At 41.7% G+C, this 215,921-nt stretch overlaps 5 protein-coding genes and 1 long non-coding RNA gene across 20 annotated transcripts in view; 5 read left to right on the top strand and 1 right to left on the bottom strand.

The window, feature by feature from the left end:
• The window catches only part of LOC117448919 (uncharacterized), a 48,365-nt gene extending 47,662 nt beyond the window's left edge, over positions 1–703 (top strand). Inside the window, exon 3 of the long non-coding RNA XR_004552422.2 lies at positions 1–703. This exon is cut by the window's left edge and continues 468 nt beyond it. This is a non-coding gene — a long non-coding RNA (uncharacterized lncRNA).
• A 2,139-nt stretch (positions 704–2,842) lies between these two features.
• Positions 2,843–11,357, top strand: LOC117448929 (integumentary mucin A.1). Of its 3 annotated transcripts, none has more exons than XM_034086226.2 (9): positions 2,844–3,052; positions 4,000–4,260; positions 4,670–4,735; positions 5,165–5,203; positions 5,354–5,433; positions 6,031–6,115; positions 6,238–6,324; positions 9,301–9,540; positions 10,581–11,357. In XM_034086226.2, the coding sequence occupies exons 1-9, from the start codon at positions 3,019–3,021 to the stop codon at positions 10,631–10,633; spliced, it is 945 nt and encodes a 314-aa protein (XP_033942117.1). In that variant the 5' UTR covers positions 2,844–3,018; the 3' UTR covers positions 10,634–11,357. The 3 variants fall into 3 exon arrangements, with proteins under 3 accessions (XP_033942123.1, XP_033942117.1, XP_033942128.1); XM_034086237.2 differs by having other exon boundaries at positions 4,115–4,260; XM_034086232.2 differs by lacking the exon at positions 6,238–6,324 and having other exon boundaries at positions 2,843–3,052.
• A 27,331-nt stretch (positions 11,358–38,688) lies between these two features.
• Positions 38,689–73,154, top strand: frem3 (Fras1 related extracellular matrix 3). Its single transcript, XM_034086243.2, has 24 exons — positions 38,689–43,818; positions 44,216–44,305; positions 55,188–55,334; positions 56,015–56,245; positions 56,380–56,505; positions 57,143–57,394; positions 60,601–60,750; positions 60,831–61,040; positions 61,204–61,401; positions 61,488–61,652; positions 62,118–62,300; positions 62,399–62,529; positions 62,942–63,100; positions 63,412–63,715; positions 64,037–64,168; positions 64,259–64,590; positions 65,217–65,409; positions 65,496–65,600; positions 66,411–66,538; positions 66,615–66,749; positions 67,169–67,295; positions 67,403–67,590; positions 67,919–68,065; positions 71,571–73,154. Exons 1-24 carry the CDS (start codon positions 38,790–38,792, stop codon positions 72,126–72,128), a joined length of 9,420 nt encoding a protein of 3,139 aa, XP_033942134.1. The 5' UTR covers positions 38,689–38,789; the 3' UTR covers positions 72,129–73,154.
• Positions 73,155–73,241: 87 nt separating this feature from the next.
• On the bottom strand, positions 73,242–83,481 carry smarca5 (SNF2 related chromatin remodeling ATPase 5). The gene is made up of 24 exons (XM_034086254.2): positions 83,193–83,481; positions 81,890–82,009; positions 81,639–81,805; positions 81,446–81,546; positions 81,254–81,354; positions 80,966–81,145; positions 80,509–80,664; positions 80,281–80,412; positions 79,798–79,866; positions 79,580–79,689; positions 79,245–79,471; positions 78,635–78,756; positions 78,364–78,516; positions 77,748–77,880; positions 77,507–77,655; positions 77,294–77,416; positions 77,090–77,197; positions 76,067–76,180; positions 75,273–75,395; positions 75,009–75,141; positions 74,804–74,922; positions 74,415–74,627; positions 74,213–74,323; positions 73,242–73,559 (listed from the first exon to the last, which is right to left on the bottom strand). Exons 1-24 carry the CDS (start codon positions 83,262–83,264, stop codon positions 73,494–73,496), a joined length of 3,102 nt encoding a protein of 1,033 aa, XP_033942145.1. The 5' UTR covers positions 83,265–83,481; the 3' UTR covers positions 73,242–73,493.
• A 392-nt stretch (positions 83,482–83,873) lies between these two features.
• On the top strand, positions 83,874–93,666 carry usp38 (ubiquitin specific peptidase 38). Its single transcript, XM_034086266.2, has 11 exons — positions 83,874–84,184; positions 85,599–86,289; positions 87,595–87,730; positions 87,813–87,942; positions 88,135–88,236; positions 88,608–88,766; positions 88,854–89,047; positions 89,152–89,245; positions 89,347–89,453; positions 89,967–91,308; positions 92,229–93,666. The coding sequence occupies exons 2-11, from the start codon at positions 85,608–85,610 to the stop codon at positions 92,391–92,393; spliced, it is 3,111 nt and encodes a 1,036-aa protein (XP_033942157.1). The 5' UTR covers positions 83,874–84,184; positions 85,599–85,607; the 3' UTR covers positions 92,394–93,666.
• Positions 93,667–96,081: 2,415 nt separating this feature from the next.
• gab1 (GRB2-associated binding protein 1) lies at positions 96,082–147,817 on the top strand. Of its 13 annotated transcripts, XM_034086304.2 has the most exons (16): positions 96,082–96,123; positions 96,486–96,532; positions 96,629–96,787; positions 130,429–130,557; positions 130,977–131,142; positions 135,185–135,410; positions 135,571–135,663; positions 136,295–136,980; positions 137,711–137,749; positions 138,415–138,509; positions 139,103–139,403; positions 141,618–141,710; positions 142,994–143,087; positions 143,709–143,835; positions 145,773–145,901; positions 145,987–147,817. In XM_034086304.2, exons 3-16 carry the CDS (start codon positions 96,716–96,718, stop codon positions 146,143–146,145), a joined length of 2,409 nt encoding a protein of 802 aa, XP_033942195.1. In that variant the 5' UTR covers positions 96,082–96,123; positions 96,486–96,532; positions 96,629–96,715; the 3' UTR covers positions 146,146–147,817. The 13 variants fall into 13 exon arrangements, with proteins under 13 accessions (XP_033942195.1, XP_033942168.1, XP_033942202.1 ...); XM_034086277.2 differs by lacking the exon at positions 96,082–96,123 and having other exon boundaries at positions 96,284–96,532; XM_034086311.2 differs by lacking the exon at positions 96,082–96,123 and having other exon boundaries at positions 96,284–96,503; positions 96,633–96,787.
• The last annotated feature ends 68,104 nt before the right edge of the window (positions 147,818–215,921 follow it).

Genomic DNA, 215,921 nt, shown 5'->3' on the forward strand with positions numbered 1-215,921 from the left:
ATATTCTTTGACTGAATAGCTATTAGTAAACAGAAGATAATTGCGAATGTGGCGACTTTACCCCATTGAATTGTTGATGGGTCAAGTCTTCAGGTTAGCTCAAATAATTTTGCGCATTATAACAGAGAATAAGATCAATCGACAAAACTATAAAAGCAACGATGTAACAAACCAGTTCTCATCAGATTCTGTGATGATATCTTTTCATGTAAATGTTACCCAAAAACTCCCTAGCTTATACCCGATTTACATAACATTATATTTAGCTTATCAGGATCAACATGTTTATTACAAATTAAAGTTATACATAGTTGGAAACTGTCCGGCAAGAAATACATCGTATTTCCTGTATTTTTTGTATTCAAATGAATTGGAAAAAAATGTGCAGATTCAAAAGGCTGTGGTTAACATATTTCAAAATCAAGTTTTCATTTCACATTCGAACCTTCATGTCATGTAATCTCTCTCTCTCTCTCTCTCTCTCTCTCTCTCTCTCTCTCTCTCTCTCTCTCTCCTTTACTGTTGCTTCTCTGTTTCTTGCCAATGTGAGTATACAGTATGCATAGTTTTACAAGGCCAAGGGAGAAATAACAGTGAGGGGAGGCGTTGGTGGTGTGTGTGTGTGTGTGTGTGTGTGTGTGTGTGTGTGTGTGTGTGTGTGTGTGTGTGTGTGTGTGTGTGTGTGTGTGTGTGTGTGTGTGTGTGTGTGTGTGTGTGTGTGTGTGTGTGTGTGTGTGTGTGTGTGTGTGTGTGTGTGTGTGTGTGTGTGTGTGTGTGTGTGTGTGTGTGTGTGTGTGTGAGGGGGGGGGGGGGGGTTGGTAAAGAAAGAGAAAACAGGTTGTCAGTGTGGTTGAACAGCAAAATAGCATTTTCTCCCTCTGGCTCAGCCTCCACAGATGTTTCATTCAGGCCCCATAGCAGGGCCACTCTAAAAAGTGCTCCAGTCCCGACACAATTCAGCCCCTTTGTGCGCTGAAGGAGAGAAGCTCAGCCCACTGTTTACTGCTCGTCCACCCCCCCATCCCCCTTGTCTAACCCCCCTCCTCATGTTAGCAGGCGGAACAATTGGGGAGGGCCTTGCCCAGAGCCGGGGCGGTGTGGCAGGTCAACAGAATGGGCTGTGAATCCTGTGCCTCTGAATCCTCCGGGTGGGTGGTCCAGCTCTCTCCCCTCGCTGTGTCTCTCTCACACACATAGAAACACACTCCTCTCTCCTCTCCTCTCCTCCTCCTTAAATGATGTTGAGTGAGACCAAATTTGTGATTATGTGCTGTAAGAAAAAGAGTGTAGTTTAAACAATGTATATGAACTTGATTCCTCTATTGAATATGATTTTTTTTGAATCTGTAGACAAATCGAAAATGACAGGAAAATATGTCTTTATGACGCTGTGCTAATAAAAATGTCTTCAGCTTTATGTATCTGGCTCCCAATGCATTTGGCTATACTTAAAGATACAGAAACTACTCCTACTGAACCTTTGTCTTCAATCAATTATATCCGTGGTCTGTATCTTTTGATGAAAATACAAATACATACATTTGTACCAAACAATATTACTTACTCATAGCCTCCCTACTCCTCTCCTCTCAGTGATTAGCTCATCCACAGAGCCCTGGTGCCTGGGCCCTGTGATGTGGTGATAGCTGGCCCACAGAGGGTTTTTCTTCAGGATTAGCAGGACTCCCAGTCCCCTCGTCACTGTGATCCGGTCCCGGACAGACCCGCAGGCCGGTGGGCAGGAGGGGCCTGCGGCGGACCACGTGGAGCCTGCCAGTGACTGGGTGGCAGTTAACACTAATCCTGCTGCTGATTACCACTGGCATGGGGAAATAAACAGTAATAAATGTAGCTACAAGGCTGAGCACACATACACCCTCACAACAACTCCACCCACACAAGACAAGTAATGCTGACACACACCTTTGCTGTAGAAACATGCAAAAAGGTGGCAACATTACAGAAAATAGTACTATTCTTGTTAAAAAAAAAATGGGAAATGGTGAAAAAGTATTCAGATCGTGTATTCTCTTAAACCAACAGTCCAAAACCCAAATATATACATTACAGATAAGGAAAAGCATCAATCTTGATGATCATCCAGTGAACAAAGGGCATTGTTGCTTCATAAATAAGTCATTATGTTAGTCATTATGTTTTTGTTTAAATGTTGATCGCTGCATCACAAACTTCTTCTTACTATCATAACTTACCAACAGACCCCAAAACGTACTACTATGTCTTCTATTGCTTCAATAATATCATCATTGATCTTCATAATAATATAAATAATAATAATTAAATGCAATACATCTGAAATACATGATTCCTATATATTGTAAAGCTTTTATACCTGATTTATTTCATAGTAATAGAGAGGAAACAGATTTAGGAGAGTTAAAGTTACCTTCAGGAAAAAAAAAGATGGCAACTGTCTCCAACCCATCTGGCGTCTTTCCCTTTAGTCACAGCGACATCTAGTGAGCAGATCTGGAAAAGAAAACAGTACTGACAACAATGGAAACATTGCACCAAGTATAATATTATGCAACACCATCAGTTTCTCAAGAAAAAGACATACTGTTGGGTGTTACAGCTTTGTCATGTATTGCTTAAAGGACGTAAATTGATTATTTAATGCTTTAAACACACAATATCTGGTCCTATAGGTTTAACAACAGGCACAAGTATGCCATACTCTTCAATAAAGGACGTAACTTTAGATACAGATTGGATAAAATTCGAATAATTTACATATCTGCAACCTGACTTTGTTCTGCAGTGAGAGGATAGTCTTAGGCAAGATACCGGCAGTAAGTTTCCTCTCACTTTAGCCATTTGAGCAACAAATGCTGTGGTCAGAGACGTTGATCCTCTTTTTTGGTTCCTTTCGATGCATGCAGCGTTGAGGAAGGAAAGCAGCGTATAAAAGCATCACCTCTGGGCTTTATTCATTCATACTGTAAATATAGAAATCTATACCTTTCCCACCTGCTGCTGTCATCAAACAGACTTATAATGCCATCGCTCAGGCTATTCTTCTATATCATGGGTAAGACTCTTTATTTGTTTGCACGTTTAATTAAAATGCACCTGATCACACTGTATTATTTATTGGTTGTATGACTAATAATGTTAAGATCTGTTTTCAAGTACTTGGTTTCGTTCAAAACCCTGTACCTCAAATACAGCATGTTGTCTTAGTCTGGCTACAGGTAATTAATAGTGCATGGCGAGATGCAATTAAATATTTATATATTATTATTATTATATTATATATTTTTTTTAATAAATAATTATGCTAAAAGATAAAGGAGAGATCTCAGAGTGTAGGAGTTAATATCATAAGTCAAGCATGACCACACCTTAAAATACAGTACCTAAATAACTGGTTCCCTTTAAGGCTTACAGTTAACAGAAGTGTGTGTGTTGCAAAGTAAGCCGATGCTTTGCAGGGTAAATGTATAAATCAGCAAGGAAACTAATCTGCAGTAGAGTTTGTTTTGTGTGATCAAATATATTGTATGTATGCAAAAACACAACAACAACAACAACAACACAAAATGTACTGTTAAGGTTGTTTATTATGAACTTGCTTGCAATGTTTTATATGTTTCCCCGGGCGCTGTTCAAAATGGCAGCCCACTGCTCCTAACACCAGGATGGGTCAAGTGCAGAGAAACAATTTCCCCACGGGGATTAATAAAGTATATCCTATCCTATCCTATCCCTATTTAAATTAGTTTTTTTCAGATTCAGATTACTTTGTTCTCTATTGCATTTATACAAGTATATATTTTTATTTAGCAACAGAAAATAAAACAACATTCACGTACAGCACAACATACAGTTGAGACAAAATAAACGAAATAAAAATATAATGTCAGTCAGTTGTAATACAAATGTAATGGTATGGTAATATACCATAAATTATGAGGTGAAGGTGATGGTGGCTGTGTTCAGTTGTTAGTTTTGAAATGACTGTATGCTTTCCTACAGGTTTGGTTGTGGCTTCTGCCACAGCAGAGACATCAACAATCCCAGGGTTGTCCACAAATTCAGCAGACACAACCAATAACTATTCCACTTTTGTAAACCCCCTCAACACCACCAGTACCACCAATATGACCCTAGCAAACACTACCGAAAATAACACCACCACCACCACCTACACCACCGTCACAACCAACGACACCACTATCGCCCCGACCACCAGTAACAGCACCGAGGTCCACGGCACCATGACCTCAACAATGAAAGGTGAGAGTTGTTATCTGAACTCTTAAAACATATCTTCCTTTACTAGCTGCTACATACAGTGATGAACAGATTAATGCATCAATAATTATAATGCTAAAATGTATGTTATTCAGTTGTTTCACTGTTGGTACTAAACGTTTTTTGTTGATGCTCATAGGCTACTATTTTTAAGTAACTAAAAAGTACTAAAGTAAATAATAACTTATTTCTTAACTACAATTTGACAACATAATTTCAGCTGCACATTACTACTACTTTCACTTGAGTAAAATATCTTAGTACTTCTTCCACCTTGCATTTACCAATAAGGTTGTAATCTCAAACATTGTACTCTCACAGCAAGTGAATTCATCATCAGACTTTCTCTAATTTATGATTGTTTGCTTGATTGTTTGCTTCTGTAATTCAGGTGGCGACGAAACAAAAACTCCAACGGCCATGACCACACAAACCATGGTTAAAGAAACTGAAAAAAGTGAGTTGAGATTGCTCATAAATATACAATATTCTATGTTGTGTTCAGGAAAAAGTGGATTTCATCAGTTTGACAGAAACATGTCTCCAAATGCTTTCAGTTTCACCTTTGTTAGGTGCGACAAAACCAGCTTAGAACATACTGATGTTATCACCCAGATCTTGAATCTTGAATCTAGGTGATAACATCACTGGTTTGTTTTAAGCTGGTTTTGTCTCCCCCAAGAGGTCAACAAAATATGTGAATGCTGCTTTAAACCAATTTAATAAGTTATTGATAATGGATTGAATCTCAGAAGCTTTTCCTTCTTAATGTTTTATAACGGAAGGTTTCATGGACAAGCACTGCAGGTTTATAGCCTACTTTATATTCAATGGCAACATTTGATATCAACTTTTTCATATATAAATATTTGTGTATTTCTTACAGAAAATCCCAAGCCAAAAGTCGCAGAAAGTGATAACATTGGTGAGTTACATTTAACTGCACGATAATAAATCACAATGTTCATTTGAGGTAACAATGATACTGTGTGTTTAGTAATTAACCCTTGAAATATGTATTTGTGTGAGAAAATGTCTTCGTATTTATAAACATGACATGTTTCACCTCCTTCAGGCATTATCATCCTAATCGTGATCATCCTTTTTGCTGTTGTATTTGGAGTTGCCTGCTACTGCGCACGGAAAAGACAAAGGGTAAGAAGGGTAGCCGTTTGTGTCAACTACAAACAAAGAATATTTGACATTTTAGGAATTATGCTTATTTGCTTTCTTTCAAATAGTTTACTTATAATATGAATACCACTCTGAGTCTGACAGCAGTTAGATTCTTACAACATCAAGCGAGAATCACCAAGATCACTATCAAACCAAACAAACCATGTGGCGCTAGGTTAGCATAGCTTAGCATAGCTTAGCATAGAGCATTATACAGAGGGAAACAACTAACATAACGCCTACTTATTAAAAACACATTATAGTGTGTTTGTTGAATCCACATAAACACTAGAATAGCCTTTATGTTATTTATTTACTCGTAGTTATTTACTGGACTGCAATTTTAGAGGGGCTGGCATACAGGTTTTCTCACCTTTACACAGAAGCAGGTTGGCTGTTTCCCCTTTGTTCCTGTCTTTACTTAAGCTAAGCTAACCAGCTGCTAGTGAGAGCGTCTAATTAGTGATTCAGACAAGAAAGAGGTATCACTTATCACATTTCTCAAACGTTTGAATAATTTCCTCAATTTTGTGGCAATATAGTGTTTTCATTGTTTTCAATCTCCTCTTTGTACAGCGCCGCTCTGTCGATTTCACTTCCAGACCAGATGACGCTAACATCCCTTTCAGCACGTTTGATGTTGATGCTGAACCTCACAACGGTCAGTCCAACATGCCATGTCCAAGTTTTCAGAATGTATACAAAAATTAGCTTTGTAATCCAAACATATTGAGCTAAGCAGGTTTAGATATCTTGTGAATCCTATAAATATGCACTTTTTAGGTCTGCAAACCTTTGAAAGTACAGAAAGTACTACAAAAGAGCTGCAAGAACCAGAGGCTAAGCCTGAAGTACAGGAGGAGCAGACAGGTAAGAGTAAACCTCTGACTATCAGCGTTTTTTTGGTATTGTTGTATAAAGCAGCCAAGAGAAACAGGACAGGGCTTTTGTGTCAGTCGTGGAAAATGGAGTTGTGAAGTGTTTGTGGGCTAATTTCCTCTTTCATAAGATCAGTTTAACTGAAAAGAAGAAGTACAGTTTGTGAGTTCTCTAATCTAAATTAACACTGAGATCCTAAATTAGATAGCTGTGAGATAGCAGGTACAATGTTTAAATATGAATTGAAAATGTGCAATGATTCAATACAGGCATTGATTTGCCAGCTTAATTAAAAAATATAGACTAAATTAATGTTACATTTGATTTTAATGTCAGAAAATGTTGTTAGTAAATGAATTGATTGTGAGCTTTGTTGATGTGAATTTCATAGAAAGGATATCTTTAATTCTGTACAGGAGTCTGACTCACAAAAGGTTGGAAAACAACTTGTGCAAATTCATTCAGAACAGTTAAGAACTTCCACAGAAACATTTTGAAATGTTTGTGACGGAAAGTGTTTGCACAACGGAAACGCCTCTTCCTTACTTTGAGAGGAGAGTTAAACATGTCCCTTGCAGTACTCTCATCTAGCACATGGTGGAAATGGAAGCCTAGTTAACAAAGGTTGTTCCCAGAGCAAGAACTGCAGCTCAGGCCTCCTCCTACATGTGGTCAAACTGCCGTCGAAATGACCATTTGCTTTATAACCGGTTGCAAGCTATATCATTATATGTAATGAAAATTCTGATTAAAACCATACTTCAGCCTTTGTCCTTTTGTAGCAGGTATTTAAAAAATCCAAACTTTTTGCTAACAGAGCTAACATATTTGTGAATGAAGAGGATTAGTTCCTCTCTAAAGCTAAATATCTTACCTGACATATAGTGACATACAGTGTGATATGGGAATGCTAACCATTGCTTATCCTTGTCTTAGTGTTCCTATTTTCCTCAAAGATGTCTTCCCAGGCTGAATTATAAAGGTAGAAGCTACTGTTCACACCCAGGCTTCTCTCTCTGCTCTGGGCCACAACGTGTTTGAATGGACAGTGCTGCTGGCCTCTTTGAAAAGCAGTTACCTCAAATGGTGTTCTTCCTCTCATTGGAAAAAAACGTCTAAATGTGTAAGCTATCAGAGCAGGTGGACAGCCAGATGTCTAGTCATGCACCAGGGTTTGTTACTGCTGTTTGATTCATCCTTACGGCAAGGAGAAGAATCAGACTTGGCTGAGGACATCTGCTTGTCTAAAAGACTCAAACTCACTTGTTATGTCTCAAGTGTTTAAACTAGTTAAGAGAACACCGAAAAATGAGCTGAACCCTTTCCAAATTGTGGATTACAGAATCTCTGTGACAAGAATTGCCCTGCGCTTACCTTCTGCGACTCCTGCTGGACATTTCCGCGTGCAGTAAGACTGAACATAACAGCCTCAACCTCACACCCTTTACATCATGGAAATTCCTACCGCCTTGTTTCCTCATCTCCTTTAGTACAAATAATAAAACTGTGTACAAAAAGTGTTTTTATATAGTAAATGTGATTGAAGTGTAATGAGCACCTTTTTTTTTTTTTTTTAATCTTAAGTGGAAACTTGTTGAGTGTCTGTGACTTATTTCACTTCTCCAAACCACAGAATGACATCAGCATGAACATGGTGTTACAGGAAAATATTATCACATCTTGTTGCAAACTGATGACTCAAGTAACTTAAAGGAAACAAAAGCAACATATCATAGTGGACTTTTATCCGGATAGAGTTTGCTTTTGCAGTTGTTGGTGATGGCACTAGGTACAAGTCAGGGGATCATCAGGTTATCAGGATATTTGTGTGGTGTAACTCCTTAAAAACTATGTATAGTCACTGCATCCAGCTGTTGTTCTCCAAGTGATAATTAGTGAGCTTTAGAGGCTGTTAAGCATTATTCATTCTAGTTCCTTGAAAGCCATGCTAGCAGTTTCCCCCTGCTCTCAGTCTTTAAAGGGACAATTACCCTCAAAATAAAAAAATACATATTTTACCTTTTACCTATGCACTATTTACTATCTATCCACTAAAGATAATTTGTTCAAGTTTGAGTAGATCAGTGTTGGAGATATCGGCCATATAGATATCCTATAGGAGTAGACTGTCCCTTTAAGGTGAGGGATCTGCCACCTGGCTCCATCTTAGTACATAACATCAGAGCCATTTCAAAAATGTTCTTTAAAACATTTTTTAATGACTTTATACAACAAGTACCAACTACAGATCACATGTGCAGTCCAAGTATACCAAAGGAGGAAGCTAAGCTGACAGTCAGGTCAGGATCCACCTGTGATAAAGCATCTAGTCATCCGCCGTAAACCACACAGGCATGATGATTCTCGGAAGATTGGAATGAGGCCTAAGGAGGCATCTTAGTCATGGCAAAATCATGTCTCGAACAGATGGTCACCTTCCTCTCCCCTTCATCCTCTTCATCTATGCTTTCCCTCCACCTAACTTCGGGTTAGATAATGATGGGGCCGCCCTACTTTCCCACAGCCTCCAACAGCTGCATGGCTGTGGCTCATTAGGACCTGGTCAGTAATCAGCCGCCTCATTACCAACATGGTGGCCCTCTCAAATGCCTTCGTCGAGAGAAATCTCCCCCCTGACAGTCGGAGAGGGCAAAACCACTTCAGGCTATGTGGGCTGGACACACTGTTATTATGTGGGTGCTAAGCACAACATGCAGTGAACCAAATATCAAATGTGCAATGTCACACAAGATAACATCTTGTTGCAACAACTTTACGCAATGAATGTATTGCAACAGTCTAACTTCCTATTGAAAAGCAATGTCGTAAATGTTGTTGTTTTTCAGGGTCTTCCATTATGTCTCAAGCTGGGTGTTATTTTACTAAATCATTTTAACTTATATGTTTCATACTGTAACTGTTTTCAGAGAAAGAAAAAGCAAGTTTGCTTTTTGTTGTCCTTCACAGCTGAAGCTGATAAATCTGTTGATGATCCCGGCGAGACTGCAGCTCTGGTTCCTCCTCCAGACAGCGCTGAGGACAAACCCAAAGAGGAAGCTGTTGAGCAGAGTCCCCCTCCACCTGTGGAGCTGAGTGTGGAGGAGAAAACTGATGACGAGGGCGTCGTCTCCAACGAGACCTCTGTGGAATCGCTGAAGGAGACAAATGAGAACAACAGCAACAGTGCTGACTTCAGTCAGAAGAAAGGTTGGTATTTAAAGTGTGTCATTGTCATTCCTTGGACTAACTGAGACACAAAGATTAGAAACATAGACTTATCTGCAGATTATATCATATGTCTTTATTTAATAAGGATAGAAAGAAGCAGTATCCCATACTGTACTGTTTTGTTACATTTGCTGTAGACCTGCTTGATGGTTAAGAAACAAAGGACCCAAACTCAAGGAGTACACTTGAGAGCTTCGAATTGATATCAGACATTGAATATTTGTTGAAAGTTACGGCCGGAGAATTGACGGAGGCATTTGCTGAGACACCGAGTGACACAGACCCTGCCCAAACCAACTCTGAAGTTCTCTTCCCCTGTCCCTCATCACTCCCAATTCATAATCAAAATGATACTAGAAGATGCTGCAAGTTGCGTCCAAGAAAAGATTGTTTCATGGTCATGTCTAAGACACAGCTGTGGTGGCAGCCCAAGTCTGTGTGATCATACCGGTAGAAACAACTCTCCAAAGGCCGTTTGCCTGAGCATGTTAAGAGAGGACTGACAGGAGAGGTCAAGGCTAAAATAATTCAAATTAAAAAATAGAGGCGAAATAAATACATTCCTCATCAATAAGAACACGTCTTTCACTCGTTCTAGGCCTATTGTGTACAACTTCTGCAATTACTTGGAAATTCACAGTCATGGGCAACGATACAAATGTAGCAATCCGGTGCAAGATCACAAGCACGCATCCAAGAGGAAGCCAGCAAAAATGGAGTACACAAAAATAGCAAGGCGTTTACCCTCTGGCTAGAACCCTAACTCTCGATGAACCTTGGAGAGAGGGACACATTTGAACGATGTGTTTACAAACTGCAACTAACACATCCTACTCACTGCACCCATATTGGAGATAGCACATGCTGCATCTTCTCCTTACTGGCTGTAAAAGGACTTGGTGGTACTATTGATTGACTAACTTTTACTGTGAAATGTGAAGAAACTAATCAGATCACATTGCAAACTTAATACACATTTGTAAACACTCCACTGTTAAACCCTTGCTTCTTTCTAACAGATTTGAAGAGAAACAACATCGTCTGGGACGTTCCTCTCGAGTGTCCGGTGTGAGATATCCACCTCTCTGACCATGTGCCGTTCTTCAGGATATCTGTAAGACTCACTAAGTGGCCAAGCGCTCTGCTGCTGCTGTACTGCTCAACCAGCTCAGGTGTTCACAAGCAAAAGAAAGAACATCATGCCATGCAGGTCTGCAGACCTTATTTACTGTTCAGGAGTACAGCTCCCTTCTTGAATTAAGATATTAAAAATAGAGGAGCTATTGCCAGTGTGTGCATATCTGTAAAACTGTAAATCAAATTGAGTGTGGCGTCCAGTAGTTTATTAATACACGATGAAAGCTGCACCCATAAACTGAGCCTCCCTGCCTGTTCAAAATGTCAGTATTACAACATAAATATATCATTCAGACGTTTTATTGCTTTTATAGTTAATTAGTTTGATTTGATTTGTGTGTGTTACGTACCTTTAGTTCTGTCAGCAATGACATAATCTCAAGGTCCACTTAAAAGCTTATTTCATGTTTTAACTATGTCATGTTCTCCATCTTCATTATGAGGTGGGCCAAGCTCGGCGTTTAGGTGATGACACATGATGACAACTGAGCCAACTCAATCCGACTATGAAGCGGACATTGAGTTTAGTTTTCTTTTATTTAAAAGTAATATGTAACCATTCTGCACTTCAATGTCAGAGATTAGTAGGTATTTTTTCTCTCGTTATGTACTAAAATCCTCCCAAATATTACAACAATTAAAAAACTATTTTCATTCAATCTTTTGGCTCATCTATCGGTTAAATTGTTGTAAATAATTATGAAAGAAGCGGTTGCTCCAAACCTCCTCTGGTTCCTCCTGCTCTCTCTGCCACTGATGGATGAGATTCCTCTCACACGAGTACTAACACGGGTCCTCTCAGTCTTATCATCATGTGCTTCAGGATGTAAGGCTGCATCTGCACCTGCACTGCCTCTCTCTTCCTATCTGCTCAGAAACACTCGAGGCCCGAGGAATTCACACCGCTCTAAACAGCTGATGATAAGCTCACATCTGAGAGGTGTTAGCTGTCACGGATCATCTCCGCTCGCACAAAAACACCAGCTTCAGAAATAAGCATCTCATTTGAATTCTCTCTAAATACCTGTGCACGTAGAGACTCTTCAAGCTATCTAAAAGGATAACTGTGACATCAAATGATAATATTAATTGTTATCATCGATAGATCTGTGATGTGATCATCAGCTGACAAAAATGTCACTAGAATATGTTGAAGTACTCCTTTGATACAGCAGATGTTTTGAGTTGTCATAGTAGGAAAAGCAGAGGTGTTACCGATAACAATAACGATGGCTCTCCTCTATGAAGTGTCTCATTTTGAAGGTGTGACAGTGAGCGAGAATTCACAATACCATGACCCTGAAACAGAAGCATCTGAAGGGAAACCATCATCCCTCTGATATTTGACACCTTACTGTTAAAGAGGCCCTAGTATGCTCTGTGTGGTTAAACCTTTCCTGTAGTGTGTTGTATAGGTTTGAGTGCATGTAAATGGTCTGCAAAGGCTACAATCCCAAAGTTCCCTCCAGAGGGAGTTTCTCTCCCACGCATCCCCCCAGCCCCCCCTACCTGAAACGCCTCCATTGGACTCCTTTGTTTTCTTCTGTAACATAGTGACATCATTACATAACACTAGCACTTATATTGCCTCGCGCTCCAACACATTGTACATGATAGGTTAACGGGCGTGAAATCTCTAAGCGTTTGACCAATCACCACAGAGCAGAAAAGAGGTGCTGCAGAAAGGCAGTGTGAGAAAAATAAAGACTTTTGAACATTAAAGCATGTAAACATGTCACAGTTGAGGCACAAAATACGAATATGAACCTGAAAATGCGCATAATGTCTTCTTTAACATGAAAAGAGCTAAATATAGTAAGGCAACAACATTACTATGATGTAAAAAACATCATTTTTTGCCTTAAATTATCTACTAGGGGTGTAACGGTACACGTACCGAAATTATTCGGTACGGGCCCTTCGGTTCGGTACACGTGTGTACCGAAGTGTACCGAACGAATATAACGTTAAACGTAAAAAATTGAGAACGTGAACAACTTTTTGGAAGTAATCTCAGGTGCTGCGTCGCAGCATTCAGAGTAATTTGCTCACATTGGGTTCAACGTGTCATAGAGCGAGCAGGTCATTTCATTGGACGAGAGGCATACCTTGTCTGCTTCTCAGGTCAATTAAATGAAATCCTTGCTTCCCTCACTTGCGTCGTTTCCCTGCGTTTAGTCCCTCCCACCAGGGAAGCATGGAGGGACGCAAGGAAACCACGAGAAGCAGGGAAATGAGTTTTAAGAGCAATGGGACGTCCTTTCCTCCGGAGCGTCACGTGAAGCGACGTCCGTTTGTGATGACGCTGCACAGCTGTGACAATACTCCTTTACTTTCCCCAAAACACGTTCTTAATATTAGTAGAGACACATGCAATTATATATTTTGGATGAACTCAAATTTAAAGTTATTCGAAAGCAGAAGTTTTTCTTTAACCTTTGTCTCAGGTATGTGGTGCTCTCTAATAAGAGTATTAGTCTGCCTTCAAAATAACAGTAAACACATATTGTAAAACAATAAGTTACACAATTTGAAAGAGACATACAGTAAGAGGAAAGGAAAAAGTGAACACTCCTTCCCACCTGGTCTGGGAAGTGATGAGAAAGCTGGACACTGAAGTTGAAAGGCTACTCACCATTCTGCAGTCGTGGATAATGGATATTAGCTGACAGGTCATAAACTAAACCAGCATAATTAGACCTGAGACTGCACTGTGTTATTTTCCAGTCAGAGCCCAGCTTTCATGTTTGATGGCTAATGTTGGAGGAAACAGTCTGTCGGCCCGGGATGAGTATTTCACAGCAAAGAGGAGACAGGTAAAAGAGAGTGACAAAGGTAGATTTAACTGTGAGAGACAAAAAAGGTGAGTAGTTAGCTTGAAGCAACTTGTTTTATTTGCAGCAGCTCTTCTTGGAAAGGGGCTTCTGGTTCAGAGACAGGTCATGGAGCTGAGGAGGGTCCCAGACCTGAAGATTATATTCTTGTTACCCATCAGGCATTAGGACCATAAAATAGACATTATTCTCTTCCATCCCTGGGCGAGATACTTAACCCATAATTGCTCCAGATGACATGGCCAACGGTGTGTGAGTGTTTGTGAATGTTAGTTTTCTGCCTCTGTATGAATGGGTGAATGCTGATTTAAGTTGTGGATTGTAAATAAGTATATTTACTTAAGTACTATACTAAAGTACAATGTTGAGGTACTTCAGTAACACACAAATAATCATGAATTATAATCAATATTGATATAAAAGAGGTTATTTTTGAAAATGGCCATTTTGCATTACCAATCAGAAACAGAAACTTTGTTGTTTATTTTTTTTATTTTTTTTGTGTCAACCTACTTTATTGCCAAGTAGGTTGACACATACGAGGAATTTGCCATGGTGTATTTGGTGCATACATAAACACAGTCAAAGAAGATAAATTGTAAGAAAAGTACCATAAAATAAAACAAGAATAGGAGCTCTTCCCTGGTGAAAGAGATCGACGTTCTGTATAGCCCGCGTCACACTGTCCCGAAATTGACACCCGATGGACACACGATAAAGGAAATGTTCAAATTCGGCTCTGATCGTAACAACATCGGGCCATTCGTGAGGGCATCTTAAGCCATCGATGACCGCCGGTGGAGTTTTTCAGGCTCCGGCAGCAACTTCGTGAGCGGCAACTTCGTAAGGCACTCGTGAGGGCATCTTGTCAAATCGTGTCATCTTCGTGTTATCATCGGTGCCATCGGTGCATTCGCCCTCACTCTAATCGGGGCGAATGCTCAATGGCACCGATGATAACAAGATGCCCTCACGATGGCCTCACGATGGCCTTACGAAGGGCAAAATTGACACACGAATTCAACACGAAAATGAACCTTCGCAAAGTCCTTCAGCAATTTTTTGGCATGCCAAAGATTTTGCCACCGCTCACGAAGTTGCTGCCGGAGCCTGAGAAACTCCACCGGCGGTCATACGAAGGCTTAAGATGCCCTCACGAATGGCCCGATGTTGCTACGATCACAGCCGAATTTGAACATTTCCTTTATCGTGTGTCCATCCGGTTGTTTTATTGCACAACAAAATCATGTAAACATATTATGTAAATAACCCAATTTGTGTTCTGTGAAACCGAAAAGGATATAATATTATTTTGAAGGCGAGTTGACAGGAAGTTGTTGTTGCTATGGAAACAACATTACGGAGAGAACTTAATATCTTCTACATATAAAGACGGATAAAGTAAAAAACAAAGTCTGAAAATATCAGTAGAGTATCATAGGACTTTAACATAGTTGTTTTTGTTACTTGCGTTGCAGTTGTATGTCTTAAATGTAATGTAAAAAAAGACAAATTCAAGGTGTGAAGGAGGACCTGGCTGGAAAAAAAATAAAGAAGGCTTTCAATGCTCGGTGAGATGTACAGTGTCTAAATTGTTTAAAGTTAAACGTAATTAAACTCCATGACATTTATGAGAGGGACTGCTCGAAAGTAGGATATTTGGGATATCCGTCGTAGCCAGGGTTTACGATCAGTTTTTGGGTGATTTGTACTGAGGAACAAGTATCACCGACGGGTGAAAAATAGTGTTTTGGTAACACGGGGTGTTCACGTAACACTTAAAGACTTTGTTATGGAACGCAAAGCAGAGTAGGGGGCTAGTACACCCTCCTGAGGGTCCGATTGTGGATGTCATGCGAGCAAAACATGGTGAAAACAATCAGTCTAAATTAACAATCGGGACGGAAATATTCGGATTTCCAAAGGGAGGTTCTGTGAATAAATTAAAAATCTATTCTACTATTCATATCTTAGACTGCACTGAAACTTTTATCTTTTAATGTTTATTTTATTAGCTTTTCTTTTTAATGACTTTTTAAATGCCATTTTCTTAATGTCTTTCATTTTTTGTTTTTCTTTTAATGTTTCTTTTATTATCTTTTACTGTTTTTAAATGCCTTTGTCTGAATGTCTTTCATTTTTGTAAAGCACCTTGAATTGCCTGGTGCTGAAAAGTGCTATATAAATAAACTTGCCTTGCCTTGCCTTGCCTTGCCTTGCCTTGCCTTGCCTTGCCTTGCCTTGCCTTGCCTTGCCTTGCCTTGCCTTGCCTTGCCTTGCCTTGCCTTGCCTTGCCTTGCCTTGCCTTGCCTTGCCTTGCCTTGCCTAAATGTTGCCTTTGTGTGTAGTTCGGGGCCATCGTCGTGCAAAATTCACAATTCCATATTCGTGTCCATCGGGTGTCAATTTCGGGACAGTGTGACGCGGGATTATAAACACACTAAATAACACATTAAAGAGTGCACCAAAACACCAGCAGCAATCGTTGTTGGTACTTTAAGTATTTTTTGAATGTTTTGAACTTCCTCCTCATTTTCTTAAATTAGCAGCCGACTTTATAGCTGAGCCGCTTACTTATCTTTTTAATTTAACTCTTTCCAACAATGAGATTCCTAACATATGGAAATCTGCATATGTTCTTCCTTTACTGAAAGGAGGGGATCCCTCATCTGTTAATAATTATAGGCCAATTTCAAAATTATGTGTTGTAGCGAAGGTCCTCGAAAAGCTTCTCAGTGAACAACTTAAATTATACTTGGACACAAATGATATTTTGTCAGAACACCAATCCGGTTTTAGAAAACAACACAGCACAACAACTGCTGCTATTAAAGTGGTGAACAACATAATTGAGGCATTGGACTGTAACAAGTATTGTGCAGCTCTATTTATTGATTTGTCAAAGGCATTTGACACAGTTGATCATATCATCCTGACGGAAAGACTTCACAGTATCGGCTTATCTAGGCATACTGTAGGTTGGTTTGTAAATTATTTATCAGCGAGAACCCAATGCGTCCAATTTTCTGGGTCCTTTTCTTCCTTCCTCCCGATAGCAAAGGGTGTGCCACAAGATTCCATATTAGGACCCATTCTTTTTACCATATATGTAAATAATCTATGTAATAATTTAGCAAATGCTTCTTACCATTTTTATGCAGATGACACTGTTATTTATTGTTCCTCCGCTTCTATAGAGCAAAGTCTAGATTTCCTCCAGTCTGCCTTTGATGTCATACAAACCCATTTATATCAACTAAAGTTGGTATTAAATGCTGAAAAATCCAAAGTAATGATATTTTCGAATGGCAAAAAGTTACCATCTATTCTACCCAATATTTGTACTGCACAAGGGACTGACATTGAGAGGGTCACTACTTACAAATATCTGGGATTTCTTATTGAACAGAACTTGTCTTTCAAGTTACACACGGAAAATGTTGTTTCAAAGCTAAAAATAAAATTAGGTTTCTTTTACAGGAATAAATCCTGTTTCTCTTTTCAGACAAGGAAACATCTGATATCTGCAACGTTTTTACCTGTATTAGATTATGGTGACCTGCTATACATGAATGCCTCTGACCAATGCCTAAAGAACTTGGATACTGTGTACCATTGTGCGTTACGATTTATCACTGGATGTGGATATCGAGTACACCATTGCACTTTATATGCTGCTGCTAATTGGCCATCTTTGTCTGCTCGCAGACCTTCCCATTGGTTGGGTTTTATTTATAAATCTCTGCTTGGGTTGGTTCCCTCCTACATTTGCATATATGTGTCAAAGAGAAAGTCCATATGGCCTGCGCTCCCAAGATTTTATTCAGATGCTGGTTCCTACAGTGAGAACAACACTGGGAAAAACAGCTTTTAGATTTGCTGCCCCCACAGCTTGGAACAATGTACAGAAGGAGCTGAAACTCTCAGATTTAGTCACTATGGGGGAATTCAGGTCCATCTTAAAGGACAGAGAACACGACACCATTGGTCGTATATCCTGAAATCGTTTAAATGTTGCCAGTTTTTGAATGATTTTAATAGTTTGTTTTACTTCGCATATTGACTGGCTAATGTGCCATTTTATTTGTGTTTTACAGCTGTATTTGTCTGCCTTTCATGTCTGTGTTTTATATGTTGTAACTTTGTACATGCTGCCCTTCTTGGCCAGGTCACTCTTGGAAAAGAGATTTTAATCTCAATGAGTTTTTTTACCTGGTTAAATAAAGGATATACATATTATACTTTTGTACTTGCGAAAGATTTTGAATGCAGGACTTTCACTTGTAGCAAAGTATTTCTAAACTGTGGTATTTTACTTCAGTAAAATATCTGAGTACTTCTTCCACCACTGTTTAAAAGTGTAAAATGCATTTACCTTAAACAAATATTTATGATTTAAACATCTCATTTGACTCTTCAGATGTTTCTCTCCCGCTTTCCAGTCATAGCAGAAGTAGTAATTTCCTTGTACGACATTGCAGGTGTAAACCCAGATTAATGGGTGTGCACGATGACAATGGTGCATGTGGTGAAGGCAGGATCGGTATCTCGGTAATAACAGTGAAGAGGAGCTTCCTGCTGGTGAGGTTTGATGTGGTTCAGACCTGGGCAACTTTACAGGAGGGAGGGCACTGTCGGAAAACGCAGACTGAAGAAAACAGCTGGTGGAGGCTGGCTCTGCCCCTTCCTGTCAGGACTTCCTACCACAAAACATCAAGTTTTGGTCCAGAAATGGAAAACTTTGAAAAGTCGTAAAGGTAGCTATTAGTCATGGATCATTAGAGGGCTTTGTCTGGGGTATGTGCAGTACATGCAGTTTTGAGGCTGTGTGTCATCACTTTTTTCCTGTGAAGATGTTTCTTTTTAACTTAAACTATTTAAAGTATGCTTTATTATAGATGGAGAAATGTTTCTGTTGTATTGGGTATACAAAATGGATTCAAAATGTTACAATTCATAAGTGTGAAATATATATATTTCTTACAAACAAGGTAAATGACTCCCAAAGTAATGTAGACATGTATGTGCTTGAAGCTGAAAGTGTAGAGGGGCTATTTGATGGCACTTCGTGTTACTTTATTCAGTGTTTATAGCACCTGGAAAGCATAATGTCAAGCCCTCAATGCTTTCAAGTTGACACAACAATAAGTCAGTGTCATTCAGCATTAAGATAAGAGGATTAGTCACAGAACAGTGAAAAATGTTTCCTTAAGCAGTGTTCGCGAGTAAATACGACGTTAAAGACAAAGATAATTTGATAATCACTAGTTTCATAAATAAACTTCACATGTAGTGTTTGATTGTATTCTCCTCAGTGTTTTGGGATATACAGTCATACTCTCACACACACTGTCATCCTGGCAAACACACATCAGCAAGCATTCATTAAGATGCATTTGGTTTGTTTAAGTTAATCACTGTCAACTTACAAAGCTCTGTGAGATGATATACAGAAACATAATGAATACTTTACATAAAAGAGTTATTCATACAAGTCACAGTTACAATAAAATTAATAGAAAGGAAACTATAAATGAGTAAACTGAAGAGGCGGTTGGTGTGGGAATGGTTTTGGACACGATGCACAAAGGGTCACTTCCACTTGTTAAACCTGCAATAAGGAAAACATTTGTAACAGTCATTCCAGGCATACAAGGGACCCTTAACAAACAACACATAAGGAATAAATCTGTCAGCGGACTTTGGAATTTGGCCTTTGACTTCTGAGGATGCCATTCCCTTTAAAGTCCTGTCAATATATAACAAACACCGCAAGGGAACAAATTGTTGTTTTCTTAACAAATTTGATTAGTTTGTTTAAAATTGAAAGCCTTGTGAAGTCACAAGATTATCATTTTCTTGTGTTTGAATGACTGTATGTTCGCCTCACACGTTTGCTTCCCGTCTCCTGCCTCTATTAAAACCATAGGCTGTGTGCTCTTCCTGCTTTGCTTCTTTGACCTGTAGAGGCTTCTGGGTGAAGTTCTTTCCAAGGGTCACAGGTCAGAGAATCCTAATTAAAGGGTTCACAGTGACTGCAGGAGAATAATGTGTCCTCAATGTCAGAGTCAACTGGCCCACATTCTTGGCCTGTCATTTAACAAGTCTCTGCAGAATGTGATGTGCAGCGGCTGCTGTGATGATGTGTGGAGTAAACTAGGAAACATTTCAACAAAGACATGACAGGACCTGAAAAAAATGAAAACAATATTTCTGAAAAACATCAAGGGAAACATGAAACATTGCTTACTGTCAGGCCTAAATGTCCCGTTACAGTAGTTTTCCTTTGCCACGTTAGAGTTTGAAGTTTCATTTATATTCCACTCTTAATACGTTTTTCTGAACCAAAATGCTTAACAAAGACAGACATAGGAATGTGAAAATGAAAATAGATTTAAAAAATGCTTTAAAACAAATTCAAACCGATGTTTATTCGAGAACCATTTAAAAAAAAAAAACTTTATTCAAGATGATTTCTTGACACACACAGGTGTTTAGAAGCAAGGTAAAGTGAGTGGTCCCTTTTCAAATCTTACTTGTACTTTCCCTCACCACCATCCTTATATTTTAGGACATGTCAAATTATGCCAGGCATTGACCTTTCCTATGTACACTATAGGCATTTTACAACTGGAGTGACACATTTTCTAGATTCTTCCTTTGTACTCCAGTCCATACTTTGGCAGGTGCCATGCAAAACATTTATAGGGCTTAATTTACACCACGCCGCACCACTCTCAAAGAAGTAAAACGGGGGATGGTGGGGGTCACATAGTGAAAACAATTTGTAGAGATGACAGAAATAGATTCAGCACGATGTAGAGTCACAGCGGGGTAGTTGGTAACCATCACACCCTCGACATTTTGTGCTTTATTAAACGTGTTGCCTCTATTCTTCCAATTGCTTTGTTCTTTTTTGCAAGTCTCTGCGAGCAAAGACTTTGGTTAGAACTTATCATCTGTTAACAAGCTGACATATTTCCTAACAATTTGCTAATTGTCACTTAACACAAAATGGGACTAAGGCTGATGGGAAGGTCGTTAGTTTTGCAGATTTGGTTATAACCGAAAGTATTGAACACATTTTGAGCCAGTCCTTCAAGCAGATCAAATAGAACATCTATTTAACTGAATAACATTACATTACATTGCATTTATCTGACGCTCTTATCCAAAGCGACTTACAATAAGTGCATTCGACCAAGAAGATACAAACTTGAAGAAAACAGAATCATATAAGTACATCAGGTTTCATAGAGCCAACACATTTCAAGTGCTACTCAACTAGCTTTAGATAAGCCAGTGCTTTGTTAGTATACAAGTGCTTTGTTAGTAATTTTATCGCTCGAAGTGGAGTCGAAAGAGATGAGTTTTCAGTCTGCGCCGGAAGATGTGTAGGCTTTTGTGGAATAAGCAAAAACTTCTATTCTTCTAGTAGTCACCAGAAGAAAAATCCAAAGGTACTATAACTCACCATCTACAAACCTACTGACCGACTGATCTACCTAGCAACAAGCCATCCCAAAAAAGATAGTTTGCTTAAAAAAGACAGTATGAAAATGCAAATGCTTTCATGTCCATGTGCCAAGATCCCCAAGCAGCTGACTCTCAATGACCTGCAGCTCCAAACCCCATGAGGTCTGCAGTTGTAGGGTCAGTTTCCTCTCATGTCGGCCTCTCTCCAGGCCGGTTTAGACATTCCTGGCCGGGCTTTGTGCTGTTGGCAGCGCTGCTGATCAGGAGGCCTGCTGACAGACGGACCTTCATTCACCTGCTGGTATCGCCTCCGGCATCGACTCCACATTCCTCAGGCAGTGTCAAACTGTCAGGGTAACACCATGGCTTTATAACATCGCCGTCGTCTATCATCTTTCACACAGTTTAAACTTTAAAGTAAAGGTGATATCTCAGGTGATGCAGAATGCAAATTCCCCCCAAAAGTTCAAACTTCCTTAAAAGTTATCCTTAACTTAATTTCCTTTTGGTTTGAACTTGATGTGGAAACCTTCATGAGGAAACAGTGAAGAATGGTTAGGTCTGTTTCTCTTTTTACACACATGTATTTAATATAACAATTAAAAACAAATACAGTTTACAATTTGTAAGGGAATGTGAATGTCATCAAAGTTCAAAGCAACACAAACAAATGTGCAGGTTTCTGAAACTACGCATCATAATAAATAGATTTTGCCTGAGCAGCAGAGTGACCGGCTCTTAAGCTGCCTACTTGCTTATATTTTTAACCCTAATGCAAACTCTAAACTAACCTTTTTTCTTGTCACAAACAATTCGACAGTTGAATATCAATCTCCATGTTGCTTTTTGCTTTCAAAAACATCCCTCATTCTAGATCAGCAAACTTAACCTTGGAGTAATCAATCCGTCAGATCTGACGCAATTTATCGTTCCAGTTGTTCGGACTTCTGCTTTTGTGTATGCGCGTTGACATGTCAATAGGCCCAATACCAACATTTATCACCTCACAAAACACAGTTCAGTTCTGTCACAGTAGATCACCTATATGTTTTGCTGCGGACATTAAAGTGAAATCGAGATTAAAATGTCTAACCTTTTTCCTCCACATGGGGCTCTTAGGAACTTCTTGTATTCTGAGATGCCAAATTAAGTAAAAGAATACACAAAATAACTTATTGGAGCTAAAATTGTTTTCACAAAGTATGATTGTTTTAACTGGGGTTATTTGCTAGTTTTCTCTACATGGGTGACTGAAAAGGAATAACATCCTTACATGGGATTCAGTTGAGCATTTTCTTGCACAATACCAAATCCCTTGTGGAATGCCCCATCTTTCAGCAACAGGGTTTCACTTTAGCGGCTAACTAGGCTCCACAGATCCCTATCTATCCCTGTGGCTAAACTCAGCATAGCTGTATAGACTAAGATCAATGCAGAGTCTTACCTGCAACCTGAGCCTCAGTGGTCACATTACTGGCCTTAAACCAAACTCCTTTATATTGGATGCAGTTCAGATTAACTCGGGTCAAATCTGAGAGGACAAAATTCCACTTTGAAATATACGATTTGGCTTGAATGATTGTCAAAGTGCAATAGAGCGATGAAGTGCCCTAAAACCTGTTGAAAGAATCAGCCGGTTGTTTTTAATTGACGGCTCCTGAGAGAAAAATGACCAGAAATAGCAAATGATGCATTTATTTAGACAACTATTTGGGATTCCAGTTTAAAATATAAAATGTGGCTTGAATGAGTGTCAACGTGTAATAGAGCAGTTACTGTACATGCCATTACATATATTGAAGGAATCAGCAGTGCTTTTTGAATGGAGGCTTGTGAGAGTAAAAAGTAACAGAAATAGCCAATTTAATATTTATTTAGACAAATATTTGGATAGGTCTAAATATGTACTCTCCCTGTGCTCAAGCCCGCCTTAACCTGCCATCAGGCCCCGGGGCTGGTTTTGCAGGCCCCCTATTTAAACAACAAATCAAAGTCATTTATAGCCTCGGCAGGCTCTGTGATCACACACACACACACACACACACACACACACACACACACACACACACACACACACACACACACACACACACACACACACACCACTAATTGAGCACCATGAACAGCAACATATGGCCTCAATGCCAGGTATCAGTAGATGAGAATGATCCTTATCTCCGGTGGATTAACACAAACCTAGTCATGTAAGACGATGCACATTTAAACCTGCAGGCTACTGGGAATCAATGAATAGTGCAGCATCGCCTTACCTCTTTAGCATCCATCCATCCATCCATCTTCTCCCGCTTATCCGTGGTCGGGTCGCGGGGGTAGCAGTTCCAGCAGAGAGCCCCAAACTTTCTTTTCCCTGGCGACATCAACCAGCTCTGACTGGGGGATCCCAAGGCGCTCCCAGGCCAGCGAAGAGATATAATCCCTCCACCTGGTCCTAGGTCTACCCCTTGGTCTCTTCCCAGCTGGACGTGCCTGGAACACCTCCCTAGGGAGGCGCCCAGGTGGCATCCTAACTAGGTGCCCGAACCACCTCAACTGGCTTCTTTCGACGCGAAGGAGGAGCGGCTCAACTCCGAGTCCCTCCCTGATGACCGAACTTCTCACCTTATCCCTAAGGGAGACACCAGCCACCCGGCGGAGGAAACCCATCTCGGCCGCTTGTATCCGCGATCTCGTTCTTTCGGTCATGACCCATCCTTCATGACCATAGGTGAGGGTAGGAACGAAAATGGCCCGGTAGACAGAGAGCTTTGCCTTCTGGCTCAGCTCCCTTTTCGTCACAACGGTGCGGTAAAGCGACTGCAGTACCGCTCCCGCTGCTCCGATTCTCCGGCCCATCTCACGCTCCATTGTTCCCTCACTCGAGAACAAGACCCCGAGATACTTGAACTCCTTCACTTGGGGTAAGGACTCATTCCCTACTTGGAGTGAACAGTCCATCGATTTCCTGCTGAGAACCATGGCCTCAGATTTGGAGGTGCTGATCCTCATCCCAGCCGCTTCACACTCGGTTGCGAACCGATCCAGTGAGTGCTGAAGGTCGCAGACCGATGAAGCCATCAGAACCACATCATCTGCAAAAAGCAGTGGTGCAATCCTTAGTCCACCGAACTGCAGACACCCTCCCCCACGACTACGCCTCGAAATCCGATCCATGTATATTACAAACAGGATTGGTGACAAAGCGCAGGATTGGTGACAAAGCGCAGCCCTGGCGGAGGCCAACCCTCATCGGAAATGGGTCCGACTTACTGCCGAGGACCCGGACACAGCTCTCGCTTTGGGAGTACAGAGATTGGATGGCCCTGAGTAGAGACCCCCTCACCCCATACTCCCGCAGCACCTCCCACAGTAACTCCCTGGGAACTCGGTCATACGCCTTCTCCAAGTCTACAAAACACATGTAGACCGGATAAGCGTACTCCCAGGCCCCCTCCAGGATCCTTGCGAGAGTAAAAAGCTGATCCGTCGTTCCACGACCAGGACGGAATCCGCATTGTTCCTCCTCAATCTGAGGTTCGACAATCGGCCTGACCCTCCTTTCAAGTACCTTGGAGTAAACTTTCCCGGGGAGGCTGAGTAGTGTGATGCCTCTGTAATTGGCACACACCCTCTGATCCCCCTTTTTGAAAAGGGGGACCACCACCCCGGTCTGCCACTCCTTCGGTACTGTTTCCGACTTCCACGCAACGTTGATGAGACGTGTCAACCATGACAGTCCCTCAACACCCAGAGCCTTCAGCATTTCCGGGCGGATCTCATCCACCCCCGGGGCTTTGCCACTGTGGAGTTGTTTAACGACCTCAGTGACCTCCCACCGGGAGATTGGTGTTGATCCCCCGTCATACTCCAGCTCTGCCTCTAACATAGAGGGCGGAGTTGTCGGGTTCAGGAGTTCCTCAAAGTGTTCCTTCCAACGCCCCAACACTCCATCAGTTGAGGTCAACAACGTCCCATCCTTACTGTACACAGCTTGGATGGTTCCCTGCTTCCCCCTCCTGAGGTGTCGGACAGTTTTCCAGAACAACTTTGGTGCCGCCCGAAAGTCCTTCTCCATGTCTTCTCCGAACTTCTCCCACACCCGCTGCTTTGCCTCGGCCACGGATGAGGCTGCTGCCCTTCGGGCCTGTCGGTACCTTGCAACTGCCTCGGGAGTCCCCCGGGATAACAAATCCCTGAAGGCCTCCTTCTTCAGTCGGACGGCTTCCCTGACCACCGGTGTCCACCAGGAGGTTCGAGGGTTACCGCCCCTTGAGCCACCTAGGACCTTGAGACCACAGCTCCCCGCTGCGGCTTCAGCAATAGAGGCTTTGAACACCGACCACTCTGGTTCAATGTCCCCAACCTCCACAGGAATGCCCGAAAAGCTCCGCCGGAGGTGTGAGTTGTACCTCTTTAGCAGTGCTTCCGAAAAATCCTTTATGATGTTCTTAAAATCCATCTCACGAAGAATCAGTGTTAGGTTTCCTTTTCCGAGCGCCGCTCTCAAACTTTTTCTTCTCCGAAATTGTCTCCTAAACAACCGTCATCTGTCACTCAATCACTCGCAATTTGAATAAGTCACATGTGAAACATATTCTCATTCTGATTGGCTGTTAAGTGGTGCCCACTGACTGTTAAGTGGTGCCCACTGAGTGTTACGGAGTCATCTCTGGAATCCATCGATCTGATTGATTAGCGCAGCAAATGATCAAAATAGTATGGAGGGAAGATATTTTCGTTTGGATTACTGGTCTGGGGGAAGCCCGCGAGTGTGTGTGTGTGTGTGTGTGTGTGTGTGTGTGTGTGTGTGTGTGTGTGTGTGTGTGTGTGTGTGTGTGTGTGTGTGTGTGTGTGTGTGTGTGTGTGTGTGTGTGTGTGTGTGTGTGTGTGTGTGTGTGTGTGTGTGTGTGTGTGTGTGTGTGTGTGTGTGTGTGTGTGTGTGTGTGTGTGTTTGTGTATTTTTGCGTTTGTGTGTATTGTGTTTGTTTCCCGGGGAAAACACTCACGAGAAACACCGGCTGTTGTTGTGCCTGCTGTGACGTTAAGTTACTCCGTTCTCCGCTTGTAATTATGCCGTTAAGCTTCAAAGTTGTATTTATCATCTGAATTTGCCGAAACAAGTTTAATATTCTCAAATCCAAGACTTTGTTTATTTGAAATCAAATGAAAGCAAACTGTAACGGACCCTGCCGTGTTATCTATGATTACTATACGCCTTACATTCATAATTTCAGCGGAGGGAAGGGGAGCAGCGCTGCGGAACAGCAGAGTGGCGAGGGAGAGCTGTCTTCTTCCCTTTACAAGCTTCAAAAATGTATTTATCGTGTGATTTTGGAAATAAAAGTTTCATATTCTGAAAGCCAAGACTTTGTTTATTTAAAATAAAAAATAAAACACCCGAAATCAAAATATTTTAATATTTTTTTCTTTTCTTTTTTTATTGGCTCATGATAGGCCCCCGATCTCCGTAGGCCCCTGGGCTTCAGCCCAGGTCAGCGCGTGCATTAAGGCGGCCCTGCCTGTCCTGCTTTCACGTAACGCTTTTGCATCCTAACCTGATGTTAAGCATAAATCGCATCAACAGATGTGGAGCATTATTGTCAGGTGTCTTTTCCTTCGAACAGATGTGTCTCTGTGGAGGTCAAAGGCCATGGCAAAGGCCACATAAACATGGCCAAAGCAGAAATTACAATAGGAAAAAGCAGGTGAAGTCTGTGGGACAGGAATCATGGTTTTCATTGCTCTGTGAACTTTTTTTTTCTTTTTCAGATTGACGCAGTGATCGCAGAGGAGAACATCTTATTGGCTGTCATCTCCTCCTTACACTCACATTTATTTTTTACAGAGCAGCTTTTTCAAAGTTAGTAGCAGCTGAGTTCAGCTTTTTGAGTATTTTACTGATAGCTGAATTTCTGTCTACTAGATGTCCATCCATCCATCCATCTTCTCCCGCTTATCCGTGGTCGGGTCGCGGGGGTAGCAGTTCCAGCAGAGAGCCCCAAACTTTCTTTTCCCTGGCGACATCAACCAGCTCTGACTGGGGGATCCCAAGGCGCTCCCAGGCCAGCGAAGAGATATAATCCCTCCACCTGGTCCTAGGTCTACCCCTTGGTCTCTTCCCAGCTGGACGTGCCTGGAACACCTCCCTAGGGAGGCGCCCAGGTGGCATCCTAACTAGGTGCCCGAACCACCTCAACTGGCTTCTTTCGACGCGAAGGAGGAGCAGCTCAACTCCGAGTCCCTCCCTGATGACCGAACTTCTCACCTTATCTCTAAGGGAGACACCAGCCACCCGGCGGAGGAAACCCATCTCGGCCGCTTGTATCCGCGATCTCGTTCTTTCGGTCATGACCCATCCTTCATGACCATAGGTGAGGGTAGGAACGAAAATGGCCCGGTAGACAGAGAGCTTTGCCTTCCGGCTCAGCTCCCTTTTCGTCACAACGGTGCGGTAAAGCGACTGCAATACCGCTCCCGCTGCTCCGATTCTCCGGCCCATCTCACGCTCCATTGATCCCTCACTCGAGAACAAGACCCCGAGATACTTGAACTCCTTCACTTGGGGTAAGGACTCATTCCCTACTTGGAGTGGACAGTCCATCGGTTTCCTGCTGAGAACCATGGCCTCAGATTTGGAGGTGCTGATCCTCATCCCAGCCGCTTCACACTCGGTTGCGAACCGATCCAGTGAGTGCTGAAGGTCGCAGACCGATGAAGCCATCAGAACCACATCATCTGCAAAAAGCAGTGGTGCAATCCTTAGTCCACCGAACTGCAGACCCCCCCCCCCACGACTACGCCTCGAAATCCGATCCATGTATATTACAAACAGGATTGGTGACAAAGAGCAGCCCTGGCGGAGGCCAACCCTCACCGGAAATGGGTCCGACTTACTGCCGAGGACCCGGACACAGCTCTCGCTTTGGGAGTACAGAGATTGGATGGCCCTGAGTAGAGACCCCCTCACCCCATACTCCCGCAGCACCTCCCACAGTAACTCCCTGGGAACCCGGTCATACGCCTTCTCCAAGTCTACAAAACACATGTAGACCGGATAAGCGTACTCCCAGGCCCCCTCCAGGATCCTTGCGAGAGTAAAAAGCTGATCCGTCGTTCCACGACCAGGACGGAATCCGCATTGTTCCTCCTCAATCTGAGGTTCGACAATCGGCCTGACCCTCCTTTCGAGTACCTTGGAGTAAACTTTCCCGGGGAGGCTGAGTAGTGTGATGCCTCTGTAATTGGCACACACCCTCTGATCCCCCTTTTTGAAAAGGGGGACCACCACCCCGGTCTGCCACTCCTTCGGTACCGTTTCCGACTTCCACGCAACGTTGATGAGACGTGTCAACCATGACAGTCCCTCAACACCCAGAGCCTTCAGCATTTCCGGGCGGATCTCATCCACCCCCGGGGCTTTGCCACTGTGGAGTTGTTTGACGACCTCAGTGACCTCCCCCCGGGAGATTGGCGTTGATCCCCCGTCATACTCCAGCTCTGCCTCTAACATAGAGGGCGGAGTTGTCGGGTTCAGGAGTTCCTCAAAGTGTTCCTTCCAACGTCCCAACACTCCATCAGTTGAGGTCAACAACGTCCCATCCTTACTGTACACAGCTTGGATGGTTCCCTGCTTCCCCCTCCTGAGGTGTCGGACAGTTTTCCAGAACAACTTTGGTGCCGCCCGAAAGTCCTTCTCCATGTCTTCTCCGAACTTCTCCCACACCCGCTGCTTTGCCTCGGCCACGAATGAGGCTGCTGCCCTTCGGGCCTGTCGGTACCTTGCAACTGCTTCGGGAGTCCCCCGGGATAACAAATCCCTGAAGGCCTCCTTCTTCAGTCGGACGGCTTCCCTGACCACCGGTGTCCACCAGGAGGTTCGAGGGTTACCGCCCCTTGAGGCACCTAAGACCTTGAGACCACAGCTCCCCACCGCGGCTTCGGCAATAGAGGCTTTGAACACCGACCACTCTGGTTCAATGTCCCCAACCTCCACAGGAATGCCCGAAAAGCTCCGCCGGAGGTGTGAGTTGAAGGCCTCCTGAACTTGGGCCTCCTCCAGACGTTCCCAGTTCACCCGAACTACACGTTTGGGCTTACCAGGTCTATCCAGAGGCTTCCCCCGCCACTCGACCCAACTCACCACCAGATGGTGATCAGTTGACAACTCCGCCCCTCTCTTTACCCGAGTGTCCAAAACATACGGCCTCAGGTCCGATGATACGATAACGAAATCGATCATGGACCTTCTGCCTAGGGTGCTCTGGTACCACTTACACTTATGAGCATCCTTATGTTCGAACATGGTGTTTGTTATGGCCAATCCATGACTAGCACAGAAGTCCAGTAACAAACCACCACTCCGGTTCAGATCAGGGGGGCCGTTCCTCCCAATCACGCCCCTCCAAGTGTCTCCATCATTGCCCACATGTGCGTTGAAGTCTCCCAGCAAGACTAAGGAGTCCCCTTCAGGAGCCCCATACAGGACTCTTTCCAGGGTCTCCAAGAAGGCCGAATACTCTGAACTGCTGTTGGGTGCATAAGCACACACAACAGTCAGAGTTTTCCCCCCCATAACCCGCAGGCGTAGGGAGGCGACCCTCTCGTCCACTGGGGTAAACTCCAACAACGAAGCACCTAACCGGGGACTTGTGAGTATCCCCACACCCGCCCGGCGCCTCACACCTTGAGCAACTCCGGAGAAGAATAGAGTCCAACCCCTATCCAGAAGTAAGGTTCCAGAGCCGACGCTGTGCGTAGAGGTGAGCCCAACCAGATCCAACTGGTACCGCTCCACCTCCCGCACAAGCTCCGGCTCCTTCCCCCCCAGAGAGGTGACGTTCCACGTCCCCAAAGCCAGCTTCTGCCGCCCGGGTCTGGTCCGTCGAGACCCTCCGCTTTCACTGCCACCCGTCTGGCAGCGCACCCGACCCCATCGATGTTTCCCGTAGGTGGTGGGCCCGCGGGACAGAGAAGCGGAGGTGTTGCCCACGTTGCCTTTTCGGGCTGGGCCCGGCCGGGCTCCGTGGCAAGCCCGGCCACCAGACGCTCGCCGACGAGTCCTCCTTCTGGGCCTGGCTCCAGAAGGGGACCCCGGGCTTCCTCCGGGCCGGGTATCCTCACTTCTTGTTTTTCCTTTCATGAGGTCTTTTGAACCAATCTTAGTCTGGCCCCTTGCCTGAGACCAATTTGCCATGGGAGACCCTACCAGGAACACAAGGTTCCAGACAACACAGCCCCCAGGTTCATCAGGGCACACAAACCTCTCTACCACGGTAAGGTGCTGGTTCTTCAGAGAGGTACTAGATGTATCATGGGTAAAACTTATTTACCATTTCTAAACAGAAAACAAGTGGTTGATAACACTCTATGATGTTATGGTAATAGATTTTAATGTCTAACAGCAACAGTATCCAGCGTTAGAAATCTTATTAAATCAGTGTTATCTACTTATAGGCAAGGCAAGTTTATGTATATAGCACTTTTCAACACAAGGCAATTCAGTGTGCTTTACAAAAAATGAAAGACATTAAGAAAATGGCATTTAAAATCAGTCATTAAAAAGAAAAGCTAATAAAATAAACATAAAAAGAAAAAAGAAATGGATAAAAGTTACAGTGCAGTCTAAGATATGAATAGTTCAATTAAAAGCAGCGACAAAAAGAAAAGTCTTCAGCCTGGATTTAAAAGTAGTCAGAGTTGCAGCGGACCTGCAGGTTTCTGGGAGTTTGTTCCAGATATTTGGAGCATAATAACTGAACGCTGCTTTATAAATACCAAAAAGGAAGCATTAAAGTAAACTGTTACTGGTACAACTTCACAATATGGTACAAATTGTTTTTATGATGTTATTAGTGATTATGAATAGTTTTAAATATTGTATTGTACAAAAATAAATGCTGTTATAATTCAGAGTAAGTGTAAATACAAGCCTTGGCATATTGTATTCACTGCCAGCTCCTTAGCCAAAGACTTCTTTAGTGTGACTAACCTAGACTTGTTTTTCTCAAAATAACTTTTGGTATGTATTCATAAAGTATAATTAAATAATAACAATATAAAAGTACATAAAGAAGACGTGTTTAGGACTTTCATATTTAAATATAGTTAATAATGTTCTTGAATCAACTTAATATGTTATTTTTGTAGATGCTACATTTGGCTTTTCCATGGCATTGTAATTGAATTGTATTAAAGTTTTCATTGTGTTGAAACATTTCTGAAATGTTCATGTCCTTTGAATGTATTAAAGAAAAGTATTTTAAATGTTTGTCATTATTTACCATCAGATTGTGCATAATAGTTGTGAACAATCTTGGTCTCAGAACAAAATTAATTCTTACCAACCAAATTAATGATAAAAGTGACAACAAAATAACTTTATAAACATCCCATAAAATCATGTAAGCTTTATAAATTTAGAAAGATATCCTAATAACTTTTCATCCATATGTTATTGACGTGAGAAAAAAAAAGGTTATCACCCTAATGTATTGTCTTTTAAATCACATCTGCCTCCTTTTACTGTAAGTGCAAACATGATCTCCAGGTGCAAACACATTTAGTTCAAAGTGACAGTGTTAAAAGACAGGAATCCTCCAACAGTGTGCTGCACCCATTCAGGGGTCAGTATCCGGCTTTCTGATTTAGGACCGCGTGTCTAGTAGTAGACAAGTACTAAGGTTGTTTATGGTGCTAGTTAAACCTTAAACTGAGGCTTAAAGGATGAATCATATTTTTATGGAGCTATTTGTTGCATTTCGTTCCCTGGGATTAAGATGGAAAAGCCTGCTATTTAACACACAATAAAGCAAAATTAACTGCTGTATGGGGTTTCCCATTACTTGCCTATATATATATATGGATATATACTCCTGTTTAATTTCACAAGCCTTATAATATTTTTCTAATTTCCATGTACAGTGTTGTGTTGCCCAGCATTTGGGTCTGATCCAGCAGCTATATCGAGCCTGTTTCCATGGGCTTCCGCTCTCCTTTAAAGTCTAGCGAGACTATATCAATCAGCCTGCAGGATGCTTTAATCCACCATTAAGCAGATGAAATGTTGCACTGAGCCTGAGGTGCAGCAGTGACGGCAGGAGCGGATCTAAACATTTTGGGCGTTCCCCTCAAACCTGACCGCAGTCATGGACACCCTGCACCAAACCATCCAGAGCAGCAGAACACAAACCTGTTCCTCCTCGGAACTAGATCCAAATGTCTCAGGTCTCAGTATCCTCTATTTATACGCTGTGTATATTTACAACAGGCCGGATGATTAGGATGCTAGCAAGAAGTGAGGAGAATGTATGGTGCAATCATCTTTGGCTATTCTAAGGAGACAAGAAGTTTATCAGGGGTGAGCCCCTCTCGGATGTCAGTTTGTTTTCTCAAAATCTAACAGTACTTCCCTGAGTTATTGCAGATATTTTTCAGTTGACCCTTCAAAAAATATATACAATTTAAAAAATGCTTGTAAGGAGCACTTATTTGAGTTTTTGAGGATGAGGGTACATGTAGAAATAAAAATCACAAGAAACCTTCATCAAACTATATTTTTTAACCATTAAAATGCCCTTCTTGTTAAACTATATGTAACAGTATTTATGTTTCTGTTCAGTAGAACAGCTCTGATGCTGCAGACCTCGTCTGCACAACACCCTCTGTATGTAATTGTCTCCATGCACAGCTGGACTGAGCTGTTCATCAGCTGAATGAAAAGTCGAGATGCTCTCGAGTGATAACGTTCAGAATGTGAAGAATGATGATAAAAACTGTTTGGAAACAGGAAAACATCCATTAAACCTTCTGTCAGTGTGCTAAATTGTGGAATGTTGCAATGATTTAGGTTTCAAATGTTTTTCTGTGCTTTTTTGAAAGAAAACATCAAATAAATTGTCTGAAGATATCATTTATTTATTTTTTATAGTTTTATACTATGTCAAAGAAAGGTTACATTTTATATCAGTTATCACTTTGCATATATTTCTTATTTACAGCCTGTGATACATTGTAGCCTAATAAACTGCATTTGATTTGAGCTCATTCCTCGTTTTGTTTTAATGCTGTATTTCTTTTTTGCTTGACACTAAGCCATGTTTTTTTTTTGTTCAATTAATTGGCACATCGGTGATAGGAGCTAAATCTAATGTAGGATAACATTTTCACAATAACAATGCTAATATAATGATGGTTAGCTAGCAAGTGTAATGTTTGGCCGGGTTACTATTAACGTTAGCATGCTAATGTTAGTAAATTACCACTTAACACATTACATTGCATTTAGCTGACGCTTTTATCCAAAGCGACTTACAATAAGTGCGTTCGACCAACAAAATACAAACTTGAAGAAAACAGAATCATATAAGTACATCAGGCTTCATAGAGCAAAAACATTGCAAGTGCTACTCAACTAACTGGCTTTAGATAAGCCAGCCCTTTATTAGTATATAAGTGCTTTGTTAATAGTTCTATCGCTCGATAGATAACAGAACTGAAAACAGAAAACTGCTTGGCATAAACCAGTGATAAACTAAAATACAGAACACATTTGGACATTATGATGGAGCTTGTTATAAAGCTAAAACCATAAATAACAAGTGATAACAAAATTGACATACAATATTTTTAAGTTGATTAGACTAACTAGCTAGCTAACATTTGCCTATTAAAGCTAACGGCTGTACGTTACACGAGTAGCCGTCGAGTCGTGTTTGTGTCCAACTGACTGTAAGTACAAACTGCACTTCGTTGTCCAGCTAGCTGCTCGTTTTTTGTGTGTCTGTTGCAGTGTTGTAGTCAAGTCACCAATTCACGAGTCCAAGTCACCCTCGAGTCACCACTCTTCGAGTCCGAGTCCAAGTCCGAGTCACCAAGGGAGAGTCGTAGTCGAGTCCGAGTCCAAGTCCGAGTCACCCAAGGAGTGTCCAAGTCGAGTCCGAGTCCGAGTCATCATTACCTGTGTTCGAGTCCGAGTCCAATTCCGAGTCACTTAAGAAGAGTCCAAGTCAAGTCCGAGTCACAAGTCTTCATGTATTAATCTTCGTGGATATATGTTTTGAAATGTAGCTGCTCCTCTACATTGCTGTTATCCTGTCTATTGAACTGCTGTGAAGCGAGTTTGGCTACAATTCTTGTAATAGGTGCTATACAAATATAAAGCTTATTTCTAATATTCATATTATTATTATATATAAATAAACTATATTTAAAATGAGTTACCTTTTAGAGAAGTGATTATATTTGTATGCCAATATTTTCCTATGGTAAAGTTTTCGTTTTGCACTTTTATTTTGATAGTAATAAGATTGGGACTCTTATTTTGAAGGAACTTTTACGGGTTAAATCAGTTTACAGATAAAGATTTAGCCCCAGAAAGCACATGGCTACTTAGCATGCAAAATGATGTCATTATGCATGTTAAGTAGCCATGTGCTTTCGTGTTATCTGCTGAATCTTTATTTATTGATTAGATCACGTTACTCTGATGATAGTGTTCAAGACAGCCTATATGTCTGAACTCGACCCTTAGAGTAATGTGTTACGGAGCCTTCTCTTCTATATTGTTTCCACATAACAAGCATTTTGCTCTTTTCCAATGTGGAAGCAGAATGTGTGAAAGCATACAGCACGATGCGGGGTGTGTCTGTAGACATCTCTAGACTGGAACAGCGGGGCCCAGTACGTGAACTCGCCATACAGGATAGAGGACACCAGACTCCAGAGAAAATGTGCTTGAGTCCGAGTCCAAGTCGGAGCGTCAATGTACGAGTCGAGTCCGAGTCATCAGTCGTCAGCTTTTCTGGTTCAGAACCGGTTCTTCGGTTCAGCTCCCGCTCTGTTCACACCGCTCAGAGCCCGACTGGTGCTGCCGCTGCTGCGTCATGATGTCACCGTTTACTCTCTGATTTTCTCCCCAACAGCGCTAACTACAACAACAATGGGGGACTGCGTCGGGTCGACGATCGTGTTGCTTTTAATCATACGAAGCCAGATTAAATAAAATAATGACTTCTCCAACCTTATACTTTTCTCCAGAGTGCCTTGGTTCATTGTTTATTAAATTGTTACAGTGGCATTTACCGACTGCTGCAGTGCCCGCTGCTCTTCCACAGGAGTTTATTCTCCCAGCGGCTGCTGTAAAGTATTCACTGTCTGACTGTCACACAAGCAGCTGACACATATCCCCAATTCCTCATAAGTGAATGTGTGTCAGTCTGAATTGATGCTGTTTGGCATCACAACGCTGTTATGAAAGTTTCTCTGGTATAAAATGGGTGATGTTAGGGCCACTCAGATTTGAAAAAAAATACAATATGCTGCGCATTAAGTCGGCCTGTCTGTCAATTAAACCCCGGGCAACTTTCTACCCCCAGTCCGCCACCGGTTGGGGGGGGGGGGCATGAGCGCTCAGTGCCCAGGGGTCCCTGGAGGTACTAATCCGGCCTTGATCGTGGGGGGGGGAATTCACGAGTCCGAGTCATCCTGTGCGAGAATTCACGAGTCCAAGTCCGAGTCGCGTCAATCAGTGCGCGAGTCCGAGTCAAGTCACGAGTCCCAAAAATCGGCACTCAAGTCCGACTCGAGTCCGAGTCCAGGACTCGAGTACTCCATCTCTGGGTATCCGAGTGTAGGCCTAGGTTATTGTCTTACTGAAATGCTACCTGTTGCGGCCAAAAACGGCTATGACAGTAATGAAAGTGAAACAAAAACAGTGAAGGTGTAGACAGACAGTCTTACAATACTGGAGAGCTGGATCTCGATGTGGCTTTATCTTGACAGACTGCAGAAAGAGGTAAGAAAGCAAGTATTTTCTTCTCACTGTGTGGCTGTTGGGGATACACGGACGGGATGCCACTTGGGCTTTGTTTCCCATCTATCATAGGGTCATTACTGCCTGCTGTCATCATTAGATGCCCTCTGGATGAAGAGTTGATCCTTGGCAGCAAGGCCTGGCTTTGACAGTACTTCTCTCTCTGTTTACCTTAGACGTTTATTAAAAGGCATGTCATGTATTTGATATCTAAATTAGACAAAGTCAAACGAATGGCTTAATTAATGCTATATGCAGCTGGAGATCAGTGTGTTTAGAAGTTGTTATGATGAAGAATGCTAATTATTTCTCTATTAACTGTATATTAAAGCTGGAAAGGTACTGCATATTGATTTACCATATGGCTCAGGAATAGCAGTTTCTCTTTAAAATTATTTTGGATTTCATAATTCTTAGTTCATGGGTTGTGAGATCTTGCCGTACACTTCTTCACTGTAGGAAGAATGTGAGTGAAATCCAGGAGTAACAGAGTAAAAAAAGCTTTGTGTGTTTGTTTCTATAGTTACACCCAGTGGTTTATGTGTCCCCGTTTTTATTCTTAGCTGGTCAAGTGAGGAGGTCAAGATTTATTTAGAGGATGCAATGAAGAGTGTGATACAGAATGCCTGGATGCATATGGCATCTCTGCTATTTGGTCCACGCTCCAGGAAAGGTTGCTGAGGGGTTCACAGTGTTTTCCTAAAAGCATTACCATGTTAATCAAGTAAATCAATACACAGAGGAAGTTTAATATACTCTTTGTTTAAAGTTAAGTATTTACATTATAAAATTAGACTTTTATTAACTTCCTGAATGTTTCCTCAAGCTTTTTTCAGAACATATTGCGTTCCTGTGCATCAGAGATATTTTCATTGGCCCTTACAGGATAATTAACAACTATGATATTAGCCAAATTAATTGATAAAATGTAACCAGCTTCAAAGTAATGTATGACCCTGGACTCGTCTTTTGATAACACTTTTAAAATACAAAAAAAATGGCAACCATTGTGTTTAAAAGAACTGTGAACATGTTTGAGCAATGCACAAGGATCACTTCATCGAGTGGCAGGCCCAACTCAAAAGATGATCCATAAAAGGCTACTAGGTATTTTTATCTTAACATGACCTTGTGCACCATACTGAGTACACACTCTCACATTCTCACTTCATACAGTACGACTGCTGGATTTCTTCATGCTGTGCTGTGTCACTGTTAATGCAGAAACCACATTACATTTCACCGATCCTTGCTAAAATAACATTATAACATTTACTTACTGTGTCAGATTTTTTTTAAATGTTGGCAAACAAAATATCTGCCCTTATAAATTATACTTAATTAGACCCTGTAATAATAAAGGAGGGGCTTTCCAAGATTGGACACTACAAGGTTTAAAAATGGAATTGCAGATAGAGAACCCTCTTAACAAATCTTAAGAACCTGAGCAGTGTGTGAGCAGTGTTGTCTTTTCTCTGTGTGTGTGGGACCAAACAGAGTCCATACACCTGTCCTGCCAGCTGATGTCAGGTTATTGTGCCTCTCTGTGGGTTATGGCCTCTCCGGTGCCTAAATGTCCCTCGGAGAACGACCTCAGGGGCACTCAGCCACATTTCAGAACACAATGATTATTAACACCTGTGGAAGAGCTTAGAAATTGTGCCAAATATGTTGAATTTTCTGTATGCTAAACAAGATAATTTAGAATTGAGCTGGATCAATTATTGAAAAATAGCACAGTAATTAAATGACATCGTGCATGCCACCCTTAATCTGAGAGGATGGGTTGTGCACTGCTTAAATTAAAGTTGTCTGAAGTCCTTACCACCAGCTGCTCTTGCAGTAATAAGTAGTGCACCTTTCGTACTGTCCTAATGTGCACAATGTAGTGACTGCTTTTTTATCTTTTGTTTTCTTAGTTATGTTCTCTGTATTTTTTATGTTTGTGTTATGTGTTATGTGTAACGTTGCTGCCTTCTTGGCCAGGTCAGCATTGCAAATGAGATTCTATCTCAATGCTTTTATCTGGTTAAATAAAGGTTAAATAAAAAATAAACTGCTGAATGACATAGTAATGGTGCTGTGATACAAGATTAGCATGCAACTCAACACTTTGATGGGAATGTAATAAGTGATTGCTCACTTAATTCACATATAGTTCCGGCTCTTAAGTGCCCTCGTGAGCAGTGTGTGAAATCACACAGGTCAATGATGATATAAGAGCATACTGTATAGATACTCGACCAGAATCAACTAGATACAAAGCAAAGTGTTTATTGTCCACAAGAATGACTGTTAATTGCATTATATATTTAACTTCATCAAACCTCTCCTATTTAGTTCAGAGCATTTACCCATTAGAGAATATCAGTAACCATGCATTCAAAATATAGTATGACGTTTTCTGCTCAATTACATTTTTATGGACACAGTCATTTTCAAAAGTAAAAGCAGAAAAGATCAGTTGACTTTTAGAAATAAAGAAGGGGGTGAATCAGATATAAAACACAAAGCTTTTCTACATTACATACATTATTATAAATTGCCGAATGTATCAAATTAAATTAAATGTACAAACGGTAACAATTTACTTGATCACAAAGATTGCACTCAATTCGTTTTTGGACCTTTCCCCCACCTTTCAGTGAGAGAAGGGGAGAAGGGTGGGTGTTGGTTGGGGGGGAGCACTTTCACACTTTTGTCCAATGGTCTTTCTTAAATTAGCTATGGGGGCAGGAGGCTCCCTCCCTGCGCTTACAGAAGGAGGAGTCTCCGCCTGTCACTGACTACTGTTTCATTATTACCTGCACAGTCCTGCAGCATTCACCACACTCAGAAGCAAAGAGAGAGGCACACAGAGGACACACTCTCAGGCCTAATCCATCCCAATAGAGTTTTCTTTTTTTATGCTCTTTCTCTACGTGGGACAGCCTGCTACTGCTGACTTGTAAATTACAAGGCAACTAGCAGTAGATATGGCTGGTTGTCTGCGGAGTTCCTCACTTTGTCAAAAGTGGGCACTTTCAAGATGCCTGCTTGTGACATTTTCTCTCAGCTTCTACTTTGCCTCAGCAGCTGCAGAGCCGTTTGGCTCCGCTCATCTTTTACAACGCATATCTGGACCTAATGAAGACAACATTATCATTGCTAACAGTGGGATCAGGGTGCCTTTAGGGAAGTCTGTGTTTCTTGACCCAGTGAGTGACCTGGTAACAGAAGTTCAGCCTGGAGACCGCTGCCTCATCACGGTTTTGGACAATGACCCACTGGCCCAGAAACCTGGGATGCTCTCGCCTAAAAAGTTCCCCTGCTCATTTGGACCAGATGAAGTCAAATACACTCATTTTGGATCTCGGAGCCCCAGCAAGGATCGGGTAAAGCTACAACTTCGTTATGACTCCCAAACAGACACAGTTGTCATTCCTTTCATGCTGGAAGTGGAGGTGGTTTTCCAACAGCTTGAGATCCTCACCAGGAATATGCCCCTTAATGTTGAAAAGCTCAGTGGTGACAGCGTCCCTATTGACAAAAAGCATCTGGAGTTTTCCTTTGAGGATGAAGTAACACAGTGTAAGATCGCCACTCTGGTCGGCGCCGGTGATCTTCCCAGGTATGGCACTCTTTTGAATAACCCCTCAAATGGCCAATTTATTGACTGTGATGAGTTTGTGAAACAAGGCATTCGCTACAAACACACAGCTAAAACCAACTCACCTAACAGAGACTATATTCCAATGATGGTAGAGCTGCAGGATAAAGAAGGCAACACCATTATGCAAGAGCATTTCCAAATGATGGTTAGAATTAAAGAGGGGGCAGAGAATACAGGTCCTAGACCCAGCTTTGTAGCCATGATGATGATGGAAGTTGATCAGTTTGTGATGACAGCTATTACAAGTGACATGTTAGCTGCTGAAGATGTTGAATCTGACCCAGATGATTTAATCTTCAATATTACTACACCGCTGAACCCTGAGCAGGGCTATCTCATCAGCACAGATGATCAGAACCTGCCTATCACCTCTTTCTATCAGAGAGACATCAAAGATCTTAAAATTGCTTATAAACCACCCTCAGACGACTCGGAGATAGAGAGAATTTTCCAGCTGGAGTTTGAAGTTGTCGACACTGATGGTGCTGTGTCTGATACATTTGCTTTTATGATTGTGGTAAAGCCTATGAATACCTTGGCACCTGTAGCAACCAAAAATACAGGGCAGCTGCTGTTTGAAGGGCAATCCCGAACTCTTTCCAGCTCCCAGAATTTAGAGATTAGCGATGAGGATAACCTGGAAGATGTGAGTATAACTGTGGTTGATGGCTTAAAGCATGGAGATCTGATGGTGCTCGGGGCTCGCAGGAAATTCTTCACACCTGCCGATCTAGACGCCGGCATTGTGGTGTACCAGCATGATGGCAGCGACACCTATAGTGACAACATTATTTTTAGAATGACTGATGGCAGTAATGAGGTGGAGTTTTTGTTCCCAATCACTATTGCTCCCACTGATGATGAGCCACCTATTATCAATGCTAACACTGGCCTGGTGCTATTCAAGAATGAAGTCATGCAGATCTCTCCCTTTATCCTGAGTGCCACAGATATCGATTCAGAAGACTCCACTATTAAGTTTATCTTGGAAGTGCCATACTCAACTGTAGGGGAGCTCCTGCTAAGGCAAGTGGAGCCTCCCTCTGACCCGTCCCTCTGGAAGTTCAGCGAGACAGATGAGATGTTTGAGCAGGTGGTAACAGAATGGTTTCAGCAGGATATTCTTGATGGAAAGCTTTTCTACCGTCACATTGGACCCCATAGCACCACCATTGTAGTTGATCATTTTGTTTTCCGGGTCCAAGATGATAATGACCCCCCTAATCAATCTGGCGAACACATATTCACCAGCAAAATCCACCCTGTTGATGACATTGCTCCAGAACTTGTTCCCAGCACCAGCCTTCACATGACAGTCCTGGAGTATGAGCTAACCCACTTCAAGAAACAATTCTTGTGTTATACTGATTTAGATTCAGATGACAGGGACCTGAAATACACCATTCTTAAGCCCCCAACTGACACAGATGAGAACAATCCAGCAGCCTTAGGTGAAATCGTACTGACTGACAGCCCATACACTGTAATTATAGAGTTCACACAGTCCCAGGTTAATCATCACAAAGTAGCTTACAAGCCTCCAGACCAGGAGCTGGGCATCACTCCAAAAGTGGCTCAGTTCACATTCATTGTAGAAGACACTTCTGGTAACACAATAGATGGACTATTCACCATTTTCCTTCAGCCAGTGGACAACAAACCCCCGATTATCACTAACAAAGGTTTCACTGTTATGGAGAGCGCTTCACATATCATCACTAGGAACGAGCTGCTTGCCACAGATACAGATACAGATGATGACAGTATTATCTTCACCGTGACCCAGACTCCTCGTTACGGGCAGCTGCAGTATTTGGGGATCGACATGGCAAAAGGAGAAACATTCGTAATTGAAGACCTTTCAAATGGTCACCTCACCTACAACCATGGTGGACAGGAATCGGTCAGTGACACCATAAAGATTGATGTCAGTGACGGTTTTCATGAGGTACCCATCATCATCAAGATCAACATTGATCCAGTTGATGACGAGTCCCCCACCCTTATGCTCCCAGACGGTCTGCTTGGAGCATCCATCGATGTACTGGAGAACGGAGCCACAGAGATTACAAGTAATGTCATTCAGGGCCGTGATGAAGACACAGATGACCTCCTCCTAACTTTCATTGTTGAAGAACCTCCCAGGCTTGGTGAAATCCTAGTAAATGGTGCTCCCGCTGAGAGATTCACCCAGGAAGACATCATTAATGGGGTAGTGGTGTATGCTCACACATCCGGTGAAATCGGTCCAATCAAAGAATACGACTCTTTCAACCTTACTCTGTCTGATATGTCAGAACAGTGGGTTGTTGGCGGCAACAATGTACATGGTTTGACTGTTCAAGTCACCATCCTTCCTGTTGACAGCATTCCACCTATTGTCAGTGTTGTAGAGCAATTTGTTGTTGTGGAGGGGGAGAAGAATGTCATTACTCTGGACCACATCCAAGCTGAGGATATCGACACTGAAAAGGATGATATCCTATGCACCATTATCGTCCAACCAACATCTGGTTACGTGGAAAACATCTCCCCAGCTGCAGGCTCTGAGAAATCCAGATCCGGGACAGCCATCACTGCGTTTAGCATCAAAGACATCGCCCTAGGTCATATCTACTATGTCCAGAGCATCCACAAAGGGGTTGAACCTGTGGAAGATCGCTTCACCTTCCGCTGCTCAGATGGAATTAACTTCTCTGAACGACACTTCTTCCCCATAGTCATCATTCCAGCCAATGATGAAAAGCCGGAGATTTTCATCCGCGAGTTTATTGTAATGGAGGGCATGAGTCTGGTCATTGACACACCAATTCTGAACGCGGCTGATGCTGACATTCCTGGGGACGAGTTGCACTTTGAGATAATACAAAATCCCAAACACGGTTCAATAATTCAGCAGCTTAGCACTGGCACAATCCCTGTGGAAAACTTTAACTTGGAACAAATCAAAGAGGCTTCCAATATTGTCTATGAACACGATGACTCGGAGACCAAAGAGGACAGCTTTGTAATCAGACTTTCAGATGGGAAACATACGGTAGAAAAAACAGTCCTTATCATGGTCATTCCTGTTGACGATGAGACACCAAGGATGGCTATAAATGATGGCCTTGATGTTGAAATTGGAGAGACAAAAGTCATAAGCAACAGAGTTATTCAGGCCACAGATCTTGACTCGGAGGACAAAGAGCTCACATATGTTGTGCGTTACAGCCCAGGTCAAGGCTTCCTGCAGCGTATCAGCAAGTTTGGTGATGTTTTGGGTAATATTACCCTTGGTATGAACTTCACACAGGACGAAATTGACAAGCAGCTCATCCAGTATGTACACACAGGCCAGGAGGGAATCCGTGACCTGCTGAAGTTTGATGTCACCGATGGCCTGAATCCACTCATTGACCGTTACTTCTACATCAACATTGGAAGCATTGACATGGCTTTTCCAGATGTTATCAACAAAGGTGTGACTCTTAAAGAAGGAGGGAAAGTAACTCTTACCACTGACCTCCTCAGCACCACTGACATTAACAGTCCTGATGAATTCCTCAGCTTTAGCATCACAAGAGCGCCTAGTAGAGGCCACTTAGAGTGCACTGACCATCCAGGTGTTCCCATTTCCACCTTTACCCAACTGCAGCTTGCTGGCAACAAGATCTACTACATTCACACCTCTGACGATGAGATGAAAATGGACAGCTTTGAGTTTGAGGTGACGGATGGTTTCAATCCTGTCTTCCGTACCTTCAGAGTGTCTATCACTGATGTTGATAATAAGAAACCTGTCTTGACTATAAGCAAGCTTTATTTGGAGGAGGGAGAAACAAAGCTTATCACACCATTTGAGTTGACAGCCGAGGATCGGGACACCCCAGACAACCATTTAAGATTCATAGTCACGCAGGTGCCAGTGCACGGCCAGCTGCTTTTCAACAATACCAAACCGATCACAACCTTTACCAAGCAGGATCTTAACGAGAACCTTATCAGCTATAAGCATGATGGCACTGAGACCAACGAAGACAGCTTCTCCTTCACTGTCACAGATGGCACTCATTCAGATTTTTACGTCTTTCCTAACACTGTGTACGAGACACGCAAGCCCCAGATGATGACCATTCATATCAATACTGTGGACAATGGTGTGCCCCAGATTTTGGTTAACAAAGCTGCTGCCTCACTGAAGGTCCTCCAAACAGGCCACGTGGGCTTCGTGATCACCAGCAAGGCCCTCCAATCAGAAGACCGCGACAGTCCCCAGAGCATCCTGACATACACTGTTTCTGAGGCTCCTCTGCATGGCTTCATCATTAACACCGCACTGGGAAACGACAGCATCAAGACCTTCTCACAAGGTAAGAAAATGTCACAATACTTAATCTCGTAACAGGTTTTTTGACATTTAAGATGCAATAAATATTGTTTGAAATGACCATGAAGCATACAAAAGGTCAAATAGGAAAGCATTGAAGAAAACAGATATTTTTGTCAGAAGTTGTTGGAGACAAAAACAAAGCTAAAAGGAGTGACATTTTTGGCTAGCGAGAAAAACCACTCAAAATGATTTCCAGAAATGCATTTGATAATTTTTTCAGCTCAAAAATCATGACAACTAATATGGAGTAATAACAATGTATTCATAATTAAAGCAACATGTGTATAATTTGCTTAAAACTATCCTTAGTTGCCACAGTTATTTTACCTAACATTTACAGCTAACACTCAATGTTCTATTATTTGTCTTTCTAACAGCTGATATTGATGACATGAAGATCAATTACGTGCTGTTGGATGGGAGCAACGCCACAAGTGATATCTTCTACTTCACAGTTGAAGACAAAGGTAGGAATCTTTTAAACTTCCTGCCCTCTATCAGTCTCCTAAGTGTTTGCATCACAAAGACTTAAGGCAGTTGGCCATGACTGACACCCATAGAGCCGCCATCTCTTTTCGGTTTAAAGGACAGGGGTCAAAGGGGACTTCTGCCAAACACTGACTGGTAATAGTGAAAGAAGTGGGACTACCTCATGCTCTAAACTTTATTGTTAACAAACAATGGGATAATTTACCCAAAGGCACTTTTCTGACTGTTTAAATGTCCACCTTTCATCCTGTGCTTGAAGTTTCATTGAAATGTGTAAAGGTTAGCGTGCTGGGCTTTTCAGTTTATATTATCTTATCGGGATAGGTCTTGCAAACTTCGGCTTGAACTTAAAAGTCTACCATATTTTGGGGGAATATGTCAGTTGTTCTTCCCATTTGAACATATCTGTGAACATGTACTTATCCTGTTTATCCTATAGAATTCGCTTGAATTAATCACATTTACATGTTACAGACACGACAATATGTATAAGCTCTGTCACGTTTACCCAGATTTACATAAACAGCATGATAAATATAGTGAATGAAAAGCAATACAAATGCATCAGGTGGTTGCTATATTAGTTTTGACTTTCAAATACAAAACAAGATTTGGAAATGCAATTATTTGGGGCAGGGAAAGTTAAGGCTATAATTATGCTGGATTAAGGGCCATGTTGGTCATAATACCACCATCACCATCAGGGCCATTAAAAAGGCAGGACTGGGAGGACTGACACTGGGAGTGTCTTTTTGTCAAATTACTGTCTTTTGTCAGCAAAGTGAAGCCTCTTATTAGCCTTGACTGAATCCCAGTAATCAACTGTTTCCCCAAACTGTAAGTAAATTGTGTGATAATTTATTTTGAATGAGGTTAAGTAGCCCTGGCATTGATAGAAACCACAGCATTTATTATTATTTATGCTCTACTGTTCTGCAGTATTTTTATTTGAGTTTCTTTACCTTACATGTGTGACCTATGCATCTGCCTGAAGCACAGGCAGGTTCGCTTCTTGTCTTTAAGTGGAGGTTTAACCACAGGAAGGGAAGGCAAAGGCTTCAATTAGCTCAACATTCTTTTTCTGTTTGCTTTCATACATTGTTTAAGCTTCCAGCCAACTCGGCTGAACCAGGTGCAGTGGTGCAGACTGTTGCTGCATGACCACGGTTCACATGCAAAGGCCACAGACAGCTTATTCCACAACATACATGTAATTAATAGCACACATATTATATTCCAAATAATAGATCAAATGTTTAACATGTTGTTACCTACACACTCGGCAACACACATACAAGGGAAGGCACACAAACAAACACAAAGGCACACCCGGGAAAAGATCAAATAACAGATAAAAGCAATTTAAGCCAACCGGTGAATCACTTATGTGAAGTGTTAAGGTGGTGACTCCTGGGGGAGCGAGCATTATCTTCAACATGTAGAGACCTGCAGGTTGGAGAGCATGCTGATGGTCAGCCTATCTGCTTATACATCTAAGTCAGTGAGCTGTTTGTGTGTGAAGCAAAACTCCCGGTCATTAGGAGATTCTCTCGCCAAGATAATCCCCCTACTAGTCTTTTTTTCAGCACACTTTCAAATAATCATAAAATCATTGAAAATTAGTAATGAACAAACACCATAAAAAGTGATAACAACTCATAACTTTACATTTGGAAATGAATCCAAAAAGTGGCAAATTCTTTTATTTTATTTTTTTAGGATCGTTTGGACACAAAAACAGAGATTAGTTTGACAGAAGACAGAACATTTAAATATATAAAACTGAGGCCGAAATGTCCGCAATCATCTTGTGGATTGTAAACCCCCTCCATAGACAGTGAAGCATTTGTTCTGTCTGTTTCTTAATTATTATGTTTTCTTCAGCATTTCCAGAACTATTCATCTAATTACATTCTTGTGTTCAACACAGTTTGAGTGTGACCTCGCTTTAGGAAATACCCCGTAGATGCTCTGTTATGGGCAGCTGCTTAAGGGTCTTAGCACCCTTTTAAGAGGAACCTGCCACTACATGCACTGCACTGAGGCTTTTTCACAAGTCAAGAATATACACACACACACACACACACACACACACACACACACACACACACACACACACACACACACACACACACACACACACACACACACACACAAACACAGTCCAAATAATTTACATATCTTAAAGACATAGTGTTTCCGTTTGGCATACTTTAGAAAGCTCAAATGTTGCTTGTTGCATGTATGTTTCTGAAACTTTGTAGATACATGAAGATCTTCATCAGGCTTGAAAATGCTGTGTCTGTAGCAATAGTGTGTGTGTGGCCAGGCACAGCTGAAGTGTGTGTGTGTGTGTTGGTGAGAGGTCAGGGGTGGACATTCAGTTTCACGCCAGGAGACGTGCTGGTCAGCGGTTCAATTCCAGACTCAGCAGGGAAAGTTAGTGTAGCTCTCATCACGTCTGAATGCATCAGCAGGTTTTTTGGCTTATCAGCTGTTTGCTGAAAATGTGTCTGAGGAGGATAAATGATACATGTGACAGAAGCAGAAAAAACACTTAGTGAACCAATGAGGAATGGGACATTTGTTAACAGATTTGTGGGCTATGTATGGCACGATAAGTCAATTAACACACAGTACACCCCAAATGTGCACTGGACATTTTAATTCTTTATAGAATGAGACAGCTTTTGCTGCTGATGAAGGAACATTGATGAATTGGCCGAACAGGAGTTTTTTTAATTTAAGTTTGGCTTCCATCTTTAGAAGATTATCTTGATCTTTTGTCTTCGTTTGACAGATTTTATATAATGTCTTAAAAAGCCGCATAACTTTACTAAACTTTACATTTTCACAAAACAGTAAGATATCAAATTTCACTGTATTGTCCTTCGGCAATGACCTCGAACACAAACTGTAGTTACATTACATTACATTGCATTTAGCTGACGCTTTTATCCAAAGCGACTTACAATAAGTGCGTTCGACCAACAAGATACAAACTTGAAGAAAACAGAATCATATAAGTACATCAGGCTTCATAGAGCAAAAACATTTCAAGTGCTACTCAACTGGCTTTAGATAAGCCAGCCCTTTATTAGTATATAAGTGCTTTGTTAATAGCTCTATCGCTCGAAGTGGAGTCGAAAGAGATGAGTTTTCAGTCTGCGCCGGAAGGTGTGTAAGCTATCTGCTGTCCTGATGTCAATGGGGAGCTCATTCCACCATTTTGGAGCCAGGATAGGAAACCCACGTGTTTTTGCTGATGGGAACTTGGGTCCCCCTCGCAGTGCGGGTGCAGCGAGCCGTTTTGTTGATGCAGAGCGGAGTGCACGTGCTGGGGTGTACGGTTTAACCATGTCCTGGATGTAGGAAGGGCCAGATCCATTCGCAGCATGGTACTCTAGTACCAGTGTCTTGAAGTGGATTCTAGCAGGTACCGGAAGCCAGTGAAGGGAGCGGAGGAGCGGCGTGGTGTGGGAGAATTTAGGAGCAGCTGCATTCTGGATGAGCTGCAGAGGTCGGATGGCACATGCAGGTAGACCAGCCAGGAGGGAGTTGCAGTAGTCTAGGCGTGAGATGACGAGAGCCTGGACCAGAACCTGCGTCGCTTTCTGGGTCAGCTGGGGACGTATCTTCCTGATGTTGTAAAGCGTGTATCTGTTCAACTTGATTCATTCTTTCTGTCTATTGGGAAAGCAATAACCTGCATACATGACCAGGTCAGAAACTCTCTACATCAGGGGCGTCAAACTCAAATACACAGTGGGCCAAAATAAAAAAATCGATACTGGTCATGGGCCGGACTGGATCAATGCATATTGTAAAACTTATTGAAATGAACTTATTGCACATATTAAACCTGGAACTAACAAAGCTTAAATGATTGCCTATAAAAACAACATTAAACATTAAATAATCAGTTGCATTCATTTCTTATGGCTCTATCTCCAGTGTCATTTCTTATGATTACATTTTTCCACAGGCCAACAACGGCTTCAAAAAAACTATTTCCCTCTAAGAAAAAAACAAACATGCCCTGTTGTCGCAAGAAAGAAAGTGCAGAAGGAAACATTGAAACTCAGTGTGCTGCTCTGTGATGGTAACTCAAGCAGATACTTGGCATCTCATCTTGGGTGCAAGTTTATCAATGTTTGGGCTCAGGCTCTGAGCGGAGGAGACCCTCAGGATTGAGTGAAGGTGTGCGTGCAATATACCGACGGGCCAGATCTAATAGTAATTAGAAATTATCTTGCGAAATTAAATCCACTAAGGGCCTGATTTGGCCCCCGGGCCTTGAGTTTGACACATGTGCTCTTCATTCATTCTAAGTGTTAGACATAGAGGCAATAAATACTTGTTTTTACAAGTGGATACACAGTTCACATATATCCTTGTCCAAAAGGCATGAGTTTAGCCAGAGGCCAACAGAAGAAACTCTTATTTACGGTCAGACTTGTTGAGACTTCTTTAGGATTCTGTTCATTTCTAAGTCTTAGAACTAGGGCAATAAATTGATGACGGATCATTAGTCTTTGGAGTGTTCTGGTCTTCAGAAACACTGCCTCTGCTTGCCAATTTAAGGCGCAGGATAGCATCAGATTTCATAGCAGTAGTAATAAAACTCAACTGATTAACAGATGAGAACAAAGAGATAACAGAACAACATACAGATAAATTGACGCTGCCTCTTTGCTTTTTCCAATAGCAAAAAAAAGTCCTCCAGCTTTGGAATAGGGTTCATAGACCCCAGTGGGTTGAGTGGTATGTGATCATTGAGACCCCGGAGAGGAATGCACTTCCTTGGAGACTCCAGACTCCAGGGCCACAGACAGAGCAAGGCCTGGAAGTGCAGTGGTATCCCGGGCAGACAGGTGTGTACGTGAGAGGGAAGGCTCCAAGGGGATCCCCTTTCAAAGCGCTCTGTCACCCCACTCCTAGCTCCGCAGAAATCCAACCCAATCCCAGATAGCCCGATAACCTGCAGCCTTCCACTGTGGAGGTGCCTGCCTTGAAGGGGCACTTCCCAAGAGAAAAAAAAATAAAACCCAGAAAGGAAAAGATAATGAATAGAAGCTCGAACTGTTGTATATATTTGTATCTTATCGTTGGTGAATTTTCCTTATTACCGTGGGTGTGCTCTATTGTACAGTCGGATTGCGTGCTGACTGACTTGTTGCACCCTTACTTCCTAACTATGTTTTGGGATCGTACATGTCACCCATGTCAACAGTCACCAGGAGATTTACTGGCTAATGGTGCCACAGTTGGGGCCCCCTGTGACTAGAAGCCGACAGCCTCTCAGGCCCCCCCGCCCCCGCCACAACCCCCTCTGATGTCACTCTCCCGTCCTTCCCCTCGTATGAGACCCCTTCATGGTATTACTGTCCTCTTTCATTGGTGTGTTCATCTCTTGACCTCATCTCCATTTCTTTCTTCTCAGGTTTCCCCCATATCCCTTTCAATGAGACGTGTTATCACCTCGTTCTCTGTCTTTCTTCCACTTTTTGTCCATTTTCTTCAGCCTTGATTTATGTTGGTTGGAGGGCTGAAGGGTGGGCAGTTATGATCTATGGCTAAAGCGGTTATTCTTATCTGCTCTCATATGGCAAAGCTGTTGCTGCCCCTAGCCAAGCTGTCCTTGAGTTCCTCGCACTCCTTTCCTTGTCCTTTGCTTTTTAAACATGCTAGCAACATGGCTCTTGAGGAGGCAAAGTCACTCTGTCTGTTGGTCCATCACTTTGGTAGATTTTGTTGAATCAATAACTTTGTCATAAAATTACTAATGACAATAATGTTCAGTGATTAATTGTTACTTCTCTGGTCATAGTTTAACGTTCTATATATTGCAATTCCTAGGTCCAAAAGCTAACTTCACTATTATGACCCAATACCAACAAACCTAAAGATATTTCCGATGGCATTAGATGTAATGCAATCAGCAAATGTTAGCATGCTATCACGCTAAACTAAGACGGTGAACATGGTAAACCTTACAGCTGCTAAGATAAGCATGTTAGCATTATCTATGGGAGCATGCTAGCGAGCATTTTGCTCAAAGCAATGCTATGCCAATGTCAAGTATTTTTATATTTTGTTTCCAACTAAATATTGCTTTAAAGAAGGCTAACTGAATTGACATTGTTGTATATTGTACAAGATCAGGTAATGTTTGTGAAAGCACTTTTTGTTTATATGTGCTTTTCTTACATCTTTCTTCCCCTATGAGTCAAAAGAGACCGATTCCCAGTACAACATTTGTTATTTTTATTAGATTTCTTTGAAATGTTGTAAGCAACTGTGTAACTATATCAAGTATTTGGCAAACAAGGGTCAAAGATGTGGATCTCAGTGCCTGTCAAGTTATGATTTGTAACATCCTGTAGAGATAACTTCACTACCCTGAACTGAAGCACTGATCGAGACTCTGTAATGTGTCGATTTACAGCACATGATGCCGCTGTCTGGAAGGAATGATAAGGGTTATTAATACATCCAACCATGCGGCATTCCTTACATGAATTCTTTGGAACGCAGAGAGGAAGTTATAGCTTTCACTATTTAAAAAATCTCCTCCTTCACTTATTAAGATGTCAAACAATAAAAAGAGGTAAACATTTTCTGTTTCTATCGACGTTCGAGACCTCCATGATTTAATAGACCATGCTTACAAAACCCATTGACATTTAAATACCGAACATAGCTAACTGAAACCTTTCTGTATTTATATCAACAGGATGATTAATGAGGACATGTAATAATGGTGATGCTTGTCACTTGATAAGGATATTCTTAGATGGTTGCTCTTCCTTGCATCATGCTGTTGAGCGTCAAAGCCTCATATTGACCTTCCTCTCCAATGATATCTCTGGCCTGACCCACTACCCCACTGCATCTATGTATGGTGCAGGCCGCACTGCTGTGTACATATGAGCTGTTGCAGAATGTGCTGTCAAAGGACGCCGGAGCAGGAACAGGCTATAATGTCCTGTGTATGTTTTGAAGTGTTCTTGCTGAGGCAGGATATTGGCTACTCAAAATTGTATGAAGAGCACTCTTGTCGCTTCCTCTAGTTAAATACTGCACTGCAAATACCTAAATGTGTCACTTTGTAGTAGGTCACTGTGATTTACTGCACTAAAATAAGTCAACGTTTGGAGAGGATCCAGTTGCTCTCACTCAGGTCCTAAAACAGAAAAACATTAACATACTTCTTTAATATTCAGCCCCTGCCCTTGACAGTGATTAGCATCAATCAAACTGAAGCTACATTTTTTTTTAGCTGCAAACAGAGATACTTAGAAACATGTGCGATCTATAAAACTTTACATCCCAGCAGAAATGATGTTGATTGTCAGTTTGAAAAGCTAATGGAAATGTGAGCTGAGCCAGGCAGATACTGTATGTATTGGATTTGATGGCCAGTCTTATATAGTATGTGTCATAAAGACCGCTATAAAGTGGACCATCAATCATGTCTAAAATCTATTTTGACTTTCATGTTTGCAGCTATTTTTCACAGGTCTTTCTAACTAGTCTATTTTGAGCAAATTGAAACCATTTCCACTCTGGTTGTTACCTTAAAGGAAAACCCTGCTGGGAACTGTGGTGTCTTGATTATCTCTTGATTTTCTTGAGACTCATGCCAGCTCGAGTCTCAGTGTCTCACAGCATTTACAAAAGAAGTCGTAGAAAGGGAGATTCCTCTCTTTTACACTGGTGTGAACAATGTGGAGGCAGGCAGGGAGGCATGCCATGCTGGTGGATCGGGCCCACCCAGTCTGCGGCCTGCTGTCCCTCTTCGCTGTCCTCCCCTCAGCGAACAAAGCAGACACAGGGAGGAAGGGGAACATGGGGGGGAGGAGGTTTGTGGAGTGCAGCTGTCACTCTGCCCCCCATTGGAGGGAGTCTGGCGGGAAGGAAGTGAGAGAGACAGATAGATGGACAAAGCAAGATCTTTGCTTTAGCCAGAAACTGGTTTCTCTGACTAAGTGTATGTTAGGAGTTGTGTGACTGAGTGAACAGTGAATGAGAAACATTCAAATCATTTGGAAGGAACCAAAAAAACAAAAACTGGCAATTTGAACAACACTGACAGTAGTTATTCTGGACAAAAGTAAACACCTGTGCTGCTCCAGCAGGAACACAGCACCTGTTGACCACACATTGCAATAGATCCACTGAGTCTAAGGAAAATGGCAGATTGGTACTTATTCACTGGTTTCAGACATTTGGGATACCATGTGTTGTTCTAATCTTTTCAATATGGAAGGTTATTTGCCTTTTTTTTGTTGAAGAAAGGACATTTTATTTGAGCTTAAAGGGTTCTTGTTAACCTTGGAAATAGCAGTTTGTCAGACAATGAATGAGAAGATGAGATAATGGCAGCTAAATGTGAACAACTGTTGCAATACCTTTACACTATTTGACATATGTCACAATACACGTGTGCTTCTAGACTCTTTTAGTCATCGGTCACGGCTATTATTTTCGTTTTTGGTTCAACACAGGTCAGGCTTACTGTTGTGTAGTGTTTATATATTTTTGACAATATATGCGACTTATTAAAATTGAGGTAAAGGATTACAAAATAGATGCATTTTTTCATCTATGACACATGCTTCAGTATCCTGAATCTCCTCAGATCCATCGATATGTCTGCACTACAGGTGTCTGCTATTCAGGATAATGTCGTCTAACAATGCAACACTGTGGTCTTGTCACATTCATAACAACTCCATTGTTTTACTCCTCATAGCAACGCAGAAACCTAAAGCTACCTGAGGGCTCAATGCCAAAAGAGAGACAGCCTTTTGTCTGCCGTGTTTATTTGATAATCCTCGATGATAGGCTAAGCTTCTTTTCATATCAGCTTCACACAGGGCCGTCTGCCAGCACACACTTTCTCGGACACAAAAACAGTCTGATAATTAAAGTTTGTCAAAGACTTGCATCAGGCTGTGCCAAGGAGTTTTCTTATGGAGATGAGGATTGGATTCCCTTTTGGTTCTCCATGACATGTGAAGCAGTGCAGATTGGGTCCTATCAATCAGGACATCATACACACACACAGTTATTGTATAGTTATCTGCACAGAACACACAAAGCAATACTGTATTTTTACACATTTCATTTCACGCACATACCATATAACACCTAAAGAATCTAGGGTGAGCAAAATCAGATATGATGCATGTTTCCTGTATTTTTAGCCGTGACTGTTGGAAACCTGAGCACGGAGCCCGATCGAGGGTAGCCTTCGCCCGCCATGAGTCCAACCAGGCGTGGGCTTCATGCATTCGTGCATGTGTCTATTTGTGGAAGAAGGTAGATTATAATATAAAAGGTACAGCGATTATCTGGATTTACAGCCATCTTTATTCTATTCATGGAATTAAAGTTGGGATTGAGTGCTGTCATTGTCCCAGAAAATCCACTGGATATCAGTTTCATCTGAACATATCTCTCTGAGAGCGGTTGGGCCCTGTTGTGACTCGGTCTGGTTTGGCGTCAGCACTGACATGTGGGTTTGAGGAAGTGGCCCCCTTCTCGTACTGAATACCCCACTATCAGCTCCCCTGGTTTTTCATTGTCCCCAGTCACATAGCAGAACAAGTGCAGCCTCTTTCTTCTTCAGTGAGGCAACACTGGGCTCAATGCTGGTGTGGACAGTCTGAGGGTCCTTGCTATTGTACTATGTTTAATTATTATTCTCTGTTTACTTCTTATTCAGGAACAATGATCTATTCACCTCTGCGTTTTCTAATTTCTTGGACGTATTGTACAGAATAAAATACTTTTAGTCTTTTAAAATGTAATATTGTCTGTCCATTGTGCTAAAAGTGTCTTCAGACCCAATGAAGACCCCTCAATCCTCTCAGGCTCTTTAGCAGAGTGAGGTCAGCAGGGCCGCTGCCGGTGTGACCAGTCGTGCAAAACTAAAGAGAGAAAGCCCTCTCTGACCCCCTGATCCAAAGAACCCACTGAGCTTGACCCATTTCACATCAAAAGGCACAGGTCACTAGGCTCTTCTCACAGAAGGATAAGACACTATAGGGACTTTCGCCGCTGCTCTTAAAAAAACATTCAGATTATGTAGCGGAACCCACGATCTTAAATATCTGTGAAGCAGCCAGTTTTGAGTCAGTGCCCAAAGCTGAGCTGACAGTTTGAGGGATTACACGAGTCATGAGATAGTATGGATTAAAGATGTGGATCAGTGGCAGGTGACTCTCGGAGCTTTGGTCAGATGTGTGTTTTATGAGCATGGCTTCTTTAACAGCTAAAATGAGTAGAAAGTGAAGGGGTCAAATGATTCTATATGTCCTGGATATGCTGCAGAGTTTATCAAGCTGTGAGTAAATCATGTTAGTGTAACCAGAAGTATATATTTAAGGTTGCTAATGGGGCAAAAAACTCCTTCGCCTTGTTCAAGAGGGAGAGCGACAGAGCGTGGACTTGATGGAGCGACACAGATTTACAAGAGGCTGCTCATTAAAGAAATCAGACTATGACACCATTTTTCCACAAGCTGACCGTCTATGTCTGCGTTGGTACGGTCCATTTTAGGATTGAGTGAATGGAAAGTGTTAAGTCGAGGTGGATGTGCATCAGAGGAAATAAAAAGTAAGGCAACTCCTCTGAAGGCCCATGAGGTTTAGGGAAGTCCTGGTATTAAGATATCACGTTTCCCCTTCCAAAATGAAATGCTTTGATTCCTTTTTATCCTTGAGCCCAGAGCAGATTGCATTACATATGCCTCAGTGAATTCTAATATGAACAAAATAGATTGTTTCCTCGTTGTACTGCGCTGCCAATTAGGTCTTTTGTACTAAGTATATATCTTTTTTCTGTCTTTAGGTGGAAACAAACTAAAGCCTCAGCCGTTCAGACTCAACTGGTCCTGGATCTCTGTGGAGAAGGAATACTATTTAGTGGATGAGGACTCCAAATTCCTGGAAGTGACGCTCAAACGCAGAGGCTACCTGGGAGAAACCTCCTTCGTCAGTAAGTGTTGACTTGAGTCTTTATATTTTATAATTAAATGACTAATAACTAGATCTATATATTCTATATCTTTCATGACTGAGGTCAGAGAGTTTCTCCGAAGTAACAGCATTTTCTGTTTCTTGTTTGCCCCTAAGAATCCACATTTCTGTAACATTTCAGTCGCAATAAACAGATATAAAGAAATGTCACGACACAACATGCCCTTATTAAACTGACAATTTAACGAATAATTATGGCCCCTTTAACAGTTGAAGGAACAGCCCTGCCATAAAACATCTGTCCTACCCTCTTATTTAAAATCTCTGCAGATCCTTGTTAAGCTACAGGAAATCCTCAGTCTATCCCTACACAGAAACACCAAATCAACACAACACTCAGAACAATGCTGTGTCCCAAAGGTGAAAATCCTTTGTGTCGTTGTTTGACTGGTGTTACATTTCCTCTCTTGTCTGCAAGAGGTCTGATTGAGAGCACATATAACCTTTCCTGGTAAAGGTCAAGTATGAAGTTACAAACGCACACATAACTAAAAGATTATGCAGATATTTTCAACCCAAGAAATGTGTTGAAACCAAAATAAATGTCGGGACTTCTGTGGTTTTTGGTCCTTTTATTCATCAATTGAATCTACAGTATTTCCAATTAGAGATCAAAACCTGCACATCCCTCTCCCTCAGGTATTGCAACAAAGGATGGAACCGCTAAGAAGGACAAAGATTTCCGAGGAAAATCCCAGAAACAGGTCCAGTTCAACCCCGGTCAGACCACGGCGACCTGGAAGGTGAAGATCTTCACAGATCAGGAGTTTGAGACTTCAGAGACGTTCCAGATCCAGCTGTCAGATCCGGTCATGGCGGTGCTCGAGTTCCCCGACTTCACAACAGTCGAGATCGTGGATCCTGGAGATGGTAAGAATCTAAAAATGTAGTTATGTGAACAAAGCCTCACCGTCATAAACGCAGTCTTTTTCATTTATAGTGTTAAATAAATGGGGTATTGTTATGCTCAGTTTCTCATCACCTGTATGTCTCTTTCAAAACAGAATCCACCGTCTACATTCCTCAAGCAGAGTACCGCATTGAGGAGGATGTTGGAGAGCTGTTAGTGCCGGTGAGGCGCTCAGGAGACGCCAGTCAGGAACTCATGGTTGTTTGTTTCACTCAGCAAGGTGAGAGAAACCCGTTTGTAATGATTGTATTTCAAATGAAAAGGTTTTCATTTGAGTATTCACGCAAACTAGCTCAATGCCAATGATGTATACAAAATAAGTACAACATTTTGGCTTTGTCTGTCTTTACATACGTCTCCTTCCTTTCTGATGTTAACTACCCAAAATCAAATTGCCTTTGAGGATTAATAAGGTTTTAATTCATTTAAAAAACATTAAAAAAAATCTGACTTTCAATTATTAAAAAGATGCCTTTAACATAGTACATGTACTTTGTAGTGTTTTGTATGTTTTTAAAAGAATTTTCCAAGTCATTTTTTGGCATATTTCCACTTGACACAGGACAGAAATTGTCTAGAAATAGGGGGGAATGGGTTTGATATGCAACATGCTAAGGCGGGAATCAAAAAGGGACCTTGTGGTTATAAATGTAATATCATGTAATCACTCAACTACTAAGGCGCTCCACACGTCCATTTTGTATTATTTTCTTTTGTAACATACTGTTACATTCTCTGTGTCTATGTTTTGTATACCCTTTTTCTTTCGCACCCTCTGACTTCATACTGCCAGTAACCCAACATTTCCACTGCAGTTTAACCCTTTATGTCCTCTCTCTGTTCCCATAATTCCTCAGCCACGGCCACGGGCACCATACCCAGCATGGTGCTGTCTTACTCTGACTATATCACCCGTGCCGAGGACCACACCAGTGTGCTGCGTTTTGACAAAGATGAGCGGGAGAAAATGTGTCGCATCATCATCATCGATGACTCCCTGTATGAGGAGGAAGAGAGCTTCAACGTCAGCCTCAGCATGCCCATGGGCGGCCAGCTGGGCGCCAACTTCCCCTCTGCCAAGATCACCATCCTAGCAGACGACGATGACGGTGAGTGAAGTTGGAGTTGAATGCACTTGTCCTGTTGTAAAAAACCCTATTTCGCATTCAATTTTAAGTGTCAATGGTCAGTTTAGGACATTGATGGAAAGGCGGAAAGATACAAGGAAACTACAGATCGATGGTTAAAGAGATAAAAGCAGTGACCTAATGAAATAATTACAGATTGAAACAGATACATTTATTGCTCATTTAAATATATCTTTTCAGCTTTTCATAAAGTCCTCCAGGTCCTTTTCAAACTACCCACTAACAGCAAACCTACACATGATTTCATACATTTTCATTGATAGATTTACAAGTCACAGAAGTATCTCAGTTCTGAGCATTTGATAAAAAGTCGGATATCAAAATGCTGGACCGGACCAGGAAAGTGAGCAATAACCTGATTTATGAGCAGATCACAGCATCAATATGCATTAATGCAACTTATGAAAAGAGCAGAATAGTATTCTTTGAATATTATTGTTACAGTCTGGATGTCTCCTGAATCAAAGCGTAATACAACAGCAGAAACATGCTTGTTTGCTGCAAAAGAAAACAGATGTATTGTAATTCTGAAACTGATACACACAAATCAACAAAAGCACACGCTGAACAAGATCTCCTAAAGAGCTGTCTAACATGAGCATGGAGCCTGAAACACATTGCTTTCCTGGTGCACCATTCAAAGGGAGTGAAGCTTGCCTAAAGGTCATGTGCCGTGGTTACAGTGCGCCTGACATCATGGCGGCAGCTGCGGGTGATCCTGTTGCTCAGCTTGTGCCTTTGATGCTGTATTTTGCCATTTTGGTATCAGCACACCATTAATCCATCAAAAGTGCACAGGCGGCACAAAAACCACAGACGCCAAAACAAAACCCCGGGATACCGTACATGCCTTATTGGCTTTACTGTATTTTCGGGTCCATTACTCTTCCTGTGCCGGGATCTAACGGATTTGTTTACACACTCCGCTTCATTTATCCTCCTTATTTGTCTCTGTATGTCTGAGTGTCGGTAACAAGATAACAATAGGCAGGTGTTGAGAGGGAGAATGGCGGCTTCAGTTGATGTTATGCTACACCACAGTGTGTCTGACAGATAAAAGGGCTTTCAACCTCACTCTGCTCCTCCAGCGACCCCCAGTCGTCGTTGGCATTCAGGGGGGCTCAGGGGAAACGGAGGGCATCCCTTTGTCTGCGGGGACCAAAAGGCAGGTGGTGGAGACGGGGACTATTGTGAAGAGAATCCAAATGACTGGCATGTTTTTACTCTGGACTGCATCGCGTGTTCCTGTTAAAGACAGGACTGAGAAGGAATGCCGTTTTTAAAGCTATAAATTACAAATGTGTCATAGGTTTCATTTGATCCGTCAAAGAAATGTCCTTGACAAATTGTCCACACAAAATACTTAAAATCCTTGAGGTACATCTTGTCGTTTTGCGAGTCTTCGTCCCATTTCTCCAGCATTTCTTCGAGGCTCATTTCCTGGATTGGCTTGTTGTAGTGACAGACGTGCTGCTGGAGCAAGCATCCCTCACCACCAATTTGGCACAGGAGTACAATTGAACTTTATGTATAAATAATCAGCGGGCATTCCCGGACATGTGAAAAGACAAGAGACGACTCCTCTATTGTGGTTTAACTTCTTGGTGGGTCCTGAAGTAACACCCCATCATAAATCTGGTTCAGAGTGTGTGTGTGTTTGTGCGTGTGTAAAACCATCTGCCTGTCTGAGTAAACTTGTGGTTTGGACTCTGGCCAACAGAGCCTCCATTGTTACTGTATTTGTCTGGCTCTTCCTCCCACTGATATTTAAGGTTGCCATGTTGGCACTCATTCCTCCAAACAACCCCCTTTCTCATCCTCCCTGCTACTAAATAGCTGTCATGGAGGCTGAGAGGCATTAAGAGCGTGCCAGAAATCCATCCGGCATCACTCGTCTCTCAACTTCTGAAAAAGACCTGCCAATTTGTTAAAAGCAACAATAACTGAGAACAAATACAGTGATTGGGAAAACTGAAGTGTTTCAACCTATGGTTATAAAACTTTACCATATCCCACACTAATTCATTGCTACATATAACTTTCAATGCATTTGTGAATCCATGAAAACTGCAATGTATGTGCTTTTTTGTTGTTATTGTGTTATTTGATCAGCCTTAACAAGGCCATACATACTTCAGGGTGAAAGCAAATGTTGCTGAACAGTAGACACAGTGACATTTACAGTACGAGAAAGGACAAATAAGATCAATAATGTCAGTTACCCAGCAATATCTTATTAGCTAACATCAGCCACAATAAGTTACTGGTCATCCTATTAGACAATATAAGACTGTAGCAGCAACAACAACAACAACAACAACAACAACAACAACAACTGAGCCATTACGCCACAACTGTGGACTAGAAAATACACTAAGCATTTTCAAAGCTATTCGTTTCTTACTTGCAAACCATTTATAAAGCCTTATTTTAAATTGGCATTAATCCATTTCCCACAGAAACTCCCACAATCACTCTGTGTGTACCCTTTCTTCCTTAGTTGAAGGAAAGCTAAAGGCGTCTCTATCAGAGGATCTCTAAGAGCACTGGCTGACAGAGTGTGCTGAACACACTCTTTATATCCTTATACAGAAGTGAGGAGAGATTAATTGACAATGTGTCCGGGGCTCTGAATTCTTGCCAAACCCTCGGCACACTGCTTATCAGCTGCTCTATCATCAGACACTGGGAACATCCCCTCACTCCTGTGCACACACAAGCACACGCCTATTTCATCAGGTGTATCCCCGGCCCTTTGGCGTTGAGTTCAGACGGAGCTGTCCGGATTTAGATAAATGGGGGAGGAAGGTTGGGAGAGGATAGGATAAGGGGGATGAAAGCTCTCTTCCTGTGCCGAGTCAAAAATTAGGGTGTTTGCTCAGCTATTCATGCCAATTTGTCCGTGGACAAGGCTCGATTAGAGGCTTAGGTTGCTATGTCTGTCTGACAAGAGACGAAAAACAGCAGAACTGATGAAAAGACAATATCCGGATTATGACAAAATGTCATGTTCGTAGACATGATTTTTCTTCTGGATTTACCACGCTTGATAACCAACTCAAATTCCTCTATACACTGTATTCCTGGTTAAAGTTGATGAGTTGTTTTTTTAAAGGGCACCATGTCATTCAACCCCTGTACTTTGGTTTTATTCCCAAACCCCACAGAGCCTTCCCTGTATTTCGGGGAACCTGAGTATGTTGTGGAAGAGAGTTCAGGCTACGTTGAGGTGAAGGTCTGGAGGACGGGAACAGACCTCTCCAAGACGGCTACAGTCACCGTCCGCTCCAGGAAGAGTGAGCCTGTCTCTGCAGAAGGTACACGGGCTGTAAGAAACACCGTTTAGTCATGATTTTGCATGACAGCGTTAGTTCATGGTTTCCTCTCTAATATGCAGCTGGACTGGATTACGTTGGCATTAGTCGAAACCTTGACTTTGCTCCTGGAGTGACGATGCAGACGTTCAGAGTGACCATCCTGGATGATCTGGGTCAGCCGGAGCTGGAGGGGCCGGAGACCTTTGACCTTGTGTTACGGATGCCCATGAATGCTGTTCTGGGAGAACCGAGCAACACCATCATCACCATCAACGATACAGTCACTGACGGTGAGTTTCCAATATAGTGTTCCAAGACTACAGTAACGTAGTGCAAGGTTAAGGTTGACAAAGCGTCACAGAAAAACCTAGTACTTAGTGCAAATTTGAGTTCAGTCACTTCACCTAAACGCAGTGAAACTGTTTTGTAACACGTTGATATTTGTCTTTACAGTGCCGAAGGTTCAGTTTAAGGAGGGAAGCTACAAGGTGGATGAGGCCGATGGGGAGGTAACAGCCATCGTGTACCGCAGTGGAGACATCAGCCTCGCCTCCACGGTGCGCTGTTACACTCGCCAAGGCTCGGCTCAGGTCATGATGGACTACAGTGAGAGACCCAACACTGACGCATCAATCATCACCTTCCTGCCAGGTGAGACCTCCCCTCTGCATCTAACTCTTTCTGTATCGTTACATCCTGCAGCACTTAACTGAGTGTGATGACCACTCTTTCCCCAGGTGAAACTGAGAAGCCGTGCGTGGTCAGCCTGATGGACGACTCCGCCCATGAAGACGACGAGGAGTTCAGGCTGGTCCTGGGAAGTCCAAAGAGCAAGTCTCCGTATGGAGCCGCTGTGGGGGAGCAGAAGGAGGCGCTGGTGTCAGTCACAGACACCAAGGACAGTACGTACTCTAACATATATGAAATATAAACATCAAATATATTTGAATGACTGTTTACTAGCATTCATGCTCCAAGCAGGCTGAATATAAGCAGAATATACATTAAAGACTAAATATATCTATATGTGATTTACATCATAAAAAATATACATTTATCTTTATGCACACTTAATCACCCTTTCTTACTAGTACATTCACATATGACACATACAGTCATACACTTACATACAACCTTGTACGCATAAAAATGCCATAAATAACTAAATAAAACAACCAAACACAAACGGACAGAAAAGCTGAACGTAGTGTTTCTGCTTTCATTTATTTTGCATTGAAAAGACGGTATTGTCGACGTTTATTTTATAATGTTTTGAGGATTCTTACATTCTACTCTGTACATTTGAGAGAAAAAACATGTCTTTGATGTTTTGGCTCATGTTCATTTTGAATGTTCTTCCTGTCTAGGGCCCATAATCCGCTTTTCTGAGATCAAGTACAGTGTGCGTGAACCTCAGGTCAAAGGTGACTTGGCGATCGTGAAGATTCCCATCCTGCGCGTCGGAGACACATCAAAGGTCTCACTGGTGAGAGTGCACACCAAAGACGGCTCTGCAACATCCGGAGAGGACTACAACCCGCTGTCAGAGGGTGAGAACATGGTGTAGTGGCTAAAAAGTGCCGCGGTAGCTTGTTTTTAGGTATTTGTGTATATAATCATTGCTCTCTTCACTATCTCTATGTCTAAGATGTTGAGTTCAAGGCCGGTGAGACGGAACACTTCGTGGAGATCGAAATCCTGTTTGACGGTCAGAGAGAGATGAGAGAGGCCTTCATTGTGCACATGAAGCCTGATGACAACATGGTGGCTGAAGTACAGGTGACACAAACGCAACATACACATTGCTGCAACTCTTATGTGCACACGTACAGTGCTGCATATGTACAAACGTGAGCATGCGCCCCTGTCAGGTCAGCCTGTGTTGAAAATAGCCAGGCAGCAGCTGGCATTGCTGTCAGCGCGCCTGGACCACGGAGTCTTATAAAAAGCTTCTCCCTCTGGAATGAGATGCTGAGAGGAATGTCCCGGCAGAGCCAAACAGTAGACAAACCTATAAACAGAACGGCGACATACAACCCATACATCAGACATGTACCACTCACGTGACAAACTCAAATATGTTAGGTAGCAAAGTTTGAGGAAGAAATCTGTTGGAGGAATGATGAATTTAAATGAGATGGATTCAGTTTCATGGATCAGTTTCTCAACATGCTTCTCTTCTTCTTGCCAGATGAACAAGGCCATTGTGTACATCGAGGAGATGGACAGTGTGGCAGATGTTACCTTCCCTGCCGTGCCGCTGGTGGTTTCCCTGCTCATGTACGATGACACGGTTAAAACCAAAGAAAGACCCAACCCGGCCAATGGATACCCTGTTGTGTGTGTGACGGTAAGTGTAGCGCTTCTGATGTAAAGCAGCTTCTATTTTGTTTCTTTTATCTCCACCTTTGCAACAAGCATTGTAAATACCTGAGGTCTTTTTACAGTGCCATTCCAATAAATTACATCATTTGTCATTCATCTATTTGCCTGCCTTTGCTTTTATTTTGTTAACAAAAATATATGCAATTTTTGCTTTGAATTGCCTCGTCTAAATTGTGCTCTATAAGTCATATTGTCTGCTTTTCCTTCTATAGCTTTTTAGAGTCACATATATCCCCACATTTCTTTAATTTAAATCTGTCTTGTCATCCCTTGCAGGCTTGCAACCCTAAGTACCACGATTTCGACAAAACCGGCTCCATCTGCTCTGTGGAGAACATCAACGACACGCTCACTCAGTACCGCTGGCTGGTCAGCGGCCCCACCGGCTCTGATGGAGTGACCAGCCCCATGGGGGAGGTGGACACCAACACATTCTTCACCAACACCAAGTCCATCACTCTGGATTCCATCTACTTCCAGAGCGGCTCACGGGTTCAGTGTGCAGCGAGAGCCTTCAACGCCAATGGAGACGCCGGTCTGGAGATGTCCAGCCCCATCGCTGTGGTCAGCAAGGAGGAGGGTGAGTGAAGCATGATGGGGAGGCTTGTCAACATCATTATGTTATACTCTTATCGTACAATATATCGACATGACCACAAGTGATTTTTGCCCACCTAGTTATTACCCATTGTATCCAAATGATATTTTAAGGAAGAATTCCCATGTCTGAATATTCTTAAGAATTAAAGTTAATTTCTCTCTTAAAGGGTGTAGGCTACTTGCATTTAATGCTATTATAAGATGATTATGTAAGTGGCGTAAAACGGTCTTAAAATGACAATTGAAAGTAGGCCTGCTGATTTAACTGCTACATGTTTAGCTGACTTCTGACTCTGTGCAGGTATGTGTCAGCCTCGTGTCGCGGGCACTGTTGGAGCCGAACCTTTCTCTGCTAAGATCCGCTACACCGGTCCAGATGACCCGGACTTCCCCAACCTCATTAAACTGACCATCAACATGCCTCACATGGATGGTGAGCAGCAAACATTTGTTGCATATATGGTCTTAAATGGTTAGTAAGCTAATCTAGACCAAGACTTACCACGCTCTTCACTCTCAACAGGCATGTTACCTGTGATCTCCACCAGACCTCTGTCCAACTTCGAGCTCACCCTGAGCCCAGACGGCACGCGCGTTGGCAACCATCGCTGCTCCAACTTGCTCGACTTCAATGAGATCCAAACAGGCTACGGGTTCATCACCGATGCCACAAAGAACCCTGAAATCATTGGCGAGACTTCCCCCTACCAGTACAACCCGGCCATGCGCTCAGCCAACTCTCTGCGCTTCTACAAGAACCTGAACCTGGAGGCCTGCCTCTGGGAGTTCACCAGCTACTACGACATGTCAGAGCTGCTGAACGACTGTGGAGGCTCCGTAGGCACCGATGGACAGGTAGGACACACATTTATCAATCAGTGGAGACACTCTCTGGGTCACAGTAAATATCAGCAAATTCTTTAAAGCAAAGTTCACTTGGGAACTAACTTCCTCTCGGATTTTTTTTCCGTTATTGTAGCTTATTAGCTTTGCATTGTTCCACCACCAACTTCTATTTTAACTTCTCTGATGGACACGGCTCCTAAAAAGAGGAATAGTTGCAGACAGTTATGTGATAGTACGATGGATAGTACACATTTATTTTAAGGAACTGTTTGAACCTCCTTTTTCTTTAGCAATTAAGCTATATACCTTGCTAGCAAACAGTCACTGACAGTTAGCAAGCTAGCTAGCACACAGAGCTAAGTTAAGTCGCCACTTTGCTGGGAATGAACAGGGCTTGGTCTCAAACTTTTCTTTATACATCGATCCACGCCAGCTACAGTTGTCTCACAGCTAGTCACTGTCATTCCTGTAAAGATGCATATTTTATGAAAATGTGCAGATACATTTTTCTGTGGCACTTTTTGTTAACAGGCGTTCAAATGTACACAGAGATACTACTTCACATCCAATATACATCAACTACTAAACTATGCATCTTACATAACTTGACAATGCCTGATTTATGTCTTATTTAGGTGCTGAACCTGGTCCAGTCCTACGTCACGCTGCGTGTTCCTCTGTTCGTGTCCTACGTCTTCCACTCTCCGGTGGCAGTGGGGGGGTGGCAGCACTTTGACCTGCAGTCAGAGCTCAAACTCACCTTTGTGTACGACACAGCCATTCTGTGGCAGGACGGCATCGGCAGCCCACCGGAGGCTGAGCTTCAAGGTATGTTTTCAGAGCAACGCTGCCTCCTGCTGGCGCTCACAGTCCATTTGTGAAGCACTGTTCAACTTTGTTCTCTCTTCTCATAGGGGCCATGTACCCAACCAGCATGCGTATAAATGAGGAGGGCCGTCTGGTGGTCAACTTCAAGACGGAGGCCCGCTTCAGGGGACAGTTTGTTATGTCTCATCCAGGTAAGACTGTGGTGCCCACACACACACACACACACACACACACACACACACACACACACACACACACACACACACACACACACACACACACACACACACACACACACACACACACACACACACACACACACACACACACGCCCTACACCTATGCAAGGAGTCATTCTATACAGCGACCTCCTCTTGGGTTACCTTGTGGTCGACTTCCTCTCTATTCCTGGAGTTCCACATTGGGGGTCCTTCCTGTGTGAAAGTGCCAGGGGTCATTCCAGCAAATGTCAAAATGACCCTTCAGCGTTTACAGTTAGGAAGCAAGTGTTACGAACTATGTAGAAGGTCACTCTTTAAATAAATAAAAAGGAGACACTGTTACTAGTTGGTTTGATGAAATGCAGCTTGAATGATTTATTTATTTTTGCTGATTTAAATGCTTTCATTGTAAAGTTAACAAAATAAAACCGCATAACCATACAAGACACAAAAAGAACACTCAATAAAAAATAAAATATTATAATATAAAAAAATAAATAAAATACAATTATCAGAAATATATCAAATTGATTAAATAAAAATATAAAAATAAATAAAATGGATTAGATAAATAAAAATAATTAATAAATTAACACAAATAAATGAATAATTGAAAACAATAATAATTTACATATTACATTGATTAATTAAAAGTAATTAATACAAGTAACAACAATAATAACACTACTACTATAACATGAACACATTCAGATGCAAACAGTTCTTGCCTAAGAAGAAAAACCCAAACCCAGCCTCACACTGTCTACTGTGTGTTTTCAGGGACCAGCATGTCCTCCATGGTGATGTGTGCGGACCACCCCGGGCTGACCTTCACTCTGGCTCTGGTCAGGACGGAGCCCACCTACAACCAGCCCATACAGCAGTGGAGCTTCGTCTCAGACTTTGCTGTGAGTGGATCTGCAGTAAAGGCTTGCCAGCTGACTTCATTGACAGTGTTTAACATTGTTTCTGTGGGACTTTTAGGTCAGAGATTACTCCGGGACCTACACTGTGAAGTTGATCTCCTGCATGGCATCACCCAACGGGGAGTTCAGTACTCCTCCTGTCTGCCATCCCAGAGAGCCTCTAACGTTTGACATGGATATCCGCTTCCAGCAGGTCAGCCTTCATATATAAACAAACATCGCCCAGCATGATGCCCTTTTTTCAAAATGACACTACAAAAATTAACAATTATTTATAGTCTAATATCTTAATTTTTTCAATTATATATTATTTGGTTTTTCATCAGTTGATATTAGTACAAATGTTATGTAAGCGGACAAAATAAATCGGAATTATATGAATCCTTGTTCCCTAAGATGATGATTTATAAATGATACTTAGATTCAAGGCTTTTATTGTCATTCGTACATAGCCACAGTGTAGTTATGTCAATGAAAATCTTAGGTCACAGGCTCCTCCAACAGTGCAACACAATGAAATAGTGCAAGTAAATACAAATAAAATAGCTATATTAAATAACTTATTAACCCAGGATATGTTGTGTGTTTGCTAACTGTTGTTCTGTCCTCCAGGTGAGTGACCCAGTGGCAGCAGAGTTCAGTCTCAACACTCAGATGTTCCTGCTGTCCAAGAAGGAGTTGTGGCTGTCTGACGGCTCCATGGGCTTCGGAGAGGGCACTGACACTGCTTTTTCAGACGGTACAACACCGCCGCCTTGTGGATTTATGAAACATTACAGCAGTGGAGGACCATTACTCCTCTGAGAAGCTGCTATTTCCTACTTAACATTACATTTGTGTGTTCAGGCTCCATGATCTACGGCCGTGTGATGGTGGATCCCGTCCAGAACCTGGGCGACTCGTTCTCCTGCGGCATCGAGAAAGTCTTCCTCTGCACCGGAGCAGATGGATACGTTCCCAAATACAACCCCACCAACAAGGAGTTCGGCTGCCTGGCAGACGCCCCCTCTCTGCTCTACAGATTCAAGATCCTGGTACGAATGAATCCTCAAGGACAATACTTTAGTCAATCATAAATGGACGCACATTTAAATGCAATTAAATAAATACAAATATCTAGTAAAAGCTTAGAATAGCTTATAAAATCATAACGACAACAGAATTGCACAAACAACCTGCTAAAATACAAATAAATAAAAACCAGTATGTGGTTAGGCATGTCTTCATGATGATAATTCTGATGCTAAAGTTAAAAAAATCGGATGTAAAGGTATCAGTGTGTGAGAATTGTTAATGAAAGCAATGTATAATGCTCAGGGAGTTTTGGAATTATTTCTGATTTCTGTGTGTTTTGTTCTGCAGGACAAGGCCCAGCCGGAGACTCAGGCTTCAGTGTTTGGTGACGTTTCCTTCGAGGCCACGCTGGCTCTGGACACACCCGGAGGTCTGCCTTTAGCAAGACAGCCAGGATCAGACGGCTTCACACTCTCCTCGTCTCCACTCTTCCAGGTGTGTATCATTTATAAAAACTCACTTTATTCATGTATCCCAAAAAGCCATACACAGGGTTTAGTAGTAACAAGTGTCATGTAATAAGGTTATGATAATACATTCATAATAATCAGCCCAGACTACATTTGAAAATGTGTTATAGTATAGCCACATTGTCAAGAAACACTTCCTGGCATGTCAGATAAAGCAGTTAAAGTATTTCATATTTAAAAACTTTTTTTGTATGTCAACCAATGCTGATAACTCAAACGCATGTCACACAGATGTAGTGTGTGCCAGAACTGTTTATTCGGGGTAATTTGATTTGGCCAACTGTAGTTTCCGAAAATACAAAACTGTGTCTATTTGCATTAAAAAAGGTTGTCATATTAAGGTAAGGTGACCAGATTTTCAAAATTAAAACCGGGGACATTTTGAGTTTTGCGGTGAAAATATCATTAACATATCCAATTGTCTTCACTGTTAAAGAAAAAAGGGGGACAATTCTGGTTCAATGTAATTCGAACATTTTAACTGTTGGATACAAACAGAAGAGATAGGTCATAGAGACTTCAAAGGTCTTTTATTTTGAAACTCTACATCAGATTGTCCTGATTCTCTCTGAGTGAGTGGATGGGGTGTCCTGCTATCACCCTGAAGTGAAATAAGTCTTTGATGATTTGACAGTTTTTTATTTATTCTTGGATACAAACAGAAGGACGATAGCCCATATGAGACTACAAAGGTCTTTTATTTTGAAACTCTACATCAGATTGTCCTGATTTTGTCTGATTGACTAGATGCGGTCTCCTGCTATCACCCTGAAGTGAAATAAGTATTTGATTGACTTCGAGTGACTCTTTGATTATGGACGGTTTCCATTACATAATAATCCAAATATAGATGGACAATGGATCTAATTTGAGATTTTAAACGGCATACATTTTAAATGGTGCTCCAGAAAGTAATGTTATTTTAGGAGTGCTGTGAGATGGTGTCAACATCAATTGAAATGAGTCACCCAGTCAGATATGTCTTCATAACTGTATCCTTACATTTTACATTCACTCAGTTACAGTGTTGGGTGTAACGCGTTACAGTAATATATTACTTTTTGCTGTAACAAAGTAATGTAACGCATTACTAATGAAATGTGGGTAATATATTACCCGTTACAATGCTCAGTAACGCAGTTACACATTTTAACCCGAAATTAAATGGTGTTTTGTTTTTTAACAATGTACTAACATAGCGAGACATTCCGACACCAGACAAATTGTGCGGGTAGATAGTAAACCTGGTGTTTACTCTTCAGGCTTCACGCCGGGATCTTCGGGGCAGTTGAATGGTATGCACCCTCTATTCAAAAAAGAGAACGGTGCGAAAAATACTAACAACAAATTGTGTCAGGTGCGCGTGACCTGCTCCGCTGCGCGTGCATCATTTCCAAAGTGCTTCCACAGCAGTGACACACATCTGTGGATAATCATTTATACGAAAATGGTTAAAGCAACCATCACTAAACGCCAGCAACACTGCATCTACTGCAGACTGCAGCAACAGGTTAGATGGGGACATCACGTGACCCTCCGTTGTGGACACTAGCTTACTCCCGCCTGACTCGCCGCCCCCGGAGCAGCACTCTTCGTTGCCCGAAACTACGCCGCCCCTCTGCGGCCCGCAGGTGCCAGCCAGGATACCACGGCAAAACAGAGCCTGCCCAGGTATATCTAAACAAGTACCCGCCTGTACAGTGGGGTTAGGTGGTCATTTTGCAGCTCGTGGTATACAAATAGACAAGGGCTAGAATATGTGAAAATAGGGCCACATTCTGCCATGCCTGTAGAAATGTTGGGTCAAAGATAATGCATCCAATAGCACAGATGCCTTCACCACGAATGGCTACAAAAAGATCTCATATCCCAAGCTTATCAACAAGCTAGTGTTGCAGCTGAAATGATCTCCAGGTCACAAATTCAACCTCACATGATGATGTGATCCAGTTTTCAAGCACAGTAAATATTCTCTTCCCAGAGTATATGATGGGACCAAGGTGATGTTTAGTAGGCTACATGGTTTTAATAATACTTTTGCTTTTCAATGTTTGCCATTTCAAACCATGAGCTGGTTCAAATAATATTTGCCTTGATTTACAATATGTTCTCATTTGTTTTATCAGTAGAGTTTTGAAGCTGTTGTGCTTTTCTTTGTCACAGTCCACTTTGGACTGTATGAGATATTTCAGGATTGCACTTTTAACTCACTTGAAATGTTCTCACTTGCTTGGTTTCAAAACATAACAAATGCCATAATCTGTTCATTGGGACCATCAATGCTATTTTTCATTGCTGTTGCCGGCCACTATTGCTCATGTAAACCTACTACTGCTGTAATCTGATTCACCCCGAGTCATTTTGTTCTGGAACCGGGCCTGTATGGCCATATACTAAACACACTACAGAGCCCATTCCGTGTCCTGTTAGTGTTTACTTCCTGTCTGCCTTCTTCTGGTGATTTATCTGACGTCCAGCGCTCCGTCTTTTAACCTCTTTTCCTTTCTCTTTCTTGATCCTCCTTAGCAACCTTCATTATAATCCTTGACAGTGGTCTGTACTGCTGGATTAACAATGTGTCACATGTTAAGAATTTACAATCAGAATCGAGTATTCAACTAACCCGTGTAATACAAGTTGTTAGTAGCCTACACAGTTGTTATGCTATACCACATTGCCCTTCACTGGATGTATAATGAGCTGCACTAAACTACATTTTAGCATTTAAAATACCTAGCCATTCTTTTGCGGTTATTTTATTTTATTAGTAAGTAGTGTGACTCATTACATTTCAGAGACAGTAATTTTGTAATGTAACTTATTACTTTCAAAAGAGAGTAATAAGTAATATGTAATATATTACATTTTGGAAGTAACTTGCCCAACACTGCTCAGTTATAATGTGGTAGTTATACGTAATTTGTTTAAAATTATTATTGATCACATTATATCGTACATATTTCTTAATTTCAAGCTCCAGTATATATGAATATGTTTTGTGTTTTTTAGGTATATTTGTTATTGACCGAGTAAACGCTTTCATTTTGAAGGCAGTTTTTACAGACATCTACTGTAATGCATAGGATATTCGTGCACCGCAATACAACGTGCGGGCTGGCTTGACTGAGTTTTCCGAAGTGGGGGCTGGCTTGATCGTAGTCTGTTTACCCAGTGTTTCCTGACATGAAACGTTTTATTTCACGTTGCTATGTGTTTTTAACGTATATTAAACAACGGGGACAGTTTCAACCGGGGACAGGGCAATACAAACGGGGACTGTCCCTGGAACGTCACCCTATATTAAGGGAAACAATTATATTGACGTCCTATTTTGTGTGTTTTTTTTAAATAAGGTGCATATTTTTAGTAATCCCGAAGTATTCAGTTTAGATTTTTGTAATCCCATTGACAACCTACTCATTTTTACAAAAAACATGCAAAGTGAACTCTAAATGTTGTGTCTCCTGCAGGTTGCTGCTGGTAGAGAATGGTTCATCCACACCATCTACACCGTGCGCTCCAAAGAAAACGCCCGCCGCAACATAGGCAAGCGCAGCGTGGAGTATCTGCACCACAGCATCTCCTCGGTGGAGCAGCCCGACACCTCCGTCCTGCTCTCAGACCGCCACCGCCGCGCTGCCCCCGCCTTCTCTAACGCCCCCGTCCAGGACATCGGCATCGAAAACAACCGAGGCACCAACATCCAGCACATCTCTCTGGACCGAGCCGACCGCATGGTGGTCAGCCAGCGCCAGCCCTGGTCCCCCAACCGAGACCCCCTGCTGGAGCGCCCCCTGCTGGAGAGCTCGGGCAGAGAGCTGGCCGACTCCTCCACCCTGCCCATGCTGGTGGGCGTCGCCGGGCTGATCCTCCTCATCTGCCTCATCGCCACCGCCGTCATCCTGCTGCTGCGGCGCAAGAGGAAGGCCAAGAAGGCCCAGTTCCCCCCCTACACCACCTCCTCTTCCTCGGCCTACAGCTCAGGCACAGGGGGAATGTGGAGCAGCGCAGACAACTCTGAGGTCTAGATCCCTCCACCTCAAACACCTGCCCCCTCTTAAAAAGACTGATAGTCTCCTCCACCATTGTGCCTTTAAAGCCCGACTCTTGTAGCACTGAATCGAGCCCAGAACAGTGTCAGTGCTCGGGGGGGCCTGCATGCAGAGAAACCACCAGAGGGTCTTGTTGATCTCTGACGATGGCTAGTTCTTGCTGTAGTGAAATATAGGTTTGTGCAGCCTATTTTGAATCATGGATGTACAAAGAAGCCCCACACTTATTCACGTGCTTCTTTGGTTGTCAAGTTGTAAAATATCCCGCTTCATGCAGCATTTGCAAATGCCTAGAAATCCTTATTGAGTAGATGCAATTATATACAAGAGTTAAAAGGCTAAGTTGCTTCAAATTGTCTATGTTCCTCCTTAAAAGATAATACTTTATCACGTTTTTTTTATTGGTGTTATTTTATTTTGTGGAGTAAAGCAAAATGGATTGAATGTTATTTGAAGCTGACCTTATGAATGAGAATGTGATAAATGATTTGTAATATTTAACTGTAGGGCTTAAAGAGCCTGCAGTACATCTGCCCACCGCTTAGTAACAATGCCGATGTGGTGTCATTGAAAGGGATTGTACATTGTAGTCTTGAGAATGCAGAATTATTATATTTTTCTTTTTTTAAAATAACTATTCTTTTCAGGTCAATGTGGCTGAAATCAGATTCAAAACTATCTGTGTACATATCAATGTAGGACAATGAAACGGTATTACTACACCCTGGTGAAACTTGAAAAAATATGAACTGTCTTTCTGGTTTGTCAATCAAGTCCTGAAAAAAAGTGCATTATAAATCTGTTCTTCTACAGCTGATAGTATATTTTATTGTGCCATTTGTTAGTAGACTTATGGCTTATTAATTGAGAATTTCAAAAGTTTGGATGCATGTACACTTCATCTGCCAAATATAAAATGTCCTTTTTTTGAATCAGTGTCTTATTTATCACACACGTATTTAAAAAAAAAAAAAAGGTTTATTTGTGACTTTAAAATACATTTTCTACTTCACATAGGAAGATAAAAGAACAAATGTTTTCTTTAAAATGGTACATATTGTTTTGAGCAATGGAATGTGGTACAACCAACAGGCATAAATACATTTATTTCAATGAAGTACTAGTAAAAAATAAAACAAGGACTAGCAAACGATACAAACTAAACCAGCACAGCTGCAGAGTTTAGGTAAGTGACAAGGCAGGCTTCACTCCCTAAAACCTAACAAAGTCAGTCCGTCGGGGTTTACACATCATCACAGTCTGCAGAGCAAACACTAGGACTAACGATACGGAGCTGGCTGCCATCTCAGATCCTGACTCGGTAGATTCAAGTTAACGGCTTCACAACTTCAACTTTTTCCTGCGTCCACGGCCATCTGGGGTCGCGTCTGACTTCCGTTTCTGGGCCTGGGGTAAGAAAAGAATATTATTAAAAAGGAACATTTCACAAGCAGTGACATACAACTCACTGAACCAGACAAACGGGGCTGGGTGACCTAAATACTTGATAGTAATGAGCGTTCTGCCACATTCAAACAATAAGACTCTCCAGGACAGACTTGCAGTACTTAATTAACTATTTCATTTTAGACGAACACTGTCAGTCACCACAAAGGAGGGTTATCCCGAATGTGAGTCAGAAACCAGAGCCCAGTCTGCTCTGATTGGTTAGCTGGCTGGCTCTGTTGTGATTGGTCAACCGCTTAGAGATGTCCCGCCCCTTAGCCCATCGCTTAAAAAGGTGTTGGAGCGCTATCCAATAGAAGCGTGAGTGGGACAAAGTGATGTCACTACGTTTTGGAGGTAAACGAAGGACTTCAATGGAGGCGTTTCAGGCAGGGGGGGGGGGTGTGGTAGAGAAACACCCTATGGAGATAACTTTGCCTTTGCAGACCATTTACATGCACTAAAGGGCCACTTCAAAGGCCATCAGAAGATTACTTTTCTGCCACTCCATGGTGGTTGGAAAAACTTCAAACAATACCCAGCCACAGACAACATTACTTTTTTATTTTGCATCAAAGTGCCTGGCTGCTTCCTGTAGTTCTTTGGTAACTTACTGAGGCATTCTTCGGGCCGCGTTTCTTCTTCTCGGCCTTCTCTCTCTCCTCCAGCTCCATGTTCTCTCTCTCGATCAGTGTGATCAGAGTGTTGCATCGCCTCTGGAGCTCCTACACACACACAATAACAAACAACATTTTTTATTTGTAGGCAACATGCACAAAAAGAAAAGAGAAATAGCACCAAGAAGCCAGCGTTTACCATGGCCGTCCGGGACTTCAGGAACCAGTCGAAGCGGAACTGCGGCGAGTTGCGGATGCACTGCCGCAGCTCGTCGTACACGCTCTCCTTGTCGAAGCCCAGCTTGTGGAGCATGCAGATGAGGAAGCGGTCCTCCTCCTCCGTGTAGTTCTTGCCTTTGTTGGTGCCGTAGGAGATACGCAGCTGGTGGAAGGGAGCCTTGTAGCGACCGATCTGGGCAAGGAGATGAGGGATTAAGGGAGTGTTCATTAATAAGGATGGAAGAGAGGATGATGTGGAGACGAGACGAGTAGAAGATCAGAGCAGGATTTAGAGCTGGTGTTCAACACAATGCTTCATGAGATAAAGCGAATGAAGTCGTTACAAGAGATCAATGGTAAAATGGCTACCTTTGAGTCCAGTGCTTTCTTGATGCTTATCCTCCTCTGGATCCTGGCCTCTCCTCTCTCGATCTGCGCCATGATCTTCTCGATGTCCTGCAGCTCGTTACAGCGCTCCCAGAACACAGCTGGAGGAACAAACAAATCATTGTCTAAACATGCAAAGAAATGTAAAGTGTGCTTGTAGAATAGAGGGTAAAAAACGAGTTGTTACCGGAGTATTCCATGACTTCCTCTGGGGTTTTCCCCTCGACTTCTCTGGCGATGTTCTCAATATCATCTCTTCCCCACTTCTCGTTGGCTTTGATGAACTGGTTGAAGTCACGTTTGTTCCAAATGGTGAATCCCTGCAATCAAGGTACAGATGTTACAAATATGCTCAATCCAGACCCAAAGCATTTCAATTTGACTCGGCACATTAACCACACATGTAGTGTGATCCTCAGGGGGAAGGATCCTCAGGGGGAAGGATCAGTACCTGTTGCAGCAGGTTCTCCTTCTCCTCCAGCTCCTCCTCTGTGAGCGCCTCCGCCTCGTCGATCTTACCCTGTTCCTCCTTCTGGAGCGTGGCAGAGTTTGGCATCTCTGGATTACGGGGCACCTGAAGAGACGCAGCCACAGAATGATTGAGGGCAGGGGGGTCAAACTCAAATACACAGTGGGCCAACATAAAAAAAATGGATACTAGTCGAGGGCCGGACTGGTTCAATGTTTATCGCAAATCTTATTGAAATGAACTTATGGCACATATTAAACCTGGAACTAACAAAGCTTCAATTATTGCCTATTAAACATTAAATAATCAGTTTCATTCATTTCTTATGGCTCAATCTGCAGCTTTTCTGGAGTCATTTCTTATGATTACATTTTTCCACAGGCCAACAACAACTTCAACAAAAGAATTTCCCTCAAAGAACAAACCAAACATGCCCTGTTGTCGTGCGAGAAAAAGTGCGGAAGGAAACATTGAAACTCAGTTTGCTGCTCTGATGCTAGTTCAAGCAGATACTTGGCATCTCATCTTGGGTGCAAGTTCATCAATGTTTGGGCTCAGGCTCTGAGCTGAGGAGACCCTCAGGGTGGAGTGAAGGTGTGCGTGCAATATACCGGCGGGCCAGATCTAATAGTAATAAGAAATTATCCTGCGGGCCGAAATTAAATCCACCACGGGCCGGATTTGGCCCCCGGGCCTCGCGTTTGACACATGTGATTTAGAGACATTTCCACTTCCTAACAAATGATGTCTTTCTCATGTGAAAAATATCTGGGTACCTTGTAGCCGATGGTCTTCCTGTAGAAGAGGATTTCCTTTTCTAGGAGCTCAAAAAGACGTGGAGGGAAGAACTGGAAGTCCTGCACATTTGGCTGCTTGGGGGGACGAGGAGCCTGGGAAATGGGAAACACATGTAATACCTCAACCAGGATAAATACACAAACAGATAAATACTAAGATAAGATGGAACTTGATTGATCCCCTTGGGGAAATTCAGGCATTTATAGTTAAAACCAGGATTCACACATACTGTTGAAACAAGATATTACAGTGAAGCGTTGAGCATTTGAATGAACATGTTAACCCTTAGATGCATAAGTGGGTCTTTTTGACCCGGTGAGGTGGTTTTCTTAGAGTATCTTTGTGCCGTAATTTTCGGACTATAAGCCGCGCCTTTCCCCCCATTTTTCGACCCTGCGGCTTATATAACGGTGCGGCTAACCTATGGATTTTTACAGCTAACGGCCACTAGGGGACCTCCTAAATCTATGGATTTTACAGGTTACAGTCCACCAACTCTGGTGACTCTATGGGCTTTAACTCTATAGCCTTCTAGTCCGAAAATTACGGTAATTACATTTATCATTTTTATCATTTCATATTCCTGCTATTCCTCAAAAAACATGTTTTGGATATCATGCCATTCACATTTTAAATATACATTTTAAGAAATTGTAGTTTTTGTATTTCTAACCCAAGCTTCCATAAGTGGGTCAAAATTTAAAATAAATATCTAAAATTATAAATAGTGAAAAATTAAACATGAAATATTTCTAGTGTGAACCAAAATATAATACTAAATATTATACAAGTGATTTTTCTTAACCAAAATGACAAAAAAACACATTATTCTAATACGGGTCCTTTTTGACCCACTTTTGGAAGAGTCCAGTCACTCGTGCATCTAAGGGTTAAATATATTTACACAAGTGTGCATAAATGTAATAAAAACATTGTAATTAGACTTTCTGCAGCATTAATGCTTTTAGACTTAAGGGTGTTTGTAAAGTGATGGCCCCTACCTTTGGTGCTTTGGGCTCACTGACTCTCAGGGCCTCTCTGAAGTAAGCGTCCACAGCGTAGTTGGCTTTCCTCTCTCTCTTAGGCGGCTCGATCCAGTTGGTGATGACCTGAATGAAGAGGAAGACGTGCAAGAAGGGTAAGACTCAGAGGTTTATATTGTTGGAATTAAAGACTGACCCCTGATGTTTGAGTGTTTCGTGTACCTTTTTCTTCTCTCTGTAATCTTCTCCTTCAAACTTATACACACTGCTGTTCTCTGTGTCCACGGTGAAGTTCCTCAGTGAGCTCTCACCCAGGTTAGCCATCTTTTCCTTTATCTCCATGGTCTAGCCAATAACAAGAACAGAGTGTTTATTTTTCGCCACATTTACACGACACGAAAAAGCATCCATTTTCCACGACCTGTACTCTCTCACCTTCCTCTCCCCGTACTCCAGGATGGCGTCAATGTCATCGTCCGTGATCTCGCTCTCTTTGGAGGCGAACACATGTGTGGCGCCGTGGCGGATGATGGACAGCATCTCATCTTTGGCCAGCTTGTTTGCACCTGGATCCACCAGTCTTCCTGTTAACGACAACGATGGGAGATGAGTCTCTCAAAGCTCCTATTGGTAGACGTTTTGTTCTCAGCGATCCTGTATGACAGCGAGGAGTTACCCTGCTGGATGACGATGGAGTCCAGGCGCAGTTTCATCTCAGCCCGCTCCACAATCCTCTCCTCCACCGTGTTTTCAGTGATGAAGCGGAACACGCGCACCTGCTTCGTCTGACCAATCCTGTGAGCTCGGTCCTTAAATAAAAATAAACACAATTGGTCACAAGCGGCCGAGATGGGTTTCCTCCGCCGGGTGGCTGGTGTCTCCCTTAGGGATAAGGTGAGAAGTTCAGTCATCCGGGAGGGACTCGGAGTTGAGCCGCTCCTCCTTCGCGTCGAAAGGAGCCAGTTGAGGTGGTTCGGGCACCTAGTTAGGATGCCACCTGGGCGCCTCCCTAGGGAGGTGTTCCAGGCACGTCCAGCTGGGAAGAGACCAAGGGGTAGACCTAGGACCAGGTGGAGGGATTATATCTCTTCGCTGGCCTGGGAGCGCCTTGGGATCCCCCAGTCAGAGCTGGTTGATGTCGCCAGGGAAAAGAAAGTTTGGGGCTCTCTGCTGGAACTGCTACCCCCGCGACCCGACCACGGATGAGCCGGAGAAGATGGATGGATGGTCAACTCCCCTGAAATAAAAGCTCTACAGCACCTGGTTCATGTTAGGATTAGGGATGTACTCACCATGGCCTGCAGGTCGACCTGGGGGTTCCAGTCCGAGTCGTACAGGATGACCACATCAGCTGTAGCCAGGTTGATACCCAGTCCTCCAGCTCTGGTGCTCAACATGAAGATAAACTTGGGGCTGTTGGGCTCATTGTATGCGTTGATAGAGATCTGAAAAACCAAGTTACATGAAGATTATGTTTTGACTTGACTCTTGTTAGAGAAAGAAAACGATGGCAATATGTTGACGTAATCAGTTATTTGGCGTCTTGTTATAAGAGACCCGCACCTGTCTCTCCTCGTGCGGCGTCTGGCCATCCAGGCGGCAGTAGCCATAGTTCTTCCACATGCAATAATCCTCCAAGATGTCCAGCACCCGGGTCATCTGACTGAAGATGAGGATACGAGAGCCTGGACGGAAGAGAGACAGTATACTCTGTCAGAGGAAGACAGAAAGAAACAGTCCATGCAGTCCTTTGAGACAGCACTTAAAACTAGTTAGAAAGAATCAATCTTATTAAACTACACTATGCATTCAATTTCTTTCCGTTTTTATTCTGACAAAAGCTGTTTGATTGCAATTGGGTAACTGAGTGGGGCAAGAAATGTTATTGCACAACAGAAGCAAAGAGTAGAAACGAGAGGGTAGATACAGATTGGAATACAGTAGTATTTTACTTTAAGGTAATGTAGTGTATTTTTAGATGTTTGTACTTTGATTCTTTTACTCGAGTAAAAGCAGCAAAGTCCGTCTTTCACCACTTATGAATGAAACACAACGGTGTGTTCGATAGCATCTTAGTATCCTACATGTTCAAGATTCTGTAATAAAGAAATACTACGTCTTTAGGATGATAACCATGCATTCTGGTACATTCACAGCATGACTCTCTACACACCCTGCTGCTTCATCTTGGGTAGCAGCTTGTCCAGCACCACCATCTTGCCGCTGTTCACCACCAGATGGCTGTCGGTGGTGTACGGGGGTCCGGGCTCGGCCCCGTCAAACAGGTACGGGTGGTTGCAGCATTTCCTCAGCTGCATGAGAACGTTCAGCAGACGCATCTTGTCCATCTTACCCGCTGAGTTCAGAATGTCGATGTCCTTCATCAGGATCTTTGTGTACCTGATGACATATGACGGGAGGTAATATTACATACAGGTGTACAACAATTTAATGTCAGTACACAGTTTAGCTCAAGCTGTATGGATCAATCAAAGCTCAACTGCTTACCACTCTCGCTGCATCTTACTCAGGCCCACATACATCTTGATCTCTTTCTTCGGAAGCAGACTCTTCTCTACGTCCGCTTTGATACGACGGAGCAAGAAGGGACGCAGCACCTACACACACAATTCAATAAAAGACATGTCAAAAGAGTGCTTTGACTTTGATGAGAGTAACACCTTACATTTGACAAAGTAGTTGGAAGTCACGTGAGGAAAACTTACAGTGTGAAGACGTTCCACCAACTTGGTATCACCCAAGCAGTTGTTTGTGTCGAACCAGGAATCAAAGTCCTGTGGGGAAAAATAAACATTAGTACCAGAAAACAAAAGCACCTTTCTTCTAAATAACAACATCAGTACAATTAGGGACTCCAGCTTGAAAGCAGGTTTATCGTAGGGCTGTGCAATTAATCGTATTTTAATCTCGATTACAATTTTGGCTAGCAACGATTACGAAAACAACGTAATCGAAATAAAACAATTATTATGTAAAACATTTTTTTGGCCTTTCAGGTGAATTATACTTAAAGTTCAGGGTAATCAACTGTTTTTTTTATGGATGTTTTCAAAGCAAATGGCTAATCGTTTTTAATAAACGTGATATCAATTATTGACCAAAATAATCGTGAATATGATTTTTGCCCATCCCTAGTTCATCGTATCGTCTAAATCTCCTGATATTGCGCATTTCTAGGCAGTCTTTACCTCTGATGAGTTAAAGACGTCGGGCAGCAGGAAGTTGAGCAGAGCCCACAGCTCGTGGAGGTTGTTCTGCAGGGGGGTTCCGGTCAGCAGCAAACGATTGGTGGTCTTAAATTCTCGCACGATCTCTGACAGCTATAGGAAATAAATGGCTTCATTAGGAAAAACTGTGAAACACAAGAGTGGTTCTGAAACATGAAAATATATATTTTGTTTCAGTGTGTGTCTGACCTTTGATTTCTCATTCTTGATTCTGTGGGCTTCGTCAATGACCAGGTATCTCCAGTTGAACTTCTTGAACACTGCCTTTTCAATGATGAGCATCTCGTAGGATGTGACGCACACATCCCATTCTCCGGGCAGCAGCACATCTCTGATCAGGGCATTCTGAAATTGATGGAAAACATTTGATGTTTTTGAGTCTGGTTTATTTACCTTATAAAGTTATTTTTCTTTAGTAAAGCTAAGGTTGTTCTGCATGCTGTTTTCAAATGATCAATTCCTTCCTCACATACAGTATAATCCATTCTTTTGATACACACTTGATATGTAACCTACATGAGTCCAATTGACCAAACAATTTCTCATCGCAAAACAAGCACATTAAAGTCAAATATATAGGTGGCGTTAGATGGTCAAATATATCCAGCTATTCCAGTTACAATCATAACACTGTGAGGCAGCATACCCTCTGCTCTCTGCTTCCGATCAGGCAGACGGCGCGCAGTGAAGGCACCCATCTCTTGAACTCATTCATCCAGTTGTAGAGGGTGGACTTGGGCACCAGCACCATGTGGGGACCAGGGATGTTCCTGTAATGCTTCATGTAACCCAGCAGAGAAATGGTCTGCAGCGTCTTCCCCAAACCCTGAAAAACAGCACAGTGTGTGAGATAAACAGCAGTATATGTGAATTCAACAATACAATGTGTGTCACTCCCCTTTAAAAGAACAGGCAACAGTTTTAAAGTACTGACCATTTCATCGGCAAGGATGCCGTTGATGCCGTTCTCATACAAAGATATGAGCCAGTTCAGACCCCGGACCTGATAGTCTCTCATTTTTCCTTGTTTGACGTCTAAATGAGAGACAAGAAAACACCGTCATCACTTCTGCTCATGAGAAGAAGGCTCTTTCAAGCCTCAATAAAGGAGTAGAACATTGCTTACAGGAGGGGGAGTCATCGAAGCGAACGCAGACGTTAGTAGTTTTGGTGCTCTCGCTCAGAAGCTCTTCGTCCTCCTCTTGCTCTGTGCGGCGGTGTCGGTTGCTGTTTGAGCACAGAAATCAAATATTAGTTTTCATGATCGCAATGACAGTATTTATTAAATATATAAATTGGGGTGGTGTTCAATTACTCACTCTCCGGCAGACAGCAGATTCTGTTTTTCATCGTTCTTCATGCGAGGACGTCCTGGCTTCATCTTCAGCGGGGAGGTGGGGGTCTTCTGTGCGGCTGGTTGGATGAAATGAGCAAACAACTCTGTTTGCTTCAGCAGGTACTCAAATCTGTTGGTCCGGTCTGTGAGCTGCACACATGGAAAAAAAGTCTTGTTAGCTTATTTATCCAAGATCCAAGTGGTGAGATTTTAAAGCTATGGTTTGATCCTTACCACTTTCTCCTCATACCCCAGACCAGTTTCTTTAGTTTTGGTAGAGGAAGTGGCATCTTGTACATCAGCCCCAACCTCTGAGACCGACTCTTTCCCTTCATCTGAAGACTCTGCCTTCTCCTGAGCGAAATAAAAAATGGTTGTTCAGTTGCTTTCTTCCGATTTAACAACAAACAGGAACAGATTAGACAAACCACCAGCTCTGTTCTCGGATGCTCTCAGGAACACACAGCATATGATGGAAGATCTCCTGTTACGGATAACAGCTCCCAAACATTAACGCTCACCTTTCCCTGCTGCCTTTCCTCTATTAAGCAGGCTTTGCTTTTAATGCATTTTATTCATAATGTATTACTTGTTTCTTAAGTGTCATTACGTTTTTTCAAATACTTCACATACCTGTAAGCATGTATATAATTCTTGCCTGTTAATTGTTTGACTATATCGGGTGCTTATCACGTATGGTAGTTATTTGTCTGTTTCCTGTACTTAAATTGCTGTGACACTTTGTGTACATGTTTATTTAAGTAAAACGGCGGAACTTGTTATTCTCTAAATCAGACATACACGTCTGAAAACATGTTGTGTTACTCAGTTTGTTATTGGGTCCATTGCTACTTTGTCATGTTTTTTGTCTTTACTTGTAAATACTCATTCATCTTTTGTGTGTATCCGTGACACTGCACATGCACTTGTCCTGTAATTGCTATTTAACTTAACAAACATGAATACATAAATACAAAAGGCCTTTACTTGTAATGGGATTAATCAACATAAAGTGGAGTGAAAAGCATGTTGCAGGCACGCAGCACCCCTCGATACCCTGTCCCACTGAAAACAAAGGCTCAGACGGGACAGCTGGGCAGAGGGCTGCTCGCTGCGTTCACGAGGTTTCCACAAGCCGGAATAATAGTCACAAAGGACTCGCTGGGTGACTGTGGTCACAAACCGTAAACAGAAAGTACTTTGGGACTTTCATAGGGATTATAGATGGGTCGCTAGCGGGGCTAAGCTAGCTGCCTTAGCGCTTGTGAAACAGCCTGGCCCTGTTGCTGCTATGTAGCTTCAGTCCCGGGTGAATGGGACCGAGCTGTTGTTGTCGTGAGCTAACGTTAGCTCCGCCGCGGTTAGCTAACATAACTAGTTAGCTCAACAAGCCCGCATTAACATTGACTAAGTGAACGTTTATCAAGACCAAATTGAAGAGACGAGTAGGTTTTTGAGTTTGGTACATATGTGGTAGATCTAGGAGAAATGAAGTCGATGATGAGAGAAGACGATGCCCATTTTTTAACCATCTTACCTCCGCTGCTTCGGGTTTTGGAACTTCAGTCGGTTCTTCCCGCTGTTCCACGCAGCTTAGGAGTTCGGACATTTTTGTCGAATTCCCCTCTACGATTCAGATGTATCGTCCGTTATTTGGTGCCTTGTGTGATCCCGTATAATATCCGTTTAGGATTTCCCGAACTTTCTCCGGGTAAATAAGAACAATTACGCGGTCTATAATGAAAGACACATCGGTTGGTCAGAGGCAGCACGTTCCCGCTAGCAAGAGTTGTCTCGGGCACCCGCGTTATTCCCGCGCCAGTTACCCGGTGTGTGCACTCTATCGCGAGACTTGGTTAAGCTGCCTTTAACGGCGGTTGGAAATGATTTGGTTTCCAGATGATTTCTTTATCAATGTGTGCAATAATAATGGTAACGCAAGATAATAATAATACATATCATGATTATAATAATAAGTAAATTAATTGTTCATTTTGCACGTTTCAAAGCTAAGATTAAAGTGAGACAAAAATGGCAGACAAGTAATGATTAAAACTATTTTAAAGTTCTACAAAATTAGCTACACATGAGACAAAAGTTAAATAAAACAATATCGTTATTGTTAAGTTAACATGTCTTCAAGAAGTAGTCCTATAAAGGCGAGATGGACGAGGGGTACTTGAATGCAGCACGTCAACCACACAGGAACAAACATATTTATTCAAATGTCACCATTCTCTTTATCTTGCTTTAAAACAATTTTTTTAGAGCATTTTTAACTGGGTACCATAGTTTGAATTACTCAACATGTAACATGTGCGTCACAGGCAATATTAAGACGAAAATTGCTTCACACATGGGTCCTACCAAATTCTCTGTCCATAGGAATGACGTCGGTGAAAGGGTAATCAGCTGATTCTGAGCGATCAAATGGACCAAAATAAAACGGTTTTACCTGTCAAATCTCGGTTATCATCTACCGACCATTAAGGATTTTATCATCGGACATCGTTGGCATGCTTTATTTGGGTAAGCACACATCGTAACGTTTCTGAATGGAGAGAATACATGACGGTATTTATGCTAAGTCAGAGGGACCTAACGTTACTCAGCTAACGTATCACAGGCCTGTTTGGTTGCTTTGTTCTTGTTATCATGTTGAATGATGTTTGTAACAACTGTTGCCATGGAGCGGCAGAACAGGCAACAACGGTTTTACATTTTTAATAATATTCATGTTTAGGTTTTAACTGCCAGGAAAACACAATAACCTTTAACGTTAGCCGACACAGCTAGCGTTAGCATGCTAGCCGCCTGTACGCACAGAAGGAGCACAGACAGCCGTGACAAGGAAAAACACAAGGCGTTAATGTTTAAAAGAATCTCAAATGTAAAGACTTGCTTATCTCAATATAATCGCGTTGTAAATACAAATAATGACATACTATCGCCAACATTATGAGATATTTTGTGAAAAGTCATGTTGTTGTTATTTTCTCTACCGGCTTGTAAAGCTTGTAAAGCTCCAGGAAAAGCGCCCTATAAAAGTGTATTCTTTTGAGAAAATGTCTCATTATTTATGTGACATTAAGACATTATGTTGCTATTCTAAGTAATTGTTTCTTACTTCTCTTATTTTTATTTTTTTAATCATTGTAGATTAGTCTTAGTTGTGTACTGTTGTTGGTCTACTGACTATTGCTTCACTTTGACATCTGGAAATAAATGGTTTCTTATTAGTTAGTAGGATTTCCCCTTATTTCTGATTTTGTTTATGTATTTATTTTGTAAGTTCTCTAACAAGTTCCTAATTAATATCTATTTGTCAAATGTTGTTGTGTATGAGCATTACATTTAAACAATTTCTTCCTGTCTTTGGCACAGCATATTCTTTCACAAAATAAATACATCTAAATATTGTGTTAAATTGTATGATACTTTAAAAGCCCAATAGTCAATTTGTTTAAGCACCTTTTGTTGCCTCAGTAGCCACATGACTGAAGTCTATGAGCTCTACATTCCAGTTGCAGCACATTAACGCTGAGCAGACATTGTCTACATTTGAATGCTCACAGTCTGTGCACTCGATGAATGCAGACAATGTGTGCAGTCTGGTAAAAAAAAAGACCTGTTGCTCCCATTGATCCCCCCCCCCCACTTCAGACAGTTTGACATATCATTATAGGAATAGCATGTGTTACTAACAACCACAATAACAACTCTGTTCTATTCCTATACCCTTGTAAGCTGTGAAAGTGAGCCATATTACACCATGCCCAAACCCTGATCATAAAAAGGCCTGAATTATGTTAGTTTTCTGTCCTCTTTTTTCCTACTGTTAAATTTCAAAAATATCCTTTGTGAAAAAGGCCATCAAAGATTTTAATAGACTATTTTTGCTATGTGAAAAAAGTGTCTAATTATTTCCTTTTGCCTTTGACAGACCGTCATCATGGACAAGATTTTGGAGGGCCTTGTGAGCTCCGATCACTCTGTTCCAGTGAAGAGGGCCATAGTGAAGAAGGTAGTGGAAGCAGCAGAGAAAGAGGTGACCGAGGAGCAGTGTCATGCGTTGTTTACTCTCACCACCCGCCTCATCCTGCTTGGTGAAGATGCATTTCAGAGGCAGATCGGCATCCAGGTTTTGGAAGCCTACGCGCGCTACCACCGGCCAGAGTTTGAGCATTTCTTCACCAAAGACTTTGCACTCACTCTTCTCCAGCAGGGCTATGCCCACCTGGACCGCAAAGATCCAGCCGTAATAGACTACATTCACTGCTGCCTGCGGCTGCTCATCAGCTGCCCCTCGGTGCTCGAGATCTTCGGCGTGATTCAGGTGGAGGTTCTGAGGATGGTGTGTGAACGTCCTGAGCCTGCTCTTTGCGCCCACCTGAGCTCTTTGCTGTCGGACTTTGTGCAGTGCCTCCCGAGGGATAAGTCGGGCGTTTTGTTCTGCCAGCAGCTGGTGAGGACCATCAGTTACTTCCACTGCTTTGCCAGCCAAGAGCAGGAGCTGAGAGAGTATGTGGGTCAGGTGACTAAGGTCAGCACACTGCTGCAAAACATCTGGAAGGCAGATCCAGCCACACTGCTTCCCTCTCTGCAAGAAGTGTTTGCTATTATCTCTTCCACAGGTGAGTCTCCTTCCCACGTTCCTTCCTTCCAAAATGGTTTAATACATGGGATTTGAGGTTCCAGGAATATAATATAGTAAATGTTTTTCAAACTTGGGCTAATACTACCTTACTTATTCCTTAAGGTATGTTTTGGGACACCTGGAATTATAGGTCCTAAAGAAGCTTAAGATATGAACACATTTAGAATGTATTCATGGATTTATAAAAGTCTGCCTACCCGTAATAAAAAAAAGTGCTTCCATTTGGCAACAAGGACCCATGACTTATACCTCTGCCTCCATAAACCTTAGCATTAATGCCGGGGGTGTTATTAGCACATGACTAAGCACACAGGGGACAATGACCTTGTTTCCTTTGAATTTTTTCAAGACCCTGCCAATAGCCGACTCTGATCCCTTGGCTTAGTAATATAATTTGTATAGTTTGGATGTTCATTCTTCCATATTCAGTGTTATTGGCACACTGATAACATTTTTTTTACTGTGTAGGTAGTGGCCTCATTTTACACACTTGTCATTGCCTGAAGCACTTACCTTCAAATGACTGATTCAAGAAGAGCATTTTCTCCAAGGGTAAATACTGAAAAGCATTAGTTGTTAGGATGTAGTAGAGTTCAGAATATTTAAAGCTGCAGTTCTGTTGTTGATGGTACATTTCAAGGATGTCCTGTGCAGTGTTGCAAGTGACTGAAATGTGGAGCGGCACAAAATAAACAAACAGGAAGCAGCTATTTTTAGACGAATAGCCACACTGACGGCATGCATCAGGGTCACTCCACCTTTCAGTGACAGTTCAGGTGGGCTGAGCTAATATCTAAAGTGCTGGTGTCAAAATCCACAGGGCCACACTGCCCTTCCCAGATATAACAACAACACTATAGGACACTATACAGATACTACAGTAAACCATAAAAGGAAAACTGTGAAGTGGGATTAATTATATTAATATAAGCTATCCAGATCCAATACATCATTTCGAGAGGTTTATTTAGGCCTATTTGCAGCTTTATTATGTAAGAAAAATAGGTATTATACACACCACTCATACAACAAATGCCTCTACAGAATATGAACAAAACACAATAACACAAAATACATCTTTAGAAATATAAAAATAAAACCTGATTTCGCACTGGTGTCACACTGCACTGTGTCTAAAGGGGTCCCTGTCACTGCTCGTCTAGACTTTTCACAATTCTTCCATATTACTAGATAGGCATCGTGGTATCCCCCAACCATCTGTCCACTGATGCAAAAGGAAATGGTTGGGTGTAATAATTGCACTCTTGTTGATTTCTGGCAGACTCCTCCTTTGACCCCTCCATCGCCCTGGCCAGCCTGGTGCAGCACATCCCCGTCCAGATGATCACCGTGCTGATCAAGAGTCTCACCACGGACAACAATGTGAAAGACGCCAGCATGACTAAAGCCCTCTGCAGGTAACCTCTCGCATCCAATCATACAAGATGGACGTCACACTTCTACACGTTAATTACACCCCCCGTCCGTCTCTCTCTGTAGGATGATCGACTGGCTCTCTTGGCCTCTGGCTCATCATGTGGACACCTGGGTCATCGCGCTACTGAAAGGGCTGGCTGCAGTTCAGAAGTTCACCATCCTCATAGACGTCACTCTGCTCAAAATCGAACTGGTCAGTAGTGAAAACTCCTCATTTATTATTGATGTACAAAACAGAACTTGTATGCATCTTTTAAAACTTCACAGATGTTGAATTGCATTATTTGTTAACCGGAAATGCAGCCGTTATACTTACTGATATTATACCTGGGGCTGGTGACAAACTCCCCAGCTTGTATAAATGTATTCATGACTTTGTTTTCAGGTCTTCAGCCGCCTGTGGTACCCCATTGTGCGGCAGGGGGCGCTTGCTGTGCTCTCCCACATGCTGCTGAGTTTCCAGCACTCTCCCGAGGCCTTCCATTTGGTAAGGGATCTCCTGCTTCCTCACAGCCCATTTCCCTCTCATATGGCCACTTTATTGCTTTTCTTATTTTCCTCTCTTCTGGCCTAAATGACTTTGAAGCTGCCGAAACTTCTTTTCCCAGAACCCCAGGCTCGGCAGTGCTCTCCCACTAATGATGTGTGAAGCACTTAAATGCCGGGCAATGGCCCTTGAGTTGGCCAATTTCATTAGTATCTAAAAACATGAACGCTCTCAAAAATATTCATCAAATGAGAGCGAACCCTCTGTGGGGTTCCTGATGTGCAACTAACCTCTGGCTGACCGTACTGCAGATCTGTGTGATTACAATTAGTGTCCTCAACATTGTTCATCTTCATCCCTCACTGTTCCAGGTTGTTCCACATGTGGTGCATCTAGTCCAGTCTGTACGGACAGATGGTCTCTCCACCAGCAAAGCGTTCCTGCTGCAGTTCACTGAGCTAATACACTGCATGATGTACCAGTACTCCGGCTTCCCTGACCTCTACGACCACATACTAGAGGCCATCAAGGTAAAGGCACACTAAACATTTCTTGTTTTCATTGCAACCTTTTCCTAAGTGCGCTCTGTAACTATTCATTTAAAATGGTCTTCAAAGGATCTCCCAAAACCAGAGGAAGAGAAGATTAAGCTGGTGTTGAATCAAAGTGCCTGGACGTCCCAGTCCAACTCGTTTGCCTCGGGTCCTCTGAAGCAACTTGGAAAGTCTGAGACTGGGAAGACTGGCCTGGTCAACCTGGGAAACACCTGCTTCATGAACAGTATCATCCAGACCCTCTTCATGGCCACAGAGTAAGCTGCTGACCCACACTTAAATACACACTTTTTAAAAATAAATAAATGGTATACTGAAACATAAGGACCACCTGGGAAGGTAACCTTTCCTTTATTCTCAGTTTCAGGCGACATGTTTTATCATTACATCTAAACGGTTCCAACACATTGATGAAAAAGCTCCAGCTGCTCTTTGCTTTCCTTGCACACACTCAGGTAAGTGTTGTCCTGTGTAATGGGTAGAACAGAATATCTTTACTCGTGTCAACAACATTGGATGATCCAACCGCTCTGTTGTTTGTGTCTGTTTCCTGCAGAGGGCAGCGTTCGCTCCCAAAACCTTCTTGGAAGTATCTCGGCCTCCCTGGTTCAACGCCGGCTCTCAGCAGGACTGTTCTGAGTACCTCCGATTCCTTCTGGACAGGTACGGCTGCGCGCCCAACAGACCAGATGAATCATAACAGGATTGTGTTAAATTGTGGTGTCGGTTTTTAAAGTATAACATTATTTGTATTTGTTATACATCCTTTATCGTTCCCCTTTTGCCAAATGAATAAAATCTGCCAAAATGATGCCATGTGAGGCAAGACAAGTTCATTCATAAGCACATTCAACAACAAGGCAATTCAAAGTGTTCATGGTTCAAAAGAAACCAATTATAAAATGTCTTTTTAATACAGTAATTTAAAAACATCACAAACAAGATAATAGGAATAAAAACAAGATACAAATAGAACAAGACAACTATTAAATACAAAAACGTATGTAGTAAATATGCTATCTTGCTATGAAGAACACATACAAAGCATTGTGAATGTACAGTGGTCATCATTAATGACTAGATATATTATGTATATTGTTACCTCAGTGTCCCAAATTAAAATCAACACAGTATTTTCTCCTCTAATGTCGAGTGCCCTTGTCTCCTGATCTCAAGGTTACATGAAGAGGAGAAAACGATTCAGGTCCTGGAATCCGTAAAGCCAAAGATGGCCTCTCTTGTTGACACAAACGGCAAAGAGCCAACAGCTCAGAGTTCTCCGGAGGACGCTGAGGAGTCATCTCTGACTCCTGCAGAAGTGAAACCTGAGGACGACGGCAGGACTTTGACAGAAAAGATGTTCAGGGGGAAGCTGATCACAGGCATTCGCTGCATGCAGTGCAACTGCATCTCTGAGAAAGGGGAGCCTTTCACAGACCTCTCCTTGGCCTTCTGTCCTTCTGCCACCTCTCAGGGCGGCCCCCAGCCCGAGGGGCCCTCAGAGGAACCCAAAGGTCTCTGCCAGGGATCCGTCAATGGCGGGAGTGAAATATCGGAGCCTGGCCCGGCCCCAGCCCCAGCTAGCAATATCAATGATGTGCCAGTGACAAATGAGCCTCCTCTCTCCGTGCCGGACCTGGTGAACTACTTCCTGGCTCCAGAGATCCTGGATGAAGACAATGCCTATTTCTGTGAGAAGTGTAGCTCACTGCAGCGGGCAGAGAGGACCATGAAAGTGGTATCGGCGCCTGAATACTTAATCCTCACCCTGCTGCGATTCTCATATGATGCCAAATGTCACGTCCGGAGGAAGATTCTGGACAATGTCACCATCCCGCCACTCATGAGGCTTCCTGTTCATGCCCCTTCAATGGCCACACAATGTTCCTCTTCTTCCTCTTCTCCTCTGCAAGTGGATTCCCCCGAGAGCAGTGAGAATCTGGCCAAGAAGCTCAAACCGTCTCGAAAAGAAGAGGAGGAAGAGGAGAAGGAGAGGATACACGGAGCAGAGGAGATGAATGGAGATGACGAGATCCTGTCCGTGCCCTATGTCCTCAGCTCAGTGGTGATGCATTCTGGGATATCGTCCGAGAGTGGCCACTACTATTCATATGGGCGTAACATTAATGGAGCAGATGGAACGCAGCACACAGCCAACCACTTAGCCCTAAACGAGGATTTGGGGAATGGACAGGGTGAGTGTAGCCTCTCCACCTGCTCAGCTCTCCCCATCCCACCTGAACAGAGAGACACCGTATCTAACGGAGGACAGGAGGCCAGGGATTGGCTGCTGTTCAATGATAGCAGAGTGACATTCACATCCTTCCAATCAGTGCAAAACATTACGGACCGCTTCCCCAAGGACACAGCTTATGTGCTCATGTACAGGAAGCAGGAGCTACCGGGGCAGAACATCAACAGGGGGCTGGTGGCAAAGGGGATGAGACCGAGTGCTGAGCCTCCGCTGCAGAAAGAATTACTGGATGCTATTATCAAAGACAACAAGCTGTATTTACAGGTACGTGGGGGCGATTAAAAAAATACTTCTCCCACATACAGGCATTGTGTTGCTAATTTTTAATCTGTTTCTATAAATGATACCAATAAAAGGTAGCCATGTGTGAAGTGATTAGAGCAAGTATGTCATCTCCTGCTAAGATGTTCATTGGATGTTTTCCGACTTTACATGCATTTGTCACATAACATCCTTACCGCTACCCCTCTGAGCATGAGGTTATTATGGAAAAGCGAGAGCTGTACAAGACTCTCTCAGGTGGAAAGAAGCTGAGGGAAAAAATACCGTACTTTCACAGATGACTTGAGGCCTACGGAGTATAGGATCTTGACGGAACTTGAAGCCAAATCTGAACTGTCCCATTATAAGACGTGATGTGTAATTTCACGAGTCATTGAACTGTGGTGTGTCGAGTTCACTTTTCAGCGTACAAGTGACTAAATCTTAAAGGAAAGTAAATCCCCTCTAGAGGGTGCTGTGATATTGTAAATCAAAAACACAGAATCCCTGTCAGTTACGACACCAATGCAGAGTTAACTCTTTGGAACAGAAGAAGAGGAAGAAGAATGAGGCATACTTTATTAATGGGGGACATTCTGTACACACAAACTGTACAAATGCACTCATTCACAGAACCTATACACTTAAGGTTTGAAATACACACATGCATAAAAAACACTTGCGTTATTTATGTAAAAGTGTCAGAGCGGAGAGACTGACATGACACTGTCAGTGCCTTGCTCAAGATGCCTTCACAGTGCCCAGGAGGTGAAACTGGCACCTCTCCGGCTACCAGCACAGACAGTTTCTTAATTTAGTTCAGTGACCTGAACCAGTGACCGACTAGTCGATATACGGAGCATGTGAGGTATATATTTAATCCCCTTTTTGAAAATAATTCATTTCCTCCATGCTGTGAATAGGAGCAGGAGCTTACTGCTCGGACCCATGCTCTCCAGGCTCCTTCATCCTCCTCCTCATTCAGGCCCAACGGTTCAGATGACAATAACCCACCGGGGAGCTGTGGCCCATCTGGTGGAGGTGGAGGTGGAGGGGGCTTCAACACCATCAGTCGACTGGTCTTCTGAAAGAAAGAACCTGCTGGAAAACCCAAATGAACTGGCACTAATAGAGTCCTGCACTGTCATACCACAGCTGTATGTGCATATAACCTGATGAACTGAGCACTGACATGATCTAATCACACACACACACACACACACACACACACACACACACACACACACACACACACACACACACACACACACACACACACACACACACACACACACACACACACACACACACACACACACACACACACACACACACACACACAAGCTAAACAGTGTACATTTTCATTAATACTCCAGATTTAAAAACATACAAAACCCTTGTTTGTGTACTACCGCTTTAATTAGATAATGATGATAATAATAATTAATGCACAAATTAAGAAACAAGTTGAGACTAGAACACGCTCATATTGTCGGCTTTAACTGAGTGTTTATAACATTACCTCTCACACACATACACACACACACACACACACACACACACACACACACACACACACACACACACACACACACCCCCATCAACATATGCAAATACATGCATGTGCGGTGCACAGTACAGAAGAAAGCACTCAACTGAAAAATAAGCAAGACTTTTTTGATTTGTCACAGTTCTGAATATACAGCTAACGACCTTTGTTTATTTCTGATTGCATGCAGCTTTTCTTTTGAGCTGTAGAGTTTGATTTTTATGATAATTGAATATTTTGATGTGGGCTTTGCTGTGTTTTACAGGTTTCATATCACATGCAATAAATGTATATATGACTTAAAATATCATTCTGAATTATCATGGAATACAAAACTAAGTGTAATCTCCAAGATAAAGGCATTTTCAATAAGAATATGTACTCCTCCTGCACTCCCACTAATAGGTAGTGTGATCTCATGAGAAGCAGCGTGTTCAGTTTACAAGTAAGTCAAGTATGTGCCTTTTGATAATGTGTATGTTTGAAGAGGAATTGTCAGGATACACACCTCAGCTGTACCCTGTTAATATTCATACTGGATCCACATGTTCCTGCAGTAAACAAAACAGTTTGTTATTTTTTATGTTTTCCAGGTTATTTAAGATAAAGTTATTTAAGATGTTTTTTTCCGGCAAAGACAGCAGATGGGGACGAAACAATAAATGTCATTGCTAATACGAGCATTAATTGTTAAAAAATAAAAGATAATAAATGAAAAATGTAATAGTCAATTAATAAATATTTAATTGAACGAAAACCTCAGATTTGAAGTATGTAAGCGACTTTGTTGATTAAACAAATACAGAACTGTACGTTGTTGCATAATTCATGAAAACAAGCACATGTATAATCTTTTTTGCTTTAATTGCAATACTATTTCTGCAAACATGGAAGTGAGTATAAAAGCAGTCACTTAAAAAGGAAATGGGAAATTACATGCATAATCTACAATTCCCCTGGGCAACGGACGAACGAAAATTGTAATGAAGCAATAGCCAATTATTTGCAAAGGCGTCATTTATGTCTAATTAGCAATTGATAAAACACAGAAGTGGCACTAAAGCTTTCAACGGGCACTTGAAAAAAAAGCAATGATTCTCAATTATTAATCAACCAAACCATTACATGTTTGTTGAACTGTTGACTCTTGGGATTGGTATTATATATTCTCTGATATGTCATAATAGGGTTTTTGAATATTGAAACATGTGACAGATTTTTATTGTTGAAAATAGTATGTATAATTATGTATATAGTATATAATGTCTGGTCTGATCAAGTGTTGCGAAAAATGTGTGATGCACTTAGATTCACATTCCTCTATTGAACATAGATGCTGTTGACACACACTAAAGCTGTATGCACCTGTACATCCCAGACTATACGGACACATGCACAGCTTCATACCGATTTTAGAGAACATGCTGCATTACATTACATTACATGTCACTTGTTAGACGCTTTTATCCAAAGCGACTTATATACTCAATACTGTGGACAATCCCCACAGGAGCAATTTGGGGTGAAGTGTCTTGCCCAGGGACACGACGACATACTGATTGCAGTGGGGTTTGAACCGGTTTGAACCTGTGACCCTGATCCGAACACCAACGCACAACCCACTGCGCCATACGCCTCCACGCCCTGCATCAAGGCACTACAGATATTTGGTGTTGTAACACCTCGTGCTACATTTCTGCTAAATCTTTAAACATAATTCATTAACTGGAATGGTGTGTGGTGCCTACAGCCTTTAATTGCTCCCTGTTTCTTCATCAATAACGAGACTGTTGAAAGAGTTAATGTGCCTGTTCAATGGTAAAGTCATTAATCATGGGCAGGGGACATCCTTTGGGGGGAGTGTTTACCATTACAATGGCATTCCAATAAGATTCCTCAGATACCATTCTTTTGGGATCATGTCTTTGTTCGTGGATTAGACTAGTTTGTATGCTGTGCCGAATCCACTATATTGATCAGATATGGTAAACCAGTTCAATATTACACACCTTAAAAAACTGTTTGGTATGGACAGTAGACAATACAACTATTCATCTATGTTTCTTAGAATTCAGTTCAAACTAAACAAAATCAAATGCATATATCTGTATAAATTTGTAGTTTAAATGAAACTTCATCAAGACAAAATAATATAGGTGTATTGAACTGAAAACAATGATATGTACAACAATAAAAAGGAACTTCTAATGAAAGATATATGTCAGAATAGCAACCACAACAATTGCTAAATAAGAATCTATCTATCTACCTGCTATTCTACATTACATGCTTTTTATGGAGAATTTTATATGAGGAATAAACATGCATGATGGATAGTGTAGTTTACACGTGCAAGGCTTTCTTGGGACCTTTAGTTCACACATGAGGAGGGACCTTCCTTTGTCTTTACAGCAACAGTCTGAGCCTACTTATTAACCCAAAGGTGCACATGGCTCCATAACATCATTTTCAACTACAAAGCCGCATTACAGTGCTTTGTTGTTCTTTGGGACGAGACATAAACGATTGTTGGACTACATGTCCCATGGTTGAAGCTCCACAGTTTCGCCTGCACGCTGCCGCCTCCCCATTTCGCCTTCGATAGTAGGAAAAAAGCGAGTAGGGCTACACAAATGTGACATCCGGTAGGAACTTTCAAAACAAATATCCTAAATGACCGACACTAGCTTGAAGCTACACTATAAAGGAATGTGGTAATTGTCGTTGTTAACATGACTTTGAAGAAAATGTAATCAACACGTGAGTGAATCACCTGTTTTCTTTATGTCGCTTTTCCTTGTTAGCATAACACGTAGTCTACTGCTAATAATCGCCAAAGATATTAAATTAAACGTTGCCTGACTCAAAACATTAGTTTTACTTTATTAATGTATTCATTTGTTTATTTACTCCCCCCTTAATTGTTATTATTTATGACTGTGCAGTTTTTTTTATGTCATTTGTTTTGTGTCTGCTGTAATGTTTTGATCTTGTCAATCGTTTCTGTATTGATTTTTTTTTTACGATGACCAATAACAACAACAACGTCAGTTCAATCCCTTAACATCAGATAGATAGTATTTGATAACCGTTTCAAGACCATAGACTGTATATAACTCACAACTTTTACTTTGAAATAATTCCACAACATCCGGTGTGTGGCAATTAGAACCGTTAGCTTGACGCCGCCATGTTCCAGAGGAGGGTGAGTTTAGGGAAAGACGAAGCCACCCTGTCAATCACAATTAAGGAACCATGGGAGTAAACTGGTAAGGAAGCTCGGCGCAACCACTGTGTTTACTTTACGGTATTTTTTTTTATTTGCGCAAAAACCGACAACTATGCACCGGCTCACTGTGGGACATTTACCTCTGATCTCGCCAACTGGGAACCGCTACACTTTGACGGGAATTAGCATGAGGCCATACATATAACAACAAAAACTTAGCGACTTTCAGTTGCTTGCGCCTATTTTTTTGCCCCCACAGCGTTCCAGTTTCAACAGAATACACAAGTCACCATTGGTATTTGTACAAAAGGCGGTGCCGCGGAGCTTTATATGAACTCCAACCTCAGGATATACCCGTTTATTTGACTACAAACCGTGGAAAATCTGGTCTGTGCATTTCAGAGAACTACTGCCTTGTCGGTGAGTCGACTTTCGAGGAAGAACTGACGGTATTTGTCGCTCTCAAACACACAAATACTACACTTTAACTTTCTGTTTTCCAACTTTACAGTTTGGGCTTTGTGTCAACGTTTTTTCTTTTTCAGGTAGGCTTACAAGAAAGAAGACACTCCCAAAAACAAACGAAGCCCAACAGCAGGCTCCGCTCCAGGGAGAGCAAGAAAGGAGCAGATATGAGTGGGGGAGATGTGGTGTGCTCAGGGTGGCTGAGAAAGTCTCCTCCTGAAAAAAAGTTGAGACGTTACGTAAGTGCACTTTATATCTTATGTATTACATTGTAGTAACTTAACTCCCTACACAAAACGCCAGCAATTCCCTGGACACTTTTCATGTGCACGGTTGGGCGCAGTGACATGTGTAGGCCTTATCTCATACTCTAACAATACCATTTTCTTTTGTGACTCCTTGAGGCTCAATTTGCTTTTACGTCCTTTACAGTAACGTAAGAATGACTTTACCATGAGGCACTTACTTTCAGTTGTGTTTTGCTCAAGGACACTGTTTCACTGATGTTGTTATGGGTCAAACATGACCTCCTTCATGGCTAGTGCATGCCAATACACAACGATCCAATCTCACAGCATTACCTTTGAGGATTGGATTGTCTTGGACCAATAACACAATATATTGTTTACTTTGGGAAGCAATGCTTGTGCAGTCACAGCCAGCTCTTTTAGTGTCAAAGGTGGTAGATTGTCACGCCAAGGGTTAAATCATTCACAAAACAACTGCGGAATACATCAATTCCTGCCAACAGTGTTTGTAAAAAGTTGTCAGATGTGCATAATTAACTTGTTTGTCAGAGCTACCGTAATTGCTAAGGTTTACCACCCCAACACTCACTGATCACTCATATACTTTCACACTCATTATACTTAATTTATCCAAAGTTACAGTCTTGAGTAATCCTCAATTATTGTGGTGGACAAAACATGCCTCTTGTAGAAGTAATCACTGCTTTGTGTGCGATTATCTCTGCGTATTTGTTTTGAACTTGGAAAGAATTGTCATAACCGTCAGCTAGGGCTGCTCAATTCATCGTATTTTAATCGCAATTACGATTTTAGCTTGCAACGATTATGAAATCAACATAATCGAAATAAAACGATTATTTTTATTTATTTATATTGGTTTTTCAGTTGAATTATACTTAAAGTTCAGGGTAATCAACTGTTAAAAACATACTGTTAAATATATATTTTTCAATAAATTGATGTTTTCAAAGTAAATGGATAATCGTTTTTAATAATCGTGATATCAATTATTGACCCAAATAATCTCGATTATGATTTTTGCCATAATCGAGCAGCCCTACCATCAGCAGTGTTTATGCATAAGAAAATAGCTTCAGTAGGACATCTTAGCAGTGAAATGTTTTCCTTGTGGATCATTGGATATCTCAGTTATTGGTATTTGAAGTACAACGCTCTCAACTTGAGAGGAAGGATGTTTTAGCAGAAACCAAAGATCTAATGCAGTGTTTTTTCTGGAAGCAATAAAACAAAAATCTAGCCACAAAGGCAGGATTTTCACATGGTTCTCACAAGTCAGAGGATTTTGGGGCAAGTCAAAATCCTAGTTCACTTCCTTAATGTGATTTTCTTACCTTAAATAGTGTATGCTTTTTATGGTTGGTTATAACTCAATGCTTCACAAGGCTGACGATAAATGACATGTTACTTATCTTTTGTAGGAAGAACTAGCCATTTTTTATGTCAGAGGTAGCACTGATGTGGTGATAAGAAGCACTCCAGGAAGTTCTCACTTTTGCATCCACTTGAGATAATCTCTGAAAGCAAATGTTATGACACAAAACACATGGTTTAAGAAGAACCACTTTCTCAAAGCTGCTCTGATCCTTGTTTATACATTTGTATGATGTTTACAGCTGATCAGCAAACTACATTGTTGTTTGTTTTTGTAATGTTTTCAATAATCAATGGGCTTTTGTACTGGCAGCGTTTTATTGTTGAGACATTTTTCATTTATAATGAATAATTAGCCCTTAAAAGCCAATAAGGTTAATACAGGAAACATGGGAAGCAACTTTACTTTTTTTGTGAGGTTTTCGCTACAGCACCACATGCACTGTTCGGACTAGAGGGTTATTAGGTTTATCATAACAGGTGGTGATGCACAAATAACAAAGAATTGGCAGCAAAAGCCGAAAAAACACCCTTTTTTTAGTCAATTTCATGAGCTGAAATACTGATCACCCCAAAACGTTGTTGTTTGGGGGCCAGGTACCCCTCCCGTTGAATGCTCGGTCACATGAGGCTGTGTAATCCATGGAAGTGCTGACTATACTTTTTCTGGCAGATGACAAAATGTTCAACAGTTACCTATGTAGCAACTCACCTCCAGCTGTTTGAGTTGATGCCTGCAATAAATAGAGAAGTTGATTATTTTCTAAAATAAAATAAAACCATGAATACTGTATATTGTGATGAAACAGGATTAGTGGCAAGGATTAGTGAAATCACTTTAGAGCTCAATTTAGAATTGTTGTTGGTATTTGAATGGAAACTGTGTTGAATATTGGGCAAGCATATTTGGGGTCTGTTGGCAAAGTTAGCATGCCTTGTGATTACCACCAATAATATTTGCTATAGTAAAATCTTTTGGGTCTGTCGGATGATGCTATCTTCACGTCACCTGTACATATCCTGCTTCACCGGAGAGGAAATAAATGCAACCCTTCAGCTCTCTCTCAGCGAGGATGAGGTGATGGTGAAGCTCTATTTGGCAGGGACATCAGCCACTTTTTTCCGATGCCACTATTTGAGTGAATTTTAGATAGGTTAGACACAAGTTAACCTCTTTAACTCTTCCCTTTTTTTTTTTTTTTTTACCAAAGACTACCTTTTTGTTATATGGGGGAACGGGATATATAGGGAGAGATAGCAGGTCAACAGTAAATGCTATGTTGAAGTGGTGAGCATCGCCTGAAGCTTAGCTTTGTGTGTCAGCATTTTGAAGGCAGTAATCTGGAATAAACATGGCTTGCACTTCATGTAGGTACCTTGAAAGTATTTGAAAGATGCTTGACTTTTAAAAAAAAAAACTGAACAAACCTTGCTTTTTTTAACCACTTTGAACCTCGGCGTCCGTGTTAATTGTCCAATACCTGTCTTATCTTATTTAAACAGTTAATCCGGTGACTAGAAAACTCACTGCATTTGTTCTGAAACTAGTGGAGCAGTCAGTGTCGTCAAAGTAAACATTTGGTGTTTAATGACTGAATTGAAAAACAAACAAACAATAGGAACGGGATAAGGATAAGACGCAATGCAATATTATATGAGCATACCACCGGCTTGAGATCAGTTTATAAACCCCGTCTGCAGGCCTTACAGCAGCAGACTGGAAGCCCCTGCTTATTGAATGAACCACTCAGGGCAAAGTTTGCCCCTGAAGCTCTGCTGCTGATTGGTGGAGCTCAAAGGTGAAAGCAGTTCAGCAGACCTGCCTACGTCTGAGCAGCACCAACCGTCATATCATGACTCAGGACTGCATACGTTGCCTCTTACCAAGGCATTAAGTGTCAGGAAGCGATAAACAAAACCTTCCTATTCTGGTCAAACCAACCTGACGTTGACCACTCTGGTGAGGGATTATTAAAGAGGATACATGTTTCACAGTTTTTCTTTTCCTATTCATTCTGAGATTGAAATCGGTTTCGTAGACAGCTCCATCAACATGTAGAGCTCTGGTAATTGATGACTTTATAATTGCAGTCAGAATCCTCTGAGGAAAAGTCTACACTTCCTGTCCATTAAGAGACAGCCTAGAGATATGTAACCACATTGCTTCTGTAGGACTTCTCTCAGCCAGTTTTTCATAACAGTTTCTGCTGCGGTTTTCCACTTCATTGACACTGCATTTTTCATCTGCTTCTCCTTTCTCACTTTCCCTTTTCTCACTCTTCAATCTGTGAATTTTGTCCAAGTCCACTTGTAAAACCCGCTTCAAAAGAACAGTTTGAGGGTGGCATCTCCACGACAACTGCAGTGTGTTATCAGAGGGACATTAGGACCTGCAGGGATGAAGTGGTTTTCAGCACCACTCTGTTGAAGATAGTGTGCATGCGACAGCTCTTTGCCTCATGAAATTATTATTTGAATGGAGAGATGATTCGCTATTTAGAAGAAAACTGAAACAGGCTGTTTTATGGTAAATCTACCATGGACCAAAATGACACGTCAGTATCTCTTTATAATGAGAACATCTTCTTGTTATAACGAGACACAGAGCACGCTTGGCGGCAGCATTACAAAGTAATCAAAGACATATAAACCAGATGCTTACAGTACATTAAAGGTGGCCTCCAGGCAAAGCAATTGAGCTAAAGTCAGTATGTTTACAAGTGTTCTTCAGCTGCTTTTTAAGAGGTACACCGAAAATCTGAAATTCCCATTCATCATAGTGACATGCTTTTATTTGGTCCCGCGTCTATTCTCCACCTTAGTTCATTACAAACAAGCCTGCAACACGATGACAACGAATGCTTATGTTTTGAATTGCCTGGACAATTCCTCTCTTATTTCCTTAACCTTTATAGTCTGTGTAGTCTATTGTCATTTACCCACGGAACAGATAAGGATAAAGTTGTACACTTCGTCTAGCCCCCTAATAGGGCCTCACTGCTGGGCCAAAGGCTTCTGGGTAGACCGGAAGAAGGAAAATATTGAACTCTAAAGGTCCCTCTCTGATGGCTGTAAAGCGAGACTGAGGACATGCTGCATGCTGGTCTTAAGTCCTCTCAGCTGAGGGGAAAAGCCTTTACAGTACACACCACTCTGGCCACAAGCCATTACTTCTGTCTGTGGCTGACAGGAAGCTCCCGTCATTTGCAAAGTAAAGAGAAATATGTACGCAACATAAGTGACGAGGCGGCATAACGGAAACAAAGCCAAAGCTCTTTGATTAAGTAGAGGATTCATTAAATCTGCTTAGCAAGTGGAACAGAGAACAAACACTCACTTTCTGTTAAACCCCCTCCCCACATGCTTGAAGAAACAAACAAACAAGCAAACTGAACAGGATGCAACAGAGGGCTGCTTGTGCAGCGTTAGCCTCTTAGGCTAACAAAGACGAATGACTGGGCCACGTACGGGCCGCCACGAAGACTCGGCTCTCCATTTGGACCGATCAGACTGCTGTGTGATCTGCCACAGCTTGAAAATGGATTGCACGTGCCATTAATTATTTATTGTCCATTACAAACAAATAACCATTAAATATTAATATCTGTGCTACTACAATAGTTATCCTGACCGGGCCACTTTTGTCCCAGACGCAGACTATCGCCATTGTGTTATACAGACGTCTGTCAGCTGCCTCGTAGCTAACCAGCATGCTTTCAAGGCTCTAAGAACTCACTATCAAGTGGAAACAACAAACAACCGTTTCTCAAAGTAATCATTTTATCGACAGAACTTTAAAAAAACGTTTGTCACCAGTGTAAACAATTACACATACTACTCTAATCACCTAACGAGGAAACGATCTACCACCAACTGTATCTAATTAGGATATCTCATTGTCTCATCATTTGAAGCATTCCACAAATCTATGTGGAACAATAAAATGCATTTGGACAAGTACCATACATTTGTCTTTTGGGTTACTCCTGTCGGCGATTTATTAATCTGTGATGATATATTCAAAAACAAAATGGATATTCATTATTCAATTATGTCTGTGGAGCTTCATAAGTAATCCAAACTGATCACATGGGCAAACATCACTATATACAAGCCTATTGAAAAGGAGTGGAGCATTTTTTATCCTTATTAATGGAAACCTATGGGAGTGGAAATGGGGCCGAGGACCATGCTCCCTTTTGACAATGATTGAGATGTATTAAAGGGTATTAGGCATTTGCACGCATGTGTCGATCCTTTTGATGATCTTTTCTTTAACACCTCTCCCCTGGTGACTTCGTCTCCCTGCGGTCTCTGTGGCCACATGCTCACCAGTGTGCAGCAGCAGCAGCATTTGTGAGGAGGACCATGTACCGTACTTTTCGGACTATAAGCCCTGACTTTTTCCCCCATTTTTTTTGTACAGCTAACGGCCACTAGGGAACCTCCTAAATCTATGGATTTTACAGGTACAATTAACCACCTTTAACGCTATGGGCTCCAGCAGGAAAAGCCACCTTTAAGCGGCGGGCTCCAGCAGGAAAAGCTGGAGGCCGGAAAAGAGTGAGACAGGTAGCGCGCCAAAGTAAAAGTGGAACCGAGAGACAGAACGAGAGCAAGACAGACGGACAATTTAGCTGCTGCGGCTTATATGCAGGTGCGCTTTATAGTCCAAAAAGTACGGTAGTCGTCTGAATCACAACAAGGCTTTAGTTTGCGAGGCACAGAAACGCATTGAGCTATCCCCGTGTCAGATCCAACTTTTATTTCAGTTTTACTTCACAGTAGATCTTCTTACGATGTTCTGTAAACAAGAACCTTCCATGCGCAACAGAGGGATTCTTGGGAAATAGAGCTGCTATTAAGTGCAATACACCATTGTTTATACCAGCACACCCCAACAGTGTCAACATACACTTGAAGATGATTCGCTGCTCTAACACTGTTTTAACATCCTCCTTTCTGTTTAAAAGAATGCCGATTGTGATTCTATTTTCAGCTGAAAGTAAATGATGCATTACTTAATGGGGGGGTGAAAAAGAAATTAGCCCAGGGGTATAAGTGCAGAACAAACTGATTTTGCTAATGGCTGAAATATATGGCAGATACAAATCAAGTCACCAACACGCGCCTCGTGAGTGGCGCCACGTGCAGATTATGCACAATTCCCTGAACAATGTGTGTATTATGTTATGATATCCTTTTTGAAACGCAGCCTGTTGCCTTAGTGGAGCACTGAGACTGTTGGACAGAGCTGGCAGGTCAAGGCTGACATGGAGCATTTTGTAAACAGATGTGTCTCTTTATGCGTGGTGCAGCTGTTTACCGTCCTGTGTGCCGAGTCCGCCAGCAGCTCGTGGTGCGACTGCAGAGAACTGGTTCTCGTGCAGACTTGGCTTTCCTGTTTGAAACTCGGGAACCGATTGTGTTTTCTGTTGGAATATAATTCTGCCGAGTGGTCAAATGATCGTTTTGTGCCATTTGTCAGTGGGCCAAGTCGAACAGTTTCAAGTGCAGCTATTATTAAATGCATGCGACTGCAACCTCTCAACTATTTGGCAAGGCTAATCGTACACATCATCAGCTGTTTTTATTGTTTGTATAGACATGGGATCTTTATCAATCAAAAGTCTCACATATTTCCTTTTCATTGTCTCTCATGCTTGAACTGTTCAGCTAATGACAGCAGGCAGTAAAAATAGTTTGTGTCATTGGTGCTTTCTATTTAGGGTGTTGAGTTGTAGCCGGTTCTGGACATGAAACGGGGCTGGTAAGAGAACACGGATGGCCGACCATGCTCTCCACTAAGCAGACAGAAAGAGTGTGAGGGATATTTTGGGAATAAAGACAAACAGAATTGTGGCTCAATGTATGATGCATTCCCTGAATTCTTGCAGAGGAACCATTTTAATGTTGCAGGATTGCACACATGTATGCAGTGACATACAGGCTGGGATATTGCACAATGGCAATCAATAACTTAGTCCTCATTGTTGAGGAGAAGGCGATGAGAAAGAGCCTGGAGTGCTTCTCAGGGCAGCAGCGTTCGGCAGCTTCCAGTGAGAGCAGCTCTCTGTTCTCTGCCTCTTTCTTTCCGTTCCCAGCGCTTCTTGGCAGGCGCAGACGGCAGGAATGTGAGGGCTGCTCTGTGCTCCTCTTTGCCCTTCTTGCTGGAGTGCGAGTGCCGGGACCTGCGCTGCTGCTGCTGCTGCTGCTGCTGCTGCTGCTGCTGCTGCTGCTGCTGCTGCTGCTGCTGCTGCTGTTTTAGCTTCGGCTAGGATGGGCTGCACTGCACTGTCCGATTGTTGTTTCTGCAGCAACGGGAGGGAAGAGGAGCCGCTCCCTGGCGCCCCACCAAGGCATGGCCGCCCCTTCCTGTGTGAGGCGCTGATGGCTACCAGATGGCGGGGAATAAAGAGGAGGAGGGGTCTCATACGTTCCCTCTTTTCTTATATCTAACCTTATGCCTTTTTATGTTGCTATTTTTCTGCTGTATCTTCTACTTTTCTCTACTGATTCCTTCTTTACCTTATCTTCACCTTTCTATGCCCCCTTGCACCAATAGCTTATGATCTCCTGATGAAAAGGAGACAGAAGGTGAACCCGATGTTACTAGCATTCAGGTTATATACTATGCTGTGTTTGTCAAGGTGTTGCATATATACGCTGAGACACAAAAAGATGACTCACTTTATGATTGCTGACTCACTGAAGAATTGTACACTTTGAAAGCTTTTTCATAACGCTAAGTCTCTATAAAAGTAACATTAAGCATTAAGATGTTTCATGGCAGTAGCAGCAATATCCATAAAAGTCTGCAGTCACCTGTTTAAAAACACGGCGAGGTGTACTGTGGAGCTTGATGGGCTTCTGTGTCGTGGGATCAGCTGTCTAACTGAAAGCCTGCTCCTCACCAACAGGAGGCCCTCTACACTCATGGAGACCACTATCCCCTCTGCCTCTAGGTCATGAATGACTTGCACACCAGCTTGGTGAAATCATCTCTTTTTACCTTGTTTTGAGGTTGACCTGTTTATACCAGTGTTTCCCATACATTGATTTATTTGTGGCGGTGATCGGAAGGTTGCGAGTTCAAATCCCGCCTGGAACACCACTACTAGTGTGCCCTTGAGTAAGGCACTTGGCCCTCAGTTACTCCAGGGAGAATGTCCCTGTAGTTGGTCATTGTAAGTTGCTTTGGAATAAGGCGTCTGCGAAATGCCTAAATTGTAAATTTTTGGGAGAATAAACCCTAAAGATCATGAACTCCGGAGTGTCTCACTCATTAACAACGCAACACAGAGCAAAAAGAACGTTGTCTACAGTAGACATGAACTTGCATGTATTTTCTTATTTGAGGGGGGGGGGGATGTGTGGGCCACCCAAATAGGTTAAGGGGCTGTTGTACTTTAATGCACCCTCTCATTTGATGGTAAATGTAAATGGGCTTTATTTATATAGCGCTTTATTCAGTTTTTACAAACCCTCAAAGCGATTTACATTCTAAAAGTCACCCATTCACACCCCATTCATATAGGGCAAGGTGCCATTTCTAGTACGTAAGCTAACATTCGCAAATGAGCAAGAATGTGCCAAAGGGTCTTGTTTTGTAAGGCTTGTGAGACAAAACAGGACAGTTTTGTCTCACAAGCCAAAGCCACATTTCTAACATTTTTGCTTAAAAGTTACCTGAGAAATGAATTCATAATCAGGAAAGTTGTTGATCCTGTTGAATGACTACTTGATCAATGAATTACGACTTGCTTGAACTTTAATGTTAGATGTCTGTCATTTTTTTCAACTGTGTCAAATCTACTTGTTAATAATTGCCAGAAGGTTTTTGCAGATAATTAATTTTTTAAAAGAGACTTTCCCAGAAACGTGTTGTTTTATTCCTTGGAAGAGTTCAGTGCTTATAAATGAAAGTGATCAGGTTTGAGGGAAGCCTTTGAAGATAGAAATATGTGCGACTGTATCTGTTCACATTTAACTCCAAAGGTTCACCTGTCATTTCCCACACACACACATGCAGCTGGCACTCGAGCTATGCCGTGCTGTGAGATCTGACCCCAGCCGCTGTGTCTGCAGCCCCTTAATATAGCCCACTGCTATCATGGTAGTTTTTGCCCCTCTTCCCTCGCTCTGTGCTGCGGGTGCACCAATATGTGGGCATGTTGTCCCGCCCTGATGACACGTCCAGCTAGACGGGGGTGTTGGGGTGTCAGCCTGGAGACTAGATGTGAAATCTTGCTACTGACTTGTGTAATTTCCCAAGTTACTGCGACTCAGACAGGCCTGAGTAAAAAAAAAAAAGATTCTGTCGATATCTAATTGGAATTCATTTGCATTTTGATTTGCTCTTAAAATGCTTAATTTAGTTGTTTTAATCATTGTGTGCGTTTAAAGTACAGACAGATGGACAGAGAAATATGGACGGCCCTTTGCTGTTCACCGCTGGTCCTGTTGTGGCCACTGTCCCTGATTGCATTAGAGTTACCATGGTGCAGCCCGATATCTTTGGCCTGGCCTCAAGCCAGAGGACGTGGTTCAACTTGCACACACACAAACACACACACACACACATGCAGTGCAATGAGGGAGACACAGAGATGCAGCAGCCCCCCGCTCTCAGAGATACGTTTCCAGTGTGATTGGAAGCTGAGAGTGTGGAGGACCTCCTCCATTCGTCCAACTACTTTCTTGGCATTTGTCTGAACTTTCCCTGGCACTCTGCTCTTCTTTTACGCTTTTTGCCGGTGTGTCTTAGAAGCCTGTGGAATACTTGCCTAAGCATGGCGTTTGGATAATCAACTTCTAACTTTTTGAACTCCAAACACAGCTCAAGGTTGGTAATTTTAATAACTTGACCTTCAATTACAACTTGGAAATATTATGATATACCAAATGTACTTTGTTGACATTAATATTGAAGGAAAACAATGTGGATTGTAAATAATAGTTTTCTGCGGTTTAAAGTCCTACTTTGTGTAAAGTTGCAAAGGGAATTTCCAATATAAACCTTTTATGATCAACCGTTTTAAATACAGGTGCTTAGTGTAACAGAGACATTTACACAAATTATGGCTCTCTCAAAATCTGTGTTAATACCCCTCTAAAAAGTACAAGTTGTACAAGTTGCACCAGATGCTAGAAGTAGTTCTGTTGAAACTGGGAAAATATACAATATTTGAAATCCCAGAGACATCTTAAATCTGACTTTGTGTTTCTTGGCCTGTTTTTAGAACGTAAGAAAGGTTGTGGGTGATCTGGTAAGTGTAGAAACATAATATACACAACACAGTCCTACTGTGACAGTGTATTTCTGAACTATTATGTCCACATTTGGCTAGACTGCACTGTGCACAGGCCAATAGGGGCTGAAAGGAGAATTGTTTCAGCCCCTCTCGTCAGTGGTCAAGGAACAGCGTGATCATGTGAACCAAGTCTGCCACGCCAAAGGAATGTGTTGAATTCTAACGATGCTGCTTTGACAAGTGCATGTGACTCAAGAGCAAGAGTTTAGATTGGCGAGGGCAGCAAAGAGAGGCAAAGGCTGATAGAGCGAAAAAAGAGAGAGAGAGCAGGTAATCAAAAGCAAAATCGAATGGATAAAAGTGTGAGGGTTGTGGAGGAGCAGAGCATGAAACATTTTGACCTCGTGCTTATCTGGGAAAAAACGGTATTAAACTGAAAGACCAAACAACAAGGAGATACTGTGAGAATGTGATAAATGTGTGCTTTGTGGACTAACGGTTTGTGAAGTCAGATGAGCCAGTCTTTATCTCTAACAGCTTTGCTTCTCATGGTTGAGAGTGGGCTGCCATCTGCACTCACAAACTGTCCTCAGAGTATACACATTGAATAGAGCACTGTATGAAAAAGGCCAATTAAGCATTGAGTCTGGGAATCATTTTCAGCAAAGATTCCCAATAGTTAAATAAAGGAGTCATAGTAACTGTAGTGTCAATGTTTTAGTCGGGGAGTAACAGTGAGTTTCTGTGAGTGTGTCTTTATTAGAGGAGTGGTTAAACATTAAAACAGTCAAATGCTTGTTCATTTAAAAGCAGCTGTTGTCATTTGACCAAGAAATAAAAAGGTTACTTCATTGTCTTTAATAAGCATCAGTGTGACGGGAACACCCTACAAAAAAAGCTGTATTGATAGGTTTACAAAAACAGGACCTGAGAGTTAAAGCACAACGCTCATAACGGATGCACAACCTCCACTTCTCCGTGTCCTCAGCTTAATGCTGTTTCCTACTCTGTAGGGTAATAGGTATTGATTGGTGACCTGGATTTTACCCTTGCTACCACAAGTCAATGCGAGTGCATTCACCATCCGGAGCAATTGCTGTGTATTACAAGAAAGTGAGAAAGATACTTAAAGGGGACCTATCATGCAAAATGCATTTTGTGATGTCTTTTATACGTAGATATGTGTCCCCGGTGCATCGGGGAACTCACGCAGCATCAGCAAATAAAACCCTCTCTCTTTTCCTTCGTACCCAAATCTTTTAAAAACGGGTGTACAACGAGCGGATACAGATTTAATCCGCTGTGACGTTTCCATCCGCTGTGACGTCATAGCGGTGGCGGACCCACAGAAAGTTGCTATCAGAAACAATGCCTGACGTGTTTTGGACGTAATCTCATCTTTGTTTACATTAGCAAGCCTCGCTAACACTTAGAGCTAACCTGTACTGTGTAGAGCACATGTGTTTTAAAAAGCAGGAAATAAAAAAGGAACTCGCCTTGTGATAAACCTGCAAGAGAAAAAGCATTTGAGCTCCATATTATTTCAGAAATAATCCTTGACGTGGTTTAGAACAGGATGGCGTTTTATCACAGCAGAATGTAACTTTATCTCCGGTAGAGTTCTGATCAGGCTTTAGCTCCGCCTCCTCTTTTTAAGCTAAGGACCCAAAATCAGCGTTTCTCTAACCGAGCTGCAAAAGAGGGGTGTGAGCAATATGAGGCATGGCTACATTGGGTGATCTGTTTGGTATTTGAAAAAAAACTTCACAGACATGTTTTTTATAGGTATGGCCCTACAATATATTTTTCAAATATAGCATGATAGGTCCACTTTAAGTTATAGCAATACATGTTCCCTGGCCACGATCTGATGTTCAGACTAGAATTTAACTCCAGGCATAAAAACTGCGAGTTGGATCCTGATTGGTTCTTTACGGCTGTGTATCGGCGGCTCTTATCATTCGCAGCGTTACTCTTTTATACCTTGAATAATCTGATTAACATCCAAGTTACAATTTGAAAAAAACTTGTTGCTTAATAAGAATAGACTGGACCACTTTTTTGTCTAAAGGAGTTAAATAAACCCTTAATACTTTGTTCAACACATACCGTTTGTCACGTGGCTGCTAATTCAGATCTCCTCTTTAAATATAGTATATTATGCCTTTCTTTGCATCATTAGAGCCGAGGTTGAATATTGCAGTTTAGGTACATAGCACTTTTAATCAGCATGCGCTTACCCAATTGGTTGCTTTCTTAGCGGTGTTTCTTCTCAAGGGAAACGTACAGAATATACAGATAAGGAATAATAATAATACCAAGCACTAATAGCAAGTCTTCGTTCTCACCCATTTCAGCTGGTTTAACAGATTCAGTCTAGTGCATACATCGTCGTGTCTCAGGTTGCAAACTGTACACCTCATATACTCATTTTATTCAGCATGAATTGTCAGTGAGATGGAGAAAATGGCCTCATAAAGCTGCAACCATTGTTCCCATGGAGTAATGCAATGTAATTCAGGTTCACAAATAGAAAACGGATGCCGTCATTGCAGTCTGTTGCTTCCTCTTTCTATTAGCTAAGAACATCTGAGGGAAATTAGTTAAAAACATATAAAAAGGTATGTTTTTTTTATACTTGAAGCAACATGTGTTGAATAGCTCATTATGATGGAAGGCTAATTGTGTGTTTTTAAGTTTCCTGATATATAAGCATTGGGATGCTTTGCCTTTGCTATTGGGTGCTGGTCAACGAGGTTATTTCATTTGAACATATATGGATTCTTAAAAGCAGTTAATAGATTATGGATATGTTGTAAACGGTGGATTTAAAACCTGGCCTTTGCCTGTTTAGCGAACTATACGTGCATTAGATGTCCATACAATCTAAAAGGCACAGGCCTATACATGTGTTCATGGGGCATTACAGAATTGCTTACATTATGGTTCAGACAGAGTAGCTGTGCGACCAAGAGATGCTGTGTGCAGGTGAGTCTGAACAAATCTGCAGGCATGCAAGCTCACATCCACCAACCCACTACTAAAGAGACACGAACATTTACAACACAAGCTGACATTGTTTAAGGGCCGTTTGTGTAATAGCCGAGTTGGAAAAATAGTTTGCATAGTAACCGTTGCTGCCTGTGTTGGTGGCTCAAAATGAATGTGTAAGAGGGATTCCACACATTCCTCCCTAAATGTGAATCACTGCATGGGAATCGCATGAGCACGCATGCAGCTCACCACCTCGGAGTGTTCACACCACGCACATTCTCTTTCAACTGAAAGTGAAGGAGTATCATCTGAATGTGACAACAGAGAGTGGAGGTGTGTAGCAGTTTCAAGGGATTGGCTGAAAATGGAGGTGTGTCTTTAAGTAGACGAGCCTCGGCATGCTCAACAGCTCGGCTCGTAAAACAGGACACCAAACCTGGTTAATGCGAGCACTAAGAATAAGCGTGTCACGTTTCTGATGTAAAACAGACGTCACACAGCAGCATTCACAAACACCCATTGGAGTGGCCAACATCCCCAAAAGTTTGTCTTGTAACCTTCACCTCAAAAGTTATTGTTCTTGGCCACATGTAGAGCTTGGGCCTGGGAAGCAGTGTCAGACTCGCAGTGCACAATCCACTGGACGTCTTGGTTGCTTTTCAACGTTTATTTCCAGCAAAACAAAATACGAAAACAATATTTAACATAAACTTAAACCGCAGATCCTAATAATCTGTATTTGACTAAGCATAAGGTTGCGTCTGCGTGTCAATGACGGTATTGCTGCTGCCTGCTGCTCTCCCGTCACACACCGCACCGCCAACTTAAAGCCCCGCCCCCTTCACCTGAGCAAAGCACACCTCTCACTGAAACTGAAAAATGCATTAATAAAGGTTCCAAATAAATCAAAAACAAAATGAACTTAAATGCGGCTCCTACACCCATCCTTTTGTTTATCAATTGTATTGGAATAACTGTGAGCCCTAATTGTATTTTAATGTTGTTGCCCCTCCTGTTTGCTGAGTAACCAGGTGCCACTTTTGTTTAATGCAACACGACGTGCGTACCAGAGTCCATTTCCTTATCTCTATGTCAGACATCTCAATCCATTTGCTACTGGGTGGACTCTAGCGAGAGAGGGGATAATTAGATCATGTCTAAGGCAACCTCTCACTGGCCACGAAATGAGATTTGGAATAATTTTCATTGGGCTGATTAGATTAGACTGCTGCTGCTCAATGCATGGTTACAGATTACTTCTGACATGCACACAGTGGACTAACACAGTATTAACAAGGCACCTACTAGCTTTTTTAATCGCATTGAATTATAATCAATCAAAAATCATTGCAATGTACAAACTACACTCTGTTGCTTCGTTAGTGTATTATGCATTTAAAGAAAATCAATTTGAACATGCCCTCATTTGACAAATAAGCCACTCGTAAACACACACACGCCCACGGATGCTTTTCAGTCTTGACAAGTCATCCATCTCACCATGCAGTAGTCCCCCTACAGGGAGCAGTGGGACCTTCACGAGTTAGCCGCTCAACCCACAACCTGCTGTGGTGTGAAACCTTCTGCTTCACCGAGAGCTGCAAGGCTGAGCCGCTGCAGGCTCTTATTGAAACTTTGAATCCCCGAAGGTCCGCATTTATGATAATAACAAATGGACATGAGTTGTGCATGTTCAGAAGGAAATGAAAAGCCATGCTGTGAATTCAAAGCTGGATGGTGGGCACAGCTTGTGGAGCAGTGGCTGATATCTTTGGTACCGCCCACCTATCCTGGGCCGGCGTATTGTAGGTGTACTGTAGTGGAGAAGCAGCGTGTGGTGGGGGTTGTGGTGGGCAGTTGTTGCCAGGGGAGGTGGTGTGTTATTTTCAGTCCATTGTGTCTATTTCCTGTGGGTCAGGGGTTATTGGAGCAGGGTGTTGCAGACTTGACGGAGTAAAGAGGAGGGGGGGGAAGTCAGCAGGGTAGGCAGGAAAGTGGCCAGACTCACTCGACAACAGTGGCTGGTCAGCAGCGTGCTTACCCTGCTTCCATCGCAATGTTTCTCGTCTTTATCCGTGCAAAGCTTGGACTCTTCAGACGCAGGTAAGGAGCCATGCTTTGCATTTGGATAATCGCTGAGATAATCATTTCAAATTGTTTTCTTTCTTTCAATTCCAATATTGTTGTTGTCAGCATAGTAGCATCTTTCACCTGAAGGTTAGGCTATAGCTGACTAACAAACAATTCTTCTACAACATCAGTTAGTTTGGAGACTTTGGTTTGGGGCGATGGCACCCCAAAACTATGGAAGACAGGAAGTGGGTGTAAAATTGATGACTCTTGCATAACCTGTGACCTTGATGGTTGTGTTGTTTGATTTGTCAAGAGCATGGATGGCTCCACTTTGATTCAGTGTAACAGTATGTTCACATGCAGGGATGATCTTAAGTGTTAAAATGTGATTAGCTATCAAATCCTTTAAAGATGCCTCAGCAAAGCAATAGCCATCACGAGTGCCAATTTCAGCGAGTGACAGCTCGAACTATGTTTGCAGTTTTGCATTTAAATACAGCAACAGCAATCTAAGAGAACGAGCAAAGTTCACTCGGTAAGCATAATTACTTTGTCTTCTCTTCAAGCCATGTTCTGCAGTCAGCTGTCACTTGTTTTTACGCTTAGCGCCGGGCTCACTGAAGTGTTGTAGTGCCGTATATTTGATTGCTTATTGTTACGTTCCTGCGCCTGACGGTGTGGAGAATATTATTATCTTGTAAAGACATTCTATTTATTTGGTATTTAATCGTTTATTTGGCAGGGACAATGCTCAGTAATGAACACTTAAAACATTCAAATGTGTCAAGCGTAACAGTGCCACATTTAGCTTTGAGCTCATTTCCATAAAACATTTAAGAAGTTTACATTTTACAAACAGCAAAAACAAAATACATGATATGCAAAAAGTGCAGAAGAGCAAGAGCAGCACACACAAGTATTTATGACATTGTAATACAATATAGCAGCTACGACATGTAAAGTGCAAGAGAAGATACAAGAGCTACATGGAGTGCAAGAGGAGATACCCCTGTAATAAAGTGCATTTACCAGCTTGTCTACCGCCATTATGCAGCCAGTTGAGTGCTACATAATTAGCTAACTCTGTTGTACTTATATCATTACATTATATACAATATTACATAAGAAGACGTTTTTATCACCAATGCCTGTTGGTTGCTGACAAATGATTATAAAAAGCAGGTATCACATAGGAGACACTTTATTTTAAACTGTGATATATATATATATTAGGGTTGCTCAATTAATCGTATTTTAATCGCAATTAAGATTTTGGCTTGCAACGATTATACAACATAATCGAAATAAAACTATTATTTATTTTATTTTTTATTATTCTTTTTTTCCAGTTGAGTTATACTTAAAGTTCAGGGTAATCAACTGTTAAAAACATATTGTTCACATTTTTTTTTTTCAATAAATGGATGTTTTCAAAGTAAATGGATAATTGTTTTTAATAATCGTGATATCAATTATTTACCCAAATAATCAAGATTATGATTTTGGCCATAATCAAGCAGTCCCAATATATATATTCTTTTGAATCATAGTACACAGGAGAAGCAGATGCAAAACAGTGTCCCATTACCAGTGACCCTTTCAGTTGTATCTTCTTCTTTCCAAAAAACACAATTGTTGGTAGGCTGGTGCCAGAACTCGTTGAACTAGTTCCCTCTGTTTCTTTCAAAAAGGTTTGATGCAGGGTAATGGCTACCGACAAGGTCAAGTTTAACTGTTGTTTTAGTTGAGGTGGAGTAGTGCTGCTCCATGTATACCGTTTATATAGTTGCTTACAAGTTGATAAGTATGGTTTCAAACAAAACAAGGATCCGTCTTTAACTCACCAATCACATGTCCTGCTTCCTCCAACACAGGGCAATCATTTTGTAACACACTTCTTCTTCTCATCAACTTTGGTCATTGAGTGTTCCCAGTGGAAATGTGATTTCTTCTCTGCTTTCTACACTCAAAGCACAAAAGGGACTGTTTTGAACTGCGATGCAGACGAGGCCCCCGATCAGTCAACAGTTTGGCGTCTGAATCCAGTCCACTGTTTTCTAGACAGCTTGTGAGACATTTATTTTTGCAGCATTAGGTAAATGTTATTTAGAACAAGTTCTAAAGTTAGATCCCGACCGACCCCAAAACACAACCACAGTGACAAAAGGAGGCAAAACAGGAAATCTTTCTGCAAAGAGTGTGTGTTGGGACCAGACGACCAGGAAGATAAAAAGCGCCAACAAAGTGGAAACTTCCACAAAGGGATGTTATTTTGCCTTGTGTGTGTTTTTCCTCTCCATTTCTGCATTTCACAAAGCCCAATGTTTCCTGGAAACCACAGTAAGAGGTAGTTGCTTTAGTTTTGATGAAAAGGCTGTTTTCGCTGAACAGTTTCCTACATTATACGTAACTACTGAGGCTTCTGTGCTCCCTCAGTCATACATGATGTGAGGTTAATGTTTAAACCCGCTCCCTGTGAGTTAATGCTTTACCCCGTGAGCACGGTTTAAGCCTGAGCCTAAACTGTCTGTGTCGTGGGGCCGGGGGGTTGCAGACTCTTCAGGGAGCGTACTGCTATTGGAGGTGGCAGATGTGGTTCGAAGGAAATTGATTGAATCATCCCCATTTTCTGAAAACAAACCAGACTGACCGCACTCGGCCACAGTGCAGAGCTACCGATCTATCCTTCCTTTCTACCTCCTTCTCTCATCTGCTACATCTTCCCCACCTTCTCCCTTTCACTGTCTCTCCCACTTGGTCTCTCCCTCCCTCGCACCGTGGATACTTTAATGAATCATACTGAATGATTACTTGACTGAGAGTTCCTGTCCCCGCCCTACGGGTAAGAGTTAGTACAGCTACGAATGCAACAACACATTTGCCTGTCCAAGGTATGGAGTAACCGTGGTAATGTGGTCCAGAGCTCTGTGCAATAGGTACAAAGGACCATAGTATTGGTGGATGACAATACCTCAGAGAATATAAAAGCTGCTGTGGAGAAACTTTGGTAAGCATCTCTTTTTCCTATATGTGAATTCTCTTGTCAAAGTTTTGTGTAAAAGTTTGATACAAGTTGAAACCTTGGTAAATGATTTGAGAATGTGCCTCTGTGTAGTAGACATAAGGACAGGGGGGACGAGGCTTGTGGTCGCAGCAGGAATGTTAGATTTGGATGGAAAATAGTGTGTGACATTGTCTTGTTATTAGGTCACCTGTGAAAGAGCATTAACTTCGAACACCTGTTTGCCTTTCAGACCGTCTTTCATGAGGATGTTGGTCTTTGTGTGCGCTGTTTGCAAAGATAGCAGTATGACTACCAAGGTCTGTGTTCTTTGGACGGTTACCGTAGATTGTTGGAGCTGGGGTCAGATGGCGCCTAGCTGGGTGAGAATTTCACAGCTGCACATGAAAGAGGAATGACCGTGGGATGGCAAAATGAGGGAGAGTGCAAGGGATTGTGTTGACAATGAAAGGGAGAGAACTGGCTTGTTTTGATCATAGACGCTTCTTATGGATCAATATATGGTTGATGCCGAAACGATGCTAGCCCGCTGATGTATACTTCACTCTCTGGCGGAGCTCTTTGTGTGGACACAGCTGCTTAAGTTGTTGTTTGGAAACATTGCTTTTACTTTCTGACTTGAAGCAGATTAACAGACCTGGGCATTAACCGGGCTATTTCTATCGCACAGAACAAGCAGGCCCACGTGTACACTGTCTTTACATTACACAGCAGATGTCAGTTCGCCAGTTTATTTCTAGCTAAGAAGGAATGCACAAGTGTTGCCTCCATAGTATATGCCCAGCTGCACAAAACAACTGCTCTGTTTTTTGGAACTCGACCAGAGGCTGGTGCTGCATCACATGCACCATTGTCTGTAAGGAACACCATTCACGTATTATCTGGTTGTGGAATATTTAAAGAACAATGTTATATATGATTGTTTCATATAAAGTCTCACATTGAATCTTGTTGTTGCACCTTGATCAGCAAGAAAACAACATTTGTTTTTGAAAATCATTAGATTAAAATCCTTAAATGCACTAAAATGCCATTGACCCCATTGATAATTACGACGAGTTGATGTTAAAGGGGACCTATTATGCAAAATCCACTTCTTCATGTCTCTTCTACATCACCACGTGTCCCCTCTGTGGAAAGAGACTCTGAAAGTTTCAGGAACAAAGATTCTCTCTCTTTTTGTCCTGATCCATTTCTATAAAAACCTGTCTGAAAATGAGCTGATCAGAATGTGGCCACTTTATGATGTCATAACGATTTTTTTGGCTTCTGTAACCATTAGCCAATCACCAACCAAGGTACCCCCCCCCCCCCCCTTATCACCTGAATCTCCTCCTAGAGCACCATTGTGTTCTTTTTAACCAAATATCTCGGAGGGGCGTGGGGAGGGGCTCCTTGTTTTCTAAAGAGAATCAGCACTTTTGAAACAGGGCTGAAACAGAGGGGTTTATGGGTAATGCTGCAATGATCTGTTTGGTATTTCAGCCAAACACTTCAGAGACATGTTTTGTATATAACTGAGAGCTATAGTAGATTGATGAAAAACAGTATAATAGGGGACCTTTAAGATATAAGTTTAACCTCTTAACACTGTTATCAAATATTGCTGATAAGTACTGCTATCTCAAGTAGATGTTCCAATCGCACAAAACCATTACAAATGTTTGGACTGGAATTTCCCAGCTTTACACTTGCTGCACCGTCAGCAGCCACACAATGAGGAAGTATAACATTTACGAGAAACTATTCCTGCCTTAAACCCTTTTAGTTAATCCTTAGTTGCACAAGTGTTTGTGGTTTCTCATCATGCAGCTGATAATCTATTTTGGGATTTAAATATGCGAAACGTAAACTACAACACTGACAGAAGTGTAAATGCATTGTTAGTCATACGCAGTCTTATGAATATCAGACGGTTTTTTTGTTTTTACAGGATTTCTGGATCTTGAGCTTTGGTTCTTCTGGAAGAATTGAGATTTTCACTGTTGTGCGTCTGACCTGTGTGGGAAGATTGGGCGACTGCACACAAAGCAAGGATGTGATGTTTTTGTTAAACAAAGATTTGTTCTTGTTTTCTCTTGGAGAGAATAGAAATGAAGAGGTTGACTCTCACATGGGAGCAGCGCTATGCTGTGGACACGGAGGATAATTGATAAGACCAGAACCAGTTGAGAGTTTTTGCAGTGGGTGTTTGTTGGATGGAAATATAGGGGTTCATTTGGAAAACACTCACACCTAAGCAAGTGTTGCGGTTATGTTTGCCTGGGTGGTCCTATCATTGGCTTATTTCTATTATGCTTTGTGTATTTCCTTTGCTGTCTTTCAGCTCAATCCCCTTATGAAAAAATACTTTATTTTTTCTACTAAATGGTTTATTTGGACAATCAATATCTGTCTCTTGGATTCATTATAACCACACAGGATTAATGTGACTATAGCCTGCTGGCCCCATGTGTTGAAATGATTGTCCATTTACATCTCTGTTGTTGAGAGTGTAGGATTGCCAAAGTAAGGGTTGAAAGTCTTTCTGTTTTTGCAGGAAGGTGCAGTCTCTGAAGCATGACTTTGCTGCCTTAGGGCTAGCCAACCACGTCACTTGTCTTTGTGCTGAAGAGTGTGTATTTGTTTTGACAGAACGACACGATGAAAAGCACATCATTGTCACTGAAATGTGAAAATAGCTACCATCAAACCTGCACGCAAAAAAGACTACAAAGCAGATGACTTCTTTGCAAATGAGTTCCTCAATAGTGTAAGGAAATCTGGGTGAGAGCTGTCCCACACTCTGTAAGCCCTTCTTATCTCCTGACTTAAAAGATCTCCAGTCACCAACTATCTTTGCAGCATTAGCAGAAAGGACTGGGGTCAGTGAGCTGCTTGTGGATAGCTTTTGTGAGGCAGGCATGTAGAGGAAGCTGTCCATACTGTGGCATCTCGGACCTCTTTTATTGAGAGTGCAATAATAAGGAAATGGAATCGTAATAACCTTCAGGAAGCAGAGGAAAGCTCAGATCCAGGGAAGAGGATGGAGCCTTTAGATGCAACACTAGGAAGATAGGAGCTGAAGGCAGCAATGGATATGAAGATTAGGAATACTGCACTGCTGTAATCTGGGAACAGGTCTGCATTGCTATAACCATTAAGACATGCACTGTGAGACGAGACAGGCTGTACAGCTCCCATAAAACACTGTCTTTACTACCTTTATGTTGTGCATTTCCTCTCGAAACAGGATGTCAGTATGGCACAGAGACAGATAGTTCTAATCAATGTCTGTCAGGAGGATGTTAAAGATAGTTGGACGGTACAGGTAATCGCTTGATGTTTGAATTGCTATAATAATAATCACAGTGATAAGGTTAGCGCATATCATATGCTGTCCAGACTTCTTTTTCACTTTGTGTGTAATGTATTTAAACCTGCGTGGATGTGTCATGTTGCTCTGTGCAAGGCAGGGTCACAGCTTGTCTGCAGTTTTGCAATTACAGAATACATATGGTTGGCTAAAAAACTTTTTGGGTCAAATGAACGATTCCACTAAATACTTTGCCGTACTCAGTGCTCCGGCACTTAGAACCCCAGGGCACTAAGTACCAATCGCGTTCACACTGCAGTACTTTTCCCTGAGGGAAGATTACGCAAATGAGCCGCTGACGTCACTTCGTCTTCTTCTGCTTTGGGTTTACTGGCAGGCCGCAAACCACTTCACGGCGTATACTGCCACCGGAAGTCCCCGGCCGGAAGTCCCCGGAGTTGGGGAGTGGCTTCAGTTGAAGCTGCTGGGACTCCCAGCAGCTTCAACTGAAGCTTTCCGAGTAAACCGCCAGAACGCCGACACCTCCTCATCTCCACCGCTCCCATGTTTTCTTTTGTGTTGCCATAAGTTAGTCTCTCTCCGTTGGTGCGCGGGGCTAATGCTAATAATGCTAATGCCAGCAAATACAATGGCGGCTTCACAAAACTTTTCAGAGTTTTACGGGGCGTGGTTTGCAATTCGCCCAGCCAATCGAAATTGGTACTTTTTTCGTACTTTTTCGTACCACCTCTCTAGCAGGCACTAAATATGGGGGTAAAAGTTCTCTTTTTGGTGTGAACGCGACAAATGTGTGGAGGTGCACTCCTACCTAATTTTTGGTAAACTCAACGCACACCCTCTAGTCTCCCCTTAGTCCCACCCCCTCTTATTTAGAAGTGGCAGTTAGGAGGGTCTGGGGCAACCTGATTACATAGAACAGGAAGTCAGAGGAGGGAGAGGTCACAAGCTACAGACCCTCACACACACTGTCTGCAGCACATGATAAGTCAGAAGGCGCAAACAACAACACACAGCACTCCCAATCACACAGAAAATACGCTCCTATGGATATACAGCCTGAAAGGTAGGGTCACTGTTTTCCAATAAGCTCTTAAAAATGGTTGTGTATAATCTGTCAACATTTGTGGGAATAATGAGTAGTGTATTTGATCCTATTGAGCTTTTAGGTGAGCTCAGTGTTGCTGGTGACAGTTACTGTTTAAGGCTCTGCAAGATAACTGGAAAACTTTCCCCTGCAGTGTTTACATCTCTGTATTAAACATGTTCCTGCACACAGGTAGGAAAGATCCCATAGCAACAATGCCTTGGGGTCAGGCCACAGCGCTGATTAGTTCACCAAAGCTTGTATTGAGCCTGAGTTATGAATTATAATTACATTTTTGATTTTGTAGCACCATTTTTTTTAAAGCAGACATTGTTTTTTGAAATAGCCAGTGCTACTGAATGACTTAAAGGGCCTAAGGGTTAGTTAATCTGAACTTTCCAAACAAACCACAATTCTTCATGAATTAATGTAAACACAAATATCCATTATAGACATGTTTCTTCCTGTAAAGAAGGCCTACCACTATGTGCAGCTACTTTAGGATCAAGTCACAGATAAACATATAGACAAAGTCATTTTTGTTTTTGTGCACATGGATCAGCGTTTCTAAGGTGTTCTTACATTATTCATGGTACAGAGTATTGCCCTACCCCACCTGCTTTGGATGCTCATGTCCGTTCAAGTGGTGCATTGGGTTTGTCTTACAAGACTCCATCAAGAGTGTTTACTTTGACATGAGAAGCTGGTGGTGGAGTTGGCTGACATGATCCACTGGATGCTGGACCTCAGGCATGCCCGTCTTTCATGGAAGTCCCCTCGGCTTCCATCAAGCAGAGGGATGATGACGATGGCCGCACAGCCTCACTTAGCCAAAGGCGACGCACTCTCACTTGTGCGTTAACTGCCCTCTCTGGTGCTCAAGGATGTAAAAATAGCTGTTTAGCAAGAATCCCAGTCATGTCTAGCTAACAAAGACCGATTTATACAAGTTGCGGCATTAAGCATAGAGGAGCTCTTGTCTCTCCTTCTCCTTCTGCAGACCTCGTCACCAAGGCCGCGAGCGCCAAAACCTCTGACGCTCTTGACACTCCTCTCTTAGAACAGCCTTTGTTCAGCACAGTCCTACAGGCCTGATAGTGAGGCTTAGGGAAGCACTGCGGTCTACAAGATTGCGTATTTGTTTACTGCATGTGTGTCAGATTGCAGCGTCATGAATGCAACTATTTCACACTCGGGTATTTGCTCTAAAATCTCACATGAATTCTGGACGTAATTCCTTGGTTTGACCCGAAACTTAAAGATGAGACCGAGAGCATTTGACAGCACACGTGGAGAGATGAGGCTTCAGGGTAAAAAGTCCTACACAAGCTGAGTATACCCGTTTCAAAGTCTTTATACATATTGAAGAACCATTTGTTCAGTTACATGACCCCATTTAATGTTTGCAACTGAAGCCGATTGAACAATGTCGGCTGAAGCTATCGCAACAAAACAAACCAGGTAAACATGCTCTCCAATATGGCGTGAAGTAATACATTTGATGTGCATTATTTCCACACGAACTGAGTCAGATCACGGCACCTGCTGCTTCATTTACATTTTTCTCATCTGCTCTGAGCTTCCTTCCTCCATCTAATGAGAGTGCCGTGAAGAGTACATAGATAAACCCTGACGCACTGGTTTCTGCTATGTGTTTAATTTCCTGCTTTGAAGAAGACACTGAGCGTAAAGCCAGTGCAAGAGAGATTTCTCTTTCATTTCATACCAACAGACTCTTAAGGGTCGCCTGGGTCTTATGGGACCACGAAATGTAATCTGGGTTCGATTTCTGGCAGATCAGACAATACCACATACTAATTTGTTTAGTTATCATCAACATCTTGACCCTCTCTCCTCCTTGTTTTCACCCTGCGCCCAGTCTCTCTCTCGCTCTTTCCTTTGCTCTGTGTTTTTCTTGAGGAACAAACAGAGAAGCTGTCCTAGTCGGGATGAGTCAGTGCAGCTGGGGCTCAGGTCATTTACCCTCAGCCCACTCAGATGGGACAGATGGCCCGGCCACTCGCTTGCTGCTAAGTGCTAACTTTGCACCCGGAGTCTGTTAGATAAGCTAATGCTAACACGTTTCTCAACCTATTCTAGGAGAGTGCATTCACGTTGACACGCGGTGCCCCTCCACCTCTGTTTCTTACTTCTTACTTCCTACTCCGTTCCCTCGAACTATCCTAAAGGAGTTGACACGTTGTGCTTCTCCACCTCTGTCCTCTATCTCCGAGGGTCACAGTTCATATGGCTAGGGATTACTGTGACCGATATGCGCCGCCCCGTGCCTCGCCTTGGACTTCTACACAACTGCTCGGGTCTTGATAGATGGAGTGGAGAAGTTCAGGAGATATTTCCCTAACAATTAATTGGAGAACGTTAAATGTAGAGATAAATAAATAAAAAAGTTTTATTTTTGTGTGGCTGATTCCAATGGAGTCAGGTTAGTTTTTAGTTTCTGACTTCCCCTGTTAGTGTTTGCAGGAAGAAAATACACATATCCCAGAACAATATCAAAATAAATCCTCCACTTCACTCCAGCTATGTGTTCAAAAGAGACTGCTTATTCACCTAGATAAGAATCCTTGTGTTATGTCTAATATTTTTCATAATCGTTGCAAGCCAAAATCGTAATTGCGATTAAAATACGATTAATTGAGCAGCCCTAATATGTAGACTGAAGAGGAGTATTTTGGGTTGATTCCAAAAACATGAATGCAATTCTGACAGCACAATTATTTGTAGATGTCTTAATTGTGTATCGGTACACAGACCATTTATCTTTCCATCATAGTGAAAGATATTAGCCTTTGAGCTCCTTCATCTGCTGTGTTCTTTACTTCGCCATGCTCATCCGGTTGGCCGTATGCTTTTGAGGAATACATCTGCATTCGAATCTGACAGCTGTTGCAGGTGTTACCTGTAATTGCCAAACTTCTGTTTTTAAAGAGAAGTAGAGGTTTGTTTACATGTTGTCTTTGCACATGTCTTGATTGAGTGAACATGCAGCATACATTTCAACCTGTCATGTCATAGATTACATAGGTTTGACTTTAGACAGTACAACGCTTAAGATAAAGTGTGGGTAATCTATTAAGTGTCCTTTTTAGAGCGCTATTATTGTCTTTGGTCAATTGCATTTAATGTGCCAGCATTAACCCTCACTGACACTTACAAACCAGTTGTCACTCATCACATATTGTCCGACAACACTCCGTTAGACACAGATATGATCCATTAAACTACTCCACCTGAATTAAGAGACATCATATATATATATATATATATATATATATAATATTATAAACTAGTCAGGGAGCATTTTACTGCACAATGACTTTTACTTTAACTTCTTAAACATATTTCTGATAACAAACACTTTGTCTGGTATCTTAGAGTTTTGTTTTAAGTGTTTTTATACTAAGGATATCTATTTATTTGAATACCCATATATTTAATATTTTAAAAATCATAAATTCCAGCGAATCAGTTGTTGACAAGTCTTTCAGCTTTGAAGTGATGGATTTTCTCACTGGAGAAACGTTATTGAGGGGCAGGCAACGAATAACTGGCCAATCAGAGGCAGAGTTTAGCGAGTCATTTCATTTAATCGTTTATTTAGCAGGGACAATGCACATTGATGAACACTTAAAGGTGGGGTATGTAATTTATTTCAGAAACACGTGGAATGCTCTTAACATCCCGATAGCAATGAATACATTAAATGCTTTAACAATACATACATAAAAACATGTCACCTGTGGAAGCCGTAGCGCTGTAAAAAGCACGACCAATCATCTGAGCCGGCCCGGCTAAAGTAGCTGGATGGCCTACCTGCCTGTCAGCCTTCCATCTGTGCACAAACTTATCTCGTGCCCTCATTGGTCATGTGTGCGTTCGTATGTGTTGGAGGAGGGGCTCTGTGAGGAAGTCTGAAGGAAGAGGCAGAATTTTTCCGGTTGTGTACTTTCAAATTCTAGCGCACTGGAGCTGGTTTCTCCATTCTTACCTACCCTACCTTTAAAATAAGAAAATGCAAATAGTAATATGCCGGATTTTTAGCTTGGAGCTAATTTCCATCCGCAGTCCCTCACATAAAACATTTAAGAACATGGCAATTATACACATAGCAAAGACAAATACATGATATGTCATGCGTTCCCCATAGTAGGATCTATAATTTTGCGTCCAGTACTGTGCAATGTCCCTCACAGGCCTATCTCAGTAACATTAGAGGTAAGGAGAATGAGTTATGTATGCAGTTTTGTGATGACAGTACGTTCTCAGCAATTAGTGCACTTAAAGGCCTATTAGGGCTGCATTCATCTATCCAAACCATGAGGTACAATTAGCCTTTTAAGTGCAGTAAAACTAAACTTTGTGGGGCTTGAGTGGTGTTGGCAGGATGGTTCACCAGCAACTAGTTTAGAAAATACAGACAAATAGATTAGATCATACTCTTGTAATAGGAGACTGATTCGGCTACACACTTATCAGCTGCAGGCTAAAACATAGAGCTCATTTCCTCCGTCTTTTTGTTCAAATCTGACTACATTTCGGAGTCTTACCATGTTAATCAACATGCAGTGATGCCATATCGTCTCCTTCATTTCACTACTTCTCCTAGTATGAATTTTGGCATAGCAGGGTACAGAGTAGGCCATCTTCAAAGTCTATAATTAGAATGCTTTGGAACATTTCATTTTTCATCTCTTGCTAAACGAAAAGCAGTGCAATGTTGCAAACCAGTTTTTTTTCTTCTGTAGATTTGTCTTAAGAATATACAGGTGCCATTGGGGATAATGTGTCTTTTCATGCATCGGTATACAAAGTGTTCAACACTTATTTCACCTCAAATATTCACTGAACCTGTCTTTCTTGCTGATTGATATCAACAGACTTTTTTCAAAAAAGGTTAATATGCCTATTTCCGAAGGTGTTGAACTATTAATTTAAAGGGGACCTATCATGCTAAATGCACTTTTTGATGTCTTTTATACATCAATATGTGTCCCCGGTGTGTCAGGGAACTCACGCAGCGTCAGAAAATAAAACCCTCTCTCTTTTCCTCCGTACCCAAATCTCTAAAAACGGGGGTACAACGGAGCTGATCCAGATTTGCGTCCGATATGATGCAATATTGGAAATGTGGACCCACAGCACTATCAGAAACGTTGCTATCAGAAACAATGCCCGACTGTTTTCTACGTAATATGGTCGGTGTTTACATTAGCATCGCTAACACTCAGAGCTAACCTGTACTGGAGAGCATGTGTGTGAAGAAGCAGGAAATAAAAAGGAACTCACCTTGTGGTATAACCGGCAAGAGAGAAAGCCTTTGAGCTCCATACTGTTTCAGAAATAATCCTTGCTAATCCATGATATGGCGTTTCATCACGGCAGTATTTAGTTTAGACAGTAGCTGCGGGTCCCGCATGAGCTCCGCCCCCTCCTTTTTTATTTATTTATTTTTTATTTTTTAAAGCTTTATACCCAGAATCAGCACTTTTGAAACAGGAAGTGAAATAGAATGAAGCATGGCTAGAATGGGTGATCTGTTTGTTATTTTGAGCAAAACACTTCATAGACATGTTTTTTATATATTTGTATATATCTGAGACCCATGCTATTGCCAAAAATAGCATGATAGGTGACCTTTAAGAAACATTATGACGGTACTTTTTCCTTTCCTTGGATTGTGTTGAAATTAGTGATGAGAAAGCAGATTTGGCCCTTTGCCAGATTTGCAATGTTTTCTGGAGTTGAGACTTGTATACTTGCCCAGTACTCCTGACAGTGTCATTTTTTTTGTACTCATCTACTTGAGTAGAGTTTAAATCTCCCCAAGTGTCCTTCTGACCACGACCTTCAGACAGAGCTAAAGACAACTAAAGTACAATGTCCTCACCACCTCACAGTGTGTGGTTCTTCTATTGTTTCTATCTCCTGTAGATGCAGCTAGTCTTCTTTACCTTTCTGTATTTTCCATTGTTTCCTCTCTTAAACAACAATAGTGTCCATTTTTGCATAACTTGTCCCTCCTCATGCACTTCACCTACTTATGTCCTCCACCTCTGCCTCCGTCACGCTCCAGTGATGTCGGGTCAGGAGGCCTCTGACGGCAGCGTGACTCCACTCAGTTGGCATCTACCCTCAACCCTCCCACCCTTCCTTCCCTGTCATCTTCTTACTCAGACCCTCAATGCCCCCTCTGTCTGGCCCCCCGTAGGCTGTAGGCCCTGGGTGGGCGAATAGAGGGTGTCTTCCTGTGTCTCACCCTATCAGAGGATGCTTTGAGACAGGGGGAGGGGGATAGCGAGGGGTTGGCGGAGACAGCTGCCATGCTAGGGAAGCCCCCACCAACCCCAGTCCAGTATCGTCCCATGCCGTCCCATTCCCAACGCCGGGCAGTGATCACTCGACTACAAACTGAAGTGGGGTCTGTGAATGATGAATGAGCCGAACGCTTCAGACTTCGACTAAAATGGATGTATGTGTTTCCGGCAGTCATTAAGTACTGCAATGTGACTCGGAGCAGCTGGGATTTAACAATGGAATATACAAAACAAAAAGCAGGACTAGATGCCCCATCATGTTCCCCATGAGTCTTTACAGGAGGTATGTACTGGTGGACAACTCAGTATTTGGCAAAGGTCATCCGGCAACACCGTGGCAGCATGTGTTATGAAGCTCTGGGTTCAAAGTACTCTGGTTCTGTCATGTTGATATTCAGTGTAATGCCAAAACATGAAGAGATGTGCAGACTTATTATTAGATTATTTCAAATGTCAAATGACTCTGTTGCCATAAGTTTCTGTTTATAGCTAAATAACACAGTTTTGGGGGGAAATAGAGCAGTGGACTATTTGTTTTCTCACTGATGCTGGGTTAGGTTTACTTAATGATGAAAAACATGTTTTATGCTCAAGTCAAATGTCTTAGCCACAAAGTTTTCAACTACTTATAGGTAAAGCAACTCAGAGAGATACCAAGTAATACGTAGGAATGCATCCTTCCATACCACTTACATTATTCCAAAGTTCAAATGCAAGGGAAACTAATGCCAAACTAAATGAGTCTGTATATCATTTGAGCTGTAGGTTTTCACGACATATTTGCACATTTGGAGAAAAAAAACCGTGTTAACTTGTCTCACTTAAAGTGCTTGTCCTCCCACTGCGCTGTCAGTCCACATGCTGTTACAAAAAAAGCAAAGCATCACTTCAGGCTGCAGCGCATATCACCGATACACTTTCAATCTACCCACATTGGTTTTAAAATATGGTGGGAGGTAGAAAAGAAATCTAATTACTGACCAGCTGCACGTAAATGGGGATTTTACAGAAACCTTATTATTGCCCTGCATGTAAATGTGTTCTCTGACTTCCTGCCTTAACCTGATTTATCCCACTCTCCTGACGTCTTGTGTGCATATAAACGTATTAAGTATCTTTACGCATGTCAATGAAAAATCACTTGCATCAGGTGAGGGAAGCTTTTGTTATGCATGTCGCTGTGTGGTCAGATCATCAGTGATGTTAGGCATTGTGTTTGTGTTACTCTCGGTAGTGGTTTCATGTGCGAATCATTATATACGGTTTTTATTTCTTTGCACATATCCGGTGCTAATTGAGTGGTACAAAACGGTGCAATGGTGCACGAGGGAAGCTGTGTGAAAGCCCACAGATGGAGGAGAGATGCTCACACGGCCACACAGCCTGTCATGCTGTAACCATGCTAATGTGGCAGAGCAGAAGCAGAGAGCTAATTCTCTTCTGGTCTGATGCTCTTTGAATTGCAGACCCATGTCTTCAACTGTGATCCACATCTAGCTTCCTGTCACCTGGGGAATTATATTTCTGTGTGTTTACATGTTGCATTATTATAACTTATTGTCAAATATTCTGACGTGAATGCATTTAGTCTTGGATGCCCTAGTAAACAGTTGTTGAACTATTTTTTGTAATCCCGTTTAAGATATTTTCTTGCTCGACTCATCGTGGGCCCTTTTATACTTGTATGTTTTCAAAGACATATATTGAACTTTATTTGTAATGCACTGAACAAAGGGACCTTCACAAAATACAAACATATAACAGAAAAAGATAACCTACAAAATATAGTTGCAACCAATAACACAATAGTAAGAGCAACATATATATTGTGCAACACAAATGTTACAATTTAGGCAGTTCATTTGATATGTTATTTGTTGTGTTCCTTTTGCTTACTACATTAACTTTCTCTTGGCAGTCCTCTCTATGATAATGTCTTCCTTATGTGATTTACACACTTGATTTCCTTTATGATATATTACATTCAGAGGGATTCTCACGATTGTATTATCCTCTATCAGTGTTATCAAGTGCTGTTTATAAAGGTTTTTGGTTTTTCAATTGTGCAGACACTGCAGCCTCCTGTCTTTTTGCAAGTGCATCTTAAAGAGCAGACTATGCAATATCTTAAGTATTCAAAAAGTATTTTAATGCACACCAATACTTGTTTCCTGTGACTGAGGTTTGATCCAACACCTGTACATGCTTTTCTTTAATAGGATTCTCTACTCTGTTTAGTTTTTACCTTTTAGCTGTAAGTTACCTGTTGTTTTCTCATGGATGTGAAAAGGCGGTCCTGCTCCATGGCTGTTAACCCGTTTTGTAAACAGGTCTCACTTGCCTCGGCCTTCAGCATGTGTAACTTACCCAGTTGTCAACACACTCGCGCTGGGCGGGCCTGGCCTCGCTGTAACCTAAGCCGTCGGTCCTTCTGTTCCCCGCAGGGTAACTTGACCCAAGATTGCTTTGTCATGTGCAGGAGAGAGAGGTCCCCCCCTCCCACGCACCCTCCGTCTTTGTCCCACCAGCACAACACAGACACTTGAGTGTTGTTTTACAGTTAAACTTGGTATTTAAGTGCCTCAAAGGTTGCAGGTTTAATAGGTTTAAGGCTCGTGTGTACTATGTGGGCGTGTTTGTGATTATATAATGCAGTGCTCTTGAACTACAGTGTGTGAAACATGTGTTGCACGTGTGTGTGTGCGATATGTCAGTGGAGGGTGTTTTCGTTGGGTGTTTTTGTCCATGTGATGCCTGTATGTCCTGCAGTTTGCAATGCAGGGGCTTTTCGTTCTTCTTGTTTTCTTCGTCCTGTGTGTGGAGTGAAAGGTCTGATGCTCATCATGCTGTCTCGGTGAGGGGCTTGGCCCGCTAACAAAGGACACCCTGTGGATGGAAAACAGCCAAGGGATGAAAAAAAGTCCCACACCCACAGCATTGTTAATACGGCCAAAATCGTTCCCCAAAACAACAACACCAAAGCTTAGTTTGCATTCCTCACACTCTGCTGGTATGCGTCCTGATCCGTCTGATCTCAGTGGTGCTTGTTGTCGCACTGAACATTTCAAACTCGCATTTTAAACGGCACTGGGAAAGTTTCTGGCATTCAATTCCTCGTTTCCATCTTCCATCTTCTTTCTAGTACTAAACTATTTGGTGGGTGGAACATGTACAAAGTGTCCACACACCCCCCCCAGGGAATACATAGATTTTGGATGACTCTTTTATGCTACAAACATTTTTAGCAGTTGCCTTGACAAGTTTTGCTTGTATTTTGCGAGTGCTTATTTTGAGCCCTAAATCAAAACTAACTGCCATGACTCAGCAACATCAGAGTTCATGACCTCCTCGAGTCTGCATTTAAATGAATGCCTGCTGGAATCTAAATATAACTTCAAACACCCTGAGGTTGTAAACACAATCCAGACACAGAACGGTGTCAGTGTAGGGTCAACATTACTCTCTTTCAGAATTGTATTCATTTTTGAAAAGTCTGAAGAAGCCTCACGCTGTCATTGACCTTTATCTTTTAATCAGATTATATGATATGATATGATATGGCTGCTATGCATGATTTGTAAACAAGTTATGAAGCTGTACGGTGAGTTGAAATAGCTCTCTATTTAGAAAAACAGTGGTACAAGGCGAAATTAAAAATATATATATCATTCAATAATACATCGCTGAATTGGTGACTCATTCTCTATCTCCTCAATGTGCTTGAGAAAAAAGGACTGCCTTACTAAACTGTCCTCTCTTTGTACACAGAGTGAAGTCATACATCTCAGCCTTTTCCCCCCCTGTCTGCTATGCTTATATTTAAACCACAAAGCACTGCAGACTAATTTTGCTGTCCCTTTTTCGCACAGACAACAAATCCCATTTGAAAGAGAAAATACGTAATGGCCTGCTTCTCTTTATAGATTTTGTTGTTCACCCCGATCAGATCAGACTAAGTGGCTTTTGTTCTGGTTATCCCAGACGCATATTTCTGGCCTCTTCCCCCTGGCTCTCAGTATTTCTTCAGCGAGGGCAGTGCAGCTGGTGGAGAATGCACACAGAGACACAGAGGCTCAACTTGAAAAATAAAGCAGTGGTCAGTCAGGAATGGAGCAGTCATTGTGAGAACACACTTTTAACCTTTGGCCTCATTTCTCTCCAGGCATGGAAGAAGCGGTGGTTTGTTCTTCGCAGTGGCCGTCTGACAGGAGATCCAGACGTGTTGGAGTACTACAAGAATGACCACGCTAAGAAGCCCATCCGTGTTATTGATCTCAACTTGTGTGAGCAGGTATGGTTCCTGATCACTGCCGAACTGAAGAGACACTATCCCCATGTTGTCATGGCGCTTGCATTGGTATTTGATTTAACCAGCCCTTCCCCATAAAACAAATACATGTAACATAAAAAAAACTCACAGCTTGTGATGATATTTCTTTTTAACCTTAACTTTGCTTATATATGTAACTTGAATATTTTCATCAATTGAAAAAAAGCAGAAAGTGTTAATCAATATGGTTGTAACTAATAATACTTAAAGTTAGATTTCTCCAAAGCCCTTGGCCATGTCTTTAAATGGTTGTTTATGTCTTTGCTAACACTCCAGCAGGCAAGCATTTTCAGATTACAAATTCATCGAGTACATTCGAATCACGATTAGGGGGAGGTCAACGAATTATTTTTTAATATGTATGTTTTTTGTTGCTTCAGGTGGACGCTGGGCTGACATTCAACAAGAAGGACTTGGAGCACAGCTTCATATTCGACATCAAGACCATCGACCGTGTCTTCTACCTGGTGGCTGACACTGAAGAAGAGATGAATAAGTGGGTTCGCTGCATCTGCGACATCTGTGGCTTCAACCCCACTGATGAAGGTAAGGGCTGACGTTAGATTAACCAAACATCACCGCTGCCGACCATACGTACTGTGTCAACCTGTCGGGTCTCAGATGAGTCCCGAAGGTTTAAAGTTATACCTCACCACAACAAGTTTCACAGACAGTGAACGTTTTAAAAAAGCAAATGTTTTTAACCACATACCATGCATTTGACATGTTGTGCCATTTGGTCAGATATCTTTCTCTGAATGTTAAATTTCATTATGCATTTAAACAATGTTTCCTTTTAGAACAAACCTGAGTGAATGTTGGCAGTAGTATTTATTATAGGTAATCTCTATAAACAGTAGTGACAGTATCAAAATCTGTAGGCAAAGGGACAAGATGTTGGTGTTGGAAGCAATCTAGTTTTTGTGTGTAGGTGGCGCAGAATTGACAAATCACTTTTGCAGAGGCTTTGGTACAGTTCGTCTGGAGAGCAATAGAGGCGGAACCATCATCATTATTCATTCACGTGCAAATATTGCTTTTTATTAGGCTGAAATGATCTTGTGTACTGTACTGGCTTTTTGTGAAAGAATTTTCACTCATAAATGTCGTCGATCATGGATGATTTATGTTTTGGTCAAATGATAAAATACCAGCAATGTCAGCAGTTCTCAACCACAACAGACTTAAGCTTTTGTTTGGAATTCTTAAACCCCGAGACCAGGATTAGCTGAAAAGAGTCCAACGAAGCTTATAAAAGTTAACAGCATTTAATTAAACAAAATAATGCGATGATATACAAATGACAATATGCGAGTGGCGTGGCTCCCCCCCTCAGATCAGCTGCTACCCGTTCACGTGGGGTCAGCCAGGGTGAAAGAGATCGATTTTTGGCTTGCTTCCCCTGTTATCATCTGTGGTCTTCTCCTATTGGCCGGTCTCGACGGGGGGCGGGTCCAAAGCACATCCTGTCGTTTTTCTGGTGTTATTTTACAATATTCTAATGTCTGTCGTTATTTAAACATTCCCTAATAAGTATTGCAGCGTAAATACGAGAGGATTAAAGACCACATGTCATCTCACCTTCAAGTCACGGTTTCAAAACGTAGTATCAGCCACATGCTAATGCTAACCTTAAGTTGAAGCTATATCCCGTATATTGCCATTTATTGGTCTCTCTTTCTGAAGAAGTTATGCGAACCAGCTGAATGTGCCAGAAGGCCTCTCTCTATTCAGCACAGCTCTTCACCGAGGTCTAATGATCCATGTGTTGATCCATGTGTTGAGTTAAGTCTCACGTTACCCTTGTCCCAGTACTGTATAATCAAAGCATTGTGTGGCTGTCAGTCTCACTTTTTTCGTTCTTTCGCTATTATATCGTTCCCATTCCGTCACATTTGCATATTGTTGTTTCCCACTCTGTTTTTAGGCCTAATAGCATTAATATACCCCCCCCCCCCTTATCAACTAAGTGTGTGCGTATTTGAGTCTGATGAGATCTAATTCACTCACATGCTACGTCACCAAGAGAGAAGAATGTCTGTTTCAAACCTGGCGTCTGAGTCACAGCTGCTTCAAGGTCGTCTTCTCCACATTGTTGTGCCTCCAACTCTGTTACATAGCAAGTGTTGCCGGACAAGCCTGATAACAACATTCATGGCACCTCTTCAACACAATTATTGGAACGGGCTGTTAAAACCCTGATGTGCAAACAAAAACATTTATTCCCGTCAAGGAGAAACTTATAAAGACAAATATCTTTGCAGTTATTGCGTTTCACACAATTCTTATTACAAAAGAATGTCCTTGGCTCGCTGCACTCCTCTACGTGTGAGACCCAACTCCCAGTCCTCTGATGTGTGTGTTGTCATGCTAGTGTTTAATGGATGGCCAGATATTAGAGGAGGGAACATTAGGAGGGCCAGGGGTGGAAGGCTCTGAGAGATGGTGTAGGAGGTATAGAGGAGTATGAGCAGAGGGGAATTTCCCTTTTCCTGCATGAATCAGCACTCACAGCTTCAACAAACAAATGTGAAAAGGCGAAGGAGATAGCAGAGGAGGAGAGCGGAGAAAATGATGCAGTGTTAAGAGAGCTGCGACTTATAAAAGAAGGGAAAAAGGGAGACCTTGTGTAAGAGAAAACCACGTCAGTTAGAGAGTGGGAGCAGAACTGTGAAAAGAAGCAATGTAGAAAGATGTGGTATGAATACAGATATATTTAACAAACAATCAGCACAAGCAGAAGGGTTTGCAGAGGACGCTGATATTTGTGTGACAAAGCGGAGACCTTGAGGACATTCTGTCTGAGAAGAAGTGTGTGGGATTTTGAAGGCAAACACCATATTCAGGGGTGTCAAACTCAATTTCATCTCGGGCCACATTAGCATAATGGCATAGCATCACCAGTTTTATATACATACAACAAATACATATATAAATATTTAATATAAAATAATGTATTTTATTGCCGTCTGCATTGGATTATTATCGGATAGGGTAATAACTTAATAAGTCTCTTCAGTGAGAATGTCACAAAATGATTTAAAAAAAGAAAAGCCAAATTCTGGAAAGAAAGTCCAAATTAAAAAAAGTAGCATTTCAAAAAAAGAAAAGAAAAGAAATTCTGAGAAAGTGAATATTTTGAAGAACACATTTGAGATGCATTGTGGGACATGTAGTTTATGGGCAAGGTGCTTCTGTAAATCGGCATGTAACCTTATAATAAACATATTATATTCTTTGCAAGCTCTTGTGGGGCCACATAAAATGAAGTCACGGGCCGGATTTGGCCCCCGGGCCTTGAGTTTGACACCCCTGGTAAAGGAAGCTGGAAACACTAATTCATGATGGTGTTCTTCGTGTAAATTCACAGTAATGACTCAAGTGTGCTTCAACTTGACATTGGCTGTCGGTGCCAGTGTTATTTAGGGCATCTTGTCCCACACTGATCACACTTGTAACATGTCCTTCGCCTCCAGCTGGACTGTGTACTGTATTTGAACACGTTTTGATTTCCCTCAGGAAAGTGAGGTTATAGATTATTGTGGTTTCTTGGCAGTTGTTGTTTAAGCTGCAAGGAAACAGCTTTGATTTGGAGTTAAACTATTCTAAAGTGATACCTGAGACATGTCCTCAATTTGTTATTGGATCAGAGAGAGTTTACACGCAAACATTCGGATATTAAAGACATATAAAGTTGATGTGGTGTCAGTCTGGGGACTATAGGCTGTTACATTGGAATCGGGTTGCTAGGAAACAGCTTGGGTGCAAGACAAGTTTACTCAGCCAAAGTTGACGTTGGCAAACAGCTTACTGTTTACTTTCTGCCGTATATCATCAGTCACCAACATCACCTGCACCGTCTCAATGGGCTTTAGAGTGAGCGCAGGGCCCGACCTGCCGAGATGAGTAGGGGTGCAGTTGGAGCTGTAGCTGATTCATTTTGTACTTATGCTTTGAATAGAATATGAAATACCCATAAAACATCACATCGCCATGGGTCGTTATTTTGATCAATGATACGAAAGGGGTCATTTAAGGGAAAACATTTTGGGAACCACTGCAATAGGGAAACAACAATCGATGATTGAAACCTAACATCACGCTTATAATAAGATCCACACAATTGTAGTACATTCAGTAAAAGAGGTACAAAAAAAAATAGGCCAAAGAAGTAAACTGGATTGAATGAGTCCATCCGAAGTGAGTAAAAGGACCGATGAATGCTTCAACATCATGTTGATGGTGGACCTATGTCTGGCTGAGTATCATTTTTAATGTGTGACATTTGCTGCACTGCTTAATATCCGCAAAGCCACTGAGCAATCAGCCAGAGCAGTCACTCATTGAGAGTCTAGTCTGGCAGATCTTGATGGCATCTAGTCTTTTGTCATCAATGTTGTCGCTTGATGACAATCAAAACTATCTGTGGCATTTGTTGTGAAACCGTTCATCTAAAAAGTGTATTAATATGTGATCATCCTTTATAGTTCTCTAATAAAACAACCTTGTATTGTAAAGTTTGACATACTGAAGGTCTGAGAATAGACTCTGAAGAGGAATTAACCCGGCCGTCTCCTCTCTCCTGCAGAGGCAGCAAAAGCTGCTCACCAGTCAGCCATCGGAGGCCTGGTGGTGGACACCCCCCCACACCCAGCTCTGGGTCACATCCTCGGCCCAGCAGCAATGCTGACCAGTGTACCCCCCCCATACCAGCCAGTCAGCGTGCGACACCTTGACTCTCAGTCCAGCTCAGAGGAGCCCCAGGACTACCTGTGGCTGGTCAACTGTGAGAGCAAGAAGCCGGACCCCAACAGGTGAGCTTCTGTCAACGTCTGCTTGTTGTATGAGTCTCTGTATTCACCTTTCTAGAGTGCTCCTCTCAGACACAAGCTTCCCTCTGTATTTTTTCCAACCCATTTATTCTTTCTGTACTTTCTGTACTGCCACTCTGGTCCCCGTCTCTGTGGTGTGTAGCTCAGTGCAGCTCCACCCTCCATTGGAGGGAGACCCGGAGTATTTGCTCCTGGAGAATTGTGAGAGCAAGACTCTTCCCTCCCAGGCTAGACTGTGAGTGCCCAGCCCTCCAACTGGAACTGCCTGCTTGTTTGGAGTGCTACACGCACGTGTATTAACGAGATCAACAAGCACTTCATTCTCTAAAATGAAGAGTTACATGGCTTCTGAAGAAGACGATTATTGCTTGTTTTGAAGCGTTTGAATGTGTTGCAACTAGCCCACCTTCAGAAAACCTTCCCTAACACTGCAATGATGTTATCATTGCCTGCATGTTTTGCATTAACCCAACATCTACAGACACCTTCACATGACCCAAGTAAGAGATGATGCTAAAATGTTATGCTGGACGATATGAAGGAAATGAAATATCAGAATATTTTGGACAAAATATCTCTATATATATCTCATTGGGTAAAGTCCTCTAAATACATACGATAATACGATATCCAAGACAATATCTAGTCTCACATAACATCATTAATGTATTATTACTATATATATATTTCCAAGGCCTACTAGAAGTGCCTCAGATGAGTTATAAGTGTAACATGTCAAACTGAATGTCACTAACCATGTCTTGCAGACAGTGCTCTGAAGGCTAACCATGACTCAGTGAATTTCTTGTCTCTCCTAAATCCGCTGTTAATATTCAATCCTCCTCGTATGTGTATTTTCTTACTAGAGCCCATGCTGAGTGTTCCAAGTCTACCTCGTCAGAGACAGACCTGAACGACAACCTCCCCTCTCACCGCACGCCCACCTCCTCCACCTCCTCATCGAAACACACCTCGCACAACGGCTTCTTCCCGCAGCACCCGGCCCCCGCCTCCGCCTCTTCGATCTACGACTCGCCTCCATCACGCGGTGCCTCGGTCTCCACCGACGGCGGCTTTTACCACCTCCCTCGCAGCTACTCCCAGGACACTGTGCTGCTCCCCAAGTCGGCCTCCTCCCCTCTGGCCCACCCGGACAGCATTGATGGCTCGGAGCTGTACGTCTTTAACACACCGACGCGGAAACCCTCCATGGAGTCACATCTGCGTAACCTTTCCATCAGTTACGATATCCCACCTACACCGGGCTCAAACTCTACCTACCAGGTGCCCCGCACTTTGTCAATGTCGACGGGGGTAGGAGGCTCAGAGGGTGGGGGAGATGTAGTTCCCCCTCCCAGACCACCAAAGCCTTCGCTCAGTTCCACCTCAGGACCCCCACCCCCCCCTGCTGAGCGCTCACCTACGGACACCTATTGTGTGCCTCGCTCGGCGTCAGAGACGGACGGAAACTACTGTGTGCCTACTAGCGCTGGGAATAAGGCTATACGCAGCAACACTATTGGCACTGTGGACAGTTCACGCCTCCGCAAAGGTTTGTGTTGGGGACACTTTGTTTTCTAGTTGGGAGTAGAGATTTCCCGTGCTTTGGAAATCCGCTATGACATTAAAAAGTATGATTTATGGTCTTAAGAATATTTAAATAATAATACAACTTTGTATTTACAAGGAAGGGTTAGGGTTACAAAAAGCCTATTTATTCTATACATCTATAAGATACTTTTCATCAACTTTATTCAGATTTTCACGGCTTTTTATGAGTATTTTTACTGTTTTCTCCGTAGGAGCTCTTGGCATGTTTATTTTAGCTGCAATTTCACACTCAATCTTCTGTTCAGTTTACAGTCTATTCAAACTGCTCAGAATGAGACCCAAAATAAGAGCCCTTGCTTTCCTGCAGATGTCACCATCGCAGGTCTTGACTCTCAAGGCATTTAATTATTTAGGAATTTGGTTGGCAAACCAGAGACGAGAGATACCTTTGAAAACATTTGAAATGTTACATTTCTAGCTCCAACCTTAATTCAATGCACAGCATCTTTTGTAGAATGGCTTTAATTAGATGACCTTAGCGTTCAGGAAAAAGAAAGAAACTAATGGAGTAAGTAAAGACACTAAATAATCATCTTCCTCGTACTTCTCCCTCTTGTCGTGACTAATGTCATTATGGGTGTATTAGTGACAAGATAATTGTTTACAAAACCCAACAGAAGCCAGGCGTGTCTGTGCACAACTTTTAAACAGCTTTCAAACTGTCATTGCAGAAATGGAGAATATCCCAGGCTCATCAGATGATGTGTTTTGTGAGTTCACACTAAATGACGATAAAGCTCTTGAGGATTTCCCTCCCATACTTAAGTCTAGATTGAAGGCTTAATTTATTCCCTCTTACTGACAAATAAGCAGACCAGGGTTAGGGGAACCTAAATAGAAATACACTGTAAAGAATCATGACATTGGTGGATACTGTGCCCCATTTGGACAACACACACACCTGGCTATCGTCCGACCCGTTTGTAGCTGTAATTTGGCTGGTTCTCCCCCCACTTAGTCTCCTTCAGCTGACACTCTCATTTGCTGCACAAGCGTTTCCTAGCACTGCTGTTGTTCTTGCGGTCGTAAGAGAAATGCATTAGCGACTGTATCAGCAGTGCTTAATGAGAATACACAAACAATAACAATGTGCTGCACAGCAGAGCCATTACGTACTGTATAGCTGCTGAGCTCTCTCCCACTCAATAAGCAATGTGTGTAGCTCCATGAAAACACACACAGTGTTTTAAATATGCCTGTGTTGTGTGGATTGTTGGCATTGTAGCGTAAGGGGCTCGAAGTGCAGCAGACAGCTTTGATATAAAAACAAATAGTTTGCATTACATTCACTGATAACACTCTTAGTGTAACTTATGCAGCTGGAGTATGTTGAATGTATTAGAACATATTTGGTAAATGTATTTGTTTTTTGCAGACTTTGGTTCCCAGGATTGCTATGACATTCCTCGATCATTCCCCAGTGAGAAAAGCTGCTCATTTGACTTCAACGAAAGCTTCAACAGCTACTTTGTAAGTGTTGTTTCAAGGTTCCCGGCTGCATACAGTCAACTCAAATGATGTCGAACACTGGTGTGCTTTGAGCAGTTGCTGAAGAAACCCTGGTTGTAATGGCTATGGATGTTTTGACTGTAGTTGTTAGTAGAGACATAACATAAAATGCAAATGCTCAGATCCTCTAAGCTGGTTTTATAATACCTAGTATATGTATTCTTATCTCTGGCCCAGTATGCAGAGTAGTGTCATGTAATGGAGATTAAAAGAATCCTAGTGTGGCAGTTAATGCCAAGCACTTATAGTACGATATTAGTTTTTTTATTTTGTATTATTATTGCTACTCATTAGCATAATGCTGCATAAGCAAGCCTTAGAAATGCAGTGTTTCTGGGTAATTTCTTACTATTATAATAATACATGAAAAGGGTCTGCTAAAAACAAGTGGTCTATTCCCCCCCCTAAACATGCACTCGGACACTATTTTTAGCATTTCTGCCCGTGCACAATATCGTTTGTATTTGAAATATAAATAGAGAGTTTAGAGGCAGCCTCATACTAGCTATATCTGTCCTCTTCTTGTGAACACATGTATGACTTGTCCCCCTCAGAAAAACAAAGGGATGATGCCAGTGGGCAGCCAGTCCACAGAGGAGGTGGACCAGAACTATGTCCCCATGAGCGCCAACTCCCCGTCACACCATCACTCCGGCAGTTTGTCGGAGCCCATCCACGAAACCAACTATGTGCCCATGACCCCGAGCACCATGGAGTTCTCCTCCCTGGGGAAGCAGGTCCCTCCGCCCGCCCACATGGGCTTCCGCTCCAGTCCAAAGACCCCGCCTCGCAGGCCAATGATCAGTGACTGCCAGCCCCCGCCTGTGGACCGAAATCTCAAACCTGACCGCAAAGGTGAGAGGACAGCGGCTGTGCATGCGCCTGTAGCTGTACCTGTTCCTTGCTGTGGGGTTGATGTGTGCTGAAGTGTATTGTTGCACGAAACTTGTCTCAGTATGTTCAGTGTTCACGACTAATGCACAACCTGACCGTGCTTCCTCTCACACTCGGCTGTTATTCTCACAGTGCCGGCTCATGGTCACAAAGCCATCTGTACAACATTTCTTCATTTCCAACCATTCTGTCTAACTTTTCTTTTGGAATAATCTAATTTTGTCTCCCGTGGTTTGTTTGGTGCAGAGGTGGCACGAGACTTTTTCGCTGCCCGTCATTTTGACGGGCAGGATCGTAACATTTCTGTCCCGTCGGTCTACTCTGTACACAACTCTGAGGGGGGAAGAGAGAGAGCGCTCCGTCCCTCGTGAACGGAGGGACGGGGGTTGACGCACGCTCGTGAACTGTTAGCGCCGGTGTTATGCCGTGTTATGTCCACTGCACCTCGTGGGAGCGCGCACAGCGTAAAGCAAAGACTCCCAGACATTTCCCTGATTTGTACGGCAAAGTTAGGTTTGGAAACAATATCATTTCCATTTTGGTGGGTATAACACCGGAGCCTCGGAAGCTTTGGCGCTGTTCCGAGTTTGTTCTAATCTGTCAAAATGACGGACTGCTTTCAAATGTTTCCGTCATTGTTAAAAAAAAAACGTCAGACGGAAAATATTCGGTTAACGCAACCTCTGGTTTGGTGTATTAAATACCTTTATCTTCTTCTGTGCTTGTCCTTTAACATCTTATATCATCTCCTGATAAATTAGTTTAGAGCCCTGCCTGCTACATCCTCTTACACCCAACACAGTAAGCTCCTTGTCAAAAGCACTTTTGTCCGAGCTCAAGAGGCCCGCAGAGCGTTTTGAGGGGGCTGGTCCCTGTGCCATGGAGTGACCGAAGCCCGGAGTGGTCACCTCCGTCCCCTTTGTTCCCCCCATCTGAATAGAGCTCTTTGATGAAAGACCTAATAGCAAGGGGAATTAGAATCTGGGCAGATCGAAAGGCTGATTAATGGGCAAAGAGACGCAGAGCATTGAAGAATGTCAGGGAGACAGCGAGTCATCACGTAGACAAACTAAAGGCAGGGCAGTCACTGAAGAAAAAAAGGACATGTTAACAGCTCCCTGTCGGGCGTCCTCCCATGCACCACATGTGGTTGTTTTTCTGTGACCTTTGAGACAAGTCATCTCCAAATGTGGCATCTCATGACTGCCATGTCCTTAAGTTATTAAGAGAGTTTTATTACTTGAAATAATCTTACTGCCAAACGACAGGCCGACTAGTTCAAGGACATTATTCTAATATCACAAAAAAGCCATAACGGGAAATAAGGAAATTCAAATGTAAGCCTCTGGTCTTGATGCATTATTTATAGGAAGGTATGACAGCAAAATGATGATGCCTTTGTAGTTTTGGCCTTGTCATTTTCAGTGTTCTTGCCATCTATCACTTCCTCTCTCATTCATATTGTCAAGTCACCCTGCTTTTTTATTTCCTCTTTGTTGACATAAAACAAATCAAACTTCAACTCAACGTTACTCATGAGTAGCTTGTACACAAAAAGACAGTGTATACAACAACATATAAATAAACAAATTCTTGATTTTTACTTTTGATCTTTATTCGCCATGAGCCGAGCTACATCGCTCTGTAATCTGGACTAACTCATCACCAGCTCCATCTTGTTTGTGCTTTGTTCTCTTAACCGCACTTTGTCATGCCTTTGACATCTGTGGTCAAGTCCAACAAACGGCTTTTCATGTATTAACACTGTGATTTGTGATTACACTGACATTTAGATGTCCTACTTTGAGATTGTGATATATTTAGGTTGCTGTGATAACTGTGTTGATGTATGTGTCTCCTCCATGTGCGCTTCTCAACATGGCGTACTTTCTCCGTGTACTCTCAGTGCTTCTACACAGCTTGTCGTGCATGCACAGCTGTGATATCAGTCTTTGTGTGGGAAGCCTTGGTGCATGGAGCGAGGTGCATGTTGGGCAGTATGGGTCTGCTGTTGTCATGACAATCTTCCTCTTATTAACAGTTCTGCACATGAGGGTGTAGTTTTCTTCGGAAACAAGTATTGTCTGTCGCTTTGCATGGCGGGGTTACAGTCGGGCTAATATGTTGTGATCACCAAAAATATCATAATAAGCAAAGTCTTTTTTTACCAATCAGGTCAGAGTCCTAAAATAATAAGAGCAAAAGGTGTTGTCTTAGAGCGAACCGACTCTCAAACCGTAGGTGAATTCCCGAGAGGACGACGCAAGGGTAGGTACTCCACACTGAACTGCCATTGTGTACGTGAACACTTTCCATTCTCTGACCTGTCCAAACTTCACCCTGACTCTGCATGCTGTTGGGTTCATCTTGTTTTCAGGCCTGTTGGTTCTATAAGAGATAAACTGTGTCCAAGCCAGACTCAATTAAACCCTATCTTTAATACTTGCTGTCTGTGATGAGCACAGCCAATCAGAGCAACCCAAATAGCTTTAAAATACATGGGTGTCAGAGCTGTTGCATTAATCCAGTCTTATTATTTGAAATCCCAGCAGGAAGGGAATGAGCGTGCACTTCATGCGCGGTGGATTGCATTCTTGGAGTTTTAGAGTCACAGTCTATAGTCAGTCTATGGTCAGTCTATGGTCACAACATGACTAAACTAAGAATAAAATGTTCAAATTACCTTTTTAAATATCCCCTTATTCAGATGTGACTATTTACACACAGTATAGCAAGTTACTAACATTTCTCTTCCCAAACATTTCTTTTTGTGTTTTTTTTTGTTTTACATGTTGTGCTTTCAAAATACACATTCACACGTAGTCGCAACAAAATAATTATAGTCAGAAAACACTTGCATGGTGAAAGTAGTAGATAGCTCTTCAGAAGGAAATTGAACAATGATACCATCTAATGAAAGAGAGACTCATAGTGATGATCTTTCCGGTGTGTGTACATACAGTATTGACTGGCAGATGACTACCTGCTTTATTAAAACAATTACAAAAATTACGTTGTCATATTTGGCTAAATTATCCATATACCTCAAGCAAATATGAAAACTTTAACTGCAGCTTTAATGTCAATACTCATGCAACAGTTGTGTTCTTGCTACAAAAGTCTAAACACAGTTTCCAGCAGAAACACCCCCTTGTGAAAAGGACATATTTTGATGTAAATTAGACATAAATTGGTGGAAAATGCTTTGGAACTTTAATGTGCAAACAGCATTTTACATTTTGTAGCTTTTTGTCATTGTTCAACGCAGATTTGTTTTTCAACATAAAAGCTTCCTTGCGTTCATTATGCAGTTTTTTTTTAGCTTTTGAGCTGCACTTAAACACAATAAATAACGAAAAAACAAAGGGTGGTTTATTTCCCACTATATACAACTTACATTACATTACATTGCATTTAGCTGACGCTTTTATCCAAAGCGACTTACAATAAGTACATTCGACCAGGAAGACACAACCACAACTTCTGTGCGTTTGTCAGCATTGCCTTCATGTCGCATGTGTGCAGTGACTGACTGTGATGTGTACCTCCAGGAAGACCCGCTCCTTTAGAGATCAAACCTCTGCCAGAGTGGGAGGAGCCCTCCACGCCGATCCGCTCGCCCGTCACACGATCCTTTGCTCGGGAGTAAGTATCTCAAATATTCTGCAGCATTTTTCATGGTTAAGAATTTTTCTAACAACTAAGGGCGTGTTCACACTACTCTCTTTTCTCATCCGCCAGTTTGTATTCCCTTTTTTAGTTTCACTTGAGTTGGGAAATGTGTTACTTTTTTGTTTTTCACAAGGCACAATTCAATAAAAATAAACTCCTGCACCTCATATCCGAGACTGGGCAACTGATGTCGTTAAGGAAATGTTGTGCAATATCTGCCATATTACCAGCAAGCGTTTTGTCTTTTTTTTCTTCTTGTAATTATATTATCTGGTGTGAACATTCCCTTCTGTAGTGAATACAATTAACTAAATTAGCAGGTACTAACACTTCATGCATTACTGTAGTCACCCTGTGACCACCGTAGCACTGCTCATATAAAACCGTTGTGGGATATGTCCCAGAGCTACATTATACTGAATGCACTTCGTTGTCTTATCTGGGATAAGTTCTATTCCTGTTATTCGTCCTGCAGGGACGCTTTTTGCCGCAGTGGTTTACAGCTGTGGCGGTTATGTCTGTAATATATTTGATGTTCAGTAGAGAGTGTATTTCCCTGGAAGTCGGTGTGTAAACATTGTGAATGCTGCTCAGTCTCTCTAGGTTTCCAATGCCAGCAGTGAGACCGCCGTCAGTGCATAGTACGGCCTCCAGCACTGACTCCGAGGAATGTGATGAGACTTATGTAGCCATGGACTCTAATATGTCCACAGATGAACCAGTATGTAACACACAACTATCCTCTGATATAAGAAGCTGCATGATTATTCTTTCTATCCTCAAATTGAAGATAATCAAAGATACAGAAAAAAAGCCGAATGTGTGATTTGATTTTGATCCTCTTTCTGATGTGTTGAACCTATTTTAAATGATTCATATATTTGACATTTGCAAAGACGAAGATCCAACATGAATAGAGTAGAGATTTAGTAAGAGGCAGACTTTTCATTCAGGGTGAACCACCACGCCACCCAGAATGTTGAGCTGTGATGGTTGTGAATTAGAAATCCCATGTCCAGTCCTTACTCCTCGCCTTAAGGCAAACATATTGAGGACGAATGACTGTTCGCTGCAGACGGACTCCTCGCCACTCAAACTCTTTCCTTTGCAGTTTCCCCTTGTTCTGCTGCTCTGCTTTCTTTATTCCCTATTTTTGTTCCTTCACATTTCCGGTATTATGTTCTTTAAAAAAAATGCCTGTTTTGTTTAATCAGTACCCAAACTGTTATTCAAAAGATCCCCCTTTTATAATGTGGGCATAGGTTTGAATGGAATCAAAATGAGATGTCTTTCGTCATTGATTAATGCCTGCTGAAACAGATATTTGAACACGGACATGACAACATTTCTGTCCTCTGGTGATCTTCTTCTTACAGTTTGGGTATTAGATTATTAGATACTATTTTCCTATTTTCTTGCTTTAACAATTTAACTTTTTCCAACCTTTGCTTTGATATTGTCTGCTGACTTCCTGTTCTTTTACCACTCATGTTTTTCTCCCTAGTTCCTCATTCCTTTGACTCCCCCAGGCTCTGGCTCCATCATTTTCTTTCCCCTGCATTCTATTCTTGACCATCTGCTCTTTCTCTTTTTTCCTTTGTCACTGCTTTTTCTCACACTGTGTAGAGAGGAGTCCTTCTACTGCACAGTCCCCATCACCCCTGTAAAGAGGGAGGTGGAGGAACTTGACAACATAGAGGAGGTGAGCAGGCTTGCGAGGTTAGACATGCATGGCCTGCCCTGTCAGAACACCAGGGGTTACCGGGTGTTATTATTGGATCAGAAATTCAGAATGTACATAGGGCATACTTTGTTTTGCTTGTATCACTCCCTAACACCAGCTAGAAACTGTGCATTGGACACACACCAGGGAATTTAAATGACCTTCATAACAACTAACATATCTTTGTTTTGTCATCATCCTAATAACTCCACTCACTTGTAGTCAGAAATTAACACTACCTATTGACCCTCTTTGTGCCTTTTAGTATCGTCACAATACCAGCCTTTCGCCTTATCTAGTAACACTAAAGCTCTTTATCCTTATCTTAAGATATTAAAAAACATGGAAATCGCAAAGGGGTGTGAGTGACCCACTGCCTTATTCAATATGAATATGGACCACACACTAAACAATAATATAACATGAACTCTGCATTCAGAACAAGTACTATAACCTCAGAATTAAAATCTGATCCGCTTTGCTTATCATTGGACAGCTTTAGAGTTCTGGCCCGTTGGTTTGATGTCAATTTTATTGGCTGTATCAGCATAATGATGCATCCAAGGCTTCAGCTAACACACTTTGTTTGACCAGCTACATGAAAATATGTTCATTGATCAAACAAATCTATTTTTATAATGCACACTTCATCTAAGTAGCATACTTGCTCCTTACTGGCTCCAGTTTTTTGCTGACTAATGTAAACAACCCATCTGTACCCATATTTGCAACTTTGTAATATGTTTTGAATGCAGTTTGGGCTTACAGGACATACTTTGTGAAAGTACCAACTGTTTGTGATCAATCTAATTTGTTACAATATTAGCATCCAAATTATGGTTATTGTGACAATACTAAAAATATGAATGCTCTTACACTTTCACTAGCTCAGTATTTTTCTTCAGTCAATAACATTGTTCCCCTGGCTTGTATAGAACATGAAGCTTGTCGCCCCCATGACTGTGGACGGTGGGAGCAGCCCTAAGGTGAAGCCGAAGGGAGACAAACAGGTGGAGTACCTGGATTTGGATCTTGACCCCAGCAAGTCTACCCCACCTAGGAAGGTAGGAGTTTATCAGCCCCCTCATCCTGAGACATATTTTACACGGTTTAAATTAGGACCAACCTTCATGTTTTTTCACTCTTCAGATGAAAAGCAATGGAACTGGAATAGTAGTGTCGGATGAGCGTGTTGACTACGTGGTTGTGGACCAGCAACGAACACAAGCCCTTAAGAGCACCCGGGAGGCCTGGAACGATGGCCGCCAATCCACAGAGACAGACACCCTTTCCAAGGGACCCAAGTGACCTTGTTGTCCCCCAAATCACCCTCTGAACCCCAAAACCGTTGAGCCTTTTAAACTAGTGTAGGCTCCAGTTTGTGCTTTGGGATGGTCCAGTTGTCACGTTCCACCTGAGCAAAATCCTTAATGTGGAGGGGCCAGTGGAGCTTCATAGCCACTAAACTGTATTTAGTTTACACTGCTGTCAGGCCTAGAACAGCACTGTGTGTACAGTTGTAGGAAGTGGTGTGAGCCAGGTATAAGCTGTATGCAGTATGAAAGCAGGTGGCATGACTGGACTTGCCTTCTGGGTTTGACTAAAGCAGACTCACAAACTTTGAACATTCACTGCCTTCTTTATTGGATTCAATTGATTCTGTTGTACACCTTTTCAATGGCCGGTGGGCTGATCCACAGTTAACATTTCCTTAAAATATAATGCTGTTTGATGTTGTTTTGGAGTGTAAGTGAAATCACTTGATAACATGATCAAAATACTTTATCAATGCAACGCTACTTAGCATAGCTGTTAACAGTGTTGATTTTCAGTTTCTCCTGTTTGAGCAGAGTGAAGTTTCTATGGGCACTGGTCACCGGTCCGTTTTAAAATTCCACCAGAATATGTTTGGATGGCAGAAACTGATCCCAATCTGTGTCTAGGAATACTTCAGGTGATTCCCTAGATAACCCAGTACGACAGAATTTCATATTTGAATATTTTTCAATGCAAAGGCAGTTGAACTTGTTCATTTTACATGTAACCAAGTGCTCAATTTAAGCTTTGAATTCAAGGTTTAATCCACTGAACATGATTTGATGTCCATTTACTTTGTACATGGAGATGCTTCAATCTCTTATAATGGAAGTGCAAAGACTGTACAAAAGTGTTATGTATATAAACATGAAAAGTGTCCTTTTTATTTGTATGGAATATCCAGCGTGTTTGACTCGAAGGTATGTGGATTCTGCAGGGTAGAATCCTGTGCCTGTCTTAGGTGGTATCAGGACTTGTGATTAATGAATGAATTACTGTGAGTTTTTAAAAGAACGTGAGAACGTGGTTTTCTATAAGTTATGCAAAGGTATCAAACTAAGGCTAGAGAGAGAGAAAATCAGGTACTAATAATACAACTATCCATTTCTAATTTATTTCTCAAGGTATTTCATCAGGTGGATGTCGTGTCCACTTTTAGATCAGTATTCTTGATTCATATAGAGGAACATTAGCTTACGTCTGTTAAAATGCTTAGTTTGACAAGCGCCCAATTAGTTCACAAGTTCATTGAAATTCCTCATTTCTCTCTCTTCTTAGGTTTAATTTATTTCAAATTAAACTGCATACAGTTTTGGGAAATTGACTGCCTCGTGTGGTCAAACTTGATACATCTTTTATAGACAGTGAATAAATCGTTGTGTCTGCATAAATCTGTGCTTTACTAACCTGTGAACTCTCACTCTGTCCCAAGCATGTGCTACCACAAGATAAAATCATTGCTGTACATATTTTGCCATCAATTAGATTACTTGTATCATTTGAAAAATGTGCCTACTAATTCATCTTCATTCTACTTCACTCTTTCCTTATTGCAGTCTCTTTGTGATACGGACTGCAAAGCTGATGATGCTTTATCTTTTTTAATGAATCTCGACAGAAAATGTAAATTTTAAAAGTGGACTAAATAAAATCCAACCTCTTATTCTTGTGTTGTTTTTCTTCAATATGATTTCCATTATGATTATGGAATCAAAAAGGAAAATATAAGGTGAATAAATAGAATGGGAAGGTAAAAGTAAAGTAAGATTATGTTTCGTGCATAGTGTTCTTTGTTTTCTTTTTTCAATGTTTACGCATCACATTAAACATTTGATAAAACCATTGTTCTTGCAGGTTGCATGCGTCTTCAATTCCTATATCTCTTGTCAATCTCAAAGTTATAATTAACAATTAAATTAGCACGTTTTTCATGTACATTTTATCCACATTCTGAGCAATTATAGCCTGCGAGTATAATATGATTATCAGAATATTTAAACAACCTACATCCGTGTCTTTAACTTCAACCAAACCAAGATGGCAGCATGGAATTGAGCTAATGATCTTACACATATTACAATAAAATACAAACTATATAACATTAAGGAAAAGTACATTAATATTGTACTTAATGTCATTAAGCTAAATATAGTCATTTTAATAGCAATTCTACAACTATACATTTTGGTAAAGCATGAAACAAGCACACTTTTTTATGTCACTTCCGGTGGCCATTTTTTGTTTAATTAGCAATCAACGTAAGGCTAATTCGATTATTTGAGGTCAGGTTTACATTCTTTAAAATGTATATACATCATGCATCCACCGAGAGAAGAAGTACATCATCCAGCATCCCGGGGATTATGTTTTGTTCTACACCTGGAGGAACAGTGGTAAGTGTTTTTAGCACATTTTGACAAGTATTAGACATGTTTTCTTTGAGATGGCTAGCGTTAGCGTTAGCCCAACTCTCCCTTTTAATCAAATGCGGTCTAAAAGTCTCAAATAAATCCCCTGAGAGACACAAACTAAACCCACCGTCATAATCTTGTTTGATAACTTTGGTTATTAATGCGAATGGGTTTATCATGAGGTTAACTTACATTATTTGCTAATGGAAAGTAGCAAACAATTACTAAATGATTTGACCGTTAGCCGTTATAGCCAAGACACTTATATAAAACACACTCTGTTGAACTCCAGGTACGTTTACTCAAGAACAATTCTTAAGGCACTTGAGTATACTCTCCATTTAACAGCAAACTATTGTAGCTTCTTTAATATCGTATTGTCATACTGCTATTCTGTACACACTGTGAAGACCACTGAGACAAATGTAACATTTGTGATATTGGGCTATATAAATAAACATTGATTGATTCTTTTAACTCCATTACATTAATTTGACAGCTTTTTGCAAGTAGGCTAAATATCAAAATCACCCAAATATTATATTTTATTATAGGTTCTAATGCTCAGCTTTTACTTTAATTCTGATGTTGTTTATTTTACTAAAGTAGAAGATCTGCATACTTCTTCCACCAAAAGTATAAAGAGTATACAATATCTGGACAGTCTCTTTGGAAACAGCATCTCTAACAATAGGCAACCTGAGCAGGGTTGTTGAAAGCATGCGAAACATAAAATATGTTGGACTTTGTGTAAAGAGTTCAGTTATAACCCCCACAAAACAACATCTTTAGTAAATGATACATTGGTGCCAAAAGTACTATTGAACCAAGTTGTATGGAATCTGCTGAGATTGTGTGTACTTTTACCCTTGGTTCTAAAAAACACAAGCCATATGCAGCGTTTGTCTTGTAAGAAATTATTTCAAACTAAAATCTTGCCAAGGGTCCAAAGGGCCAGAATAGCCATTTAAAGCTTGTGTCACCTTGCACAGGGACCCAAAGCTGTCATTTTCTGGTTTTAGTTTTACTCAGCCAGCCGCTAGATGGAGCTGTTGTTTGATTGTTGACCAAGGCTCAACAATCCCCTTAGCCCACAAGCACAACATTTTTTATTTAATATTTTCTTCTTATTCCTAATGTGCTGCCGTCCTTCAGATAAATACAAATGTAGTGTTTCAAAATATGTGGGTGGTTATTCTTTGAAGTATGTGAATGAGTGGATTCAGATCAAATCTTCTATGTTGGGTGATAAGTAGGGATGAGCACATACTTTATTTAAAATATGTATATCCAACTTATAAATGTATTTGTATAGAAGAATCTTCAATAACTTGTACAGGTTTGCATGAGGGGGCATTAGTCTGTCGTATTTTACCTTTGATATTGTGATTTATATTTCGTCTACTGATGTAAATATCTCAGCAAGCTAATTATCATTTATGGATTCAGTACAGGCCTCCAGTTTACTCGAAAGTAGCATATGGGCTGACTGGCTTCACAGTCACATTTAATCCCATAAATCTGTAGCTCTCCACATCATGAGCAACACTTCATCCTACCTAAGTCTGTCTTTTATTGCACTGGCTGTATGTAACCTTTTAATCGCTTTGTAAATAACCTTATTAAAGCTTGTGTTGGGGTATGATTATAAATGCTACTATGGCGTATAACAGATTGTAAAATGTTGCCATCAGGTGGCTTCATGCTTTATTAAAATGTGATTTTTCAAGTTTTCCCATCACTGTCAGACGGGATGACGGGATGACAGGTTAACATATGGCAGTTGACAGGTTTCTACTAATTTCTTTTAGTGTTTCATTGCTCGTGGGAGCGTCTGGTTTGCAGGCTCAATGTGTGAGAACTAGATTACTGATAATGTCATCATCTCGGGCTATGCTGGAGTTATTTTCATCTCATGCTTGACCTTGGGGACCTGAAGAACATCTCCCCATCTGTGAACACTTTTATCAAGGCTGCTTATATTAAAAAATATATCTTGTTTTGCTCTTATTTCTGCTATAATTCAACCCTTTCTCTTCTCTCTTTTCCTCCTGAAAAAAACTGTTAATAGCATTATCACTAATAGAAATGGAAAGCAAGAAGTTCACCTCTCAACACAGAGAAGTGGGTGGCTATTGCCGTACTTGCATGATATGCCACATGTAAAAGCTAGCTTTGGTTTTATCTTCTTAGGCATGTATTCACAACACATGGCACTTTTGTATTCTTCATTCAGTTCAAAGCTTATTAGCTGTTGTAAGAAATCCATCGTTATCAATATCTTTGTGGCACATCGAGGCAATCTTTGAAGGTAAAGTACACCTTGCTGCTCAGTTTGTTTGCACTCGTGTCTCTACAGCTGTAGTGGTGCAGCCTGGGGAACCTCTGCAGTATCCTTGGCAGTGTGTGAGTAATGGAGCAGGGAGAGAGTCTCTTAACAGGGCCAGCAGAATAATTATGAGGCGAGCTGAGAGGCTGTTCCTGGGCAACGGGGAGCTTGTGAGCTTCATTGGGAATGGCCTGTCTTCTTAGACCTGTGCCCGACTGATGGGAGCCGTCTGTAAGGTGGGGGTGGGGGTGAGGGTGGGGCGTGCAGTAATGTTACAGACGTACTCGTGTTTAAGGACAACTGCGCTTTGTTTTGGCTAAATGGAATTGGGAATAACAACAATAGTAAACCACTTATAACATTTGCATACCAGTTTAAGGAACTGTGTAGTCCTGCACTGCAAGGAATAGTGGATCGAAAGAAAATAGTCTCTAAACATTTTGATATTTTGTTTAAATGTTTTTGTTTTTTAATCCTTTCTAATATTGGCATCTCCTGCTTAAGTCATTCGATTATATTGTGTGAAACCGCTTGGGTTTTGGACTTTGAGAAACTGGGATTAACATTTTTCACAGTTTTTACCTTTTATTAACCAAATTAGGCATTTAGTCCTGTAAATAATTGAAAGATTAGTACGATTGTTAAATGGGGGGCTGCACTGGCTCCATACATAGGGCCTTGGCTTGGGAACAAGATGGTCACCTGGAGAGGTGCTAGTTCACTTCCTGGGCACTGCTGAGGTCTCTAGAGCAAGGCACCGAACCCCTATCTGCTGGGGGCACTTAACCATGACAACCCAATGTGTAAAACAACAGAGTGATAACTTAATATCCCCTGGAGGGATTAAGAAAGTATATCTTCTTCTTCTATTGGATGCCCTTGTGTAGTCAATGCTTCAAATACTGCATGGTGGTGATTCTGAAAAAAAATAAATGCAATGTGCTCTTGTCAACAAAATCGTGGCAACACAAGGCCTGGTTGATTAACCTCATTAGTTTGAGTGAAAAGTCAGCACTATAGACCTCAGTAAATTATGCAGATGAGTGTCATATTAATGGGAAACACGGTGCATGTGTTGAAAGTGAACATGTCTCCAGAGGCATGTTTGCCCTAGTAGGCATCATTGGGCTGGCAGAGCAGATAATTGACGAGGAGCTTCATGTGTCCCCTGCTGCTCACAGGGGCAACTGGAGCATGACCAACACTGACCTTCATATTTGAGGGTATACAAAAGGTGATGTTGAAAGATTATATGGAATACAATTTTTTCTCCTCACATTGTTCTTTTGAGGATAAATTCCTATTTACCACTGTGACATATTTACAGTTAGGAAATAGGAGATATCTAATTGCAATGCGAAACTGATTCTCAATTAAGGCTAAACGATTAATTTAAATCGAAATCGCGATTTGAAATGATGCAATTATAAATCGCAAAGCCTGCAAATTATTTTTGTTTGGTTTTTTGTTTTGTTCTTCTTGTGTGTCAGTCACCCACACCAATCAGAAGTGCTGTGCTCCACATGTACCAGTCATTGTTAACCAATCAGAAGTGGCCCATGATAGAAGGTGATGGACAGATTGATCCAATCACCTGCCAAGTGCTTTTGAAAGTGCCTGCCCTTTCCAAATGGCTTCCAATGGAGCTTTCCTAGATAGTTTGGTGAAACAAACCATCTGAGTCAGGTTAGTAATGCTCCATCACATGTTTCTATTACAGGGTGAATCTTAAACTGAAGCTTGACTTTAAAGCTACCCAACGGAAGTTTCATGTAAGTGTAGTTCTTTCACTCTTAGCTCGGGCTGCGGGGGTGCTAGAGACGGGAGTACGTTGATACGACCTTCCGAGCCGGAGATATGGCCGCATTTTACAATAAACTTCCGTTGGGTCGCTTAAAAACAAATATCGCAATTTGAATCGCAATAGGCCTATCTGTCAGAAAAATCGCAAGTAGATTATTTCCCCAAATCGTGCAGCCCTGTTCTCAATGGCAAACACACTTATTTATTGCTAAAAGTCGCTTTCAATATCAATTATTCTGCGAACTTATTGTTCATCAAAATTTCGGACAGTGCCGTAATTGTGGCGCTTGCCGTGTGTTTTGTTTTGGAGAAAGAGAGGGGGAAACAATGTTTAACGTCATGTTTTTAAAGTTATTACAACTTATTTATAACCATAATTTGTCACGTGCCCATCCGAAGCCGTGATATATCAAGTTTTCCTTAGGCCGCACTTCTTTGCAGCCATAATGGAAATCAAATTCGGCAAATAGTTTAATATCCTTTTAATATTGTTAGTGCGTGTAGCCTTACCTGTATGGGCACATTAAAGACATTAAAACATGTTGAAGTAGTAATGGAGAATTTGAAATGTCACTTATTACTGACGCTTTGAAGTATTCAGGACAGCTCTACTACACACCTGGTACTTCATCAGATATCCTGGAAATACTATTCTCCAGGTTTTTCACTTTAACTTTTGAGGGCAGGCTCTTTGTGCAGGACCTATTTATTCTGGCATATGTTGCACAGTTGGCCGGTATACACAGTCTTTGGTTGACTTCACTTTCTATTCTGCCAATATTTCTGTCTGACTTTGGGTTGAACTCCACTCTCCACCTGTCTCCCTCAGTGAACATCCTGGATTCTGATCAGATGCATCTCATTACTCTACTTCCTGGCAGCCCTGCATTGAGCCATCTTTAGTCTTGTTTACCGCATCCGTCGCACTCCCTTATCTTCCAATCCCGCCACCCAGTCCTTCTGTCAGTCGCTTAACCCTCAGCCCACACCAAGAAACCCTCGTCTCGCCTGCTGCTATCTGTCCACTTTCCTCTTTCTCGCTGCCTCTCCAGCTTCCCCTCAGCTTCAACCCTCCAATCACAATAATGCAGCGCCAATGCTGGACTGACTCGAAAGCAACCTAGCATCAGGGCTCAGTGAGTCCAGATTTTTCTTTGTTCAGTCCAGACAAAATCAATTTCTCCTCCTTGTCCAACTCTTAAGTCGGCCATACAGCATCGTCCTCCTGACACTTGCTTCCAAATGCACAATTGTAGAATCGATTGAGCTGGATAGACATTATGAAAAACATCAAAATCAAGTAGAAAGAATGACTTTTGTTTGATCCTATATATATTTATATATTGTGTACATCAGATTAAATATTCTACGCTGTTTTACATCCTTGTCTGTGCAGAAACTGTACATGGAGAAAAAAACTTGTTTTGTTGTTGCTTTTCTGTATATTTCCAGATCAAAGCAGCCCTCCTCTCCTCAGGCGGGTCCTTGTCACTCAGCAATAACTTGGACTCACCTGCCTGCCGTGCCCTGTCTTTGACATTATACCGTGGATCCCACTTCCTGGAATGGAGCCAGAGGAGAAAAAAGTGAGTCATTTCAACACCCGCTCTCTCACCAAAGCTGGCACTAATCAGATTTAGCCAGGGCTTGAGGATTGAGTTTGTGTGTGTGTGACTGCAATGTCATCAGCCCAGATGTGGAGCAGTAAAACCATTACTGTATTGGAAAGAGTGGTAATTGTATTTAGAAAGCAGGATCCTTTGGGGAATCGTAATTCAGCTTATGATTTGCGTCATTTTCCATTGCACAGTTTCACTGCATTTATAGCACATTTGCACAGGTCCATTAACTGAGCTGATGATTATTATATTACCACGCATATATAACTGCACAACCCAATTGCTACAGATACTAACTTTACACTGCATAACGAGGTTCCATTAATTTTTAATAGCTTGAAGAATTTGCCTGAAGATAATAGTAAATGTATCCCACCTGATAATGCACCTTTGTGTCAGCCTTCCCATGAACACTAGGACTAAATGTCGCCTTACAGTTCAGTGATTTGTGGATAGGACCAGAGGTCGCGTTAACCGAATATTTCCCGTCAATGACGTATTTTTTCTAACAATGACGGAAAAATCTGAAAGCAGTCCGTCATTTTGACAGATTAGAACACACTTTGGAACAGCGCCAAAATGTCCACCAGCGGCCCACGTTATATTACATCCTTAGTGGCCAGGTGGACTGAGGGCGATCTACTGTACTCTGTAACTATTATTCAGTCATTCACACCCCTGTCCAGTTGGTGGCGAGTGTGTGCATATTAAGTAGCTATTGTCTAGTCTTGTTTTTGACCTCGTTGTTTAACCGGCTTTAGCAATCGCAAAATGTCACGGCAGCTGATCGTCCGAAGCTTTTTTAATAAGCCCAGTAGTTGTGATGGTGTGGATAAACGAGGTGAAAAGAGGGATTGATGCGGTGGAGGATGAAGGACAAGCCAGTAAGACTAAAACTGACAACGTTCAGCCAGCGGCAGAGGGGCAAGCAAGTGGCAAGGAGTTCAAGCGGGAGTACCGGGTTCAGTGGGAGCAAGAGTTTGAGTGGCTGAGGAGGGGAGATGGCAGAATGTTCTGCGACACCTGCAGAGAAGCTAAGATGAGTAACGGATTCGTCCGAGGGTGCACGGCGATGCAGAAATCAGCGTTCAGGCTACAGCAGGTCAATTGAGTTGTTCTAGTAAATGTTTTGTTCATATTCTGATTGTAATTGTCTCATTTAAAACGATGGTATTGTTCATATTTGCCTGTTTAGGCGCAACGGTCGTGGTGTTTTTAGCGGCCTCTGCCCCCTCTGCCGTCTGTCAGTGCAGGAACAAATAAATCATTCATGTTCGTGTTGACATGAAAAGTGACCACACAGTCGGTGTCTCTGTTCATCGTTTTGTTTCTCCATGCCCTTAAAAGTTCTGTATGAATCATTAAAACATGAATGAATGAATGAACATTTGCTGCTCAGTACCCAAACATAAATATTAAATAGGTCTCATCATTAAAAGATGAACAATTAAATGACGGATAATAATAGATTATGACGGAAATGTTACGATCCTGTCCGTCAAAATGACAACGAAAAAGTCTAACACAACCACTGGATAGGACTTTGCTAATAGTCAGCATGGTAGATGATCTGCTTATTAAACATGACTTGGAGATCTCCCCCTAGGTTGAGAAATGATTGGTGCAGTATTATTTGTGCGGGAGAAGGGGACTCGAGTTGCGCATACTAAGATATCAATCTTTGATTACGCAGCTGCCTGAAGATGGCTCGGTATTTTCTGCCTCCACTTCCTCCCTTGACTCAAATATAGATTGGCTCCTTGAGTCTCCTCTTGGATGTATCTGGATATGTTTCTGCCTCTGTCTTCACTTTTTGTTTCGTGGTGTGTCAGCTTTTCATGTACGTGAAGCCGGTTGTCTTACACAGCAGCTCGGAGCTCCCGGCCTGACAGAGTGTCAGCGGGGGCTTGTGTCACATTATTGTCAGAGAAAATCTAAGTCGGGGAATATATATTCTATATCCAAGTTATTGACAAGACATCGAAGTAAGGCGTATTCAATACAAGCTCGTATGAAACTAGTAAAGGAGAAAACACTCTAACTTTAATCTAGAAGGAACATACTGACAGTTACCAAGGACAATACATTTTATATTATCATGTAGAGCAGGGGTGGGGAACCTTTTTCCTCTCAAGGGCCATTTCAATTTTTTCAACATCCTCCGAGGGCCGTACAAATGATTGACCTCTGCTTACAAATACTAAAATCGCAGCCCATTCATTTGGCTAATAAAAACAGATAATTATCTACCAATCTTAAGTGAGGGAAACAGATGACTAGCAATTGTGAATGAATCAAGCTATGATAGGCAGCAAGGTACATGGATAAAGATGTTTAGCAGAGGAAGCCAATCATTACGATGCCCCTCCATTTATTATCAGAGTCCCTTTCAAAGGCAGCCTGGTCTCAAAGTGAATTGCTGATTCTCTGTAAACTTTTGACCTGTTTTTCCTGGCCTAGGCGTATTACCCAGATGGAGAGCAGACCTGCTCTCCATCTGGGTAATACGCCAAGGCCAGGAAAAACAGGCACTCGCTTGTTTAATTATTTTGCGGTCTAGATTTCTTCAATACCAAATGGTCTCTCGGTCTGTACACGGCCCGGGGGCCGGAGGTTTCCCACCCCTGATTTAGAGGCGATGTATGCATCACACTGATATCAATTACTGTAAAACGCAGTAAGCATGTTGGACCTAGCGTTCAAACTGTAATTGCTCTCGTAAGACACAGTTTATAATGAGTTGGAGGCTGTACTACACTGAAAGATCCATCCAATTATAGATACATATTACATCTCATGTGGGCTGTGTTGGGCTGCACAATAACAAAACTGAGATTATTTTTTACTGATATTACAATTGCGAAATGATTTGGGAATGCTCATTTTGGAAACATTATTCACACAATCATTGAAACATATATTTAATGACCATAGTGAGATTTTTAAGAGGATTTGTACCCAACAAGGATTTTTTATTTAGTTGTTAGTAGGATGGGACTTCTCTGCGTTACCACAAATACTTCAGATATTTCCAAATGTTGCCTTTACCAAATATCTACGATTTGGATTAAGCACGAGTCCATATTGCGATTTCAATACTTTTTTGGAATGAATTGTGCATCCCGAGTGCTGTGATTAAGTAACCGCACTTTGCTACATAAAAACTCCTGCTGAAAAAAGTCCAACATCTCTTCAGACTTGAGTTGCCTGAAGTGTTTTTTAACAGGGCCTTGCTGGTGAGGGACACTTAGCGGGAAGCACATCTCAGTTCAGCAGGGCTGCTTCCCATCTGTGTAATACGCCTTGTCAAAAGTTTACAGAGAATCAGCAATTCACTTTGAGACCAGGCTGCCTTTGAAAGGGCCTCTGATAATCTGTGAGAGCCCATTGAGGCAGTGAGCAGGCGGAGATGCAAAGTGAGGTAGGGACAGATGCTCTCCTTTTCTTACTCGGTATCCATTGTCAGGACTGTGATGTGTGTTATCTGCATATATTCTTCCTCTTCAGTGCCAAATCTACAATGGGAGATAAATGGAGGGGTATCGTAATGATTGGCTTCCTCTGCTAAACATCTATCTACGTATTATAGGCATGCAGTTACACCAGTGACATCTAAAAGAACATCTTGTTAATTAGAAATATACAGATAATGGCTATTACTTTATGTTTGCATTTTCACATGTTTACTCTGCATCTTTCTAATGTAAAATAAATACACTGCCAAACCATAAGCTCTAATGGGCTCATTATATATTATTTTAAAGCACTTTAGTGGACTTTAAAAGCACTAGAATTTCTCAAATGCGGTATTTATACTCGATAACTGAAAATAAACGTGTTTTCCTTGGACATTTTAGGAGGTGCATCCCTTACAAACAATTCATTGTTAAGGCCATTAATGGGCTTTTTTAGGATCAGTGTGTCTGCAGAGTGTTGCCACAAATCTACAAGAAAAATAGTCCAGGTTAAAAGGAAAATGCACTACTTCTTCAAACCTTTGTCCAGCTTTGTTTGTGAACATACAGAAAGTGTACACAACGATAAAGTACTATTGATTTTTCTAGCCTTCCAAAGGTTATAAGAACGAACAACTGTGAGCACGTTGTATTTAAGCTTTACAGAATTGCTTCTTCTATACTTCTTTCTGCATAGGGCTGAGAGATACGGAAATAAATCACATATTATCCCTTAGCAAAAAAATCTATAACATCCTATAGAATACTATAGAATCTTGTAGAAATCTATAGCATGTTATAGAACATAGTTGTATTTGTAAGCCATGCTAAAGAATTCGATAGAATACTATAGAAATCTCTAGATCATTCTGTAGAATACTATAAATGTGTACTTTTCTATAAACTTCTATAATTAAAACTATAACAATCTAAAGAATTCTATAGGACAGAACCGACTCATGACATATCTGTAGAAATCTATAGGAATTTGTAGAAATCTATAGCATTCAAAGAAAACATGCATGACATTTTCTCTCTGATGCAACCTATACTAAATTCTATAGAATTCTATAGAATTCTATAAAACTCGTCTTTAAATTGGAATAGAGAAAATCATAGTAATCTACATAATTTTGTGGAACTGAGCTGCTTTGCAAAAGCTGTATGGGTCCCTTTGAAATCTTTACAACTGTATACTGGATTATGTGCCCAATTACATTATGTAACCTATACATAACCATATACAACCATACAACATATTGGAATGGAACTCTAAACTGAATGAATGTCACTGTCCTTGTATTCTGATGTAAATGCTCCAGAATTTCTGTGATTGCATCTGTATGTATACATTGATAGCTTATGTTATGTAACTAATTATCTGTTACAACTGGAGATTAAAGCTAAGTGACATAACAATATCTATTGTTAGTGTGAGTCTGTTATAAACAACTCATTGGAGTCTGCAGTACTCTACTCTGTTTTGCAGTCTATTATACACTGTAAAAAAAGATCGTAATTTTACAGGAAATAACTGTAAATGTTTATAGTAATTATCATGTTTTTTTTAAATAACTTGCAAAATCCTGTAAAATGGCAGATATTAAAGGTGGGGTAGGTAAGTTTCAGAAACCGGCTCGAGATACACTTTTTGTTATATTCCATGGAATGCTCTTAACATCACGATAGCAATGAATATCTTAAGTGCTTTGACAAAAAATCCATACAAAAATTTCATCTGTAGAAGCCGTAATACTGTAAAAAGTAGCCGGCCCGGCTAAACGGAGTGGATGGCCTACCTGCCTGTCAGCCTTCCATCGGGGCACAAACTTATCTCGTGCCCTCATTGGTCATGTGCACGTTCGTGTGTGTTGGAGGAGGGGCTCTATAAGGAAGTGGCAGATTTTCTCCGGTTGTGTATTTTCTAGGGCTGTCAAGTTAACGCGTTAATAACGCGTTAACGCAAAAAAAAAATTAACGCCACTAATTATTTTAACGGGATTAACGCATGTGTATTTTTTTTCCTCGGCCGCCCCGTAGTTTCAGAGCGCATCAAGTTTAAAATACCATCTACAAGCTGATGCTGACAGCCCCGCTCCTGCCGCCCGCTTGTGGCAGACCACACTTCCACGCTCACCGGCAGGCACCGACTGGCCATCGGCAGGACCGGGAGGGTGTGTGTATGTGTGGCCCGAGCGAGTGAGAGACCTTACGTGCATTGTTGTTGTTAGCATCTGGTGCTAGCTAGCTGCGCTAACGGATATAAGGAGCTGTTTAAATGAAAACAGAGGAGCGACATTTCGCCACAACTGCGCCGAGCACTTGACTTTATGCAGGAAGCCAGACAGTGGGACATTGTACGAAAAGTCAGCACACTCAGCAGCACGGATAGCGCAACATGATTGCAGCGTCCAGGTAGCTCCCGTTCGAGCATATGCCTTGAGTTGCACATAGCTTCAACCAGCGCCATATAGATAGAAGAGTTACGACACCGGAAGTCCAAAAACGGTTATCGTCACGTGGTTCATGTAGACGAGGATCGTTCCCCGGAAGTTCATGGCGGGCAATATGAATGCATTGATAACAGGAGATAGAACTACGATTTTTGTTAATTATTAGTGAATAAAGGTTTTGATTTGCAATATTTATACAACAAATCGATACGTGTATGTATTTACATCAATATGTTTTAAAAAATAAAATATAATTTTCTAATATTAAGTGATAATATTAGGATTAGTGTGAACAACTAGTTTACATGTTACTAACAGTGCCTTGGTTAAAGAGCCTGTTGCTGTTTATTTATAGCTTTGAATTCTTTCAAACCAATATTATCTTCTTAAACTTGTATGGTAGTCAGGAGGATCACTTTCTAATGTTTATTGATACATTTAGAGGGAGGGGATCTAAAGTAATGCTTTAAAATTCAGATTGGATTCATTTCTACCATTTTCTTAAATTCATGGTAGTTTCAGTAATCCCCTGGTAATTGAGGACACAAGTTATCTAAATGACTAATGTCGTCTTTATGGCTTTCAGAAAGGACAGGAGACCGACAGGTGACTATCAAAGGACTAGCAGCAGCAGCATGATGATGATGATGTTAAATGTGTTGTTTTAGGAACATCCATTGCAAATACATGGAATTCAATAAACATAGAAGAGCATATCATGCAGTTTGTCGGTGCCTTTTCCTCCGTGTTGTCCTGGTTTGCTGTGCTGCCTCCTAGTCGCCACCATGGTTTGATGTGCTGCCTCCTAGTCGCCACCATGGTTTGCTGTGCTGCCTGGGGATGCTCCAATCGCTCAGAGAAAGGAGTACGAATGTACGGCTTCCCCACTGACACAGAGCGGAGGAAAAAATGGCTGGCTCAAGTCAGCAGGAGCAATTTCACGACCAACAGCAACACAATATGTGATTTATATACAAACACTGCATTTGCACTTTTTCACAAAACGAAAACCACACCATTGGGAGAGCTTAATGTTTTGTTTAATACAAAAAAACAGGGAAAGGCTTGAAAAACAGAGAGTTGAGACTCAGGGTGCAGGGTGAGGGTCTCAGTGCAGGGATTCAGGCTCCATTGAACCCCCCTCTGGTTCTTATGCTGAAAGAGGGAGCAACAGACAGGAGAAAGGGTTATACACACACAGCACACCTATTGGATGGGAAATGCCTTGGGGAGATAAGGTGCTTACTTATATAAAACAGTAGTATTACACTTACCTTGTGTTTTCACTCTCACTTAAAGAGCCTGTGACACGGTTTTCCCCCATCATCCAAACCCATCAATTTGAGTAAATATTGTCCCCTTGAAAACCGTTACTGAACTGATTTTGGATATTTGTACTTTGATAACCATTAATCTGCCTTCAATGTTGACAATTTTCTGGATCTTCTCGCGGATTCTTCAAGTCCCGCCAAATGATGGGTGACGTCATTGCGGGCACAGCGCTCCAGCTGCACCGTCCAGGATCCCAGCTTCTGCATGTAAACCTTTATATATATATACAGTCAGATGCAAACGCACGACGGTGCACACAGCAGCAAGCTCAGACAGCGATGACAGGTTAATGTTGAACGTGTCTGAGAGCTCATATGAGGCTGAAGGATCGGTTTATGTTGTATCTGTTAGAAGTTTAGGAATGAGGTGCGTCAATATGGGCGATCATACGGTCATGTAGCCAGTGGTGGAATGGGACTACAAATCATCCCGGGACTCTCGACCGGCCCACGGTACCGCTAGTAAATTGTCAACGGGGGGAGTGGGGATGTCAGGGTGCTGTAGATAGTAAATGTAAATATGTAAATATTTGTGTCACTGCATCCTGGTAAAATACAAATATAATGTATAATGTCTGTGTCTTTGACCTTAGCGCTGCTAGCCACCTGTGCCCTGTACTACGAAGCCAGTTCAACAGACCCTGGATATGTTTGAGTAACAAACAAACTAACAACAACAAACTAACAAACGAGATCTCGCTAAGCGGTCCTACGACGCTGGTTATCAACTCGGTAAATCAAGCCAGGGTTTCTCTCTATAGCTGAGAGCGCGTTCACGTCTAAGACACGAGTGGATCTGACTTTAAATACATTTGTCTCGAGTGTTTCGTCAACATAATGTGTTAAATAATACTTCTGCATACAGTCTGTGACACTGTGAGTGTTGCACGGCCAGGTGAGGCTGGAGAAGCTGACTCAGATAAGGAAATATATGATATATTATGATATTATATGATCGATGATCTGATTGATGATGTAATATGAATGATAAGTGCGACACGTCGGCGTCTTCTCTGCATACGGCAGTTTAAACTGTATTTCCTTTATCCTGTAATATGACTTGAGAGATTTAAACTCCGCACACTGAGTTGATCTCTTTTCTATAGACGCCGGAGGCGGGCAGCGTCAGGTAAAAGAAGTTATTTAGCCTTCTCAAACCTGAGCCTCACGCGCCGCCTATGGGGGATGTGCTGGTGACTTATCCGACCGGCCCACTTCGGTACCGGCCCATCGGGATTCGTCCCGCCGATGGCCAGTCCGCCACTGCACCCAGCCCACGTAAACTGTCAACGGGGGAAGCCTCGCTGCGGGGAAACGGTGGACCTAGTGTCCCGATCGGAGTGGGAATAATAATAATAATCATCCGTGCATTTTATCCATTAATATCCCCAACATTGTGGTAAGAAAAACACACGTTTAATCCATGTTGTTGGTGTACTACAACTACAAAAAGCATCGGTTTGTTTTCTCATCAGGAAATGCAGACCGGCTCAAACAAACGATCATTTAATGTATCATATGTTCGCCGAATTGACATGAAAGCACTAATAAATGTAGTTTCATCCACTTGAGTTTACAACCACAAAAATAATCGATTTGTTTTCATATCACATCTGACGGGAGGAAATTCAGCAGCTCTCACTCCCGATTTTTAATCCTAATGTAATCATCATCTTCACCACAATCATCTATGTTTATGTCGCCGGATTGACATGAAAGCACTGACAAATATGAATATACTGTAGTCAACTTCATTAAAACGTTATTAACGTGCCTGAACTCAGTAATTCACCATTTCTACGCATAACAACACACTTTGTCCGTGTTTGGCTCTCGAAGCGTTCCCGCATTGACGTCACTTCCGGCTTCCCCCAAAACTTCAAAATGAGTCGAAGGAATTTCCCCGCGATGTTCGAAATTATTGATATTTAACGGAACGATATCGCTTTTTCTTTTTTAAACTGACGGTTCGAGATTACTAGTAGCCCAATATTTCATTGCACAACAGTTGTTGGGATGGTGTCACAGGCTCTTTAAGTCCCTCTCCCTTTGCCATCAATCCAAAATCAGCTGAGCTGCAACATTATACAGACAGGTAATAATCAACAGAATCACAAGGACACAATATGGCTCTGCTAAAAACACTCACTCTTACACGCACCAAAGTTATATTTATCTAATATTTAACTCCCTCCACCCCCGCATAGGGGCTTCTAAACGGGATTGTATTGATTTTCGATATAAAGTATATCAAAAATCAATACAATCCCGTTTAGAAGCCCCTCTTCTCTAATTCAACATGTTGGACGAAATGACATTAAGAGAACGGAATTTACAATTAAAAGGCTGTTCAACGTGTGTTGCTAACTTGCTTCGGTATGCTAGCTTAATCTGTTATCTGTAAACGTTCCCTAAATCTACTAATTTAGGGATAATCCATTGACATCCTTTAATACACATGTTCATTTGAATCAGATGTACTGATAATATCCGCAATATAAATCTTTAAACTTCTTCTTACCTTTAAAAGTCCGTCACGAACGGTGTATTATGCTGCAACTCCACAGCTCTGCCAGCCTTGGCGCTAACTTCCGGGGAACGATTGAGAGGCTCCACGATCCGCCATTGCTGTAAAAAAGTGGTCCATTGGAGTGAACGGAGATGTCGTAACTCTTCTATTAAATAGCTCTGGCTCCAACGATCCATCACTCTCACACACACACTCTCACACACACACACACACACACACACACACACACACACACACACACACACACACACACACACACACACACACACACACACACACACACACACACACACACACACACACACACACACACACACACACACACACACGCACACACGCACACACACGCCATTTGTATTGTATGAGAGGTTCCAGATTGAATTGAGGTGAATATTTGTAATGTTCAGAGGTTGTTGTGTTTAATATTCACGAGAATATTTGTCATTGTTCAAATGATAATAAACATTAGCATAAAGCATATTTGTCCACTCATATGTTGATAAGAGTATTAAAAACTTGAAAAATATTCCTCTAAGGTACATTTAGAACAGATAAAAAACGTGCGATTAATCGCGATTAACTATGGACAATCATGCATCGACTGACAGCCCTAGTATTTTCAAATTCTAGCAATCTCGAGCCGGTTTCTCAAACTTACCTTTAACTATAAATTAACAACCCAAAACATTATTTTCAGTATTTTGACAATAACCACAAATAACCTTTATTTCCTTTTTTTTTACAGTACATTTACTATATAATATTTACAGTATTTTTGCACTTTCAGAAAATAAATGCAGATGTACGTAAAATAAAAAGTTGTATCTGTAATTAAATATGTAACTCGTAATATAAAAGTGTATTACTATTATAAGACTTTAAGAATTTCTTTGTAATTGTAAGGTAATCATAAAACTGTAAAAAGACAGTTTTATGCATTTGACATTGCATCTGAGTGTTACAGTCAACAAGATGGAAGAATACCAGTTCAAAGCAGTATTCTGACATTAGTTAAGATTAGCTAAGGCCTGGGTAAGCAATAAACATGACAGTCAGATGTCTATCTCTGCGTCATCAGGCCACTCTTTGGAACATAGCTATCATAACTTCAACACAGTGTCTCATCAGCGTCATCCATGCAGTCATACATCCGGCTACGCACACAGCGACGTAGGGCCTCTCTTATCACGTGCTGCTCTGATAGAGAAGGAACATTCAGTATTTTCCCAACACTTTCCCTAAATATTTACACAATAGATTTAATTTGTTAGCCCTTTTACAGGTGCTCAAAGACGCTTTACAGATATAGTGAAGGGAAAAGGAAGGAACAACAAATACATATAAAGTTAAAGTCAATCCCACATTAAAAGCCAGATTGAAGAGGTGAGTTTTTGTGAGTGTTTTGAAGGTGGTGAGGTCGGTGTAGTCTCTGATGGGTTGGGGGAGTGAGTTCCAGAGGGAGGGGGCAGCGACGGAGAAGGCTCCGTCCCCCCAGGTCCGGTGATTGGTGCGGGTGGGATAATGATAATTTTGATATACAGTATAATCATCAGTGCTGTGGATTTAATGACTTGGTGAGTAAAGAACAATAACAGGACAGTCTGCTCAATTTAGAAAATGACATTACTTCTTTTATAGCAGCCTTTTTGAAAAGAGGAAAATACCACATTTATCGTATTATGATATGCAAAATCTAAGAAAAAGTCTCATTGATACACTTGTGTTAATATTCCCCAGCCCTGACAGGACTTTGCTTATCGGTGTTGAAACCTGAAAAGAGGATATGGTTGATGCACAGTGGACTCCATTTGGAGATTAGATTCTCTCGTCACTATGGCACATTGAAGAGGAATTAAACACCTCTGCTTTTCACATCCTGCGGTCCACTCCGTTACATTTTGTGTCCAGTGTGACCGAGAGAAGGTCAAACCGGGGTTAAATGAAAAGAGTTCATGTCACTCGACGTGGTAGGAGCTGAATGCTTTGAATGATGATTAACTGTCTTTGAACTGACTATAGATGTTGTTGCACATAAGAGGGTATAGTGCCCCACGTAGTCCTTCTGCCAATTGTATGCCTGCCCCTCTTTAACACCATAAATCACAATGTATGTTCTCAAGTGCTGCCTCACAAAAACGTCAGTGTTGTTTTCTTGGAAAAAGCACTTCTGTCTGATTTCACCGAAGACAGTTTGACACGTCCCAGTAGGAAAAGCACAGGTTTAAAAATAACAATGGCCTAATTCCATTTAGCGGCAACATTAAATAAAAAGGGTCATTATCAGTGAAGTCTATAATTGATAAAGACTAATTAGTACTCTCTATTGGCTTCAACGGTCTGTTTAGATATCATAATTGGCACCTGGAGTTGATTTTAAACTAGTTGCGGATTAATCAATTAGTTGTTTGAGTCATTTGTCAAGCATCAAGGTCTAGCATTCTGCGTTTCCATATTTAGACATGATGGTGGTACTGAACCAGAGATATTTGACGTGCTGTTTGATCAGTGATCAGATCAAGGCGCTTGAAAGGGAGGCGTGTGGTGCAGTGCGTTGGTGTTGGGGTCAGGGACAGGTTCAAACCCCACTGCAGTCAGCATGTCGTTGTGTCCCTGCACTTCACCCCAAATTGCTCCTGTGGGGATTGTCCACAGTACTGAGTATGTAAGTCGCTTTGGATAAAAGCGTCTGACATGTAATGTAATGTTGAACAAATCACAAAAAAGCACAAGTCACATACTGTAGCCAGTGATTTACAGCTTTGCTCACAACTGCAAATGGCAAAGTGATTCTGGCAGGTGGTGTCAGCGAGTGGCGCTCCAGCTTCTCTGTGTTACAGCTGCAAAAACATCTGCTCAGAGGAGACTGAATTCTTTGTGCCGAAGGGGCGAAACTCAAAACGAGTGAAAATATGACACTTCAAATTAGGTTGGCTCTGTGCGGAGGAGGAGACCTTTTGTTGCTACACCGCTTTATCCTTGGAGAAGTGTTATGTAATGTAGGAAATGGCTCAATATTATATGAAGAGCCAAACACAAGTTGACAATAAACAATTTCAGAGGGATACACCCTTGAAACAAACATCTGAAATGTACTTATGAAAACAGTTTGAACCTCACAATACAAACAAGTCTCTCGCAATCAACATGCTTTCAAACACAATGTTCGAAACTCACAAAGCATTTACACTTTGATAACCCAGTGAAATACTTTGCTGTTGAATACTTTAACCAGAATGTTTCAGAGAAGTTCCAATTCCCATGAGCTACAAAGGCTATGATAAAGTATTTCAGCAAAGGTAATCAAGCAAACACTGATTACAGTGATGGATTGTTTTTTGTTGTGTCTTACCAACAACCCAACACCCTGAGAGAATCAATTGTCTTCATCTATTTGGTTTCTGTTATACGTCAAAGAAAAACAGAAAAAAATGACTGAAAAAAGTGTTGGTTATTCAGACATTTGCTACATTCATTCCGACAAAACGGTTGTTTAAGCTGTATATGTTTCTGAATTAATTTCTATATATTTAATTGCTGCCTAAAAACAGTTCAGGACAGAAGAATATAGTAAAATGCCCTTTTCTTTTCCAATGTATGAACCAGTGCATTTAAACATTAAACTCTTTCTGTTATCTTTGTATTTTTATAAATGTGTTAGATTTGTTATTGGGTATTTTATTGGTATTATCCAACAGTGAATAATTGGCTGTTATCAGCACTTCAATTCCACATAAGAGCTTCTTTATCTAAATGATGTTAAAAAGGTCTGTGTGTGTGCATGTTGTAATCCATACGGTACATTTACTTACACGGCTCTTGCTCACTGATGCGCGTCTGTATAAGTGCATGTGTGTTTGCATGAATGCAGCCTCATTTACATGCACATTTTGTCCAGGCTCCTATATCATTTTCAATCATTCCGAGAGTGGTAGCTGACAGAAAGGGCTTCGTTAGTTTATAGTGTGCCAAATGAATGACATCACACAGATTTGGGTGCATTCTGAAGTTATAGACACACAAACAAAAGCAGTTAAACCCTTGGCAAGTATGAATAACGGTGAAACATCAAAACAGGAATATATTTAGGGACACTTTTATGTGTCGCTGGCTTGGCATGGTAAAATGCCTTTTTAAAATTGGAGTCTGTCCAGTTGTCATTGACGATGACGCTGATTTATAGGAGCAGAGGGAAGGGAAGCAGGACGGAGGCTGTGTTTCCCTCTAAAGCTTTCCATTTGGTAAATGATGCTTAGCTGCTCAGGTTTCTCTGTTGACGTGAGCCCGAAGCACAGCTGCATCGGCACTAACGCAGAGTGGGTGACACGACACTGTGCCCACACGCTCAACTAATAATGTAACAGTGTATGGGTGTTAATGAATGCTCATGTACAAACAGCTGATCTAGTGGTGTTTATATAAGTATTATAGCACATAGAGGAGTGAGAAAAAGGCAAGATTGAAGACTCACATTCATCTACAGTAAGACAGCTATGATATTAGATAGATAGATCTTTAATTTGTCATTCTACAGGTACAACACAATTACAATGAACTCAAGGTGCCAACACGCAACAACAAGACAATATGAAAACAGTTGTATTCTTCTAAATCCTTATGCAGCGTTTCTTCTATTGCTGTTTATGTCACAAACGAGCTGAGGACCAAAATGCAGAACACAGGAAACCAGGGATAGTCGGTAACCAGCTTTATTGAAGGCAATAGGCTGGTAGGAGACAAAACGGCAGATAGTAGGCAAAGGGCTGGTCGGGGACAGGCGAGGGTTCCAGGAGAAAGCAGGACGGGAGTCGCAGGTACAGCACGGGTCAGGGAGCAGGCGAGGCAGGCTGGTCAGGGACAGGCAGGGTCGAAACCGGGAGAGCAATCTGAAGGGTAATGCGGGAAAGACTGGCATGCTGTAAAGTACGATCTGGCACTGAGGTGAAAGTGAAGTGGGCCTAAATACTAATGGAGCTGATGGGTGTAACAGAGTGAGAGAGAGACAGGGTGTGACTACCAGGTGACTAAGGAATGTTAATGCAGATAATAGGTGAGTGAGAAAGCAGACTGTGACAGAACCCTCCCCTTAATGGACGGCTCCTGACGTCTAAGAAAATTCTAGGAGAGAGAGAGAAAAAAAAAAAAGAATTAAAGCAGAATCAACAAAAAGGTTGAAGGTGGAGGTATGGGGAAAGGTTAGTACTCATCTGAGAATGCTCTCTCGGCCTCTCCCTCCTCGAAATCCTCGTCCTCCTCGACTGATGACGCTTCCCCCCCCCCCTGGTCTGTAGCGGACGAGTGCCCCCTGGCTTAACGCCTGGTTGAGCGTGGGTCCTAGAAGGCTGCTCCGGGTAACGCAGGTGGAAGTCTCGGATGAGTTGAGGGTTGAGGATATGACGAGCAGGAATCCACTGCCTTTCCTCAGGACCATAGCCCTCCCAGTCCACCAAATATTGAACCCCTCTTCCTCTGCGACGGGAACGGAGTAGACGACGAAGGGTGTAGGTAGGACCCCCATCGATCATCCTATGGGGGTGGTGGTGGTGGAGGGGCAGCAGAAATCATAGTACTCTCCGACAGGTTTAATCCTAGAAACGTGGAAGGTGGGATGGATCTTCATGTTCCGGGGAAAACTCAGTCGAACTGCTGCAGGGTTAATGACCTTGACAATCTTGAAGGGTCCAATAAACCTGGGCGCTAACTTCTTAAACTCCACCCGAAGGGGAATGAGTGGAAAGCCACACCCTCTGGCCTACCTGGTACACAGGTGCCTTGGTGCGTCGGCGGTTCGCTGATGTGGCGTACCGGTTAGCAGACTGAAGCAGAGTTGTTCGAGCCTGCCTCCAAGTCCTCTGACAACGTCTGATGAAAGCCTGGACAGACGGACAGGTAACCTACTTCTCCAATGCAGAGAACAATGGGGGTTGAAAACAGTATGCACACTGAAAAGGGGAAAGACCAGTAGCGGAACTGATGAGGGTGTTGTGGGCATACTCCACCCACAGGAGTTGTGCAGCCATGCAGCGGAGAGTGGTCTCCATCTCCTGATTCTTCCGTTCGGTCTGGCCATTGGCTTGTGGGTGGAAACCGGAGGTGAGACTGACCGTCGCCCCGATCAGTTCACAAAACTCCCTCCAAAACACAGAGGTGCACTGGGGCCCCCGGTCGGAAACCACATCAGTCGCCAGTCCGTGAATGCGAAAAACGTGGAGAAGAATAAGTTCTGCCGTCTCCTTAGCTGACGGGATCTTAGGCAGGGGTACGAAATGAGCCATCTTACTAAACCGATCTACCACCGTCAAAATGGCAGTATGTCCGTGGGACGGTGGTAGACCAGTCACAAAGTCCGATTTAAATATGTGACCAAGGGCGACGTGGGACCGGTAATGGATGAAAGAGGCCAGCTGGCGCTTGGTGAGATGGTTTGTGCCGATTGCACACAGGACAGGCGTTCACAAACTCCCGGGTGTCAGCCTCCAGCGTGGCCCACCAGAACCGTTGTAGGACCATCCCTTTGGTACGTTGAATTCCAGGGTGGCAGGAAAGTCTGGAGCTGTGAGCCCACTGAAGCACCTCAGCCCTCAAAACCTGAGGCACAAACAACCGGTTGAGAGGACAAGAACTAGGACCGAGTTGGTCCACCAAAGCGGTCTTAACCCTCTCCTCAATCTCCCAAGTGAGGACGCCGATCACCCGAGGAGCAGGAAGAATAGTGTCCGGAATACCCCAGGTGTCTCCCTCCCTCCCGAACTTCCGGGACAAAGCGTCGGTCTTCACGTTGCGGAGACTGGGTGGTAGGAGAGGAACAAATTAAACCGGGTAAAAAATAACGACCACCTGGCTTGCCGGGAATTCAGTCTTTGTGCCGACCTGATGTATTCCAGGTTTTTATGGTAGGTCCAAACCTGAAATGGTTATTCTGTCCCCTCAAGCCAGTGTCGCCACTCCTCCAACGCGAACTTGACTGCTAGAAGCTCCCGATTCCCCACGTCATAGTTTCTCTCCGCCGGACTCAATCTCCTCGAAAAGAAAGCACAGGGGTGGAGCTTCTGGTTCTCACCAGAACGTTGTGACAGGATGGCCCCCACCCCTACGTCAGAAGCATCCACCTCCACCGCCAACTGACCAGCGGGATCTGGTACTTGCAGGATAGGAGCCGATGTAAACCGGCCCTTGAGGTCCTGAAAAGCCTCCTCGGCTGCAGGGGACCATCGGAACGTCACCTTGGACGAGGTCAGGGCGGTGAGCGGGGCGGCCACGGTGCTCTAGCCACGGATGAACCGTCTGTAAAAGTTGGCGAATCCCAGGAAACGCTGCAGCTCCTTCCGGGAATCAGGGACCCACCACGAGGTAACTGCTGAAACCTTAGAAGGATCCATCTCCACACTTCCTTGACCCACGATGTAGCCAAGAAAGGCGACCGAAGAAGTGTGAAACTCGCACTTCTCCGTCTTGACAAACAGCGAGTTCTCCAGAAGTCTCTGGAGGACTGTCTGGACATGATGGACGTGTTCTTTGAGGTTCTTTGAAAAAATCTAAATGTCGTCCAGATAAACAAAAACATAACGATCCAACATGTCCCGGAGTACGTCGTTCACCAACGCTTGGAAAACTGCAGGGGCGTTGGTAAGTCCAAATGGCATCACCAGGTACTCGTAATGTCCCGAAGAGGTGTTGAAGGCGGTCTTCCATTCGTCCCCCTCACGGATTCGTACCAGGTGATAAGCGTTTCGTAGATCCAGCATAGTGAAAATGGTAGCCCCCTGTAGTAACTCGAATGCTGATGAGATGAGTGGCAAGGGATAACGATTCTTCACCGTGACGTCGTTCAGGCCCCGATAGTCAATGCAGGGTCTCAGGGTCTTGTCCTTCTTCGCCACAAAAAACCCCCCTGATCCTGCGGGTGATGTGGAAGGACGAATAATTCCTGCAGCCAGAGAGTCATTGACGTAAGTCTCCATGGACTTCCTCTCCGGTGCCAAAAGCGAGCACAACCGGGCCTTGGGTGGGACTGTGCCTGGATGTAGCTCAATGGCGCAGTCATAGGGCCGATGAGGTGGGAGAGATGTCGCTTTAGCCTTGCTAAAAACCTCCTTAAAGTCCAAATATTCTGCCGGAACCCCTGTGACGTCCGGAACCAGGTTCATATCCACAGATAGTTGAGGTGCGGAAGCCTGCTTGAGGCAAACCTGATGACAGGAGGAACTCCAACCTAGGATGGACCCAGTTGCCCAGTCAATGTTCGGGTTGTGGCGGCGTAGCCACGGATAACCCAAAATCAGAGGGATTTGGGGGGACCATAGCACATGAAACTGGATTGTCTCATGGTGGTTCCCCGACATGAGCATATGGACCGGTGTCGTCTGGTGTGTCACCGTTTCCAGCAGGTGACCATCCAAAGCATTAGCCGGTACCGGCTGGAGCAGCCGCACCTGTTGGATGCCCAGCTGTAGTGCGAGCTCCTCGTCAATGATGCTAACATCTGATCCGGAGTCGATAAAAACAGCAAGAGCCTGAGATTTGCCTGTCAGGAGTCGAGCATGGCACAAGGGTCTTAGATTGGGGATCAGCTCAGAGGTTTGGCCCATCAGTATACTCCCCATTACTGATGAGCTCTGCCTTTTACCGGACAACGGGAAACCATATGTCCAGCCTGACCACAGTAAAGGCAAAGATGACCTCTTCGACGTAATTCCCTCTCCTCAGAGGTAAGACTGGTACGACCTACTTGCATGGGCTCGACCCGTACCGTACCGTGAGTCAGAGTAGGAATGGGAATTCTCCGCCGAAACCGGAAGTTGTTGTTGCGAGCGGCGGCCCGCTGCTCGCGTCTGTCGCTCTCCTCTCCGGGTCTGGATTCGTCCGTCAATCCGAGAGGTGAGCTCAATCAACCCATCCAAGGAAGCAGGGAGATCATAGGAAACCAGCTCATCTCTCATATAATCCGCTAATCCTCTCAGATATGCGTCACACTGCGCCGGCTTGTTCCAGCTGCTGCGGCGGCTGCTGGTGCGGAAGTCAATAGCGTAATCCACCACCGTGCCGGAACCCTGGCTCAAACTCAGCAGACCTCCGGCAGCGTCGGGACCCAGGCGAACGGAACCGAACACCTTCCGCATCTCCGCGGAAAATGCAGCAAAAGAGGCGCAGGCTGGAGTCTGCTGCTCCCACTCTGCAGTTCCCCATAACCGGGCTCTCCCCGTCAGATGATTAACGGTGAAAGCTACACTAGCCGCCTCGGAAGCGAAGGTGTGTGGCTGCAGTGAAAACAATATGGAACAGTTTGTGAGAAAAGGACTGCATCCCTCCGGCTCACCAGCGTAGCGTTCCGGCGTTCCCACACGAGGCTCCGGAGCGTATCCCGTCGGGCCAGGGGCTGGAGCGAGCATCGGAGCTGCGGGCGAAGGGACGGTAGCAGCCATGGTAGCGGCTAGCTGTTGTACGGTGGCGGCCATCTGTTGCATCTGGGAGGTAAGGTAAGCCAGCGTTTGTCCCTGGGTTGAGGTTACCTGGTGGGTCTCGGTAGCTAAGGTAGCTATCGTGACCTCCTGTCTTTGGATGGCATCCTCAACCCTCTCAAAGCGGTCTCTCGGAGACCTGGTGTTTGCTTGGTCCATTTCTGGCCAGATCGTTCTGTCACAAACGAGCTGAGGACCAAAATGCAGAACACGGGAAACCAGGGATAGTCGGTAACCAGCTTTATTGAAGGCAATAGGCTGGTAGGAGACAAAACGGCAGATAGTAGGCAAAGGGCTGGTCGGGGACATGCGAGGGTTCCAGGAGAAAGCAGGACGGGAGTCGCAGGTACAGAACGGGTCAGGGAGCAGGCGAGGCAGGCTGGTCAGGGACAGGCAGGGTCGAAACCGGGAGAGCAATCTGAAGGGTAATGCGGGAAAGACTGGCATGCTGTAAAGTACGATCTGGCACTGAGGTGAAAGTGAAGTCGGCCTAAATACTAATGGAGCTGATGGGTGTAACAGAGTGAGAGAGAGACAGGGTGTGACTACCAGGTGACTAAGGAATGTTAATGCAGAAAATAGGTGAGTGAGAAAGCAGACTGACAGTTTATCTGCAGAGTACTCAGTAGAATTCCAAGCACCCTGGACATTGGAACAGTCCTTCGGCGGGACTCGATGACGTAGAATCCTTGAAATAGTTGCTCTGGAGCAGCTTTCCTCGACATTGAGAAACACCTTCTGTCTGAAGTCAGAGCCCAGTCTGCTCTGATTGGTTAGCTGGCTGGCTCTGTTGTGATTGTTCAAGAAATGAAACTCTTTTACAGTGTTTTTTATCTTAGACTGAATCGTTTTAATAATGTGTTGTGTTATTAAAGACAAACATTAGAACGTTGGATTGCTTTGCTATCTTCACTCTATCCACATGAAATACCGCTGCTTATCAAAACACATTATTATATTATGCTGTAATCATTGTTTCTCATAGGTTAAAGGGTAAAGTAAAAAGTCAAACAGTTAATTCCCTATATGGTGCAAGGCGACTTTATTTATTCAACTGAAAATAAATGATGACTCTATTTGAAGTAGGTTATTAAAGTTGTGGTTATTATTATTATTGATTTCTTGCATTTCCAGAGTCAATGTGTTTTATAGTTCAGTAAGATTTCCTGTTTTGCTCCAGTTTATCACGTCAATTTGCAGCTGCTGCTCAAGTCTCCCTCGATGTTTACCTCTGGCGCTGGTACAGTTATATCATGATGTACATTTCAATCACTACGCAGACATATTCATGGTATACTCACTCAGTTTCTCGGCTTGCCCAAAAACAACGTCTTCTCTCACAAATGAACTCTGATCGGATCTGCTTTGCTGTTCCTCGTCTTGATCCAGTCTGTAATGTTCAGACTCTGAGGTGGCGGCGGGGTTTACCAAAGAGTTATTCAGCATTTAATTTGTTCTCGATTTGATTTACCAGGGAGGGGAAGAGGCTTTCCTGGCTGAATAAATGCTAAATAAAAAATATATACAAAACAATTAAAGTGCTTCTACATTTAAAGCCAAGGATTTCTGCTGTTTGTCCTCGAGCTCTCGGCGCCTATTTCCCCCCTTATTTATAACAGTTATTTTAAATGTTTTTATTCAATATGCAATTCTTAAATATGAATACTAAATTATCCGTTTCTGTTTACTACTAAATGTATGTTACTAATAGTCACTATGTGTGTTAGTATCTTAACAATTTAAAAATGGCAATACACCATTGCTTTAGGATTGACTCCTATCTACATCTGACACAAAGGATATTTTATGAATGTCGGTGGGGTGGAATATATAAATAATCTGAGCAAAGTACCTACAAGAAAACTGCTTAGGGTTGGCTGACTGTTGAATTTAAATAAGAGTGGGTTGCAAAGTTCTGAAACTGTCATTGAGCGTCCGAAAATCTCCATGCCATCTACCATCATTAAATGTGAGTCAGTCCACGACATATAAAAGAAAAGACACCATGTACTGTATGTAGAGAACGTGTAAGTGCAATGTACATTAGCATAACCCGCAGTTTGAAAGCCTATACAATCTGTGGAATAAGAACATTGCATTCTCGCTATGCATCTAAAAGATGTTTATGTCCATCAGTGTACAGTGTATGGAGGAGCAAGTTCCTGTCAAGTTTGTTTACCAGAAAGTTACGTTTTGTTCTATATTCTGGATTGTGTGAAACAGTATTTCGATCTCTCTGTCTGTACACACAAACTGGAATATTGACATTAAAGTTGACTTTGACTAAAGGCAAAAATATCACTCGTAATTGTTAGTAATCCGTCTCTAGATCTTTGTATTTTCCTCTAGTTTCTGTAGTGATATCCTACAATGGCCATAGTCAGGCCTCCTTATTTACTAATATGTCTTAAGTACAAAACAAAGTATAAAGCATTGTCATGTTGTTGGTGCTGTTGGACACCACACTGCACTTGTCTGCGGAGCAGCCCCTGGCCTGGCCCCCTGTTTCTCGTGGCCTTCACAGCTTGATGAACCTCTTGATGAACTTCCAGTAGAGTCTGCACAGAAGCTTCCAGGAGCCGTTAATGGCTGTGCTTTGTTGCTGCTGTCTCTTCACGTCGGTATTCTTTTGTTCCTTTAGACAAATACAGTGAAAGTGTGAATGAGGCTACATGTGAAGGCTTTCTTTTAAAACAGGTAAGACTTTTTTCTTTCTTTTTCTTGAATGAAAACATGCATGCAAGGGGGTTGAAATAAGCTAGTTTTGTATTTCATCATTTGGTATTTTCTGCTATGAGTGAGTCTGCAATTAAATGGGTGTGGGATTTTTTGCATAGAAATAAACGTCTGTCTTTTGACAAACGAGTTTACACAGTGCTGATTAGTCCTGCAGAGAAAGCTCTGGATTTCCCAGTGCACTCAAACTGTAGTGTCTAGTTTCTATGGTGACTTGACTGCTTTGGCACCCTCGTGCCTGCAGGTGCGCTCTTTGCATGTACTTGCTCTCTTCAAGTCTTCATGTGCAATATTTCTTTGATGTTGAAAATGTTGTCCGTTTTTCTGACATTGTTTGACAGAGTATGGCAGTTCATTGTGATCACAAATAACAAAGGCAGACACGTATTGTCTCCGGTGAAAGGCTGAGCTGTAAGTGACTGAAATGCTATTGTATTATCTGATACTCTTTTGTGTTTTGAGTTTACATACTGTTGGCGTGTTTATTCGTAAACATGCATGCATCCATCTGTACATATGTAGGTCTGTGTGTACACCTGCTGTGTATTTACCAGATAAAGACAAGCTTAAGAATAGTGTCTTGGCTAATCACAGATGTTGGTGCACATATCAAGCATATTTGATGCAATCTGCTGTTGTCTCAAAATCTGTCCTCTAATGAGATGAGTGTTATTTGTTTGGTTATCTCAGCCAATATGTCCCTCCTGCCAACCTGCTTCCCACTGAACATCCAAAGACACTTGATAATAGAAGAGCCATATTTTACACATTACTGTAGTTAGACGCTTTTATCCAAAGCGACTTACATACATTCAGTACTGTGGACAATCCCCAAAGGAGCAATTTGGGGTGAAGTGTCTCAGGGACACAACGACATGCTGACTGCAATGGGACTCGAACTTGCTACCCCCTGATTCGAAGTCCAGCACACTATCCACTGAGCCACAGCTGCAATACAAGTTCTACTCACTGAAACAGCTACACATGCACACAGTTACACTTTTTGCTAAATAGTCTGAAGCAAATGGGCTCATGTAACATTAACTGAAGCAAGCATAGCATGAAGTCAGGTTCAGGTCACGACTGACACACATGCTCTTAGCGCACAGGAGGCCATCTGAGGTGAGTATTTTTACAGAGGCACAGTTGCTCTCTAATTTAGAGCCCCTGCTTTTTAAGTCTAGTGCGTCCAAACTACTGTCTAGCGGAGATGAACGGCTCCTTCTAGATGAGATAAAGCACACTCGGTAAGATAGATGTGCACATTTGCATGCCAGGCCGTCAGTTTCACCGCTGCCAGGCCTCTTTCTTCCTTAATTTCTCTTTAGGCTATCTTTTCTTTCCGCATTTTCCAATGACAGGCTCTCGAGAAGGGAGTACTACATAAATTACGAGTAGTTAGGGGATGCCATTATGCCCTAATGCATTTTTCACAGTTGACTGACAGTGGACTTGTTTGCCTTAAATGTGTCTGTAGTGGGTGAAGGAGACAAGAAGGCCATACAAATAAACCAATGAATTGTTGCTAATGGATACGCCATGATAAAAGGTTATCCAGGTAGAAGAAAAGTCGTTCATTTTGACCGAAATGACATATGCAGAGAGTTTAACATGTTCCTGGCCTACAGTATATAAGGGAAATGAGATTTGTGATAGTCAGTGTGCAAATACGTTATATTGATCATGTCCATATAAAATATACCGTATGGAGTGATACTGTTGAATTTGACGGGTGTTACTGTTGTGTCTCGTCAAATGTGTTAGTTGTGTTTATGTATTTTGTCTGTCATTTCCTGTTTTATTTTGTACTTACCTTGTCTTTCATTTCAGGCCGTTTCTTTCTCCCCCTGTGAGTTTTTCCCGCCTTCATCAGCGTCTGCCCCGCCCCTGATTGTTTCCACCTGTTCCCACTCACCTCATGTTTAAATAGTCCTGTCTCTCCCCTGTCCTGTGTCAGTTCCTCTTGTTTGTTTCCCCGAATGGTCGTGCTAAGTCTCAGCTCAGAAAGAATCGCTTTCTCTCATGTCAGGTTTTGTTATGTTTGTTTATTTTTGTTAGCTTAAAGTTTATTAAGTCCTCTTTTTGTTATGCTACTTTTTTCCTCCTTGTGTGCGCTTTATGTTATTTCCACCACCTACTCTGTTAAAGGAATGGTCCACTCATTAGATAATTAATCAAAACTTCAGTATTTAGTGAAACATTATGTTTAAACCATACCCTGAAGAAATCTGCGATATTCCCCGGTAAATAATGATTTTATAGCTCTTTTTTATCAAAACCTTTATATTCCGTCTGGCCGCCGCCATTTTTTCCATTTTCAGTAGTCACGTGATGGTCGTGACGTCATCCATGCGTTCACTTTGTCAACACACGGAAACATGGCTGAATATTTGAGTTCGGACTCGTCAGCAGAGGAAGAAGTTTTGATGTTTTATCAGTATGACAATACGACACCCTCTGTCCGTAGACCCTCGCATCGTACAAGGAAAACATGGGAGAAACCTCAGGGAGAGCAACAGAGGAGGGATCCCTCTCCCAGGACGGACAGACGTGCAATAGATGCCGTGTGTAAATTGAAGAGATAATACATTTGCAACATAGGTAGTCCAGATGTTTGGAAATGCATGTGTGTATAATAGGAAGATGATATAAGATACTATATGTATGCATGTAGTACCACCCTTGCTAGCGATTCCCTCTCTAGTTTAGCATACTCAGCTTCGTTGTCCCTGGCCATAGAATCACGATTTTATGGGGCCGGAAGAAACTGGGGGAAAATACACACTAGTCGGTACTACGCTATATGGAAAGGCCACCAAAAACTGTCCTGGCCTGGACGCTAAAGGACGTTAAAACGGGACTAGCCGCTGCAATGGAAATGCACTATAACATACCTTATTCTTACTCCGAGCACTACTTCTGCTCCTCCGTCGCTTCACACTTGCAGAGGGCGATTTCTCAACTGGCCGAACTGGTGTCCTGGTCGGTGATGACACCAGAAAGACCGATGGTACTGCATCTCCATTAAGTAATGGTTGTTCCATAAATCCCATGTTATGTTTTATCATACTCTCAGAGTAGTCGTCCGGAAATTTGAAATGTTCGCTGCATACATGAGCCTGTGAATCTTTCGGTTCGGGCCGGCCACATTTCGCTAGCCACTGCCTCTGAATGTACTTCTTACGCTTACCTTTTGGCAACAGATGGAACTAAGCATTCCGTGGATTGTTCCTATCAGAATTGTGGCAATATTTCGCGATACAGTGAGGCATATTTGAAGAGAGAAACTACAGTAAATAACATGGAGATCAACGTGTCCTCGAAAACCAAACGCATCGTTTACGTCACGTCCGGAAAATGGCGGCGCCCACAGTGTTGATGTTATTTCGGTATATAATCAGTTTAAAATCACTGATAATGTCATCGGATTAAAAAAAAAAAAAAGAAAGACTGGCAGAGACTGGTCTGTTTTATCGGATGATAATTATTTAAAAATGAGTGTCATGAGCATACCATTCCTTTAAGAGGGATTACCTGAAATGTATAAATACATATACATTTTTTTATATTCAAGACTTTGTCTCTGGGTCGTGCATTTGGGTTCATCAGTTTGTGTCGAGGTCCTGACAGTATGTGGAAATATAGGATATATATTTTCTAATACTGCATAGTACTGAATAAATATAGAGTAATGAGCTTTAAATGCATGTCAGCAAAGAAGACGGATAAAAAACGCTTAACTTTTCTTACTGTATGCAGTTTTTATGACATCATCTAACGTTTTATTTTTCTGACGGTCTAATCCCCAATTATACAATGATATAGTAAACATACTAGTTGTTTTCTTTAACCACAACATCCTCATTGGAATAAATGTCACGAGTAATATGGCAGCAACAACAATCAGTTGCAGTCAAAAAGTAATTAAAAACATGCCTAAATACATGAAAATTATAATTTTTTTAAACAAAATCATAAATACAATTTGTTGGTACAGCAATAATTCAAAAACTTAGATTCTCAAATATCTCCAAACATGGACACTTTAAATGTCTCGACCTCTTCATGCCTCTCCTTCTGATGTCCTGCTATCTGATCTTGTGTTTTTCTCTAACATTTTCTCTGTAACATCACATAAATCACAGCTGACGACTCAGTTGTTGAACATCTTCAAACACACAGCATGGTGGACACAAGTCAAACACAGAGATTAAACTTTATGAAACTTCATATTTGTGGACTTTGTTGGGATTGTGAGATGTGTTGATTTAACTCTGCTGTAATTTCTGGAGGCTTTTGTTTGATATACAGCGCTGAAGAGAAACTTTGAGGAAATGGAGAAGATACCACAGTCAGTGTTGGTAAAGGTTTTTCTAAAGCCTTTCTCTTTGCTTCTGGAGTTTGTCGGGTACATTATGTTGTTTTGGAACTTTTGGACTTTAAACCAAACTAAACTATTGCTGCTATTTGCTGCTTAGTTTTTGGGTTAGTGAAAAGACAACTAATTATTAGGAGTTATTGTATCCATAGCAATTCAATTGTTTCAGAAGAAAATGGAGCACTCTGTCGCTGATGAGTTTGGGAGCCAAAGGGAAATATTCATGATGGAATTAGATCATTTTCCCCCTCCTGAAACTTGAAATCTGAAGTTGCTGCATGAATTTCAGAGATAAAATGACAGCTAACTTTCAGCATCTGTGACAGCCATCTGTTGAATTCCAGTGGAGGCCTTTTCTGTTCCTTCTCCATATGCTTTGGCTCCTACGAGACGCGATGTTGGAGAACGAACGCCAGTCTTGTGTTACAATGGGGACCTTACAATGTCCCGTAAGCACTCGGCTCACATTGACAATGACTGACAGACAGTTTTCTGTTGATCACAGACTTTAGTCCCATTGGAGAGAACTGCCAACTCCTGCTCATGAATACTCGTAAGCTTGAATGCATGGAAACCACCAAGAACGGTTGCTCTGGTTCAGAAACCTCCAGGTGTTTCTTGGAAGAAGAAAAATAGCTTGAGTAGGAAGCAGAAATGTGCTTGAGGGTGTATTTAAATATTGAGTGTCAATTCACGTCTATTATAGTCACAACATTCTTTAAAAAAACAGTAAGGTGTGTTAGACAACTGTTGGTATTGCAGCCATTCAGATGACATGACAGTAAGTCAAGAGAATGTGAAGTGTATATAAGGAGTCCTGGTGGATGTAACTATGATTTTGAATTTTCGGCATGATGAGCCAGTAGCGCTACGCTCCCCCTCCAGGGACGGATGGTGAAAATGTTGAGAGATTAGCCTTACGGTAAAACACCCGCCAAACCGCTCATTATTCATTCTTCCTCCTGTCAATGTGAAGTATTACTGTCTGTTCCAGTCTTGACACGCTCTTACCAAATCCACAAGGGACCTTTGGTTTAACGGCTGTTCCCTTCAGTGCTGTTAAATGGCTCATTAGTAATGCTAGGGTGTCATGTGCTGAAGGACAAATGTATTGGCTCTGCAGATTTACCTGTGCTGTCATATACATAAAGAATCGCGAGCCGAGTTTAGTGCTCTCAGTCAGCTCTGAAACCAGGGCAGTGAGGCAGTGGAGATATTTTAAATCTCTCATGATATATATTAAATAAGTGTATTTGACGATGATGTCAAAGGTATCTCGCTGGAAGCCGTTTTGAACTGGCGTTGCTTTGATCCTTGCATAAACATTCAGTGTCCATCCCCTCTGACAGTTTTTGGAGCTCAGAAAGTTTGGGTCAGTCAGAGATACAGAAAAACATTCACCAACACTTGTGATGACCTTGGTTATTCTGCACATATACAACTTTATGATCAGTGTGTCTACCTTATGAAATAAACGATGCAACAGAGATTTGGGGCTTTAAAAAAAAAAAATGTATGTCTCCACAGAATGAAGCTGAGTTATCTGGGGTTCATTAAAATGTCACTACACTTGCAATTCAGTGAGACATGGACTGAGTACCAAGGTAGGTATAACAGAAATGATCCGGCTGTAGACTGGTGCAGGAAGAAGTCCTAAAAAACAGAAATTAGTTGGCATTTCAGCTCAATATTTGTTTGAATGAGAATTCGATAAGATGCCCCAAACAAGGTCTGTGGTTAACACAAGCCGAGGAGATTTTCACGTTTAGTTCTGCAACATTACATTTGTCTTTATATATCCAACTCATGATTGTCTAAAGCTTCCGTTTCATTAATTTGTTTCTCACATTGACATAAAGTCATCACATTGAGCACGAGTCCGCTTAAAGCTCATCATCGGTGATGTGTAGTCATGACCGCATGTAGTTAGTTTATAGCGTATCATTAGCTTACTTCTGCTTACTGCATTTACTGTACACTTCAGAAATCATAAAAGACGTATTTAATATGTGGAGATTAAACTGCTGAACACAACTTGTAAGTATCATAAACGTTTAAAATACTAAAAATGTATTTTCTGCATAATCCGATGAAAAAAGTCACAATGCTTTTTGTCGAGTTGGCTCTGCTATGCTAACTTCTGTATCGGCCTAAAAAAAAGACCTAATCTCTGAACCGCTCAATTGAAGCATCTGATCAGAAAAGCAGAGGAGAGAGGTGTTTATTTAAAGTAACTCACATGGTCCTCTGTGGGTTTAAGTCATATTTGAGGAAGCTGACATGTTGTATATCTACAGAAATATGTAAACTTCATTTGAAAGGAACCTTCTTTTCAAGTCTAAAGAAAGGAGTTAGGTAGTACCTTGTCAAAACTATATGACGGATGCTCCTGCATTTCATGCCGAACAGTTTAAGTTGCAATATTTAGTTTTTGTTGAGGTTGATCGTTTTCAAATGGTATGTCATTCAGGAAACTGAATGGGCTTGCAAGATGTGTGATTTGTGAAAATGGAATGTAAGTCACATTTTCATCTTTTGATAGTTTGTCAAATCTTCATCAAATGGCTCGATACAACCATGGCAACAGCTCTGCTAACTAAGAAAATACTAAGGCAAGGCAAGTGTATTTATATAGCACCTTTCAACACAAGGCAATTCAAAGTGCTTTACAAAAAACGAAAGACATTAAGAAAATGGCATTTAAAATCAGTCATTAAAAAGAAAAGCTAATCAAATAAACATAAAAAGTACATGGATAAAAGTTACAGTGCAGACTCTAAGATATGAATAGTTCAATTAAAAGCAGCGACAAAAAGAAAAGTCTTCAGCCTGGATTTAAAAGTAGTCAGAGTTGCAGCGGACCTGCAGGTTTCTGGGAGTTTGTTCCAGATATTTGGAGCATAATAACTCAACGCTGCTTCTCCATGTTTAGTTCTGACTCTGGGGACAGAAAGCTGACCAGTCCCTGAAGACCTGAGAGATCTGGATGGTTCATAATTTAGCAGGAGGTCAGTAATGTATTTTGGGCCTAAACCATTCAGTGCTTTATAAACCAGCAGCAGTATTTTGAAATCTATTCTTTGACACACAGGAAGCCAGTGTAAAGACTTCAGAACAGGAGTGATGTGATCCACTTTCTTAGTGTTAGTGAGGACTCGAGCAGCGGCGTTCTGAATCAGCGGCAGCTTTCTAATAGATGTTGTAGTGAGACATGTAAAGACACCATTACAGTAGTCGAGTCTACTGAAGATAAAAGCATGGACAAGTTTTTCCAAATCCTGCTGTGACATTAGTCTTTTAATGTGACTGTTGAAACTCAGGTCAGAGTCTACACCTAGATTTCTGTCTTATCTGTTGTTTTGAACATTGCAGGCTGAAGCTCAGCGCTAACTTTTATACGTTCTGCCTTGGCTCCAAAGACCATTACCTCATTCAGTTTTACCTTTGTTTAATTGCAGAAAGTTCTGACACATTCAGTCATTGATCTGTTCAATGCACTAACTCAGTGTTTGAATTGGAGCATAGTCTCCTGGTGAAATTGTTATGTACATTTGTGTGTCATCCGCATAGCTATGGCAACTTATTTTGTTGTTGTTCATTATCTGAGCCAGTGGTAGCATGTAGATGTTAAATAGGAGAGGCCCCAAGATGGAGCCTTGAGGTACCCCACATGTCATATTTGTCAACTCAGATGTGTATTTACCTATAGAAACAAAGTTTTTTTCTGTCCTTTAAGTAGGATTCAAACCAATTTAGAACTGTTTCCGAAAGTCCCACCCAGTTTTCCAGTCGGTCTAGTATTATGCTGTGGTCAACAGTGTCAAACGCAACACTGAGATCTAATAATACTAACACTGAAGTTCTGCCACTGTCTGTGTTTAACTGGATGTCATTGAAGACCTTTACAAGAGCAGTCTCAGTGCTGTGGTTTGGACGAAAGCCTGACTGGAACACATCGAAACAGTTATTTAAATGCAAGAAATTACTCAACTGTTGAAAAACAACTTTTTCAATGATTTTACCTAGAAATGGGAGGTTTGATATGGGCCTGTAATTGTTCATTACTGAAGCATCTAGATTATTCTTTTTTAAGAGCGGTTTAATGACTGCAGTTTTCAGGGCCTGTGGAAAAATACCTGAGTGAAGAGATTTGTTTACTATGTGAAGTAGATCTGAGGCCATGCAAGGCAAAACATCTTTGAAAAATCCTGTTGGAATAATATCAAGGCAGCAGCAGGAGGATTTCAGAAGTTGAATAATGTCCTCTAGGTTTTTATCATTAATCTGATGGAATTGTGTCATGATGTCTGAAGTGATATTAGGTGGACATAGGGACAACACATTTGCTGTACCTGATGCAGAGGCACTGACTGCTTGTCTGATTTTCTGAATTTTGTCAGTGAAGAAGGAGGCAAAATCATTGCACGCCCTGGTGGATAGAAATTCAGAGGCTACTGACACTGGGGGGTTAGTTAGTCTGTCGACGGTAGCAAACAAAGACAGCAGACTAGTATTTCTTGAGATATCTCCAGTGTTCTAATGGTACATTATAATTGTTGTGTTTCATAAATATTGTTGATAGCATGAAGATCTGGAAGTCTTTGATTTAATTTTTATTTTTTTATTTTGAAAATCTTTATGGCATTCATGAACTGACTTTTATTCATTATTCAACTAATGTGGGATGAACTTAGTTTTACATATGACACAATTATAAGAACATCATTAATTTTGTTTTGAATATGGATTCATATTAACACTGAAAAGTGTGTCTTGTCACTGGATCACAACCTTTTAAAAGTAAGAATAAGAACAAACAAGAAAAAAAGGCTTTACCCTTAAGTTAATAAACTTTTTTTGGTGCCAGTAGTTCGGTAAACCAAAAATGTTTTTATGATTGAAATTCTGTCAAGAACAGCACTATCCCTGAATGGATCTGCAATGAAAAACACCTTTCAATGGCATGTTTGTCTAAGAAAATGGGAAGTTGTTCCATACTTTGCACATATTCCTCTCTCCCATCCCATCCATTTATTTCTATCTCCCTCTCTCTCTCTCTGACTGTGTAAATCCCACCTTTCTCTTCCTGTTGTTCTTTGCTATCAGTTTAGGGGAGGAAATAGATTGTCTCCCTGCTCCCATAATCAATGTTGTGTCAGCACACCAGGTTTCTCTCTCAAAGTGCCAATGCAGGTAGAGCACTTGGTATTCACAAAATGAAATAATGGGCCACCATAAATTCTGTAGGGACACTCTGTCTGTTTCACTTACGTTTAGGAAGATCTCTACCAGATAACTCCTGATAGCATCTTCTTTAGCAGCATCAGGGCTCCTGTGTGACTTTCCCCTCTCTCACGCTTTACGCCAGCATATTTGTATGTGTATAATCCCAATCTCGTGAACATGATATTTTAAAAAGGCCTTAAGGTCATTTCTAAGCCTTTGGCACAAATCGATATAACTGACAAATATAATTGTTTCACATACTTTGCATATATTTTATTGCTGAGGTTCTTTGATCATCTGCAATTTTACCCGGGGTTCATTAAGCTCTCTCAGCTGGTAACTATATTAAACAGCTTCAACCCCTCAATATTCCCCCAAATTTGTAGCAAAATACACATTCTGTGATTTTTTTTGTTGCACTTTTTAAAGCAGAAAACATATTGGTAGACACGGTATATTCACTTAGTCATTGAAATTCATGCGGAGAGGGGTAAAATACAAGTATCATTTTTCTAGAGCAGGTTCCCAAGCACAAGGCCATTTGTTAAACCTGTTCAGATGAATACACATGAAATAAATGTTAACGCTGCAGACAGGCTATTAATAAAAGGTCTCGCTGTTTGATTTAGAGGCAAGGCGAGGGTATGTGCCCAGGGAGGGGGGAATGCTATAAGTGGGCACGGGGAGGAAAAGTCTTATCTCGGCTAACTGATGTTTTTTGGGCTACTTGACTCCCTCAGGTTGATGAGACTTCTCTTTATCACGAGAGCTACATGCCAGAGGGATTAGCCAGCCAATCCTGGTTCAGTGAAACAACGCAATAACGGTGACATTCGGATCGATCGCTCCTCAGATGACTTATTAGGATGAACCAGTTCTGGCTGGTTGGGAACTAAAATAGATTTACGGTTAAACCATATGGCCACATCAGGTGAGGGGTTTTTCTTACCATCATACTGCCTCACGTAGCCTGAAGAGCATTTGAACTACTTTTACATTCACTATTATTGTGAATATATCAATATACAGAACTTAATATGGGTCATGTAAACAGAGACAGGATCTTCAGAATCTAGCATTTTCCATTTCAGAATTGTGGGACATGCTGATATTATTATTTATGTTTTATAAGCATTTCTATGTAGACGTATACAGAAAATCAGGAATATGTTTCTTTATTGTGCTTTTTTTTAAAGCAGTTTGCGACACAAGCCCCTTTTTGTTTGTTCACAGCCACCTCTGTGCTTTTAGGCTGCTTGCTAGAAATAAGGTATTTTTTTTTTAATAAGGGCAACATACTGAATATTTTGTGCATTTAAACAAAGTCATTGTTAGGTCTTTTTCACAGCTTCTTAGTCTTAGATTCTTAGTCGTGTCACAAACAAGCTGTAAACCCATTATTGGCATTCGTAGCATAAATCCTTTTTTGAAAACGCTTCGAAGCCAGTACCTTTTTACACATCCAAATAACATGGAGGAGCAAAAACACTTATTTGAAGTCCTGTCTTTGATCAACCTGATGTTGTATGTAAACATTCAGTCCTTATAGCTCTCATCAACTTCTAAGGGACATTTCTTTAGCTGCTGAATGGTCAATTTTGTTGACCAACATTTCAAAGGTGTGCCCGTTTGGAATTTGGTGCTGGGAAGGTAGTTTGTTGAAAAACTACCACTGTCTTGAAACAATCCTATTGTGTAAACCAAAACAATAAAGTTTCTGTCGTGAAACCAGCTGAAAGATATTTTAAGACACTATAATACTGAGTCAGGTGAGAATTTCCTGAGGAACCTCTTTCCCATTGCACATTTAATATTCTCATTTTTAAAAGAAATATTGATTAGGCAGTTATTAACATTTTCTCCATGTCATTTGTAATCATGTAATTAAGGCAGCATTATCTTTCCCATGGGAATATTTTCACTTCATTTTGATGAGAAAAAGGTTAATTGTTTTATACTCAATATGCAATAATAACATTTCATTTAAGGCTAGATTTCCAACTCTAGGTTTTAATCTACAATGTTTGATGCTTAAAAACGTCTGAAGGCAGAATTCAAAACATAATTAAAAAAAAAAGATACCCATTGAGAAAGGCCTGTGGTAGTGCCTGCAATCAGCAGGACTCAAACATAGACATACATATTGAGGCAGTGTTGATGCTTGGAGCTGTTGGTTTACTAAGCAGGAAAAAAGGCTGATGTTAACCTCTCGCTGCCCCCAAACACCGCTCTGTGTAACCTGCTGTGTCTTCTGTTTCTCCACTGACCCGGCAGAACCCAGGGTGCAGAGCGGCCCATCTGCCGGTCTGCTGGCGTGTAGCGCAGCCTAGTGTGTGAGATTAGGAGATCAAGGAGCCCCTGTGTTTCCTCACCCCGCCTGCGAGCTAAGGTTGTGTGTTTATCCAGAATGTGTGCTGGGTCACTGTGAAAACGGTGGATAATTTGCCATGAGGCTCATGAGGGCAACATACTGCATCAAACATAACCAATACTGCCTTGAATTAAAAATGAAACACATACTTAGTGACTTATGCTACAATTTATACTATAATGATCCTTCTTTACCCGTGTTATTTCAGGGTAAATGGCAGACCATGAAATTAATCTGTACTGTACATACCCTGAAGCAATAGGCACTGGGGGTGAAATTATGTGATATACCACATTTCCATACAGAGAGAGGTGGGAGGCAACTAAGAATTTAGTTGGGAGGAAAAAATGAAGATAAGTTCAAAGCCATGTGGAATGTGCATAGCAATTCATTACACTGTCATGGTGTGGAGAGAGATTGCAGGCCCATTCTCACCAGGGGAATGTGCCAATTATTAGATAATGTTCAGAGCAAGCCGTCATGGATTAAAGCTTTGCAACAGTCAGGATGCTCTTCAAATGAAGATGGCTCGATTAGCATTCACTACCAACTACGACTATTCCAACTACCACGAGAAGTTTGAGGATGAACCGCGGATTTCAGCACCTCTCCTTCCTTTAAAAACAAAAAAATGTTTAGCAAATCCTGAATTAGAAATGCTGTGTCTCCTTTATATTTAAAGTTTATATTTGCAAGAATGTTGATGTGCAATGAGACAAATCTTATGTAGTTATAGGTCTACAGTATTTTAGACACACAGACATTTAGATATTTTAAATAAAACATGGCCAACAATTTTTTTTAATTAAAGGGGACCTACAAAATGCACTTTTTGATGTCTTTTATATATAAATATGTGTCCCCGGTGCGTCGGGGAACTCACGCAGCGTCAGAAAATAAAGCCCTTTCTCTTTTCCTCCGTACCCAAATCTTTTAAAAACGGGTGTACAACGAGCGGATACAGATTTGCTGCCGATATGACGTAATTTCGGATGGTGGACCCACAGAGAATTGCTATCAGAAACAATGCCTGACGTGTTTTGGACGTAATCTCGTCTTTGTTTACATTAGCAAGCCTCGCTAACACTCAGAGCTAACCTGTACTGTAGAGCACATGTGTTTAAAAAGCAGGAAATAAAAAAAAGAAATCACCTTGTGGTGAACCCGCAAGAGAAAAAGCATTTGAGCCCCATACTGTTTCAGAAATAATCCTTGATGTGGTTTAGAACAGGATGGTGTTTTATCACAGCAGAATTTAACTTTATCTCCGGTAGGATTCTGATCAGGCTTTAGCTCCGCCTCCTCTTTGGAGGCATGGCTACAATGGGTGCTCTGTTTGGTAATTTAAGCAAAAAAAAACTTCAGACATGTTTTGTATAGGTATGGCCCTACAGTATATGTTTCCAATATAGCATAATAGGTCCACTTTGATGCTTAAATGCTGGTGTATGAATTAATTAGTAATCAATTATATGTTGCTTATACGTTAATTTACGAACATTTTAAATGAATAGACTAAGGACAAAAGGTTGAGGGCATAGATTACTTCTAATATGGTAATAATTTTCTCTTGAATGTACTGTAACTTGTTTGCTCGACTTCAGTGATGCACTTTCCTTTCCCGATCTTCACAAATGAGGTTTTGCTTAACTTAATGTTGAGTTTGTTGCCATCTGGGAAATTGAACTTTCAAAGCAGTTACGCCATGTTACTGAAAAACCTCTTCACAGAATCGTATCGCATTTTAAAATCTAAATAGCTAAATGACACCATTCTGTCAGTACCATTTAATAATGTAGAAAACGCATTTAAAGTACTTTGTCATTTTTGTTCTTGTACTATGGATGTGCTCTTCCATAATTTCATTTCATTTCAAACCTTTATTTAACCAGATTGGTCCCATTGAGATCATAGATCTCTTTTTCAAGGGAGACCTGCAGCATATAGGTTCCACATGAAACATAAAACAATAAAGGACATTATACATTAGATTTACAGGATACATAGTTATAGACATTTACAAGTGCCCATTGTATCAGCAAGCAATAATGAGCTATACATAATGCATTGCTAATGTCCATTCTGATAGTATGAGAAACTGATTGCACAGGCTCTGTTGGGCTTTGATATCTGGATTTATTGACAAGTGGAAATCAAACCGTATACTAATATGCAGAAATATTCAGCTGGCATGTAATAAGGTCTCATGACATTTTAAATAAATGTATCTCATAATCACAGAGTCCCAGGGTAATACATATGAAATAGATTTGTCATGTCGTGAATAATATAACATGTATAAGATTGTAAATCTTACATATGGCGCTTGAAACTCCTGTATAAACTATAGCCATTATGTTGGTGTATTTATGTTTTTATAATAAAGCTTAAAATGTGTATCTTGTGTAACTTATAATTGTTTTTTTGTTACAAAAACCTCAGTCTGTGTGGAAAGACTCTTCAACCCTTTCGATGGACAGCGATATGAAGGGCTTCTCTCCCCTTTTGGCTCTCGGAAATACACGAAACTAAAGAGAGAAATTGCCAACATTACTGGGGTCTAAATCTCATCTCCTGTAAAGTTAAAGGCCTCTTCTATTTTTCATCATCGCCTCCAAAAGTAAATCAATCATCTGACACCTGCATCACACCCTTCGACTTGTTTTGATCATCGGAGAAGCTCACATAGATTTTTTTATCTTTTTGACCAAAATAAGGAGTCTTTTGCCGTTTTCACTCATGACAGAGAATGATAAAACTAGTGGAAGAGACTGGTCAGAAAAAGAAAGGTTGTAACAAGGCCAGAATCATATGTGTGTATTGGTAAATGGACTTGCATTTATAGAGCGTCTTTTTAGTATTCGTGCCACTCAAAGGACTTTTTTTTTACATGTCATGCAAATATTCATCCACACACATATATTCATATATAGATGGCCAAGCAGCTATACAAAGTGCCAAACTGATTATCATCTAATCTTATGTTAATTTACACTCCTTACATATTGACGGCAAAGGCTTTGGGAGCAATGTGGGGTTCAGTATCTTGCTTCAGGACACTTTGACATGTCGACAAGACGTGTGTCGAACTGCTGAGCTCCTGCTGCCCCTGTGTGTTTGAGAATTTCTTTTGATTGGTTTTGACGGAGACAGACAGACTGTTAACTGCAGTTTTCTCAGACATATCACCACAGATCAACGATGATTGTTGTTTTAGATACTAGAAGTCTCTACTTTCACCACAATATTGTCATTCTGTTACATAAGACTCAAAAGTCATTTAAGGAACATACTTTTCCTCAACTTAACAAGTTTAACATTGCCTAGAGGAAGGATGGCTTTTATTTTGGCCTGCATTCAATTTGTTTCTTAAGAGACAATTTAACGTTATCTTTAAGCAGTGAGCTGTGACCTTAAAGATAATTATATCTGACAATTAGACTTTTGATTGATTGTGTTTAAGTGTTAAGGCCTTAAGCAATGACATGTACTACCTATGGACTACCTATGTTGCAAATGTATTATCTTTTCAATTTACACACGGCATCTATTGCACGTCTGTCCGTCCTGGGAGAGAGCTCCTCGGTTGCTCTCTCTGAGGTTTCTCCCATGTTCCCTTTAAACTGTGGGTTTTCTCCGGAAGTTTTTCCTTGTACGATGTGAGGGTCTAAGGACAGAGGGTGTTGTATTGTCATACTGATATTCTGTACACACTGTGAAGACCACTGAGACAAATGTAACATTTGTGATATTGGGCTATATAAATAAACATTGATTGATTGATTGATGTAGCATACTCTCGAAAATGCTGTAATGAGAAGAGATTACTGCCCTTTCAAAATCAAACCAAACCGTTTTTATAGGAGTCATCCTCTAAGCATAATGAATATCTGCTAAACATGTCCCCCCAAACCACCCCATAGTTTTCTAGACATTTAACTTACAAACAGAAATCAACTGTTAAAGTCTGGGGGATCACTAGTCAATCGGTCCTTCTCGAGGGTCCATGAAATTGGTGCATATTTGTGTTTCAAATATAAAAGAAATTGGGTCACTGGATCATTCGTAACAATACATGTTTGTAGACTTTTGCAGACAAGCCTATTCTCGAGGATGCGCTCCAAATCCACTGAGAAAAGCATAGAGCCGAGGAGTAAGAAATAATCTCTGCTTCAGTCCTGGAAGAACAGGAACTAAATACAGTAGGAAAAATCCCCAAACAATGGCACAAACCACAAGGCTATCCTGGAATTAAACATGTCCTCGTGAACTTAATATTTTAGGCGGCTTGCTGGCAGCATTTAAATGTACATTTTAAAACCTTTTGTAGTTTCCCCTGGATTTTTCTAATCAGTCAATGTACATAGAGAGTGAAGCTATGGTGTAGCAAAAGCTCTTTAATGCTGTGGGGCTTTTTTCATTTGAGGCAAGAACACATGTCTTATAGCTGTTTACCCCCCGAGTATATGAACATTAGACAAGTTGATGAAGCAGGATCTAGATCAGATACATTATTGAATGTGCATAACAGATATACAATAACTATCATGCTTCAGTTGGAAGCCCCGATGATTGATGAGCCTGGTTATCCAACTGCTAACAGACACAAATATTGTATAAAGTGGCATCAGCTGCATTTAAATTAAAACATTTATTCATTGGGAAATACTCTGCTCCACTAAACCAACCTAGTCTGTGTGCAAACATGATGAAGTAATGCCTTTAATAGAGGTGACAGCCAGCAGCATGTCAGCATCTTGTAAGGTCCCCCGAGGGAAACCACACTTCGAAAACAAACACATATTTAGGCAAATGCGCTCCAAATGCATTAACTCATCAGTTATCAAAAAATACACAAGAGTAAAAAGGACAGCTAGAAAAGTGCCTTCTGATCCATAGTCAATGCAAATATCAAAACACATACATAAGGGGAACGACAATATGGAGATGAGATACAATAGACAAACATGCAAGAAAGAAAACGCAAAAAAGAAAACCCTGGCAACATGAGCTGGTATATCAAAGGTGTTCCAGGTAGCCAGGGGGAGGAAGGATATGAAAGAGCAGAAATACTTCATTGTGACGAAGCCTCTGAAAGAAATAGACATACAGTACATGGATGTCTCGAGAGATGTAGTAAATGAACTATAAAAATATATATCAACCAAAAGAACCAAATCCTGAGGACACAGGGGAAAAAAAGAAGAACCTGAAATCTCCCATGAAAATGTTATGGCTTCAATCAAGTTAAAGGTGTATGTCGAAGTACAAGTTCAGACTGTCCGACACACACGAGGCGTCTTCATTGAAATTATCGTGCACCTTTTTGGCGGCTCCCAGCTCCTGTACTGCAACAGTGCTTCTCTTATACAATCTATACTTCTCTTATACAATCTGCAATTATCAGCAATGACAACGCTTCGTGTTTCATTTGAACATGTTCCTATAAAAAAACAAAAGTTAAGAGTATGTGCTGAGTCTGAGATGCCCTATACTAAGCGCTGTATAGAGGTGTTGCAATGTGAGGTGCAGGTGGAAAAAAGAGAGAGAGGGTTTTTCTTTAAAAAATAAACGGGCGTTTTATTTCTTAGCCTTCCACACTATTTCACAGAAACAAAAACGTCATGTCTGGTGCCTTGCTCACCAGCAAGGAACAAACAAAAATGCCACCCCTCCCCTCTCTTCACAACCACATTTATAGGAGACTGCCCACCTTCCCAATCCAACCTGGCCAATCAGGTCATGGTTCTGAAAGGGGAGTGAAGGGTTGAATACAAAATTAAACACTGTTGTCTACATTTAATAAAATCCTAAAGGCTGAAGTAATTCATAATTGTATCAACATAAATATTGTACCTTCAACAACAACAAGGTCTTCTTAAAACGGATAGTTTTCAACCTGATCCTAAAATCACACATTTCCTGACCAATCACATCTAAGACTCTGCCTCACGCGGCACAGGAAGTGCGCTGGACTCTGTGCCCAACCTTCGTTGTGTCCAAACGGCGGTACTGCAACTTCCGTATCAGTCTGTGACGTCACCCGGGCCAAAACAACTTTTCCCCGAAAAGAGACGTCTGTAAATCGGTGGATATTTTTTAACTAAATAAACGACCCAATATGAACTATGTTATAGCCCTTATTAGAATCATTAGGTCCTTAAAGTTGTAAAATGCACTAAAAGCCAAATCTAGATTTATTTTCTCTCTCCATTCATTCTAGTGAGCCGAGAGTGGGAGCTCGGGGGCGGGGCTTAAGGGGCGCATGCTCTGTGAGCGCACGTACGGGTTCGCTCATGCGCCAACGAGCAGATCTCATAGGAAAGAACGAGACCCCGACGCTGTATCCAGTTGTTATTATACATCCATGGTGCTCCCCCTTTGAGCACTGGCACAAGATGGCTTCCAGGGCTGAAAAAAGGACATGGTGATTACTTTGAAATTGTGTGTTTTTAAAGACTGTTAAATTAATTTAGACATTTTATTAATTGGTCTATGTAAACTGGTTTTATAACTTTAACTGAAATAAAGACAATTCTGAAGAAAAATAGAGTACTTTTCTTAACAACAAATAGTCAAGCCAAAATGTTAGTGAGGGAGTGGGTGTTTCTCAATGTCGAGGAAAGCTGCTCCAGAGCCACTATTTCAAGGATACGTCATTGAGCGTTCCAATGTCCAGCATACTTGGAATTCTACCGAGTCCGGCGTACTGCGTTGCGGGAAATGCCGAGGCTGCACATGTGTAGACTACGCAGTCTTAAAATCCCTTTGCGCACGGACCAATTTCCAAAATCTTTGGCCTCTCATATGACGCACACCTGCACACTTGCTAGCCTGTTCCATTCTTCGTTCTCCGAATGCCAGGAAGGATTCTTGCCTCGCTTCTGAAGGACCACGACTTGGAAGACATGTCCAATCAAGCAAGCGTCCTCGACATTGAGAAACACCCAGTGTGCGCTTCCTAAGAGGATGAACTATTTCTGATTCAACATGGCGTTTACTCAGACTAATGCCATGGCCCAAGGCTGCTTCTATGTATACAAATATTTACAAATTATACAGTTTTAATCAACTTTATTTAGATGTTCCTTCTGTATGACAAATGTGGTTCATTATATCTAGAATATTGGCTCTGTCTTTCTTTTACTTTGAGTGCTCTCCTAATGGGATTTTAAATGTAAGGCATGCTAATGGCAGTATGGTTTGTCTTTGTAAGGATGTGTTATTGCACATAAACAAGACTACAAGATGGGAGTGATACGCTGAAATGTCAACTCGTTATCTCTTTTAGCTCACACGCGATGCAAGAATGGAACAAAGAGGTGCATATTACTGCTGGAATTGTCTTTCGAGCACAGTATTTTCCAATAATAAGCATAAAGAAGCTTGTTATCACTGTTATTGTGGTGCCTTGTATGAACTAACACGCTTTTTTTTTATATTTGTAACTGGGCAGGCAATTGTTCCATAAAGCAATCATTTGCTGTCAAAGTGCTATCACACAGTATATGTCTCCTCGCTGTGGAGTCACATTGATTTGTTAGTTGGCATTACCATCTCAGTAATCACTATGTATTTTATAGATTGCTGGCCATGTGTGATCACAAACGGACACATGTCTGTGTATGTTTCAGTAAGTGACATCATTATCGACGTTTAAAAGATATGTTGTCAGGATAATATAGGATGACGGGAACAAAACTGAAACCCTAAAGCTCTGATGGCAGCCTCCAAAGACTGCAATGTGTGTCCAAAATGGTGATTCCTCTGGGAAGGGTGTTCTTAGTGAAATGTACATGTACATGTATGCAAATCTGCCGAATAGTTTATGATATTTCTTGTGTACAAGCAGTTTGGCGTCCAAAAGACAAAGATGTTGTCTGAAATATACTTTAATTAGTAGGGCAACACATTTTTGGGAAATTCAGTCATTGCTTTTTGGGAAATATTGTAATGGACCAAATGTTAATAAAAAAGAAAGTTTGACCTGATGCCCGAAGATCAAGGGTATAGATTTATACAATAGATTTTATGGCAATCTGTGCATTACTTGTTGACAAATGTTTTCTCAAGTGTTGAACAGATGGCCAGACTGACCACAATCTCAATCTTCAGTCTGGGCACTAACCAGTCTGATTTACAAAAAATGATTTTTCAAGGATACAAATATTATTTTAGATCCGTCTGTCAACTGTTCCAAACATGCTCATTACGTTGGTTTTTACTGTTAGAAAAGTAATGATTTAAAATATTTGAATTACTGTGAAAAAGTAGACACGGAACATAGCTTCTACAAAAATACCAAATGATTTCTCAGGTATAATTTATTGCTTGCTCTCAGTAGCCTTTTCATTGTCGTTGAATGCTCAAAATCCTCAGATATATTTGAGTACAAGGAGGATCACAATAATGAAAAAAAGCTCATGCTCCAGAGAGAAAGAAAGGAGAGAACTTTGTAGGAAATGTTTGTGCGTCCGTTGTCTCAGATGTAGAAGATATGTTATTGGAATAAGTGGAAACATTTCAGTTTTTCCCCAAAAAGACTTACCAAAAAAAACGGCAGCAGGGGTCCACACATTCTAGATTTCTTTCAACAAGGCTTGCATATCGATATCATTCTTAGCTATATTGCGAGGCCCTGGCATTTTGCTGTGTTGTCTTGGAAATAAGCCTTGAATTTGACATGCACAAACGGGTGTGGGCTTTGCTGGGTTTTGTTGTTCTGCTGTTCAGAGGTAGCGTCACCTGCAGAGTGGGAGCCTGGTCTTCCTTCTACCTGTCAGTCGCGTCTGTTCTCTTCTTACACTCATAGCAGGCATCTTTGTGTGTGCTCAGAAGCACACATTCCTATCTTATCGGCTCATACTTAATGTGTGGGAATGTTTAAAATATGAGGGTCGCTAACTTTTATTATTTTCCGCTGCCACTGCTTTGTTTCTTGGTTTCTCATCTTCCTGTAATATCTCTGTAACGCTTGCGACCCGAAGCTAGATAAAAGCCTCTGCAGAGAATCATGAGCTCCGAGTGCTTATCCTTCATAGCCCCGACTGCGATGGAACCACATGTGTGAGGTTGTATGTTATCAAATTATTACATTAAGGAGCTGCCACTTCACCTGTCACTTCTGATTTGTGGGGATTTTCCTGACATGCATGAGACACCCAGAGCACACTCTTGTACGGTAAAGCACATTTCACACTGGTTTCATATATATTTAATAGGCATATAACATCGTAAATATGCACATTTAGTGGTTTCTGTAGCACTGAAAAACATCGGGGCTTTTTATTGAGGGTTTTTAAAAGCAATGAGAACGTTTTGTGTTTACTTCCACAAAACCAATTGTTCATAACCAGAATGATCAGATCGTTTTATGCAAGGTAACACGAGGTTACTGCTGGTCTCCATTAGAAGCGAGACATTAGCCTCTTATAAGCGTTGTGAACATCTAATCAACACGGACTCTGTCTTACGTTAACGTCTCTGCCCTCTGTCCGCAGTGGATCACTAATGTGCCCTCACCAGGCTGATCACACTAATGTATTGAACCAAAAGGGCTTCATGTTGGCTCCAAGAGAAGAAATCAACAGCGTTCCTAGTGTATTTATTCATTGATTTAATTTCCCGGTCCACCATAGCGAGTGAGGTTAATCCGCTTCTATGGAAACCGACGACACGGAGCCTTGATCAATAAATAAAGATGCGGGTTAATAAAACACATACACAGTGGGATATGTATGAGATTTAAAAAGCTATCTTTTCAGATGCTTCACAAAAATAGACGTGAATGGCAGGCTTTGTGAGTCAAACCATGGATGGACGTTAAATTGCTTTCAGTTGGGATCAGGCTGAAAAAAAACTCAGGGCAGAAATACACGCTCCACAGCAGAGAAAGTGAATAAATAACAACAACATATGCTAATTTGGAAAACCACATTTGAAACTTCAACAACAACCCTTACAGCCTGCTGGTTGTGCTCAGAGCTCTACACTGAAGTCGCTGTTGTCCGTGATAGCCCCTCTCCCAAGGCAGGCTTGTCTTGATGGTGGGCCCTTGAAGTGTGAAAGAGAAATGAAGCTTAGCGCAAGTTCAGGCAGGAAGGCCTATCACTCCGTATTGCACGTCATGGCAATACTCGCTCCCTTCACTAGATGACAGGGAGCGCCACTCCTTAGCCAACCTATCACTTCCCTCCATTCACAAGCCTAATTATCGCACCTGTTAATCCCTCTATATATGCTCTCCCCTTTTCTATCAGCTGTCTTCCAGGCGTCAACGCGCAACCCTCCTCCACCCCTTCGCCTCCTGCTTCCAACTCAGGGCCAAGCTCAACCTCCTCCCTTCCAACCGGACCTAACCACTTATCACCACCACCAGTGTCTAGACCCGGGGGGGTTCATCGGAAAGGGTTCTTTCCCTTCCCGATTGATATCCTACAAAACCTGGGCCTAGTCGCCAAAACACCATTTCATTCACTTGTTATAAACTGTCATCATTATGTTTCATTTATATAATGTGACCAATAATAAACATGTATTCCATACATCACGTCTCTCCTGATTGAACTACAGGCCATCAGCGAGAACATTGCACATTGCAGTTGCCACCCACACAACATCCGTTTGGGGCTGACAATAGGATTTCTTGGAAGAAAGCATAGAATTTAAGAATCTGTGCCTTAAGCTCCATAATGTTGGTCGGATAGAGTTTGTGAAGAGACATGTGGTGCTGCGGCTGACCCTCGGTACAGAGGTCAATAAAAGAATGAAAAATAAATTGGGATTAGAATTATGTCATGTATGTTTCAATGACATTCATAGAATAAATGGTCATCAATTATGTTTTTGGCTGTTTTCCAACCCGGAAGTTAGTTTGCATGTTTACCACGTCCGGTTCCTTCGACAAAAAGCAATGCAATTTCTCCATAGGGTTTTGGAAAATAGCTCCAAATAAGGTCTGTGTTTGACACAAATTGAAGAGACGGATCACGTTTTGCTCTACGACATTAAATCCATCAGCAGTGACCCCGCTGGTGATTTCTGAAGAGTTTACGTGTCTGAAAAACGATGGTTGTCAACAAGTGGCTGAATAGGACTACAGAAGTTGTCGAGGCCGTTGTACGTCATTACACCGAACGCGTAAAACACTCCCGCTAAACTTGTTTGCCCTGTTCTGCTTGAAAGCAAGTACCTTTGCAGGAGGTAAACTGTTCAAACGCTTCAACTTGTACCATTTAGAATCTGTGTGTTTGAATATGGATCTTAAGTTGGCGTGACGTTGAAGCAGCGACCCTGCTGTAGTTCGTTTATAGCATAACGTTAGAATTTTGCTTCTGGCGACTAGATTTATGATTAGAACATTTTAAAAGTAGGATAGACATGTGGATATTATCCGGCTGAACAAAACGTGATCCGTCTCTTAAATGTGTCTCAACCACAGACCTTATTTCCAGCTATTTTCCTAAATCCTATGGAGAGATTGCATTGCGTTTTTGATGAAGGAACCGGAAGGAGTTTACTTCCGGGTTTTAGGACGCGTCACTGCGGTTCTCTATTGCATGCAGAATGCATTCTATTGAGACATACTACTTTGTCAAAGCATTGCATCTTGAATTGTACCCTTTTGCTCATATATTCCATGTGTATAGCAAATAACTGCGGGTCACCATAGGCAGAAAGCATGCTGGCTTACATACTGGGAAATGCTCTTCGAAAGAAGGACATCCTGGATTTTTTGGAATACTTCATTAGACATAAAGATGTATTTTCTGTTATTACAGGGCCTTCTAGAGCAGTGGTTCTCAAATGGGGGTACGCGGACCCCTAGGGGTACGTTGGAGTACTGCAGGGGGTACGTGAGATTTATTTTATGTTAATGAAAAAAAAATAGATAAATATACCAAAAAAAAAAAGGTTGAGAATCACTGTTCTAGAGTACCCTGGAACCGAGGGGAACTCTGAAAGAATACGCCCATTGGCTACAAATCAATGTATGATTGGTTGATCAAACTGTCAGTCCAAATATACGCTCTCATTCAGTGCAACGGCCAGGGCATTCTATCAAGGATGTAGAATACCTTGGTTGAAGGATATTCTACCCAGATACCCAGAACAAGATCTGATTGGTTGCTTTCTTTTCTAACACAAAACCACTGAAATGCGTAGTGCATGGTCCGAGGAGGACAAACAACTCAACGTAACACTGTAATATTACAGAACAACACAGATACGATTCTCATTTATTCATTTTATTTATATAAGTAAATCGATTTTTTGTTTGTTTTATCTGAGTGTTCCAGGGTATTCTCTGAATACCTCGAAGGCCCTGACGGTTCACCACTGGTCAAACACCACAAAGCTTGCTTGCTGACGGAACTGACCACATGTATGTTAACTGCAGAGTGCAGGTCAAAATGCCATTTATTGCTGCTCTTTTCAACTGTGGCTGCTCTTGAAATGCTGCTGTATCAAGCAGCTGCCAGGATTGATGTTCTGTCTCTATTTTGGTCTGTTCAGGATGACCGCATTGTGAATCGGATCAATTTGGAGTGAGAACAAATGGCTGAAAGTTCCTGTCTCATTGGGTCTTAAAAAAAGAAGAAGATAGATAAATATGTGTAACACTTCAGTCATCTTGTTTAGGTGATATGTGGAGGAAGAATAGGTAGTCTCATATTGATTTCTAATCCCTTATAGTTAAAGTACTACATCGATATATTTGTAATACAGTTCCACCAAACATTACTATAGCTCTCTTTCTTTCTTTTATTCTCTGAAGCCCACTCTTTCATTTTCTGTGATATCTGGTACACATACGGCAGGCTCCGACACAGACTTGCCCATCTGTTATCACAGCCAGGCATTAGAAACATGTTGTTTTTACGCAGCAGCTCCTATCTTTGACAGTCTCAGCAAGGCTTAATTAATTGTGTCCCTTGAGACAGCTCCAGGCCTCCTCCTCTCTGTCCTCCAGCCCACAGCGGAGTCTTCTTCGGGCCTTTTGTAGTCCCGCTGTTGAGTTTCTGTTTCCCACTGCAGCCACAGGCACACGCGTCGATGCCTGTTTCCGGGGGAATGTGGGATACTTTGTTGCAGGTGCCTCACTACATCCTTATCCCTGTCCCCACCTTGATGCATGGCACCCGATGCGCTCTTATACTCCTTTTCAACTCACTATGTAGTCTGCAGCACTGACATGTCTAAGTCGGTGGAAATTACTCTTCAAGGGCTGCGAAAGCCCTTAGAGATGAAGCCATTTTCTTTCATGAGAAATCCGCCTGTCAGTGTCACAGACAGTCAGTCGGAGAGCAAAGGAGGTTTTAATGTTTGAAACGCAGAGCCTTCAAAGGAGAATGCTGGAAAGGGTTGAGGGTTCAACCAAAACTATACTGATCACCAGAGTTGGGTGTAACGCGTTACAAAGTAACGTTACTGTAATAATATTACTTTTGTCGGTGTTATGACCTGGCTCAAAAGGCCACAACAAAAAGGAGACACACCATGTCAACGGTTATCAAAACATGTTTATTTAAAGGAAACAATCCAAATTAAATGAAAGTGCAACAATAAGTAAGGCATGAGGTGTGGACGTCAGTGGTATCAGTAGTGTAAATGCAGGGTGAGGGTTGCATGAATGTGTATGGGTGAGAGTGTTGAGGTGCACAAAGTAAAGCAACTAAAGTAACAACCATATATACTCAACAACACCAGGTGTCTGCAGGGGAAAGCAGAGCGAGAACAGAGAGGAGCAGAGAGGCTTCAAATAGCTGCAGGACACCAGACCCAGGTGCCCTGAGTTACTGTAAGCAATGCAATCACTGGAGCCAATGCAGCACAGACAGAACAGCCACACCCTCTCTACTGATGGACCCACAGGGGCATCACAGTCGGTAACGGAGTAGTGTAACGCGCTACTTTTATAATTCAGTAATCACACTACAGTTACTAACATTGCCCCGACACGCGTTACTTCGTTACTTTCTAAAATCAGTCATAATCAAACCTCAACAAACACCTGCAAAGAACATATGCTAAGGTGAAGCAAACGCACAGCTATTTGTTGTTTGTTTATATCACGTAGTCTGTTCTTCTTCTCTGTTTTCCGGTTGTTGCCTGTTTTGAATGACGAATACACACTACCGCCGCCTGCTGGTAAGGAGAGTTATTGCCACTCACGCATGCGCAGTTCGTACGTGCTCGGCTGTCTTGGCGGTGTCTGGTTCCAGTGCAACACATGGCCAACACGCAGGAGAACACGCCGACGCAACAGCGTGAGCAGAGATAGACTGCGCAAAATATACAGATAGCAGGAGACAGAGGACAGCCATGGTCAGATAGCAGGAGACAGAGGACAGCCACGGTCAGATAGCAGGAGACAGAGGACAGCCATGGTCAGATAGGAAAACATTCAGGATCTGGATCAGTCTTATGCGACAATGGAAACTGAACTAAAGAGAACATTTGAAACTTTAGCAGTCTGCGTGATCTGCCTGTCACTCTTTTATTCTCTCCCTCTCTGTCTTGATCTATAAAAAACCTTCATACATTTACTGATTTATATGACACCGTTTTGAAGTGCTTGTACTTCGCTTGGGTAATATTGTTTTTTGAAACAAAAACAAACCACACATCAATCTCATCACTCCCCTCCACATATTCATACCGCCATCACATTCACCCTGCTTCTTCTTCAACTGTGCCACTAACCTTTCTGCATAAAGCATTATAATCCAGGAAAATATATAGTTAATAAATAATTTAAGGGCTCAAAATGAAAAACAACAAATATCTATAATAAATACAAGTGGCACAGTTAATCTGAGAGCTGCAGACTCCCTGTCTGTAAAGGAAGGAAAGCCAAGGTGGCAGCAGTCGTTCTGTGCGTCTGACGGCCCATCTGTCAGTGGGTTGTGCACACGGCAGTCGCAGTGCACTGTTTGAGGAGAATGTGGAGGAATTAGTCCACTTGTAGTCTGACTCACAGGATGCAGACTATGCCGATACATTTGCCTTTGGCTCCTTATTTTAGACATATTTCATGTCCACTTCTGCTATTTGTGTTTTCTGTTCTCTACATCCTGTGCTTAACACCACACAAGACGGTTGTGATAGGTCGGAGAAATTAAAAACGAGTTTCTCTTCTCCCTTGGTGCAGAATTTAGATCTGGCTATGCAAGACAAGATGACCTCCGATATTTAAACATTTATGCTGTTATGCAGTGGGACTGCTCCAAACGAAAAGAGAGAAGTGTTTATATTTCTGGTAGCAAAGACGCTTCATGAACAGTTATTCTAATTGAACCTTTTTTGACATTCACTGCTTTTTAGTTGTTCTACTTATGATCAGAGGGTATGAGCATAAGCTGAAACAACTTTTTGAAATATGGCTGAACTCCATTGAGAATCAAGGCAGTTCTTCGCAGTATGATGCTTTTTAGCAATATCAGCTTATACTTTTGTTTGTTGGCCCACATTTACGCTTAAGCTGATATTAGAGTGCCTCTTTTGGTGTCAATGTGTGTTTTACGTTGCCCAGTAACTATTAATAATTGTTCAAGTGATTAGTGTGGTCCTTCCATGATTCCAACATGATTTCCTATAGGGATAATCTCATAATCTATTCAATTTCTCACACGATGCAGCGGCTTGTTTGACAGTGAGCTGCCTCCAGAGACGTAGCTTTTGAAGCATCATTGATATTCAGAAACATGGCACCTCAGTAGTGTTTGCAGGGGGATGTTTGGCGTAGTTCCTGATAATATTGTGCTACCTGAATGTTTTTGAGTGGCACTATTGCAGTCTTCCACCCTAAGTGCAGCAGCTGGTCGCTTGCAAACAATCAATGAAAAGATGTGGCTGGCTGAGTGCCACAAGCAACTGGCTGGCCACTCCATGAAGGAAGAAATCAGTGAACCTGGAAACTCTCACACACACTGTGTGGAAAGCCCATTATTCTTAGTACACAGTACAATAACTCCTTATTACCGTGCAGCATTCATATCTTCAAGTGCTCTCACAATAATAGCCTTCCAAATGTTGACAATACTATTTTCCATCTGCCATGGATTGAAGTGTCATTTAGGCGCATATACCAACAGACATTTATTTTGCAATATACATGAATATTGGTATAGCATTTAGCATGCTGTGCAAATTTTCTGTAGTGGTGAAATAATGTGTGGGCCGATCCCTAGTCCTGTTTGCTCTCCTTGTAATGATCAATTAGACTTTATTTCCCCGGAGAACAATAACTCACTCCCTCAGTGTGCGGTGCAAGGCTCTGATCTGGCTGCTGTGTGTGAACCGAGCCTTAGCTCAATACTGTTGGTGCGGTGAATACAGCTCATGTGTATATCATGTTATGTGTGAAGTTTGCACACAATGGAATCCATACATGATACTAATTGTAGAGATTAATGAAAGGCAGCAAATATATCCGTTTCCTCTGATCAACCATTTTCTGGAAATAGGTTGTAAATCCAGTGCTAACCCATGATTAAAAGGCTTGTACAACTACAACCAGACAGCCAAGGTTAATTAGATGTCATAGGATATATGGTTACCTCTCCATAGTTCATCTTTTTGTCCCATTAATCATACTTTTCTCTGAGCAGAGCCCCATTAAGATGACTGAGACCCTCTCTCTGATTTGAAGGGTTCCCTAAGGCCCCCTGAACAAAGCTCAAGCTCATCACTTTCTTTTGAGTGAAAAAAAGTCTCTATAGATTATTTCTGTCATCAACTAACAATTGGTTTTGTGGCTTTCGACTGATTCTTTTGAAAAATGATACGGCTGAGACAATAAAACAAACCTTGAGATCCACAAGGGAACCAGTCTGATTGATATACTTGATGTTTGCAAATATGTCTTTTGTTTTTGTTCGAAAGATGTTCCCCTGTTGGTTGGCATGGTGATGCATGATGTTTTTCCAAAAACACATTTTCTTTTTTATGCTTTTTTAATAGTTTCATGCACCCAAAAACAAATCAATCAATGAAAAGATGTGGCAATCATCTTTTCATTATACTACGGTGAATTATTTTTGTGATTTCTAATTAACCAAAAACACCACAGGCCCCTTCCAGATTGTATTTGTATTTATTTATAGGACCATGCATACAAATACATTAATCTCAGCAAAGAGAAGAGATGCAATATGCCAGATTATAGCTAATAGCTAATGTCCGTCTGTGGTCCTCAGGCAGGTTCATAACAATCTATAAACAAATAATAACATTGCATGATCTCTATCAGTCACACATTTTAAAACCTGATTTAAGTACAGCTCAATAAATGAATACATAGTACACTTGAAATACACTTACATGATCTCGGTCACTCAAATAATTATAAAGCCCGATTTAAATACAGGTTTACAAACATAATACTTAGTACACTTCAAATACACTTAAATGAAATATCTAAGATATAGTATGACAATACAGTTCAAATGAAAAAAACTCAGATTACAGTGTAATTAATGTTGGCATGACTGTTTGCTTAATGTCATTTTTTTGCACCACAGGAAAACAAGTTAAAATCAGTACAGGTTTTAAGTTCAACTGAAGAGTATTCCAGTGCTGGATGGCCGTGTAACTTGTGTATAATGGAACATACATGGTGAGAGGATGATAATCTTCTATCACTAGCTGGCAGAACTATGAACAGCTCGATAATACACTGCTTCCGCGTCACCTTACTGAGAGTTAAACAATTATAACTACATCAAACATAAGTGTGTTTGACTGAAAGAAGCTCTCAGTAGTCATCTGCTTCTGTCTTCTTAAAGTTGCTGATAGTTTGATTCAGTTTAACTTAACCCAATTCAATTTGCTTCATTGGACATCATTTCATATTTGCAAAGATGTCCAGCGCTTAGAATACAACGAAAAATGTAAAATATCTTTGGTCAATTTGGCATCGTTACTGTATTCTTCGCCTGTTAACTCGCAGAGAAGCTAGGAGACACTTCTGCTTTCTTATATCAGCCTACAGTCTCATTTGGGGCATGTCCTCAGTGGTGGTCAATGTGTGTTGACATACATGTACAGTAAGGACCGTTATTGATAACAGCAACAATGAATAAAAGGATTGTCATGAAAAACACTTTAAAATGTAAGATCCACAATATAGACAGTACTTTGTAATGGACGTGTTCCTGGTAAATTGTACAGTAAACCTGAGAAGATGCTAGAAAACATTTTCATGTGTTCAGGATGAGCAAACCTTTCAACTTATTTCTGGAACTCAGGTTGAAAGTTGAACGAATTCCTTTAACAAAGAAACCCATTCTCTTTACAGTCAGCTCTTTAACACTGCACGGATTCATCCTCAGCTCTGAACTACGTGTGCCTCGCTGTGTGTTACTCTTTGATCTTTATCTGTTTAAAGTGAATACGTTACAACGTTCTTCGAAAAGGAACTAGACAGAGAGAGAAGTAGGACACTTCATTTTGACAAGGGGCCTAATACCTGCACATGTCTGCAGAGCCACCAGCTCTTCGATGACAGGGAACGTATTGAGCCTTTGTGCAACCATCTTTAATAGTGTGACAACCTGTGTGTTAGGTCGGTATCTTAGGGTACCATTTGTTGAGTTTAGTACAAGGACTTGCATTTAATAACTTGTTACAAAAGAGGTGAAAGAGAGAAAACCCACAAGTCCAAATGAAATAACACAAAGGTAGACCAAGCGAGAGTCCTTCAAATGTATTTTAGGCTCCGTTATAGACATCCAAGCAGAGAGATGTATTTTATGTAAGCGCGACAACACTTATGGCAGCTGGAAAGTTTAGGAGTGTGACCATATGTAAACTCCTCTCAGCTAATGTTTACAATTACAGTGGTGGCAAATTGGAGATTGGTGGGCAGTTTGCATATCAAACGACTCAGAGGAGGAACTCTTTGGCTTCAGTGCACTGCGATGTGTTTTCTCAGCAAACAACAGTGTAATTGGGAAAATCATTTTCCAGCTGCTGTGGATTTGCAGGCAGAAGATGTGTGTGTGGATTTACATTATTCAGTACGAGGCTCCTAAATAATTAAAAGCAGCCAAGGGGAAATTAATGGACCCAACTTTTAACTGGGCTTTGTCATGATAAGACCACACAGTCTCTTTAACAGACCTGTTAGGATTTCCTGCATGTGACAGTTGCCATTCTGTGTGACGTGTAATTGATCCTCGTGGAGATTGCCTGCAGAGAGCTTCTCACAAAGTGCAGGAAGTATTGACAACATGTTGGGGAGACTCCGATGGAAGTACACATGCTATTGAACAGGAAAGGCTTCCTTTGGGGCAATCTGGATTCTCGATCAATGATATGGGATGGGCTGGAATAAATGGGTTGCAGCCTAATGAGAAGGTGTAGGTTACGCCTCTCCAAACCATTTGTGGAGGTTTAGATTGGATCCAACTTTATTGTCATTGCACAAGTACTCAGAAAAAGTAAAGTAAAAGTACCAGTAGTGCAAACGAAGCAGTAAAGTGCAGTGTAATATATATATATATTAGGGCTGTCAGTCGATTAAAATAGTTAATCGCGATTAATTGCAAATTAATCGCACATTTTTTATCTGTTCTAAATGTACCTTAGAGGAATATTTTTCAAGTTTTGAATACTCTTATCAAAATATGAGTGGACAAATATGCTTTATGCTAATGTTTATTATCATTTGAACAATGACAAATATTCTCATGAATATTAAACACAACAACCTCTGAACATTACAAATATTCGCCTCAATTCAACCTGGAACCTCTCTCATTCAATAATACAATACAAAGTGTGTGTGTGTGTGTGTGTGTGTGTGTGTGTGTGTGTGTGTGTGTGTGTGTGTGTGTGTGTGTGTGTGTGTGTGTGTGTGTGTGTGTGTGTGTGTGTGTGTGTGTGTGTGTGTGTGTGTGTGTGTGTGTGTGTGTGTGTGTGTGTGTGTGTGTGTGTGTGTGTGTGTGTGTGTGTGTGTGTGTGTGTGTGTGTGTGTGTGTGTGTGTGATCGTTGGAGCTATGTGCAACTCAAGGCATATGCTCGAATGGGAGCTGCCTGGACGCTGCAATCATGTTGCACTATCCGTGGTGAGTGTGCTGACTTCTCCTACAATGTCCCGCTGTCTGGCTTCCTGCATAAAGTCAAGTGCTCGGTGCAGTTGTGTGGATAGAGCGCTCCTCTGTTTTCATTTAAACAGCTCCTTATATCCGTTAGCGCAGCTAGCTAGCACCAGATGCTAACAACAACAACAATGCACGTAAGGTCTCTCTCTCTCGCTCGGGCCACACACACACACACACACACACACACACACACACACACACACACACACACACACACACACACACACACACACACACACACACACAGACATACACATACACATACACATACACACACACACACACACACACACACACACACACACACACACACACACACACACACACACACACACACACACACACACACACACACACACACACACACACACCCTCCCGGTCCTCCCGATGGCCAGTCAGGGCCTGCCGGTGAGCGTGGAAGTGTGGTCTGCCACAAGCGGGCGGCAGGAGCGGGGCTGTCAGCATCAGCTTGTAGATGGTATTTTAAACTCGATGTGCTCTGAAACTACGGGGCGGCAGAGGACAAAAAATACACATGCGTTAATCGCGTTAAAATAATTAGTGGCGTTAATTTACAGCCCTAATATATATATATATATATATATATATATATAAATTATTAATATATATATATAATAAAATACAAGTTTAAACATATGACGATATCAAAAAGTTAAAGTTCATACAGTATTAACAGCATATATATGGGTATAAACATGGGTCTCAATGAATAGTAAACTATGTAGGTAAAAGCACTAATGGGTAAATGTTTTTAAATGGATGATGCTCATTGGTGCTTATTGATGTCGTGTGCGAGACGGAGACAAAAAGATAGTGTCTAATAAAGAAAGAAAGAACTCCAGAACAAGAGTGCTTATAAAGGTTAGACAACGTTTAATTTTCTCTAGATTCACTTTATAAAAACCCTCAAAGAGCCGTTCAATTTGCTTTCCAATATTTACCGCTCATACTACTTTGGAGGAAGAAGAAAAACGGCACACTTTTCCAACCAAATGTAAGAAACCTACAGGTACTTCCTCTCCACTTCCTCCTCCCCTCTCATCTTCTCCCCCCTTGAGTCTCCCTGTGGTGGAGGGGTCATCAGGCGGTGGGCAGAGGCACTTTGTCAAAGGGCCACACAGTCCCCTGGCCGTCAGCTGGACCTGCACTGTTGTTCTGACAGCAAAGCAAGGGAACAACAAAGGATGGAACAAGGTGAGAGGAAGTGAGTTGAGGATAGAAAAGTGAAAGGAGAGAAATAGATATCAGTGGTTAGGGGACATTGGTAAAGAGAACCCTAATCGCAGAGGACATGGCGGGATGGATTGTTTTGCATTCCCAACTATTTTCTGTCATTGGGATCTACCTTGTCTATCATTTGAGGAGCTTTAGTCTGTATCCATTATAAATCATAGTTGCAGATAACCTTGACCTTTCTATTCGGAGGTAATTACCCTACTCGTGTTGTCTAGGATATTGTTATCCATTAGAGTTATGGAATTAAAAAGTGTTTTACTAAGTGTTATTCGCTAAGATGAATTAACTGCATGTATTTTGTGAGACCTCCTTTTAGTCTTATTCCATCACTGTAACATTTTATCACAAAGTATAAAATGTTTGGTTTAATCCGATTATAACCTGTATTTTTTATGAACCCTAAAATCAGGCTTGAGTTTCGTATACATTATAGGTGCTAGTGCTTGATATTTTACCGAACACAGCTGTCAGAACAATCAAGCACCCAGCTGGACTATCATTTGGTGCCACTGAGGTGGTTGCAGCAGTAATAGGATTTATTGCCCTCCAGAAACAGACTGTGTGTGTGTGTGTGTGTGTGTGTGTGTGTGTGTGTGTGCGCGCGCGTGCGTGCGTGCGTGTGTGTGTGTGTGACCAGGAGGAATGGAGAGGCAGAAGGACAGGAAGTGTACGACATGTGGCGCTTTCTCCTGATTGAAACAAACTCATTGTTTCCCCTCAGGTTGAAACACAGTTTTACTTCCAAAATTGTTTTTTTCTAAGCCTTTTTTATCCTTTCTTTTACAACCTAATTTCTTCCAGTCGACGTTGTTTGTTTCACCGGAAAGAGGGTTTACAAGATCAAGGGCATTACATGTGCGGCTATGGTTGTGTGTTCTTTGCCCTTTTCTTAATCTAGGTCATTTAGGCTCACAACTGAAGGACTTTACTTCATTTTAATTTAAATATAAGGTACACCAATGTAATACATTACATTACATTACATTACATGTCACTTGTTAGACGCTTTTATCCAAAGCGACTTACATACTCAATACTGTGGGCAATCCCCACAGGAGCAATTTGGGGTGAAGAGTCTCAGGGACACGACGACATGCTGAGTGCAGTGGGGTTTGACCCCCTGAATCGAACACCAATGCACAACCCACTGCGTCACACACCTCCACAGTTGATGATGTAGTATTCGTGCTCAAAACTGATAAGACAATGTTTTTTATATGATACTGTGGATGTTTTCACTGAGGACATTTGATCTCCGATTGTTTATTTGTTCCTTTTCTGTCAGATGTGATGAGACAGCAGATGTGACCTCGGACAGCCGAGGTGTTTGGCTAACTCCTCTATCGGTGTCACAGAGTCTGGCCTGTCTGGCTGAGACAGAAGGGCTACAGTTATCAGCTCCTCAGTTGACACCGATAGCTGTCTTACTAGTTTACGTTTCTCTGTTCGCTTTATCTCAAATCTGAGACTGAAACTACTTCTATCTCTTTTAACAACATTTTCTGCTAAGGCATGTGGTTGAAGAAGTCATACCCTGTTGTGTCCTAGTATAACCTTTACTCTTAAAGTAAACACACGTATCTCTTATGTGCAAATTGTGATTATTTTCAAGCAAATACTCTGTTCTTTGAATTGTCTAGAACTGTATATTAAGAGGTTTTTTTCAAAACTTTTTAAAATAGTCCTCGTGGAGTTTTATAATAATAATGTTTCAAGCATGCCTTGCTGTCTGTTTTTTTGGGTCTTTAAATTATGTGATACATCTCTCCTAATAAATGTGTTATGGTTTGACTAGTTATTTTTCACTTGAATTCTATTTTATAAATCCTGATTTCACAGCCTGCTTTATGAAGAAAGAATTGCACTTTGTTCTTTTGACAATCCAAAGCTATTCTCAGTTCCCTGAAACATGTCATGTAAAGCCAGCATACATATCAATTAAATAAAGTTGTATAATGAGTCTGCACACATATATGCACAACGACCTGCTCTTGTCTTACAAATCACAAATAAATTGCGTGTTAGTGCTTTATGGAAATGCAATTCACAAACACCATATTGCATAATTAAAGACAGCCTGACTGACATCGACTGAAACATTGCAGCTTAATAGAAGCTCTGCCACAAAGCATTCTGAATGAAATGAAGGTTTACCCAGGAAAGTGTTTTGACTGATGTTGACTGGTATAAATGTTTGATTCTTCCTTTCCTAACCTTTCCTTTTTTACCAGCCTCGCCTTGTGCTGTTCTGTTAGTTTCGTCATACAAGCGTCCATCATTTCAATGTTTCCCTGAATTAGACAAGCTTACTAAACAATCAATATAGTGACCGCATAAATAGTTGCATCACATTGAATGCTTTCCTTAATGATTAAGAACCTCTGTACTGTACTGATTTCCTCAGATTTCCGCATCGACACACTATATCAGACAACATGTTGTGCAACCCAAAAGATATGCTGTGGGAATCTCGAGACAATGTGCGAGTTGTACAATGCAGACTGGTCAGCATTGCTTCCAGACAGGGTCATGGGTTGGTCATGTGTATCGCTGAATTTGTGAACACGGGTGATTGATTGCTGGTGAAATGTAGCCGCATGCGTAAGAATCACATCAGTGTCCCTACGGGGGGAGGGACTCACTCTCAGTGCAGCAGCTCATTGGTCCTGAACTCTAAAAGTTGGAGTGGAGCTGCTGCTTCTGTGCAGTGAAGGGAGCTAGTGGAGGTGGGAAGACTCGTGTGGAGGTATCCTGGGAGGTAAACTTGTGACACGCTGAAGAGAACTTTCTTTAGCTGGACGTTTCTAAGCTGGGGGAAAGCTGGAGGGAGATGTTTTCTCTCTTGTTTTGTGTATTAGAAACTAAGCGAAAATGTTAAATCAGATTGTTAGCTTATTGGGGAGCCTCAACCTAACTTAACTATACTTTAAATATCGCAGTTTTTATGACAGTATCATTCCTTTCTCAAATTCTCCTACTCAAGATGTGAATTGCCGCAGCCCCCAACTGGCTTGCAAGTCAAAGCTCTATATATATATATATTTTTTTTTATATATATATATATACTTTTTATTTTGTATTCTATTATATATGTTGCATTGTTGGAGGAGCTCAGGTCAGAAGAATTGCATTGCCATTTCTACACTGTAGCTTTGTGCATATGACAATACAACCTTTCAATCTCAAATCTTGAGTCTATGTTATACAGAGAATTATAATGCTTAATCAGTCAGTCAGCCTGTTTGCAGGATGGAAATCTGTATTTTAAGTGTTATTGTTAATGTTGATTGTCTTTAAATCACCACCATGTTATTTAGCGTCAAATCAAATAGTGGTTTATTTGAATTTATTTACAGGGAATTATTCAAAAATAAATGTCGAAATGTATTAATTGTTGAAGTAATTTATAAAAAAGAAAATATGCACGTTTTATACATTTCTGGTTTGGCTGCTTTTGAATCATTTTAGATGTCATATCCTTTGGTCTTGCTCAGACAAGCAGACGATTTTAAGACTTCAATTTGTTCTCATTAAAATGAAAATGGGTATTTTCAATATAATTGGACATTTTATAAATGATTAATTCATGAATTTTTAATATTATAATAAAACAATTGTTGAAGCCCTAGACATTTCCCATAGGTACAGTACGACAAAATTGCATTTGACCTCGTCTGACATGAACTGGATAAGTGACGAGGACAGATGGACGGTGCCGTAGTCTCACATTTAATTATAAGTATTATCATTTTCTGCTGCGGTGTCAACATCGCTGACCATCGCTTTTTAGAGAGTTATTCTCCATTTACTGCTTGGATGCACAGAAGGTGTAGCAGGATGTGAAGAGGTAATAAATAATACATTGAATTTATATAGCGCTTTTCATAGTCTCAAAGTCGCTTTACAGTTTGGAGGGGGGGGGGGGGAGAAGGACAGACGAATGAGAGACAGGGATCGATGGGGCGGGCTATGAGTGTACTGATGAGAAGAGATGTGTCTTGAGGCGGGACTGGAACAGGGTGAGGGACTCAGAATGTACAAAAAAACGGTACTTGTGGGCTATCTGTCGCCACTATTTTGAAGACTCTAAATACGCACTTTTTTTCAGACTCTCTAAATAACCCTAACCCCTAGGATTAATGCTTGTTATTTTGAGGAGGAGCCAGCTGCCCGCTATTAAAAAGTGGCGACAGATAACCCAATACCTACAAACACTGAGTAGAATGAATATAGGACAAACTACAGTCTTGGGAGAGGGAGTTCCAGAGCTTCGGGCTGCCACAGAGAAGGTTCTGTTCCCAAAGCTACGGAGTTTGGCCTTGGGGGTGGGAAGGAAACCGGCTGAGGTGGACCTGAGGGACCGGGGGGTTGGTAGAGGATGAGGAGGTCAGTGAGGTAGGGGGGGCCAGATGGTGGAAGGCTTTGTATGTGAGGACCAGGAGTTTGTAGTGGATGCGGTGAGAGACAGGAAGCCAGTGGAGTTCTTTGAGGAACGGGGTGATGAATTGCCATGATTTGGTGTGGGTGAGGAGTCTGGCGGCTGCGTTCTGGACACGCTGGAGTCTACTTAGGGAGGTGGAGCTGATGCCGTAGAGGAGTGAGTTGCAGTATTCACGGCGGGAGGAGATGAAGGCGTGAATGAGTCGCTCAGCTGCAGGGGCATCACAGGGGACGGAGTCTGAAAGGAGGTGAGAGTTCAAGACACAGACAAACCATTGCTGTGTTTTTATCAGTTCTCCTTTTAATTAATTCATTTAATTCCTAGGGTGATATGTTCTCATTCTGTTAATGTATCTAGGTTTTATTAAAGGTGACATACTCTCTTCCTTGAAGTCTTTGAGATCAGGAAGGATGATGTCACTTTGCCCTTCAATACCATGACATGCTGCAAACTATTAAATGTGATTGTAGAAAAAATAATGTGAAATTGCCATGATATTGAAGGGATTGATAATTTGTTAATCATAATTTAATATATAATATCGAAATGTATTGAGATCTGTAAAAAACAAATATGTCGTATGCCATTTCCAGGCCGGGATATCTCTCCAGCTCCAAACTTCTTCATTCAAAATGTTATTTTAAGATGTACTTAGCCTTTAACTAATATCATACTTCCTGCTATTACAATGTTGCATTATATTAGTACATACAGTACTGCAATTTCCATCCAATTTTGAACAATTGTGTAGCCTAAATGTGATCCTCCGAACCCTTTCCCCATGGCCATACCAAGCCTGAAAGCGCCTAATGGTTCTCCAATCTCAGCAGCTCCTGGTCCCTCACTCATGCCTCAGCAGATCCATGCTCCATTAGAAAAGGCCAACCTGCAGGCAACTCAAGCACCTTTGGTAACCCGGTCTTATTTCTCTGAGTGCACTCTTCTGCTGCCTTGGATTCACAGCCCACCTGTCCTTTGAAAAGCAATAATGAAGAAGTGGATTGTGAAATTTGATGACTGTTGCTCATGTCCTCTACGGAAATGAGTATTTCTCTCCATACGCTGTACTTTCATACTGGTGGTGAGTCAATTTACATTCATTACAGTCTGGGGAATCTACAACCTAATATGTTTCATCGCAGCATAAGGAAGTAAAAGAGATTGCTTTTAGGGACATTCTCTTTTTATGTTGGATGTAGATAAGCAAGCGTTTTGAGGCAGGGTAGTGGCATACGCTAAATTAAAATGAAAATAATATATTAATGGGACAGAGGCTAATTTGTTAAATCATTTACGTTTGATTCATCACATGGTACCACACATGTATTGTTTCTAAAACCTTGCTTCAACAGCTACTGTGTCATTGCTTGTAAAGTACAAGCTCCAGAGAGAAATTCTCCACGTCTCAGTCAGTCCAGGTGAGAAGTTTGGAAATTCTCTTTTATCTAAAGACTAGATCAATGAGAAAACCTTAATTTGTCTCAATATGCTTACCAGGGCCGTCCCTGTCCAACATGAGGCCCCACGCAAAGTTATATGATGAGGCCCTCTGTTTCGCGAGCGTCGGCGGGGTGGAGCCTCGCAGCGGCGAAACCGTGCCGCGCCACACTAATTTTCGGCTCAGTTGAGGCCCCCTCCGCAAGGTGAGGCCCCCTCCGCAAGGTGAGGCCCCCTCCGCAAGGTGAGGCCCACTCCGCAAGGTGAGGCCCCCTCCGCAAGGTGAAGCCCCCTCCGCAAGGTGAGGCCCCACGCAGTCTGCATGATGGGCCTGTAGGGAGGGACGGCCCTGATGCTTACCGAAGGCCAGGTCCAGGAATACAAAAGCTATCCACTGCATCAAAACCCTTTTACTTTGTATTCTAG

The sequence above is a fragment of the Pseudochaenichthys georgianus genome, chromosome 1, assembly GCF_902827115.2.
Source record: "Pseudochaenichthys georgianus chromosome 1, fPseGeo1.2, whole genome shotgun sequence".
Taxonomy (NCBI): domain Eukaryota; kingdom Metazoa; phylum Chordata; class Actinopteri; order Perciformes; family Channichthyidae; genus Pseudochaenichthys; species Pseudochaenichthys georgianus.

Bases quoted from the DNA above. Each gene is read 5' to 3' on its own strand.
- usp38 (XM_034086266.2), top strand. From the start codon at position 85,608: ATGGACAAGATTTTGGAGGGCCTTGTGAGCTCCGATCACTCTGTTCCA. The intron at 86,290-87,594 runs GTGAGTCTCCTT...GATTTCTGGCAG, and splicing joins TGCTATTATCTCTTCCACAG to ACTCCTCCTTTGACCCCTCC. The intron at 88,767-88,853 runs GTAAAGGCACAC...TGGTCTTCAAAG, and splicing joins ACATACTAGAGGCCATCAAG to GATCTCCCAAAACCAGAGGA.
- smarca5 (XM_034086254.2), bottom strand. From the start codon at position 83,264: ATGTCCGAACTCCTAAGCTGCGTGGAACAGCGGGAAGAACCGACTGAA. The intron at 81,355-81,445 runs GTAAGCAATGTT...TCTCTCATTTAG, and splicing joins CTTCGATGACTCCCCCTCCT to ACGTCAAACAAGGAAAAATG. The intron at 75,142-75,272 runs GTACTGATCCTT...CCTTGATTGCAG, and splicing joins AGGAGAACCTGCTGCAACAG to GGATTCACCATTTGGAACAA.
- LOC117448929 (XM_034086226.2), top strand. From the start codon at position 3,019: ATGCCATCGCTCAGGCTATTCTTCTATATCATGG. The intron at 5,204-5,353 runs GTGAGTTACATT...CACCTCCTTCAG, and splicing joins CGCAGAAAGTGATAACATTG to GCATTATCATCCTAATCGTG. The intron at 6,116-6,237 runs GTCAGTCCAACA...TGCACTTTTTAG, and splicing joins TGATGCTGAACCTCACAACG to GTCTGCAAACCTTTGAAAGT.
- gab1 (XM_034086304.2), top strand. From the start codon at position 96,716: ATGAGTGGGGGAGATGTGGTGTGCTCAGGGTGGCTGAGAAAGTCTCCT. The intron at 130,558-130,976 runs GTATGGTTCCTG...TTGTTGCTTCAG, and splicing joins ATCTCAACTTGTGTGAGCAG to GTGGACGCTGGGCTGACATT. The intron at 145,902-145,986 runs GTAGGAGTTTAT...TTCACTCTTCAG, and splicing joins AGTCTACCCCACCTAGGAAG to ATGAAAAGCAATGGAACTGG.
- frem3 (XM_034086243.2), top strand. From the start codon at position 38,790: ATGGCTGGTTGTCTGCGGAGTTCCTCACTTTGTCAAAAGTGGGCACTT. The intron at 61,041-61,203 runs GTGAGTTTCCAA...TTGTCTTTACAG, and splicing joins CAACGATACAGTCACTGACG to TGCCGAAGGTTCAGTTTAAG. The intron at 67,296-67,402 runs GTACAACACCGC...TTGTGTGTTCAG, and splicing joins TGACACTGCTTTTTCAGACG to GCTCCATGATCTACGGCCGT.